Source organism: Falco cherrug, chromosome Z, assembly GCF_023634085.1.
Source record: "Falco cherrug isolate bFalChe1 chromosome Z, bFalChe1.pri, whole genome shotgun sequence".
Taxonomy (NCBI): Eukaryota; Metazoa; Chordata; class Aves; order Falconiformes; family Falconidae; genus Falco; species Falco cherrug.
This window is the reverse complement of record NC_073720.1, coordinates 14,305,253-14,593,610: the sequence shown is the minus strand read 5'-3', so window position 1 is coordinate 14,593,610 and position 288,358 is coordinate 14,305,253. Positions and strand designations below refer to the sequence as shown.

The 288,358-nt window shown below is 39.3% G+C and overlaps 3 protein-coding genes across 5 annotated transcripts; 2 read left to right on the top strand and 1 right to left on the bottom strand.

The window, feature by feature from the left end:
• The first annotated feature begins 71,690 nt into the window (after positions 1-71,690).
• GDNF (glial cell derived neurotrophic factor) lies at positions 71,691-93,217 on the top strand. 2 transcript variants are annotated; one of them, XM_055699784.1, is made up of 3 exons: positions 71,691-73,221; positions 74,586-74,684; positions 90,357-93,217. In XM_055699784.1, exons 2-3 carry the CDS (start codon positions 74,612-74,614, stop codon positions 90,839-90,841), a joined length of 558 nt encoding a protein of 185 aa, XP_055555759.1. In that variant the 5' UTR covers positions 71,691-73,221; positions 74,586-74,611; the 3' UTR covers positions 90,842-93,217. The 2 variants fall into 2 exon arrangements, with proteins under 2 accessions (XP_055555759.1, XP_055555760.1); XM_055699785.1 differs by having other exon boundaries at positions 74,586-74,783.
• Positions 93,218-115,229: 22,012 nt separating this feature from the next.
• WDR70 (WD repeat domain 70) lies at positions 115,230-251,524 on the bottom strand. Its single transcript, XM_055698637.1, has 18 exons — positions 251,482-251,524; positions 251,334-251,396; positions 251,029-251,112; positions 248,884-248,998; positions 244,761-244,962; positions 214,295-214,354; positions 209,006-209,139; positions 203,900-204,053; positions 201,662-201,738; positions 173,565-173,739; positions 152,473-152,572; positions 143,461-143,545; positions 142,249-142,387; positions 126,558-126,658; positions 125,082-125,161; positions 124,088-124,204; positions 123,567-123,729; positions 115,230-115,698 (listed from the first exon to the last, which is right to left on the bottom strand). The coding sequence occupies exons 1-18, from the start codon at positions 251,501-251,503 to the stop codon at positions 115,614-115,616; spliced, it is 1,956 nt and encodes a 651-aa protein (XP_055554612.1). The 5' UTR covers positions 251,504-251,524; the 3' UTR covers positions 115,230-115,613.
• A 2,460-nt stretch (positions 251,525-253,984) lies between these two features.
• On the top strand, positions 253,985-287,035 carry NUP155 (nucleoporin 155). 2 transcript variants are annotated; one of them, XM_055698634.1, is made up of 35 exons: positions 253,985-254,225; positions 256,651-256,788; positions 257,102-257,198; positions 258,123-258,193; positions 258,812-258,904; positions 259,648-259,814; positions 260,299-260,404; positions 260,961-261,034; positions 261,341-261,432; positions 261,569-261,666; positions 261,760-261,912; positions 262,783-262,883; positions 264,340-264,510; positions 265,743-265,853; positions 266,709-266,803; positions 268,322-268,410; positions 270,788-270,850; positions 270,953-271,103; positions 271,958-272,024; positions 272,916-273,034; positions 273,229-273,332; positions 275,170-275,303; positions 277,103-277,294; positions 277,946-278,084; positions 278,752-278,887; positions 279,313-279,466; positions 279,727-279,831; positions 279,967-280,121; positions 280,601-280,730; positions 280,993-281,106; positions 281,560-281,680; positions 282,661-282,771; positions 284,017-284,153; positions 284,890-284,990; positions 286,225-287,035. In XM_055698634.1, the coding sequence occupies exons 1-35, from the start codon at positions 254,090-254,092 to the stop codon at positions 286,364-286,366; spliced, it is 4,167 nt and encodes a 1,388-aa protein (XP_055554609.1). In that variant the 5' UTR covers positions 253,985-254,089; the 3' UTR covers positions 286,367-287,035. The 2 variants fall into 2 exon arrangements, with proteins under 2 accessions (XP_055554609.1, XP_055554610.1); XM_055698635.1 differs by lacking the exon at positions 270,788-270,850.
• Positions 287,036-288,358: the final 1,323 nt, after the last annotated feature.

Sequence of the window (288,358 nt, the reverse complement as noted above, 5' to 3'; positions counted from 1 at the left end):
TGGAAGCGCTGGATTAGCAAGAGGACACTTTCATAAATTTTTTAGCGTAGCTGGAGTTAAATGTACTCTCATTCCGAGAAGGCACAAATTAGATCCCAATATGATGTCCTCAAAATACTTAAAAATATTACAGCAACTTCTTTCAGCTTTCACAAAATTTCCAGTTTAGAATCTGCAGCCTGTACTATATAGGCACTCAGGAAACTTCTCCCAGATGCTGTCAAATACTATGGCTTCTAAACAGGCAATGGCAACATTAATATTTGTATTCATCTCTACTTTTTGTAATGCTTTCCTTCTTTGGAGATACTTGGGACCGCCTTCCAAACAATCCAGAAGCCAGTTTTATAAAAACAGCTACAAAAGATGCACGTGCAAAAACAACTAGTTTTCACTGAGCTCTGTGACAATTCAGTTTTAACCAGCCTGGCATGAGAAAGACAACTCTGATTAGATACAATGATACAGATATATTCTGGAAACCAAAGGAGCCTTCATATTCAACACCTTTTAGACTTTATGCAGTACGTGCTGTACAAACAAGTGCTGAGTTCATTGGAGGGGAAGACAATAATGCTAACAGACTTCTGGAAATATTTTGTCAAATGCTGTGTAAATTAATGCTTTTAGTCTAAGGCCAGAAAGAGATGCCAATGGAAGAAGATTCAGAAGGAGCAGGCACAAGTCAGGAGTGACAGAAGGAATGAATTTACTACTTACACAGCTAGAACTAAGCAATGAACAAGATCAGAGCTGCTAAGATAAACCAAAACAAAAAACTAAGGCTAAAGGCTTGACCAAGTATGCCTATAAACAGTTAATAAATTAAGTACATGCATTTGCCATATTTTATAGAAGGAACCTTACATTAGAGGTTGAAGAACAAACAGGTGCGATCTTCCCATTTGATGCTCATACTTCCCATCTGGAGATGCAATAGATCCTCCTTTCCCATCAAATTCATATTTAAAGACCCCTTAGCAGGAATTTGATTATTTTTTTAGCATCATAACACATCCAGGAATTTCAATATTAAGATGATTTTTTTGTTTATTTTAAGCAATTGTATTCCTTAGATACTTATTTCCTACAGTACTCTCATTGTGTCAGTTATAATCATTCACATAAATCAGTAATTATGGTAAAGGATTTACAAAAAGAGTTCCTTGGAATAATTTGTATTTGTCACTTGAATTCTTCTGTTCCCAACTTATGTCTGTAGATATACAACCTCTGCTTCCCATTCCAGCTGCCTGCTCTGGCATGTGGTACACCAGCTTTTGATGTGGTCACAGCTGCCCAGCACCCGCCTGTAGACTGGGGTGACTGCGCAACTGACCAAGAGAGCTGGAGGGAGATCTGGGTCATAACTTCACTGTTCACAAACTTAGTCAGATTTTAGCCAACCTGCAGTTCTTCTGTGCCTTAATATCAATAATGCCATCTGGGAAATGAAAAGAAAGAAAGAAAGAAACAAAAAGCTCCTTTTCAGAATTTCTTTAAGAAGCTGTTACAGAGGTGACATACAACAGAGAAATGCACTTTTTCCTCCTATCCTAAGTCAAGAGGATCAAGCATCTCTTAGGATTTTGCCAGTTGTAAGTTATAGTTAGTATCTTAATGTTGTCTGTTTTGGAGCTATTAGAGTTAGTAGATTAAGAGTTAGATGCCTCTTTTTCCTCTGTTAAATCTGCGGTAGTCATACAGGCATTTCATCTAGGTAGCTAGAAAGGTAGATCCAAAAGAAAATAATCTGCTAAAGTAAGTATCTGATACTGACTACAGAGGGAGCCTAACTACTACCTAAGCCTGGATGCCTCACTTCTACATAGCCAAGTTAGGTGAGGAGGTGAAACCCACTCATAGTACCTAAACACAGTTAAATGCACAGCTTGAATTGGAGGGCTTAAAAATAGAGTATAGGTCATATAGAGAGAGGTCTTGATAATTTTCAGCTAAACAAAATGACACAGATTAAGGGGAATGTAAGAATTCACGGCCAATGCTGCTTTAGCTGGAGTGGTGTCCAAGCAATCTGCCATACAGCTGTTGTGAATGGTCCTGAAGCCAGTAATAACCCAAAGCAAACTGAAAACTGTAGATCAAGACACACCCTAGTATTCAGGCAGAGAAAAGCTTACACATCACAAGACTCTTCCTCTCAGCAAGAGGATTGAGGGCACACTCATGGCAGATGATGGGCATCAGTGGAAGAAAGCTACTTAAAGTATCTCTGAATGCAGGAGCTTACATGAGTGAGAGGATCTGGATTTTTAGCCTTACACCAAACAACTACAGAAGCAGACTTTCTAAAACTCTAGCAACTGACACGTTTCTGATTTATAATCATTCCATGAAGCATTAGGATTAGTCATTCATATAGGTTGTACTGCACATAAAGGTCCTGAATTATAACTTACCAAAACATAGTTTACAGCCTGAGTGATCAAAGAAAGATGAAACAAAATTCTCATTTGCATCATAGAAAATAATATACAGCAGTACACATGCTGTCTGAGGACTCCTGGGGCAGCTCAGCCAATACAGATAAATTAGACTAAAAGGAGATGCAAGGGATATGTAAGACTTCCAAGAGATGGACATTCTTTCTCAAATAGCTGCATCCCAACTGCTGCACCACTGCTGATCACAAACAGCCTGTTTACCATTTCCAAGTGTACTGCCATAGGGTTGTGCTCCTGAGGTACTCAATCCTAACCATGAGATCTGTGTCTGGGTGGCAACAAACTCAGCTCAGAATGGCTTGTGATGCAAAACAGTTTTATTGTGTCACCTCCTCTTAAAATCAAGAAAAGAGCAGCCAATTTCTTAATAATGGACAGAAGGGTTAAGATAAAAGAGAATTAGGTCCCTGAGCCCTTGAAATTTCCAGCTTCAGCGTCCCCCAGAGATCATCTATGAAATGTTACAGTCTTGCTACAGTGAATGTATTCATGACCACACAGGGCTACCCATGTTTGTGCAGCACAGCCTGCAAACTCCATGACTGCAGCAAAGAATATTTTCTAATATAAATAAAACAATATTCTAGGACTCCCTCCAGGGCCATTAAGCTTTCCTCCGCTCAGTTAGTTTTGGCTTTGGAAAACTACGATAAAAATGTATGTTAACTGTGGTTCTTCCACTTTCTCAAGCATGTGGGAATTCTGGGGAGTACAAATGAAAAAGGGAAAAAATGTTATTTAAAATTCTTCATATATCTATTTGCATACATATGACATTTAAATTAATGTTAAACATATTTTATATTACCTATTGGTCTGTCTATCCATCTATCTATGTATAGATATATATATTAGTAAAATTCACAAGAAACTAAAGACACAGCCACTTGAAAACCTCCTCTGTGTTCCTCATGATAGTCTAAGCTATCAAACCCACATGGCCACCAAACTGCCCGTTGGAGTTACCCTGCTCTTGTACGAACTCCCAAGCCACTTACAGTTTAGGAGAGTTAACCCAGGTAGAAGTCATGCCTGGTGCCATTCTAACAATTTAACAATACCAAAGGTCATGGTCCAGTGCCCAGCACTGTCTATTAAACACACAATAGCCAGAAGATCTCATAGGAAAGTCATCTCTATACCACTGTCATTCTGCTAATTGAGTTTCTGTAGCAACATCAGCTCTTCACTGTCATTCCTCTGGTTTGATTGCCGTAGTAAGATCAGACTGAATTTCTGTGCTCCTGCCATGGTGCAGTCCCTGGCCTGATGTCTGTTGTGCAGCCTCACTGACGTAGCTTTGTGGTTTCAACAGAGGTGAAGTAAGTACAAAAGTGAAGTAGGACCCCCCGGACTCCAGCCCTCTTCCCTCTCCTAGTAGCCCAGGCCAAATCAGAGCCCACTACCAACACACCCCAGCTGAGGTACGCCTCCCAAGGCCTATCTTGTACAGTTCCTTTTTGCTTTCTGGCAGTAAGATGCAGGGAGTCTCTAACCACAGTTTTATAGTCAGAACATTGTCAAATTCCATCTGAAGTGAAAAAAACCCAAGTATGATGAACTATGAATAAGAAACAGTCCAGATCCCATGAACGATGCTGGCAGGTGCTGGCCTTGCTTCTGTACCACTGCAAGGGAGGTCTATTGTTCTAGAAGTTCTATAAGTATTTTGTTCTGTAAGTTCTATTCTTCTAACCCCTCCAGTTCTTATACAACTAGAGTTCTTTTGCAAGCAGAAAAATTGCTAGAGATGCAGACAGCCAAACCCGAATGTGTTTCACCAGCTAGCCTATCTTTGGAGAGGCATGACTCTGGGAAGTGTGGTCTGAACATCTGAGCTCACACAGTCAGGTTTCTGATCTTGGCCTGTGTGTGCAGACGTAACCAGAACCCTGATGTAGCTACCTAACTGTGCACACAAGATGCACAGCCTGTTCAGCTGCAGGAGACCTGAGAATGGGCTTTTCGTCCTGGAGTGACAGCAGTACACCTTGATCCAAACTCATCCAGGTGAGTGAGGAAGCCACTACTAAAAAGAAATGCTGTAGTTCTTGTAAGGAGGTGCACGTGTAGCTGGTTTTCACCATAAGCACCGGGCAAAGTAATATGCTGCCATGCACCAGGGGATGTATGCATGGTGGCACCTACCCTTTACAGAAAAGACCTCAGAGAACAGGCCCCGATTACCAGACTATGAGCACAACACTGCCTACAATTATGTTGCCTGTTAGTAATGGGCAATTGAGCATTTGAATCTGTTTTCACAAGCAAAGCAGAGATGCAATCAGCTGCAGGCTCTGGAGAACTGGAAGTAAGCAAAAGCTTCCCAAACACAGTCCATGAATAAAAAGACCCCAGAAGGCAGTAGCAATCTGTTCATCACAAACAAATGCATCCCAGGAACATTAACTTCCTGAGAAAATTAAATACTGTGGATTTTTTGGCACATACCAGAAAGCTAAATATATTTCCTTAACTGCAAACAGTTATTAAACACAGTAGATTATACAAATAGATAAAACCCCATTTCATTAACTAGGTATATCTTTGTTTTCAAAAATATTTCAGTAAAATGAAAAAGACTTCCTTGCCAGTGTGGAATGGGGTTTTAAGGCACCTGCAACACCTTTAACCACTTCAGCAACCTGACAATGCTGTCCCACGTGAGCAGGAAAAGCACCTCTCCCTACTCTGGTTGTTTAAGTGCAATTTATTTCTGTGCAGTGCTGAACTGTGTAGTTTCAAAGGAGCAGAGAAGCAATACTTAGCACTGCAGAGGCACCATTTACTACGCTAAACTACATTTGACTACTGACAAAAATCCTCTCAAAATCAAAATCAAGTCCATCAACATCAACAGGAAATATAATGCAGCTGGAACTATTTCCTTGTATTTGAAAGAGAACTAATTACAGGAATATAAAACACCAGGATTGGACCTTATATTTACTAATAATGATTGAATCACTCCCAATGCTTCCTCCAAACTGGGTCTCAACCTGAGTGGGAAAAATCCCAGAGATACTATGTTAAGCCGTATTCAAGCTCCAAACCTCCCAGAGTATCTTTGATTTTCTGTCATTAATGAAGATCTACTTAAGGAATCACTGTTCCTTATGTTGTAATCCCTTGCACTACAACTAAGGCTGGTGACATCCTATTGCACCGAAGCATCAGCACCAGTAAACCCAAGCATTAGCATGGTGTAATGCTTTTACTCCAGTTAGCTAACTGTAGCCTTGTGGATTCATCCTCCAAATGCTGTGTGCATTTACTTGCTTGATTGTGCTCTGCAGACTGAAGTACAGCTGTCCCAAATCAGCGATCTAATCTGTGACCCAAACAAGATAGAAGTACCAAGGTAGAAACCCTAACACTGAAGCCACTAGTGAGTGAAAGCTCCTGAGTATTGCACTTTTACAGCATTTGATCAAACTTTAATACATAATGTACAACTCTTCAAGCTTCCGGCACTCTTCAACCATTCTGGCAGAAGCAACAATGGTGGCAATGATGGGATCTTTAGCAACCAAAAAAAGAAGTATCTTTAAAAAAAAAAAAAACCACACAAAAAACCCCTCTACTCTTAACACACCATTTTGATCACACAAGTTCAGTCCATTGTATCCTTTCACGTGCTTAAAAAGGAAAACAATAAAAATTTACAAGACACCATGAGTCGGAGGAACAGACAACAAATTAGTTGTCATAGGAAACCCACAGCTCCTCCCTTTTGTTGTTTCACCAGTTTAAATCATTTTATGGCGCTCTTCTATACTAATAGTGTTCTTTTGGAAATCCATTCTACTACTAATTTCATCTTGAAGTGAAGCTGGCTAATGCTGTGTGGATGTTCAGCTATGTCCTCTGGGAGGGACCCCTCTCTCTCTAACCAAGACATGTGCAAGTTTAGCAGAAAGTATAAAATGAGATCTACTTTTGTTACCATGATGGCTATGCAATGTCTTTTGTGACCAGGACAACAAAGATGCAATTAGAGTACTAAATGTGTATGCTCACATTTCAACCTGTAAATAAATGAAAACAAATCACAGGGAGAATGTGTCTTGATTTAAGAAATGGGACTTTGCAAGAAAAAAAACATTATCTGAAACTTCCACTGAGTTGCAAGGTATCATGTTGCACCAGGCATATGTGATGAAGAAAGCTAATGTGCTACAAGGCACAGAGTTTTCTAAGGCACCTTGTGAATAGAAAGCTACATTCAGCTCGTTGCTATCAGGCAACAGCAGTGAACAATGATGAAAGAAAACCAAAAGAAAGTAAAGTAACGTATATTTGGAGCTTTTAAATATTTGTGTTTCAGTAATAGATTTTAGAGTCATGTTGAAGTCATGTTGAATCACAAATCATGTTGAAAAACAGTATTTCAAAGCAAGTGACATTTTCAAATTTATATTCTCGGTCTTTAATTATAATCACTGCCTAAACCTCTCTGACCAGATTTTTAAGTTACAGAAAAAGAATTCCATTCGAAATCAAAAGACTAAAAATCCATGTAACTAGGATGATGCTTACAGCTTCTATGCTGCTCTGCTTTTTCACTAGTTCCTTTCCCCATCCCAGGTTTTTAGGCAGTAAGCTCTTTGTGTTTGCCCCCTGCTCTGCTTACTCAGTGCATAGCACCATTTGAGTTAACTATAAATAATGAAGTTTGCTTCTCAACATTTCAGACTGCATTTGACCTATATTTCAGCAGGCTGTGCTTTGCATCAGAAAATGCCTTGTGAAAGTGGACAGGCACAACACCAAGTTTTGCTGTATTGAACAGTGATAGAAAATGACCTAATGCAGGTAGAAAGATTGAGTCATTGCTAGTCTCTTCAAATATCAAAAAAAATTGTGGATGTCTAAACCAATCTGTGTTTTGAAATGCTTTGTGTTTGATCCTATCTACAAAATAAAATAAATTGGGATACATAGAATCAGGTTCTTGGCTTCTGTTAATCTACTACAGTCTGCTTGTGTGGGGAAGAGAGAGACAGTAACTGGTAACAAGGTCAGTTGGGTTTTGCAGTCTCGTCTCATGCTTCACTTGCATCCATTTCCAGAAATGTCTGCATCCTTCTGGCTGTCTTAAATGCCTTCTAAATCCCTGTTGTTCTTCACGTCTGTTTAAATACTGGGACTGGAGCTGCAATCAATGAGATGGAAGACCAAAAGTCACTACAAGCATGCTTCAAGGTTAGAATCAAAAATCAAAATTACGTAATGCTTATTAAGTTCTTGACCTCTGTAGCGCAGAATTATGACCTTTTGTTGGTAAACTTTGGAACTTATCACGTGAATTTTCTCCACTGAAGAAAATACATAATATACACATAAACCACTAAATTATGTGACAATGATCCAAAATAACATGTTTTATAACAGACTTTTTTCCCTCTGAGATTGGAAAGGATTGAAGACCTTAAAAATATGTTTAGCCAACACAGCTAACAGAAATGATCAAACTAATGGTGTACATTGTGTTGGTATAGCAGATGGAATTGTGGGACAGGAAGTGTTTCATTGCCTGTTTTAAGAAAAAAATCAGTCAAATCGTGTCTAGTATGATTCACAACAGCAGCAAAACACTTTGGATTTGCTTCCAGTTCTGTTAGAAAACAGCTGAACATATTGCCACATGAATTTTTGCTGTTGAAAGTGCTGAAAAAACATCTTGTTCTCAAATACCCAGATATTGGCTGTCTGTCACAAAGGGCATATAGAGTCAAACTACTGCAGCACTGCAGGCTGAAGTAGAGAAGTCCATGCTCCTGAGAACAGAAACAGCATACCCATCTGAAAGGAACACTGAATGAAACAGCAGCAGAACCAGACATGGAAGAATTTACTCTGCACTGAAAGCAGAGAAGCAAAGTACCACAGCCTTCAAATCAGTTCCCCAGCCTTGGTACGAAGACAGCAACAAAGCCCAGTTACTTCTGCATGCAGCCCTCTTAACTCTTATGGCTTTAAGCTGAAAGCTGGTAGATTTAGATTAGGTATTAGGAAGAAATTCTTCACTGTGAGGGCAGTGAGACACTGGAACAGGTTGTCCAGAGAAGCTGTGGATGCCCCATCCCTGGAAGTGTTCATGGCCAGATTGGATGGAACTTTGGACAACCTGGTGTGGTGGAAGGTGTCCCTGCCCATGGAAGTTCCAACTCAAACCATTCTATGATTCCTTAAGGAGGCCTTCCAAGGACTCCCCTCTTACTCACATTTGGAAAGGTTCACTTTCACTCTGGTTCCTAATTCTACAATTGCCAATGTATGGAGAACCGCTGAGTTACATATACAGAGCTGCCACAAAGGCTGGATGTTGTAACAACCTTGTGTAGCAAACAGTTATGCTCGAAGCAGAATCCATGCTCATCAAGAATATGGCATAAAACCCTGTAACATTTATAATAATTCAGTGTTTTGCCTGTTCAACGCACATTAAAAAAATGGGGTTATTCACCTAGTCTAACTGATGCTGTTGTGTATTGTGCACTCTTTCAACAGAGAAAGCAGAAAACTTCATGATTCAAATCGTGATTCAGAGTATATATAGAAGTTGCACAAACCTGCATGCACAATGGTGAAATTAATTCTCCATTGAATGCATATGGTAGGGCATGCATACTTTCAAGATGGCTTAATTAAACAAACAAAAAAACCTAACAAAAAACTAACAACAAAAAACAAAGAGAAACTTGAGGAAGTTTTTTTGTCAGATTCCGTGATATAACTTGGCTGCCTGTTCTGGCAGAGGAGAAAGATTCAAATGGGATCCTTGCACTATGGCAGTAAGGCTACAGTCTGCCTTTGCTTTGGACAGGGTGAGGATGTCAGCCCTGCCCTAAAACAATCTCCAAGACAAACAAACCATCAAAACAGAAACAAACAAACAAACCCTGCCCAGACTGTGCGCACATGGAATTCGTATCCATGATAGTATATTAAAATCACGTCAGTGGAATGCCAGCAAAGTCACTGAAATTAATGTGAAAAACAGTGCTGGTGACAGCAGTCAGACCAAAGCTGACTGACCACAGCTCTCTGCTCCTACTGCAATACCAGTGAAGGATTTCCTTCCAGCCGATGGTAATTCAGCTGATGATAAAGAAGATGATTTCTCTTCAGAGAATAAACACGTCCAGAGGTTCAGGAGGCAAATATAAAATAAAAGAACAGCTCTAGTATAGAAGAAGAGCTCTCCCTTTGCTTTAGCACCTTTTCTCAGTGCCATTTTACCACACTGACCCTGGGACATTCAGATACTTCCTCAAAGGACTCTGAGCAAACATTACACAGAACAGCCAGCATGGATGCTTAAGACATGCTTTGTACAGACCCTACTCTATGTGGAAGAGAATCATGCCAAGCTCAGGGTCTCTAAGATTACTTGATATTTTGATACAGCTTCCTTTCCCTGAAAGCTCCTGCCAGTCTCATACTTTAAATCTTCCTACACACATCCATCATTGTCATGACTCCTCCATAAAAAACCCAGAATGGTAGCTGACCCAGGAGCAGGACTCTGGGCAGTGGATGGATTTCCACTTTCCAGTCCTCTGCCATTTCTTCTCCCTTCACCTTGTAACAGACAGAACTACCCAGTAGAAAAACCCTCTTAACCTTAGAGCAACTCACTGCAAAGGAGCAGAAACTTTTGCTCTCACTGCTGATGCAGGAGATATCTCAAACAACTTCAGCTAGAACACAGGCTTGCCCTTGGAAAACAGAGCCAAGTACTAAGCCCATAAAAATGAGTGTACGGTGCATAGCAGTCACTTACTTTGGAAGTCAAGTTTTTATTCTCCCATTTCAGTTTTTTATTTTAAATTAATCTGTTATCCTCTGCAAATAAAAATGCAACATCAGAATTATATTTTCAGACAGTAACAGTAATTTTTTTCTTGCTGTGTCCCACTCTGCAAGTCTGCCATTTCAAGTAGCTCTCCCATTTCCCCTATGTGTTTTCCTTCTGTGGTTTCAAGGCTCTTATTTTAGGAAATAGGAAGCTTCATACACCACCTCCGCATTAGACACTACACTCTATATTATTAACTATTGCCCATTTTTTACATAGATAAAATCAAGCAATGTATCTGGAACCCTTCAAGAAGGTATTTTAATGAATGCTTATTTCTGAGCACATAAGTATTAATGCAGTGGGATCACTCACTCATTTTGTTGTCTTGCTGGGTGAATTTCAGTTTTATTTTTGTTCTAATTTTATTCAAAAATTAACAAAAATGTTCTTTCGTCCTAAGGAATACCATTCATCAAAAAGATCATATTTCAGTGTGTGATAGTCTGAAATCCAGATCAATCACCATGATGTTAACCTCTAACATTTCAATGCAGTTGTCTTTATTTTACTTCAGGTGATAAACCTGAGTAAGTTTAATATCAATGTGTAAATGATGATGGCATTAGAAATACACAATATTAAGCGTTCAAGGCTATTAAACAGAGACCTAGATGGGTCCACCAGTGTATACAGACTGCAGTGGAACTGGACTGTCTGTCAGAAAGAAGGCCAACTCTCTGAATTCCTTAGGATTTTCCTTTGCCTTCCAAGCAATTGATCCCAGGCCAACACAATCACTCTAAACAATGGGTGGGTCAAATTATTAATGCTTGTCTGTATTTGTGACAAGGCAAGGGGTACCTATGTATATCACTATGTATTTTCTCATGTATGCTATCAAGCAATAGCTGACTTGACAGATAACAAACTCATATGCAAACTGCATTTGTGTGCAGACCATAACCCAGGGATTATACTATTATTACTGGGTGCATTTTAATAGGATACTTAGGCATAAGGGTGTCTTACAAATAACACGAATGAAAACAACTGCAAATTCTAAGCAGCATATACACACAGAGGCTGGGTAGATCCACTTCAGTATTACAGTCTAACTGTATTTGTCTATTAATTTAAAAGGGAAACCTGTTAGTCAATAACAGGTTTGGTTCAGAAATAAACCTTATTTTTTAAAAAAATAATCTTAATGGCTGCAGAATGGCATTTAATGCAATAGATTTCTAGAAAATAATCCCATGAGTTCATATCATGAAAGGAAAATACAAAAGAACCAAGATACATGCAATTCCCAATACACTAAGCATCTGTATTAGTGCATTAACTGAAGTAGTTTTCAAATTACGATTGTTGTTGCAAGCCTTTTTTAGACCAATGCTCTTTACTTTGCAATTCTTTGACTATAAATGCAGAAATTGAAGTGAAAGGTTTGGCTCATTAAGGACCAAACAGAGAAGAACATTGTACGAAACCATATTGCTACATAATTACAGCAGAGCAGAATGAATCCTAACTGAGGAGGTAGTTGTAGGAACAAGCACCATACAAAACATGTCATAAATCCATGACGCAATTAGTTGAAGATGCAATTACCTAAAGACCTGCAATATGATATTAAAGTACATATTAAAAAATAATGTAGCATTTGGAAAGAGTTAAACAGATCATTTTTCTTTTAAGTGACAACCTTTGGGCTGCACAAATGTGTTCTTTAACTGGCAAAATTAAATGATGAATTATAGGGACATTTTCTGTAGGTAATATAAAATAGTTTCTAAATCCCAGCATTTTAAAAGCAACTTTACTACTCAAAATGGAGAACAAAACTTATTTTCAATGAACAATTCTACCATGAGGGTTTTGTTAGCTAATTTCTTCAGGAATATTTAATCTGCGTGTATGTGTTTCTCTCCCTCTCCAGAGATACAGGTGATATACAGCTAGAGTTCCCTGAATTCGCCAGAGGACTGTGCTAATAGTTAGAAGCCCGGGAGTTTACACCAAATGCCCAACCCCAGGAGCTTTTTTGAGTGTAATTAATTCACAGTGCTTCATTTTTGTTCAGGTGACGTGGAAGAAATACACAGAATAGCAGCTCATTGGCCTTTTGGGAGCGCAGCCAACAAAGCAGATAACTGATACTTATTACTCTTCCTTTCTTTTGGAGAATTTCTTAACCCTCAACTTTTCTGTGGAAGAGCTCCTTAAAATCATCTTCACATGCATAATCGGAACACCTCTACAGTCCTGTGAACACTCCCAGCTTGCTCCATAACCAGCTGCAATCCAGATGCCATGTGACTGCATCAGTGTAATGCTGAGTCCAGGCTATAAATCCTACCTTCCCGAGAGCAGACATGCAGCTGTCTGCACCATGCATGAACGTCCTTGATGTCTCAGGACTAGCTCACCAGTAAGCCAAGGACACTGAGGAATCCGGAGAGCGTCAGCGCAACCAGACCAGCCAGGGGAGGGAGCTCACTTCATGGGCAGGTTTAACATCTTGCCAGCCGTGCAACACCTCTGTGTACCTCCAGCTGCAGATATTGCCTGGACAGAGGTGCCTCTGACAACTCCTGCTAGTCCCAGCATGAGATGTGGTGTGTGTACCACGTGAGGTGGCAGAGGAGAGACTGCTGTTTCGCTAACACCTTTGAGATCAGTTTGAGCACAGGACCTGGCACTTCAGCCTCCTGATTATTCTAGGCCTCCTTGTATGCCAGAGCTGGGTCATGTCTGGGCTTACAGTTCTTTGTATCCTTTAAGAAAAGAAGTTTATTTAAGTTACAAAGCCCAGACCTTCTATAATTGTCCTTAAGAGTGCCAGTTCTGTATACATTAAGTTCAGAAATATTAATGGCATCACAGGCTGAACTTGAGTGTGTTTGAACACTTGGTTAATTGGAATACTTGGTCTCTCTCTGCTCTGGATCTCACAGATATGTTGGACTCACCTCAGCCACATCATTTTGTTGTTCGTTTCCAGTATGACTTGCTCTTCAATTCCACAATCTTAACTTCAGTGGTTAAGCTAATTTCTTCAGTGTTAACCTTTGCATTCAGTACAGGTTTTTTCCATTAGTGATTAGAGAGAGAACTGCCACAACTGGCTCTCTGCCTTCCTTTGGCCCATTACTTGGTACCTCTCATGGCCCTGTCCTGTTCCACTGGCATACATTAGTGCTATTACAGAAAATCCAGAATGCTTCTCAACTTTGATAAGGCTGTAATATTAATCTATGTACTCTACTAGAAATGCATTTAAACATTTTGTTACCAGATATCACATAATCTCACTTACATCAGAACAATATAAAACATTTTCAGACTGGCTAATCTAAGATGCTCTATTTCTGCTGCATAATGTTGTGTCTAACAAATGTACATCTGCCTTACACCAAAGCTTGCAGTTATTTAGTCTTTGAGGCCTGTTTTAGACTGACAATAATAAGTTTAGAAAGATGTTTTCAACGGTTCCCCAAAGACTTTTGACCTGCCAAGATCAAATAAAACTTTGTCATAATATAGGCACAATAGGTTAAACATGTTTTTTAGGTTTAAATCTTTTTCCAGTAGTGGCATTGTAATCTGCAAGCCAGAAAGCTATATCAAGACCATACACTGATATATTCCCAATAGGAAACCAAAGCAAAATATGCAAAAAACCCGCTGAAGCCTATTGCAATCTCACGGTCCTGAAATGAGTATTTCCCCCAAAAGTCAAATCACTAATGGTGATACAGCTATTCCTGCTTTTTAGTTACAGCTGTGCTTCATTGCCTTATATCTGTAGAATGTAAAAAGGAAGGAAGCAGAGGAGGCATTAAAGTTGCTGATGTTTTTGATGGGGTCTTTTTCTGTCCCAAGCGTGGGAGGTGAGAAAACATCAGAACTTTGGGTGCAGTAAGGGCAGCTAATGACACTCAACTGGATGTGAAATGTCTTTTATGGGTAGGATAGAAATATGGCCAGGGCAAACTGTTTTGTGGACAGATGGGCAAAAATTTCTTGGAGCAAATCCATGGCAGCAGAGTCGTGCTTTAAAAATAGAACTAGTGGGGTTGTTTTTATTTTAGCTTTAGCTTCTTCTCCATCCAGAGTTTGTCACTGCAGCAAAATAATTTGGAATAGTGACACCAGTGCACAGGAAGATAAGAGGAGGTTTTCTGTACTTTTTCAAAGTCTGCTGAGGTGACTGGGAGTTTTCTTTTGGATTCCTGAAACTTCTGTGCATCTCCAATGAGAAAAGGGCACTTTTCCACAGAAATACATCACACTTCTGCTGTATCATAGACATTGATTTATTGGACAATAAATGAATACCCCTGTTTCTCTGTCCACACCATCACGAAGGGCTTCAGAGCTTCTTGAACAGGTTCCTTTCTCCTGTCTTTGCATGAAGAACACTGAATTTTGATAGCATGGGTATGTTTACTCCTGCCATTTGTATTTCTGCACATAGCCCTGTTATCACAAGTTCATTAGATTATTTTTATTATTATTATTGATTCAGGTAGTTTATAATACTAATCAAGTAGGTGTCTGAATAGCGTAATTCATAAACCAGTGCCTTATTTTTTGCATAGGGAAATGATGTTTATGTGGCCATGATATCTGTATGAACATGACGCTATTCATCTGTCTCCCAGGTCTCCCCCAATAGTAGCCAAATACTTTTACCAATCTTAGCTGAATTTAACAGAAAGTTCACTGCTGTTAAGAGAGAGAGATCTGCTACTACTGCCTCTGCTGACAGTAAGACAAGGTGCTCTAATTCCTCATTCACTTGGTCCTACTGAGCAGGGTAGGCCAGGCAGCTAACCTGACCCATCACTGCACATGCTGCCTGGTGCTAGACCAGCAGGATAGAGGTGGGGAGAAGGTGCTGAGGGACATCAGTTTGTGATGGGGGATCTGAGGAGCTGTGGTACCCAAAGAAGTGAAGAGCCAGACCTGGGGTTATTAAAGGAGAAGGGAGACTGGAAAACACCACAAAACTGAGGGCATGCCAGTAAAGCTGTACAAAACACACAAAGAAGAGAGACACCTGTGGCAAGGGCAAGGAGAAGGAACCAGGGGTCTTGCAGCAGGGCCTGCGTTGTACTGACAACAGATCAGGAATCCATAGGAATCCTCAGTTCCTCTGTTCAGGGAACAACTTGTTATGAACACTCCGGATAGGATATTTGGTGTAAATCTGCTTACATTGGCACCATACCAAAACTGTGGTTTTGCTGGTATTCTCTGAATCCAAGGGTAGGCTGACCTTCTATTTCCCATCTTTTCCTTTGTACAAATTCAGATGTACCAACACTCCAGTTTATGGGAAAAAGTTGGTCTTTTTAGTAAAACCAGAAATTCTAGCATAAAGGTTAGAAATGGCTTCACAACAAACCCGATAATAGTTTCTGAGAAATCCATCTTCTTTTCAGCTAGTGCTGCCCTCTCTCCATTTTTCTGGACATGGAAACCAATTTCTTTTTTTATTAAAGAAACATTGAGGATTTTATCTCAATTTTTTTTTTTAAAGTTATGATTTTTTAGCCAAGTTCAAAGATTTTATTTTAAAATGGTTGCTCTTGTCAATACTGGGTAGCAGTTGTGGAGGAGAGCTTCTGTTCCCAGCTCTGCCAATGATTCCTCATGGGACCTAGCCATTTAAATTTCATGCTTTCTCAGTTTAACCCATCTGTAAAATGAATGCAATAAGCAAGTTCATGAAGTTGTTGGGAGGCCTTTTTAATGCCTGACAAGTATTTTGATGTCATCTCACAGTTGCTTGCATAAGCAGAGTATGGTTATTCTAAGTGCTTTTTAATTCCTGCTTTCCTCTCTTAGCCCAGTCTTGGTTTTGTAAATTTTTGTTGCAGCCTTGTCACAAAACACTCTGGTTTCATCCTGTGGAATCTGTTGAATTTGTGCTTGATAGGGATCAGAAATGAGTTTCTCTTTTAAAGCACAGATATCATATTATGCGTTTTCTAAGGAAGTATCTCCTTCTCAATTAACTTCTTCTGGCACCTTACCAGATTTTAGTACTGTAAAATTTAAAGAATCTGGAATCCACATTGTACATGTATACAAGGTTCATTTAATTATATTGAAAATATGCTGCATTGACTATTTTTCTCTTAAAAACTAATGTTTCTCCATTTCAAGTTTTAGAAACTACATAAAAAGCAGTCTTAAGGTAGATTGAAAACAGGTGCATGTTCCATACAGAGTATTTCAGAGATTATATCCTCAAACATTTTCCTGCACAACTTCAGATCAATCTGTATTAGCTACTGCAATGGACCCACCTTTATTAAATTAAATTTGAAATAAACCCAAAACTTACAGCACAAGTTAGCTAAATATAACGTAATTCTGCATCCTGATACCAAAGAAAGAAAAGTCATTTCCCTGACATCTTCAACAGAAAAGCTATGCCTTGCTAATGCTAAATCTTCGGCAACCAGAGAAATCCAAGAAAATATGAAGTTGATGCTGACATCCTCCCCTCAGTACTTTTCAATGCATCATTCTCCTAGGAAATTATTCTTTGATTTCAATGAAAAGCAGATTTCCAGGTGTCAGGGTGAACTGAGACCTAAAACATGCAGTGAGACAACTCATTTCTTTCCATGCAAGTCAGACTACAGGTTACAGCCATGAGTCTTATCAGAAGGACAGTGTCTTCGCCTGCTCAGAGCACAGCTGATATGGATTAGGTTAGAGGACTATGATTTAAAGTATTACTGAAGTGGTGGGAAACACAGGCCCTTTCCTCCAGATCTGGGAGTTCTAATCCCTTTGGGAGCAAGGCATATGATATTCTCTACATTATGGTATTTCTTATTAGGTCCTTGCACAATATGCTGCCTTTAATGAACCCTGTCTTAAGTCTCAAAAGTTAATACGATACTAAGGTAATAATATGTATTGTGCAGTCACCTGAGATAAGGTGCTATACAACTACTTCTGATTTTATTTGATCCTCATGGTTGAATATTGCGACAAATGGAACAACAAGGGAGACCAATACTGAAAATGCCCTTTAGTATCCTTTAGGTACTACCTCCTTCAGCATCAAGATATCAGTGTCTACCTCCAAATTGCCCAGATTGTCAGACAGCCTGGTTTACTTGTTAACATTTCTAATGTCTCTTGGCTTTCTCCAGTAGCATATCTCACACATACTGTAAGTACCAGACAAATAACCCATTTTTCCTACCTCAGTTCACTGCATGTTCCACACATTCTACCAAAACTTTGATAATAATCAGGCTTAGGTTAACTAGTGTGCTAAGACCATAATTAACTAACTCTTTCTTTGTTTTCATCTTACATTTAAATTTCAAGGTTCTTTGGTGCAGTTTTCTGCTGCTTCTGCAGCATGTAACAAAATAAGCTCCTACTGTTTCACTATGTATTCTAGATCTTGAAGCTTAGTAACACGAAATCCTACTCTGACATCCTCCAGGAAACTGCTCAGAACCATCAGGACACACTACAATACATTCTTGTTTGCACTCGAAAGACTTAGAGATGGGTACCTACATGCAGAATTTAAGCCTTCAGTGCTCTGCTTACCTCTACAAGTACTTACTTTTTGCTCAAGCAGAGACCTATGTTGCTGCAACTATACTGTTCCAGGGCACAAGCCATATCAACTACCATATCAGAGTGCAGGAGACATGCACATCTGTATTGCCCTGTGTATGCTTAACCCTAAATTTTTCAGGAAAGTATCTGAGGTAAATCCATTTTTGCTGATGGCCACACACATATGTGCAGAGATCATGACTGTACGGTGTAGCTCAGTTCATCGCTCAGGTTTAAACCACAGTTTAAGATTTCACACATGAGGCGGTGTCTGCATTTTAAGGATAAAAGAGTACTGTAAGGGCACTTCACAACTCACAAAATGGAAGATGATGCCAGAACCATGTTCTTATTTTTATAAGATAAAAGATATATATATAAGATATATAAGATATAACATAAAGATGTGGAGCAGATCAAAGTGCTCTATAACTAAAGTACTAAAGGAATGGGATGTAAATAAACCAAATTCAAAAATGTGCAAGGTACAAATTGAAACAGAGATCTAAAGGCAACTTCCAAGAAAATGCTTTAACCACCAGGCTATTGAGCATTTGAAGGAACGCTGTCTCTCCTGTTGAAGCTGTTGTGATACTGGAGCGAATGAGAACTGTGTGAATAACTGATTTGGGATGGTTTGCTGAACTGAAAGACCACCAGACTAAAGAAAATAATTACCTATTTTTGCATAGATAATTAAATATTCACTGGAGCAGGAGCCTGAACACAACCCTCCTTTATTTCAGACAGATCTCTGCTGACTGAGCTGTTTGCCAGAAGTGCAAATGCACCACACGCTCCTTCCCCTCCTCCTATTCCAGCTGCACTTTATGTGAGAAAGGCTTGGCCACCCACCTACTTGCAGGAAAGGATTCATGGCTGTGAATGCCAAGAAGAGTCGGAGGCACCTTCCTTCAGAGTTAGCTGCCTAAGCCTCTTCGAGTGTAGGATGAAAGGCTTCCCACATCATCAGCTTCTCTGATCAGCCCTTTGCTTGGTGTCCCAAGTTAACATTCCTGTCCTTTCCTTGCCCACTGGACAGACATCCCTAGCTGCCTATATCAGGACTGAATTCTGCTGTTCAGGACAATGGTAAAAAGATGGGCACAACAGAAACCCAACAAGCTTGATGTTGCTCTTGAAGGCTCCCTAGCAGTGAAAATTTCTGAACCCATTGTATTTGGGTTATAAGTGTTGCAGCATATAAATGAGAAAACTTTGACTACTTCCAGACATACTTGAGAATCATCCTGAACAGAGCTACATTTGTAAGACTGAATAATAGTAACATGTGGCTCCAATGCTGCATATTGGCTAAGCATTTTTAAATAACAGTACTTTATCACACTGAGATTGAAGAATTACTATCCACTTTTAACATTATTTTGCAGCATTTGCATTTAAACCACCCCTGGATAATTAAATTCTTACTGGGGGAGAAATAAAGGAAATAAAAACAAGACTAACAAATCAAGATAACCTGTTCTTGAACAGTCAGCTTCTTACTATGTCAGACGAATTCTCTGACCTATGTTATGGACCTGTTATAGAGCTTACAAGTCCTTAATCAAAACCAAAAGGACCTGTGTGATATCAAAATGAAAATGAAGATAAGTAATGCTCATGTTGCTGTTGTTTTTAATAAAAAAAAAATATAACTAATTATCCAGAATTAATTAGAACAGGTGTTGCAAAAAAAGAATGTGTTTACTATTGATTGATGCATTTTTGCCCTGAACCATGAAAAATGCATATTTATAACCCAATATGACATTTGCTATCCATCATTTTTATTGCACATTGTTTCACACACACTCAGCAGACCAGGCACTGTACAAGCCACAGTTGCTGCCTCTATACCCACTTTTAAAGATCAGCGGGGAACAGGAGGCTACTGCAGGGTCTCTGAGCCACCGACTTCCATCCATACACAGACCCATAGTCAGTCTATGAACTGCCTAGCACCCAACTTGCCCATAAGTTTTAGTATTTTCCAGAGGAAAAGCCTTGCAGAGCTTGCTTTCATTTGCCGTCAGTCTGGTCTTGAAAATTACTACAGCTACCCTGCAAAAACTAACCCAGAACACCTTAACGAAAGATAACCCTAGTCCTGAAATCATGATGGCACGATGCTTGTTTCTGCAAGGACAAAAGGCACACACCTACACTTGGTGCCACGTTACTGCAGTACAGATCCAATGCAGATGTACACCAGAGCCCATTTGCCTTCACCAGAGCACAGCAGCAGGACCTGGGCCTATGGAAATTTTGCACTGGTGAGTAGATCAGGGTGAATAACTGATTTAGGAGAGCTGAGTAAAACAAAAAAACACCACCCTGAGCCAAAACTTTCTACTGTTATCCTGAAAAACAAGCAAAAATGTCTTTCAAGTGATGTATTTCATTTCCAATGGGAGGGAAAGCTAACCTTAGGGGTTTTTTTTAGTAGCAGTAAATCCATGCACACTACTGAATGGAACACAGTCGACTGCTTGAATTTTGTTCCTCAAAGATATCAGGCTGCAGCATTTCAATGCTTTCCTGAAATACTTTTTTTTCTATATGAAACAAATTGCTGAATTTTATACAAATTTATAAATGATTTCCAGGCAACTGAGATCTATGAATTTGACGAACAAATACCAGTGATGGTGGGCGTGTCCCATGCACTAAACCAGCAGAACCTAAAGGTGTTGAGAACCTCCCAAAAGTCATTTGGTTCTGTACAGATTCAGGCCATTACAGTGGCAGCCTGAACCGTATGTCCCCATGGATGAACTGTGTTCCACAGCACCCAAAGAGCTCAGTGATTAAAAGATCCAGTTCCCTACCTGCTCTATGTGGCCAATACCCATGTGGCCTACTGGGAAAAAAAAACCAAACCAAACCAAAACAAAAACAAAAGCTTGCTTGGGTGGTGAGAATCATAACCAAAGTTTCCAAAGTTATTATAACCAAGTTCAATGAACATTTGTATATTTTTATCACTTTGTGCTAGAATGGTGTGATCATATTACTGTGATATTTAATGTTGGTTTGTTTTGGGTTTGGGTTTGGTTTTGGTTTTTTTGAAGGGTACAAAACCACTAATTTTCTAGCAAAAATACTGTTTTCAAATATGAAGAGATATAAAATGAGACCTTATCCCTTATTCATGAGAGACAGATGTTATTTTTGGCTGCACAGTTTAATGAATACCATATTATGCTCTTTTTAACCTTACACCAGAAATAACATACTTCTAGCATTCATGAACTTCAAGTCATTATCAGTAAAAGCTTCTATTAACATTCAGAACTTTTTTCAGTTCTCACTGAGAAAGCCTTAAGCTGTCAGCTACAGTCCCTGTTGTTGAAGGATTTTATTTTTTTACCCATCAAAAGATATTCATGCAAAAGTTGTAATCCTTAGCAGTCAGCTAGCTGAGGTTGAAAACACTGCAATATTTCCCTTTTGTCTTCTTCACAGTATTGAATTTACACATTCGATGCCTTGCTGTGTTTTTGTATTTGTGTTTTGTTTTCTGGCTGTCTAAAAACAAAAACATTGCATCCTTTTCAAAATGTTATTATACTTCTGTTTATTTTCACTGATTTGGAGAAATGCCTGCCAGTAAGTATGAGCTGAAACTAATTAGCATCAGTACAAAATCTCCAAGCTGAACTGGGATGCTGACAAAAATGCAACCAGAAAATGAATAAAATGTTTCTTGGGAAGCAGAGAACAGTTTTGCCAGCCAGTGACTACAATGAAAAATAAACCCCTGCAAATAGTTATTATTAGCATTTCATTTTTTATATGGATAACTTTCTTCATAAAGGCTGTGGCTCATTCAAACTGCTTGATTTAAGCCAACTGCAGAAGATTTTGCAATGACTGCATGGCAACTGTGTTGATGTGTGCAATAGGATTATTCCCACTGCATCTAATACAATGCCTTGAAACAAGTGAGCCTGTTCCAAGAAAGACCGTTAAAATTTGAAGTCTTGAGTATCTGTCTCAGCTTCATACATGAGAATACAGCAGGATATCTCTCAGAGAGGTAAGCACAAATCCATCCTGAGGTGATGGTTCCTGGGCCTGAAGTACAAATGAACAAAGCTCAGGAGTTAGGGCATGGAGAAGATACCTTTATGGCCTACCATAAGCTCAGACCATATGAAAACCTTCCATTTAAAGGTAGATGTAAGTGTCCAAATTACCACCTATGTTCTCATAGCCACAAGGAGTCATTCTAGCAATTGCAGACCTCAAACACTTGTTTCTGCTACAACAACCTGCTGCTCATAGGAGCACACCAACCACGGTGCTGACATCAAAAGCTGATCCAAAGCTTTGCTAAGGAAATATCAAGCTGATGAGACACAACAAGGAAAAAGAGCAACTCAAGATCAAACTAAAACAACAAACTTACGAGTAGACCATGCCCCATATTGCACAACTGGGCTGAGGGAAAACAAAGCAGCACTTCCGTAGAAGCAGGGGAAGACAAATTTCTGGCACTTCAATTCACCTCATGATTAGCCTGGCTACAGCACCAGTCAGCAAGTCACAAAGCAAAGTGGTTATGATCAGAGTAGACCACATGCCGTTACTGTTCCCACAGAAGCTGACACTCTCTGTTGAGATAACAAAAAAGTGCCCAACAACACACTTCTTTCCAGGGCAAACAGAGCTTCTGGCTGTGTGGAGCACACCCAGTGACAGAAGCCATCTGCAAAAACCCACAGCAGCCCACACATGATAAATTCTGGGAACAATAAGGACAACCTCAATTTACACAGGCAGCACAAGTGCAGGACTTGCCACATCTCTGCTGGGCACCTTACTGTTCTTTTTTTCTGAACGAAAGAATGGCTGTGACTCAAGCCAAGAGTTCTTCCAGCTCTGTATCTTGTCTCTCGTGATAGCCTGGCAATCTAGCACAACAAATGATAGCAGTAATACCAGTAATTATTTGCACTTGCCATATTGTCAGTGGGGAAAGGGAGTCAAATGTGAAGTCTGTCTTACCCTTAAGGAGTCCATGCACATAACTGACTGGCAAAAGAACATATCCTTGTATGCATAAGTGAAAAACTCGGCAAGAGAAAGTAATGTGTTACTAGCAACAACAAATGGAGCTTACTGGTTAAAGCTGTAGTAAAGTGACTTTAATGCAGCTGAACAGAAGACAATTTACGGTGTTTAGACTGCACCAGTGCTGGCATTTATGAATACTCTCAGCAGGCAAAAAACCCAAAGTTTTTGGGTAAATTTAAATATGTCTGCACATACACATGAATGACTGTGAATGTTTTATTGTAATTCCTTACTTTCCTTTTTAATATTTCATACATAGTACAATTCACCCTTCTGACCACTGACCTGGAAATTTAAATAATAAAATGCCTTAAAATGCTTTGAAGCTGTAGATGTCAATGGAAAGTGCTCATAAAATGTCTTCAACTTTTATTATTGTTTGTACTCTTTTATCTTAAAAATCATCAAATTGCCTTTTTCAGATGCCTTGAGACTTCCTCGTGTTTCCTGCACTCAGCTGCTGATAGCCAAGTTTCATCCAAAAAAAATCTTTTACAGTCCCATTAAAATTAGATAAAAGACAGAAATATAGGGCTAGGGTATGCTGATACAGAAAGGTTTTAATCTTGTAAAAGGGAAAAAATAACACATGTCTGTGGGACAGCACTGCCAAGGAAGCAAGACACTGAACAGAGAGGAGCAGAATTGTTCCTTCACAGTGCTGATTTGCATTGGACAAGCATTTGTCCCCCAGTTTTTTTTCCTATTAAATATTTTCCTTTTATCCAAGTGTTCAGAATGTTTGAGGGAAAAATTCAAGGTGTGGGGGCCAAAACACTATCTGGAGAGCTGGCAATTCCTTAAACCATTTTATCACATTGTCTCCACTTGGGAGACTTGGAATAAAATTCTTCCCTGGTTCACTGAGTTGATGCAGGGACTAATCTACCAGTATTTTAAGTATTTTCAGAAGTATGAGTTGCATAGGGATTACAGCCCTGCAGAAATCCTGTTCCTGGGCCTGTGGCTTTTATTGCTTGGGTTATATTATGTAAACAATCTAATAGAAGTGCTTTGCAAGCTTAGATGACTGCCTGTCAACAAGCCCTGTAGTGTGATGGCAGTACCTTTGGCACTGGGAGCTCTATTTCATCAAGACCAGGCTGTAATAGACAGGAGAATAGCTTCAGGACAGACAGATTCTGCACATAGTTAAGCACTTAATTGTCAGTCATTTCAGGAAAACGGGCATTATGTCAACATGTTGCAACAGAGAATGAGGTAGAAAACTCCAAGTTAGAGCCAAACATGCTAGCATGTACCTATAGGACATGGCAAAGCCCTGCAGAAACTGTACCTTGGACCTTCAAACCAGACATCTCAGCATGGCATGAGCCTGCTACTAATTAGACTGGCTGTGAGGCTCATAGCTAAAAGACACTACATCAGGGTAGCCATGTTGCTTCTGATTGCAAAGTTTCCTTGGTCGTTGGATACTTCTTCACTGCCTGAGGCACTCAAAAGCTTCTACAAATGCTCCCCAACATCTCTAAGCAGATTCACATACCCAGGTTTTAACTGAGGAGTAGTTCCAGGGCCTCCACTAATGCCTCTCCTTGAACTTAAGTCACTCAAATAGACAAGTGTTACACTGATGCAAAACAGATGGGGCCATGCCCGAGGTAGGAAGGAGAGGTAAGTATGGAACATGCCAGACAAAAAGGGGAAAACCAAGTCAGTTTTAGGATCTGGCAGGAACTGGGGACAGTGCAACTCATCCACCTGCATCTTTGGAGAAATATTTTTTAAGGCCAGAAGCCATTCCTGATGGATCGACAGTTATTCTAGCTGGAAATGCATCACAACAGCAGTTTCATACCCTCTCTTGGCAGCTGTCTTCTTGGTTCCACTCCTCTAACAAACTCTCACTGCTTAATTTATATATTCATTCCTGCTCCATCCACAACTACTTCTACAGTCCTCCTGGATTAATATGAACAATGATGCTAGTTCTCCTTGTAAGACTGTTTTGAGATGAAGTAGTCAGGTCCCATGATCCCATTAGTGATCCCTGCACTACGTATTCTCACTTCTTTCCACATAGGTCTGCATTTCCAAAACATCTACCACATTACTTGTTCTCCTCCGATCTCTCTCCAGCTTGTCTGGGTCTTTTTGAAAACATGTTGCCCAGAACTGAACACAGTACTACAAATCATGTGTTGACTACAGCAATCTAGGACGCTTGCCTCACTATATAATGCCCTTGGTAGTTCAGTGAAATATAATAGTAGCTGTTTTTCTCATTAGCACTGCACTGTTTACCAGCTCATACTCAAATCACCATCAACTATAATTCCCAGATACTTCTCCATGGCTTAAATACATGTCCTAAAAGATTTCTTACATTCCCTATTTATTCTTTCTTTTGTGAAACACGCTATGTTTGCATCTGAAATGTCACTTGACTTCAGCCTTCTACAGTTATCACCCATACATTATTTTTAAGCCCTATTCTTCAAAACTTTTGTGACTCTTCTCAGACTACTTTTATGAAAATAATGAAGGCTCCAAGAAACGCTGAATCCTCCTTGATGACAGGCTTCTCATACATCACCATGTCCTGACAACAAATAAATAACAATTACCGATTATATTTGTTTAAACCAACCTTAGTCAGAAAAAACTAAAGTCTCACTATTGCAGCTACACCTCCACCACATTCCTGAGCTTTTCAGAGGAAAACTTCACAAGAGCAAAAAAACCAATATGGGCACTGCATTTCTTTCCTTCATTAAGACAACTACCAAACACATAATTTAATTTGCCATGAGTCATTCGTAACAAGCCCACATTACCTTCTTTTCATTGTCTTATTTTCCTCTGTTAAGATTTCCCTCCGGTCTCTGTGACTGTAGTATTTAAGGACATCAGTGGGTGAGAAATAACATCTGTGAGATTTCTTTCTTCTGTCTCAGCCAATAAGAAGTGGATAATTAACCTGATGCAGTCTTCCATCTTTTGATCTCTTTCAGTACCTGAGCTAGCATGTGCAATTCTATCTCCGTATCTCTAAGCTGCACTCCAGTCTGGAACACATGCAGAGAAGCCCTTGTTATCCTTTAGTACAGACACAGAACACAGAATAAAGCAGATTCCTTGCAATCATTGACGGGTCATTGAGCATCCTGCAACAGTAGGGAGAAAAAAAGGCATCCTCCTTTACACACCAAATATCCTCTATGGGGTAAAATAAGACTACAATTATACACACACCCCAGCTCCTCTCTCCTCCTATTATGACCGCCACCAAGTTAAAAGTCTCCACAAAGTGAGAAACTTTTGGAAGGCATTAATAGTGTTTCATTCTGTATTTGCCTGCAAAAGGGTCCATTAGAAGGCAGACTTCAGAGAGCAGCAGCTTCTGAAGCACTTGTTACATGCATCAATTTTCATTTATTTCTGGCAGAGAAGGTTAACTCTGAAACCATGCTTAAGAAATGCGAACAGTTCTGCACACCACATAAAAATGAAACATGAGAGACATCTGCTTAAACGGAGTGTGCAAAGAAAGCCAACCTACAGAAGCATTTGGGGGTGGTACAAACCTGAAGAACAAATTTCTCATATAGACAAATGAAGAGGAGAAAATATGACAAGCTGGGTCCATAACACAAACCAGACTGTCACTAAACTAAAAACTCTAGAAGAAAGATGATTGAAACCTTTGACAAACAACCCTTAACAAAGCAGTTATGATTTACAATTTGAATGAAACCATCCACTCTGGAGCAAAGTGGACATGTCTACTATATAATAGACATGACAGACAATCAGAGACACTACAGCTGAAAAGAGTCTGCACATCAAGTTAGATGGGCACAGTTGGGCTTCACCCTGATACAAAACAAAGTCACTAACAAGCAACACAGCCTCACCAATGTTTATGGTTTTCCAGACCGGACAGGCATAGACTACTAAAGATTAGACAATACGCTGCTCAAATCTCTGAAGAAAGCACCAAGACTCTTGTTTTGTCCAAGATTATGTCAGAGGCAAAACATCAGCCATTAGAGACAAGAGAGCCTCAGGATACAAATTAACTCTGACAAATTAACTCCTTGTTTATGAAAACCAGCAGTGCCGGTAGTGCAAGCACCAGCTCCTGGAATACATGCAAACTTCAATCAGATCCCCTAAGCACCTAACTAAGCCTGTTACAGAACATTATAAAGGCCAGTGAGAAAGAGAAAGACTGAATTAACCGAGTGCAATGGTCTGACGATGCCATCCAAGGGCTGCATCAAGATTAAGTTTGCTAAAAAAAATACGAGAGTGGGACCAGAAATCAGTGAGCCCAAAAGGAAGTACTGGAAGCGACTGATACTCAGCTGATGAATGACATTATGGGCTATTCAAAACAAGTCTCTTTAGAAACCTTCCAAAAGAAGAATCTTTGGAATCAAATAATAATTGAAACTGTGCCAGAACACAGAACTTCCTTAAAAATGCTTTGAACAGCAGGAAGAGGGACCTCTGGGCATTACAGCTTCCATACCCAGCCTCAGATGTGATTCTTTCTTTCCTGTTGTCAGCTCCCCCGTGTACCCCTCTTGCTGACCATCTCCTTCACATCTTGTTTCCCTTTGCTATGTCTCCTATTTTAGCCATCTGCCTCTGAAAAGTCCAGTTGAGATAGCCCAACAGTGTGTCCTATAAAGCACTGGTGTGATCAATGTCTTCAGAGGAAGCTAAAAGCAGTATTCAGTAAACAGGCTGATGTTAGTAATTCTGCTGAGTCTTGTAGTGACTGTAGCTTTGTTTCTCTGCGACTCAGAAACTCAAAGTCTGTGTTTGCTGTTTCCTATGTTCTTTTCTGTATCTTTGGTCTGCTTATCCTGCTTTGCTTTCAGAAACGGAATCAGATTTCAATGACAGCAGCAACATCATGTTCAGTCACAGAACCCAACTCATGTCTTCTTTTTCCCAAAAATTGAAATGTATTAACTGTTGCTTTGGACAGACTACTGAATCGGAGCTGTCCTTAGACAAATGAAACCCTTTACAGTTTAAGGGAAAAAGAATCTCATTAAAAAAAAGCTTTCTTTTACTTTCCAAATAATCTAGCTATGTCCTTTTTCTCTTTTATCTTTTAAAATTAAAAAGATTTTGAGATGCTCTAAGCAAATTGAAATCTCTGTACTCAAAGCCTTCCAAACACCATGTGTAGTGCCAGGGCAATCACTTAGGCATCTCCAGGTCCATTGGTTCACTCAGAATTAACACAGAATTGGACATGGCAATGACTAACTGAACAAGTTGTTAACAAGTTAAGTTCTTAGTTTGGTCTTAAGTATTTGCAAGAGCCTTCTATAATGCACATACACAGGTGTGCACTCTATACTAAGGGACAGTATCCTCAGGCCTAGGCTTCATGGACTTTTGTCATCTCTACCCTCAGCAATGAAATACAGAGCTGCCATTGATGTGTAGCAGCAGTTATGCTAGCTCAGCCCAGCCACCCCAGGATGGTGCTCATCCTGAGCTAACCAGCCCCAACCTTCAGCAGCACCACACTGACATGCTAGCACTGGTTCACATCAACCCACTGCTGTATCTCAGTAATTACGCTCTGTCTGCTTCTGTCCCAGGGTTGGGTCTTGGGTGTCTCTGCAGTAGCTGCAAATATCCACAGGGCAGTATGAACAGGATATATGAAGCTCTTGGATACAGCTGGTATTACCCAGAGCCAGCTGAAGCCATTTTGAGAAAAAAAAATCTTATCCTTTGTGAAAACCAAGAGAGGAGAAAACATGGGTGTTTACTGACTGGATCATCGTGATTTCTACAAATAAGACTCAGTTCTGCTATGCCTTTTCTGTGCACAAGTTGGACTTTTTTGGAATCAGAGACTGTTTCTTTGAGGCTGTTCTCATTTTCTGTTACACTTTAGTTCTGATTATATATTCTTTTGTGGTGGGTTCCTGCAACAAAGGGAACTGCTCAGAGAGGTAGAGTACAGAATCCTTATCTCCTTTTTACTACAAAACTGTATTCCAAAGCATTCAATTTCTGACTATTAGAACGACAGAAATTTTCATTTTTACTGCCCTGCCATCTTCTTTTGCCAGTATCATTACAAAAATGAAGTCAAAGGCCTCCTTTCTACATACTTCAAAAACATCTGGAATTAGGCCTGATATCTCAAAATTGCAGCACATTTCAAAGCTCTGGCTTTCAGTGTTCTGCAATACAAGCAACTTTTTACTGTCACGTATACTGGCTCCATCTTAAAATTCTGCACTTTTGACGACCAGGGCTGGAAGTTAATACACAAAAGCATCTTTGTAAATTAATATATTGCTTTATTACATATATCTTTGATAAAAATGATGTATAAATATTGTAGCCACATTATATCCTGAATTTCCCTCCAAAATATCTCCTCTACTGCCATGGATCAGTAGTCCAGAGGTTGTTACTGACAGTTTTATGTTTGTTTCTAAAGACTGGAATGGATACAGATCCTAATCGAAACCTTACTGAAGTTATTGAGATTCTTTCCTTTTCTGCAGTATTTCTGGAGCGGTGTCATTACTGAGGCTTTTATGCTAAGATTTCATCTTTACACAATAGGCCAACATCAAATCTGCTGCAAATGAGTACAATTCCCATGATTTTATGTTGGCAGCGAGGATTTAAAGCATTCCTTAACATCACAGTAACCACTGAATGTGTGATGCTAGGGTGTCAACAAATAACTTTGTTGATCAGGTTGAGTTTCCACAAACTTGTGAAATCCACGTTTTCCAAACTTGTAATTCCTACATCTTTTAAAAATTAAAAAAAAAAAAATCAAGAGAAATGACAGTTCAAGAAAAAACGTTAGCAAAATACTTTATGCAACCATTTCTATGATGCACTTCAACCTACTGAAGCAAGGTTTAGATAGCTATCACTGTGCAACTTTAGGAAATAAATCTAAATGGTAACTCAATAAATATATTGTGTTCTAAGTCGTACCACAAACTCTAAACTATTGCAAGTTTTGTTTCTGAATGGAAAGCATTCCATTGATGCTTTACACATGAATAAGTAAGAGCATCTCTAAATAAATAATCTTCCAGATGTTATATAAAAAGTAACTGGTCTAACATGGGAGATGGATGAGTGAGTGAAGATTCCAGATGCTCCATGGGACATGACAAGAGACAAGTATTCACATTGTGCAGCCTAAAGAAATAATTACCTGATTACATAAAAAACACAGTAAAAGCCACAGGAATTTCTCTAACATCCCCCAAAATGGCTGAAAACAAAATCATCCTTGTATTCTCTAATTTCTATTAGGTGTGTTACAGCTGTTGGACTCACTACTGTAAAAGAGACAAAAAGACCAACAGGAAAGAGATAGATAGATAGATATACTCATTTTGGAAAAAAGCAGAATCATTTCAAATTTTAGTCATGAGTCCTTAAATTGTTACTTTGTTGGTATGCTGACAGTGAGGAGACCAGAAAGACATCACCTTCACTTCTTTGTCGTCTTTGTTTTATGCTGTATGTTTATACCATAGTGTTCACATGGAGCTTCTGCAGGCTGCCTGAAATGGTCAGGAAAGAGCTACTCTCCCCTTTATTATAAAACTTGACATCTATATTCTTTTCCCTTCATTCTTCCAAATATTGGCGATTAGTCACGTAAGAAAAATAATACAGACCAAGGCATTTGAACATGCTAGCAGTACCGATGTTATTCCCTCACCAGATCTAAATTTGGTACAGGGTGTGTGCTTTGTGGTCTCTGATAGGTTAAGGCACATGCATTAAAAGTTATTCTAGACTAACCACCTCAGAGGTGGTTCCCCAACCCTGCTGAAGACAGGACTTAATGACACAGCCTGTTTCATCCATCCTGCATTCAAACGCTCCTGTGCCTGAGGATAATGAAAGACTAAACTATATGCTGACTTCATTAAGGTCAAACAATGCCATTCAAGCAAAGAAAATCTTTAATTTCACAATTCTACCGAACAGGTGTAGGGCAGCACTAAAATGAAATCCCCACGTGTATATCCCTTAAAGCTATGGCTCCCCATGTAAAGAGCCTGTGAAGGGAGGACATGTGAGGTTCACTCTGTGAAGCACCTTCACAGATAGATCCAGCCTCTGAGAAGAGCAAGTGTTGAGGGCACTTCAGAAGCAACGAGAGTAGCCCAGGACCAAGTCAAGTCAACATCTTGTATTTTTTCTTCCTGTATTCTTCAAATACAGACTTGTGTTGTGCACAAGCTCCTCCTGAGCTTTTTCCCAATACCTTTTTACAGTTTGGTAAATGACTAAGGAAAACACATGGCTCCCTCTGTCAGTCCCCAACTTATTCGTTAGCCTGAAGTTTGCTACAGCACAGTAGACAGGGAGGGAAAATTTTCAAAGGAGAGCAAAACCAAGGAAGATACTACTACTTTCTTCTATATTTGTTTCTTATACATCTTTGTTTGGAAAAGTAAAGACACAGAAGATAAAAGGCAGTGAAAAACAATCTCCACCACATCTCCTGCTTCACTTTCTTAAAAGTGAATTACTCACTGGAGGGAAAGGTATCTCTAATTTGGATTTTAAAATGGCTTAAAGTCAGAGTACAAGGAGCAACACAGGGAAAGAATTAACAGTGGATACCCCATGAGTTTTAACATTTACAGAGGCATAAATGGGTGCACAGTTTATTCTGAAAACATGCTCTGAGGTCCCCACAATGCAAGGACCAAAGAAGATCAATACCGAGGTGGCAACACCGAAGGTGAAACAAGGTCCTTCTGGTCCACCAAGTCTAAGAAAGACCAGTTAGGCTTATAAGGAAGCTGGCAACCAAAGAAGGGAGTGCCAGATGAAAACCAACGGTGGTAACTAAAGTGTAATGCAAAATGGGGGAAAGAGTTAAATGTGAAAATAGTATCAAAAAACCCTAGTGGCTGTGCTGCAATGTAGAACATGATGGTGCAAACTCATTCTGAATAATTAAGCCTAGTACGCAAACAGAGTTTATTAGACTTATAAATATCCAATGTTGGTGCAGCTATACAGCTTCCTAGAAACCAGAGTAGTCTGAGCACCTCTGTATAACCTATTGCCTTGTCCAGTGCAGCTATAATCTGAAAATCATTGCGCTGAGCTTCACAGCTAGCATTTACCCAAATTAAGAATATATTCGGACACATAAAAAGAGGGCTGGAAAATAATTCCAAGTAGACTGTAATGCTGTTACATTTTGGTATGACATGCTCCCACCTGGAGTACTGTGTCACAGACTATCTCTTTGGCTCAAAAAGACACCCAGGCCTTTTATAGCCCTGGACTGCAGCTAATCAGACCCAGGTGACCTGGCTAACAAAACAAGTCAGACAGTTCATTGTCCTCAAGTCTGACGTATGCTCACACATTCCTTCCTGTTTGGGGTTGGAAGGTCTCAGACTGAAACTGCTGTACTATCCATTACTATATCTACAAGCCTTAAAATTGTTTCTAGAAAACATCCACCCCATTACTGTTTCAAACATGTAACTAAATACTGCTTTATATTAAGCTAAATTTGTGACTCTCTTTAGTCATTTTATAACATCTTGCCCTGAGAAATAGATGCCGCAAATTGACAGCATTTCTCAGTTTGGAAGTAGAGATGGTAATGGCAGCATTTACATTTGACAAGTCAGGCAGTCACTGTGTTCCCTGTTGAAACAGTGCTTAAGATCCTGCGTACCAAGTGCTCTTGGGAACTCAAGTTCTCTCTTTCACTTCTGGATCCTCAAAAGCCTAGGAAAGAAGGGATCCAGAAGTGAAAGACAGAAGTGCCAACACAAGTGTCTGATCCAGCCTGGGCAACAGATTTTGCATTGAGCATGATGTGCTCTTACCAGCACCACAAGTGAGCAAGGCACAAATGGGGGAGGGTCAGAGAGGCCTGCAAATGTCCCCAGATGCCCATACACAGGACAACCCTACTGCTTCTCGTGTGCTGTAGCCCAGATTAGCCCATGGCTGATGCAAGAGGGAATCAGCTGTGCCTCACACTGAGCCCTGTATGTCGCACACATCGGAGCCAAGCGTGTGGTGTCAGTGCGGTGGTTCGCACGGCACAGCACTGTCCACCCTCTCTGTGCACCTTCTGCATTCAACTGCGCGTGCTCTGGTGCAGGCTGTGCATACTTCGGTGCAGCTCAAGCATGCTCGCCCTGGGCAGCACAACACACCAGTGGCAGCAGGACAGGCAAGCAGCCAAGCCAGGGGTGAGCCGCCATGTCAGAGGCTGCCGGGCAACACTGTGGCCCTGGGCCCCAACGTGGCGCTCACTGCCAAACTGCACCGCGATCGGCTACAGCCACTGGGTGGGCGGGTGGGCAGGTGGGCAGCCAGTTGCTAGGCAACCTCGGCTCACCTAGCTACTGAGGCCCCGGCTCGGCCTGTGCTAGGCAGGCTGTAGGCCCCGGAGCAGAGCGTGGCTCCAGGAGGGGTCTCAGGCAATGTCTCCACACCTAGCATCATCCCCAGTGAGGGACTGGGGGATTGCATGGTGCAAGGTCAGCCAGGCCCTTTTGTAACACCTCGAAGTGTGTTAGAAAGCCACCACATGGCTGTTTGCCTTCCTAACGGGAAGGAGACCTTATCACCATCCAGCAGCAATACCCGGCTCTTTTTCTCCCAGCACTGGGGCATGAATTCTATTTCTGTTGACTGTCAGCCTTGGAAAAGGCCTCAGGAAACACTCACCCTTCACTTTGAGATGGGGGCTTACAGAAAACCCAGCATTAAAAGCCCAGGTGGCAGGTAGAAAACAACACTGTGTCAAGCGCAGAAAGTGGGAGCAATTTGACTGACTCTCATTTCTAGTTGTCTCCACGTGTAGGTGGATGAGCAGAAAGCCATGCGGTTATGTGAAGTCTTTGCTGTTCTTTCCTCCCTATTACAGTCACATTCTGTCAGCCCAATCCCTCAGCTCTCAGGAGAAAGACTCATTAATTTCATTTTCAGAATATAAAAGAGTAGATAATCACAACACAAAATTCATTAGCGAAGTTCAGAAGAAGAAACTAATTTAAGCAGCATTTACTTCACTCTGCAACACAATTCTTAGTCAATTCAGAATTAGGGGCAAATGACGAAAACATTTCCAGCAGGGAAGGGGAGATTGCAGCATGCCATTGAATTTGCCTATGGCATTCCAAAGCAGAACCCCTCACTCGATGCACACAGCTTACCGGGGGCTTATCATTGGAATCCCTGAGCGTGCCTGCACAAAGAATTGCCACGGACCTATATTTATAACTATTTAAAAACGTGTGCAGGGTGTGGGGGAGGGGGCAGTTTTCCATTTCCTACGATATCTAATTGGAGCTGCAATCCTCGAGGTCAAATTCTTGCAGGTAGATCCAATAAGAGAGTTAACCCCCGCAGATTAGGCACCGAATACCTGGCCTGGAAGCATCTGGCTCCTTCTGTGAAATTCAAAACCCAGAGCTGGGTGCTAAGCCTCCCCCCATGGAGCACATGCAAAGTTAGACCTTTCAGAAGGGCCATCCAAGAAAGCGCACACAGAGTGGGAGCCACTTGGAGGTGGCAATGCTAATTGCAGGAGTGTGGCCAAATTCTTGTCCCCTCTCCAAAGCCAAGGCATCCACCCATGTTAGAGCTCCAAATAGAGCCTGACCCCTGCTCCCTCCCACCGGCAGACAGCCTTCGTCAGGCTTCTGTTTTCTTTCTAAAACCCAGCCAGGATGCTCAAGCAGGTTGGCATTCACACATACATCATGCCCTGACGCCAGTAGCACCCGTCCAGGGAGAGGCAAATGGGTGCATGAGCTCCTCTGCTGGCTGGTGGACCATCTTCTGCTCCCAGCAGAGCTGCCTCGCTGCAAATATCTTGCATGATGTGAATTGGATTTCTGTAGCTTTCCCTGGAAATCCTAACCTTAATGATGACTCTAGCAGCAGGTCTCAGCACTTTGAGTGTGTACAATGAAAACAGATGAAGTTTTAGTGCTTCACAAGAACTGACTTCCTATGGCCACTCGTCCCTTGCTATCATCCTAGACCATTATAAGCTTTAATTTACCTCTTGCGAAATCAGATATACCATCCTTGCAAAGACTTTTGCCTGTAACTCAGGTTTCACCTGCTAGAAACCAAATGTACTCTCTCTGGGTTTTGTCCTGTTGCATAAAAGGGTAATATTTATTGATGATTAGGGACAATCCACCCAAATGCACAGTGGCCATTTTCAGTTGTCTCTTGCTAGTTTTACAGTTTTCCCTTTCGGCCACAACATGCACACCTGTACAGCAACTGCCATTGCTTTTACACAGGAATATATTTTATGACATAAACCAGGATTAAGTTAAAGATAACCTTTCATAAGGTCCAAGTTAAATAGGAACACACATTTAGCAGTAATGTTTGACGTTAAACACCTGTCCTTAAAACACATCACTTCTTGTGAAAAATACTTATTTTAGCAATGAAATTAATTTTGGTCAATATTGTCCCTGAACCTGAAATAAATCATAAAAGAACATAGTGGTCTTTTTGAAAAATGTGAATTTCATGTCATCGGAACTGATGACAGTAGATATTAGTGGTAAAATACGGCTCTGAAATGTAACTCTAACGTATCTATGGTGACACCATAATTCTCTTTTTTCACTTTACTTTGAACACCTGCACCAAAATTCCCTATTGTAAAATCAGTTAAAGCTGTTATAATAACAGGTAATTATATTTAGGCTAAGGTGGAAAACAGTGAGATTCAGATTATATAGCAGAAAATAAGAACTCCCATTAGACCTGAATGATTCAAAATAAAAAAGTTATCTTTCAAGGTCTTAAGGCATGGAATTGGATTACTGAGGGAACTTTTTTGCATCTGAAAATACTGCTTTAAATTTTTAAGTGTTGTCTCATTGCAAAAACATTCTGGAAAATGGCTTATGATTTACACCCTGCAGCATTGCTATAAACGAGTAATTCAAGAAGCTCCACAGAAACCTCAAACACATAATTCCAAAATAAGTTGCATTGAAATGGAATTTAGCAAAATATGTTCCCTGACATGCAGCAGGAGAGTGCAGGGCACACACACCCCAAATCCACACCAGTCCAATGCAGTCTTTCTTCCCAGAGAGAGGGACTGCGACCTCTGGCTGTTAAAAAAAAAAATAAATTAAATTAAAAACAGTAGCAGAATGTGAAGAAGGAAGATGTCTGTTCAATTTGCAATACCAAGACTAAATGGAAAATGCTGGCAAATTCCTGAAAACTTGGGACACACTAGAAAAACAACCTGTTAGACTGCTGGGGCACAGACACAAGAAGCTTTTCAGCAGACCTGCCAACTAGCAGTGTTCCCTTGCCACTGACGTGGGGCACTATGGTTGAGGAAAGAGATGACCTTTCCAGGAGACAAAGGTTTTATATTTTTCCATAAAATGGCATAAATGTGAAAGTATGTTTTTCCAAAACCAGCTTACCACAGTTGGGCAATTGAAAAGGTTACAACTAAAGAACCTCAGCATCTGTTCTAGGGTATAAAAGACACTTTAATTGTTCAATCCTTATGTCAGTATGAAAAAATTTACAAGTCCTCCTCTTTACAGCAGCTTCCTGCTAAACTCATATCAGTTTAATGCTTTTCACTATTCATATCTGCTAGGCTTCCCTTATCGGGAGACCCCCTCTGACTTACAGGGAATGAAAGAAGAAAGCCAAGATATGCACAGGATGTCTCTATCTGAAAAAGTAGGAGCAGGTAGATAACTTTTATCACACATCCAGGCACTGAGCCAAATTTTCAGCACATGTAAACAAGCATAACTTCACTGAAGCTGGTGGAAGCTTGCCAGTAGAAAACTCACTAAAAGTTATCATTCTCTTTACTGCAGTACCTAAATGATATCCTAGGATGAAACCTGAATTCCTCAAGAAAAAATAAAAAAGTAAAAAGCAAAGGCATTGCATGAATAAGTGTCTAAAAGAAAATCAGAACCCTGAAACTGCAAGCTTTCACTGTTATCTTGATGTAATCTATTTAACTGAGTATTGCCTTTACCCCTAGAAGTTTTAGACAATGTAACAGGTGATGTTCTCTGTGCACATGACTGTTATCAAAGCTGCAATTGTTCTCTCACCCTGGATGAAACTAAACAATTGATTCTTCCAAAGCAGGAATTAATTTCTCAGGGTGGCATGGCTAATTTATCTCTAGTAAACTAAAAATCCCTCTTGCACAGTTGTGACTCACTTCAGATATAGGAGTGATCTTGTGTCAAAGTACTTTGACACTGCATCCTATTTCCAGAAAATGTAGGCACTTGTGTGATTCAGACTTAAATATCGTGTATCAGACATTCATATATGTTGGCAAGATTACTAAAGAGCAAAAAGGTACATATAAACATACCCATGATACAAAGGAAAAACTTGTTACATGACCGTGAGCATACAAAGCTTAGAAACGAAGGGAAGAAGCCTTGCCAAAATGTCATACATGAAATGAGTACCATCTTTTCAAACATTTGGGAGCCAAGTCCAGCAGGTCATGAATCTCATTAAGAAATTTCTGTGTAAGAATGAGAAGTATGCATTATTTAATAATTCATTGGGAACCAGGGTGGGAAAATTGTATTTCTGTATATATTATTACTAAATTATTTCAGAAATTACAAGAGCTTCCATTAAAACAAAAGCTGTTTTGACAGAACAATGAAAACAGCACAAGAAATTAAATATGCAATGTCTCAGCCTGAGTGGACTTGCAAAAATTGCAGTAGCCAAACTGAAATATGTTTTATATTACCGTAAGGTTTTGGGCTGCCCAGGGCCTAGCAGGCTGAAGATACCTTATCACCTACAGTAACATTTACTATAAAATTGTTGTTATTATTGCAATTTAATAACTTTACTTAAAACACAGCAAAACAGTGTGGGAAAATACAAGTCAATTTGTAATGTGCTTATGTAATGGTTTTTATCTACCATAATACTAACCAAGCAGCATTCATTAGCATCCCTTTCATCTAGCTGATATCTGCCTGTTGAAGATGCAGAAATAGATGTCTGATGGTCTAGCTCACTAAGTCTCCCAATAACCTCCATTCTTTCTGTCACAGGGAATTTTATATGAGCAAAGACCTCATGTGCCTTCACGTTTTGAATGCTTCCCCCCACACGCATGGCTGGTTGAGTCAGATTTCCAAAGCATAGAAGAGCTGTAACAGGCAAGTTTTGAGAAACTTGTCCTGTTTTCTAGTCCTCTTGCAGTAGATTATTGTTACTATTTTCCAGTTAGCATAGAAAGTTAACACGCTGTGATAATTTGTAGAAACATAGTCATTAAAATTTACACTTCCCATCTCTCCAGCACAAACTAATGATCAGGCTCAGGAATAAAGCACTGGATCTTTCTCCTTCTTCCCTCCAATTCAGTTTATACAAGGTCTTTTTCTATTAATATTTTTCACAGGAAAAATACTTCTCTACTGAATAAAGATTTATATTGCAGTTTCCTAGAATAATCCTCAAGAAGGAAAAGGTATTTCCTCCCTCACAAATCCCCTCACTCCATGCACATGCAAAAGCATGCTCTGAATAGGACGAAGAAAAATTAATGAGGATATGATTACTTTACTAGAGAAAGTCTACTCTCCTCCCGTGCCAACAAGATATTATAGGTCAAGTCAAGTAAGGTCAAGTGAGTTCTTTTCATGTCCAGGATCCCTGATTTATTCTGTCAGCTGTTCACTGTCATGCAGCATGATGGGGTGAGTGTCAATACTGAGATAGTGCAAAGCGACTGGACACGATTTAAACTAGGGTGGCTCATGTTCACTTGAAACACACGCTGAGTCCTGCTGGGTGATTATAGATGTCATGGGGAGCGTGGGATGAACAGTATATTAGCACACATAATTTATATACAGGGCTTTCTTTGCCTTTATTTAAGAATGCAGCTCCTGTGATAGGGAAGTCCTATCAGTTCCCCTCAGCTCTGTTATTCCCTAACAAACAAGGAAGTCTATACAAAGGAATAAAATGCAGAAGAGCTGGTGCAGTAAACCCCACTGCCTCTCCTCCTGACAAACCTACTCAAGGTCAGACAGCAAAATAGAGATACAGCTAGGACACGAACCCACAAGTTCTTTTCTGGCAGCTACCTGCCAGCCTAGTGGGGTATATTACTTCCTAGCTCATGTGAAACTACATTTCCAAAGGCAGCATTTCCATTGAAAAGGCAAAGTATATATGCAGATTTGTAGTGGTGGTGTTTTGCAAGCAAATAATGTCATCCACCCCGCAAATTCTTTTTTATTTTTACTTTTATTGGTAGATTTTTATTTTGGGCATTTTATTAGGGATTAGGCGTATTTGTTTATGCTGATCTTTTTCACTCCTTTTTTATAAATACACATTTTCTGTGGGAAGAATGCAAAGCAGAACAGTCGCTGAAAGAGATGACTATCAGAACATCCCCGCACTTGCTTTAAAGCACTACTTTTTGGTAGCCTCGGGATTTACAGGCATGGTTTTCAACAGGTCAGGAGTCAAGGGCCTCACTTAGAGTGTAACTGCAGTCATTCATCACATATGGAGTAGGAGGTACTACGGTTGTATGTGATAATTGTATCACTGTCCAAAATTTCAGTTTGTAACAGTAAGTGTATATGGGAACTAGATAGTTATGTATGCATTACCTTATGCAAACCCAGAATTTAATACAAAGTTTTTTAATAAGTCTGGTCACACTATGGTGCAAAATACCTGGAAACCAGATTACCTAGAAGTCTGGTTACCAAGAAGCTTTATATATTGTGAATAAAATCATGGCTCAGATGAATTCAGTGGCAAAACTTTGGTTGATACCAGTGCACAAAACATTTCTCCCTGTGAATACGTTATTGAGCAGGGTTTAAACAAGAGTGGAATGAAACAAACAGCCTCTGGCTGTGATATACTACACTTTTGTCTAAATGATACTGATCTAGGCCTGTCCAAAGCCTATTATGTTTCCACTTCCCACAGACTGTAGTGGCTTTTACACCAAACCCTTCAATGCCTCAGTCTGTGTTTCTGACTGGGCTTCCGTGGGAGCTGCAGTAGAGCGCAAGTCTGGGCTGACATTTTGACAAACACACCAAACAAGCATCTGCTCTGTGGAATAAAGGGAATGGAGACATCAAAATAACAGGAAACAGTGCTAAAAATTACTTTTCTTTACAGACTTTGATACCACTGGAGCCAAAGGAGCTGAATACTGTCAGGTGAAGTAGATGGGATTCCATGGTTGTGCTGTGTCTCTGGAGCCCTGCAAGTATTTCCACTGGTTTCTCTTTGCAGAACTCAATTTAATTTTGAATTTCAGGTTCCGGAAATAATTTCTACATTTTCATTTCCATTCAGTTTCTGAAATATCCCACAATTCATTTATTTTGGATATCATTTTTTTGGATATTTGCAAAACCATTGCAACCTGGAACTTTGCCAAAGGTAGATCAAAAAGGCCAAGTCTTTTGCCAAGTACCAATGTCACCAGGACACAAAGGTCATTGCTGTTCTAATTTCTAGCTTTGATAGAGAATATATTTGGTGATCAATATTTAGTGGTCTTCTCCGTGGAATTCTGTGTTCCCAGACCTGCTTTTACTGGTTAGGGCTTCAAACAGCAAAACACTCAGACACACAGACAACTTCAAGCAACTGAGTAATCCCAGCACTTTGGGCTGCACTGCTGAAGTGAGTGGGAGTCTTGCCATTGAATTTTATAGGAGCATTATCGGACCGTAAGTGCTTTGCTGGTTCAAGGCCAATACTTTCTCAGACTTTAGAGGAAGCCAGATTGGGCCCAATCTCTACACAGCCTCTCCTAGAAAGACCAAAATAAAAACAAATGATGCTAAGCAACAGGAATGCACATAGCATAGAAGAAATGGTCACTGACCTCAAGACAAGCTGAGAAACCATTACTCACTGCAATACTGGTATAGGACAGAATGGTGGCAGGCTCTTTTCTTCACAATATTCTTCACAACAACTTTTACGGACAGACAGTTTGTCCATCCAGCAAACAAGCATCTGACTAAGATCCAGGCAGACAAATAAGCCTGCCACAGAGCCAGGGCTGCAGCCTTTCTCCAGTGGAAGGGGCTTATGCTGCACTGGTTAGAGAATAGGCTGTGTGAAACATCCATTTCTCATACCTGTAGCAGCCATGAGCAGCACCAGCCCAAGCTACAGGCAGAGCAGTCAACCAACTGTGGCAACTTTCAGAAGCAGCAGAACAAGCATGGCCCTTTTGCTCCTTTGGTGTGTACCTGCAGTTAGCCAGGTGAAGAGGTGAGCACACAGGGGGCAGGCACCGCTGAGTGCTGGGCCTCTCCCCCTGCACCAGGCACCCACACACCACTCCCACAGCAACCTAAGCTGCAGTCCAGAAACATCCACCTCTGTGCCTGGTGGGAGCAACTTTTCTGGAGCTGCAACAGACAAATCCTGAGTCAGTCTTGCCCTAACACCTCCACAACAGCATTTCAGGGACATCATTGTGTCCATATTACAGCACCATTTGGCTTAATACAGCTCTGTTCAAACTGTGTTCGGTGCTATGGTACTCCCCTTACATTAAGAAATTCTTCCAATGTTAGGAATTATGTAGGTACACATTTTATCCAATCCATGTATCATTTACATGCACTCAGAGTCTGATATATTCTGTGTATGACCCACTTTAAGTTTTAATGTAGCCTCTACCACATGGGTACATAACCATGGCCAGTGTTCAACATAGCCCCTCTAAACCAGCTGAATCCTGCAAGAATACAGTCTCTCAGGTCCAAGACTGCTGACTGATATATCTTAAATTAGGAATAAAACAACCTCTTTTCATTTTTTCCTAGCAAGCGGGGTTTGGTTGATGTTTTTCTCCCTGTTGTGGATGCTTTAGACAATCCTTCTTTAGTTAAAAACTATCAGGTATATACATATACTTTGGGTCTGATTCTGTTATTCCTTTAAAAGTAATGCAGTCACATCTGTTGCTACTCTAATTGAAGTCAGTATGAATGTTTTTCTGGGTAAGATTTATTCTTCTAAAGCTACAAAACCCAGACACTTAGTTTTCTGCTGTATTTCCTTCAGTGGGATAGCCCATGCTGGGAGAACATTTATTTACTCCTCTCATTCCATTCGACCACATAATTAGCCAACTCTTTTAGGTGTGTGTATCTTTTTATGAAATACAAACCAACTACTAAATACTCTGTTGTTTCAAGCCAATTAAAATCAGTGCTCTACAGAGCATATGAACAACTCAGCTCCATGAAAGGCACATACCTTGAATTGCTAACTAGCTCTGGATAGACCAGAGAATGCATTTTAAATGACAATGTCACATGCGGCTTGTGAGTAAGAAGCTATGCTACTATGTCGTCTCTGGAAATAAGCACTACTGTTTTCCCTAGGCATTTCATGACCTTGTGTGTTGATCTCAGTCCATTTTCCAGGACTGTAAATAAGAGCACTTGGAAAAGCTTTTCTGTTCACACATTTGTAGTTACGAGGGAGAAGTCCTGAATGGAAGCATGGCATCCATCAGGCAAGCACAGCAGGTGGCACAGGACAGACTTCATTAAGCAGACCCTACAGCTGGGACTTCTACAACATTTTATTATGGCAACAACTAAATATATATTTAGCAAACAATATTAAATAGAAAAAACTTGTTCCCATGAACAGTAGTAAGCTGGCAAGTTTCCATCAGCAGTTTTAGTGTTGGCAACACAGAGGCATTACTTGCTGGGGTGACCAAAGTGCTGGGAATCTGAAATTACTTTTATCATGTTATCTAGAAGCATTTCACTGATCCAGTAAGGAACTCTGGGCACCCATATACCCCCTGAACTCCTCAGATTTGGTCAAAAGAAACTTAGACTAGTTAGGCTGAACTGCTTCATTAATAGTGTTGTAAACGTTATAAAAGTTACTTTTTCCCCCTTTTTCCATTTCATAAGTGGTGATGTTTTCTGCTTTCTCTATTAATTTCTATTTGTATTTCTCTGTTCAGTGCTATCCATGCTGAATGACTAGGAAGCAAGTAAGATTAAAAAGTGGGTTTTATCAATTACAGATTTTTTTTCATATTGTCCATGCTAGTGTGATAGAAAAAAGGCTGCCAGCATAACATCTGGGTTATGCCTCTAATCCTAAAGGCAGAAAAGAAGCCTCAGGAAATGACAGCCACTCTTATCACTTTCACACAAAGAAAAGAGCACCCCAACATGGCAAATGACATCTACAGGATAGCATATGACCTAAACATGCTGCCAAAATGACGAAGCACCAAGTCCTCGACACCTTTACCTGTCAAAAACACTAATGCAATTATAGTGAGTGCATAACTATTTTTAAAGAAAAACCTCCATCATCCCCACCCTTTCCTGGAATCACATTTAGTAATTTCAGATACATTGAAAAGAAGACAAGGCAGAAGCAGAAATAAGTACATGGGATACAGCCGTGATTGTTGGCAAAGTTTCTGCTGCTTGCTTCTTGTAAGCTTTATAGATTACATTACCTGCACATTTTTCTTTATATGATCAGCTATAACTCTGGTTCTGCATTTGCCAGGCCAGACACTGCCTACCCCAGCTTGTCTGGCAGCTCCCACCCAATTTTGAGAGGCCAAATGAAACTCAGGAGATTGGCCCCTTCTAATGGACTGTCCTGGTTTCAGCTGAGACAGGGTTAATTTTCTTCTTAGTAGCTGGTGCAGTGCTGTGCTTTGGATTTGGTGTGAGAACAATGTTGATAGGACACTGATGTTTTTGGGCTTTGCTGGGTAAAGCTTAATACTAAGTCAAGGACTTATCAGTTCCTTGGGCCCTGCCAGCAAGAAGGCTGGAAGGGCACAAGAAATTGGGAGGGGACACAACCAGGACAGGTGACCCAAACTAGCCCAAGAGGTATTCTATACCATATGACATCATGCTGAGTATATAAACCAGGGAAAGAAAGAGGAAGGTGGGGACATCCAGCATTACGGTGTTTGTCTTCCCAAGCAACCGTTACATGTGACAAAGCCCGGCTTTCCCCGGGATGACTGAACACCTGCCTGCACATGGGAAGCTGTGAATGAATTCCTTGCTTTGCTTTTCTTGCATGTGCACCTTTTGCTTTACCTATTAAATTGTTCTTATCTCAACCCCTGAGTTTTACGTTCCTTTCCAATTCTCCTCCCCATCCCTCTGGGTGAGGGGAGAGTAAGCGAGTGGCTGCGTGGTGCTTGGTTGCCAGCTGGCAAACCATGGCATGGCCCCATTTTGAACTGCCATAATCTATTCCTAATTTTTCAAACAAGTACCTTTTTTTTTTCACTACATTGGTCCTTGCACGTGGGAGCAGCTCCCTGCAAGAGATTACAAACCTGCCTCACAGTCTTCCTTCAGATTCCTCCTTAAAATTTACTTTTGTGGTGATGTACACCCAGAGCTGACAACAGCAAAGTGCTGAGACTGTGGCTTAGTGCTCTCTTCCTTGTCCACCTGCAGCCTGATTTTCTCTCCCGTACTTTTACGCTAGGCCCATAAAGACGAGAGGGCTTACTCCGATGTTCTTCGCAGTAGAACTGAGAAGTGAGGATACCTCTTCCTTTCACAATATCCATTCCACTTCATACAATATTGAACAGTTTAATTAAAACATGTTATAGGCTGCCGATAGCTTCTACAATCTCAGAAACCTCCCTGAGTACAAGAGCCCTTCCAAAGTCCACCTTATGGAGGAGACTTCTTACACGGGGGTAAAGGGAATAAGACCAAAAACCCACAGCCTTCAGATATGCTAGAGTACCAAAACATGGATGTACTAAATCCCTGGAGCTTCATATAACAAAAAAGTTAACTGGATTTAATACTATACTACTATTCCTTCTCATAAAAAAAAAAAAAAAAAAAAAAAAAAAGAAAAATTCAGTGATTTCACCAAGAATTACTCGTCCCCAGAAGCTGAAGAAGGGAAACTTTGCCAGGAGGAGAATAAGAAATTACAAACATAAGCTAGAGATAAGTCTAAAAATAATGCAAAGGGAGTGGTAAAGAGAGAGAATGTCCAAAAGGATTCTTACACACTGCAGAACTAAGGATTTCTTTCCTGTAAACACCTTGCTCTTTATTAAAGGCCTTACTGGCTAGAAACAGATTCCAGCCCTGCAGTACAGCATGGAAAGATGATGCAGAATTACAAGACAGAAAAGCTGCACTGAATAAAATGCAGAATTTCAAGTAGGAGTCTAAATAGAAATGTCTTTCCTCTGAATTTCCAGTCTGATAGGTTAAAATTTTTATCATCCTGTGGCATTACTAACACTTCAGAAATGTGGCATTTTATCCCATACTCAGTAGCAGGGCAGGAAGGAGGAGATTGCCAGTAACAACACTGAAGAAAGGACACATCTTTTCTCAAGTCATCCAGTGTCTGGAGTTTCTTTAGGACCTCCAGCCAGTCATTTGTGATACTGAAGGCTTGTCCATCAATGCCGTTAGGTTGCTCTGTTCCCTTTTGAAAAGGGAGACTGATAGCCATTTTTAATCCCCTCCAAAGACATGTTTTCCTATACAGTTGTGTGAGCTGCCAAACCCTGAGCCAGACTTTTCTGTAACAACAAAGCACAGTTGGAGTCATCCCTTCTGGAAGCTTGGAAGGGCAGGAAGAGAGATATGCCAGTGTCTCTCTATTTATACCTTTAAAGCCTATGAGGAGACTGGCGGGGCACGAGGACCATGGCCAGCTAGGAATTCCTTGCAGAGCTAGTATTGCTAGCTACTCTGAACCTAGATTTCTGTGTCTAAGCTAACTGTTACTCAGTGGAAATTACAATTACAACTTGTGTGTTTTGCCAGTATTTTGAGACAAATAAGATATACTGGAAGCTAAGGGATTGTGTGTTCTGTTAATAAATACAGACCACATGATATTTTCAATGACTTAGTTAAACCACAAAAAATAATCCAATAATTGCAATATATAAAAAAATCCAAATGTTCCATCCTGAAACTACTGGAACACATGGAAGAGGCTACCAAGATTGCCCACAGATATGGGCAGCTAAAGGAGGGCCAGCTGCATGCAATAAAGGCACATATTTTATACCAACAAAACAAATTTACTATACAAGAAAAAAATATTTATTTGATCTAGATCTGCATCACATCTGATAAATATTTCTTGGTACACCAAGTTTTTCCCAGATGAGTCAAACACTTACGTGCAATGTTAATAATGCGCATAAATAAAAAAAAAAAATCAGATTTGTTTCTGGAAGCTAGGAGGAGAAGTGGGGGGGCAGGGGGGTGCAGCAGGAGGGAAAGCAGTCCTGTCTAAAAAGAATAACATGTTTAAAGCATGGCTCAACATACAAGAAAATGAAAATACGTTTAATGACAGGACAAATCTGGCTGCATTATACTGAGATAGAACAAAATTTGCTTCTGTACCTTCCAAAATAGTAAGGTCTCTCAGGTAGATCACTAGAAACACTGAAAAGTGGTTTAAACTTTATTATTGGAGCACTTCTTAATTGTTCCCATTTAAAAAATATGTCCTTTCAGTACAGATTCTGAGAAACTTTCAGCAGATTATTTCATTTCTGTTTCTTTTCTGAGCCAAGTGGTTTGGGTTTGGGGTTTTTTTCTTTCTTTCCTTCTTTTTTGTTTTCCTCCTCTTTAACTGAAAGAGCCAAATCCTTCTCTGGTGTAACACTAGTCAGTATACATCGGGAATTAAATTACTCTGTTCAGCCCTTATCAGATAAAACTTTGCAGCTTTGACTGTACCAATGCCCTCATTGATTTCAATGGTTTAAACTTGCACAAGCCCAGAGAATTTCCCTCACTAACTGTCTCATTTGACGCTGTTAGCTGATACAGGATTACCTGATCTTTTCCTTCCTTCTTTGGTTTTAGCTTCTCTCCATTTTTCAGGCTCACAGTAACTGAAGTTTTGTAGCTGCACCTTAGCAGTACTCTTCCCGATTCAGCTGTATGGTCTTTATTGGTGTGATTTGATAATGAAGCCCAGAGTATTCAAATCTAATTTTTCACTGCCCCCGTTCTGACAGCTTGATTCACACAGCTGCCCCAAGTACTTTGCAGCACCTCAGAACCACTGTATCTTCACACCTCAAAGCAGCCCCACATCTGTACCCATGGCCTCATTCTAGTGTGCCCTCTGCAAAGAGAGAGGTCGGTGAAAGACTAAGTCAGAGCTGCTTTTACTTCTTTGATTTGAGAAACTTCAGAGAACTTTGAATCAAAACCTCAATTGAAAAAAAATTCTGATTATTCATTACCAACTTACATTCTTCCTTCATGAGCTCATTTTTTAGATCTTCCCTGGCAAAGACTCAGTACCTCTGATCTGTTGATTCATAAAGTTCATTTTAGCCTTCATATTACAAATCTGGTTCAGGTCTGCAGAGGTTTATCCAGGAACAAAACAGCACTCTTTCTAAAGAAGACCTAGAAAAGCTGCAAATGGATGAGTAGCTTGCCATGGCCCCCACGAACAGCCATTATCCTCGTGAACAACAGAAGAGGGAAGCTACTCTTGAAGTTTGGTCCTAATCATCCAACTGTTCCATGATCTGCCTTTAACAAGTCCAGAACTAGTTGCTGCAAATGCAAGGGGAATAACACAGCAGTAGACAGATGGAGGCATGATCTACTCCTTATGAGAGGTCGCATTCCAGTCCATAAATGTTAGCAGAAATAATAAATAAGATGTTATTTATTACACAATGTAACATTTTGTCAATCTAAAGCTTTTTTCTTTTCTTTTTCCACTGCTTCTTAATTAGTACCTGGCCTTTACCATCTGCTGAAGAGAGATATGACAGCAAACACCAGATCATCTTCACAAGTATGTGATACAGCTAACCGTTTCATGTCAGAATTGCCTAAAATGTTTTTCTCTGAAGGAAATGATGAATCACAGCCCTCATTTTTCAGTACACATTCCAAGGCAATGGTTTCCAAACTGTTTTGGACCTTGCCCCACTGTCAACTCTCAGCATTACTTACATGCCATCAATCACCATTACCGTCAAATATTTAGCCCAACTCCTAGGAAAGCATGGCGCTGTGTGCCAGCTGTACACCGTGCCCTCACAGGCCACCGTTTGGGACACTCTTCTACTAAGGAACAGGTTTATACGCACAGGCCACAGTACAGTTAGAAGCAAGTCTCCCCTCACCTCATAAGAGTGAGATCAAAGACTCAAGAAAATTTCTGTCTTCCTGTAAGTCTCAGATGAAGGCCAGGGATAAAAGACAGCTTAGTTTTCAGACAAGCTCAGTGATCCGCTTTTTCTCAGCATCTTGAAAGGCCAATGTCAAAATGTTTTTGTTTCTACAGAGCACAGTACAAAATACTGGAAAGCATCCGATAGAAGGAATCCACCAAGACAGCAATACTTGCTGAGGGCTGAGGTATGTGGAAGACACATGAAGGGTACATGTTTATATACCTTCCTCATGACTCCCTGAGTGCATGCAGATGACCTCATGCAGCATGTGTACTTGTATTACCCAGCAGGAAGCTCCTGAAAGCATTGGTTTCTCCCAGACATCCTGCCACCTTGATGAAGCATCATCCCCATCACAGCACTGGCCCTAACCAGCTCTGTGAGTCTGCCTCCCACTTCTGCACCCTGTCCCTCACACGGCTGCTCTTTCCCCACACACAGTGATGCCAGCAGCAAAAAGGAACTGAACAAGACCTTTGATTCACTTGATTCAGTGACCATGTGGCTCCTGGTCCCCCTCACACACCTGGGCCAGACCCTGCTGTCACTGAAGTCCAGGTTTTTCTGTTTGAATTCTGTGAAAGCAACAGTGAAGACTACTGCCTGCTCAAGGGACTCAAACCCTCCTGACCAGGCTGCTGGAAAGAGGAATGGTTTGTGTTATGTGCATGCTTCATCACTGAAACCTCAGATTTTGATTCTTCCAAGCTTTCCCCAATAGGTCATTCTCCAAACTTGAAAATTATGCAAATGCCCAAATAGAGGAGAGACAAAGAGTTTCTTTCCAGCTGACTGGCTGAGGATTTTAACTTTCTGGCCTACAGTCAGCAGAGGACCTACCAGTTCATGTGAAGCTGTAAGTGTGTCATCAGGATACCACATGCTTTGATAATTACTCTAGTGGGTATTAAAGTTAATCCTGTGCTGTATAGATCGCTTACAAAACACAATAACTGAACCAGAAATCCGTATGTGACAGTCATAAAATCAGTGGCTGGAAGTGCCAGCATGTCTCTGACACGTCCGGCATAAACTGGAACCCAAAATTCCTGCCTAGTGCAGCCGGTCAGGAATCCAACTGTCCTGTGATTATGAAATCTGAGGCATGGCAGAGCAGCTTATGTCAGATCTACTGCATATCCATGAGTCTTAAACCAAGACTTGTGAATATAACCCATGCCCTTCCCAGCTTGTGAGAAGGGTCATGAGCAACTGGTAAAATTTCAGACCAAAATAGCCAATGCATCATTCAGAGGACCCAGCTCTTCTTCCTTTAAAGACCAGACACCCATCCTAGATGCATTGGTCCTACCCAGCCATATTTCCAGCATGAAGTCTCCTGTTTTGTAGAAAGCCTAGAAAAAAAAATGTTCTAGGCTTTCTCAACCTTGGTTCAAGCTAAGACACAAAGCTAAAGTCACATTTGCAAGCATGATGGAGAGGGAAAGATATCCATCCTCCTCACCCTACTGCTCTTTTCTGCTACCTCCCTGCAGCAGCTGGCACATTACTGTGTTTTCACAGTAAGTTTTTGCAATACTTTCACCATACAAGTGGCGAAAGTCCTGAGAACTCTGCTAAGATAGTTTCAGTCTTTCACAATAGGAGAAATTCAGTGAACTAAATAATGACAAGCAGCATGTCCTCATACCTTCCTTGGATCAGTATTTTCTCCCTTTTTTCCTACATCTTTGTATCATACGGCATTGAATAATAAATTCAATACAGAAGCTGGACTCCAGCACTGGATAACAGTCAGCACCAAGTATCAATACCAAATATCACCACCTGCTGCCATCACAGCTGTCTAGTGCTTGGACAATACTGGTTTAAAAGTGAAGAACAGTTATAACTGAGTAACAATGCTTGAAGGTAATTGTATTCATCCTGAATCATTTGCAGGCATAAAATATTTATCTTTGCCTGAAGATTTCTGAGTAGCTTCCTCCATTGTGCTGGATTCACAGTGTGCTCTGAGAGCAGTATTCATGGATAACCCTTTCTGTATCCCTGGTTAGGTACAAGAAACTTCCTGTACTTTCCAATGGGAACTTCAAGTTTTAAGAGACATCAAACGGTCTAACACGAAAGTAGCACAAGATGTTAGGAGGATATCAATTGCTATAGATTGGCTCAAATCAACTCCAAGGTCTTGATCATTGTCTTCAAGGCATTCTTTTTGCTGAAGTCCAGGATATATAAGAGCTTATGAGCTGAGGGCAGGTAGGAGAAATTTCCTCAAAGACCAGGAGTAAAATCCTGGGTACCTCCATACTCACTGCTCTACACAGAATGCTGTCTCTGGTCTTACCTTCCCCTTACTTAAACACACCGAAATAGACTCTCTGTGTGTGTGTGTGTTTGTGTGCACGTGCAAAAAAACCCCCACAACAATCCTTGCTGAAATAATATGTTTTACAGAAGTTGTTTCTTTTCAAGCAAAGAATAAGAAAAACATAACAGAACCTAAGAGTTCAGACACATTATGAGATTTTTTAGATACCACAAGATAGAATAGATTTTGCCTTACAATAAGCTGTCCCAGAGCCACTGGAAGGAAACACCAAGCCTAGACTGTGGAGAAGGCAAGGAGATGGAGAGGACACAGGTGGACTGGCAGTAGCTTGAGTAGCTGAAGGATGCAGTGGCCTTCGACAGCAGGCAGAGGAGGTGCATCATCCCACTGGTGTAGTCTGCCTTGAAGTAAATTAAGATAATTTTCTGACAAGTACCAGTACTCATGTACAAGCTAGTAAGGAACTACACTTAAAATTTCTATCCTGGATTATATACAATGGCTTCTTATGTACACCCAGCCTTACCTAGCAAGGAAGAGATATGTCCTTCCAAAAAGAAATCTACAGAATATGCTCCCAAGGAGGTAGACCTATGTTCTTAATATCACAAAAGAGATGCAATTCCCAGTTTTATATATGGCTCTAAGAATTTAAAGGGTTTGGGGCTTTTTTGTTCTATTTCATATGCATAAAGGGGTTAGAACAGGGTTAGAAATTTCTATCAACTTTGCTTTTGCCTAGTTGTCTTTTTAACCATGTTCCTTACCAGTGTTATCTCCACTAGCCTTAATTATTTTAATCAGGCTTATTATCCTATTCATTAGATTTGAAGTAGAGGTAATTCTCAGTGAGCTCTGAGTTACCGTGCCACTAAGGCTAAATAGTTATTAATATTACAAATCTAAATGAGCCCTAAAAAACAGTCAAATTGAGGTTAAACCTACAGCAAATAGACAAATTAGCATGAACAATGAAATTAAATGGCCATTTTGGTTAGACTGTCAAACTGAGATGGCAAGGAATAAATCTTCATAAAACCTTAAACAGGAAGTTAAGAGGTAGTTATGTAGGTAGTTACAAATCATGTAAGCAAATTTTTGCCTGCAGCAGTAAAATCAGATTTCAGCTGGGTGTACATGTTAGTGCTGGAACCAAATTACTGTTTATATTTAGATCACAATCTCAAGTCCAGTGAAGGCTTCATCCCTACATTTCTACATTTGTGTTGTATGAAAGTTAATGTGTTTCCTTCTCCTCCCCACAGAAATTACAGACTTCAACAGGGCAATCTTTGAGGGAAATGTCTAGCAGCTTGCTCTCCCAGGTGTACGTGTATATATACATATGCATTTTATATATATATTTATATATATATATGAAAGCTTAATTTCTCTGAAACCCTTCACAAAATGGGACATGAAGATTTCAGTCCGAGTTTTAGGCTATAGAAATTTAAGAGATTTACCTTGGTTCCCCAGTAAGGTCTTTGCAGGAATTCATAGGCATAGGGCAGCATCAAATCAGTCTTCCCAAGACAATTTGCAGTCCTGAAAGACTAGGCCTTCATCCCACCCTTTGGTCCTAAGTTGGTCCCCAACAGCATCTCTGTTGGAGGCTCCAGGCAGTGTGTATCATACCTTGCACTAGACAAGTGTACAATCCAGGCAGTTCAGTATATTCTGAAGAAACAGAAGTTTCCTTAAAATAGTACCTTTGATTAAAATAAATATAGCAACTGAAAGGAACATGTGAGACAATCTCTGAACCCTACTCGATGGAACAGTTTATCAGAGCATACCTATAGTGTTTCCAACATCTGGTAAAGCTTCTAAAAAGCCATATAGAGCCAAAAGACTTGTGAAGGTGAGCAGAGCACAGAGGTACAGCAGCAAGAAAGTATCAGAACAAATCCAGGTCCTTGCCATCTGTCACTGCCCATATGGGCCCTCTACCTCCCTAGCACAGGGCAACTGGTAATGGACAACTGCTCCCATTCCCGACTCCCAAGCTTCTCAGGAGGGTTTAAGAGACAAGTTCTCATCCTCAGCATTTTACTGTTTCTCTTCCATGAAAGGGATCTGGAAAACTAGTTGTATAATCACCAGGAGTCATCATATATGATGGTGTACAAAACATCTTCTTACAAAATACAAAATTAAATTCTTTTGCTTACTTCCTAACCCATCTGAAAAATATGTCCCAGAGAAAGAGGTAATACCCAGGAAGGAAGATAAGAAATGAGCCAGGGAAATTTTCAGTGATACTTTGGTGGAGCTGTATAGGATCACGGAATGGGCTGGGTTGGAAAAGACCTTTGAAGATCATCTAGTTCCAACGCCCCTGCCATGGGCAGGGACAATTTCCGCTTTATCAGGTTGCCCAAAGCCCCATTGTCTGACCTTGAACACTTCCAGTAATGGGGCATCTACAACCTTTCTGCACAACCTGTCCCTGTCTCATCACCCTTGCTGTAAAAAACTTCTTCCTTATGTCCAGTCTAAATCTACCCTATTTCAGTTTAAAGCTCTCAGCCCATGACAGGCCCTGGTAAAAAGCACCTATCTTTCTTCTAAGCATTCTGTCCTGGCTGAAGAACCACTCAGCTAATTCAGTTTTGCCCCTGCCTATACAGCCCTTAGATTATATTGAGGAAGGGATTACTCCCCTCCTAGCTACAACTCCTCTCCTGCATAGCTATGACTATGTATGTCCTGTCCCACTCATACGCTACCCCAAAAGACATCCAAGCTGTGATTCATATCCTTTCCCAGGGGCTCCTTTAAAAATTCCTGGCCATGCTTGCCATGGGAAGCCTGTTTGTCTTCAGGCCATGAAAAAAGTTCGGCTACCCTGTGTGTTTTTAAATGGTATCCCTGCCCAACTTTCAGAAACAATAGCAATTGTGGAAGAGCTTTTAATGACGTTCACTTCATTAGGGCTGTTCATATGAAAAATAGTTTGGCAAAAATAGCACCAAGTAGAAAACAGATGCTAAAATAGGTTGGTCAGTTCCAGAATCATCTAAGGCTCTGTTAAAAGGTGCAGACAGCCATTATGGTCAGCCACCTGCCTTGTAACACTGGCTATCTGTATCAGTCCCACATACCCAGCTGCACCATCACTTGTCAAATCAGAAAGCAAATTTATCATGCTTCAGGCAAAAAAGACAGTACGCTGAATTAGTCATGCAGCAAATACACTGATGAGTGAGACCTTTTTTCTCCAGCTTGTTGTAAAGTTGCAAGTTGTGAGGATTCAACAAGCTGCACTTATTTTAAATGAGCCACTCTCAACACAAACATTTCAACAGGCCACTGCGATTTTTAGGGGGATTTGTGCGTAGGATTTCATTAGTGTGTGCACAGATTATTTCATAAAAGTGAAATCATTCTTGAAAGATAGTACAGGCTGCTAGTATCCCTCTTCTCCAACTCTTACTCCATTCAGTTGAGTTTTGCGGAGAGGGAAGTGATTCAGAAAAGAATCATTTTATGTGGTAACTAGTGCTGGAAAAGCATCAATGAAATTACTACATCAATCAATGCTTACTTACAACCTCCCCAAAGCAGATGCAGGCAGAGGCAAAGCGCTCTGCTTTGGAGGAATTCTTGGTATAGGACTTCACAGGAGGACTGTAGTATTGATCCCAGAAGCCATCTACTCTGGCCAGCCTGAGGGAGAGGCAAAATAGCCAGCTGACCTGTCAGCAAGCCAGAGAAAGATGCCTGCTTACCCATAAAGGAAGGACTGTTCCATGAAGCCATGTGGCACGTAACTTCTTAGAAACACTCTTTTACTTACATCCTTCTGCATAAATTAAATGTTGCACAAATGCTTCCTAGACTACCACATATATAACCAAAATATAACTTACTATTTGAAGATATAATTTTAGGCCTTGTACTCAGCATATATTAGAACATACAGTTCTGTGTATTTATATCATTTTCTTGATTCACAAATGAGTGACAAACTAGAAAAGCTATTTTTAGTGAAAAGAGAAACATGCAGACAATATCATATTGATCTGTAGAATACAACAAGATTTATAGGACTTTTTCAAGAGTTATCAAAGAATTGCATTTACCATATGCCCATAGTTAATAGTTTAGGGGCAGAATGGGGGCAACTGCACTGTTTATGCCAGCATATCTTATATTTCTTTATGGCCACATATAAGAAGGGAGAGAATGCAGGCCCTGGCAGATCTTTGCAGTCATCCAGTCCTAAGAAACGACACAACGGTCAGCAGCTAGGACAGGTAAGATAATAAAATCTTCAGTAGTACTGTACTTGCAAACATAGGTTTCCCAGTCTGGGGTCACAATGACAGAGAGACTTACTCAGCTTACACAGGTCTTACCTATAACTTTGCTTCCCAAGCTATACTTGGCTGCAGTCTTAAGGAATTCATTTATGTCATTGTAGATTTCATGGAGTTATCTTTCGTCTCCAAGCTCAATTCTTTCATTAATCTTGTTCATTATCTACCATCTGTCTCTTCTCCTCTTCCTTCCTGATATGACTGATGTGATTATTACTAGAAAACTTCTTCATTCCATGATGGGAATTTGCACAATTGTCCACATTATTTACTCAGGGAATTCCAGCAGCCCAAAATAAAAGGATCAGACACTGATACTGGCTAAGCTTATGTAAGCCTGGAATAACTCCACTGATTTGAGAAGAATTTGCCTGGATTTACATTGGTATAAGAAAGATAAAAATCTGGCCCAGAGCTTCTATTTCTTCACTCACTTTAGACTTCACCAATCACACAACCCTGGATGCTAATAGTTTGACTAAAACTGGAGATAGGCTTTTTCACAGAGGCTGGCACTCCATGGTCTTTTCCAGCTATGAATATCTGCTGTCTGTCCCAAGAAACTTCTGTTGACCGAAGCAATTTAAACCTTCACCCTAAACTCCAATTAGTAACTTAAAGCTTCTACTAAAGTAGAAGTCAGAATTTTTTAACAAGTTCTAAATGCATAAGAAACTCAAAAATCAGCAAACTACTACTTGTTTGGGCTCAAATTCCCATTTGTAAATGCACACAGCTATACACTGGCTGTAAACTATTGCAGTATCCTCCCCTTTGAGGATTACTTACACACTCCAGTAGGATATAAAGTGGCTTTGCTGTAAATAAGAATTGAGCACTTTATGTTTAGCATTTCTTCCACTGTTTATTGTTGGTAATTCTCTGCAGCGCAGTGATTTCATCTTGTGGATAAGATGCACATGGTTGTTGATTGGTTTCTGCTATTGAGACTTTTGTCCTCTGTTGACTCTGCCTGTCTCGGGGCGTGCTACTCTAGCAGTGGCACCAAGGGTATGCACCACCAGTCTTGCCTTGCAGTCCATTGTCACACACAATTTCCCCCAGGGCAGCAGCAATTTTCCTGCAGTGATGACCCCAGACATCAAGCGCTTCTATGTTATGCATCGCTGTCTGTAGCAGTGTCAGTAATGCTGCACAATTGAATGCCACAGAAGCCAGCAGGAGCACCATCGGGCTTTAGGTCAGCAGAGTTTGGGTAGCAGCTCATTCATCCCACTGCATTACGCAAGGCATCGTAGCTACACATTACTGTAGCACTGTGTGATAGTCCCTGTAAGAAAATTATTTTTCTCCCTGCTGGTTTACTCAAAGCATTTTGAAATCAGTCAAAAAACAGTGACACCCTGCAATTTTTACTTTAACTGACTGGCACAGTCATGTTCAGAGTTCAAATCAAGAAACTTACTGTAGCTGAAACTATCTAAACCCAGATCCATCAACAGAGCAATATCATTTTTAGCTTGCTGCCTGAGGGCACATAACTGACATTTTGTCTATATAAAGTATTGGCATCCTCATATGCCAAAGTTTAAACCACAGAAAGAATCTTCTGGCAGATTATAACAGAAGCTCTCCAGAGGCAGCTGAAACGATCTATTATGTGTGCATGCCTATGTTGACGAAAAGTTACACATAGGCTGCACTCCACCATCCAGCGAGCAAAGGCACAATGCCGGCCTTATCCCTGCAGTGCTTTGGAACAGGAGTTCCCACCAGCATCGGGGCCACTTTCTCACATGCATCAAGGGATGAGCTGCCCTCCACAACACCCAGCAGAAGCTGCAAGAGGAATGCCCTCTCTCTCGCCACAGCTCTGTAGGGTCACCACACCACTCTGGCCACTCAATTAAAGGAACGGGGATTGTATAGAGATGGGAGGATACCATGTTGGGTTCCTTAGGGAGTTATTTTAATGGGTTAGGGACTAGCAAAGGGTGGCAAGTCCACAAAGCAGCTTGCAGAGAGAATACCAAGACGTCTGTACCTAACACGTTACACTGGACTTTTTTCAGGCCAAGGCCTAGGAGGAAGGGAATTTTTCATTCATACTGGTCTTAGTGCTGCTGGAATGAGGTCTCAGCCTTCAACGTTTGTTTCTCAGGTCCTCACCTTCTAACTTGTAGAGCTAGGATGCAAATACTGAAAGCTACCAGAGACAGCAGTGTTTATGTTTGCGTTGTTTTTTATAGAAAGAGCTTGAATGTCTGTTTGCAGTAGTAAGTTTTGTGACTTTTATTATAAGAAAGCTACACAATGTAGTCGGTCATTTTGGCTCTTTGATTTAAAATATCAGGAGATGAAAAGGAGCAGAAATATCCTGTTTAACTAAGCCTTTCTCTCCAAGCTAAAATGGCAACTTTTACGACAAATGGATTTGTGTTAGTGAGACAGGAGTTTATATGAAGTTTTTTCTATACAACTTGGTAAGTCATACGAAACTCCTTGCTACTGTTCTTCTGGCATAAAAAAAAATATCTTTGATTTGGGATAATTGTAATTTAGAACCATTTTAGGTTTTATTTGTATTTTCAGTCAGTCTTATTGTCAAGGAAGGTTTGCTACCATATAATTCACTTTTCTGTCCCTGGCTCACAATCACAATCAGCCACTCCAGGTAAAGCAGTTAAGCATGTGCAAAGCTTAGCTATATTCAATGGGCCAGAAATAATACTTACTTAAAACTGCATTTTGCTCCCTTTCTGTGGTATTTACCAGACTCATGCTTCTTTGCAGATATCTTGTTTCCAATTTTATGAGAAATTCCTACCTCACCTACCAGTTTTCCGTATTCTTGTCAAACACTGCAGAAGAGTGCAGTAACTTTTTCTATAGATGTACATATCCATATGCAGTAATATACCTAGTTAAAACAGCCAGCATTTTTCCTTTTGTTCGAAGTTATGGTTCCATTTTTTGCCTCTTCCAGTATTACACAGCCGCTGTCCTTCCTCTGCAAACATTAAGTTCATCTTGAGGGTAGTCTCAAGTGGTTGACCTATAACAAAGTAAACACACGTAGCTCAATCACATGAGCTCAACGCATGCTTGTGTGAGGTTCCTTGACAGTCTGGGGTCTATGAAAGCAAGCGTGTAGCTGCAGCAGTGCAGGCTGCTCCAGAGGGGAATAGTTTACACAAAGGCAAAGCAGTATTTAGATTAATACCCTCTCATACAGTGATGTTGCAACCTCATCCAAGATCATTCACCTCACAGAGCTTCATTTCACAGCCTCCAGGGTGGTGAAAACCACACTGTCTGCTTACGAGAGAACTCCCCCCTGCCCATCACCAGTTTGCCTTAACAATTCCCTCTTCAGGAACTGTACTGGGGCTGTCTTCTGCAGTCAGGCTCTCAGCAGCACAAAGGTTGGGCGCATCAGAGAAGGAAGAAAGGAAGTTCAAGTGGCTGATCAGAGCATCACCCCCCCTTCTCCCACAGTGATGGAGAGGAATACTTCCCACTGGACCCTGGGAGATGTCAAGTGTAGTTTTACCCTTCCCTCCAAATACATTGACGCAGGAGCAAACCCACTCAAAATATCAGAAAGTAGAACAGATCCATGAGCCCCCGTAATATTTCTGTAACTTGGCTGGACATTCTCTGCCCAGTGCAGTTTGGGCCTGTGCTCCAGACCCATCTCACACCCATTCCAGCTACCCTGCCCATGTGTCCCTTCACACCTCCACACTGGAGGCCCCCTTTCAGCCATATCTCTTCTCCCCTTCCAGCGAAGCCTCTCCCAGCCTGCCTTTCCCCACCCCAAAGGGACTGAAGTAGAATGAACATGATATTTGCAGCCGTGATGTTGTTCTCTCCACCTGCTTGTTCTCTTTTTCATTTTCTCTCTACCTGTGTCCATCTGCAGCATTTGGGCCATGTTTCAAATCTCAGCAGTTAGCTTCCATATTTTGTGGTGCTTCTAACTTATGAAATTGAAAAAAATATCTTCCACCGTCACCACAGGAACAGTTTGAGATGCAAAAAATCCAAATTGTGCCCATGTTTAATTAAGAGACAAATTTTCAGGCATGAAGTCCCCCAGTCACAGGGATCAAACCAAGCACACAAGTCACTGCATGCAGAGGTGGCATGGTATCTAAGCACACCAGACTTTGGCTGCAGATAAGGATTTACTCCAAGACGGTTGCAAATGAAGGTGCAAGTTACTCACCACAAAACTAACTCCAAATTTCTGTACAGCAGAAGTGCCACACCTGATCAAGTTGTGCTAAAACTTTGATCCCTGTAATTCAACATCTGAGTATACCAAGTGATGACTGGACCTTTAGTAAACTTGGAAAAGGAAGAGGTTAGTCATTTGTATGAAATAATTATTCTCTGCATGCAGAAAACAGTTCTTTTCGTCATCGAGAGTCATTAGTACATGTCAACAGTTGTCTGCAGAAGGCTTCTTTCTAGGATATGGAGTTGATCAAAGTGCGGATGTGAATACTGCTCTTACCTAAACATATATACTCTTCATTTCTCCTTCCTTTCTGCTCATTTTCATCACAATGTAAAATGACTGATTATGACATCATGATTGCTGGTGGAATAATATTTCAAATCTACCAGAAGTTAAGATTTCTTCTCATAAAATAATCTTAGCTAATGCATTTTTTTAAAACAGAGTTTTTCTGGCAGCAAAGTTTGGTGTGAACCAATGGTTAATCACCACAGCCAACATCAAGAACTCCAGCTGCTCCAGCACACATTCCAGGGCCAGCATTCAGTCTGACTGTTAACTCCTAAAACCCAATAGGAACTCTCTTAAAAACACACACAAAAATAATTTTATACTAAATACATAGAAGTAGGCAACACCTTAACAGCTAGATTATCAAGAGAGAGGAAAAAGATGAACTAGACCTAGTGCCTAGCGTAAGAGAAGCCTGGCCCATTATGAGATCTCCTTTGCACATGCTGCATAGAAAACAGAGATGATCCTGCCTCCCATGGCAGCCTGTCTCATGCCCTTCAGGTGGTGTTTATTCCTGCTGTCAACAGCAGCAGTGGTGTGCTGACAGCATTATAAAACTGTTTTGATCTTGTTGCAGAATGAATAAACAAACTCGCTGGAGTGGGACCAGCCCTATACCTCTCCTCTTAACAAAACCCATCCTGCATGTCCCATTGCATTAGCCAGGCTCCCATCTGCACTCCTGTGTATTTTGGGGGTGGGGGGCACATGCATGTAAGTAGGTATGTTATTCTGGCACTTAAACATGGAACATTAAGCAATTCATATTGCCACTGGAAACATAGCTGTTGAATTTCTAATAGTTTGGACTCAATTAAGAGCTAAAGGTCAGTTTGCATCAGGTTTTCTATTTAACGAGTAAAACTGAAGTGCTCAAAAGTATGTCTCATCCAAATGAATGTACTTTAGTTCAGTAGGTTTATTTCAAGAGTAATGATGCTTTGAAAACCTATAACCATGATAGTTACTGTTCTATAATCAATAAATAAAAAATAAAAAAAATCCAGGTGCTATCCTGAGAAGTTTTCAGGATTTTATCACCCACACAAAAGAAGCCAAGCATTCTTTTAAAGGAATTGCCTTTAAAAATAGAAAAGCTATTTTAATCAAGCTGCTGGAGTGCTTTGTCTTGTCACCTGTGGCCAGAAATTGAACACTATTTTCCTTTAATAGACATGTTTCTTAAAACATCCTGATCATAAGTGACCTTTGGGTTTTAAGCAGAACACGTTGGAACAGTTTAGTCCTGCTCCTCTTCAGGTCAATGGGAAACCTACCATCCCTTCCAGCACAGGGTGTCTCAGCCTGTGACATGCACAGGGCTCTACCATGCAAAGCCATTTCACTGCCCACCAAAGTTCATGCATGAGGGGGCTCTCAGCCCCTCCAAGCATCATGGCCAAGAGATGCTTTCCAAATGATCCACAATAGAATAGCTCAGCACACAGCAGCCAGCTGACAGATGACAGCACTGTGGGAAAGAAGCCTTCAGTTTTGATTTAAAGAGTGAAAGGGCAGCAGTATCTCTGGCATCTTTGGGCAGGGACTTCCAGGGATGAAGTAGCAGCTGCCCAGTCTGCATAAATTTATAGACTGGTGAGACACGCAGGCTTATGTCTGCTGGCCCTTTGGAGAGTGGAAAGGTGTGACCAGATTGCACAGAAAGAGCAAGAGCTCAGGTTCAAACCCTGAAGGGCTTCAGTGTCAGTCAAAAGTAAATTACTTCAAAGGAAATACTGAAATGGAACGTAAACAAAGAAGTAGGATAGTATTCACTAGTGGCTGGTGGAGCCCTGGAAGCATGTGAAAAACAAATTGGGGCAATTATTTTTTGTGCACAGGAAACCAGCATGAAAGGCATCACAGTTAAGAAGTGGGAAGAAACAAACACTTTGTTGCCAGAGAAAGGTGCACTGGCAAAACATTAACTCATGTCAGTCTCAGGAAAATCCCCATTAAAAAGCCTCAACATGCTTTTTGCTATCAACCATGAGAACATTTTTATTTTGTTTTGCATCTTATTTTACTTGCTTTGATAATTACTTTTTATTGTGATGCATTTGTGCACAAACTACTGTTTAAACCTGCTACTGCAATAGCTAGGAGATGCAATGCTTACTTAACTTCTAAAAATGATCAGAGATTGAATAAGATGTAGACACCTACTCAAAGAAGTTGCTATTGTACTGTAAGGAAGGCTCTTCAGCCAGATCAATTTATTACAACTGACCTAGGCAAGACAAATGCACAGTTAAGTATTTCAAATGGGAGAGCTGCTGGTCCAGGAGACAGAGTGCTGCTATTTCTGAAAAGATTAAAGTCAGAGTTCATTCCAGGAAAAAACAGTGACTCAAACATTAAATCTTCTTCCTGCAACTATGCTTCTCTGATAAAGGTCCTTACAAAATGGCACCAAACAGGCAGGACAGGGAGAGAAGGAGTGCAGATCCTCAGGCAATTGCTGGGGATGTAACCAAGAGTAAGTTTCTAGATTACCTAGTCCATGATACAGCATAGATAAAGAATAATAATTTTAAAACTAAGCAATGACACAAAGGCTTATGATCTAATAACATCTAATATCACATCAAAACACACAATTTTCCTGGGTTAAGCATGCACAGATCTAAAAGCAGATGCCAAGAAGATGACACAACAGCTTGAGGAGTAACTCCCAAAGGAGACCTTAAGAGCTATCAGGGGATGAAGGGGCTCAGGTGAGCAAGAACCATCAGCCAAGAGGCTGCAAGCCTCGGGGCATCCCCCCAGGCAGGGCACAACCAACCAACCAACCTTCCCAACACACGGGAAGCCCTAGACCACAGGGAAGTAAATAGAACACTCACAGTAAATAGCAGCCAGCTTGTCTGAACACTGTCCCCGGCTCCTCAGGCTGTCAGTCTAGAGTTAGTCCTTAGAGGCTCTGCTTTTCCTTATCTTGGAGGCTTCATTACAGAGTGCAGAAGTTTGGGGTTAGGTCTCTTCATGAATAAAACACCAGGAATACAGCAGCTTACCATGTTTTAGAGTAGGATTTAATATAATCATTAATGATCACAGATGACAGTAAAAACTTACCTATTAGCCAAGCTTTCAGAAAATTTCCAAAAAACTAATCAGCCATTTCAGAGAGACCTTTGCAGTCATTGTCTCTCTTCACAGACTGGAAATGACACAAAAACTCTTGCATGGATTATATTGAAGTTTGCTAAAATTGCTTGTGCCAAGTCAACACCAAGTCTTGCAGGAAAACTGATACAGCTGTGATGAAGCCAAGGGGGTGGGCTACTCCCATGTGTTTCCCATTTCCTAGTCAGCATAAGCTGCAACAGACACACAGAGAGCAGACAGAGAAATTACACAGAGCTTGTTTCGGCTTTGATGGTTGTGCAGCCAGTTGTTGGGACTGCAGTTGTTGAAAGCTGAAGGCATTTCACTTCCCATTGCCTGTCAAACAGGTGCTGACATCCAAGGGAATCTTACCTGAGAGATAGCATACTCATAACAGCACTGTTAGCATTTGTCTTCAAAGGTATCATCAGCTTAGTAAGAGTTCATTAAACTCAGTGATTCTTAAATACTTCCTGCTGTGCTCAAGTGCCCATGCCCCTGCGTTTTCCCCATGCACCTGCGCTGCATTTTTCACTGGTGCCAGGCTTCCTCCTCAGGCTACATCTTCTGTGAGAAGCCACCTGCAGACTTTCTGCCAAGAAAATCTGGTGAAATCGAGGCCAGAAGAAGCACAACTAAGTCTCCTCTAGCCATTGTGCTCTGGGGAATTATGGAGGAAGAAATTTCTCTACATGTTGCATATGCATGTGAAGTGCATGCACACAGCAAGGGCAGGACAAATGGAGCATTTATTCCAGGGTACTGCTCAGGGAGAGTAGAGGGGAAAAAAAATCAGGCCAGAAATATCTCAGAAATTAGGTGGGCAAGCCATCCCAGCAGCAGCAGCTGTGGGGAGGGAGCCAGAGGAGAAAATATCTTTCAGTGCCGCAAGGCACTGTGGGTCAAGTGTGTGTGTGTTTCCGTATGGATGCAAGTGTTTATATCAACCAGCCCAGGACACAGAACAAATCCTCTGTGTGCAAAGTATACGTCCGAGTGCTGCTGTCAATGAACCTCCAAGCATCAGAAAACAGGTCTTCTCTCCTTTGCTCCCATCCTATAGACCTGTTCTCATCCAAGCTCATTTTGCAGTGATGCCTCTTATGAGGATGGTCACCTCTAGTTTTCTCTAACGTCAGTGAAGAGACACAGAGCTGCTGCTTGTCTCTTAGGTAGGCTGAATTGCCCTATGGAGAGGCTATACCCTCTATGAACTACTGAAAAAGCCTGTGGTGAATTGGCTTCTTACCAGAGCACACAAGCCACAGCCAAAAGTTAGGTGGAGGGGAGCCAACTCCCTCTCTTCTCTTACAACCTCTCCCCCCCACCACCCCTCATACAAGCCCTCTCTCTCTCTCTCTCTACCTCTTTCATTGGGCTTTTCCCAAAATAAGGCAAAATCAAAGGGGCAGAAGATGGTCCAAGAGCATTACTGTCAAGGATCTGTTTGTGTTTACTCTACTTCTATTCCTCTGGTCCCTCCCTCCCCACAAAAAAACACAGAAAAAACTCATTAAATGTATAGCCATCTCAGTACAAAGTAGGGAATGTGATAAGAACTGTTGGAATTCCCATAAAGAGAACAGAGATGAAGTGACATGTTCAGAGGATTCAGTACCAAACAGTTCTGTTATTTTGGGGTTTCTTTGTTTTGTTTTGGGGAGAGGAGATCATGGGGTTTATGGGTGTTTTTTGTTGGGGGGGGGTTAGGCTAATTTTTTGTTGTTGTTTTGGGGGTTTTGTTGTTTTGTTTGTTTGTTTGTTTTTTAATTATTGCTTAATCTTATTTTGCCAGCAGAGAGGTAAATGCTGGAGCTGTAAGGAGAGAGGACCAATGCCCGATACCTGCACCTGCACCCCCATGACCTGAGGAGTGGGTTCCCCTCACCTGAACACCTGCTAGCTGCCAGCACCCAGGCACAAGACCTTCCTGGCCCTGGTGAGAGCATCCTCAACACTAAAAAATGGGTGGCAGAGGAGGACATAGCAGCTTTTAGGCATGGAAGATAACCTATAAAGGGAGGGGTAAGAAGCAATGCCAGGGTTGCCTATAGCGGGCAGGAGGTGCTGCTTGCAGCACCTGGAAAGAGTGACATAGGGAAGATTGCAGAATGGAAAGGTGAGAGCTGCTGTGGCCATCCTGACACAAACAGTCAAATAATTGTGAAGGAGCATCAAAGGAGCCAAATGTCACTGAAATTCTGACTAAGACTGGCGCCAGAACTGGGCTTGTGTCCGGGGTTGTCAGGAGGTGAAGACTGTGATTTCAGGATCAGGTAGTTTGATATCTTGGGAATGTCTCTGAATTAAGGAGTCTGTTGATGTTTTGGGGTAACCTAAATTCACATTGAAAGCTACCTTTATTGAAGCCTCACTGAATTTTTCCTCACATGTTTTCCTCACAGTCTGACATCTGACCCCCATTCCTATAGCAAAGGTCTGGAACACAAAGGAAGTGTCTTGCAATATAGGTTTATTCCCCCATCTAAAAATGCAAGTTGGGCTTTAAACACACCAAGCAAAAAATAATTGATTCCTTGAACAAACAACCTTTAACAGCTCCCAGCATGATATCACATGCTCTTCCTGAAGAGATCTGCCAGTTTTTCCCTGGCTTCTTTCTAAATGTCCCATAAGAAAAACACAAAGGGAAACATAACGAAGGAAGGTTGTGGGGAAACTCCCCTTTTACCCATTTCCAGAAAAGTGAATTCCTTAGGATCTTAGCTAATAATGATACGCACAAGAGTGACTTTCTTCTCACAAAATAAAAAACTGTATTCTTGTTTCCCTTTCTATTTTCCGTTCCCCCACAAAACCAGAAGTTCTGAAAAACCTGATACAGTGGCTCAGGGAGTACAGGTGAGATAAAGAGTGATTTTGGGAAAGGATCTGAAAAAAAAAGGGAGTGGGAATGAGCAGGTGACTTGATCCAGTGCAACGATAATTATCCACGGGAAATAGCTTTTGCACAAGCCTGCTGGAACTGTCCCTCATCCAGCAGCACCACGCTGACTCTGGGCAGCCAGTCCCTCAGGATGTCATCACAATGAAGCAAATGGAAATATTGCTGGAGTAAGAAGAGATGTAGTTCCCAATATTGATTTTATATTGACTTTCATGAACCTAAGACAGCAGATACTTTGAAACCTTTATAGCAAATCTACCAACAGTTATCCATGAAGTCTTGCAGCATCCTACCATGCCAAGATATACAATATGATTTTTTATCTTTTATAAGAAGCTGTGTTGCAAATCATAACATTTCTGACATTTCTTTGCAGCCTAAAAATGACTGATTGTATCATTCCTGTGAATTTGGGATTCTTTCACACCTTCCTTCACTTACTCACCTCTACATTCCTAAATGGCTGCACTCTATTTCAGTTTGCTGATTAATACTGTCTATTTTTTTCACTTCGCCTGCAGAAAAGCAGTGTAAATATAACTCCATGCTGAGACATTTAAAGATCCAGGAACCAATTCAGCAGGAAGTTTGCATGTGTCTAAGTATGCTAATCATGCCTAGCTCAAAGGCAACGTTTCACTGCTTTGCTGAATTGAGATGCTAAATGTAATCTTCAGAGGAACCTCCTTGAAGATTATAGAATGGTTTTGGTTGGAAGGGACCTTAAACACCACCTAATTCCAACCCCCCTGCCACAGGCAGGGACACTTTCCACTAGCCCGGGTTGCTCAAAGCTCCATCTAACCTGGCTTTGATGACACACACCGTTGCACTTCAGTCTTACCATGGAGAGCTCAATGATGTAGGCAAGAGCACCGATGTTTTTCCTTGCTAAAGGAGGTGGAGGTCTTTGCACAATCCACACAAAGACTTCACAAAAACCAAAGCAAGAGCGACTGGCTCCTACTGAATGACTTTGAAAGAAACTTGGTATAAATAAAGTGTGAGAGTTTTCTTTTTGCCCCAGATTACAGCCTCAAGTTTTCAGAACTTTTTTCTTAACCAATGAAGATTTTCAGATGGGTAAATTCACAGCTCTATTAATCATTATTATACCCATTTTGCATGTGAGCTGTTTCCTCTGAATTTGTAACAAGTCATAAGTCTTCTGCTCTGTGAAAGTATACTCACAAATGCCTCTTCCTGAACACAGAAATCGAATAAATGTTTCTAGTTTCAGTAATAGTTTTCCCAAAGTAAGCCAGCATGCTGAAGCATTACAAGCTAATGGTCAGCACACATTATAACCAATTTATGTAAAAAAAATTTTAAACGAACACTGCCATAATTCCACATTCACAAGGAGAGAAAAAATATCATGTAACTGTTTCTACATGATGAAGCACATATAAGCAAGGAGCAAAAGATTTATAGCCCAGTTGTTGTCATAACCAATCCCAATTACGATGTGTTTCTGCTCACCCTAACAGAAACATCTGTCTAAATGTTCAGGCTAAAGACAACCACTGCTATCTGACATTCCAGTGGTTTACAAGGACAATGCAGTTACAGCTGCAAGTCTGTCATAAGCAAACAGCTAAATATTCTGCTGAATGTATCAACAGTCATTCATATCGCTGAGATGCTTCTTCCTAGCCTTAGTAACAGGCTAAGAGGGATGTTCACCCAAAAGAACCAAGCTTCTGCTACACATCTTGTAAAATTTGATGGTTTGGATGTTTGGTTTTTTTGACCAAATTGGCCTGGCAGAAGTTTAACAAGGTGGGGAATACTTCTGAATGGCGCTCCTCATGTCCTACACTAACATCTGACAGGAGAATACAAATTCAGAAATATGGAAAAAACCCTTGTGAGATAGAATCCAAATGGAAAAACTCACCACTTTTGCAAAATGTCACTGCTTGCTCCAGTTGTCCCTCTGCATGGCTTGTTCCTCTTGGCTGCTCTCAGTACAGATTAGTGACCTTCAACCCTGACAAATATGTTGCCCTCATGCTTTTATGATCTCCAAATCTCTCAGAAGGTGACACATTCTGAGATTAGAGCAAATACAACAGGATCCTAGTGGCAGCATAATACAAATGCAGCTGTGATGAATGCCAATTAAAACAGTAGCAGCATGTGACAGCTGTTTACAATTACTTTTAATTAGCAAGTTCAAAAAACAACCTGTTACCAGGCTCCTTTTTGAGGTATGCAACTAGAATAGGTCCTGAGTTTGTGATTCCTTAGTCCTTTGAGAAGCTTTCTGCTAGAGAACTACTGCATGAAAGGCTTTGGCAGAAAAGCTTTGCCTAATCTGCTAGTATTTCCCTGAAAAATGCCTCCTAAAGGATAAAGAAACTTCACCTGTGGGGGGAATTAGGGCACAGGACACTGCTAAGATGAACTGTTAAACACAATTTGCCTACGGTGTTCTCCATCACATGATAGACTTAACCTATAAATATACAAGTTAAACAATACAAGCAGGTATCTACAATAAAGTTCTGCAAATATCTACCCAAAGAGAAGAAAAGTTAAGGTTGCTTTTAAGCCCCATTTGCCATATCTCCAACCAATTTTAGAAAGAAGGTGTCTTCTGTCCTCGCACTCCAGCAAGAGAAGAGCCACTGCTTAGGATTTGTTTCCATTACACAGGGAGGTCTGCCTGAAGCATGCAGAGACATGCTGGCTGCAATATCCTGGGAAAACAAACACTGCCAGGGATGTTGCCAGGCCCAACCACCAGTAATATTGCACTGGGTGAATGGCTCTGGTGTGCTGGGGCCCATGCCATCCCAGGCAATCCCATCCCCACACGGGTGCAGGAGTCCATAAGGACCAGGAGCCACCCCCAAGGCTACATGCATGCAGCCACCCTCTCTGGGAGGGAGTGGGAAGGATGTGGTCAAACAGCAGCAGCTGGCCCCCAGGCTACAGAACAAACCTTGGCACTGGCTCACAATAATTCTAATAAACACAGCAATTAGCGCTAGCTTTAACTAGACTGCTTGAGCAATGCAGGTAGTTTGAGCTCCAGCACAGGCTGGGCATCTGAGCAAACCTCATGGGCCCCAACAGACCTGCACTGCCCAGCAGGATACCTATGCTGCCACATTTTCACTCTGGTTCTTACCTAAATTAAGGTCTCAGCCCTTGCCCACCAGTTAAGTAGTCACCATAACACACATACCATGGGATACAGGAATGTCAGGTCCAGTGCCGGATGCCAGTGCAGAGCAGAATGGCCACCCACATTGCCAAAACACACGAATTCATACAAAACTTAATCACCTTAAATCAAAGAAAGGGAATGAATGCTCAAAACTGAGTTTCATGCAATGGCCCAACCCTGCAGGGACTTCGTGCAGGTCTAGGGTGTTTGACATCATGCAGGATCAGGTACCTGTAGCCCAAAATGCGACTGCTTCCCCAGGCTTGCAGCTGCTCAGTGCATTTCCCTGGTACCCAGATGACTTCCAAGGGCAGTTGCTTCAACAACAGTGCAATCTTCTGTTACTAACACCAAAGAAACAACCGCTTATTGCCTGAGCAGTCACACTGCAACTGGAAAATCATGTTTCGTATTTCAAAGTTAACTTGGAAATTACAATATGGAGCGCTTGACATCTCAAGAGATCTATACATCATGCTGACACATATAAACAAAAAATGAGACTATACTGCATCGTGTCAAGCAGCTTTTTAGCTTGTTTTAAAAGAGGCAACCTTTACAATGTAAAGACACACTTTATTTAGGTCTGAACGGGTCATTTTTCTCTTTCTGGTTTTTTTTCTGACAGCAGGTTTGTGGGGTTTTTTCTTCACCAAAAAAAGTTTTATCTCAAGCAGCTCCTAAACACTTGTGCTTAAAAGTTTATGATCTCTGTAGAAAAATATAATAAATTCTTAAGTTTTTGTAGCTTTTTTTTAACTTCTAACAGGACTACAGAAATGTTCCAGTAGCTACTGTATTTTCCATGAAGCAAGAGTGCACAGGGCTCTCAGTCACCCTCCTTACCAAGAGACTCACAACGGTGGCGCAGGGGGAGGCACATACATTATATTTGTGATTAAAAACTAACAGGTTTACTTATCATTTATTTCAACTATCCTAATAGTGCAGCTAAGACATCTGCATAACATTTCCTTTTGCTATGGTTCACGTGAGCTAAGTACTGCATATATTAAAAACTGGGCTTTCAGCAGCTTTTAATAGCAAGGAAAAATAAAACTCCTACAGCATTACAGATACACAGTATCTGCTGTGGCTTCATTACCTGGTGTTATTTAAAGAAAATTAGTGGCTTTGCACTGACAAAATGCATGCAAAGAAATAATTCATTGAGTTCATTTTACCCAATATGTGTAGTAAAGGTTTAGTTAATGGTCTTTTAGTTAAAATACCAGGACTCCATCTCACTGCATGTTAATGCGGTAACCAACGTGTGTCTCAGCCCCTGACCTCTAACAGAGTCACTGCATTGCACCCACTCCTCTAACCTTCCTGCCCCGCTCTGGTCAGGCTGGCAGCTGGGAATGGCTTTCTGTGCATACAGCACTTGATGCATACGGCACTTGCATCTATCACCCAGCTCACAGCTACACACAAATAACTTTGTGGCAGAGGTAGCACAGCCTGAATGGTACCACTGAGCCAATCCAGCCACTGCCTCTTGTAGTGCCTTCTCCTGTCCCCTTCTGGCATGCACGTATATATATAAACAGATGCATTTATCAGATGCCTGTGTGTTTATTGTATAGATATCATATACTCTATTTCTTTTTAGCAGATTGTTCTGTCATTGCTCCACCCATTGTCGTCCATAAAGAGGGCGCACTTCAGAAACTTTTATTCCCAGTGTCTATCACTAAATTGTACTGAGAAAAGTTAAGATAAATTTTAAGTGATTAATGAAGTATAATACTGTTTCAAATTTATAATGGGAGAAAACTTTGGGGGGGGGGTATTTTATTTTGCTGTTCTTATGAGAAATCTCTTCTGTGCAAATGAGTCTTAACCCAAATACAAAAATAAATAGCCTGACATTTTTGAAAATCTAATGAAGTAATCCATTCAGACATTATTTCTGAGTTGCAGAGCTGTTGCTCCTGTAGAGAGGGGAGCGCATTCCCAAGGAAAGCTGCCCCCTTCATCACAAATGCCCCATTTAGTGGAAGATAGTTGTGAAATTTCCCCTCAGCAGGAGGATGGAAACGCCATGCTGCCCAGTGGGCCTCACGAGGAGGTTCATGTTCATCTCTCCATCTTGTCCTCCAACGGAAACTTAAAAGACGCCTCCTGCAGAAATATTTGTCCTGGCAGCCCATCCAGATGACACTAGCAGACCCCTCCAAATTTCCGATAAACACATCTTTAAAACTTTTGGTACTCTGATGGTGGAGGGCACAGGGATAGCACCTCACTCCTGTTACACCCAGTGAGGTGACCACGACCCCCTCTACAGACCCTCTCAGGCCCCTGTCCTGAGATCTCATCCAGAACTGGGTGCTTGGAGGTCTCAGTACATTTCACACCGATGAAGAGGAGCAAACAGGCGTTGTCGGCGTGCACACGCCTGGCTGCGGGGTCCGCGCCTGAGGTCCTCCTGCTTCCTTGCAGAGAGGGTGCAATGGGTGTAGCAAGGGCTGTGCAGAAAGCCCCGGGCAGGCAGCGGGAGCAGGTCCCACCCGCCTCCTGCATCCTCCCCCTGCGGGGCCTGGGCTGGCCGGGACATACACAGAGGAGTGGGACGGCGGGGAGGAGATGGGAAAGGGAGAGGGACGTACAGCAGGCGAGGTGGCCCAGGAGAGGCGGACTCGGGGAAGGCAGCCCGCGGTGCCGCTGGCGGTGCCCGGGGCACGGGGCTCGGCGCCCCGCGCCTCCATCCCCTCCCAGCCGGACCCCCGGGCGGCGGTACCGGCGGGGCTGCCCGGCGGCTGCTCGCCTTTCGCGGGAAAGAGGGACGAGCCGGTGCGCACACATGTGAATTGCACAACCGTAACCACACACATACACACACCCGGGAGGGAGAGGGGGGGACTACGGAAACAAAGCCGCAGCCAGGTTACAGCTTTCGGGGCAGCTCTGCCGCCGGTCCGGCCGTGCCCAGCGCGGGTCCCTCCGTCCCCGCAGCTCCGGTGCTCGGCGCTTGTACCGGCGCGCTGCGGCAGGGAGCTCGTCTCCTAGGAGTTTCGCTGCTCCATCCCAAACCCTCAAAAAAAAATATCTAAAAGCAAAAGATATATTTTTTTTTATAAAAAGCAGGAGCCCAGGGAGCACGGAGCGGTCTGCTGGCCGCCGCACAAGCCCTGCGCGCTCCCCCGCTGCCCGCCCGGGCTGCGCCGCGTTAATTTCATAGCACCGGCGACATGAGGACCTCATACCTCCGGACAACTGGGTGAGTCATAAATACACGGCGCAGGGCTGAAAGCCGAGACTGTTTACAGCGACTTTGCGGCGGCCTCCGGCGAGTCAACCCGCCGCCCCCCGCGCCGGGGCCGGGCTGCGCGGAGGGGCCCGCGGCGAGCGCGGCCACCGGCGGGGGGATCCGCGGCGGCGGCACCTGCGCCCGGCGAGGGGCGAGGAGGGCGCGGCCTCCCCACCGGCACCGCCGCTCCGCCTGCCCGGCCGCGGCGGCAGCGCGGGGAGCGGCGGCGGGCGGGACGCGGTGTTGGGTTACCTCGGCCGGGCCCCGCCGCCGCCGCGGGGCCCGCGGGTGCCGCGGGGCTGCGCCGGCGGCCGCGCAGCCCACGGTATGTCGGGCCGGTGACTTCAGCCGGGAGATATTTGGAGGCTCCGCGGGGTCCGGTGCGGGGGGCCAGCGTGTGTTTGGGTCTGAAAGCGAATCAGCGGAGGGCGCGTCACTGCCAAAGGGCCCTATAAATCCATCTGCGGCGCCGAGTCGCCCTGGCAAAGCCCCCGCGTCCGCGCGTCCGGCTCCGCGCTCCCTCCGCCCGCGGGTGCGGCGCCCCCCGCGCCTCGCCGGCCCCGCGCCCCCCGCCCAGCCCCGCCGGCGCCCGGGGAGCCGGGCGCGCCCAAGCGCAGCCGGGGCAGCCGGAGCGGGCGCTCCCCGGCACCGGCCCGGCCTCCCGCCGCGGTCCCCGCCTGGATCTAAGCTTTCGCCGCGACGGGACCCCCGATCTGGAGGAGGAAGCCTCGCTGCTGCTGCTACCGGCTCCACAAATCCCAGCGCCGGCCTCTGATTCTCCCAGCAGGCTGAGGGGGGTGCTTTGAATTTTTCTTTATTTTTTTTTTTAAATTTTTACCTCCCCACCTGAGCTGGGGTGGGTTTTTGTCGTGGTGGGGGCTTTTTTGTGGCTTTTTTTTTTCCTTCCCGCCGTTGCGTGCGTGTCCGAGCGGTGCGCGGCTCCCCGCGGTGCTGGACCAGCTGGCGTTACAGGAGCCCTGATGTCTTCATCTGACTCCCCGCAGTTGTTGATGGAGTGTCTTTCTCAGATTTCCAGGCAGGGTCCCAAAAGCAGCACCCAGAGCCAGCTCCCGCTGCCAGGCGGCGCTCCCCGCGGCTCGGGCTGCTCCCGCCGCTGCTGAGCGTGGCTCCGGGGCCGGAGCGGGCAGAGACCCCCGCGGCGCCGCTCCTGCCGCGGCCACCGCACCTGCGCCGGCGGCGGGGGAGGCCGCCGGGGCTTGTGCTGGCGGCTCCCCTCTGCCTCCATCCAGACTTGCGACCTTGCTCCCCCTCCTCCATACGCCCCCCCCCACCCTCGCGCAGAGAGGGTCCCCGCGGTCGGACCCCGACCCGGCCCACATGCACCGCCCGTCCAGCCGCTCGGCTCCCCGGCGTTAATGTCCATCTCGGGTCCGACGAGACCAGCTCAGAGGTGAGGGCGAGGCAGGGGCCGCGGAGGACGGTGGGGGGCCGTGGCGGGCACCCTCCCGGGGGCACAGCGTCGCCGCGAAGCCGCCGGCCCCGGCGAGGTGCGAAGGCAGCGGCCGGCGGGGAAAGCGCGCACCGGGCGGCGGGTGCCGGCGGGCCCCGGGCGGCAGCCGCGCCCCGAGCCCCGCCGCAGGATCCGGCGCCGCCACCGAGCCCCCCAGCGGGGCTGCGCCCCCCGGGCCGGACGCTGCGCCCACCCGCCGCCCGGGCCGGGGCGAACCGGGCTGGGGCAGCCGTCACCCCCGGACGGCGGGCATCGGGTGCGTGGCTGGCTGCGGGCGGGACGGCGGGGAGCGAGGAGGAGAGAAGAAAGAGGGAAAGGGAAGGGGAAGAGAAGAGGAGGCACGGGAAGGAAGAAGGCAAAAGAAAGAGGAGCAGGAAAAAAGAGAGAAAGAAAAGTAGGGGAGGGGAAGGAAATGAGGAGAGGGAAACACGGAAGAATGGGAAAAGGAGAGGAAAATGAAAGGAAGGGGAGATGGAAACAAAGAGGAGAGGGAAAAGAAAAGGGGAAAAAGAGGGAATGAAGAAGGAAATCTTGAAACAAGGGGAAGGGGAAACGGGAAGAGAAGGGGAAAAGGAAATAGATGAGGGGACGGGGAAAGGAGGGGAAAAGGAAGAGGGCAGGGGAAGGAAACATGACAAGTGAGGAGGAAAGCAAAGAGAAAAACAAAAGGAAAAAGAGGAAAAGGAAAGGGAAAGATGACTGGGAAGGGGACAGGAAAGGGGAAAGAGGAAAAAAAAAAGGGGGGGGGGAAGGGGAGGAGAGAGAAAGGAGAAGAGACAGAAAGGGAAAGCAAGGTTTGCCTGTAGCACAACAAATCTGCACAGCCCTGCACACCGGATCAGCTCGGTCCGCCCTGGCCCAGCCTGGGGACAGGTGCCCTGGCACCATCTGGGTGCTGGAGGAGGACAAGCACAAGGTGACCTGCCTGCCAGGACAGGGACACAGTCACACCCCCAAGCCCCTGGGCACAGACTCCTGGGGCCTGCCTGCCAGCATCCCTCAAAGCAGGTAGCTTGGGCAGCGAGGGGCTGGAGGCCATCCTGCCTGCCCCTCTCTCACACCTCTTGCTGGGGAGAGCCCACCTCCCTCGCTCTGGGAGGCAATGGGGGGGGGGACGGGACAGGGACGACACGCCAAGCTGAGCACAGGTTGTTTCCCCCTGCTCTGTCCCTGGGCCTGGCCAGGGTGGACCTGGCTGATCAGGAGTGTGAGGCTGCTCGCCTTTGTCTCAGGCCTGGCAGGGAGGGGGCGGGACTGGGGGGACCACAGCAGCTGGGAGCTAACCCTGCCTCTCTCTCTGCCAGGGGCCCGTGTTGGAAGGAGATCTAAGATGAAGTTATGGGATGTTGTGGCTGTCTGCGTGGTGCTGCTCAACACGGTCTCCACCTCACCCCTGCCCACCGGTAAGACGCCTCCCAAGGGGCCCCCTTCAGTGGTAGAGGGGCCTGAAGACGATCTCTCCCCCATCAGCCTGCTGCCTCCCTATGCTGTGCACAGTGACTGTAAGAAACATTCCCCTTTGTAGCCACTGCTGTCTGTCTTGCTAAACCTGCTCCCCTTTGCCTAGGCATCAGGGTGAGGAAATGGCCTCCCCACTTTCTGACCCCACTTCTGCCCCAGTCAGCATCACTGGCTCTGGTCTGGCTCCAGCAGCTCCAAAACAAGTCATCCTCCAAAGCCTGGCGCTGGCAATTACAGTGGCCATGCCCACTCCTCCCCCCCAGCCTCCAGCCCTACCTTCCCAGCAGTCATAACATCCCTTTGGTTGAAAAATCTGGAGAGGTGGGAAAGTTAGTTGTATGCAGGGGAGCTGAGAGGAGGATCAGATACATCGACCTTGCAGGGCAGGCACTGAAACTGCTGCGCCACCGCTTCAACCTCCCTTTCCCTGCTCAGACCTGCCAATGCAGTTAGTCACTGCCCGTAGCGGGCGCAAGTCCTAATGGAGATGGGGCTCCATGGTGGGAGGCACTGTGCTCATCCTGTAGGACTGCCGGGTTTCATTAAATCCTCCTTGGATCCTGATTCTGAAATTAGTGTGTCTGCATGGAAATTTACAGGAGAGTAGCAGTGGCAGGGTTAGGAGCTTCATGCAGAGCAATCCACATGAACCAGCTCACAGTAAGACAGCTTACGATCCAGATGACAGATAATAATAATGCCTTGCTAATAATAGGTCTCCTACAATAGCAGATACAGGATTTTCACAGTGCTATGCGAGTGTTAAACTAACTCTGGTGGATTTTTAAAGTGAGAGTTAATATGACTCATTAAGAAGTGGCAAAATACTCACATGAATTTGGGAGATGTTAATTTAGCAAAGGCATAGGCACAGCTTGGAGGTTGCTCCCTTTGCCCTTGCTCTGCCCTCTGTTTAGCTCGTTGCAGGATGCAGACAGAATCCAGTAAATGGGATTCATTTTTATCTCTTTATCTAGAGCATGTCTTTTCCCTGTGCCTGTTGCAGCTCTAGCCGTGGGCAGCCCTGCTCTGGTTTCTCCACGAGCAGCCAGGCTAACACAGTATGGAGGCACTGAGTGGGGAATCATATGCTGTGACTCCACTTTCGTCCGCTCCCCAACACCCGTCTCCTTTTCCACACACACACATCTGTTTCCTTCTCCACTTAGTCTTCTTTCTTTCTTTTTCTTGCTTATGTTACCCCCCTGCTGGAATCTTGCCTAGGCTGCAACCTCTGTGGGTCCCAGCCCAGGCTCCTGCTGCTTGCAGACCAGCACCCCCTGATGTCCTTTCAGCCCCTCCACACAGGGAGGTTGGCCAAAAGCTCTTCCTTCCAGGGCTCCAGCCTCCCAGGGCTGGGAGGCTGTCACATGTGGTGATCTCCACAGCAAGCTGTGTGGTGGGATAAGTACTGTCCCACAAAAGGCAGAGATCAGCTTTTGAGGCACTGTGCTGGTCCCCTCTTCACAGGCTTGCTGCATTGCTGGTGGCAAGAAGAGCCTCAGAGAAAAAGTGGTGCCAGTCAATTTGTAGCTCTGGCAGAAGCTGCAGGGTTGGAGATCATTAACACTCCATCTTTCCAGAGTGATAGTGTTTGTATGATAACTGTTTTTATCTTGAAACTCACTTCTGGGAATATGGTTCCTGGTGAGCTGGTTTGTCTGCAGCACGTCAAGGGCTCAGGCGGCAGCAGCAGTCTTCTCTGTTCCCGGCGTCTGAAATTTCTCATTGTTGCCTCTTCCCCCCCGCCCCCCCATCCCCCGTGGATTGGGTAGACAAGGAGTGGGAAGAAACAAGTTACCTGTGTTTTACTTGAGCTATGGTAGTATCAATAGACATCCTCTTCCAGATATCTCTGTTTGCAGGACACAGACATAGGCTTTGCCAAGCAGAGTTGGGTTGCAGGTTGTTGCCCAGGATAGTCATTTGAGAAAGGGCCAGTAGTTTGGTCTCCATCTCTTAACCCTGCGGATCACAAATAAATGGGCCTGACTGTGAGGGGAAAGTAAGAAGTGCTGTTCTTCACGACAGAAACTGGGGAAAACCCAGGGAGTTCCTGTGGTGGTTGCATGGCAGCTGTTTACGCATCACCCATGCCTGAAAGTCAGAAACTCTTTGCTATGTTGCCAAGTTGGATGAGTCAGTGGAGACCTGCAGAAAGGCGGCTGTAAGAGAGCAGTGAAATACTTTGATCCACTTTTACACTGCTTTTAGTTGATTTAAAGGTGTGTGGTGTCTGGAGAACAGCCTGCAAACACAGCCCATGAGGCCAATCCTATCCAGCACTTCGCTGCCTTCCTGCCACAGCAGCACTTTGTTCAAGTCATCACCATCAGCGTCTTTAACATACTTGTTTCTCTCTGCTTACCATTTGGTGGCACGCACCCTTCAACACGTGAAAGACACATAACGATTTATGCAAGAGGAGTCATGTCTACACCATGTGGGCTTCCCTGTGTTCTTTGGGCTTTCTCTCATGAGAAGAGTGCAGTATGCCATGAGCATGCAGGCACGCTCACAGCTCCTCCTCCCATCTGCTGGTGGACTTGCTGTGTATTAATGTCTCTGTGGATGCTGTTGGTCATCTGCTTTGCCTAGGGCCTTTGCAGGAGGCAGCTCATGAAGCGGTGGGAGCACTGTCATCACCCACTTCGGCTCATCTGCATGGGGCAGTGTGGGCGCTGAGCAGGACTGGGTGCTGTGTTCATTCGAAGAGCAGTGCACTGCTCTCCTCTGAAACAATCCCTGTGGAGGCTGAGTGGGGAGTAGCAATTGTGCTCCAAGGTGTGCATTGCTTTTACTCCAGAGAGGTCAGGTCTGCCATGCACTGCTTGCAGCAGGCGTTAGTAGGGTTGTGAGATCATGTCCCACTCCTAGGGACTGGCCAAACACCTTGCTAGAGCACAGATCTGTTTTCCCAGGCCCTTGACGCCTTTTTGTGTTCTTATTTGGTGGGACTGATTTGTCTGCAAAGTGCACTGAGGTCACCTGATGTTACCCCATTCCTTTCAGATTGGCTGGAAACCTTCCTTCCTTCCAGCCTACAGGCAAGGTCCTAACCTTCTGGGCTGATCAGGTGTAATGTGCTGACCTTTGCTGTTCAGGGCAGTAATTAGAGATGGCAAAGGGTATTGGCAATTGCATGCTTCTGCATTTTTCAGTGGACTGGTAGCTGGCCTGAGAGTAGCCTCCATAAATGCAGTTCATTTGACATGAATCCAGTGTTTATAGGTGTTTTAGACGTCAGTGCTCATAGGATAGCTTATTTCACACAAAGAAGAGTAGCTGTAGAGTTTGTAAGGCTAGAAAACCCTTTCTTTGTTTCCCTCTTGCTTCAGTCTGCTGGAGGAAGGACGCCACAAGTTTAAATAGCAACTGCAAACAGGAGAAATATAAACTAAATTATTATAAACAAAATACTAAGTCAGCAGCTTCGGAAACATGACAGTGCAAAAGAAGCCAAACACTTGGTTTGACTTATTTGCAATTCCCAGTGAATAAAACTGCTTGCCACTGTATGGCCGTAATCAACATGTATGTGAGGACTGGAGTATCCTAAGGTCCAGGATATGATATATAATCTTTTGATCAAATGAGCATCTTTAGTAAGAATTAGTGGTAAGCATGTAGTATTAAATGAAAAATATCACCATGAGCTTTTCCCTCCTAACAGGAGGAAAAAGTGGTTTTTTGTCTTATAACATCTGAGTTACTCTGTGGCTACTGAGGATGGTCATGCATTGTTGGAGCTCCTTCAGTATGTTTGTTATGCTGTAACACACTGTGCTATGTGTTCATTACACTTCTGTTAAAAATTCTTCATACGCCTGCTAAGAGGTTTTTAATGTTAAGTTACTGTATTTAGCTGCAACATTATCAACTAATATGGAAAGTATCTAGAATAAACAGTGATATTGTAGGACTCTCTAAGGCATAACCAGTATTAAATTAAACTTCCAGTCAAGTGCATTTCCTTCCCTACAATATTTATGAGGCACATTCAGTGTTACGAACCAGAATTCTCATGTTTCTGCCCAGGCTTTCCTGCTCAACACACCTATGGTGTGGCATACGTGTTTTAGTCTAAGACGGCCAGAAGCTGCAGAGGTAACCTGCCTATGCACAGTAAATCCAGTGCACTGGAGAGGTATCTGCCACACTGAGCAGGTGCCACACTGCGTCATTTGATCTGTGCGTATCCAGTACAGCCGGTACATCCAGCCAGTGTCGGACCAAGCATGCCTGTGTCCCTGGGCCAGCATATATATAGTAAAGTTCATTTGCATGGTCATGCCCAGGTTATCTAGGCATTTAGAAATCTCAAGCATTCAAGATTGCCCATTCATGAGCAAAATTGTGGACCAAAAAAGAACAGGACCCATCTGGTTAAAGCCAGCTGCATGTAGCCCTAGAAGCTGATTTCTCAGCAGTCTCAGGTGTAAATAGTGAATATATTTCTGTGAAGGGTATTCTAGGACTCGAGGGGAGGAGTGAAATGCAGGCAAATATGGTTTTATTCTCATTTTAAGAGTTATCCTTTTTTCAAGTTTTACTTCTCTACTGCTTTTTCAATTTAGGGACCTCAGAAATTTGCCACTGAAAGTGTGGGTCCTTTTAGATGTTTTGTAGGTGTGGGTTGCTAGATAAGGTGCCTGAATATGCCTTTTTTGGTCACCATTTATAGGCCTCTTCAATACATTTTAGAAATCCCTGTGTTCGTGGCCTGCAGACAAAAAGCTGCAAACCACTTCTTGAAAATCTGAAGAATTCAGCTGTGTAGTGACTATTGATGAATTGATGGGGGAGGCATTATTTCTGCACTAGAAGAGCATCCTCAGATTCATAAGTTGTGATGTCTTTGTAAATTATACTGTTCCTGATTAGGACTGTAAGTAGGTTTGAAACATTTAAAGTTACAGAGGCTGAGAGAAGCCATTGGGGTCATCAGGTCTTATTCCCCACAACCGCAGATGATCAGGGATGGAACATATAGTGCAAATATCCAGTCTTCAACCCCCACACACACTATCAAGCATCTGCAACTTAAAAAAAATTTGTAGTACCTAGGCCAAACATCATGTAACCACACTTGTGGATTCTCATACCTGTGAGGTAGTAAGTTAATGACAAGTAATAGGCCACTGTCACATTAGTGCTGGTAGAGTGGTTGACACTGCAGAATGGTCATTTTTGACAAAACCAGCTGTAATTTCTGATCAAGTAGTATTTGGTAAGGTGAATCAAAGGGAAGATTTCAATGATCCTTGGAAATCCAGTCCTAATTACAAAGAGAAGAAAAAAAAACGGAATCAAAAAGATTTGAGACAGGTACAAACAAAGCATGAAGACACAAAATATGCATTACAGTATGTCCGGTTTGAAGATCAAGGACAGAAAATCAATTACGTGAGGCATTTCAAATATCAGCACTCTTTTTAAGGAGTAAAGCCACATTGTAAGACTTAGCAGGTATTTAGGCTGTATGTATTGGTACAACACTTAAACTGAAACCTGCAGATACATTTCTTTGAAGTCAGTGGGACTTGTACTAATGCTTTAATGATTATTGAACAGGAATAAGCTTCAAAAGAAGCAAACATTGAAATCAAAATACTTGTTTTCCTGCATCGTGGCCAGGCAGTGTTAAAAGTGGTGTGCCAGAACTTCTCGGGTGGCCGCATTTTCAGAGGCAAGCTGGTCATATCCCCTTTAACTAACAAGCTACATAAAAACATCTGGACTACCTCTGCTCCCTTCCCAAGCATGTAAGACCTCTTCAGCAAAATCAGCCATTACTCCGGAAGTTTCCAACAGGAAGTGTGTATCCAGTGTAACGGCTGGGAAAGACCTAGCTTTTCCAAGCACATGCCGCACTGGCAGACCATGATCCACACATCCCAACATAAGACCTTCTGAAGCGGAGTAGCAACACCTCTGCTCTAGAGCCAGGGACTGTTTATTATAATAATCACATTTCCAAACTGCAAGATTGAAACTTTTTGTATTGTTCCTATTGTAAACACATTGAAATGCAGGTAGCGAAAGGCAACAGGGGAAGAGCAGGTATTATTTATAGGTCAGATCAAAATCTGATAGCAGCAGAGGTTGCCACAGGAGGGACATCAGCCGTGGTTTTGCCCAGATGGCTCCACTTTACTAATCCCAGGGAAGAGACTGGGATAGGGTCCCTTCCTGCTGCCTGTGTTGTTCCTTGGGAACACTCCTAAAACCCAACAGGAGATGCAATGTAAGAGCACAGGCAGCCTGGGAACAGTTGCTGTTATTTATTTAGGAATACCATTGCTGTTCAGTGAGCTGGCACTAAAGTGGGGCTGGATGACCGATGTGGGGTTTTACTGATGTCATGCAAGGGCTGGGCTGGATCACTTCTGCACCAGGGATGCTAAAGATAATTTTTTTAATTACTTTTTTGTTACTGACAGTATTTCCTCCATTAAACTCTCAGTACCGTGCCTGTTAGCTGGCTGCATGCTCTCTCGCTAATAGAGGTCACAGGTTTCAGGACCCACTCATTCATACTCATTTGAGGCTCTTGCAGGGTAGAGACAGAACCAAATAACTAAGCATAAACACAGGTTTACCTGGGAAGCTGGACATTTACTCAATGTGGTATAGATTTGGAGGGGTACAAGAACTTACTGAGGAGACAACAGGCCTTGCCTGTCACTAGCTCCAGACAGGACACTGCCACTTTTTCCTTTTTCTCTGTTTACACTCTTTATGCCATAACTTCAGGTGCAGAGACCGCTCCGTGGGTGCTCAGGTGCCCACACGGCCTCATACAACAAGGTCCTAGTGAGGCAGGCTTCTGGCAGCTGCCACAGGGACTGTCACAAAACCTCGAGAGCGACCGCTGGAAAGCCGTCTGCTCCTTAGTGCCTCAGAGCTGTTTTTCCAAAGCTTTGCATCACAGGCAAGACCACATCCTCCTGCTTCTCCTTTGCTGCTTGACTACCAGATGGGACACTCCTTTGCCCACCCCAGAGAGGCCAGGGGAGGGGCCCGACCCCAGGTGCCATCTCAGAGTCAGGCAGCATCTCGTGAGCAACCCCACCTGGACTGGATGAAAAGCAAGAAACTCTTTGGACAGGTCAGCTCACAAGGCGGCTTCCTTTGCTTCACCCAGTTCATCTGACCTTGCTGTTTCCCCCTGCTCTCAGGGAATTCCTCCAGCTGGCAGTAATTACGATGGTCCTATTGTTTCTCCCTTTTAATCTTCTGGTGGGAATGAAGGATTTCATACCTGTGAGAAAGCAGGCAAAGGATGCAAGGGGAGGTAGTGCCAAGACTGGCAGTGCAAAAGTACAAAATATTCTGCAGATTTGTCATTATGACCAACACATGGGAAGTGGCAGGGTTAGCTAGCAAGCTACAAGCACAAAACTTGGCTGCTCCATCAGGAGCAAGCACACCAGGTCGGTTAACCCTGTGTCTTTTTCTAGTGCTGCCTTACCACACCTGACTGGTGTGAGTGGCCCCGGAGTCATCCTCCAGGTCGTTTAGCACTTTACCTTGATGAGAGGTAAGTGACACCGATGAGAGGCTCCTTTTCTAAGGGCTCTCTGAGTCAGGCAGGAGGGTGCAGCATGTCCTGGGAGCTGGTGAGGCAGGGAGTGAGGTAGTGAACCAGAACTGTATTAAACATTTAAAGCTGAGCTGCCCCTGGTGTGGTTGATGCTCTGTTTGCTAATGGACACAACTGACTGGTTTCCATTTCACCCTTAGCCCCATGGATTTTCATGCAAGGCACAAAAGCGAAGTCATACCTCAGAGAGGTGATACTTTAATTGTTTAAATCCTGAAAACCTTTCAGCATAACTATTTCTAACACCTTTCTTTGCTTTGATGCCTGCATGATAGGCTTTGTTTTTCATGAAAAATACTTCATTTTCAATGAAATAAATAGTTTATTCCCACCACAGTTGATGCTGGTTTACTTTGCAAAGCAGAATGATCATCAGATTGGTGACTTTAACCTTGCTAAGGTTGCGCTTCTGCAAATGCGTTACTCTGAGGGCCTCCTAAAGTACACCTTTGTGGTGTGAGATGAAGAAATTCTATGTTTGGACAGGGTGTGTTTTTGTGAGTATAACTTTGGAGGAAACTTAAAAAATAACCAGGAAAGAAAGGAAATAAAATATTTTAATCATGAAGGGCCCAGATTAAAGTACCAGAACTGTTTTTGAAAAAGGGACGTTGGACCCTCACACATATCTGGATCTGAATTTTCTAAATATTATTTACCACTATAATGGGCTGGATTAACCCCCTTGAACTTTGAAACTGTACTTTAAACTAGAGTCTGAATGCTGCTGTTTGGATTTCTCTAATTGAACAACAGCTGTGCTTAAGTGAAATATCCTGGCAATTCTGCTAAATGTTCGGCCTGATGTTTTGATGTAGTAACTACACACTGCCACAAACACATGCATAAAAGGTACAATATAAAACAAAAACCAAATTTTATCATTTTGAGTATACCCTATGTGACTTCTGTTACATCACTTTTACTCAGGATATGCAAAGTGCAATGGTAACACTGCATTGATGTGATTACATTTTCCCAAGACCAGTATGGAAAATACGAAGTTTCAAATAATTTAAAATATCATGTGTTATGAGATTTAAAAAAAAAAAAAAAAAGGAACACACCCCCCCCAAAAAAAAGAAAACCCACTTACGTAAATTATTATTTTGCAATTAATAGAATTTAAGCTTTTCTTGTAAGCCATAATAGACTGCATAGTCAGGAGAGACTGTAGCTAGCCTTTTAAATCCATAACCAGGCACCAAAATGAGTAACTGGATTTTTTTCTCAAAAGCTGAAGATCCATCTGTTCCTACTGAAAACAATTTGTGGTCAGGTATGAACTGAGGGTTTCTTGCTCTACCATGCTGCGTTACTGCCACTGCGGGGGACTATTTGGCTTTAAAATAAATCTGTTGCTAGTGAAATCAAGGGACTAGTTTTACAAAATGTAATTGTGGTCACATGTGAACAGGCAGAAATAAATTGTCCATAATTCCTTAATGGAGACTGTTTTCTTGAGAATGTGACGAGATCGGTTTGGATATTTGTTTAGACCTATTTTTTGTAGATGTCTATCTGAACATCTGAACACTGTATAATTTATTCTTCCAAAAAGCACAGGCATCAGATCCTGGTCCTGCTGGCACACAGTGTCTCTAATTAATTAGAAATGCAAAGGCAGTTTCTGGGGGGTTTGCAGCGGGGAAGATGCCTGGAGGAAGGCATATTTCCCTGTATGCCAAAAGCAGAGCTCCAGGGTGGCTTTCTGTAGAGGCCAGTGGGGACCACAGTGGGTGTTTGGCTGCAGGATCCTGTGCCCGTACATGCTGCCAGCTCTTGCAGTGCCCAGGGGACATGGACTGTGCTCAGGGACAGGCAGGTCAAAGCTTCAGTTTCCAGAGAACAGCACTGAGGTGAGAATTTCAGTTTGCATTCAAAAGCGACATTCCTAACCCAAGAGGTTGGCTCAAAACTATGATCTGAGTGTACCTTAAAGGTTCAGAAAGCAAGCCAAGAGCAAGCAGAAGATGCAATTTTCTATATTTTTTTTTAATTAGTATTTTCAGTGAGTCTCGTTTCTCTTTTTTTTTTTTTTTTTTTTTGTTTGGCTCCTGGAGTTCTGGACATTTGGTGTTCACCAACTCTGCCCCCAGCCTGGTCACTCCTAGGTTCCCATGTGTACCAGTACTGTGACGTTTCATTCTTCCCTTTGCTTTCTTATTCATTTTTGGGTCACGAGAGAAACTCCTGACAGATTGAGAGCCCTGATTTAGCTGGACATGGGAGACAGAGAAGGTGCCCAGAGGCGGACTGGCACAGGGACTGCCATCCATACCCCCTACTCTTGACAGTCCAGTGCTAGAAAGCAGACTCACGCTCTGGTTGCCACCAGAGGAAAAGGCTTAGCCCATTCCTGCCTGGATCGTTAGGTCCTTGGCACAGCACTGAAAGAAGGAGGTGGAAGGGGGCTGCAGGACAGTGAGATGAGTGGGAGTAGAACACACGTGCTGGCTGCAGCTCCCGCAGGCATTGCTTCCTACCCCACACTCCTGCTGGCGTGGCGATAGACAGAGGTGATGCAAAAATGTGTGCACGTGCCCACGTGCAGACTGCCTTCAAGGGATTTCCCTAGGGAGATGGACAGGCAGGAAACAGCTTCCAGAAATATGACATAAAACCCAAACAAAACCTCATGACTTTGTGCCAATCTTGGCACCATAGTCCTAAGTGGTGGGGCTCAGCCCCCCACACTGCCCCAATGGGGTCTGCTAGCCTTTTTCCCGTGTTGTGAACAAGATACACAGAGAGCCTGTGTTCCCTGAGGGAGGATTCTACATTTCCAGGACATACTGTTCTTTCCCTTGGGAAACACCGGCTTTGAGGTGCAGCACATGTGTGAGCAAACCTTTGGTAACCTATACTGAACACATGCTGTCGTGGGCTATCCCATCTCTCTTATCCCGTGCCAACATATCCCATGCCATCCCATCCTATCCTCGATGGCTTTGGATTTTTAAATTCTAATTCCTTCACACCCTGGAGCTTGAGGGAAGGACTACTGCTCAGAGATCTTAACTGTTTCTATTGCCATAGTATCTCAGCATTTTCTGCTGGCACTTTGTGCAGTGTGACAGGCATCTGTCATGTTTGTTCTCTCAGCTTTTCCACCAGAAGGCAAATGTTGTCAGTAAACGAGTTTGTTTTGAAAAAATATGTGCGTGTATAATTAGATAAAGTTGTATCTGTGTATGTGTAAATACAATCCACACAGTTTGTGTGAATGCATGTGTATGTTACAGGAAGGGATGATAATATGTGCTTCTCCCAGGGGTGTGAAATCCCCATGGAAGGCTCTGTCTGCTGCACGATCAGGTTAGTGTGGTCCATGCAGTATTAGAAAAGCAAAACTGCCAGGCTTTTAACCTTCGTTCTGAGACTATAAACTTTCCTAAACAGTGTCGGAGGCAGAGGGTTAACTAAGTACCTCTCAGCCAAGCGCCTTTCTTCAGTTACAAAGCAGCATTTGGTGCTAAGGAGGCCGATATGAGTCCAGTGGTGTTCCCTGGCTACACAGCTGAGCTCAGGACCCTCTTCATCCCCAGTTTTGTGTCCATACTTATTGGACAGCTGAATATCCCAGCTAAGTCATGACTGGCACCTTGGCATAGGCTGCTAAGTCAACTCTCACTTCACTCCTGGCTGCCAAGGTTTCCTTCAGACCCCTGAGAGCCACTCCTAGCACTGTTTGTAGTCATGCTGACGGCTATGCTTCGTTAAGCAGTAGAAAATTAGCACCAAGCCACATACAATCAGTATGAGCCCTGTTGCTTGGCTCCATGTTCAGTGGTTAGTGGCTCCAGCTGCTCTTGACGCAGCGCTGAGAGCACAGGACTGTGCCACTGAGTGTGTGTTGAAACTTGGCTTTGTGGGATGGTGTAACAACTCAGAGCTGTAGCAGCCAGAGGCGGGCTGATTGTGGGGACTGGATGTGTTCCTCAAACAGTGCTAGGTTTTGGAAGCAGCCTTGGCGTATGTTGGCAGTCCAGTCGGAAGCTGCCAGAATCAATGCCATCGTTGCATTGATCATGACTAGTTTGGGGATCCACAGGTAGAGGGTATTGTGGCTTACAGCAGCTTGTAAGGACTCACTGAGTAGCCCAGTAATGCAGTTGCCATTGTGTCGATGGGGTGCACCCACAAAACTGTGTAACTGTGTGCAGTTGTGGGTGAGCAGATACCAGCTAGGGTCAATAGGTCCAGCACATTTTCTTGAGAGCAGCTCTGTGCCTACTGTTCCCACCAGTTCCCTAATACCACCCACATGTCTTGTGTCTCCTCCAGTGATGTAATCTCCAAATACAGGGGGTTCACTGCTGGAGTTCTCTCAGTAGATTTGGATATCTGCTTGGGATATTTTCCAGTCACCTGGGCTGAAGGGGAAGTCCACCCTGGAGACATAAAATTGGCATTCATCTTACTCATAGTGCTGGCATACCTCCCAGTGAGTCTTCCAAGTGGTCTGATGTTGCAATAGAGAATGAACTGGGCAAGGAACCCTGGCTCTGTTAGACCTATTGGCTACGCACACCTCAACCCAAGTTACAGCTTGGAGTGCTTCATGGTTTGTGTTAGAGCTCCAGCGAGATTAGTGGGATCAGTAGTGCAGCTATTTACCCCATTTTCTGGCTGCAGCAAGTCCATGTGTGTAGGTAGGGTTCCTCTAGTTGGATATGCTTGATTACTTGATCTACTTTTCGCCCTACCGTTTCCACCTTCTGCAGTGTAGGCACCTCGTGCTGCTGTGTTACTTAAGGCTCTTCTGTGGTGTGTTTCCTCCACCCTAAATATCACAGGCCACTCACAGCACAGAAGTTTCTCAGCAACATTAGCTCCCCTGGTGCAGCCAGGGCAGTCATCGCACATGAACCAGGGCAGATGTCAGCATGGGCTCTGAGTAGGGGCATAGTCCAGAACATGGGCCTTTTCCCCTCTTTTTCTCTGCTCCAGAGCATGCTTGGATTGGCTTGGGCAGGACAATGCCTGAACCCTACAACTGTCTGATTAATGTTTAACCAAAGTAGACTCCTGCATATAGCACTGTTGCAGGGATAGGTGATATTTTTGCACCTGAATTGCAGGCCATTTAAAAAAATGGTGTGCCTAGCTGGGCTGTTATATTTTCAGGTAATCCACAGGTTTTTTTCTCAATTCATAGGTGGGGGATACTTCCTCCTCTTGCCCCACTGGCAGCATACCAGGCTTGGGATAAGTATGAGGCTGAAGGCTGCAAACGAGAATCTCCACATATAGTTTGGGTTTCCTTGTAACAATCTTCTGTCCCCTTCCTGATGGTTGACCATTACATGAATTTCAGTAAACCCTCGTATGTTTCCCTGACAGTTGTGTTTTACTCTCCATAGCCAACGTCTCATTGTGTCATACTGTTGCTACAAGGGGTGGGCCAGGAGTATGTGACAGAGGTGTGGGCTGGGGTAGTCACAGTAGTATGAGAGCAGTTATTTGAAGGTGAGAGTGGAGAATGGCACAGCTAGAGCCATCTCCTCAGAGCCACATCCTTCCCTTATTGGGTTATAATCTAAGAAACCTAGCTTCTGTGCAAGAAACCTAGAAACCACCCAGTCCCACAGCAACAAGTGCCTTGGGCCAAACCTCTCTCCATCTGTGCCTGTGGCAGGGCCAAGCTTGTACTTGAACAGTGAGGGCTATGCCAGCTCCATGTGGGTCATCTTGCTTGACTGAGTCTAGCAAGGTGTCTGTATCTTCTTGCTGTTAAGGAAAGTAGCCCACCTGTTGCCCTGACCAGGACCTTGCTCACTAAGCCAGCATTTGTATGGTGTAGGCAGGCCAGCCTGTCCTGCAGCAGAGCTGGGTGGTGTATCTGAGAAACATCTATCCAAGCTACCTGCCTCCAGTAGCTATAGCTTATGGTGGGTATTTTGGTACCTGCTACAGAGGTAATGACGGAGGAGTGCAAGAAGGGTGCACTTGCCATTGGTGTCACAGGAATACGGGGCTTGGTGCAGGGTCCTGCCTTGTTCAGGTCCCATATAGCTGTATAGTCATCCCTCTTTCATGTCTTTTGACAGTTACTGGTCTGCAAGATTCTTGCCTTTAGCATGGATATCTGTAAAACAAAGTGTAATTCACTTCTTCCAGTCCCAAATTCTACAGTTTATAGGATCCTGCTTCCCGTGTGCCACCCTCATTGTGTGAGGGTACAAGGTTGCCTGCCTTCATTACTTTTTCACCAGTCTATATGATTTTGCAGGAGCTGTCTGTGAAAAACCATATACCTCTGATCCATCGCTGTTTTGTCATGGACAGGGGCCTCTAGGATGTGGCTGCTTTGGCAAGAGGTCCATGTTCTTCCTTATGTGCAGATGCACTGTGTTTCAGCAGGTTTTTCCAGTAACAGGATTAAGATCCTGCTGCCCTCATCTCCTCTATACTTGGTGCTTTTGTTGAGAATATGAAGGCGCACCTTCGCTACACAGTGGGAGGCAGCCTCATGTCTTCCTCTCTCCTGTTAACCAGGGTCCATACCACTGCGTATGAGCTGGGTATGTGTGCTGCCTGGTCTCTCATTAGGGCTCCTGTCTGTTAATTATTTCCTGTCTGCTCATTAAGGAAATGCAGCGCTGAGCTTTGCTGGAGGAGCTGCTTCTGTCTCAGCACCTTGACTGGCTGAAAGCCTTCATGGCCCAGTGGAGGTACCAACCCCTGGCCAGGTGCACTGCACTGGGTGTTGCCTTTCCCAGTGTCTGCAGTTCCTGGGATCTTTGTAGGGGTCCTTCTGGAGACAGAGCTCCTGTACATGCAGGGCCAGGTTTTTCGCATTGGTCTGTTGTGTGGGTGGGCACTTAGGGGTTCAGTACGGAAAGAAGCATCCTCTTAGGTCTTACTGCAAAGGAAGCGAGTCCACAAGTCTTGATTTTTGGCACAATAAATGTGAAAAAAATAAATCTCAATACTGCAATATAGTTTATATATTTAAGAGACAATCATTAGTAATACAATGTAAGGGCACCTACACACGGGCTCCTGACAGCCTGACCCTCCATTAAATCTTTGTATTCACTAAAGCAGATCACATTGAGGGATTTAGTCCATGGGAAGTTTAAAGATTTCAAAATGCGATTTTTTTGCAAATCATGCTGAAAAGCTGAAATCTGAGAACATTTGGGAACACATTCAATCTCACTCTCTATACACTCTGCTAGTATAAAAAATATTTCATTATTTTTTATAAATTAAACATTTATTTGAATAATTTATCACTGGTAGAGTATATATCAAGTGAAAAATTAGATATGTATTTTAACTTCACAACAAGAAAATGCTTTAATAACATTTCTATTGAAAATTATTATCATACCTCTATCCTGTCCTGTTTCTACTCAGTCTAATCAGCATCTTGTAATACAAATACTTCCATGAGAAATTTTCAAAAGCTCCAATAACAATTATCCCCTAGAAGCAGTAAAAAAGCAGTCATACAGCCAGGAATAATACCTGAGCCTGGTACCCCAGGAAATTTCTCTTTCTGTTGTACACAGAAACCTTACTGATAGGTGACTTTGGCAATACTAACCGCTGCTGGTGTGCAAAGACAACAATTAACAATTATAATCACAAAGTTGCTTTAAAAAAACCTCATCCTTTTGCTGCTTTGCTGGGAAGAGCCTGTATAACCTCTCTACAGTAGCTTCACCTATCCATTAACCAATATTTGTATCATGACATGCTTTTCCTTTCCTCGACTTTGACAGGGCTCATTCAGCATTGAAAGATGTGCTAGAGTGCTACCAAGCATCAGCAATCACCTAGAGAGATACATACATAATCTCATTTATTTTTCCCCAAATGAGTTTCCAAGATGATCTAAACCATTCCAAATTCTCCTTGATTTCTGTGGGTCCTGGGCGCATGCTCTGAAGTGATGGCAGAGCAGCTTCAGTATGTCTAATGTTTTTAAACCACGGATGGACAAACTTAATGACAACTGACATGTGACAAAGCCTTTTCTCTCTTTCCCAAACAGCAAATATGCCAGAGGACTATCCAGGTCAGTTTGATGAGGTAGTGGACTTTATTCAAGCCACCATTAAAAGACTGAGGAGGTCGCCGGATAAACAGACTCCAATTTTTTCTAGGAGGGAGAGAAACCGGCAAAATGCAGCCACGAACATAGAGAATTCCAGCAGAAAGGGAAGGAGGAGTCAAAAGGGCAAAAATCGAGGATGTGTCTTAACAGAAATACATTTAAACGTGACTGACTTGGATTTGGGATACGAAACCAAAGAAGAACTAATTTTCCGGTATTGCAGTGGATCTTGTGATGCAGCTGAGACCACCTATGACAAGATCTTGAAAAACTTAACCCGAAAGAAAAAACTAGTCACTGACAAAGTGAGGCAAGCTTGTTGCAGACCCACAGCCTTTGATGATGACCTGTCCTTTTTGGATGATAACCTGGTTTACCACATACTGAAAAAACATTCCGCAAAAAGGTGTGGATGCGTCTGACGGCTGCACGCCAGAGGCAGCACCAGTTTTGCATTCCTGCTATGATGCAAAGAGAGGGACCAAGGTTCCCGGGGAAGCGCCTGCTCAAAGCAGGAAAAAGAGGACCAAGAACATAAAATAAGGGGTCTTGAGAGCCCCTGGGGGATATGAGGTGGCATTTTAGGATGAAGGCTTTTGACATCCTACGGGACAGTAAATAAAAGCTTGGGTGGAGATGCAAACAGCTGGATGGCGTGTGCAGTTTCCCGTTCAACACAGTCCACCATCAGTGAGACTCAGATCCATGAGGAATGTACTTTAAAACACAACTCTGCCACGCCACACTGTGTTGTAGTTATACCATCTCTGCTACGAAGCTTAGCTGCGAAGTAGGTTAGGAGTACCTTACTCATCCTCTGTGCCATCAGCTTTACTGAAAGATACTTTGTGCTATTGCTCATTGAAGGGTGATTCCTAAGCACCTAGGGCAACTTCTGAGCTATAATAAGATTAACTTGTAAGTAAGGGGATATTGGGCAAATATCAAAATGCCCGGGCTCAGGTTCTGTAGGGCCAGTATCAATACAAAGCTAAACAGTTCCATTTACTGGTTAAGTTTGGTTATTTCCATCTCATGTTTCTTCAAAATGAGTGCAGGATTTTGTTCTTCTGCTACCTATGAAAACAAGTTGAGTTGTTAAGCACTTCTTCCTAGTATAGTAAGAGAACTAACAAGCCCAGCCTACATAAAACCTGTTTCTTTTGGTTTACAAAGAATTAACGTCACTTGTGTAACTATGTTTCTATTTGGTCATTGTGAGTGAGCAGAGACTACTTGATGCAATGCATCCATCCAGAGACATAAATATACAGAAGATATTTATTGAGATTAAGTTATTGTTATTTATTACAGTTCAGTAATGAGTCTCCTTTCCTTATTTATTGAAGTTTCTTTTCAAAGGTGCCAAACTAGAAGGTGCTTGGAAGATACAGAGAGACAATGAAGTTGGGAACAACGGTCCATGCATTTGATTGAAAGTGTTAACTTGAATGCAAAAAAATCACTTACTTTACCTTTTTCTCTTTGAAACAAAATCCTGATTATGTTCACAAAATGTAGTACCAAAGCCTGCAGCCCTTCCTCCTGTTCAGTAATGCTCTTGAAAATTACTGCAGTCATACATTTGCAGGAGCAGCAATGGCTGTGGAAGAGTGAGGGTTGCAGGACTTGGCTCAGCATTAGCAATCTGTTAGAAAAACCAATTCTAGTCATATTTTAAATGTAGCCACAATTTTTTTTATCACTTTTTGCCAACTGACCTCCTATAACCATTGACAAATGGGAAATAATCACATTTAGCCTTATAATTTCCTGTTATACTTATTTAAGCTTTTCCTTCCATATTTCCTTATAGAAGAGGTTAAGTATCTCTTACTAGTTAGCCCTGGATTTAATATAACCTACAGGTAAGCAATTGTGTTCAAATAACCAAAGTTCTTTGTATAAGTTGCTGAAACATTACAGGATCGCACCTACACAGCAGAACAGTCTCGATGAGGATGAGGGAGGTTGTACAGCAAAAGCATTCACACCTGACTGCTAATGCAGGCTCTCATTCTGGAGACTTTTTACCTGAAGGAGCAGCAGGGCAGGTCGCTAGACATACCTGACAACCAGTGAAGCATCAACTCCCACAAAAACAACAGGAAGAAAAAGAAATCCCTACTGAAAACCAAAAAATGCTGGTCCGACCTTTTATCTTATGCTGCAACAGCTCTCCATATTCATTTTGCCCTGGGCCCCTTGGGGCACCACAGAAGAAGGGTCTAGAGGTCAAAAAAGGTCCAGAACAGGCATAGAAATATGTACCAGGTGTATGAAATATAATTCAGCCCTGACCTCCACTGCTTTCCTGGGTGGACACAGGGCAGCCCCAGAGCCCACCTGCAGGGCTCTCGTTCTTGCACTGCCATGGGGATGCCTTACCCTCCGTGCTGGGCAGGGGTGGTACAGCGGATACCACCACCAGCATTGGCATGACTTGGGCAGCAGAAACCTGCTAAGCTGAGGGGCAGCTGCACTGCTGGGCAATTGATCAGTGGCAGCGCTCAGAGGTGTGCTTTCACTTACCCCAGCTGCTGAAAACTTGCCCCAAAGCATTTTCTGTGCAGCTTGAAGGGGCCACAACCAAAGCAAATCACTACGTTCAAAATTCAAAAGGGTAAAGTTTGTGATTTTTTAATTTTTTTTTAGACAGGAGTGTGCTTCTCTGGAGTTTTTTACTTCACCTGCGATTTATGTCTCAGTCATTTGTGTTAATCAACCAAAGTTCTCTACAGACTTTATTTTTGTACAATATTCATTTTATAACTTTTTACAAAATAAAACTCATTTCTATTGTTGCCTGGTTGTTGCTGGTGCTTCTTCCCCATTGTACCACTTCAAGTGGTACAAGTTACAGTACTGCCCGGTTTCCAACCTGCATGGCACGATGCTGAAGAGCCAGCAAGTCCTCTACAAAGTGGAGCTGTCATCCCCTATCTCACCAGCATCTTTAACGAGGACCAGAGATGCCTGTAGCTTCTTAGGAGAACCTAACATTAATGGGCCACTGCATTAAATGACTTGGAAAAGCACGGTAGGCAGCAACGCAGTAATCAACCCAGTGGCAGGCTTGAAGCCTGGTGTTACCCAAGCTGTCTCTTGCCCATGCAGAGCTGCAGTGGCTTCGTGGTGGCCTTGGCTGTGCACAGCCACCATTCCTGCACGAGGAGATTTGCATTTTGCTTTGCTAACCCAGGCGTTACCTCAGTTGTAGTAAATTCCATCCACTTTGGCAGTCCTTTCCTCTTCATCTTTAAATAGGAAAACACAACTTGATACAATCTTTCCTGCCACCATCACGGAAAAGATGAGGGCAGGTTTTGTGGCTGTGGCCAGCAACATTTTGTCAACTGTTTTGCATTAAGTGCTGCAGTTCCCATCACAGAGCCAATAAACGCATGCAGACTCACAGGTTTTGACAGCAGACTGTACTCCTCGAAACTGCTACAGAGAGGAAGTGGGAGCCTCTGAGCAGTGAGCCAGTGAGCAGGAGATCAAACACCCTTTCTCTTAATGTACAGCATATGGATGCCTTGGTTTCATTTGTGCCGAGAGAGGCCATGCACGCAGCTTTAGCCCAGTCACTGGAACACAAAGCAAAGCTCTCAAGCACTGCTTTTGAAGCGCACAATATTGAAGGCATTCCTCCTCACATGCCACCGCCTCCATTGCTTGCAGCAGAAGGCCATCCACCATGCACAAAGGCAGCTGATTGCAGGCTGGTTGAGTATGGCACACATCATCTGGCATGAACATGACTGCAGCTTCATGTTCAGTGGAGGCCATGTGCTTTTCTGAGAGCTGGAGGGAGTGCTGACATAGAACATGACTGTGGGGTGCTCTGAAGCTTAATCTCTGATCATATAGCCCAAACCTTCTGTCTTTTCTTACATGGATGGGGAAGCACAATGCCAATGCTCAAGTCTTGCTTGGCCATATCAAAAGCTTTGAGTGGGCCAGGCAGTAGCACATTTGCTTGCTTGGAGCTGTTTCACCCTCCTTCCCCAACCTTCCTGATGAGGTTAATGCTGGAGAGAGCAGATGGGGGTTTGCCGTTGCAATGCCAGGCTCACTGCTGCTGGGCTGGCACCTTTAGCCTCATTTTCTGGTTAAAATAAGGCTTGCAGTATGTTCCTGGCATCCTGCAGTTGTTAAAGCAGCTTGAAACCTTCAGCTGGCAGGTTGTGTAGAGTATTTCAAAAAAAGACTTAAACTTTCACTTGTCAATAAGTAGTGCCAGCGCTGGGACAGACATTATTCGCTGCCTGAGTAGCAGGGACGGGGCAACTATGGGTGCCTTCTGGAAGGAGAAGATGTGTCCCAAGTTAAATAAATTATTTCTCGAGAGATAATGGACCAAACTGCGTAACTATTTACACTTAATACTAAAACCAAGACGATGTTAAGTTTTATTACTGAATATCTTGATAAGGATTTTTTTTTTAAAAAAAAAAAATAAATCTTGCATTAGGTTTTATTGCATCAGTTAGCATTGTGCTGTCAGACCAGAAGGGCTGATTAGAGACTTGGGACAAATTATGAACATCTAAAGAAAAAGCAGATATTTTGCAGGAGGACATATCTAGTGACTCAGCTTGGAAATCTGGCCCTCAGAGAGTCCTTTTCAGCAGAGGGGATGGCAGCTGTGTACATCCCACAGGCAGTGTCACCCAAAGGGCATCAAGAGAGAAACTGTAATAATACCACGTCCTTCTGCAAGCTCTCTCTGTGCTCCAGCCCACAGCTGTCTGGTGGTGCTGTGATGCAGTAGGCAGAACTGTGTTTGATTTTGGGTTGTTTCACCTCTGCCCGCAGAAGGGGAGCAAGGCCAAGGGCAGCCAGCGCCTCAGTTTGGCACAGCGCAGGAGGAAACCAGCAGCAGCCTCGCTCCTTGCAATCTGGATGGCTAACCAAAAATACAGAGGAAAATATCAGGATGAAGAAAACAAATGGAGCTGACACATTGTATAAATAGGTCTTCAAATGTCATGCATGGCTGGAACAAAGATGTTTTGTTCCAAAGCAAGAGACAGCTTGAAATGGCTCAGTAATACACTTTGAGAAGTTTGCTTATTTGGAACAGGGCTCTTCTAATGAAAAGGTTAATTGTGTAGCAATGGAAAAGAAAAAAAGGCGAAGCAGAGTCCAGTCCTGCACTCCTCACCCTAGCAAAATTTCTCACTGGCTTGAAGGGTGGATTTTCTATAGCAAACATCACAGGACTGAACTACTAACGTTACAATAAATTATACAGTAGGTATATTCACAGGTCAATAAAAATAGCTAAACAAACCATATATTCTAGCAGTATTAATCCCAGTGGCTTTTCGACAAGCCACAGCAGCTACCAGCAAGAGAAACGGTGCTCAGCTCTGCCTGATGCCAGGAAGTTTCCTTGGGCAAGCACCAAGCGTGTACTCAAGGTCAGTGCTGAGACGTCCTCACTCTCTGTTGGCTTCTTGACTTCAAAACTGAAGCATTTTGTTCACTTTTCCCCAGAAGGGTCACTCACCAGTGTGGAAACCTTTCTGCTTTGCAGCTGAAGAAATTGAAAAAGGATGTGACGGGCCTTAGAAGGCTGCGAGGGGCTGCTGCAGTTACCCACCGGGCTGAACTGTTGTGGGCACCTTCTCTAGCTCTTTGACAGCAACCCCAGCCCTGGGCACCGTGGCAGGTTTCCTGCAGCTGCCCCAGGCCTTTGGTGGCCCATCTGCCAGCACACTGGATGAGGAACGCTTCCTTCTCTGTCACCCCAGGGAAGATACAGGTATCAGTCCCTGACCCAGAGTTGTACAGCTTATCCCCATGTGGCCCTAGCAGTTCTAAAGCCACCAATCCTCACCAGAGCTGCTCCACTGACTGTCGTGGAGTTACTCTGGTTTCATAGGAATGTAAGTAAGTAGATCAAAGCTGTTGATTTCCTTGGCAATATTCACATACAAATACAAGACTGGATCCTTGTACAATCTCCCTAGTCTTTCTGTTGCTTTTTCAAGTTTCTCTTATTTATTTCATGTGTCCTGGGATTTCCAGAGCTTCAAGAACAATCTACTGTTGTAGCTGTTACCATGTTGCTAATCCCCCTTCTTTTCTCCCTCTCTGTTGCTGCTCTCCCACAGCTTTCTCTTCCTTGACTGTCTCATCACTCCCACATTAATCTCTGGCATCACAGACACTATAAACATGTCCAAATATTCCCTTATTTCAGGTTAAAATAATTTCCCTCTGAGATACAAACAGGAGTCAACAAGCACTACTTGTTAGCATTTCGTATTATTTTTAACAGCAGTTTTAATCTGGAGGTGAAAAAATCCCTTTAAAAAGCTTAGAGATCAGCTTTGGATAACTGAATTTTGGAAGATACAGGCTCCTTTCCTGAAGGACTAGGCAGGTCCTCTGGGGGTGAGAGTGGCTGCACTGCCAGGGCAGGGATGAAGACCTCTCAGTACCTTGTCTCTGCCAGTGGCCCTCAGCTGGGAAAGGAAAGAGCAGAATAAAAAGACAAATTGGGGGTGGCATTTTCCCTGCAAACCCCACCCCAGCTCCAACAATTTGCCGTTCAGGAACTTTCTGAGCCAGATGTTTTTTTGGTGTCCAACAGCCCTTGGTAGGTCTGTCTCCTTGGGAAGACACCCAACAGCCTTCTCCGCGAATTTATTCTTCCACGCTCCCTTGCACTCTGGGGCAATTTAATTCTGTGCGATGCAAGCAAGCTCTTTTCTGCTGGCACTAACCCTCCTTTTCGTTGATTGCCCCCTCATTCCTGTGTCCTGATGAACGTTCAGTCCACATAGGTCTGTCTGATCCGAGGAGCCCTCATATCTCTCACCATCTGTGTCTTCTCTCTCTCTTTCAATCAAACCATGTTGCCTCCTGAGGGGAAGATGCTCCCATCAGGATGCTGGATGGAAGCAAATGTTGGATTCCCACAGAAGCACATGGATATTTTCAGTTCTGTTCTCCATTCTGTTTCCAATAATTCCTTTCAGGTGCTGGATGGGGAACTCATCAGAGGCACGACCTCCAAAGCAGCACGTTGCATCCTTTTGTGAATTCCCTTCAATTAACACCAAACTTCTTGTCAAATATCAGGTATGAACTTGACTAACTCCAATTGTGTTGGTCCCTACAAGGTATCATGTGGCAGCCAAAAAGAAAAAAAAAAGAAAAAAAAAGACTTTCATTTGCTGAAGTGAAACCATTATGTGCAGTCACTGTAGAGCCAGAAGGCATTGCCCCAGGGCTAGACCACTGTGTGGTACTGACAGACACCACCTCCCAGAGCTCTCAGTGTATGGAGACACCAAGTCTCCAGGTCTGAGACACCCATCTGATTCAGGAACAGATCACAAAAAGTTAATTAAAGGGGTCTTGTCTTCTGGGAGCTACCCAGAGGGCTGCCTTAAATCAAAAAGGATCGTAGACAAATAGCCTGCCCTTCCTGAAAACTAATTGCTGGAGGAAGGGATTTGGCAGTAGCCCAAGGACAAGCAACAGTGACCAAGTGCTGCTGCAAAAAAGGGGTTCAGGGAGAACCTGAAATATGGCATAGGCCACCCTTCACCCCAAGCTGTGATGATCAGTGGAAAAGAGTTTCTGTCAGGCCTGGAAACAAGTGGGTAAGTGCAAAAATGCATCCAATAGAGGAAGTTTCTGTGGCTCTCACATGGACCGGGTGCCTACTACGATGAAGACTTGAAGACCACCTAAGAGGTAGATGTTTGGGAGGCGCTGAAGAAAGCCTTGCAGCAGTTTTTTTCTGGTGTTTATCTAGGAGGTCAAATTCTGCTATCAGCAAATCCTTTCTTACCAAGGATATATGGTTTTATTTCAGCTGCAAGTGGGAATCTCATCTGAAGACCCAGAGCAAGTCAGTGATAAGCAAGTCAGGCATTTTTGCAAGGAGTATGGAAACCTCCCTTTCTGATTCTGACAGCTGGTGGGACAAAATCTGAAATGCTTAAAAAAAGTTCTCCAAAACCTTGGAATTTGTTCCATTTATCTATTAAGAAAGGTTTGGTAAGACCTCAAGCTGATTTCTTAGTGTCGGTAATATCAGACTATTTTAGGACAATGCAAATAAAACAGTAGTTTATATTTGACTCTGAGTAAGTCTGTATTATGCACTAGTATGTATGAAGCACCTCTGTGTCATGATATCCCTTTGGCTAACTGATCTGGGGAGATGGTTTTAAATCCCTTTAAATCTTTGTCTGTTCTTCTAGAATAGATGTGATACTGGCCATATTTAATGTAAACAAATCTCTCAGAGATTTTTCCTGCGTGACATCGGTGACATGACATTTCTCCACATGACGTGCTTTTTTGCACAAGGTAAAAAATGCATGGCCAAAAGTTGTTTCCCCATTCCCACCATCTGAAAGATAAATGGAAAAAAGGAGTGCCCAGGATCAGGGGCCACAACGGTGCTATTTCATTTAGGACAAGAAAGTTCATTAAAACTGTCATGTATTGGTTTAATTTACCCATCTCATGATAAACCATAAATCTCTTTATCTTCTTTGACACTAACTATAGACTCAGAAGTGTACTTTAAAATCACACTGTGTGAAGATTTTTGAGCAAATATGATAAAGCCTCTCTTAAAAACAAAGGTAATCCCTCTGAGCCCGCGTGGTCTCAGCCACGTTTATTCACCTCTTCCAGTGTTATAACTCAATAAATACTGCTATGGCTTAGCTAGGACAGCCAATAAATGTATGGTTTTATGGCTGAGTCTGCTCTCTGGTGCTCATTTAATCATGTGTTTTATTGTCAGCTCTTCTCAAACTGTCAAGTGTTGTTCCTTATGAGAGACCTGCTTTCTGTAACACACATCCCCCCTAGTCCCACTCATCATTTGGTACTATTGCTTTTTCTCTAGCCTGCTGATGACATTTATAGCTGGTGGTTTTTTTTCCCCCCCAAAAATAGTGTATTTTTAAAACAGGGCCTCTTTTTCACTTTTGGTGCTTTGGCTCAGCTATTTCTCACACATTAGAAATGGCCAAGCTGATGTCTTGATCTTTACATCCATTCCCATCCAAGAGCCGTAAGCAGCAGTGAAAACTCAGTGTGAACGGATTTTGCCTTTCTTCAGGGAGCCCCAGGGAAAATCCCTTTCCTGCTCCGCTCAGTAACACAAATGCAGAAGCCACATACACGGTGGTGCACAGCACCAGGCTGCTGCTGCTGCTCTGCATGCCCAGCCTCTGCCACCCCCCCGATGCACCTCACAGATACTGTGACCATAGGCAACATGGCCAATGCAGTGGGGAAATACAAAAATTTGCCCACATTCACATCCAACAGGAGTCTACTACCAGTGGCACAACACTGCAAGCTGATGGCATGTAAGTGGGTAGTGTCCTCCATGGTGCGCAGGATTTACTGACACTGTGGAGCCGTCCATGTCCATACGAAGTCTCAGAAGAGGACAGACTGGATTATTTCAGTGGGAAGGGACCGCCTCGTCCAACTGCCCAACCAGCTAAGGGCTGACCAAGCTAAAGCACATCCTTAGAGCCTCATCCAAGGAATAGCACATAAAGATCAGGGGGAAGAGATGCCACTTTAGTGGCCACTAGCTTCATTTGGACCTACAGGGACTCATACAGACAACTGTTTAGCAAGAAGAACCAAGTAAATAATCTGCTTCTTGGATTTTTATGTGTTTCCACGTACAAATACTCTAAGAAAGGTTGACTGTTTTTTCTGTGCTTTTTCAGACTCAGCAGTTCGTTTCTCCACCAGAAGAAGTCAGCTCAGCAGAATGGAAACCTTTTGTGATAGCTCATCCATTCAGCCAATGCTTCCTATGCCAAGTGGTAAAGGGAGCTCAGCTCACCTCTGCTGCGGATCTCACACAGCATGTCAGGCTATACCACAAAGCTGAAACAAAGCACTCTGGCATTGCAGAGAGGAAATATCCCACCAGGTTTTGAAAGAAATTCTTAGCTACCTGCTCCTGGCACTCCACTTCCAATCCTGGTCGGCATGTAGGTTGTGTCCATCCTGACAAGCCGTGTGGTCAGCCAGCTGGTGGGATGCTAATCAGGGCAATACATACTGACACTTTCTGGGACATGGTGAGACAAAAAAACACAAAGCAGAAAAAAGCCACTCCTTTCTGATAGCTAACCACTAGAGAGCCATCCTGCCGAAGACAACAGAAGACAGCAACAACTTTCACATCATCAGTTTGAGAAGAGCAAAATCCCTTGAAGAAAGAGTCCTAATACTGCATTAAGTCACACAGTTTTAATCTCATCATGCATATGCTTTCTAACTGTTCCCTAAAACACTGTATCTTGTCCCAGGCTGCCTGGGCTGGCGAGAATTGCCAGAACTGCTCAGCAAACAGGACAGATGAGAGCACAACGAGAAGGCAGAAAGGTGCTTGGAGCTGGGAGGCTGGGCTGCAATATTACTATTTCAATCCAGCTGAAGAAAACCCTCTTTTAAAAATCTTACAGAGAGTAATAAATGTGTGTTTCCTGACCTCAGCAGGGGTCTGGCTGAGAGGAGCCCATTTCAGTTGCTGAAGCTGTGCGCATCAGCTTTGCAGACTGGCCAGCTCCCTCTCCAAGATGGCCTGTAATGTGTACACATGGTATCTGGCAACAATAATTCAGAGAAAATGAAAAATGCTTCTCATTCATTGCAAACAAATGGGTATGGTGCAATCCCAGGGAAACATTCTCAAAGCAGACAGCTTTCTGGATTAAAAAAGGAGTGAAAAGAGAGTGTGGGGGCCCAGGGGACCACTGTCAGGGGAATGGTTGCTTCAAAGAAGAGAGTACATATCTAGGAAAAGAGCAAGTTTTCAAATGCAACCTTTGCTTTCTGCTCTGGAAGAGCAGAGCTCTGCCATGGCCAGCATGCCCCCATGTGCACTGCCAGGGCTGCAAATGCAGCAGCCACCAGCGCCCTGCTCCCAGGGTGGACCCTCATCACTGATCACCGAGTTAGCCCCAAAGCAATTACTTCTGGCATTTTAAAGCCCTGTGACTCCACAAGTCTGGGCACCTTTTGAGAAATAAACAGGCTTTCATTTACTTCCAGGTTTCTTTGTTGTAGAAGCTTTGTCTGCCAGAGCCTGTGATACTAGCACTTGAGGTCACTGGAAGAGAAAACACACAGAGAAACTTTAGAGGGCAGCCCCAAAGCTCATCTAAACAGGATGTTCCCAATGAAGGCACCAGAGCCATGACACTGAGTAACTGCTGACATGGCTCAGAGTTGCTTAGCCATACAATATTTGAGGAAACCCACCTAGCTGTCTTTGCATCCATGCCTTTATTTGATGGTCCTCCCCAGTCTTCTCCAACATAAAATTGGCAACTATTCAAAAAAAGGCTTGGCAAGTAGGTGGAGAAATATATGGCATATATACCACTGACATGTGTGAAAAAGCTACAACACATAACATAGGTGAGCAAATAAACTGTTACAAAAAATATGATAGAATGTTTGATTTGGGTTGTATCTGATGTGAAAATTAAGGCGTATTACTATGTGTGGATAAAATTTAATCCTTACTTTACCTTTGGCATACAAGTATTTATTTATACATATCAACAGTGTGTACAGTACAGAGCTCATAAATTATCTTAGTGATAGGACCTCGATGCAAACAGAACCAGTTTCACAGCCAACCATCAAAATGTTACAATCAACAGGCCATTTGATCTCTCCAAACCAATTGCAAACTGATAGCTTCATTGCACCATTTCTGTTAAAAGCTATAAACTTGCTTTCCTGAAGGTTTGCAAGGAATAACAGCTGGCGGCAATGTCACCTGGGAGTCATGACGGGAGACCTTTTGTTGAGAGTTGTTTTGCTTTCCCTTGTAAAAGCTCTGTTGTGTTTACTTCACTGAAGTTTAACTTGGCTATGATTTCATGACTCCTGAATTCACGCTGCCCCCTGGCCCAGCCATAGAATAGCTAAAGACTCAATAACGATGAGTGACATCATTAACCCAATACAGTAGCTATTCAGATGTACGCTGTGGTCTCCTTACATAATCACCTAATTTTAGCTACTGAGCGAGCTACATACAGTACCACAGTGTATTACGAGCTCTGAGTAACTGTCTAATATCCAGATGCTTTTTCCAAGGTTATTTTATTTTCCTGGTTCAAAATTATTTCCTTACAGAATTTTCAAGGTGTCATTTTCCCTTAAGCAAACTGTCTCTTCAAAATATGTTCAAGACTTCTGCTGCTCCTGATTGCCTTGACACATCGTTAGCTGGCCATCACAGTTGTAATGCTGCTTATGGCACAGAACTTCTGGGTTTTATGACTGACGATGAGAACAGCCCTAAGAAAACATCAAGGTGATACAAGCCTTAATTCAAGCACCAGACACCCACATGCTCAAGTAAAGGCACCTGGATTGCTAAAAGTAGCTGTTTCTTGTAGTTTTACAAAGTATCTATGAAAATACTTTTTAAACCAGAAATATTTTTGGGCAAGGACTTCTTTTTGCTACACGTATGACAGCAGCATCTGCAAACCCTGTTCCCTACCATCGATTAACAGCAGACACACTCTTACTTGGTGCCATTCATAGGTACAAACTCCAAATACAAATTAAATGTGCTAGCTTAGATGTGCTAGCAGTGGTGTTGGGAAGTCCTCAGATGGATGTTCCACTTTTGAAAAAGAAGTGAGAAAGCACAGCTTTCACTGCAGGAATTCCACGTGACATCTGCGCCCAGGCACTGTGCACATCTTGCAGATACGCTGCACATTACGCACACCGCACATGCAAGCTTTGCAGATGGCACCACATGCAAAGCCAATCCAATGGTCCTGTTTGATGAATTTACCTTTCTTCAGCTTTTTGTCTGATATTTTTACATAACTATGCTCCAGCAATGAGAATCGTAGCTTTAAAAACCTGCGTATTTCTATGGTGGCTTTATCTAAATGAATTAACACACTAAATCTCAGAGTTCTAATTGCTAATTGCTGTTAGAAAAAGAAGTTCCTGTGCCTGTAGAAACTTACTGAAAAGAGGTTGACAGACTTCTTCACAATTACAGAAAGATACAAGATTACCTACAGTGCTTGTATCAAGGGACTTTATTAAGGAGCATACAGAAGATTACATGTAAAAAAGAGACTCGTATTAGATCCCCAAAACCACAGTTCTGCTAATCCCCCCAACACCGTACTGGACATTTGACTTTCTCCCTCAGCACATTCTCCCTTGCTGCTGCCCAGAGCTGTTCTCCGGCCAGGAGAACTGGCACCTGGTCCCTGTCCCTTGTGTAATCCACTAGCTCACCTCTGAGATATGCTCATACTGCACTGGCGCAGACTCACTTCTTCCACTTTGCAGCACTGCAATCTGCAGACAGAACTCTGGTCTGGCTTTCTGTCTAGTTAAAACAAAACTAGTGTCTTTCTGACAATTTCTGGAAAAACAAACATGCTAAACCCAAGGCAACATCCTCTGCTGGTTTAAGTAACAGCAGCTCTTTAGCATTCATTTCCATTAGCAGAGATGCTGGGTCTTGAGCTCAGTTTTGCTCCGTGCCACTGGCACAGTATTTTTGATTGTGGTGTTGGTAGGAGTCAAACAAATCATGTTAATGTTGGGAGCTGAATGTTTCTGCTGCAAAGGGCAACAAGTTGTGCACAGCTTTCTCCTCCAAGCATCTACTGTAGTCTACACCTACCTAATGATACCATGGTAATTAACAATAAAAATTCTTCATGTCGTAAGAACTGACTGTAAAACTCCCTGCAAAAAAATCACATTTAATCAACAGATTAAAATTGAAACCAAAGTCCAACCACACAGGAACGCTCAACAAATCAAGCAGGAATGTTGATTGCGCCTTGGGACCAGGAAGACAGTCTAGCTGTCCGGCTGGAGTCCTGTCTGTTTGTCTAGACATTTATAAACAGTGTAAGCAAAATAGCAAGGTTTAGTTCTGCCCAGCACTGCCAGATTGCAGCCCCTGCATTCATTCCTGCAGGCAGCAGGACTTATGTTTGAGCTTCCAGTAATTTTTAAATAAAAAACAAGCTGGCTCCCAGGCAGTGCAGCATGATTAAGTAATAAACATCATCAACGCTGAGCCTGAGTTACAGAAAGCCAGCGCAGCACCTTCGCTCCCTGAAGGAAGCAGAAAGTTCCTCAGCCATGCACAGAGAATGGCACACCAGGAGGAGAGAGTTAAGGAGCTGAGCGAAGGCAGGCGAGCACAAAGCAGAATTAAGCAATGTTGTCAATCAGGGTGCGTTTCCAAATGAGCCGTTTCAACCTGAATTTCCAGTGATATGCCCACAACAGCTTTCCGTGACAACCAAACTGCTGCTGATGCAGTTCCACAGCGCTGTTCATAATCCAGTTGCAGGCACCGTCCCACAAGTTAGATTACAGCCACACGACAGGAGCATTTCCCTGGCTGGAAAAGGTGTCTTACAGATTCCCCTGCAGCAGAGAGATGCTGGCAAATAGCACCAAAGGGATGCTGAAATAGCTGGACTATATTCCTAGATCTGCCACTAATCTGACTTAACTCTCCTCATCTTGTATTTCTGTTTCTTCTATCTGGCAGTAATAGTTGTTTTTCCCATTTAGAGCAGATGATACCACCCCTGGTAGCAAGTTTGAGAAACACCTAACAGAATCACTTGAACAAGGATTCTTGTAGCACAGCAAAAAGCAAAGGTGGGGAGCAGGGATACTCTCTAGAACTTGCTGCCAAGTTACTTTTTTTTCCCCTCAAAGAAAAAGAAGAACATTTAACAAGTTCTCCTACAGAACTGTTAAAACTCAGTTGTATGCTGGAGTAGGACACTATGATGGACAGTAAAACAAGTGGTTAAAAGTAAAAGAATATATACCACTGTGATACTTCTCTCATATCCAGAACTAAAGCTTCCCTTTTATTTTTTTTAGAGTAAACATGAATTAAAAGCTGGTAAAAATTAACAAAATAATCCTACAAATGGACATTTTATAGAGCCTCAACCTTGTGAACAGCAAAATCTCTCACTGCATTTGGCAATGTGACAGGTGTCATCTCCACTGAAACCTTCTCCTGGAATCTTTATTGCATTACAGGATGATTTTACAATGTTTTTGGAAAACATTATGGAACTTTCGAAAGTTGACTCATTAATTTTTTATGACCATGGGCTGTGATGCATGGGTGTGCATGATCTTCATCTCACAACTGGCCTGGGGTGCCCATCTGCCAGTCTCACTCCAGAAACCCTGCAAAGGTTTCCTAGAACAGCATCAGTGCCATAGGATCACACAAGCCTAAACTTCAGACCTGAGGATAACTAAAAATGGGTGCCTCAGCCCTGGGGAAAAGTCTCACCAAGAACATAAATTTTCAACACTATGTCAGTCTTAACTACTTTTGTTTGTTTATTTTTATTTTTCTGTTTTGTGGCTCCGTGGGCTACTCCAGTACATTGTTCCATTCTGCAAAGGGTTAATATCAATGTTTTGCCTAAGAGTACCCCAGCTGGGGTGAGGGAGACTCATGTGTCTCAGATTAAATACTTACTGCAGATTCTTCCACTTGTTCCTTCATTGGCTATGCCTCTCATTGATTACATGGCCAACTTCAGTTTCTCTGATCCTCCACATTTCACCCCAGATAATGCCTTAATTAAGGTAAATACCCTCCAAGATAACTGCTCATCCACACAATTAATGCACCATTGAGATACATAGCATCTTACTTCTTGAGCATCACTCCCTACGTAGCATGTCCACATCAATAAAAGGATCAATATATGTACATGTATGTCACATTAAAGACAAAGCTGATCTCAGTTACTCCAGCACGTGACCTATTAATCTGCAAGATTACAGTTTGAACCATCAGGGTTTGCCATGTATTTTTTGTCAGTGTTACACAGAACCTCCTTCCAGAATAATCTTCTGTGCAATCACAGAATCATAGAATGGTTTGGTCCAATGCCCCTGCCATGGGGAGGGGCACAGTCCTTAGCATTCAAGGATAATCTGCCTTGTGGCAGTCACCTGTAGTGGTGTCACTGCAGGATGAGGGAAAGCCTCCTGTGAATCAGGAGCCTCCTGTGCCTGGCATTGTCCAATCACTAAATTTTACAAGGACATGGATCTGGAAGTTAAGCATGGGCTCTTTAGTAAATTAACAAACCAGGAAGTATTTTCCACCTTACTACATAAGGACAATTTATAACGGGCTAGCAAGCCCAATATTAGGCTTATTTTTTTCATTATCATATTTTCTTGACATCTCTGTATACTGTTTACAGGGAGGGGACAGGACACATCAAATACCAGACTGTTAAAAGGTTGTTTTTACAAGGGAAAAATGTCTGTACCAACAATTCCAATACTCATGAAAAACACCAGAACCGAGCACTTGAAGTACATCTGTACAGATAACAGCATGACTGGGAAGAGATCAGCAGAACTGCTTCCTGAAATGTGAAAATTTCCAAAGTAGAAAGAGCACTGTAAGAAGTCTCCTATCCTCCTGCAACTTCCCTTGAAAACTCTAGGATTTTAAGGATGCAAAGAACTGCAGTTACAAGGAGGAGAGAGAAAGATTTTTAAAGCTGCCAGGAGACAAGAGTTTGTCTCTTGGAGAGATAGCTGAATATGCAAGACTGCAAATATAAAAGAACACTTTTGACTTGTAGTACACATATGGTGTTCCCAAAAGGAGACCACTCCACCCTGTACCTACCAAGCTGATTTTCAGATGAGAGCCATCCCAACCACTTCTGTACTCCTCAGTGGCTGAGAGACAGAACATGCTACATTCCCAGTCTGGGTGTCACTCAAGCTGCTCAAGTCGAGAGCAATCCTTTTGGCAAACGCTCCATGTGCGTTTTTTTTTTGTCTGCCTTGTCAGAGGAAACACAAACTGCCATCCACCAGCTCCAGTGTAGCTGACAGTCATCCCACCACAGAGGAAAAAATAATCTGCATTTTGAATTATTGTTTTCCAGATGTATTATGTTGCATTTGTCAGGGTGGCTCCTCGTTATTTCCTGCTTCTCTTTTTTCAATGGTGTTTGCAGTATTCATCTGCATCATCTGTTAATTTCGTTAACATTCTGTTTAATGACCTCGAAGGGGATAGTTTAAAATGATGTTACATAAAACCGGACATAAGCTTCCTATCCTTACAGCATCCCACCAATCACCTCCTACTCATCTCCGTGCCCTATTATTTACCATGACTTGTTTCATCATCTTCTTCAAGAGCTCATGTTCGTATAACATCTTCAGGTGAAAATTCCTGTATCACCGGGCCTTAGTTTCTTGGTCTGGATTGCTTCTGGTTTCCCTTTGATTGCTACATTGTGCTTTTAAGGATTAAATTAAATTTGTCTGAATCATTACAATAACAACACAGTTTACCCCAGTTCTGCAATGTACTAGCAACCTACGGTACATAGCTATAGGTACTTTGTAATTATAGTGGTAGTACTGTAACAAATGGGAAACGCCATATCATCCCAAAACTGTTACAATAAATGTATGCTTCCACTATTAACTCCACCACTTAAAACACATATCAAGATACATTGAAACTATTCTTTGAATCATCACGGAGATCTTAGCGGAAAAAGCCATAAAAAACCCCTTACAAATGTTGATATTATTACTTACAAAGGCTATTTTGAAGATGCTGCCCTGTGTATTTGGAATATTCCTGATGTTTGCCTCTGCTTAGTCAGGTAATTTAAAATGAAGATCCAACAGCAAACTATACGACAACTTCATCACAGAGTGGCCCCCTTGCTGATGCCACACATCACGCTGACCAGATCTGAGGTTTACTTGCTAAAACATCACGCTGACCAGAAATGAGGTTTACTTGCTAAATGATGTCTTTTATTAGAATCATACGCAGACTCCTAAGTTTGACAGTCCTTTGCTTGCGTAACCATTGCAAACTTAGGTTTCACTGCACTAGAGAGATGCTGCCAAGTGAGAAGGGAAGTGAATAATACAGGAAAAGGGTAATCCCTAACTGTCATAGAACGGCAGCACTTGTGCAGTTTATGTGGGATGAAGAATCATGCATATATACAACACTACCAACAATAAATACTACTGCTACTACAGACGAAGTCTGCGCAACAATACAGTTAAAACTGTCACACACACAATCCCTAGTAGGTACCTGGGTCTTCAGCTGATGGCTTGTCTGAGGGGCAACGGGGGAGACGGGTGTTGTGACAAGTTGTTAGCATCTCTAGCTCTTTGCCAGGAGACAGATGTTGATGGGGTGGGGTTCTTCCTCCTCACTCTAGAATCTGCATGAGGTTATTTTTATATCATTTGCAAGACATACTAATCCCTTGCTCTTTCTTCGGTGCTCCGTAGTTCCATGTTATGGTCAGATTTACTATATATGGGCTGCTTTGTATTTGTTAGATACTTGTTTTTCCTCTTTGCTATCCCTAAACACAGCTTATCCAGCTCCCAAACTTGTGTTCTCTGAATGACTAGTAATTACCACTGGAGAGTTCCTATTAGTCCCATGGCTGCTGAAACAGCCCTGTGCCCACACCCTGAAAGCCTCCGCTATCACACCCTGCCTCTACGCCGCATTTGAGTTCTAGGGTCATCAAGAGTTCATTCAACACAGAACCACCACATGGAATTACTACTTACCAGTTACAAAGCCACGAACAATGAGTTTCCTCATCGTGGTACAAAGCTAAGCAAAGCCTTAAATGACTGAAGCAGTGGTCACCTGGCTGTCAGCAGCTCAAGAAGCTCAAAGCTCCAGGCAGCCCAAGGCAGGTCCAAACCTAGGCAAGTCCTGTGGCCTCTCAGCTTAATACAGCACCTTGGCTATTGCTAACCATGGCAACGCGGTATTAAAGGGCCTCCTGGGCTGCACAACAGATCCACAGAGTCAAGCCAGGTAACACAGGACAGGTATGGAGCAGAAGCACAGGTTTCACAGTCAGGTGCATACTTGGCAGAAATCAAGGAGAAACAGCAAGAGATAATTTCCAGTCTAGTGATAACAGTGCCCCTGAGGATGTGAGAAACAGAGATACTGACTGCGTGGTAAGTGGCATGCAAAAGCACAGGCAGTGCCTGAAGACAGATACTTTCAGAGAAGATCTCCAACAAGCTCAAAGTTCCTTAGCATTTGAGCACTATGGAAACCTGCACACTGTCACCTAACACCTGCAAGCTAAGTGTCACGTACACTCCTATGTTCTCAAAACAGTTGCAGTGTAGTCCCAGTGATCTTGACAAGCATTAGTAATGGGCTAGAAAAATGCCTAAAGATCCTGACTTTCAGTAAAATGTTCCCCAGGCCAGTGGAAGAGCAGATGGCGAACAGGAAAGCTGTGGAACAAGAAATATCTCTGCTTTCATCATGCTTGGAGTTTCAGGAAGTCAATGTGTAGGCAACACAGTCACCACAAGCAAGGCAACCACAGACCTCACTGCACTACCACAGCTCTTGGCAGGTGTGAACGTAGTAATTCAACCCTAGCACAGACCAGACCATTTGTTCACCTATAGGTGTGCTCTAGCCCTACTGCTAATTCACAGATTATACCAGATAACATTTTTTGTAGAGAGCAAATTAAAGTGACAATCCAGGATCAAAACTTCTAACTGGGACAAGCTGGAAATATGTTTAGAATGTGGAGTATTGAAATGCTGAACACAAGGAGGTCTTGAGGTCTACCCACATCTAACACTATTAATGTCAGAAGAATTCCTGCTGGACACAAAGGGAGAGAGCCATTTAAAAAAATCCTGAAATCAAAGGACATCAAGGGAATCCAGCAATTTCTAGGAAAAGACAACTGTTTTTCCGAAAATTTCTGAGTATATTAACCAGAAACTTATGAAGCCTTAAGAAAGTTAATACTGTATGAAACATTCCCCTCCCATACATATGGGAAACCTGATGGATTTGCCACTAACAATGAACCTCAATAGCGGCTTAGCTGAATGAACGAAGAATACATTCTTTACATCTGCTGACAACTAGAAGCTGTAAAAAGCTGCAGGCACTTTGGGGCCAAGAAAAAATTCAAAATAATCTGAACAAAATGTTGATACATTTTGAGAAGACGCAATGAAACTCAGTACAATGGACAAAATCCAATACTTAATAACACATAACCACAAGACAGTAAATTGGCTGGGCAGCAGCTTTGCAGTGGATGTTCTGGATTGTGTGTGAGGGGGATTAGGACCTGAACACAAACCTGTAATGCCAGACTGCGCAGAAAAAAGTGATTACTGAGACATGCAAATATTTTCCCTGTTTACTTATCAGCACTAAAAATGTAGCTTCATCTGAAACACTGAATACATTGCGGGCAGTATACTTAAAGAAGTGTGGACTATCAGAACAAGGCAGAGAAAAGCAAATAAATGATATACCAGAAAACATACACCATAAAACTGAAAGAATAAGAGGAGACTGAGATAATAAAATTCAAACATAATAAACTGCTGCTGCAAAGGGGAATATCATAACTTGACTTGCAAGGTTTCTGGGAACAGGATAGGAAATAGTGGGCTTACATTGGTGCAAGAATGTTTTTCTTAAAGATTACAAAAAATTTTCTACTGCTAAGAGGAATGAAGCATTGGAACAGATTGTTTAGGGAGATTGTGCAGTGTCTGCCATGGGAGTGTTTAAAGAGCTGATCCAATATACATGCCAGACCTGGTTCAGGTATACTTGTAACTTGAGTCAAGGATGTATGACATACCTTCTCAAGGACCTATCTAACCCAGTTTATCTGCTGCAGGTATTCATCTGTTGCGTCTACTATTTCATGATACAGCAAGGAAGAAGGCCAGAGCCCACAGGAGTACTTCTTTGAAGGAGTAAGAAAAATCTTGAGTACTAGCCCTGACATACAACAGCCCTGCGTGATAGCTAAGGTTATAAAAAAGAAAGAGAGACTTACTGGCTATGATTTCTGGATCTGCCTTCTTTTGAGTTATCTCTCAGAGTACAAGATGAACATACTGTCTGATCATCAGCCATTAAAAAAAAAAAATCACAAACTATTGCCAAAGCACTCAAGCAACACATAGGTTATGGAGATTCCCACAATCTGATCTGAGTGTAAGACACTGCTGCCAAAGTCGGAGACTGTCAGCATGCTCCAATACCCTTGCATGTAGGATGGGAAGCTTTGAAAACCAAAAAAAATTTCAATGAGAATGATGCGCTACAGACAGAGAAATATCTTGTGTTTCAGAGCTATCCAGACTGCATGAAGCAATTAGATGCTGGAGTCCCAGAGGATGGATGAAGAGCATATTGTATACCAAATTGTGTTTAAATGGGATTAGCCAAAAATCCTAGCAGATTTTTAAATGATGCAATAAGATGAGTCTATGCTTCAATGACAGGCAAACACAAGGACATGTCTGCTAGCCAACTATCCAACTCTTCATTCACATGTACTCAAGAAACAGATCAGCAGATGAGAAGAGCTCAGGGATCAACAACAGGGTACAGAACGTCACAAAATCCTAGCCTAAGAAGTCAGATGATTGTTAAAGCCTGCTGATTTTTAACGAAAGTAACTGTAGAGCCTTCAGTAACTTCCCATTGCTGAGAGCCAGGATAGGAGGCCATACAGGCATTTAACATGACAAGGAAATAGAAGAGGGATTTTGCAAAACTATTGTGACTAACAGGCCACATCAAAATTCCAATGATTCAGTATTAAAAGAGCATGTAAACTACAAACGTCTCAAGCTGGACAGCTGGACACCCCCAAAGGCATCAGAGGTCAAAGAAACGAAAGATAAAGATCTAACCAAGAAGATGGCACTTTGGCTCAGCAATGCCATGCACTGCAAAACACTCCTCAGGGTCCAGCAGAGACTGAACAGTAGAGGCTTCTGAATTCATGGTTTCTCTTCCTGTAATACATATTTTTCTACAACTCAACAGAGAAAATGCAGACGTGACAAAGAACATCAAACTAGGCATATAATTATAAGCAAGAAGCCAAAGACTGGGGGCTTCTGGGCACAGATTCAGAATTCTTGCTATCAATCACAAAAAACAGAGGCAGAAGTATTTTCAGTAAATTATAGGTCATAGGAAGTAGACCAGAGAGGAACTTAATCATAAAGTAGTTGCAAACAGCCAGAGGAATAGCGCCAGGACTTAAAGACAGCCCCAGCAATCCTCTCACCTGTTGCAGAAGACTTAAGAAATCAGATAGAACAAAGGAATAATGAGGATAGGACAAGAGGACTAGAGAGTCAAATTAAGACCTCTGTACCAATGGCAGCAACACAAACAAGGAATGCAAAACAAGGCTGACCACTAGCTGGTGAGCTGCAACGCCCTGGCAGGAAAGGCTTTGGTCCTATGGGTAGGCATGTAGTACTTGACAGCTGGTCTTAACTCATCATTAGCACAAAGGACAAAAGACCATAAATTGCCATAAATAAAGATCTAAAAGCTGCACAGAACATGGAGAGAAAAATCCAGGTTTGGACAAAGCACCATGGAGCCATTGTGCATGCCAAAATGCTAGTGATGCTTGTAGCACCTCTGAAAGAAGGAAGTAAGCAAACAGAAGTAGCCCACCTAGTTTCAGAAATATGAAACAAAAGCCCATCTGGACTCTGGCCACATTAACACTAAACATTGACACATGGAGGACCAAGATTACAACTTGGCAATTACTAAAACCTAGGTCCTTCCTGAAGTTTAAAAGAAAATTAGGTTCATAAGAAATTAACAAAAAGTGTAATTTCTAAATTCCAGTTTGCATGTAGAGTTCCATCTTTCATAACAAGTATTTGATAATGTTAAGATTTTTCTGTGGACAATTCAAAGGGCTGGGCCAGAGTTTGCTGTCCAAAGCATGGTCAAGCCATGGAGTATGTTTGTATGTTTTTATTGGAGACAAGTTCATATGTCTTTCCTGACCGGATTAACCCCTACCATTGAGCTATTCTAATTAAAAACTGCTTTTAAAAATGTGGTATGATTTGTGTTGTTGGTGAACATACCTGAAAATCCAGTGTAAGGACTAATGCAAACAAACTCATCCATGAGAAAGTATATGTACAATTTAAGTTAGTTTAAAATCTTTTCAATATGTACTGTTTTGAATTCTAGGCTGCTGAAACAGTCATTGTCTTCAAGACAATTAATCACTAAGTAACAATGATGAACTCTTAGAGAAATTGTAACAGACCTTGTGTGCAGTTCACTTAGAAGAATGGGTTCTGTAAGAACTGGGAAAGAAGGTCTAGCTGATATGAATAAATAACATAAAAGGAGAAGCTCTCCTAAAGCTTAAAGAAAATTAATTAGAAATTATAAACTGTTAATATTCAGCCTAAAACCAAGGACATCATAATCTTTTTAAAATGGTATTCAAGATTTTATGGAAATTTATTTGAAAATACTTTATTTTGCAGTCATCATTTGGACAAAAAAAAGACAAAAAATAACCTTAATGAATCAATGCCATTTAATGTTTATTCGCTGAGGGAGGCATCGCTCAGGGAGGCTTTTAGCAGGTCTTGTTACCAACTGCTGCTCTTCATCTAGTGCTTCTTTTTCTCCACCATTTACCATCCACCTAGCTATTGAATACTTCATTCCACTTATTTTAGCTACAATTGTAAATTAAGCATGGATTTGCTATTCTATGTAGGTATATACTAAAATATGTTTGCAAGGGGCAAAGACAAATTTTGGATTATTTAGTGAGGTTCCACTCTTATCAAAGGACTAAACTGAGTGAAAGCAGTGGAAATCTTTTATCATGGGAATATTATGCCAATGCCCATTACACCTTTCGAAGTCAGGCTTGATTTTGCCTAAAGTATATAAAAATGGTAACTGAAAAAGGTAGATAAGCTTGGAAAGGGAAATCATAAAACGAAATAGTGATGCAGAAAAACGCTTAAAAAAATATCTAAGCTCTGCTATCAGGACCACACACTTGAGGTTAGGAAGGTGCTTAAGTGCTTTGCTAAATATAGCCTTAAAATATGCCTTCAGAATCCATTCATAATTAAGAAAGCTTGATTGTTTATGATGTTTATCACTCTCTAGTCTTAGCGGAAATGCAGAGTGCTTGCTATATTGTATTTTATTATAATCACAATACTTAGCATATTATTTATAATTATAATCACAATATAAATGCCTAAAACTAACTTTGGTTCCTTTCTCCTTCTCTAAAGGACATTAATTTTAGATTTGTCCTTCACTTTATGACATCCAGAATTGCAATTTTGTGTTAAACAACAAAACCTCTCAATTTAAGAAACCACTTTCTAAAAGGTTAGTATTAGTCTTCAGAGTGTGAGGTAGGATATACATAATTCAGGCATACAAAAAAGTGAGTAGATACAAAGAACTAGTAATAAATACACAGCTTTGTTCTATCCTAACACTTAACAATACAAACTAATCAGGATAGGAAGCCTGAATAAAATTCTGCACCAACTAGGCAATACAGATGATATTATTATTAAACCAAGAAAAGCAATTGTCCATTCCAATTTCACATTACTGAAAACTGAAAGTTGTATAAAATAATACTGTGAAATACTACACATACTTAAAAGGAAATCTATCGTTCCAATAAGGACAGAAAATATGTTTTTTAAAATTCACACAGAAGTAGGAACTAAATTAGAACTTGTGTGAACACACAAATTAACTAAGCTGGATTATTCCACATTAATTCATCTAAATAGAAGTGTGAACTTTGTTACAATTGTAACGAAGGGAGCAATTTGTTACAAAATAACCAGGAAAAAAAAAAGCACTCTGAGAAACTGTACTATTTTATTTGTATACTTAAAATCATTGAACACTGTAATGACACAGCATTTGAAAAAGTGGCAGTAATTAAAAAAACATAAAGCAATGTAATGAATTCACTAGAGTTCTATTTATAAAGAGATATTTTTCACTTAAATCACAAAGCTAAATACTGACATAAAGAGTGCTTTGCCCAAGTCATTCCTTCCTACAAAATTCTGATGTCTGATTACGATCCAGTGTAATACAACAATCTCTTTTCACACTGCAGCAAGTTTTGTGAACTGAAATAATTTTTGCTTTCAAAATTTGATTCACCACCCGAAATAAAGAAATAAATGCTGCACTTTGTTTCAAATGCTCTAAAATTTTTCTTAAAACAAATTTTTTCAAATTTTACGTTTTTTCCACTCTGGCTTGTCTGTTTCATCATCTTCCGGTTCCACTTCTGCGAAAACTGTTTTTGGTTGCGTTCTAGAAAACATTTAAAAAGATCAAAATAATGGTCAGAGTACAATTCTTTATCAGAAATTATATTAGACATGCAATGGAAACAAAGTACATCCTTTCTATACTTAAAAAAAGAGCATTCCAGACTTGCCTGTTTTTCATTTTTAACATAAATCTACTAACTAACCTTGCAAGAGCTGAAGCAACTTGCAGCTCTTAGGCAAAGTCCAATGATAAATACATATCTTTTGCAAGTAATATTTCCTCATCAGCTTGCAATCATTATCTGTGTATTCCATGAATAAAATTAAGACAGAAGAGAGGAACAAATCAATATAATACAATGCTAGAAAAATGGAGCCACAGGTCTTCTCATTCCATTATTTTAAAAAAAAGAAACCTCCATTTTGACACACTATGGTATGAAAGCAGCCAGTAAGTGAAAACAGAATAGCTAAGCCAGGTTTCTGACTTAGCCTATGCATGAAAAAAACAGCTTCTCCTTCAGAGACTTTAGCCAGCACTACCGTAACATAAAAACCATAATGATCTTCATATGGGAATACAGTGTATCCTCAGTCAAGCTTGATGGTTATCTATTCCTCCACTGTTTACTTGTATTTTAAATAACACTTAAACTTTATAAAAATAATTATTGATTACTTTTTAAATGAACATAGCATCAAGTAGCGTTTCAATAAACTGTTTGGACATTCAGTTCCCCTGCTTTACACTATAATCACTGCATAGTTCCCTTTTCCAACCTGATTCTCAGCACAACCACTGCAGAGCTGAACTTACTAGACTTCTGACGCTGGCTGTGCTTGACTTCTCATCACAACTGATGTGACAAAGTACAACACAACCAAGGCAGTCATCATATCATTAATGTGGCAGGCTATGGACATGAAGCACTATTATTGTAACAACTGTTATTTGGCAGACTCTACAAAATGCAAACACCTTAACAAAATTACATCTGCCCTACTTAACACAATAGGCACAATTCAGTGCTGTCACGGACTTTGAAGAGTAATGGCGTGCCATCAGCTATAAAACAGCAGGATTCTCCATTTGTTAAATATGTGGCACAAAATAGATTAAAGTCACCAAAACTAGTCAATGACAACATCCCTTATAGGCAGAATCTTTCTGTCAGCCTGCCTTCTCCTCCATCCTCAAAATATGCCATGGAAGTAAGGCGTATACTAAGGCGTTCCCCAGACGGTCCTGCTCTATTGGTACATGGTCCCTGAGTACAGGCTATACATCTCATTACACCTAAGCAGACCTTGTACCCAGACAAGGACTTTCACTACTGAAGTCAGAGGAGTCATTTTGCTCTCCATGGAAAGTGGAACCAAGGTTAAGAAAAAAAATTTCAACTTAAAAATTTCATCAAAAAATAGTTACACAAACTCTACTTAACCAACCACTAAAGAAGAATTCAAAAATAAATAAATAAATAAAAGAATCAACATTCAATCCAAAGCCAGACACCAGGGATGAAGGCTTTATTGGCCAAAATACTGGATTTTGTTAGCTGCTGAAGAGGTGGGATGTATGGAATATTCTCCTTTTTCAGAACACATTGATGGAAGTTTATTTAGCTCATTTTAACAATGTATCTTTTATCACAATAAACGAAAGGTATGTAAATGCCATACAGGATCACATCAGGTCAGTATTAAGATGCTCATTAGTAAAGCACAACTAACCAAGAGTAAACCTATCACTTCTGATCCTGTAACCTGCAACTATCATAGTTTTGGTTAGGAACTTCCAACCAAGAAGAATGCCTTAATCTGTGAAACAGCTAGCAGAAACTCAGTATTTTCCAGGATAGGAGTGGCACAGAGAAAAGTTGCAGACCTCAGCTATTATTAAGTATGCTATTGAGTCCAGTAAAGCTGGGGGTCGGGGGAGAAGAAAAAGAAACTGTAGCATAATCTAGCAGTGCCCTGATATGCTATGTAGTTTTTTTAAATTACCGCAAAATGACAGTAGCCTCAGCTTGGATGAAATGTAAACTGTTTCACCTCTACAAGCGACACAGCAGAAACTGGGGCACCTAGGGTGGGTGAGTCATATGCCTGATCACTTTAAAGGCATAAGCATAGAAAACGTTTTTTCATAGCATTATTAGCAGTGATCATTTAAATACAAATTGTTCTGCTTAGTAACTGTACTAGAGGCTGCTTGTAGTAGGAGTTTGCTGCATAATGAATATTTATGCAAAAATAATCAAAACAGGTTTACTACTTTGTTTTTATTTCTGAAGGCTAAATAATACATATGGAAATCTGTGTTCTTTTCTCTATCAGCTTTGTCAATTTTATCATCCTTGACTTCGAGGGTTGATTTCAGTTTGTTTGGGAGAGTCTCCATGGGAGTCTGTCATGGTGGCCAAAGGGGCCCAGGACAGACGGTTGATCTTTGAGGACAACCTCCTCAAAGCACATTCCATCCCGTGCACAGAAAGTGAAGTCTGGCAGAAGCCTAGGATGGCTGTACAGGGACCTCCTGACTGAGGTAAAACCCGAACCCCAAAAAGGAAGCACAGAGACAGAGGAAGCTGGGACAGTCTTAGCCAAGGGGAACAGAAGCATTACATGAACATACAGGAATGGAGTTACGAAAGTCAAAGCTCAGCTGGAGTTGGAACTGGAAAGAAATGTGAAAGGTAACGCTAAGGGCTTCTACAGCTACACTGACAGCCAAAAGAATGCTAAGGAATATGTGCCCAATGTGGCAGGTAACCCATTAATGTCGGATATGGAAAACGTCAAGATACTTGGTGCTTTTTTTGGCTCTGTCTTCCCTGAGAAGGTCTGCCCTCAGTTCTCTGAGGATCTCTACACTACCAGCAGTCTTGGGGAGGCAGTGATATATCACCAGAGACAGGGACTATGTAGCCTATTGGATATACGCAAACCCATAAGATCAGATGGGATGAATCCAAAGGTGCTGAGGGAGCTGGCCAATGTCATTGCAAGGGCACTCTACCATCTTTGAGAGGTCATGGTGACTGGCAGAGGTTCTCAATGATTAGAAAAGGCAAACATCATCTTCTTTACAAAGGGCAAAAGGAAGATTTGAGGAACTACAGCATGGTCCACCTAATCTCAGCCCCTGGGAAGGCTACAGAACAAATCCCCACAGTAGGCATTTCCAGGCACATGAGGGACAAGGTGACAGGGAACAGCCAACATGGATTTAGCAAGGACATACTATGCCTGCCAACCAGACTGCTGGAACAGGCTGCCCAGAGAGGTGTTGTGGAATTGTCATCCTTGAGGACATGCAAACTTGGCTGGGCAACCTGAACTTGATTGGACCTGAGCAACCTGATCTAAGTGAACATGATTTAAGCAGAAGGTTGGACTAGATGACCTCCAGAGGTCCCTTCCTACCTAAATTATTCTATGCTCCATGTGTTTCCACATGACTGTCCGCTGAAACCAGTATCTCACACACTCAACAAATGCATTCCTGTTGTGGGTTACAGTAACAGGCTGCAAACAAAGATGAGAAAACAAACATGATTTATTCATACTGCGTGCTTCCCTGCTCCAGTGGTTTTCAACGTATTCAGATATGCAGACCCCTAAAAAAATTTCCAGGGACCATACAGACTGCTTTAGAGTGACCATAATCTCTCCTGCTATGGGTTGCTTTTCTTAGTTACCTTTCAGGGATCCAATAAAGGCAGCTCATTGACATCTGAAGTTCATAGACTAGCAGCTAAAAAAAATACTGCTACAGCTAAACCAGCTGCAGATGAGAACTGCATATCACAGCATGTGACTCATGTTGCAGTAACTTTTGAAATTTGTGTTTATATTGCACTGAAACAAAATAACAAAAAAAAAAAAAAGACAACTTTCAAGCATGCTTAGAAACCAGAATAATGTCATAAAGGCTACTTTCAGACTGAAAAGTGAAGGTTTCCAGCATCAGGCCCCTTTGTATTCCTTACTCCACCAGCCATCCTGACCCTTCTCTGAATCTCAGGGGCTTCCACCTCAAAATTACCGATTTCCAAAAAAGATTTAGCTTAAGTATACCAACAAGTGCCAACAAAATCACTGTTACAAAACATTCTGTTCACTCTTGTCTCTTCAACTAAATATACCCAAGGCACCCCGTGAGTAACACCTCAGACACTGGTGCTGCCATCTAGAAAAAGTTCAGTGAACACAGCACAGCTAGAGGTTGCTGCGGCAAGACATTCCCTTTTGCCTGTGACACACCATGACAAAGGCAGCAAAACAGGGGCAACACCACTGAACTGAAAGGTATTTTCTAAGAACTCTGGTCTCCCTTGGTGGGGAGGGAAATGTCACCCTCACCTTCTCCACGGTACAGAAGGGAGCTACATCTGGGCCCAATTAGGCCCTCAGCTATGATGTTTAGTAATTCCTGCTGATCCTTCAGAAGGACGTCTCAAGACGTTATAGTACCTCTGTACAGCTGTGTTAAAACAAACAGCTCAAAAAGAATGTAATTTTCAAACATTTACAACTGATGCCTAAAGTTCCTTTCCTGTAGTTCTTTACTTGAAATCTTCAAGTCCTTCCTTTTCCTTTCACTCTACCGGAATGGCTCTTGCCAAGGTCTCTAACAAGCTTTTTCCTGAAAAATCTGAAGATCTTTTCTTTATCCCCATCCATTATGACTTTTCTGCTGTGTTGATCACATCTTTTTTGACACTTTATTCACATTGGGCTTCTGTGATATGTCATCTCCTGATTCAGCATGTACCACTTGTCATCCCCAGTATGCTTTTCAGCGGCATCTGTTTTTTCACCCATCTTTTTCCTTCTTATATATGTCCCCCTCCTTTTCTGGCTCAATTTTTAGGAGGAACAGAAAGGCCAGGCTAATGATAACAAACTTGAATTTTTTTTTCAAATTACTGTTTGGGTTCAAGAATAAATTAGGTACCTCTAACTCCAACAAAAAGAAAATGTTCTCACATACAATGTACAGACTAACAGCAGAAGTCATGTTGCAGGTATTTCTTGTAAGAATTAATGAAGTTAAAATACAATTTAAAAAGCATGAAATCAGTTATCTGATCTAGAATGACCTAATCAGCATGAAACAGGACCAAACAAACTCTAACTCAGTCATCACAATCCGAGTTATGAAAACTCTGATCAACCAAAACACCAGTGTTTCTTAGCCTTCTCAGTCTAAATTTCTTTAATAACTCACTGAAGAAAATTAAAAAACTAGTTTCCTGTGACATTTTCTTAAGAAGGAGAATGAAAAACTCTAAGTGAATAACCATCTGCTAGACAACACAAAACCAAAAGCCTTGTCAAACAAGGATGTATCAAGTGGATAGTTTTATACTATACTTAAGTGAAAATTTACTACAAGAAATGTGGAGAAAACGAAACCAGAGAAACAAAGTAGTAAAAAGAATAAACACTTCAAAAAAATGAAATGTATTGGATGTATGTTTTTTAGGTCTCAAGACAGTATGCAATTTTAAGCACGTATCAGAATATCAGCTTTCCTAACTTTACAGTGTATCTTATGCCATAGCTAAAGCAGCCAGTTTCCCTAGGTTTGTATACTGCGTGCTATTACAAACCCCTGATTTTAACAGGGCCACCAGGGACATACTTACAATCCAGTATTACATGATAATTTTTAACAATGACTTGTAATTTGTCTATTTTATTAAATATGCATCAGTAAGAATATTTGTAAGATGCTTTATATACAGGGTAAGCATACATGCCCTGTAAAGTCAGATATAAGTAACACAGCTTTCTACATTATCTGTGTGTGCAGGCAAGCAGCTAATGAAACCTGTGACTGCCACTGGTCTGCAGCTGTTAATATAGAACTCTATTTCTGAAAATTAAGAAAATAACACGGTAATAAAGTTTTGCATTTCAGTGTCTTACCTAATAATAATTGTAATTTTTAAAATGCTTTTTGTATAGAGTGCAAGTCAAGATTTTAAAGCAAGGATAACGGCAGTTTCACTGGCATGAGATTTATCAGCTGACAAAACCATCAAGGCAGCATGCTGTTGGCTGCAGTCCAATTCCCCCATATACGTATCACCATCTGTTGTGTAAGTTAATAGCAGTCTGGACTTGCATCCTCCCCACTTCTCAGCCAGCTCTCTTCTTCGCCTGCAGCTACATCTTTAACAAGAAACTGTAATGAGATCTGCCCACCTGATACAGTAAGCCTTCTGTAATACAGCTATGTTTTAAAACTTTCATGTCTACTACATTGCAGGTGTCAGGGATGAAACTTAATATACAATCAATGAAGTTACAAAGCCAAAAATATATGGAGGTATCTACCTACCTGAAGGAATGTGTGATTGTATTTACTTTTGAGAATGGTTTTATCTGAGATACAGAACTGCAGGTGCCTACACATTCAAAGTTAACTTCTGGCAAAGTTAATCTCTAGCAAACATTAACTCTCAAACATTTAAAATCAGTATTTAGCATATTCATTACAACAACTGCTACAGAATCAGGCTTTCAAATATTCTTTCTTTGGTACCAAGGGTGATACTGTATAATGCATTGGTTTGATGTACAACATCAAATGCCATACTTTTAACTACCCACCCAAAGGCAGGTTGGGTCATTGACATTCCCAAGGTGCTTTGGAACAGCCATTCAGTTACCTTTGTGAACACATGGGTCAAGTCAGAAAAGAAGTGTCAACACTAGAAACAGCTATGATTCTCAATATATTTTGTTTTTCTGGAAAGAAGTGGCGATTGTTTCACTGAAGAGCTAAGCACTAATAAAGAAGTACAGTCAGTAAAGTACTAACAAATGTACAGCCTAGGAGATAAAACACTTGGCTGTAAACATGAAAAAATAGTTCATTACTGGCTGTTCTGTGCAGACTATTTCATCTCTTCAAAATCTTTTCTTTATGCATGTTGAAAATGGTACTTATACTAGATAGATCATAGTGTGATATAAGAACACTAATGAAGATAACAAAATGAAAATTTTAGTAACTTTTGAAGTGGTAGTTTCTGTTCATTAGTATGAAATGCATTTATTTAGTATTTATTTTAGTAATACTCTGAATGTATTTATTTAATGGTTTAAATTGTACTTATTTTTAGAAAAAATATCTTTGGTAGAAACCATGCTAGAATAATATTGCACAATTTTCATTGTAACACATGCACACAAATACCACACACACACATGCAATCTAAACTGATTAAGTTACCATCTGTGGGATTACCAAGATTTTACTACCATAATCTTGAAGAGGCTTTTTAATTTATGTAACAACAACTGCACACTTACTTCCTTAGTTTGAATTTTTAGCACCAGATTTTATTAGTGCTATTTTTGATATTGCTACACCTTTAACGCCAAGTTAATTCAAGCAGGTACTCCAATCTTTGTGTAGGAAAAGTTCAAATAAAAACTTACGACATTTGGGAAATCATCTAAAATACGCTGTCATAACATCAAGTAAATATCTTGAAGGTTTAACCTAAGAATCAGTCAGAATTAGAGGGCATATTGGAAAACTTACCATCTCAGTCTGTCAATGGAAGAGTACCTTATTAAAAAGTATATTGCCATTTCAGACATTGATATGGAGAAGATTTTAAACTCTAAGCAACTTAGAAAGTTTTAAAATAATTTTCTAGTACTGACAGGTCTATTTTAAAATTGGAAATGTCAAATTTCAACAATTTAACCTCCTGGAAACTGTTATCTTCATAAAAAGAGTATTGTATATTCTTGGTTCACTTATTTGTGGCAGCAACCCAGAAAATGAAAAGTATACCATTAAGAATGCGTGTCTTCTGTTTTTACCAAACTCCCACTGGCCTCCAAAAATATTACTTGTATTTTTAATTGTTTCCTTACTTAGCATAGGCTGGAGCAACCCAGTATGGATTCTCCTCCGCTTCCTTTGCGTGACGTAAAATAGCCTCTCGAGGGTTGCTATCATCTGTCTTATCCAGTGCAATATTCTTGACTATATATGATGACAAGGTACCTCCATGAGTTCCAACACGCCCACCACGACCTTTAGCAAAAAAAAAAAAAAAAAAAAAAAATTTAGAGAAAAATATGTAAGAAATAAACAAGAGAAAAATTGCATTGTGTCTGCAGTGGTGACCTGATACAAAGAAGTTAATACTATAGGAAGAGTCTAATTTAGAGCGGCATTCACTTAAGTGTTTTACTGATTATATAACTTAAAGTAACTGTGATTATTAATTTATTCCAGGCAGGCACTCCAATCAAACACCCATGTCTTACAACACTGGACACTGCCCATAAGCTGCCACCCAAAGAAGTCTGAATGCAAATCTGAACTATAGAACCCAAGAATGGCGGCCCCTTTAGCATATGACATTCTGAAATGATTATTGCTAGATTACCTGGCCCTGCTACTGGAGGTTCAGGTTTGTGAGACTTCATGGGGTCCAGCCTGTCCTTCTCCAGCTGTTTCCTGGTGCTGCGCTGTCGTGGTTCACGGAACATTGGAAGTGCGTGGGCTGAAGGGTCACAGTTTGGAGAAAAAGAAATCTTTAAAATTCCATTTTCTATTTAAGGTTTTAATTAGAAAGATTCTTCCTTGCAATGGAGAAGCTGGCAGAAGCAGCCCCCCAGTTCTTCTGTATCCACACAGTGGTTTACTGAGATGTATTTTAGAGAGCTTCTTTCTGCTGAATTTGTCAAAGATGAAAGCAGCCAGATTTCCAGGGTTCCTTGAGGCAGGAGCCTTTCATCTGAAATACTGTTTGCACAGTTTATGCGTATTTAATTTATTCCCCTGTCATCCAGTTCTTAACATTAGCATTACGACCAATCAGTTGCTCTCTTCTGAACTTTCGATGTTTCTACAGCTTTCTAATACTCCACGAGCATGACAAAACCCTAGATGCATCTTTGGATCTGAAACAGCAAGGCGTGTAATCCCCTCAATGATCCAAAACGTAACATTTCTGCGCATGAAGTTACAATCATGTTCTTTCTTAAATTATGAGATTAATAAATGTTGGAATAATACCCATAACTGAGACAATCTGGCCAAATTATCAGGATTTAAAACTTCTATTTCCTTCTTCCTTCTCCTGTTTTCCAAGGCAGCTGTTTCAGGCTTTTAGGCGCATCAGAAATTAGAAACCAACCATTATTAAGAACTTCACACAGCATACAGAATATATGACTTTCTGGTTGTGCAAGACTATGAAAAAACTGTATGAAGCACTAACATCTTACACCAATGATCAATATTTAATGAAAGGCTGCGACTTTTTAGAGGGGAAAAAAAACCCCCAAAAATAGAGGGGAAAAAGCTAAATGATCTGTAATTTCAAACCTGAGAAAGAGCTAAGGATGCTGGTATAAAGATATGTTTAAATTCCTTACGTGTTATAATGTAATCCTGTGTAAGGGTTTCTGCTTGTCGCTCTTTTCGTTTTGTTTTGACCACGCATAATTTTGCTCCCCTAGGAAGAAACACACAGCAGTTCAGTTGGTCTGTTTATAACAAGCAGAAACCAGTTTTTATTCAAAACAGTCTCAACAAAATTATACAGCACTTTAAATATTCATGAACGTGTGTATCTTTGCCTGTCGACGCACATGTGAATGAGGGTAGAGATTAGTGTTTCTAGTTCCAGAGCAGTTTATATGACATGCAGAAATACAGGTGAAAGACTCCTTTCACACTTCATTTGTCCACGGTACTTGTGGTGCGCACACTGAAAGTGCTCCTCTCCAAACATGGGCAATGATTTGCTTCTAGCACTCTCCCTAAGCAGCAGAGGTGATCTAACCAGAGGTGTCTGTAACACTGCAGCGGGGAGACGGCATAAGCCTGGCTGCAGCAAGACTGCTATAGGGCTCTTGCAGTCTGTGCCTAGGAGAGTCAGGCTGTCCTCTGGAGAGGGGTCCAAACAATGATGACCATCTTTCTTGTTCTCTAAATTGACAAAGACCAGAAAAATAAAACTTATTTGTGATTATCTTGTAAACCAGGTTTTATCTTCACATCCAAGTGTCCAGGTCACAGTAAGTATCCAAAAACTGAACTGTAACACAGTGGGTTTGGATGCCAGTTAAACAAAGATGAGCCCATATAGGGGAAGAACACCTTATTCATACCACTCAGTATAGATAAAAGTATACATATCTCCCCTGCTGACAGGAAGTAAGTATGCCCCAGTTCTCCAGCCAACCCAGATGGTAAAAGCAAATTAATTGGAAAAGAAGTGTTTATAGACTAGTTAAGTCCTCTTCTTTCATTCCATGCGGACAAGTCACCTTCTGGATCACTACCATCTTTCCATTAGATGTACAGGCAAAATCCGCACATGATAGGTGGGGATGGGGGAGAAGACTAGCAGAAAGATGGGAATGTACTTCCTTGGTCTGCACCCTCTCAGATTGGGTCTTCCAGTATTACTATGCAGATGCTGCAGTTTAATGCTTGTGAACAAGATTTCTACTTCAGGGCGGTAAAAAAAAAGACAGACATAAAAAAAATTACTAAATACAATAAATATCCTTTCAATAGCACCACATCAGCAGCCTCCAAGAAACCTGATGAAAAGTTGGCTATTCTTACTGCAGACTTCATGCAATGAAAAAATGACAGTGTTTGTAAGTTCAGGTAGAACAGTCAACATACTGCACCGTGAAAAGCCCAAAGGAAAATGCACTGCTTTTCAGAAACGAAGTTGCTGCTTTTTCTTTTCTACTGTTATTAAATAAGTAAAACTCTGCAAAACAAATATTTCTAAAGCAGTTTTCTCATTTCTTAGCATAATCATAGAACCACAGAATCAGACTGAATTTGAGGGGAAAAAAAACGTTCTTAAATCATTAATCATGATTACGTACCTCTGACTTTTGACAGGATCATAGTAGACTTTGGCCAAACCATTTCCTGTACCAACCATGATCTGGTTCAGCTTGGGATGCCAAAGGCAACGCACAACACTCTGAAATAAAGCAACATATTGATAGTTAGTTGCTTACTCATCTAGATCTTAGAACTGATATTTGTGTTGCCAAATGGTGGATCGGAGTCACACTGCAGCAGGAACAAGCTTAAGCACACAAACGAGTATGTGTGTATGTGAATAAATATAAGTTCCTCTTCACTGCAGAATACAATATAAAAGGAGTGACAACACACGGATGTAGGCAGGAAAGGAATTACAAATTGCTGGCAGTGTGGTTACCAGTGGTTTCCACAAGCTAACTGTGCCAAGGTCTTCATGGGCATTATGGAAATGGGAAGTTAAAGAGGGATTTGAAGGAGAACAATTAAATGCTTCAGATGTAGCAATGTGGGCCTTCATGACTTTTGCATTTTTATTTTTAATTCTTAATTCTTCCACCCTGTTCTTCACTTTATCCGGTTTTCCCTTCTCACACAGTGTTGACCTTTCACTTGCTGACTGCAGAAAGGGAAGAGTGGTGGATTTTCACTCTTGGTTCTTTTTTGCCCACAACACACAGAAGAACTTGGTATTTGAAGACAATGTCTCACAGCTCTGTCACACGACTGGTCAGTAGGGAAGCTCATTTTCAGACATTAAGAGTACTGTTCTTTTACACACACGCAGTGTGGTTCTCCGTGTGACTTAGAACCTCCATGTGATGACTGTTTCCAGTCTGATTCAGCAGGCCAACACAGAAACTGTAAGCCTCAAGCTTCTGACTCCCGACGGCCACAGCGGCACAATCTGCCACGAAGGACAACTCATCTTAAACTATACAGGTTTTGGGTTTGTGTTATCTGACTAACTGGGGAGGGAAAAGTGCCTATTTTTTAGAGAGAGTAATTCTTTAATGGGATACTGTTTGAGACTGAAGACAGGTTTTAACAGTGTTTGTGTCACCTAGGTAACAAATGTATCCAGAGTTAGCAGGATGCATCATTCCATCAGTATTTCACTGAACAATGCTAATTTTTCTAGCCCTCCCCCGCCCCAAGCTTACTACTACTTCTTTCTCAAAAGCCAGGAATAGACTCCTCTCAAAGTGAATTGATTGCTCAATATTCAACCACTATCATTCATCTATCATTGAAGTATCCATATAGGTACCTTTATTTTTTTTGTTAACATAATACAGCATATGAAATTTGCAAAATGGGAACCACTAATGTCTTAAAAATAGAAATACAGCAAAGCTAGAATATAATTAGAGATGTAATATAGCCCTATAGCCTGGGAGATGAGAACCATCTAATCTGGAAGAGAATGGTTATGTATTAGCTCTAGTGACTCCTGAATCACTTCCCATTTCACAGTCCGTACTATTTCTGGTTTGGTCCAAACCCCTGTTTTCTGAATGAGGCACACAACATAAAAAAAGTATTGAAAAAATTCTGAAGCCCATTCAGCCATCATGAATCAGAACTTCATTTTACTACAAGATGATGGATGACTCTCTTTCTGCTCTGTGTTCTTGTTCAAGAAAAATTGAGTGAGGTGTTTACATGAATCAACTGACCATTCTTTAGAAGGTTCTTCTGTAAAACATCCTCCTTCTACATGGAAATACAGACATTATACCTTCCCATCTACTTTCAGGCACAAATAAACCCAGCATGCTTACCATGAGACAACCGAAGGACAACAGCCTTTGTAAAGGTAACTCAAGTACAACCTAGAATTCTGATAATGCCTTGTGTCCACGATCCCTGCCACAACCAACCAGAATAACCCACACAGGGTTGTTAATGATGTTTTTGATTTAAATAAAAAGATTGTTATATACGATTATGTAATGCTCAAAATGCTACAGTAACTGTAAAACACACAAAGCTAATATGAAGGTCAAAGGTGGGTGGCCTTTTCTTTTATTAGTATTTATTGCATGTGTTTAGCCAGCCTTTTTAAACTTTGTAGTTAACGTGGTTCTCCACTTTCTACTGTCAAGTAAATGTGTTTTATAGCATGGTACTGGATACGAGCCAACAAAAACAAAGCCTGAGACAGTGTGTCTCAGCACTGATGGGGATTGCTAAGTTTCTAACTTGTCAAACACACAGAGCACACTTAAAACCACCATGGCACAGGCTCCAGAGCAGGCAAAAGAAACTGCCATTAAACACAGCCCTCTAAATCTTCCGAAACCATAAAACATCCCCAGAAACAGAATTTGTTAGAAACTAAACAAATATAAGCTCTGAACATGCAAGCAATTTTATTAATCCACTAGCATATAAACCTACTTTATAAGGAATAATAAAAGCTACTTATGCAATTTTCAGATTATTTTAGAAATGGACAATACTGTAAAAAGACCAAAATACCGAATTCTTGAACTAAGTCCAAATAATTTTCCCCAATCATATAGTCTTAAAGAAGTAAAAATGTTAAACAACTATACAACAAAGGGACTATTGTAGACCTGGTCTTAAGATTAACAGAGAGAGGAAAAGGAAAATCTTTATCATACAAAAATATTTAATTCTTAACGAGTATTTATCCTTCAGTGCCTCTAAGTTCCCTACTGTTTACACTTAGAATAATCTACACAGGTAGACACTTTTATCACTGGAAATGCTAAACATCAAATTCCAGCTAACAGAAGGTCCTACATCCCAGCTCTGCAGGCAAAAAAGTGTGTTAATAGCAGGAAAAGCAGGGTTTTCTTGGCTTGGCCTACCTATGCACAGGTAGGCTGCAGGTGGAAGAAAGCTCTGAAGACCATCTAATTCAAACCCCCTGCTCTGAGTATGGTCAACCACTCAGGTAGCTGAGGACATTGTCCAGTTTGGTTTTGAGTATTTCCAAGGATGGAGAAATCTACAGCCTCCCTGGGCAACCTGTTTCAATATATGACCATCCCCAAAATAAAATAATAAAAAAAAAAATGAACCCCCCCAAAAAAACCCATAAACAACAACAACAAAAAAACCCAAACAAAACCAATCCAAAACACATCCCACAAACATAAGAAAATGGTTTGGGGTTTAAGTGGAATTGACTGTAATTAGGTTTGTGCCTATTCCCTCTTGTCCTGTCACTGGGCACCACCAAGCTTTGCTTTAGCTGCTTCACCCTCCTGTCCCCCTTCAAGAATTTACACATACCAATCCATCCCCCATGTGTCTCCTCTTCTCCAGGCTGAGCAATCCTATCTCTCTCGGCCTTTCCTCCTGCACCTGATACTCTAAGCCTTTAATCACCTTTGCAGTCCTTCACTGCACTTACTCTAGTATGTTTTTCTCTCTCTTGTACTGGGAGATCAGAACTGGACCCAGCACTACATACGTGTCTCACCAGGGTTATGTAGAGGAGAATAACTTCCTCCCTTGATTTGCGCGAAACACTTTTGCTTGATGCAAATGCCCCTGGGCCACTTGCTGCCAACTTTGTTTATCTGAGCTGGAAAGGGGATTTGCCATTCCACAATCATTTTTTAAGAATAACTTGTTTTATTTTAAGGTTGTGCTCTACAATGAAACCCAACACAAGCAAGGTGGTACTTCAGTCCTAATTGCCCCTGAGACAGGAGCTCAGGCTGGAAGCAGTAACCTCAGCAGTTAAAAGCAAGCTGCAAGGTCTCACTCCACTTACCCAGGTGGTTTCATGCCTGGTAAAAGCAGCAAAAGAGCAGGAAACTAAATTGCCTAACACAGCTTTATGGAAGCCTAGCACAAAAGACTTGACCAACCTATGTTCTGGTTGTAAGGAAATCCTGTGGATGACAGCTTCAAGACTCAGCAAATAGGAACACCAGAACAGTAACAAAAACCTTCCATTAACTAATTCTAGATTCAAACATTCAATACAGACTTAACCTGTTTCTTGTAACATTTAAAGCTGAAACAAGACAAATTTATGTTGATTCTGAAATCCAAAAATTTCCAGGTCACATCTCAGCTTTGCAAACAGAAAATAACATCTTATTATCACAAACAAGAATCATAAAATGCAGAATGTATCATCACATAAACAAACATCTTGAATATTTGAAAAAAATATTTCAAAGTAACGGCTGGATGTTTTGGACGGTGTATCTTTGGAGCATGAAGTCCCGGAAGCCTGTCATAAAAACCCTGAAAATAATTTTATCCATGAAACTGATGTGGTCAGCTTTGCTACTGTGAGATCTGAAAACACTGCACTTACAAAAGACAATTATTAGTAATGATTTAAAAGCTGTTTGGTACTTTAGCCGTTGCAAAAGCGTTAAGTTCTTCAAATGAAATCAATCTGAAAAGCCTTTGGCAATGTCTATTGCATATACAAACACAGTAGCCTGCATTAGGAAACACTGGGAAAAGACTGAAAATATTTTTGTAGTTAGGCAGGGAAAGTATTAAAAATGTTAACAGAAACACTCCAAATTTACCTTCTTTATTTTCACTGTGAAAGAGGTTAGAACAGATTCAGTCGATGTTATTGACAGCAGGCCTTTGTAATTATTTTCAGGTAACAGATTGTCTTGTAATACTGACTTAAAGTCAATTAAAAATTACCTACACAATTTTAAAGACAACTTTTTTTGCAGTCTGGATGAAAATATTTGTCTTCTTAAACAACTGCCTAATAAAATGAGAACATATTACTGATTTTTCTTAAAACTAGCCATAAAGGTTTCTAAAGTTGCTATACTATTGTTTTAAATAGAAAATGAGTTACACAAAAAATACATAATTTTTATTTTTAAATAAGCACTATACTCACTTCAGACTCCCAGTTCTTCCAAAATAAATTTCAGGTTTAGAAATTTTAACCTATAATAACTTAAAAGCTTAACAATATGTGGTAATCTTAAACCACAAAACTCATAAATATGTAGAAAGGTGGCAGGCGAAAGTGATGATATTGCTATTCCCTTGTGTGCTATTCCACCTGCATTTCTTCTGAAACATGCAGTCCCAGCTCATGTGCAGCTCTGGGGTGGTTCATAAATAGTCTCACCCCTAACAGCCTGTTCTCATCTGTGTGCTTCCCTTTGTATCATGTTAGCAGAGCTGCTGCTTCAGGTAAACAGTAAACTACACCAATTTTTCTGTGAGGTTATTCTCCATCTGGGTTAGGTCACCAGGCAACTACACACATGACTTTGCTGGTACTATGTACATAACAGTCTTTTGATGGCATTTAACAGCAGTGCCTCTAAATGAGAAACTGAAGCCTGAAACTTGATTTTCTGTAACACAGAGAGGGAATTTATTCTGGCCTAGAAATATACCCCTATGTTTAACAGGCAAACTGAAGAATAACTGAAGCAGATTTCTCAGCAAGCAAAACCTAATTACCTCAACTGAAACTGTCCAGAGCACTTGGGTCACACACTGACAGGAGAAAACAATGCAGAGAGGGCATTTTACAAGGTCAGCAAGAAAAGATCAGAATTATTTGTGGCACAGAAATCTTTTACTCTTGAAAGTATTATTCACCTCTGTCCTCTTTCACTCTGCTGCAAGAGCACTAGGGAAAAATGAAGGCTTCCCTCCATCACTGCCTTTTCATATTCCTATACTAACATTTTACATGTCTGTGAGCTGAAGCTGTACAAAACCATTGATTTCTTTTTTTTTTTTGCATTTCAGTCAGAACTTTGACAAATAACCAACAAAATGTAACTACCTTTGCATGTATACAAACCCCAAGATGATAGACAAGTTAGTAAACATCTAATAAGCAGACCTGTATGTGTGTACACATATACTGATTTAATGGAATATAGAGGTCATAATTCACCACAAGAATGGCATGATATCAAGTTTCATAATTTTACAAATAATTCTAAGGACTTATATATTTTTGACATAAATAAGAATCAGCTTACACTTCTGCAGCACTTAGGTCAATGGGACTATATTCTTTCCTTGCTACTGCAAAATGAAAAGTAAGTTACAGGGGCTGTACTATAAAATCATGTTTTAATTTCTTTTCCCTCCTTCAGGAAGTGTTACTGCTGCTCAATCAGGCATTGTTTTCTTTGGAAACAATCCCTTTTCCCTAAAGACAGGGAAGTTTAAGGTTAAATACCATGCATGTGTCTTCAAAAATGAAGATTTCATGTGAAGTATCAGAAATACATGATCATGTATCAGCTTTTTCAAGTTCATTAGTAAAGCTTCTCCTGCCCTGCAGGGAAGAAAAACATGCTTCTTATATTAGTTATGCACCGTTGGAATAAACTTTTTCAGTTTTTCTTTCTCTACTTTAGGTACAGCCTTTCACTCTCCTCTGGTAGTTCTGAACTCTCAGCCTGCTTATATATTTGCTCCAAAATGCAGAATTGATTATTCAGTTACCTGCAGCTATCAGACTTTTAGGCTAAGTTCACCGAATTACTATCTGCTCCCGTGGATATTCAGAAAAAATGTTATACAAAAGTACAGACAAACAATCTGGCAAATGGGTAAGATGTATCTATCTACTTCCATGTCTACCTAACGCTGAAAGGGTGGAAATCTCTCCTGAATGATGCTGACATTCAGCTAATACTCATACTATCTCTGTGGTGAGTGTGCAGCCAACATCCCATTTGTAAACTGGAAAAAGCAGTAGCGATTTCCTTGCAAATTACCACTAGAAAACAAACAAACAAACAAACATACTGCTAATTCCAGATAAATACTGAAAATGGAAAGCAAACATGCTAATCCTAGGCTTTCACATATCTCTTAACTGTTGAAGCAAGAATTCATGGGGTTTTGATGTTTCCTTCATGTAACAATGTTTCCACCAATTTTAAAAAAAAGTTTGTTAAAATGTAGATAAAGTTCTGTAATCCTAAACTGAAGTTGCTGATGTTTTGACAGTCATGTTTGGAAATCAGGTTCAAGCAAGAGAGGGTAGACTGCACTCTCAGCTAGGACAATCCTTTCATAGAGTGGCAGGCTATCCTCCTGTAAATTGCCTACAGTCATAAATCCTTCAATCAATAGATGTGAGTGCAAACGTAACCCATTGTATCCGACTTTGCTACTGGCAAGGTCAGAGCACAAGAGATGAAATGTCCCCCTGCTTTACCAGGAGAGAATGAACACCAATGGAGGTCAGGTGGGACTGACTTCACCAAACTTGTCTACACCTCTAATTTTTAGACATCTACTCTCTAAATGCCTACAGATTTTCACCTCCCTTCATAGCTAACAGAGAGAAATAAGCATTTTACAGTGGCCTTCATCTAACCTATTTCAGATATCTATTTTAGGATGAGATAAAAATCACAGTCTGGATGTGTTTATTTTTCTCTCTTGATTAGAAAAGGAGCCTAGGGTGGCTGGATCAGCTGTAGACATCTATATTTGGTCAGGTGAATCCCTGCAGTCTACAATGGCCAAAATAACTATGTTAGAAAACCAGAAGACTAACGAGGATCTACAGTACAGCATGTTTTGCTACTAACATAAAACTCTCCATTTCAAGGATAAAGGATCCTGGAAGCCAAATTAAATACTCTTAGTGCAGAAAGAATACAGCAGATACAAACTCCTAAAACTGTCCAACAAATCTTTTGAATCTCGGCTTGAAAGATCAGATATAGCTCTGGAGATACTTAAAAACTGAATGGGGATAAACCAGAAACAAATACAGCCTATGTTCACCCTTATTGCTTACCCCTTCCATAACCCACAATCTAATAAATAATTCTTTCAGAATCTGTTCTGAAGCTATACAATAAAAAAGTGACAGCAAGAGCTGGTGCTCTAAGAAAATATTTTCTGTTAGGAAAAGAAAAACAAACCTTCTCTCTTTCCTATATGCAAGCTTTGCTTCAGTGGTCATGACAGCGTGTTCTGTTTGAACAGCGCTGCTTGGATTTGCTGCACTTGGCTGTCCAGACGGCCAGATAAGTGGCATGTCAGCAGGGAAGATAGCAAACATGTAAAACGACATTCTGTCTGCGGTCAGGGTCTCTAAGGACAGGTCACCACAGAGTGGCCAAATGGGGCTTTTCTGATGGAACTGAGTATTTATCTTAATTGTAAGTTTTACAAATTACAACATCGCTGGGAAAACTGTGTCAAAATCAGTGCAAATGTGCATGCAACTAATTTATTCATCCTGTAAAACCCTACATATTCACGGTGAAGAACTGCTTGAGCAGTACAGTATCTTCTAAAAACAGAGGGGCTTACAACATACTAAGTAACACTTCTGAAACCTAACTGCTTATTAGTTTGGTTTTTTTTTTTAAGAAACAGTGATTACGCTTCAAATTAACATTACGTGTTAACCTAAGCCTATAGTTTTATCAGTTTATACTTGAGAGGGGTAAGCAATTTCAAGCTTGTGTTGGACTGAGGGATAAAATCTCAGCATGCCTTCCAGCTTAATCTTCTATAGTTCTGCAACTTGCACAATGTTAAGTCCATCTGACTTCAGTGATAGATCTTCCCAGAAGAGAAGGGAAACATACAGTTATTTCAGAAAAAAACACACCTACTTCAAAGGATTTCTATGTCTTTAAATAAAACATTAAAACATTTGGATGCTCACAGCTAAAGACAGCTTTCTACTACAACAAAATCTTTCAGTGACCGTTGCCCATCCTTCTTTGGCTAACTGCTGCTTTTTAACAAGTACTGTAATTAGGGAAGATATTAAGGCAGTGAGTGGCTTTCAAGCTCTTCTATTTTAAAAAAGAAGGTGTGAAACCATTTAGAAACTTCAGGTACTTAGACTGCTGCCCAGGGGATACAAATCTAGTCTTTTTACAGGTCTTCGTGGACATGTTTGAAATTGCCTTCAGTCTTCATGGACTGAAAACTTTTCGGCAACTGCTTATGAAATACACCCCAGCAAAAATGCATAAACTGCTCATTAGAAGAGAGGAAAATGCCTCAGAATATACTTAAAATCTCATGGTGCTGGGCTGCAGCATAAGCTGCATATGCAGGCACATAAGCTATATCTGGGAAAGGCTGGTCTGCCTCCTGGATGCACCATGAAAAAAATGAAGACTGAGTAACTCTTAGAAAAACTGCTTTATTTTTATTTAAAAAAACAACAACACAGATATAGAACTATGCCATTTCCAAATGTGTGCATAACTGAACAACAAATGCTACTACTTTGCTTCCACCTTGTTTCTTCTTTTGACCACAAAGATGGTTAACACACGTATGTTGATACTATACATGCTCTGATCCAAAAAAAAAAGGCTGCTCACACCATAAAAATAACTGATATTATATTAAAAAAATCTACTTTAAACCTCAATTGCAAACATCTTCAGGTTTGAGATTCCCCCTGGAGCTCTTCCAAGGAAAAGAGCCAACTACAATAAATAAGGTGGTAGGTTAGGGAATATCTACAATGCAGTGATCTGCTAGCATTAGATTTAAAATACTCATGAGAATACAGCAGTAGAGGAAACAACAATAATGTTTTTCCCTTGTGAAGCATGACTTAGAAAATGCGTGGAAACATTCCATATAAAAGGGACCAGAAATGGATAAAATTTTAAATTTTCTATGTAAGAAAAGAAACATCCTAAAAACATTTTCAGGGGCCAGTAATTTAAAGCAGGATCTCAATATAGAACATATGGATAGCAATGCTGTATCACTTACCTTCCAAGGTACACCTACAAAATATACTTTTAGAAGGGAACTGAGACACTGAACAGCACTTTCCTTTTCTGATGACTAGAAAAAGTAACTTGATCAAGGTGGCAACCTGTTTTCCTTGTAGTTGGAAGTTAGGGCATTTTCAAGCACCTGCTCTGTTAAAATTAGAGCCACACTTTCATGACAATATACCACAAAATTAAGGCAGACAACCTTCACATACACACACCAATTACAGTGAGGAAACCTGCAGTTTATTTTTCTCTCATACCTCAAAACTCTAGTGACAGCTTCCCTAAAACAAAGTATGTGCTGCTGCAGGATATACGAAGGGATGGAGCACATCATCTTTACATACAGGAAAGCAGAGCAAAAATAGACAAGCTACCTCACTCTAAAAGAAAACACATTTCTGTGATTCACCTTTTATACTAGATTTTTATTTTATTTTTTTTACTTTAATTGGCTCAAAAATTTACCAGACCTTAAATATATTTACCTCCTTATTGTGGAAAAGGTGGATTTGCCTTTCAAATAAAATAAATGGCTTAAAAGGAAAATCCCAGAAGTAGCATGAGATCTCTTCCAGAAGTCAAAAGAATTAATTTTTCTTAAATTCAAAAGCTTTAAATCTTAGTAAAATGGGCCACAGTGGAAAAGCCCTTTACTATATTACTGCATCTTATAAATAGTAAATGATTTTGTTTGAGGTCAAAGGAAGAAATACTGCAATCTTATATCAACTGTGCATAAAGGATGCTGGAAGTTTCATATTCCTTATTCAGTCTTTCCTTTTCACTCTTTAATCTAAAAAGGAGCTTTATTTATAGCTTGTCTCAGAAGACCTTCCTGAAACATCCCTTAGAGGAACTTTTCATAAGTATTTAATAATTTAACTTTTGCTTATATTTAAGAAGCTAAGAAAATACTGAAGAATCCTCCTAACAGAAACAGGTTTCCCAAAACAATCATCACACTATGATTTTGGATTGTTGCTTATCTACAAAAACCTGTGGGATATTTTAAAAACCTGCACATCTCATTTTATAATGTACACAACCTCTTCATCTTGGCTTATTTTTAAATCAAGTTATTACTTACATTTTCATTTAAAAATAGCTATTTCTGTAATTGTACAACTTTTTTTTTTTTTTTCTCCTTTTCCAGTGCCCACTCTTGCTTGGCAGTAACAGGGTGTACTACTTCTTTTCGTATGGGGAAAATGACTGCTCTACTGCTGCCAAAATCAATCTTGTCTGTAGTAAGGATAACTACTGGGTCATCTGTTTGAACTAGCCAAACGAATGACAGACATATGAGTGATTCAAGTGGCTATCCACAGCTTTTTCAAATTAAACTGACACTGGGACAAATGTTGTGTACCCAACTCTGTTTCCCATACACTAGGTATTTATAACTGGTTCCCATGAAGATCTTGTACTTGCATAACCAAACCAAGAATTAACAATAAACCCTCCCTGACTTGCATTTGACAGTGAAACCTCCCTTCAATTCCACAAAGAGCGTGCAGTTACAGACATCCCAAAAGGTGAGACCTCACCACAAAGTAGCTACAGGTCTTCCTTCCTGTCACACTACCTGAGGAAAGGAAAGAGGAATGTCCTCCAAGTTTCTGTGCATACACATTGTACCCCTCTTCTGGCCATTTTATTTCCTGACATCTGTTTAAGTCTCCTCATCCATCTAAATGGAGTAAGGAAACATTCTGCATCCAATTACAGATCTTTCAGATTAAGTAAGCCTCAAATGCTCAAACTGAGAAAGCTTAATATAAATATTTTCTTGTGGATATTTGAGGTGAGAGCAAAACAACTTCTCACAGATAATGCTGTCAAGATAGAACAGACTAGAGAACTACGAAAAAGCTGCACATGCAAACCAGGATTTTTTAAAGTTCAGTTCCTGTTAAGAAGTGAGGAATTCTGTACAGATTAGCATACATAACTATGGTCAGAATACAAAGTCCTCATAATTTCCAGTCACACCTGTACACACTGAACCAGAACAAAACTGAAGTACTACATGTCCAGCATCATCTTCCTTATAAGAGTGGAAGAGGCAGGAACTCCCACCTGAGTTTTGATCTAATCTGAAGTCAATGACCCTGCCAGTAACCTGCAACATGGGCAATTTCACTCCTTGACAAACTCACGGAAGAAAAATCCACTGAATGCTATTAATTGTGAAATTCCTGTGTCTGCACCGAGATCTCTCTAAGTTACAGATCACCAGTGGCAGAACAGGATAGTCAGAGAAGCATCGTTATGTATTTGCCCTGTAAACACCTCGTCCTGCCGCACACGGCTACAGGCCAAAGATGAAGCCCATGGTCTGTACTACTTCTGTCATTTCTTTACTTTTCCTTCAGAACATATTGCTATTTATCCAAGAAGCCTGAGTTCTACAGAAGTCTCAATGCCTGCATGGTGGGATGGCATTCAGTAGTGGACGCAACAATACAGTCACTAGCTTAGCTGCAGACTGTGACAAAAAAAAAGACCAATACATGAAAAGAAAAACAAATTAATATTCCATATCCAGCCACAACAGCACAAACTAATCAGACTGTTAGCCTATTAGCAAAACTACAAGGTCTCACTCCAGCAGCTCTGAAACAGTAATGTGTTTTCCCATGAAAACTTGAAAGAAAAGGTGAAAAAAGGTTTGTGTGGTATGATGGAAAGGAATGCCAGACACAGCTTTGGTCAAACATTCCCATTAAATATTTTCCCATTACCCACTAGGTTCATTCACAGGCCAGCTGCACTGGCTATTTACCAAGGAGGTTTAAGATAAAGTTTACTGCTCTTTAGTGTTTTTCAATTTTCTAAGCTTACCAGCACTTCCTTTAAGAAAATCCTTGTGAAATTAAAAAAAAAAGTGACACATTAGTAGATTTTTGTCAAATCTACTGTCAAAATCTTGACAGTAGATTTTTCTGTTATTATGATTATATATGTCCTACCACTAAACCGGTATACAATTGCCCTCAAAAAGTTTTATTGTTTTCATTTTACACTTGAAATTAATGATGCTCTTCTTCTTTAGCAATTTGGACTAAATACAACTGAAATCACTAAAATTACTTCCATGAGGAACAACAGCACATCAAGCTCTTTGCAGAGACAGATAGTGGTGTGTTTGTGCTTTTGTTACACATAGCATACTGTACCTTCACCTATGCAATGCCCAAACCCCCCAAAATTAGAAACATTGAAATTACATACTTAAGCACTAGAAAACACGTAAAAAGTAAAGTATGATATTTAGTTATAGAAGACAAACTGAAGCCTTAAGAGAACGCTACTTGTTTATCTTTAACTACGCTAACTGCTATCTGAATTTTTGAGGGAGTATAATGAAAAAACGGAAACTAGCAAAGTAGTCCATACAAAGTAATTGCTGCACTGCTGAAAAAAATGCTTTGACATACTACACACAAGATATTAATATACCGATCTATAGGCAAATGATCTTTCCAAAAAAGAGCATGTACTGCTTACAAAATACAAGCCAGCTTCTTGAAAATTCATGTTTTCAGCATTCCTTTATGCATTCATATTTCATCAAATACTGCAATTTGAGAACAAGAAAGTAACACTAATGAAAAAGCCAAAAGATACAATCAACATAAAGATCTTGAAAAAATATATACTGCTTTTATTCTATAACACCACGTAGAGTAATTTTTCTTCTTTTAGATTCAGGTTCATATATTTAACTTTTTTTAACATGTGTAGTGTTGAAGCTGGAAGCTAGACAGACTGATTGTAGAGACATTATTAGTGCTGACTAACTGAAAATTATGTCATAAGATCAGCATTTGTAAGTCTCAGTTCTTCACCTAATACTTCCATTATTTTCATTTGATCCATTATATACAAAGAAGGAGAATGAAAGTCGTAAATTTTGTAACTACAAATGAAGAAAAACAGCAGCACTAAAACTCTACAGACAAAAGTAATTTACTACAGTCTTAAAAAGTATCATATAAATATCAGCACCTATATAAATTTATAGTATAAAGTTCTGAACCTGCTGAGATTTGTACACATACTTAAAATTTTACAACATGAGTGGCCCCAGTGAAGTCGCTTATTGACCCCTAATTTTGTTTTTCCAACAATTTCCTACTGTTTGTTCTCAGCTCCATGTCTGTCTTGCATTTTAAAGCAGAAGAACAGAAATTTACCTCTCAGTTCTCAGAAAAACTGATAGCAAAACAATCTTTTCTGGACTCTCCTGTATCATCATCCACCTCAGCAGTATGTAATATACCCTCTATTTCATAGAATTAAATAACTGTTTTCCCAGGAGACAAAGTTAGCAAATGAAAATTTTGTTTCCTTTGAACACAGAACAAGTAGGGTGGTGCGAAAAATTATCACCATTTAATTTCTTACAGAAATACAGGATCCACCATTGACAAGCTTCTCATTCCTGCAGTCTTAAAGCTTAGGTGAAGTTTCTGTACACTGTCACTAACTTCACCGCCACTACATGGGGATGCATTCATGACCACATCTAGACACTTAGCTCTAAGGAATCCAAATGCAATGTGAATGGAATTGCTAAGCTGTTTTTTTCCTGAGCCCAAGGATAGAAGAGCTCCTGCCAACAATCTGCACTTTATTTTATATAGTCACACTTTATCTTATGTAGCTGTATTCCTTTCCTATGTCATTAAGTTTCAGAGGAGGTACTGAGGCATTCATGCTTTGACTCAGAAAAAGGTTATGTATACTTGGTATAATACTTGCATCAGAAATTAAAAACCTACTAGTAATCTTTATGAGTCAGATTGAGGTTTGGTATGTTACATAGGAAAAAAAAATTAAATCTGAACTATGCTATCACTGGAGAAACTTTTTCGTACAAAATAAAATTTCTAAGGCCACAGAAAATGTATTTAGAATATATGTTTCAAATAAAAAGAAGGGGATTTTTTCCCCCCTCCAGAAAAAACACATGCTTTCTGCTTTGAAATGAATTCTGCATTTTTAATTTACATGACTGCTGCCACAGAAATTATGGATATAGCAAATGAATCCATTGGCAGATTTTGCTTTAGGGTGAATTAGAAGACAAAATGGGATTTGAAAAGAAAAGTAAATACAAATATAAATTCTGTACAAATGATCTCTAGCACAAGGGGTTTTGGTCTGCTGCGCTAGGAAAGACTGCTGTGCCAGGTTAAGAAAAGTGCAGAAGGAGAAAACAGTATCCTGAAACTAAGCAACAAAATGGCTATCCAACAGACTGCAACAACTAACGGGACCTGAGCATACATAACCATGCTTAAGCAATGGCTATTCTGTTTGACTTTCTCCCACTCCTGTTTGTTACAATCTATAAGCTTACTTGGGTACTCCACAAGAGTGAAAGGACCTTTTTTCAACTATGATATTAAGCTTTTTCATTCTGAAGAAGGGAAAAAGTAAGCAGTTCAATCCATACACGAACTCTTCTGTATTACAGATTCACAATTTTAGGTTTTTATATTGCTGGTGAGAATGGCATTTTTGATTGAGGGATTCCTAATGACGCCTTCCTTTTGCCATGAAATTGTTGCATTTACACAAGCTAGAGTCCATTGAAATACATACCATAGTAACCACAAGTCTACATTCAGGAACGAGTAGGAGTTCTGTCATCTAATATGGCATTTCATCATGAAATTGGTGTATGTAATGGGTAAGAATTTTAGGACTTGTGCCTCACTTCACAGATCTAGAAAGGTTCACAGAAATGCCTAAGAAATGCAATGGTAATACCAAAGCATGAATCTCTTAGTACTTAAAACACCTTGTCCCCAGACTTTCTTTTATTTTTTTTAATTGAAAGGTGAATAGCACCTATTCAGGCCACTCTACCTCTATGTCTTAAATATGCGGTACAAATATTAAAGTAGTGTTAGTAGGTAATTTCCGGTAAAAGGGAGAAAAAAGCATACGAATATGTTCTCATTCATGTTTTGAATAGCTGAAAAAATAAAACTAAAATACATACCGCATCTGTAACTTCTATCTCATACAACTTCTGGAATGTCTCCCGATAAAAAAAAAAAAGCTTCCCACTGCCACCACCTTTCTTAACAGAAGTGCCTGTTACGAGTATTTTATCATCTGGGCTGAAACAACAATCTGTCCTGTTGAAGAAAAATTATCACACTGAGTACATCAATAATTAATGTATAAGGAACTTACACATAAATGGCATCCTGAAAAGGAATCCCTTCTATTTGTTAATTCTTTCAAGACAAAGCTTTACAAACAAAAAAATCTTGTGTCAGCTGTCATTTGTTACTACAGTTATCAGAGATAGTTCACATGTAATTACAGCTGTGCACAGAATGTGCAAAACTGACAGATCCAATAAAAATCCTCCTCCCAATTAAATTCTCCTCCACTCAAAAGCCTTGTAAACTTTTCAACATGAGAAACAAACCAAAAAAAGTATTTTCAAATCTGGTTATCAACATTAGAGTAAAAAAAAAAAAAAAAAAAATCAATCATGAAATCTCTTTTTGCTGATGATACATTCTTCAATGATACAAGGCAGTTTGTTTACACAGTGGCCAAAAATGTTTCTTTACTTTTACTCTATGCTACCAATAGCAGTCAAGATAGAAAGGCAGCTCATGGACAGCTCAAAGACCTTACTTTGTCCTTAAAGTTGAATTTGGCTGTGCTACTGCTATAGAAATGCAGGTAGTATCAATAAAAATACTACATACAATACCCAGCACTATTCAGTACAATACACTATTTTAATATCAAATACGAGTCATCAGCACTTCTAACATCGTAACTTGAATTCATACCATGCACCTTCATGTTACATCTACTTTTCAATACAGCTTTTATTAATCATAGACCAAGTAAGAATGAGGATTCCTTATATATCTCATTATAAAAACATAAGGCAACAAACTGGCCTCCTCCTGAAAAGTTGCTAATCTACTTGGACATAAGACACATGAGACTGAAAAATGCATAAAACCCAAGCAAAGGTAGCTATGAATTATCACAAAAAATATGACATTTTTTAAAGCAATGAGGAATCCTAAAATAGCCATGAATTGTCATTGCACAGTCCTCCCTGCGCAGTCCTTTCTGCACAGTAGTGGACCTAGTGAGAACTGAGGAGAACTTCGGCAGACTCCCGCTCAGCATAACTACTGCTGTTTCTATAGCTGGAATAAATTTAAAGAGGACTTACATTGGAAAGAAGCTGGGCAGTCTTTCTGCTGAATTAAGAGGCTTTTTAAATTGTCTAATATCCCATATCTTCAAAGTATCATCTCCTATAACACAAAAGGGACAAAATTTAGCAATAATGAATTTAACTCAAGAATTTAGACATGCGCAGAAAATTTCATCCTCCAATTCAGACACAAAAAGAGCAGAATTATATGGCAGAAGCATTCAAAGCAGTGATGGTTTGGAAGCTTTTTGGCTCTAACTAACTATGAAAGTACAAGGATTCAAGTTCCACATGCCACGTTCCAATAGATCAGAAACATCTCCTTCATAGCTCAGCTCCATCATGGCAACCCCTCCTACCAAAAAACAGTTATGCACAGTAAAATCCGATTCCCCAAACACTTATTTATTCTGTGTTTGTGAGCATCCGTGCTTTGCTACTAAGCGTAAATTGAATGTTTAAGAAATTAAAATGTTACCATGGATGATCTAGATCAAAAACTATACAAGTTTTATGTGTCTGATTTCTACCTGCCCTGAAAAAAACGATCAGGAAGAATGGAAGGCACATGAAGTTTTCCCCCTTCCTCAGCAGGCAAACAGCAACAAACTGTAGTCTCAGTACAGAGAACAGGCCCTGGAATGAGACAGAAATCCTTGGGGAAGAGGGAGAAGGGAAGCAACGGAACCCACACTTGCTATAACAAAACTATTTCACAGCCCTCCACACCACCTTTGGCCATAAAAGCCAAAATCAAGGTTACAGCAAGGTATTTATAGCAATTCTTGTCTGTGTTTGATAAACACGGTATGACTGCAGGCCAGTAAAAGTCAGGCTGTTTATTCCTTTCTGAAAAGTTATGACATTTTAACAAAGTGAGAAGCAGAGAGGGGAGGGGGATGATTCATTAGTTATTCCTGGAGAGATCTACATCTCTGCTGATCATCCCTTGGGATACGCATTTCCAGCATGAGACAAACTACAGAATTTGAGCTTTGAAGCACCTCACTCAGGCACCTAGACATCTCCTTGCATTTGACATTAGTTCCTCAGTGCTTTCAAGGGTGAAAAGAAGGACTTTTAAACAACAATTCTCTCTCTAAATATATCCAGAGATTAATTTCAGACAAAAAAATTACAAAATCCTCCTGACCTAGGAGGAAAAGTAGGCAAGCGACTGGTAATCTACAGACCTGCTTCCTTTCCAAAGCATAAACCTTACAGGGAAGCAAATTTTGCTGTCTAGAAGTATTCTGTCCTTTGAGATCAAGAGCTTAAAGGAGGCCTTGGAAATAAAATGCTTAAAAGAAAAAAAAAAGTAACATGCTGTAACAAAAGAAATCAAGGTCAGCAATACCCTTTACAGGAAAAGCAGTAGTGTGTGGCCTCGTACATCATGTATGTTTATATTAAAGACCAGGATAACTCTGTAGTACAAAATATTTTAAAGAAGTGGATAAATGATGTCTACAGCAGAGTATATTTCTGTTCATTGGGAAGCTAAAAGTGACAAGGAAGAAAAATACTGAGTCCCTATTTTGGGAATATCCGTTTTCCTATTGTTTCCCAGTAGACTCCATCCCAATCACTTCAAAGCATTTGGTCTTGCAATATGAACCCTCTCTTTTCTCTCCCAACCCTAACAAAAAACACTTACCGGTGAGATGTTGCATCTAAAGCACCAGCCCTCTATAAATGTGTGCAAAGGATACCATTTGGCCACTCTGCAAATCTCCTAGATAGGGACATATCTAAGGCTAGCAGCCAAGGCTGTTCTGTTCCCAGTGGAACGAGCCTTGACGTGATCTTCAAGCTGTAGTCCTGCCAGGCTTTAGCAGGAGATGCAGACATTCAGCTATAGCTCTTCTGCCAATAAAAAAATGTAATATGGTGGTTTAAAAAGTAAGAATACTCTAGAAGGACTCAAAAAGTTGTGGTTGATTTCAAATCAACACTGTCTTACATTGTGCAGAAATAGATGGTTATGTATTTGGAAAGGGAGAAATGATAGTGGAATGACTTCTCCAACACTGTGAAACACTTATCATCCTTAAGTTTTTGACCAAATTCACTTTTTCTAATTAAATTTCTGTATTTCAAATATGATATTGGTTCCTGAATCTAATCTGTGTTTGGAGTTGAAACCACTGTCACTAAGAAAACAGACACATTAACTTTCCACAACATCAGGGATTTTTTCCAGTAGCATCCTTCCATCAATGCTTAAGAGGCTTCTTTACAAAAGCTATAACAATACTGATCTATTTTTAATTACTTCATACATGGACAAAAATAGTTAAACAAAAACATATAAACAGAAGTTGTGCAGCTCAGAATGAAGCATTCAAAATAGGCCACTAAAATCACTCAGTATTTTTCTTGATGGCAGACTTCTCCAAAGCATGGCACGATTATTTAAAGCTTTTATAGTATTTTTAGTAGCATTTCAAACTCTATTCTTCACCATTTTAAAAGAATACCAATGAACAGGCTCTAGTCTGATACTATCAGGTCAGACACCATTATGCCAATGATACTGGAGCACAGGATTTATCAAGAAGTAACAATTAGGTCCTAGAAAAAGTCTTTGGTGAGCCAGAATAGGCATTTTCAAAGTTTTTATTCAAAATAAGGCAAATGCACTGATACTACAAAGACTTTATCTAATTTTTTTTCTTTTCAATAGACAAGTACATGGACGCAAATAGCCCCCAAAGAAGCAGAAGTCCTGCCAGACGCTCAAAAAACCTAGTCAGCAACACACCTCAGGAAGCTCCTATTTTAAAGAGGAAGTCCTGTCATGAAAGCAAAGCTCAAGCACAGAAATTCACAAAGATCGCTAGTGAATGCAAAGAAACATAGGAATTGAGAATTTAAAAAAGAAAATACAACATAGCAATGGCACAGTATAAAAAGGCTTACCACGAGTAAGCACCAGAATATGTTTATGAAATCTAATACTTTCTGCGAAGCTTCTACTACCTACCATCACTACTTTCTGTGAGAAAAGGCACCTGAGAGAACAATTTATATGCTTCTGCATTCTGCAGTGGATCTGCAAGAGGAGCAGCAACAGCTAAAGAATGACCTTTGGAGGCACCATAGGTTGGGACCACACTCACACTGAGCCAAAGGCCTTGGGAGGGAAGTTACAAACTGGGGATTCTACTCTTAGGCTTGGAAGAGCTCTCATCACCACGTGCACCCATACCAGCCTGGCCAAATATTTAAGGGCATCACCTTCCTTGAACATATGGAAGTGAAGGATACTGGAAGAAAGGTACTTTGAGAACTCCCCTTCAGCTCCCAATGCTACACATAGTTGACTATGCCTATTAAAGCTAATCACAGAACCATTTAGCTTGGAAAAGACCTTTGAGATCATTAGGTCCAATTGTTAACCCAAGACTACCAAGTCCATCACTAAAACATGTCACTAAGCACCACATCTACACATTTTTAAAATACTTCCAGGGATGGTGATTCTACCACATACCTGAGCAGCCTGTTCCAGTGCTTGACCACCCCTTTCTATGACAGAGTATTTCCTAATGTCTAGTCTAAACCTCCCCTGACATAACTTGAGGCCGTCTCCTCTTGCCCTGTCACTTGTCACCTGGGAGAAGAGACCGACCCCCCTGCCCACACCCTCCTGTCAGGCAGCTGCAGGGAGCCACAAGGTGCCCCCGAGCCGCCTCCTCTCCAGGCTGACCCCCCCCAGTTCCCCCAGCCGCTCCCCACCAGCCCTGTGCCCCAGCCCCGGCACCAGCCCCCTGCCCGTCTCTGGACACGCTGCAGCCCCTCTGCGTCCCCCTGGCAGTGAGGGGCCCAACCTGAACACAGGAGTCGAGGGGCGGCCTCGCCAGTGCCCAGTGCAGGGGGACAGTACTGCCCTGGCCCTGCTGGCCACGCTGTTCCCGGCACCAGCCAGGGTGCTGCTGGCCTCCTTGGCCACCTGGGCACACGGGGGGCTCATGCCCAGCCGGCTGCCGACCAGCCCCCCCAGGCCCTTTCCCCCCAGGCAGTTCCCAGCCCCCTGCCCCCAGCCCGCAGCGCTGCGGGGGCTGGTGTGACCCACGGGCAGGGCCCGGCACTGAGCCTGGTTGACCCTCACACAACTGGCCTGGGCCCATCGCTCCAGCCTGCCCAGACCCCCCTGCAGAGCCTCCTGCCCTCCCGCAGATCAACGCTCCCCCCAGCTGGGGGTCACCTGTGAACTCACTGAGGGGGCACTCGGTCCCCTCACCCAGATCGTTGGTAAAGATATGAAACAGGGCTGGCCCCAACACTGGGCCCTGGCCACCAGCTGGATGTAACTCCATTCCCCACCACGCTCTGGACTCAGCCGGCTCTTAACCCAGCACAGAGCACACCCACCCAAGCCACGAGCAGGCCGTGTCTCCAGGAGGATGCTGTGGGAGATGGTGTCAAAGGCTTTACTAACATCCAGGTAGACAACATCCACAGCCTTTCCCTCATCCACTTGGTGGGTCATCGTCTTGTAGAAGGAGATCAGGTCCATCCGCCTTTCATAACCCCATGCTGGCTGGGCCTGATCCCCTGGTTGTCCTGCATGTGCCACGGGATGGCACCCAGGATGATCTGCTCCAGAACCTTCCCTGGCACCGAGGTCAGGCTGGCAGGCCTGTAGCTGCCTGGATCCTCCTTCCTGCCCTTCTTGTACCTACAAGACTGGTGTCACGTTGGCTGACCTCCAGTCTTCTGAGACCTCCTCACTTAGCCAGGACTTTGATATATGATGGAGAGTGGCTTGGCCCCACCAGCTCCCTCAGTGCCCTCGGGTGGATCCCATCCAGCCCCACAGACTGGTGTGTCTCAGTGGAGCAGCAGGTCACTGACCGTTTCCTCCTGGACTGTGGGGACTCCATTCTGCTCCTCCTCACCCTGTCTTCCAGCTCAGGGGCTCAGTACCCAGAGGGAAGCTGGGCTTGCTGTAAAAGACCGAGGCAAAAAAGCATTAAGCACCTCAGCCTTTTCCTCATCCTTTGTGGCAGTGTTCCCCCTATGGCATCCAATAAAGGATGGAGATTATCCTTGGCCCCCCTTCTGTTTCTACTATAATCATAAAAACTCTTTTTTGTCATCTTTTACAGCAGTGGCCAGCCTGAGTTCTAGCTGGGCTTTCTCCTCTCCACCTTCCCCCTGCATAACCTCACGACACCGCTATAGCCCTCCGGGGTTGCCTGCCCCTTCTTCCAAAGGTGGAAAACTCTGCTTTTTCCCCCTGAGTTCCAGCTAAAGCTCTCTGCTCAGCCAGGCTGGTCTTTCCTCCTGGTTTATCTTTTGGCACATGGGGACAGGCTGCTCCTGAGCCTTTAGGACTTCCTTCTGGAAGACCGCCCAGCCCTCCTGGACCCCTTGGCCCTTCAGAACTGTCTCCCAAGGGGCTCTGTCAACCAGCCTCCTAAACAGGCCAAAGACTTCAGCCCTCCAGAAGTCCAAGGCAGCGCTTCTGCTGACCCCCTCCTTACTTCTCAGAGAACTGAAAGTTCTGTCATTTCATGATCTCCATGCCCAAGACATCCTCTGACCACCACTTCACCCACCAGTCCTTCCCTGTTTGTAACCAGCAGACCCAGCAGGGCATCTCCCCTGGCTGGCTCACTGACCAGCTGTGTCAGGAAGGTCTCTTCCACACCCTCCAGGATCCTCCAGACTGTTTCGTCTCTGCTGTGCTGTATTTCCAGCAGACGTCATAGGTTGAAGTCCCCCATGAGGACATGGGCTAGTGATCTTGAGACTTCTCCCAGCTGCTTGTAGAATGTTTTGTCTGTCTCTTCATCCTGGTTGTGTGGTCTATAATAGACACCCTCCACAACATCTGCCTTTTTGGCCTTCCCCTTAATTCTTACCCATAAACACTCAACCGTACTGTCACCATCATTCAGCTCTAGGCAGTAAAAACACTCCCCGACACACAGGGCTACCCCACTGCCTCTTGTTCCTTTTGCCTGTCCCTTCTGAAGAGTTTGTAGCCAGACCTTGCAGCACTCCAGTCATGAGAGTTATCCCACCATGTTTCACTTTAATTAATGCTTTTTTGGCATTGTTTGAAATTAACATCAGCATTCAGCTCCTGAGATGTAAAACCACTTGATCTTTGAAATGCTAATGTTTATATTTACCGTAAAGAGCAATATATTATTACTCTACACAAAATAGAAAGTGACTATACATGCTGCTGCATAATCCTTGAGTAAACAGGAAATGGTACACAAGGTGTTTCTACTTTGTAAAACAAATTCAAAATTAACCATTTTATTTTTCCTCAAGAGCATTGTGAGAAGATAAATACAACTAAAAGTAGAAAACGCACAAAAAAACCCTCTTGAAATCAAAAGAAAGCATACATCTGCATAAGCTATCTAATTTTTCTATATAAGTTTACTGATTACAATGACACTGAGTCTGCACACTTCATACCACAGAAAATAAATGAACTATCAAACTACTAGTTGTCATGAGATCCATGGAATTAATGAAGTAATTGCTTCATATTATGGCAAAACCTAACTCCATAAATTCTGTACATACCAAGAGTCAAAAAAAGCTTTTTTAGGTTTTTGTAACAGAACCCAAGTCCAGTCATAATGCTTACCTCTTCACTGTTAAACAAAGAAAACATTCCCCAAATACTATCCTCACTGTATTTTAGAAAAAGTTACTTTTATGGTTACAAGTATGCAAAAATATCACTTTCTTAAGTTTCTGTCAAGTTACTACCTAATACCCAAGAAGAGTAAGACTGGGAACTCACATAAAAAAGGTCTTTCACTTTTCATTTTCCCCTGTGCTTACAGCTGAGCCCTGCCTCATCTCTCTCATATCCAACAAAGAACCTACATCAGATGCAGGAGAATCCATTAGGCTTTCATTCAATGAAAAGTCCCCATGCCCCAAACAACTATCAGCTCTTTGATCCTCAGCACTTGGCAGGTGTGTTAATCTATGAATTCTAGATCCACATCTGCTTTTGTTGGTACAGATCCAAAGCAATACTCCTATTAAAGCACTAACCAAACAAGTCAAAATAAGGTATGAATCCTCCTTATTCTCTAGCACAGCACACACAGAGCTTTTTTTTTTTCTTTTAATACACTGACAAAGGTAGCATTTTTATCCACACTAAAGGGCCAAATTTCTGTACAGTCTTACATTCTGCAAACAATCAATCACCATTTTATATAGCTTAGAGCACAGTGTGATAGATAAAACAGAAGTGAAAGTTTGTTAAACACAACACAAAATATGGAGACAGATGAGGAAGAGCAGGCAACCACAAGTGCCATACGCAATGAAAATAAGCAAAGGTTATTTCTGTGATCTATATTCATAAATGTGAAACATAAGAGAATTTACATAAATGGAGGTTTCAAGATAGCACTAGTCAATATTCCTCATGTAAGTACTAACCTTGTTTGCTGTTGATATTTAAAAGCACACGGAGGTTTCCCTTTAAATCTTATAAAGTATGTCTGGGTGAGTTTTTCAGGGGCAACACCACTGGCAGACAGATGCGGCATTTCACTTAGCCCACAACAGAAAGACAGATGGTTCACCTATTTTCCAAGCAGGAGAAGGTTCTGACACAGTAAATGTCTGGTTCAGTAAGGACCAGCAAGGTTAAGAGTTTTTACCTCAACCCCTTAATGCTCATTCATGATGAGTACAATGAACTCTCCAATAGAACTCTGGACCCCAGAACCTGAACAGTAATTAAAAAACAATCCAAGTGCCATTAGCTTGCCCTAGTAAGCCTAGCGCTGTCAAGGACAAGACTACCATCATCTTACTCTGAAAGATGTGATCTGGGGAACAAAATATTTGGAATCTTAGAAATGTAGCAAGACATACAAAATAACTGGAGAGGCAGCATCCAACAGCAGCTGCGTATTGCTGTAAAAGCCACCAGTGTCATTCTACTCATCAGGGGGAGGACACAAAGCATTTGCAAGCTACAGCCCTTAGCCTGGAAGTATATCCCCTGCTTCAGAGCTTCTGCCATCTATGAATACCTCTATCCTGGTATTTTGTATACATGATCTCATTTTGTCTATCTACTAAACTGACCAGATGTCCTGTACATATGTTAGGCACAATGTTAGCTGACATTAACATATACCTCCTCTCCCTCAGCCTGTTTATTTGGCCTTGGGGCCATGCTAATGCATACACATTATGCATATAGGCTTCTGGTTACAGCTGGTTTCCATCCAACAGCTTGGATTGTGTGCTTGCACCTGCCTGCAAAATATTGGGTAGACAAATCTCTGTAAGAAAAGCTGTTTCAGGCAGACATCATCCTATCCCATACACTCAATACTGGAGTCAGTGTGTTTTCAAATGTATCTGCCTTCTCCAGACTTGTTCTGTTATCTAAGACTTTTTAATAAAAGTTTATCTGAAGTTTAAAAACACAAGTGTTTTTTTCCTGTCGTGTAGACATCTCAAATTTTTTTGCCATTCCAGCACATCTTGGCCACTCACTTCCAGTCATCACCTCTTGATGTTTGTAATGTAAGTTAGATAAAAATTCCAATTAGAACAGAAACAGACATTGCATAAGAAAGCTGCTTGAAGAATTACTAACTCCAGAACCGAGATACTGTTACTGAGGGGCAGTAATCTTCCCAGAAAGAACTAAGTAAAGAAACTGGTCTTGTTTTATTTTTACTTAAGGTAGTGATTTCCTTTTGGTATATTATTAATGCTAGAAAAGATGACAGATCAGGAACTGTATAATATAAACAGCAAAGTTTTCCTTAATTGCTCTAAAATGTGCTTTCAGGAACACAGTATGGCATGGTGTATCAAAATAGAACATGTCAATTGTGAAACATTTCAGGTTTAAATCACTAGTATCTGATTTTACTATCTTACCAACATCAAAACCAATTACTTTTAACGATGATAAGATTTAAATGGCTTGTTTCCCAAACCATTTAACTTAGTAAATTTAAAATTGCCTTACATGGAACACATCAAAGGGTTCTTTCAGTCACCTACCTCCCCGGCTGGCAAGGACAGTACCATCATAAGAAAATGTCAAGCATGAAGTGTCAGTGCCTGGAGCATGGGCTTGCCTGCAGTGGAACTTTGTGTGTACCTGTTTGTCAAACAAATAAAACATCAGAAAATTTTCTTGTTTCAAGATGGGATGAAGATTGCTTTATAGCATTTTGTGTACTCTGAGGCTATTCCTAAATTTAAACAGAACCCCCTGCATTTTTAGCAGGCACATACGCTAAATATTTCTACAGCCTTTTAAAAAATGTCATACATCTTTCAGAATAGGCTTTCACAATAATAGCTTGAATGAAAAAAATTACTTTTTCATAGGTTTAATTACACAGTCCGCATTTACACATCATCAGCGCTATTGGAAAACTCTGACTAACACTGAATAAAGGTAGTTACACCTGGTTAAGATAAAAAAAAACATTTTAAGACAGTTCTCAACACTCCTGTAGGCAGGCTTATACTTAGAAAAAAATACAAAAATACAACACACATACTTTGGGGAAAGGACTTAAAAGAAGGATTGTAAGAACTTACTTTTTCCAAACTTAATCCTTGGCAAAATACATGGCTTATATAATACAATAAAGTTCAAATATTCTGAGGTTTGTGTTCCATTTAGCTGCAATAAAATTCCAGTTGGGGAAGGAGGTTTGTTTATTTTTAATTATTTCTATTTTGCCAATAATCCTAGAGAGAGGCAGAAATTACTTTCAGGTTAAAGTTTTGTTCTTGTATAGAGCTGACTTCTTATTAGTTGCTATTTAGTAAAATCCCTAAGAATTCTATTAAAAAGGAAGTAACCTCAAATTAAATTTTAGCACGTTTGTAAAATCAAGCTTTCCTTCTTCCCAACCAAACCAAAGTTCTCAGCTAAGATACCAAGATGCCTTTCATAAACAGTAAGGGAAAACAGAAGAAATGAGAAAAAGAGAGCAACAGAGATGAAGGAATTTGGTTAACTCCTTTTTAACACTTAGGAAATTACAGTTCTCATTTGCCCTCTTTTCCTAACATAAAACCAGTTCCTACAGCTGTGAAATAAAGCATTCGAAAAGTAAAGGTTGCCTATGCAACAGTATCTCAGCTTTCCACCTGTAAAACAAGGATTGAAATACGCTATTCCTTATACAGAGGGGGAAAAGACAAATCAGTGGCCTTAAATTCCTTTATTTACCGTAGTGATGAACAAAATGCAAAAATACACATAGAAGCATATATTTTCAGAGGAGAGTTTGAACAGCATGCAGTAAGTCAGATCTGGAATCACACCCTCAACAGTAAGAGGACAAAACACTGAGCAGCTGCTTAGTGATTACTCTCCAATCTATACATTAAAAGAGATAGAGTTCTACAGAATGAAAAAGGAGGATGTGATCCTGAAACGCAAACATATGGATGGAATTAAGCTTGCACAGGAGTCCTCATGTTACCGTATCTTCTAATTTTTGACTACGCACCTTATTAAGACTCTTTTAATAGGCTATTTTGTATGCAAAAGATCCAAGCTAGTAAAGTAATTAATGTTGTTTAACCTTTCAAATATTTGTTCTAAATGTGGTCCAAAAGCTAAAGAATCTTTGTGTGATGACATTAATGACGATTGCAAGTTTATTTTGGTGTGCTGATTTAGTCGAGTTTTGAGAGGAGTCACAGAAGCTGTTCCCTCCACAAATGACTCCTCAACAAAGGAGTATTGGGGGATAGAATGTAACAGCCTACATTCAGCCATAGTACTTGTTTCGAAATTACTGCCACTTCTAGCCTATTGTGCGTATCCTGAAGAAACTCTATGAACAGACTGAAGTTTACAAATGTATGTCTGTGGTGGGGGTGTTTATAAGTGTTCAGAAACATACTTTATGCATCCTATTACATAAAATTTTCCAACTATGTGGCAACATATAAAGGACAAAATGTGAATTGGCTATCAGAAAATTTTCTCTAATATTTGTTAAACACCAGCAAGCAAGTAACATGATGTATTTTCTACCTAAGAAATACTATGGACGCTTGCAAAAACACCTCAAAAATTACTAAAAGATTGCAGTGTGGTATTTAGCCATATCAAATAAATCAGAAAAACTTCATTTGGGCTCCACAACACTAGTCTACTCAATACTCCCATTCCCCCCTGGCAACGTCACACTGACATACATGTATTAAAATGAGAGGTTTTTTATTTTGATGTCCAACTTAACGCAAGGGTGGTTTTTTGTTTTCTTTCATTTCATCCTCAATCAATCTGAAATTCCTTCCTTTTGTTTTGATTTGCATTAAAATAAATAAAAATATTTGGGGTCCAACCAATGCCTTTTCTTTTGTGTTTTACCCATAAAAACCCCAAACATCTATGTACATGTAGATAGATGGTAAATCACAAAATATTTAAGCAGTTTTCTTATTTTCCTATAGTCAAATATGCTAATTTGATTTAGCATGAATTTATGAAACCATTAATCAAACCTAAACTGTATCTTTCAGGAATTAAACAGTTCACCTTAATTACATCACCCACTACGGAGCCTTCTCAATGAAGTACCTATACTTCAACCAGTTCTTACCCTTTTTCAACTGTTCCATGAAAAAAAAAAAAGGAGCAACATACAGATATCTAAGACTCAGACATTATTTGCCCCTCAATCACAAAAAAAGAACACATGAGAAAAAATTTAGCCCAACCTCCCTATCCAGCTTCAATGCCTTAGGATTTCATGTAAGACAAGACTCATCTGAAAGAGACAGGAAGATTGCATCAGGAATTCTGTTTGTCTTTTAAAATAAATTTGCTCAGTTTACCAGTGAAAAGATTGTTTTCCTAACTTTGAGCTCTGCAAGCCTGCCCTCCATATATTATTCAGCAAAGCATATAACCCTGAATTGTAATACTAAATCAAATATTCTAAAATGATTGAAGGTTGCTCTAAAAATGATAGAAGGTTGAACAAGGAGTTTTTACATACACCGGCAAATGTTCATTGCAGTTTTCAAAGAAAATAATGTATTTGGCCTCTGGCCTCTGAACATTTTTAACAGATGTCTAATCTTGCTAACAAATCATTAGCAAAAAAAAATTGTTATCAGAATGTTTCTTGCTGGAAAGACATGAAACAATATAATAAACGTACACAATTCAAACATTTGATTCAGGAGGGGAAGGAAGAGAGCACTGTAACACTAGATAAAGATACACAAATAATTAGGGCAAAGTGTATCTACATTTCTCCCTCATTAACCCTCTCCTTTTGTTTCTGAGGTGCCTGCTATTATGGAGTACTAGTCATACACTATAAAAAAAAAATCCCACAAGTTCATCAGTCCTTAATTTTTTTTCAAGGTTATTTCAGCAAATTCTGCAGTAACACACTCTTATCTTCTGCAAATTGTTTGAAGGCTTTCTAGCAAGTAACTCCAGCAATGTAAGCACTTTCTTTCTAACTTTGTATTAGCACATATATTTTTGTTAAGCAGTTACAGCTGACTTGACTTGTGTGCAATACGAGATGACAGGCAGAAAACACAAAGCACATGTGAGAAAGGACACAATTGCATGTAGCAAAAAAACTAGGATAACAGATAAATGTCAAGGTTTGCAATATCACCGCAGTCTTCACAGAGGGGATGAGAACCAGAGGATAAAAGGAAGCCAGAGAAAAGATTTGGAAGAGGTTACAAAAAAAAAAAAAAAAAAAGTAGTGTACATGACTGGAGCATCAGTAATGAATATCCTTAAAATCTGGGTGGACTGCAGAGGACCAATATGGGAAGTGATGACATCGGCCACATGAAGTGTTTATCACAAATGAATGACCAACAACAGAGCCTCATGGTTAGAGTTCTGCATCATACAACCGCTCTCCTTCTCCAGAATCCTAAATAAAACATGTTCTTAGAAAAGACGACGACAGAACTAGTCCGTTTGTTCACCACACAAATCCAAGCCACGTCCTTGGACCTGAGATGCTTTTCCTGAGAAAAACAACTAAAAGCTTAACTAATGAAATTGTGGAACTTTCCACATTGTTTCTAGGATACCATATTCCACAGTTAAGCCCACGCTTTCCCAAGGTTATAATGCTTCCCAACCATCTTTTAACGAAATAACAAATGTCCCAGCCACGACATTCTTTTTCCTTCTCGTTCCTGACATCTTCAAGATTCTTTTTAAAAGCAGAGGCAATAAATTAAGGAAGGCCTTGGGGAAAGTGAGATCACAAAGACTGCTATATCAGTCTTTCCCTGTACTGCAGATGCATAACAAAATTTTGCTCATTTATTAGTGTGAATACAGTCAACCATTCGACCACAATCATGTCTACACCAAAAGGAACTCTATCCAACACTGAGTGTGCCACTAGCAATGTGCAATCTACTCCAGTTTGCTCCAGCACAAGAAAGGTGTATTGTGAACAGGGGAGCTCAGCTCTAGAGATGCCTCCCATGCTTACCTACCAGCTGTTCCCCTGCTTTCACATCAAGGAATGTTTGCAACACTCCTTCAGAGAGCTGGAAATCAGGATTTACGCTTGTTTCAAATGTGAGGCAGACAGGCAGGACTAGCTGGGCAGAGATGCCAGACGGGCAAGTCCCAAGCCATATACGGCCATTTAAGATTTAAACTGGTGGTTTCACCCAACTAAGATACTCTCAGCAAAATAACTTAGCTGACACTGACGACATTCAACTGCAAAAATGATAATTTTTAACAAACATAAAAGCCTTCCAATATAACATATTATCATAGGCCAGTCTCAAGGTGACAAAGGCATGAGCTACAAAGCTGCAAGAAGAAAACAAACCAGAAACCTTCTTGCTGTGTCTTTGTTGCCAGTGATCCCACCAGAGACAGACAGCAATCTTGGAGCTGTGATCACAGCTGACAAGACAGACAGGTTCTCAGGGCACCAGACACTCTCCAAATGGCTATTTTCCCAGCCCCCTTTTGGTCATATCTACTGAAGGAAGCATATATGCTTCCCTCTCAATTATAATCCAGAAAAGAAATATAACTGTACTTTCTGGGTTTAGTATATCACTTACAAATTATCAGCTCTACATATGCCAGCTGAATTCAGGAATTGTCAGGGCTTTTTTCCCCGAGTAGGCAGTTGTACACTGTATCAGATGCTTTCCTTAAGTCTCTGTGAACATGATCCTTGGGCTTTCAATTTATGTGACAGCTCTTCAATACCACTTCCTGTCGTGCAGAACTGGATGCTGTTTCAGTAATGACCATACTGATGCAAAACAAGATTAACTTGTGAAATTTGAGGTTTTAGTATTTACATGATTACACTGTTATAGGATTTGCTCTCCTCTGTGATTTTCTAGCTCAGTGACATCTACATGTATCATTAGCAGACCTTAAACACTCTTCCCTTTCTCTCAATCCTAATTAACCAATTATGAATACAGTAACCTAACTTTATTTGCTATAAACAGAACATCTAATTGGCAATTGTATTTAACTGTGCTACATGCCCATTATATTCTCATCAGTTACAACTAAGACCACTAAGACCTTTTTCTGGTTAGAGGTATGATATTCTAAGGGAGGCAAGTCTTTGGGATTTTTTTATCTCTCATACACAGCAGTGGTTCAATACCGTCCAATCATCTTTCACATGCATTTCATAAAGAAGTTTTCCTAGTTATTTGCAATTACTGACCAGATAAGAGACTTGGCGCTTTTTTGTTGTGGTTTTTCTTTTTAATACTCTGCAATTTTACTTGAGCAACTGTATTGAGATGAAAAACCTACATAACCAGAAAAAGAAGGAGGGGGGGGGGGAGAGAGATAACAGCTCTGTAACTATTTTTGAAGTTTATAAAATCTTCAACCCCTTGCAACAAATCATGCATTCTATCATGGAAGTATGAACAAAAAGAAAAACACAAGTGTGAAATGCATAGCCAAAAAAGTTGGGCTGTTATGTAAAATAGCATGCTTAGGAGAGAAGCCATACAGCAGTACAGTCACTCATGGTGAAAAATGATTTAGCATTTCGTTAATTGCAATTGATAAAATTGCACTTAACTGAAAAAAAATCTCTTAGCATTTACACAGAAGGCAATGAGGCCAAGCACCTGATACAATGGACTCTACATGGTTTTAGACAAAAAAAAATAGGAAGCAAGCAGGCTGGCTTGCCTTAGAGATGTCTCTCAGCCGCTGTAGAGTGGTAAGAAAGTCTTTCTTATCTGCCCATGTTTCATTCACCACTTACAGCATTCAATTTCTAAGAATATGAACAATAACAGAAACAATTTCTTGTTTAATTTAATTCATCAAGAAAGATTTTAGGAAACTGTTTTAGAAAGATGGCTTCTTAAAAGCATTGCTAAATATTTGCCTAATGGTTTGAAAATGAAACCCCAGCTGAATGTTTGGCTGCACTATCAAACTTTGCATTTGAAAAAATAATCTATCTTGGCCACAAAAACAATAAATATTACTAATAAAAGTAGCTTTTGGAAACTATTCACAGTTGACTTCCTTTGGGGATTTTTTACACTGCATGAGAAAACTGTACGAAGATGTAAAAGACATGCTCCTTTGTATCTTTTCATAACTTCTCTAACCCATACTGTGCTAACCTAGCAAATGTATGATTTTCCTTTTTACTATCATAAATATGGCTTCTGTAAACAAACAAACAAAAAACCCCATAATTTTGACTTTTTCACAAATAATCATTTAGACTTGCCCAGCTGCTGGAGGTTCCTTTGCCTTCCAGAAAAGAATGACATTTGATCAATGTTATTCTGTAAAAATTTCATTAGAAGTTTAGTTAAGATATACTGGAATCCCACTGAAAGTCCACAGATTGCTTCAAATTCACCTATGCAAACATCAGATGCTTCATATCAATTAGAAGTACCCTTTTCCCTCTTGGTAATAAACAAGCAAAAATATAAACAGAAAAATTATAAAGAAGTTATATGTCTTTAAAAAGCAACTACCGCAAAGTTATTCCTACCATAATTCAATGTAATTTCTTGTATCCTTTCAGTCTTCAGTTAAGTTCAGCTTAAGACCCATTTTATTGACCTTACAGAGATACAGTGTGAATAGTGAAATATAACCAAAATATATAGAAATTCACATAAAGCTAATATTTCTGGTTCAGTAACACTTGAGCCAAAAAAGGTGTAGTTTGCAGTAAGTTATCTAAGATGGCTGTATAATAAATTTACTTGTTCAAAAAAGGAGCTAGGACATGTATATTCCAACAAGATGGGTCTATTTCTGTAAGAAATGAAGAGTCACTTTCACTGAACTTCCTGTAACATATAATGAGCTAGTATTTCTTATACATTATTTGATTTTTCCAACAAAAATGTATTGCGAGCCATTGTGCTCCATTTTCTCTGCTTATTAATTAAAATAATATCTTTTTAATTTTGATTTTAAAAAAGGATTTGATTTTATTTATTTGGGTGGAAAACTGAAGTTTAAAAGGGTAAGTGGTATTTTGCCACAAAGTATTTTGGTGACAATATCAGCATTCTTAACGTAGAGCCTCAGTGGTTTACAATGTTGCATAAACTGGCTGAGACTATTAGCTCAATATACTTAACACTGATTTTCAAGGACTAAACATATTTGAAAATTTTTTTAAAGCACTGGAAAGGAAAAAATGCCATTATCATGCAGCAAAGTAAGCTGTTCAGAGAAGCTGGCTTTCAGAAGTTAAAGAAAACGTCTGTTACAGGTCACCTGGCACTTGCAGACGGGGGGGGGGGGGGATATGCATTTTTTTAATAACCAAAGATATGCTGCTATTAATCTTCCAGACACAGAGATGCTAATACCCTCAATTTCAATTACCTTTAGCTCAGAATTTCACCTGATGAGTTCATCAACTTCAGGATTAGGCTCCAGAGTTATGTATGAGTAAGATGTAAAAGTAAGAAGCTGGCAGGGGAAACAACGGAAACTCAAGCAAACTTTCTCTTCGAGCAATATTCCTATCTCAGTTTCACGATTACTTCTTTGATGTTGCTTTTTTTCCTCAAAGTTCTTTAATACAACTGGCTAGCTAAATAAGCAAGCAAATAAAAACCCCTACATATTTGTAACCAAAACACTGGCAAAGCGCAAAAAAATTTTCAACAATTGTTTCCTGTAAGTAGTTTATACTAACTGAACACAGTGTTCCACAGGGAAAAGTAGTAAGTTCCCACTTAGCTTCAGAATCTGTAAACCCCAAGTTACAGATAGCAAATGTACAGCTTTTACAAGTAAAATATTAAGAGTGTTAATCACTGTTTCCATGTGTACAATATACAGCTGTTAAAAGCTCTTGTGCCAAAATGTGGTTTTGTTCAAATACAACAAATTACAGCTAAATAGAGCATTTGAATTCATCCAGCACTTAGGTCAGAACAACATACTGTCTTACATAACTCTGGAGTTCAGGTTTTGTGGTAGCATCAACTACAACCTCAAAAAAATGCTTACGATCTTTCATGATTAAAGATACTTTGTAAAGTCAGTTAAATTTCAAACCAAGATTTCACTGTTTCTGCAAGATAAGGCTCTGGTATAATTATATATGATTTCTGACACTAATATTTAAATTACTTGAAAATGAAAGTTTCCACTTTAAAAAACACTGTACATTTATCCACCCACACTGCACAACACCCTGTAGTATCAAGTTTCCAAGCTAGCCTACAGACCAGTAGTCAAGTACCTAATCATTAGGTAGACTGAAAAAACTTGTAACATCTTTTAGAAAAATATGGCTGGCTATTCCACAGTGAGATTCCTGAACAGATTTCAAACACGGATCACTTCTGAAATTACTTTTCTTTTTTAATAGATACTAAAACCAGATTACTGCTTAAATATGAGAAAATTCCTTTGTTTGGAATTAACGTCCTTAGATGACTTAATCCCTTATGTCTCATTTCATATAAATAATAATCTGATTATTAAAGCTATAGTAATGTAAAATGTCCTAATTAATATCCAAGATTCCCTCAAACAGGCTGCAGAATCTTCACACCAATTTGTCTCTGAGGAGTACAGAATCTTTTTCTGGCAATTAGCCTTCTCCTCAACTGTTAATGTTCCGTCAAAACTGTCTTTTCACTTCCTTTTCCCACTTTTTTATGACGATCTGTAGCACCCCCTCCTCACTACAATTCTGTTTCACCACTAGCATGCACAAAAATCTTCCCCATTCAACAAAAAAATTCCTTCCATTTTCTCACCCTAGCCTTCTAGTTTTGTTTCAGCACAATATTTCACACTCGTCCCTGGCAACTTTGTATTTATTCTCCATCAGCAGTGGCATCTTCAGAGCATACGGAGATAACATGGATTGCTCTTTGTGAAAGTTGTATCTCAAAAAATCTCATTTGGATTATCCAGTTTTCACCAGATAGCTCCAGGTTTCTTTTCTCTCTCCATTACTCTTTTTCACACTTTGGCCTTTTCATCCTTCTCCTCCATCTTCATTCCTTGTCAATCCCACTTAAATCCCCTCCTGAGTCTCAACAGATTTATCCCTGACAAATCCAACAACACTACTACCCCAACCAGCCTTGGAAAAAAAGTCCCAATTTTCTGCTCCCCTTCTTCATTGTTTTATGAGGTCCAGTACCTCCTGAAGATACTGGAGATATAGAAGTAAACCTTCTGCGTGCTGGCTCCCTTCTTTAGTATTCCTCCAGTGTGTGATACTCTCTGCCTCCGTTTCACTGGCTATTTACTATTACTCAATCCCCTTGGTCACTCAGCTTGTCACTCTAAAATATAGTTTTAAGAACCTTATTCAGAACCATGACTACCCATCTTTTCATGCCATTAAACTACCTTCCAAGAAAAGGTGCATCATTCTCTGTCTGCTCAACATCTTAGCTCATCTTGACATCACTTTGTGAATGTTCCACTGGCAACTTAAATTCAACACGATGAAAGCTGTTTCTGATTTTCTTACCTGGATGCCATCACTCCTCAATTTCCCTGGAACACCTAACCTCTTTTAACCATTCACCGTAAGAAAAATGTTGGTTTGTGTATCACAATGTGTCATCTCCTTTCTGTCACATATTATAAAACACACTGTAATAAATCCAATCAATAACCCATTGCCAGCATTATTACCTTGATGTCTTTTCCCTCTTTGTTTCCTTGATAATGGTTCTTTACTTTTAGGGTCCACCGTTGCCTCATTTTGTCATCTTTAACAGCTGTACTTTACCAATGACTTAAATATATATTCTTCCAATAATAGCAACTACAGATCATTCACTTAATCCTCAAGCACATCTGTGTTTTTCTCATAAAATAAAACAAAGTCAAACCAACAAACCACTGCTCCCTTTTCCTTAACACATACGGACACACAGTAAACTATCATTTAAAAATTACACCAAAAAAAAGGAGACAAATAGCAAATGAGTCTGCACACTGCCTTGCTATTGTTTATTGGTATAAACCTCTTAACAACTTGACACTAAAGCATTCATTTTCTGACATAACCACATTTGTTTTCTGGAAGGGAAATAATCAAAACTGAAGTTTGTTTTATACATGCAGACACACAGCTCTGCCTTGTTCTGCTACCTCAATGCAACAGTCAAGAAAACACAGTGACCTGTCTGGAGTACAGAAACCATTCCTACACCCTGTCAACACCTACCCAGTCTGGCACATCAAATATCAAAACCAACCAGGCATTTGCAACAAGTGACAAGCCAATGGCTGGCAATGCAATGCTTTCCGCTGACTAGAACAGGTGTCCCTACTTCTGAAAAAATCACGCAGGCTCTTGAAGGTGGTCTTGAATATAAGCTGGTGCCCCCATTACAAGGGCAGGAACATACTACCTGTACTAGTTGTGCTTTTGCAAGCACTAGTGAAACAGCCTCTGTAAAGGTATACTCTGCAGCAGTATACTCTGGTGACCTCCACAAGATGAAGTCTGCATACAGCCTCAATTCTGTGTTGGGACTCAAGCTGCTCTCCAAACGCTACCACAGACCTGAATACTGGTGAGGCCAATGAAACAGGTCCGGGAGTGAGCACACAGTGCCACTTATGTGCTCTTACCAGGGTACCTGCTGATCACGGCAGCTACATTCATCAGGAGCTCTTAGCATCCATTAAAAAAGTGGTCTATGATTATACAATAAACTGGAAATTTTCAAAATGTTTCACTCTGTTTGTAAAATAGCACAGTACTTTCCAACATGGCCATCCTATCCCAGCCTCAATAAAACGCATTACACTGAAAATTATTAGTGCTGATTACAGGTGACTGCTTTGAGCACAAAACAGTCACAAGCCAAATCTGGAAGTGACATGTAAGCACAGTAAAAAGTGAATGCCATAAAGGCATTTTCTTAAAACTCCACACATTTGCTTAACCTGAAAGAAAATTACATAAATTGAATTACCCAAGACTACCTTGTTTACATTACTAGATCTTAGAATTATTACACAAAATTCAGATATTCAATTAAACTAGAATTTCATAAGTTTGCGGGCATACTTAAGACACATAGAGACATACTATATATGCATTTATGCATAACGTGTGAAATATATAGGTAGTCATATCCGACTCCAAATCTAGTTCTCTATCTCATGAGAAATTTAGAACTTGATTCAAGGAAGGCAGCTGTTCCACGGATGTATCTGATTTCAGTCTGTGTAGTATCACTGCAGTCATACATTAAATAAAACACAGCTGGACAATGGTTCACCTATTTCACCACTCCCTCTGCTAACTGTTTAGCACTAACATCTGTTGAAAACAAACCTTAGGAAACAGGGAGATCATGAAAAAAACTCTTTACTTTTAAATATTTTGCACTGGAAGAAGTTTTACTTATTCATAAAGAAATCCTCACATATATTCAATCAGGTTTTAATTATGAGCTTTATATCTAGAGTTGAAAGAAACTTGCTAACTGAAGGCTGTCTTACAAAAACTATACTTTTAATTTCATGTGGTTAGTTTAATTCTGTACCTGCTGCCAAAAGATGGTGTAGTAGTGCAGTTTATCTTCTCATTGATAAACATGGACACAAAAATAACTGATTTATAATCTGATAATGAATTTTCTAGAAATGCCATGCAAACTTTCTATAATTAACTTTAACTAAACTTACAAGATATTCTTTAGAAACTGAGGGCAGTCTGTAGTGCAGTATGGCCAGCTATTTCAGATCTAGAACTGCATCCTCACAGAAGTGCACCATTTAATGGACACAGTCATGAAACAATTGTTCTTTATGCAGAAATAGTTTGTTCTTCATCAGGCTTCCTCTGAGTCAAATGCACGTAACCTAATGTTACACACAAAAGCTATGCTTCACTATAATTTTTTTTTTTTTAGCTTCTCTATTTCTAACAGATTCATGGGGAATACCTTTGTATTAAAATATCAGTATATTTCTTCATGTCATAAAACTGATCACATATCAAAACAAATCATTCAAATGAACTAAAAAAATTAAAATACTACTCTCTCTGTTTCTCTCTGGCAAGTTTATTTCTTCTACATTAAACAATTATGGAAAAGATTACGCACAAGCACTGCACAACATTAAACTACTGGTTTCCTAGGCCAGTATCCACTTCCTGATAGTGGTCAGTGACACAAGAATACATGAAAATCCCACAACTCTTCAACAGAAAGAAATGTTACCCATTTTTACATTAGACTTCTGGAAGGGTCAGAAAGTTGGTAATATTTAAAATGAAAACAGAAAAAATAAAAAAGTAAAGCAAAGTTTACCATACAGTAGTAATGAGAAATATTTTATATTTCCCTTCTTAATTTATTTCAGAAGTCGAAAAAATCCCAATCATTTTTTTTTTTTACTTTTGAGATTTATATTGTCTGAAATGATGATTTCATTTACCCCCCCTACTTTTAATTTCCTTTTCAATTAAAAAAGACCTGAACCTAAAAAAACAATCCAGCTAGCTCTTGGGACACTATTTTCTAAAATTCACTTCACATTATTCTTTATGAATACCCCAAAATAGAAAGCTTTCTAGAAGTTATGAATTGGTGAGAAAAGTGAAGTCTGCAAGAGAAACATGCAAATATGAAGCTGGAAGGGGGCAAAGGGCCCATAAATTAAGACAAGAGACAGAGCAAGCCTATGCAGACAGAAAGTACCTCATCTTCACTCACTATGCTCCACAGATCAGAAGTCATTATTTCCTACCCTTTTTGTCCTTAAATAAATCCACTTGATGAAGCTGTAACAGCTTTCCTTTGTAAGTATTTAAAAATATGAGCATTTTAGACTTCTCTAATAAAACAAGCCTAATGACCAAGAGTTGTACAGAAATACACTTTTCACTGTTTTACAAAATTCACAGTATAAACTGGCTATTCCTCTCCTCACTAACTTCAAGAAATAGTGACATACCAGTGTGCACAGTAAGAAGCATCTGGATGTAAAGTTAGCTTCCCAATACACACACCAAGTACTAAAACAAATTCTGTCTGTAATTTACAAAACCTATCAGGCTCTAGACCAATGAAGTGTTCAGCTTGCTTGAGCAGTGAATAGACTACAGTATCTAAAAACTATTCTTCTGATAAGTCAGACCACTCTGGTGCTCACCTCTTGTTAGAACTAAACTTAGTATCTGTACTTCTTAACTTTTTGCCTCTGCATAAAAGGAAAACTTCCTCTAAAGTAACAATGCTAGCTCAAAAAGGCTCTTCTATTTCTCTTTCAGTATTTTTCACCATTTTATCTATTTCTGTAACACTGCAATATTAATAAAGCCAATCACGTTGCTACAATGCCTATGATTTTCTCCTCAAATTGTCATTTTAAAATGATTTCTGTAACCTTTACTGTTCTTTTTCTAAATAGTAAATCACAGAAAGATATATAATCCTTGTGGGATAAGCCTTTTTCGTTAACCATACATGAATGCAAAGTAAAATCCTTTATGGTCTTTTCACCAGGGTGTGACAGACTGCAAGATTTAGAATTGCCTTTCATCACTATATTAGATAGTGCAAACATCTAGATAGTTCTTAACTATAAACTGTTTATTACATAAGAGAGAAATGCACTTAGAAATACAACAGGGCACATTTTATCTTAGCATATGATTGTCAGATTCTTTAGTGCAGCTAGCTTCAGGGTATAGATAGCGATGTACTGGCTAAACGAGACATATACAAAGAGGAATAATATACGAATCTGTTAATATTTGCTGCTGGCAAGCTTGTGTGTGATTTCCAGTTTCTGGAGCAGAGGTCTGGCACATACACATATGGAATGAAAGGGTGGGATATTATGGATATGGAAAACTTACCTTAAGTTTGAAAGGGGAATATAGTATATTTGGATTTCCTTCATCTTGTATTTATATAAGAAATGTCCAGATGTAGCCAGACTGCCCTCTTCAAAGCACAAAGCATGTTACATACTTGGGGGAAACTGGAAGATTTCCCTGCTGTTTAGCTGTAATAGTGATACTCAGCAAATTTAAGAATAGTTGCTGTAAATTGTTTCTATTAAATATTGACATTTCACCAGAATAATTTTAATGCTGTGAAGGTATCAGTATAAACCCCAAATTCTATATAAGCAAAACCAAGACAAAATATCCAAATAGACAAGTGAATATTCCACGGCCAAAATAATGAATAAAATCTAGCTGGTGTGAAAAAAGCATAATCCTGGAATGCCATGGTAGACCAGAGGCCAAAGACACACTATGATCTTTGCCTGGTAAGTACTGTATCTACAAAGGCATACACACACTAGTAAAGCTTTCTTTAAGCAGACATAAATACACTTCAAGAATTTATTACTGAGAGCTGTCTTTTGCATGTCAGCATATGCAAAAAGCATCCTGTAACTGTAAAGCTCCAACAGTCTCAACTTCCCAAAGTATGGGTTTAAATCCCCTCAAAAGGCCTTCCAATTAATGGAGAAAATATTTACAGCAAGTCTCAGGTCTTACTACTAGTTCTCATCACTCTCGCTTGGCAGCATCAAAAACAGCAAAATAAAGTTTACCAAAAAAAATTCCAAGTAAGATCTGAGCTTGGATTCCCATTCCAAAACAAAAGTCACCCTATTTAGACCCCCCCAAAAAAGTATCTTACATGACCTTTTTGCATTATCTAAATCTCTGTCCTTAGCTGTTCAGTATTTATACAAAATGGCTCCAATTATTCTAAAACTTTTCATCTCTGAAAACCCTACCTGAAAACTTCATACTGTATGCCACAAAACTAAAGCTTACAAAAACCCTCTCAAAGTAAACAATCACTAAATATAGAAATGTATTACATTATATTTATATAGAAATGTATACATCTTACATCTATAAATCATGCAATTATTTGGAAAATACTTTTAACATGAGTATTTCTAATTAAAATGTACAGAGCTTAGATCTGCTTAATTTCAGTGCATATTGCGACATCCCACTTTTCCTCCCCTTATATTTTGAGGCCAGGGTGGCTTAAGGGCATGTGGAAAACAGGTTACTGGGATTACCGCTTCATCACACCACTTCTGGGGATATACATGTGGGCAGTATATTAATATAGTGTTGGATGTCATTATTACTGTGCATTTTAAGTTCTGTAAAATCACTTTGAGCTTTAGCTAAGTAATTTAAAACTGATCTAAATAGATAAATTATTCTAGCAATTTACAATCCAACTAAGGTTTTAAGACAAGGAAAAAAGAAAACACTAGCAAAGCTTTAATAAGTAGTTCAGAAACACTGTACAAGATGCTAACCTTTGAGCAGGAAATCGCTGAAAAATGGAGTTAAGCATACCACTAGGTCTTTTATGAACCAAGAAAGTAAAAAAATGGAAGTTAATTGCTAGCTTTTAAAAATCTTCCCTGAGCACTGAATCAACTTGTGTTTAATGCGAATTAAATTGAGAACCATAAATCATTGCATCTTCCCTTCTCATATTTATACTACGTAAAAAGATACAGTTATTACAGATATATCTACCAAAGCTAATTCTTTGCTACTTACAATTCAGGCATTAGTTAGGTAAAAGCTTATAAAAATTACTCCAGGTTTATAAATAGACCCAATTTAAATACAAGATTTAGCTACAAAAAACCCCAAAAACCAAAACAAAACACACATTAAAAAAAACAACAACCACAGACAAGATTTTGAGGGTACAAGCTGTTTTCTTAAAGGTGTTGAAAAGACATCACCACTCCTTACAAGCTCTGCCTCCCCAACATCCTTATCAAAATATTTGGACTTCAGCTGCAATGATATAGCATAAAATATGTGAAAAGAAGTGTGAAAAAAAAAAAATATTCAGGTTGCCACATGCAGAAATGATGTTGATGCAGTCCTGGCCTGAATGCACCCAGGAAAAGCTGGAGAAAAAAAAAAAAACCAACCACATAACAGATAGCCTCACCAGGTGGTTTGAAAGACTAGAATGGCTAAGAAGTTTAGCTTTTTCACCTTAATAAATCCCATTTGTAATCAATGGAAAACATCTTGATCTTTTCCTGTTTAGTGTGAAAAATGAGGGGAGCTTTTTTTGTCCATTAAAAGATTTCTGTCAATTTTAACTCACAATACATATTTAACCTACACATCAAGTGTACCAACAGTCTTTACAAAAATTACTTCAGTCTTTCCATATCTCTATGAATGAGATACTCCCATTTCTACACATGAAAACTGGGCAGGACAGAGGTTTACTGATGGCAAGACACACTTCATTCTTCATACTAAAAACTAGCTCCACAGATCAGCTTGTTTAGCAATATGTATTACTATTGGTCTTGCAAAAACTATGAATGGGCAATCACAGGCAAGACGAGGAATTTTAACCTTTTTGAACTGCAAGTAAATCCAGTGGGTTTACTGCAGTGTCCTGTGCATCAATAGTTTTCAAGGTCTTGTCTTATTTTGAGCACTAATGTTCTCCAACTCTCCATATTTGCCAGACACTTAAACACATCTAAGAACATTTAAATTGAGAGAGTTTTAATATGCTATGTAATGATCAACTATTTCACGCTAGTGTTTCCACTATTCATTGGAAGTTTGAAGGAAGTTATTTTTTATGTCCTTTGAAGCCAAGCTGACAGTGTTCCTGATATTTGAAACACGCTGACAGATTGTTTTGCTAATGTTCACTGTAAATGCACATGTATGTGAACCTTAAAGAAAAACCATGCACTGACAAAGTAACATACGTGAGAAAATAACACAGATTTTTGACAAAACAAAAAAAATCCTCTGAGGCAGGTGATTTTAATGGATCACAATTGTGCTGAGGAAGTCTGGAGGAAGGCAAGGCAAAGGCAGAATGCATTTGGCTAATTTCAGCATTAGCACATTAGAGTCTCAGCGTCATGAAGACAAAAGAAAGTCTTAATCCAAAAGTTACAGAAGTGTTTTTCCTCTCACTACATACAGCTGGGAGATCTGGAACTGCACCAAAAAAACAGTGGAGGCAGAAAACTGAATGAAACACTCATGGTGTGCATTACTAGTCAGAACTAAAGAAGGGAACTGATCACACACCAGAATCACTCCCTAGGCACAACAGAAACTGAAAAAAAAAGCAGGTACTGAGGTGGCTCTAAGTGGCTTGGAGAAAACAACTAACTCAACGCTAACTTACTACAAACTACTACCTTGACTTCAGCAGCAGTGACAAAACATGGCATAGAAAATATCTTGTTTCCCTTTGAATAAAAAAAAATTCTCAAAGAATTATTAAGTCACACCACTGTGGACCAAGTCCTACACTAACAGGCAGCAAACAAGTGACACCACAGTGGTGATCGGGACATCACCACACAAGTTGATTTTCAACTTGTTTGTCCTTTGACAGACACTGTAAGAATCATACTTATGCCAGGTGTAAAGTTAGCAAGTCATATGGAGCAGAGAATAATAAAACTATAATCAGCAGTAAGAAACTGTGGCTATAGGGACATGGGAGCTTCGTCAGGGAGCTTCTGCCACCTTGTGAAGTGGTACAGTCTTAGTGAACCCCCAAAGAGTGGCTTCCTACCTGCATGGCAGCCTCTGTCTGGCAAGTGCCCCTTTTGCTCTAGGAAAGGGCATTACCAGACCCTCTTTCCTATCGCGGTACCCACTTCTGCACTTGGTACTGCTGTGTTCATAACCCTTCTCCTGCAGGATAGCAGGGGCTTTACATTACCACTGAAGCAAAGAGAAACTTCCCCCTCTGTGAAGTGGGATGGGTTTGACAGGGATTTTTACTGTCAAACATAAATGTGTCTAAAAGCCTTCACAGACACCCGGATAACAGGGACTACAGTAGTACGTAGTGTGAGCCACTGGCTTTGTGCCGTTACCATCACATGCAGGAACAGCAGTACAGGCATTCAACAGGGTTGAAATGTCATTTATATTATTGCTTAAATGCAAATACGAATTCACACAGTCAAAACAGGCCCTTATTGGATCAGCTCTGGCAGTCAACTAAGTTACAGTTAACTTCAAACACCTTCCTGAATCAGTCCTCCTTCCTGCTGCATATGTGCCAAATTCATTGTGTAAAATAATGATGCCAGAATCATTCCTAACTGATCAAGCATAAGAAATTACAGCAACATTTTCTGCTTTCTAGCAGTAGTGATTTTTGTTACAGATGCAATACGGCCTTCTACAGTTAACCACAAATGCTCTCTTTATTTTGACTTGAAACAGAGGTGTACTGTAGTACAGCAAAACCTGTGTATATAGATCTATGCTTGTTTCAACGAAGTCAAATAATACTTGCTGGATGGGAATTAAAAAATTTCTTGTTCACAAATCGGAAGTTAATATAACTACTGTATATTTCTTTAGGCAGCTTTACCCTCACATCTTGATTCTCCACAGCTTTACCCATCTTCCTGTGTCACCTACAGATCATATCCCCAGAACTGCACTGCTTTGTCATGACTTAGCATTTTTTTGTTCACCTTGGCAAGCATCTCTGCATCCTGTCAGGCCAGTATATGCCTTCATGATTCCCATGCACGTGTCAAGCCCACCCTCCCCTTTCTAAATCCTACTTTGAACACATGTTCCTTTTTTAATTTTTTGTTCTTATCCCTCCTCAACCTCCAAATGCAAGATGAAGGCTTTTTCTTTTTTAAATTATTTCATCAAGATACCTTTTGAAATGCCTGGTTTTAACTATACACAGAGATTGCCTAAGGGTAGCAGCAGTTTTAAATAAAAATGCCACTAAAAACGATTTGCACTGCTCCTTTACACAAAAATCATGTGTATTTCTTAATGACACCAACAAAAGCAAAGACAAAAATTCTTCAGGCTTTAAAATTGCAAATTCAAGGACACTACCAACTTCATTTCCACCAGGAAATCACTTTAGTCTTGTGTTGTTATACAGGGGTCATGAGTTGGAAACTGCGTAAGATGCACAGGACATATCTTTAAATTACTCATAATCGCCTTAAACTGCATTCAATCAGCATTGCAATATGTCATCTTATAGACATACAAAACTTCAAAAGGAAAAGCACATGAAAAAGCAGACTACCAAGAGCACTATTGTTGAAACTACACCAGAAAGCTTAATATTTCAATACTGTATATGTTAAAATAAACAACATACACAGGTGATGAAAGCCAGCCTCTGAAAAATTTATTATTCTGTTAGAATAAGTTTACACTTCGGATGAATTCTCATGCTTCATGCCATTAGGAAGTTTTACTGAGTTTATAGTGGAAATAAAAACAGAAATAAAAATAGATGACAATCCCAAAATACAGGCTGTACTTTCAATATGATCAACAGGCTTTCTTCTCCTTTTATATCTATAGATTTCCTCTTGCCTCCAGCAATAAAATTTTATTCAATCTTCATGAAAAGTTCCCTAAATTGCCTGTTTTCCTTTTTAAAATCAAATGTTTTGATGAGGTTGAACAGACTAACGTAACTTGTATTAGTTCAGTATTATTTCCCCAAAGCTATCCTATTGGAATTGTACAGCTTTCAAAGATTTATGATGTCAGCTTGACTCAAAGGACCCTTCCGCCCTGCCCCACACCCCTCCCATTTCCTCTGTAATCTCACTTTAGTTTCCAAAAGAATTGACCCTAACCTCATCTTCTCCTATGCACGCCATAAGTACTTATCCCATTGAAGCACTGAAGTGAAAAGGATTGGACATCAATTCTTTGTGTAAGATGGGCATAAAGAAAATACGTATGATTATTAGGATGATTAATTTTAAAAGCAGTAAAGCTTTGCCTGGTGAATTTGCACTCAACATTGCAAACTCTTGGCATTGGACTCTTTTGTAAAATATACTACACTAAGCAATAGGGAGCCCTGATTGCTGTAAACTTCAAATTATAAAGTAGTAGCAAGAATTGCACATATTCTTTGTCAGGATCATAACTAGTTGAAATTCACTTTTAGGTTCAACATGAACAAAAGAAATTAAGAGTATATTCCATAATTTCAAAAAATTTGAAATAGTTCCCATTCTGCCTCTTTCTGACCACACTGCATTTAGATAATTTTTTCAAATCTGCCTCAGTATTAGTTTTCACGTTGGACAATGTAACATCATTTGGCATTTAATGTGTAGCATTACACTTATCCTCACCCACTTGGATGCTCTCCTCTGCTTATTATCTGGATGAATAACTGATTTCAGTATGAAGTTTCATGACTTACTGCTTAATGTATTCAATATGTCAAATGAAATATGGAAGCATACATTTTTTAATTACATAAGAACCAACCAGCAATTACAAATTTTTTCACAAGCACCACATCCTAAATGAACAATATTCTAAATACAGGTATGTGGCCAACTTTTTTAAAAAAAAAAACCAAACAACAACATCTAAGAATTTCCTCAGTGTTTTGAACTGAATTAGCAGCACGCTGAATGATCAGTTGTAGAGAGGCAGAAAAAATATTAAATTTTGCCTATGAGTTATTTAGTTTGCGCGGAGGGGGTGTGGGGGTGTGTGTAAAATATAAGTATAGAAGTAACAAACTGATTTTATCAGCTTCAGCATTCAGCGCTTGATCTATTAGAAGCATATATTGTTATCAGATACTTGACTTACACTCATATTCCTATCCCAGATCTGGATGGAGCCATCTTGACAGCCAGCTGCAATAAGTTTACCATCTCTGCTGTACGTGCAAGTTGTAGGGATCACCCGTTTACCTTGAACTGATCGTGGTTTAAATACGTTTTTGTGCTTTTTTTCATTGTTAACATCCCATGTCCTCACAGTTCTGGAAAAAAGTTTAAATAAAGAGTTGTTTTAGATAAAGTTAATACATGTAAAACAATTTTTCTTATGACACATTCAAACACCTTTTTCAGCACAAATGGCACATAATATTGTTCAAATGAAGTTGTAAAGGCAAAATAGCCTTTAAGGTATCGAATGGCAGTCATGAAACTAACATGGTAACTTTCCAAGTAAGACTCATCATATTCACTAGTATATGTGTGAAGGTTAAAAAAATAAATTAAAAAAATAATAAAATCTGTTCTTCCCAAGCTCTTGTGTAAATACCTAAAATTATTTACAACTAGACAAACAACCGAAGGTTAATATGCAGGTACTCCATAGTCTCCACTGTCACTGGAAATCAGGAAGATGAAAGTATTCCATCCTTTACAAGAATGAATACTTCAGGAAACAGGCATGAACATTTATAAAAATTCATTAACACAGCAGACTGTCTTAATTGTTCTGACATCACAACAGACAAACCTGCTCTTAACTGGCAGTATTGCAGACTAGCTAATTATTCTTTGAAGTGCCTTTTTAAAATAAAGTCTGAAGAATTAATTGCATTATTGTACCTCTCTTTCAGTAATCCTGAAGGTCCTAGGAGTTCTGTTGTAAAAGTGTTCCTTCACAAAAGCTCACTTATGTAATACTGTTTTTTCAAGTTGAGTTTTTCCCACATTATTAGCAAAATAAATTCCTCCTTTTTTCTTTTTAATGGAAAAAAAATATCTGCCTGGCTCTTCAATGTTTCTTAGAGACACAAAAACATCCAAATGAGAGAGAACTAAAACACTGAGATACAGGTGGACTCTTTAAACTGTCTTAGATACAAATGTTTTCTGTCCATTTAATATGTTGAGTACTTTCCAGATAAAATTCAAAACTCTTTTGGCATCTAATGCAGAAAAGAGTTTCAGGATTTGGCAAAGGAAGGATGATCATTAATTTGGAAAGAAAAAAACCGCTAAGTTCTCAAGACAACCTCATTTGTTTAGACTATACAAACATTGCCTATGATCCAACAGCATGTAATTCACTAGCCTCTAGCAAAGCAAATACCTCTTTTACAACGGCTGCCATTTTTCCAGAACAAGACAAGACACCAGAGCACAACATTAGGAACTTCCATCAGAGCTACAAGACCAGACAGGCTACAGAGCTGACATACATATATAATTCTAAGATAAAACACACAAGAAAATGAGCTGGAAATAGCTCATAGGAGTTATTTAATCAGACATTTAATGATAGTAATGCAAAATCAGTAACTGAATGAATCACCAGCTGTCCAAAATAAAGTAAAAAAAAAAATCAGTCTCATTTTTAAAAATCTTCACATCTCTGATCTGTAAGGCATCACATCACTTCACTGCTCTATTTCAAGCTCTAGCATAAAACATTCAGGTGTTTCTGATGGCTGGTTTGGGTTTTTGTTGGGGGGTTTGGTTCTTTTCTCATTTTAAATGAAACATTAGATTATGATGCATTTTCTACAGTCACGTAAATAAAACCATGCTGCTTTATGGAACAGGTTGCCCAGTGAGGTTATGGAGTTGCCCTTCTCAGTTACTCAAAACCTGTCTGGAAATGGCCATGTGCTAGGTGCCTAGGTGATCCTTCTTTGAACAGGATGGTTGGATTAGACGATCTTCAGAGGTTACTTCCATCCTTAACCATTATGTGACTCAGAGATTCCCCTTTTCCTGTCCATACGCTGTCTATAACCATCTCAGTCTCCTACCTTTCTACAGACATATTGACACTTGCTCCCATTCTGATATTTAGTCAAATTTTGAGGGTTTTTTTCAGTCCTTTCCCCCCATAATATTAAATCCTTCCAGATTCTTATTTGAATCAACTGTGCCTCCAGCTTCTCTTCCTCCTTTTGCGACAGCCGTCTCCTGCTTCCTCTCCTACAGCGCAAGTTTCCCGTGACTGCCTTGGCATACACACTTCTCAGACGGTGTACTTAGTAACATGGCTAAGTGCATGGAAGTTTAAAGCCTGTGTCCCCCCTGTTTGCCTTTTTATCTAAGATGCCTCAAGCATCTCAGCTGCAATTCCAAAAACAATCTCTGAGAATCCTTCATCACCCTAATTCTTCATTTCTGCTGGCACATAAAAAACTTTTTTGAAGTCTTCAGTCACCTCTTCTTAGGGCTCAATATCCTGTCAAAACCTCTATTACTTCACAACACTATAGAGCATGTTCAAACCTTCTTATTCATTTTACCTTTCAACTGCAGAGAAGGAAGTAACATTTTTTTAAATAAAAAGCCCTAAATCAACTCTAGTTTTAGCAGGCCAGGTGAAAAATCCAAGTTTCTTGAGCTGCTGCTTCTGCTGCAGTTGGCCACACTCCCTCACATGAATTACAAGCCCTGATAAAAATGCCCACATAACCTATACTGTGTGCTTAACATCCCCTCAATGTTTTCTTAATGTCCTAAACTAAATGTATGTTTGCTGTTGTCTTGCTCTATTGGATCTAACTGAAAAACTTTTCTACTAAATATTTTATAAGAAATCGTCTATATATTACTTACCATCTGACTAATCATCCCCAGACAGCCCTTAAGTCTTAAGCTATGACTGAGGTCTTGAATCTCTTCTTTCACCTCAGATCTTTTAAATGTTTTTATTCTTTATGGGGACATTTCAATTTTTCATTAAAAAATGGACACCATATTGCAAACACATCTCATAATACCATGGACAAAATTTCAGTTTACCACATGAATCAGTCGGCCCGTGGTTTCTGACTGAATCACCACCAAGCAAAACACTAGGAGTCATCTAGAAACTATGTGTGTTCTGTACCTTCACTGAAGGACCTCAGACAGATACTTTCACTACCCTGTCCTAAGGGCCTTCATCACACCGAGTATGACACAGACTAATTTGTTCTGACATTCCCCTTCTGCACTCCATGCTCCATCAATAACCACACAAACATCTTGTCTTTTCTTCCAGCAGGCACTTCGATGCTTCCCACACACACACACACCCTCCACCCATTGTCTTTGCTGTTTACACTCAAAACTTAATTGAGGCCTTTTTCCAGGCACTTTCCCTCACAACACCTAAAACTTTTTTTTATATATATATATATATATATATATATACACATATATATAATTTTTTTTTTTTAACTCCTCACATTCTAGTCAGAAGGAAAGGGGTAAACAAGAAAGGAAGCACAAAACCCAAACATTCTACCAACAGGGAATATATCTTTAAACTGGCAATACGGCAAACAAATGCTAACTAAGGCTGCTTTTGTATTTTCTCTCCGCTTCTGCTACTGACACTCAATGTACAATATCACAATGAACTCTGAGAGCATAATTTGGAATTATGCTTCCGGTTTTCTACAGAGAATTTTGTACCATTTAATGATTCTTCCTCCTCCTCAGACGTTACAAAAAAATAATTGAAACTGCATTACACAAGTCCCATTTTCAATTCCTAACCTACTCTGGGTCCAATCTAGTGTTGTTCGTGTTGAAACAAAAAAATTAACCCCTGGATCAATCAGATCAATTCCAGAAGATTCATTTTTGTCAAAAAAGCCTCTGACTAAGAGTATCTCCGTAGGCCTAACTAATTGTGGGGTGAATGAATAACACTGTTTTACACATTATGCTGCAGCATTTAGCAGAAATATAATACTAGTAATTATCTGTTGATAGGTATAACCAAGATATTTTTGAACTCCACTGAAAACAAAAGGAAAACATTTCCTGAATGCAGCACTTCTCCACCTGAAAAGAAACTATGCTTAAAGTTTGTTTAGTAAGAACAACACATAGGGATTTTTTTTAAACTGTCCCTACAACATACAATGTCATTCTTTCATCACATCAGATTTTAATGTACTGAATGATACACACAGCCACATAAATATTTTTAACTTCTCTTTCATAAATTTATTTTCAAAGAAAACTTCCACAAAAAAGGCTCCACATACAAAAGTTTAAATTTAAACTTCTTAAATGGTGAATTGCACATCTGCAAAACAGATTTTGTAAAGTACTTATATTTGCCAAGAGCAATTCAAAGCAACTTAGAAAAGGATGGGAATGTTCTTTTGGAAAGGTAATGTGGATATTTTCCTGACCACTGAAGTTAAATGACGCATAACAAACAACTAATTTAATTACTGCGACTGGGGGGTGGGGGGCGTTTTTGGGTTTTTTCCACCACAAATGTTTTTTCTTTTTTTCTCCCCTTTTTTCCAATGTCCTTATGATGTTATTGCTAAGTCAAAATTTTAAATAAAATTTACTATTGATAATGCTGCTGTATTACACAAATTATTAGAGGTATTTATGTAGCTGCATTTCCCAGTCTGCAAGCACAGAAAATTTCTCAAAGTCTTGATTCAGCAAGCCACTGTCCATTCTGATACTATTCTAATACAACCTGCTGAAATTCAAGGAGTGAAAAAATCCAAACATTAAAAACCTGACCTGTCAGATTCCACTAAGCTCCTCTGCCTGTCCCATCTCCTGTTTCTACTTGGCTGTAAAACTCTCTTGCACAATACTGAATGTTACTGGCATTCAATATAGAATAAATACATTAAGTCTACTCTTAATAATTAAGTCTATTCTTATCACACTTAAAACACAAAAAAGCAACAGCATAAATTAATGCCAAAAGTACAGACCAGGCTTAATATCTAGTAATTCTACTATAAAGCTTATCTTTGTAATACATTATATAATGCCTACCTTTCTAATATAAGGTTGCCCAAAAAGGCTACCTTGGAAAGCTGTAACATACTTTAAAATTGTAAAAATACTGCTGCAATGGAATTTATTGTCAGAGCACAGAATTCCAAGTCATCTTATCAGCAATAGAAAACACATTTTTAAAAGCATTAAATTAAGCCTCTTTATAAAAAAATCAACCGAACTTAAAGTAAGATTTTTTCATCCTTTTTTATGAGATTAAACAACCATACCTACACAGGAATGAAATTAAGATGCTTGTATAATATGGACAAAAATTATCTAAAGCAGAATATGTAAAGAGGATTCATAAGAAAAAGCCGAAAAGTTCTCTTAGAGATGCACTCCGTGCATATGGGGGTACAAGACTATGTCAGCAACAAAACTTTCATTACTATATTCTCTTTGCCCCCTTCCAGCAGAAGTTATAGGCTTCTTCTTTTGAGCACATGGGTCCAAATGAAGGTTGAATCACCTGCCAGATACTGAAAAAAATTGTACACACAAACAGACAGAGAAATGCAGAGCAACTTTCCATATTTGTTTGGCAGAAAAACTTCTAAATAAGCTACCTACTCCCAGCATCTGAACAGAGTTAAAATAATTTAAACCAGAATACATAAAAAGACACGTCCAACATAAGTAAAATTATAACTATGGAAGGAATGCCAAAAATAGATACAAGTTAGTAATTCACAATTCTTCAGCTTCTTTGTTACTTAAATAATCCCTAAATGTAAAAAACTAACAAAAACTTTAAGATAAAACATTTTACCAGAGTAAGAAACAAAAACATCAAAATTCATTTTTATGTGGTATGAAGCAAATGGGTTGAAGCAACTCTGCAACAGTATTTTTCCACATTTCCAAATGAAATTGATAGCCATTTTTCAATAGAAGAAATTACCACCATTTGGGTAATTACAGCTGAGTTATAATTACTGGGGGGAAGGGAGCACGGAATAGATTCGGGCACGGAACTACACCTGTTATCCAGTCCAAATGTATTAAAAGAGCAACCAACTCAAAACTGAAATGACACATAAGCATGTCTGACAGAGCATGGACACTTTCTGAATTACTAAGTAAAAATCCTGCTGCTGGCCAATATCCACAACATGGAGAAAAACTAAATTAGAAAAGAAGACAGAAAAGAACTAAGAAGGAGTATTAACTGGGTTAAGGAACCAGAACTCTTAATGGAGGTCAGGGAAAAGATACAGATGGAAAGAGACTGACTGAGTAAGAAGAATAAAAGCAAGGAACAAAATATAACAGCGATAATGTCATGCCAGATTTGACTGCTTTCAAGTAAGCTTTGTAGCATGTTCATGACAGAAACACAGCAGCAGCAGCAGCAAATGCTAGCAAGTTATGACATACAATCACTTCTGGCTGAGGAACTGGCCAAACAGATGCATTCAGACATAAAAAGTCACCCACCAATATGTCTATATAACGCCTTTCAGGTTAAAATGACAGTTGTAAAGACTTGTCTTTACATTACATTAGCATACTTGACAACAAAACTTCTTATTCATGGCATAAGAAGTCTATTTGTACTGAAATGCAAAGCTCACAAGGCTTTCCAGACCGAGTAATTTTTGTTTACTCAGATTAAACTACTGATCAGGCTAACCATACACAAAGGCACTCTTCAAAAGGATTAAGAACTTGAAAGTAGCAACAAACTTTCTAGAAATAAGCTGCTAATCAACATACTACAAACCTTACCAATTCAGTACTGACACATACCATCCAAGCAGAACCCAGATTTAGAAATATTTGCTTAAGACATCCAGCCATCCAGACCCTTCCTTCCTCAACGTTATCAATAGTAAAAAATAATCTCTTCAATATGTACAATTAGTTAGGCCCTTGACCATGCAGTGATGAACAAGGGGATCATCTATGCATCTTTTCCTTGCTTCAGTTTCTGCATTACAGCAAGAGTACTCATGGAGAATATAAGCAGAGATGGAAACACAACTAATATAAAAAGCAACCTAATGTGAAAAGGCTGTTTCTTCAATAATTCTTTTAAATAAGCAGATCTCGTACATGATCTTGCACATGACTTACACAATCTATTTCAGCTATTCCGTTCTAAGGGCCTGTACAAAGTGATGGGAAAAAAGTATTCTGTGGAATTTTGCACAAGGTTTTTTTCAGTGCATTGTTAATTCTTTCAAAATCTGAAAAATTCCCCCAAAGTACTTCCAAATCAGCTGATCAAAATGACAAACTTGAAAATCCCATCATTCTCAAAGTCAAAGATTATAGCAGACATATTCTGCACATCACACTGGCAGAGGATAAATGACAAAATAGAACACAGGAAAAAAAATAATCATAGATTGTAAAAGTTGACATTTATCAACTATCAACAACAGCTGTTAACTCAAAGCACAAGAAAGAGCATCCAGACACACAAATGGGAAGATTTCAAAATGGATCATAAAAGAAATTCCAAGATTCTGCTCTAGAATTTTTTTCCTCTTGTGAATTCCCACCGAACTATACTGCCCAATGCAAGATTCAGATAAATACCTTACTTTCTCCAGTCTTTAACTTCAAAGATTCTGAATGCTTTAATTCAAACCAGCGTTTCACCTGAGACCTAAAAGTTTTACAGGACATTTTTGTCTTTTTAGTAAGATTTTTATGTATGCCTTCTTCAGATTTTCAAAAAGACCCTCGAACTTAAAACTACACTTGCTCTTATCATATCTAAAGAATACATTTGGGTTTTTATATATAATTTGTTTTGCTAAATGTATAGGTCTTGAAATAATTAATTATCTGTAAATCAAGTGTTCTTACATAATTAAAACCAGCTAAAAAACACACTACATATAATAGATCATGTTTACTAATGAATGAGGATACCAGCAATCTACTTGGAATGTAATCATTATCGTGGAAGACAGTATAACATATGAAAATATAAGTCATATACAGAAAGGTAGAACAACAAAAGTAAAGTAAATGACAGAAAATTTTGCTACAAAACCCCAAACCAACAACATTGGTATATGTCTTTTCCATTAACAGTTATTGGAAAGTTCCAGTGTAGTTACTAATGCTCAGAATTTTCCTCACATCAAAACTAAATCGTCTGAACATAAGTAAAGCAGAAGGCTTTGTGGGAGGAATCTTACAACCTCAGAAGAAGAGATAGGAAAGGTAGTATTATTGGAATGAACATACAAGAAGGAATGTGGAAGTGAAAAACATATTAATTACGGAAGACCGAAAAAGCTAACTGCTGGACAGAAAGCAGTAATGAAGGGTATGCAGGCACACAATTATTATGCTAGTAAAAGTGCATACTTCTAAGGAAGGAGGAGTAAGATTCCACATACATGTTACATTCAGTGCTGCTCAGAACACAGAAAAACAGAATAAATCTAAAAAAAGTGAGTCCATACAACCAGAAAGAGTAAGAGAGGTGGAGGGAAGGGGGCGGGGGGGGGCAAACAAAACCCTCCCACCAAACCAAACAGCCTCAAGAACCGATGCACAAGAATAAATTACATACAAAGAAAATAATGTTAAGTAAAGCTTCAGATATTATTGAGAGGAAAATGTACTGCACTGAGCACTATCATAAATACATTAAAATTCTACAGAAAATAAATGGGAAGGCAAATCACAGAGGCATTAAAAAATCCCCACAAAATAACAACAAAAACCCACAAACATAGCCCAGAACACTGTTTAGATGCCCAAAAGAGTGATACAGAAAAAGGCCTCTTCAGACTAACAGAATAGTCCTCAAATTAAACGCATATACTGTACTGAAAAGGGCAGTTTCAGGCCTCATAGGTTAATAAAAAATAATTCAGGTGTTTTAAACGTGTGGTTGCAATGGTTTCTTCCCTGAAGAACTTCTGACGTTTAAGTCAAAGTAGTTACAATGGATTCAGTCTATCTGACAAAACCTCTTCCACAGGCCAATGTAGGCCTATGGAAAAAAACCCAAACCTTTTTTCCATAGGCAAAACACATGCGCACCGTGCCCAAATCCCAACAGGCCTTTCTCCCTCAGTATTCCCTTAAATATTAAAGTATTTCCTTCTATATTTCTCTCAACTACTGAATATATTTGACTGCATTAGTAATAAGCATTTGGGCAATGAAACTGCATTAAGAGAAAATAAAGCACAGTAGTTTTGAATTGCTTTTTCAGTGGCACTGACAGCTAATTTGCTTTGTTTCTTGTGGATGAAGTCTTCATATACAAATCTGACTGAAGAAAGAGGTTGTTTTTCTTTGCATCAGTCATTATGTTGGCAGTCATGGATGTCTGCAAAGCAAATTATTTCTCCAGTTCAAATCAGCAAAGTATCTAAAGCAAGTCTTTTGAAAACCATTTATAGAGTAGGTTCGAGAACTGTCCACCTTTAATGAAGCATATTGAGTTCTGTGAAAAGTCAATATGCTTTTGAATTAGTAATAGTTTGAAGTCTATGTCAATGTGTGCTATTTAAAAAAAAACAATCAGTGGTATTTTCCTGAGACTATGTAGCACTTTGCACACAAGAAGTCCTTCATATACCATTCCAGCACATCTAACTTTAATATTATTATTTCTATACAGAACATTAAGTCAATTACAAATATTTATGTGATTTACTTCTGAAAGCTGTGACAATAAAAGGAGGTGCAATTTTGTGTCATTTTCCAAATGGTGTGGGAAGGCAACCAACTGAGACCTCACCTCCAACTTAGTAAAGATAAGAGTAGGATGTAATCAACCTCCCTGTGGGGTACATCTGATTAAGATCAAAGGGGAAGACTTCTGGTAAAGGACATCTCAACAGTTCAAGTTACTGTCACCTGCATGAACTGAAATAACTCAAAAGCAGCCTTGCATGATACTGCAAAAGCAGGAAGAGTAAATCACTAAGAAAACAGGATCCTTTCTAAAAAGCTTATTAGTCATGGGTATAAAATAGTTAAGGCTCATTTGGATCTCATTCTTCTACGCTCCAATAAATAACTTAGATTGGAACTAACACTCAGCAGAACTTTCCATTAAACCAGTGAAAAATCAACTGGAATTAAACTGTAGTCAAGCAATTAAAAGTTCTGTGAAGCAACACCTCAGCTGATCCTATATGCATGACAATTAGTTTTAACCATTTTTGCTGCCTTCTCAAATCTCACTTACAGCTATTTTTCTGCAGTTCCATTAGCTATCAAAAACAATCTAACACACATAAGTAACATAAGAGAGAAAATTGTAAATCTTAAATGTATTTTGATTTTAAAATTTATTCTAAATAATTCAAAGTTTGATTCAGCTGTACATTTTAACTACGCACTTTGGTTTACAGAAATTTTTAAAAGTGAGCTTTACTTTGCATTTCTGAACTAAGAAACAAAATTTGTTATGTTGTAGTACAATCTCCATTAAAAAAACTTATGAAAGGCTTATAAATACCAAGCTAAACTGCAGCGCATGAAGTGTAAGTACATACAAATGTATGTATTTATCGTATTTTCTGGAATACACATCAAAGTGTAAGACACTTCTCCCCCAAAACTTCACAGAGGAAGCATGTTTTGGAAAGAACAAATACAGTTCTTAGCCTGAGGTCTCCAAAGAGTCCTGACGCAGTCCTGTATCTGTCTAGATAACCACGCAGAGAATAATTTTTTTACATACTTGTCACTATGGTCTGCTCACATCATAATATTGCTGCTACTGAAGAAGCTCCTATATTCCTCTCTGACTTTTGTCTAAGGTTAAAAGTCTAAAGCAAAAGGTTAGTGGACAAAGTAGTATTCAATTCCACTATTTCTGAATATGAAAACTAAGGGATTTATGCTCCCTTATCGGTTATGTTCTCCACACGGGAAAATATTGTTTTCCTGGAGTTGAAAAATTTGTAGATTTAAATACAGTAAAGGCAGGACACAAACAACTAAGGAAATATTTTTAACAATCTGTTTTTCCTTTGAAATAAAAAAGACCAGAGAAGTGACTTGTTTCATAAACCAATGCAATAAAAAAATCAAGCATCTCCAGTCTGAGCACATTACTTTGTAGTGCTCTGGTCTTTAAGCCCTGGAATTTCAGTCTGCTCAGAAATCCACCTTTTAGTTCACTGCACAGCCTGCTGTTACTTGAGCAACCTGATCTAAGTCAGCCTTGCACTAAGCAGGCAATCGAAAAAGATGACCTTCAGGTATCCTCTTCAACAAATTATTCTGTTACTCCAGATAACTTGAAAGGGTGCTTTAAAATGCATTTTGAGCATATGAGTATTCTTGGCAGAGACACACACTACTTACATGTAAAATTCTATGAACCAACATAAAACTGCTCAAAAGCTAGTAAAACTAGAACTAAGTCCAAAATCACAATAAAGACAAATAGCATCAATATCACTGACTTCATGAGCTACTGGGAGATGGATACTGGCAAAACTGCAGAAGCTCAAATGGGGGCAACTCACGTCCATTGCTCCTACATGTTGTAAACAGCATGTCTTACTTCTCCACTCCCTTCTGCATTCACAAGTAGTTCACAAGCACCTATTCCCACACCTATTCAGATACTCCACAGTAATCAAGGTTTAACTCACAGCTGAAAGCGCTCCTACACAGGTCAATCAATTAGTAGGGAAATTCTCAACTCTTTTCCAGCTAGAACTCACGGATGTCTCCTCAATAATGCTGCTACTCTTTAAATGTGTGTAAATGCCCAGCTCTAGCCTTCCTTTTTTACCTGGGGAATCAGCAAAATTAATAATTTTTGTTTCATTAGAATCACAGAATATTTCGAGTAGGAAACAGGATCATCAAGTCCAAGCCCCCGCTCCTCGCAGGAGCGCCTGAAGCTAAGCCGTGTGACCGAGCGCTGCGCGGGCGCTCCTTGAGCTCTGACAGGCCTGGTGCCGCGACCACTTTCCCCGGCGGGCGGCCACCTGCCAGTGAAGACCCTTTTCCTAACGTGCAGTCTGAACCCCCCGGTGCCGGCCGCTGCTGCCAGAGAGGGATCCCGGCTCCCCCTCCGCCGCCGGCCCTGGGGAGGCGCAGCTGCCATGAGGCCCCCCTCAGCCTTCTCCCCGCTGACCCAGCCGGGTGCCCTCAGCCGCTCCTCCGATGCCTTTTGCCCGGGAGGCATTTTGCCATCTCGGTTCACCCTCCTCTGGGCACACCCGAGCAGCTCCATGTCCTTCGGACACCGGGGCGCCCAAACCGCACGCAGCGCTTGCCGTGGGGCCACACCAGTGCAGCGCAGAGTGCCATCAGCCCAGACCCCAGATCCCTTTCCACGGGTCTGCTCTCCAGCTTCTCATCCCCCAAGCTGTATGCATAACCAGGATTTCCCTCTCCCAGCTGGAGAATCTGGCGCTTGCTCTTGTTAAATTTCATATATAACCAGCATAAAGCTGGTTGGTGAATGTCCAGCTCCCTGATCTATCCATATCTGTCAGGCCTGCACACCCTCCAAGGAGTCCACATCTCCTCCCAGTTTAGAATCATTGGCAAAATTACTTAAGGCACATTTGATTCCTGCATCAAGATCACTTATAAAAATGTTAAAGAGCGCTGGCCCTAAAAATGATCTCCAGGGAACCCCACTGATGACTGGCCACCGGCCTGATGTAACCCATTTATTGTAACTCTTAGAGCCCAACCCACCAGCCAATGGCTCACCCAACACATTATGGACTTGCCTAGCTGTGTGCTGGGCATTTTGTCCAGAAGGTTGCTGTGAAAGGAAGTATCAAAAGCTTTGATAAAAATAAAAAACCCTCCACATTTACTGGCTTTTCTTGGTCAGCCTTGTCATAAAAGGAAACAAACAGGACTTCCCTCTCATGAACCCGTGCTGGTTATGACCAATGACTGTGTTGTCTCTCAAGTAACACCCAAAATAACCTTCCCCATATTTTTACCAGGCACTGAAGTGAGACTGACAGGCCTGTAATTACCAGGGTCTTCCTTTTTACCCTTCTTGAAATAGCAGCATTTGCCAGCTTCTACTCAACTGGAAGCTCTCAGTGAAAAGCATGTTCAGGACACTTTGTATGTTTAGTTCCTTCCAAACAGAACAAAAGGCACTGAGGAAGCTCTTATAAAAATAAGTAATTTCTGAAATAGTTTTTAATTTTTATATACTTTTACATTTAAAATCCAAATGTGTTTTCTCTTGAAGCAAGAGAGCCATCAATAAACAGATGTAAATGGGTCAGAAGTGTAAAGGGCCAAATTCAGACTGGGACCACCAAATTTCATCACTCCTGGCACCCTCAATTTTGTGGAAAGGTAATAGAGATTTTAGAAGTGCATGAGATGTTAAAATCTCCTCTTGCACATAGCTACAACCAGCCGTTTAAATCCAAAAGCTACTGCTGATTTTACACAGCCCATGATAGGCATTCCTAAGTTACCATCCAGTTCCTACCACTGAAAAAGCTGAACCACCTTGTTTGAAAGTATGTACAGTAGCTGCAGAGAAGTCCATGTGAGAACTGTAAGTTTAACAGACACTTTCAGGCTTTGGTGAAATCAATTTAAGTTGTAAACTAAATTTACAAGAACACTTCCATTTCCAAATGGAGAAAAATAAAAAGTACATTTTCATGTCACATCTACTGTTTGCACATAAACACCATGAACAACTTCACATGCTTACTAAAATCACTGCATTTATACACAGACCAGATACATGTGCATATATGTGTAGTTCAAATGACTGTGAAGGAACTAAAATTCTTAATTCTTGATCCATCACCACTGGGTGTATAACTCAGATTCTACTGTGCGAGTTTCTCTGTCTTACACTGACAAACAGAATGAGCCTCCCCTATTCCATATGGAATAAACTTGGAAGCTGTAGATGACATTAAATTCTGAAGTTATTTCAGAAAAACAAACTGATCTAGTCTTGGAATCAATATATGAGACTCCATATACGTGCAGAACCCCAAAACAAAATTGGAAGATCAAAGCACAATGCTTAACTGAACACCGAGCCTTCAGAAAAAGTTTTTGTTTATATGAGGTGCAGTGTAAAAAACACTTATTAATCAATTTCACTTCAACCATGCTATGTGGACAGTAGAGTTTTGTTCCTGTCTATGTGCATAAATACATCTGGATTTTAAAATTAAAACCATTCCTTAGAGTCTAGGGACAAAGCGCATGCCATACTCACTTCCAGAGAGCCACGTGTAATATAATAGCAAGACTTGCTTAAATAAATGAGGAAAAATAACTGGCACAATTTAGCATGCTTTGGTCCCCCATTTTCCTTGCATCGCACCAAGTTTTTCTTCTGTTTTAAATTTTTAGTTCTTAATATAATCTACCTGAAAGTGTACAAACCCTTTAAAAATGAAGTTACGCAGTAAAAATACCAGTTATAAAACCCTCCAAGTGCAATCTCTTACAACTGTCTGTATTTTTTTATTGGAGCAGCTAACATTTTAATCAAGAAAAACTTCAGAAAAATATTAATATAAACATACATAGTTTATAAAGACAAAAATAGCTTTACTAACCCTTTTGTAAACATACAGCTTTCAGCAAGGGTTAGCACAGTCATCACTCAAACTCCTCTCAACCAGGCCTGCTCATTTGCTGTGCTCTCTTAATCAGCTCTGCACTGCATATACATTTATAAATAGGTAAGTTAGTCCAGGAAAAGTCATCCTCACATATCTGGAGTAGACTTCACACCTTTACACATGTCAAGATGAAAAGCAAACTGCTATGCCAGTGCAGTGCAAATTACGTACACAAGCGAGACAGCAGCAATTTCTTGATGAAAGCACTCATATAAAGAACAAGTCCCCAGAGGTGATTTTTCCAAAGACACGTAATTTTGACTAATTAGGGGAGACTTTCACAAAAGCAACAGAACTTTACCCCTGTACAACCCCAGTGCTCCCTCTTCTGCAAGATACCATGCTCCTATGCCAAAGGATGGGAACTCATGCTGTTCCAGAGACAGGAGAAAGAAAAGTCACCTATAATTGACATGTAATTCCTAAGCCTCATTATTTGAAACAGCTGAATTACTATGGTTGAAATAAGAAATAAAATATGAATTATGTGAGGACAAGTAAGGTAGATACACAAATCCTCCTGCATAATTTGATTTTCATAAATGCAATTCTGCTTCATTTTTACTTCATGCAACTCTTGAGAACAAATTTTTAGATAATCTGCCTGGTATTTCAATGTAGGTATTGAAGCAATAACTCTATAGTACACAGAGTATATAAAATACTGGTTAAACCAGGTTTGTGTGGAAGCAAAAGTATTATATTTTACACAGGTGAAAATTGAGATATAGAGCTAAAATCTCTGTAACTGATAGAGGAAATAATAAAAAAAAAAATTTAAAATATATTTTATCTCAGGACCAGGTATCAAACTATCAGTTCCTTATTCTATGTGCTTACTTGCGTACATGCACACAAACATCTGGTTTCTTTGAAGCAAAAAAAATTAGTTACTTTATGTACCTCTAACTTTCCTCCTGCTTTTGAATTTATGAATGTAGCATTAGTCGCATACATTTTATACTTTCTTCTAGATAATATTTTCTGCAACAGTTTGTGAGTGCCTTATTTAACTTCCAATTCACAAACAGTCATTACAAGAAATAAAAATTCTAAGGCTCACTACCATAGTCTTCCTATACTACAGTACTGAATATACATGGAACACTTTTTAAGTTATATTCCATATAATTAAATGCATTTCCAAACAAAATGGGCATATCTACCACATCTCTAATGGTTTTGGAAACCTTAAAAATCTACTTGGCATTGTCAAAGGTGTTATCATCCAGCTGCTTCATTGCTAAATCACTAATTTGAATGTAACCTGATGAGGATGTTCTTTAAACCAAGCCACTAACTTTCTACCAAAGCAGATGGGTAATGTTCACATCACTCATTCCACCAATTCTGTTACAATGGTGCTCAACTTCAGCAGAGGGCAAAAAAAAGAGACTTTGCATGTGGAACAGCTACTTTAAAACTGCATGGATGTTCCCCAAAACATCAGAACCTGTGAAACTAAAGAAGAACATTGTAACTTTTCATGTACAGTGCTCAGGAAACTATTAATGTCATCTATATCCTTCTAAGCATGGGCCCTGGATTTAAAAAATAGCCATTTTAGAGTCAATGAGGGAGTTGCTACTTCATGGCTAAACTTCATGTAAATGAACACGAACTAAGTAAAATATATCAGACATTCTCTGTTTACTATGGTAAAGTTTCCAGAGCAAACAAATCCTTGCCATGGACTGGATGTATCCGCTCTGTTTCTCTGAGGTTGTCTCTCTGCATGAAAAAACTGGAAACATGTATTCCACATTGTATTTCAATGGCAATTTTGATAGTCCAAAAAAACCCACTACATAAAAAGTATTTTTATATTAGCACTATATTCAGTGTCCTTAAAAAATTAAGAAAAAAGTTCCAAAGGAAAAGCAGTTCATGCTGCAGACAGGCACACATTGGGATGAAATATAAACTTCCAGGCAAGTAATTAAGTCTATTTTTCAGAATTATTCTGATTGGAATGAAAAAATAAGTCTTTTTTTATAAAAACAATCACCCCCTGAAAAAGCTCTAACACCAGATTTTAACTCAAACCAATTCAGTTTGAAGTTCAACTATTTGCTAGGACTTAAAATAAACATGCTGATAGTATAATTAATTTTTAAAGATTAAGTGTGTACTACCAAAAAACGGGAAGACATTTTTTCTTCTCTGAAACTCTTCAGTCCTTGTTATTCTGCTATCCATTTAACTCACTGCGAATCACACAACAGAAGGAAGCTACAAAAAGGTATAGGTGAATTATTTATTTTGAAGGTAGGCATGCATATGGTCTAGTAATTGTGTGATGATGAAAGATCTGAATCTTATCTCACCAATAGTTAAGTCTCAGGAGACTGAAATGTTTGCCAGCAGGTTCTAAATCATACAGACACCAATGAATGTAGATCTTAATTGTAGAGATTAGCTGACCAGAAGTTTCCACCACCACTAATGAACTAAAGTCTTGAATATTGATCACATGTTTTCTGTCCTAGCAAACAGATTTCACAAATCATAGGTCTGGAAACATTTCAACAAAGAGATGAAACATTTCCAAAACCAAACTAATTGCTCTCAAGAGAAATACATTTAATATAAAGCTTTATTAGCAAATACTTGAATGATAAAATTAGCTTTAAATTTAAAATTATTGCCATAAAGGGGCTGTAAAACAATCTACTGGGGAATGATTCAGAGACAGAAAGGGAGTGTGGCGGGGGAAAAGATCAGGTAAAGACTCAGTGAGGAATTGGTTGATAACACTGTGAAGGCTGATTGATTCTGAAGACATAACATGCAACTAAAGAAAAAAGTATCTAATTAACATGCTAACAGAAAAAAATTAGATCCATTTCCCACTAGAAGTTCCACATGGACGGTTCTGCTAGCCTCAGAAGGACTATGTATTGACTTCTTCCTAGCCTCAAAAAGTTGAGAAACAAGACATTCACCGCTCAAGCCCCAAACCTTTACCCACAAGTAACTATGACACATTTACGAGTTGATCAGTTTTTGTCACCAAGAAATCCATATGCCATTCTAATCTCAGACTTATTACCTGGCGCTTTTGGAGCTCACTGGTTTGTTTGATGATTAAAAGAGAAATTTCATCTGCCAATTCCTATGTGAAGGCTAAAATGTTGGAAGAATTTACTGCGCTACTTCCTTCCACAGTCACATAACCCCTCTGTTGACAAAAACTGTATCTCACCTATTCAAACCTCGCTAGCTTCCGATGACTGGATCTAGTTATGTCTAACAATTCAAAGAAATTTCATCTGTCAGACATTTATGTCTGTTTCAGTTATTTCCTTTCTACGGCCAAGTCTCTTAATATCCTATTCAATTAACTGAAGCATTTTCAGCTCCTCGAGGTCTCTGTTAAGTGAAGTTTCAGGATTCTTCTCAGATGTTTTCCTTTTCACTCTTTCAACATCCTTTTTAGCCTGCTGTCATTGGAACTAGACACAACTCAACTGCAGACTCAATGGTAACTGCTGAAACAAAACATTAACATCCTATCCTTTACAAATATCATTAGTAAAAGTTGATTTCTGTGTGTATGGATTTTTAAGAGATACATATCTCCTCTTCCATAGCTTCATACTAAAAGCTTATATACAATTAACCCTACATAACTTCCAGGAAACGGGTCTAATTTTGAAAATACTCTTCTCCATGTACGACCTCACAATACTGTTGTCTTCACCCAGTTCACCAACCAATCTGCTTTCACTATCAATGACTAATATGTAGCGTTCAGGTTTTACCAGAAATAGATTCATAATTTCTCTGAAAAAATATGCTTTAATTAAAATAATTTATAAAAATATAAGTTGAGGCAATAGTCCAATCTTATGAAAATATATTAGAAACATGTTGTTTTGATTACTGCAGATAACCAGTTTGAAGATCTCTTCCTATTAGCCAGTCCAACTGATATACAGCAAACATCTCACATGTATTTATAGATAAATCCTTTAAAAGTCACAAACAAAACTCAATTGAAGTAACAGAAAAAATCTCAATATATTTTAGGTTGTAATTTACTGCTTATAATGTACTAATGGATACTATATAAAAATGTATAAAATGTTTGATTAATAAAGAGAGAGAAGCTTCTTTCACAAAAACCCATAGAGCATTTCCATGATATTCTATCCCACTTGCAAAATGGGATTTATCAGTATTAAACAGAATTTTCTGAACTGAAAGAACTTCCAGAGCAACCATCATCCAGTGAAACCATATAACTTCGAAAAGATTCCCAGCTGAGAAATGTAACTTCAGGCTATTCCAATTCATTTCATGAAAAACAAAAGCCACCAAACATACATGTCTTAGGCGCTAAACAAGTAATTTATCACTGGGATTTTAACTATAACATATATTTATATAACACGAGTACCCTGATAAGAGGAACAATTTTAAATTTCATTACAAACAATGAAATTACCTGTAATTGCAAATGTCAAAAAAATCATAGCAAAATATTTTCCCAGAATTTTGATCTATACGGTAATAACTATCATCAGTCATTACTGCACAACTTTAATACAGAATCAGATCTGAACATTAATCATAGCAATTTATTTTTATTTTCTTAGACAGAATACATATTTTATCTTCATAAGCAAATGTGCCAAAATAAATTGTCTACCCTACTTTACTTTCTCATTATCAAACAAAAACATTTGAGTTTAGTTTACTAAGTACTATTGTACTTCCCATTATTATTAGAATAACTGGAGAATTCTGGTCACTTACATTAGATGCGTATCTTATGAGAAAATGGTCCTTTAAATTGAGTTATAGGCTAAAATAACCAGTGAATACTTACATGAAAATGAAATCTCTTCCTCATAATAAAAGATGTAATCAATTCTTCATGGGAGAAGACAGGAGAGAAAATTGCCAGAGTGAGAGATACTTGTAGAACAAAGTTATGTTCTACATGGACACAATGGAAGTGTCTCCTCAACAATGTGGGTACAACCCTGAACAATGGGAAGTTTCCTAACAGTTTTAGTCTTCTTCCCTATCTGATACCAAGCTGAGCTGATGGAAATGTTAAAACTTCCACTCTCCCATCACTTCTATCCTGCCAGAAGTTACTTACCCCTCAGATCTGCTAACGGGGCTGCTCAGAAGTACTCTAACCCATCTCAGTCAAAGTGAGCCAAGACCAAGAAAGATGTAACAATTAAACAGTTTTTCCAGTCTGTCTCATTTTGACAGAAAGGGGTTAGGGAACAAGTCCCAAGGACAGCTTATCCATATAACACAAGTTGTACACAATACAGGTGAGAAGTGAAACACTAAGTGTTCTGGGACGAGAGAAGCAAATATATGCATTGAAACTACCACCTTCCCAAGCTAAGGTAAGAACATTGTGACTGACTAGCGAAGGCAAACTTCCTTTGAAAAGGCTGCCCCTTCTTGCTCTGCTCACTGCAGAGTTCTAAAAGGAAACTGTCCAGAAAGCACTGGAGTACTGTGAATATTTAAATCCTGTGCTTGCCAAATAAACAAAAAAAATTTAATGTATATTTTCATCTGGCAAAAAAAAGAATTTTCAAGTTTCTTGCCATAATAAAAAACAACTTCACCTTGGTATGACTAAAAATACATCACTGAACAGAATTGTATTCTTTTATATTCTAAATTAACTCTGAAATTTTGCATAAACTGCCATACTGTCTTGGAGGAAAACTGTCTCATAAAAATCCTGAAGAAACAATTTTCAAACTTCAGAATTTCATCTTCATACGGAATGAAGTAAATATGCATCTGTACATACACCTACATACCTACGTGCTTGAAACTACTTGGCAAGAATCCCTTTTTTTCCTAGAACTGAATTCCAAGCAATACTATACCGCTGGCAAATTCAGTTGTTTCACTCTGTATTACCTGCATTCCCTACCCTATAAAGCTGTATGATGCAACTAGATTTAATTCAGGGTGACCTCTTTGGGGAGTAATAGCTTTGGACCCCAATGCAGGTTCTATACTCCAAAGCATGCATCTTGTTTTAAGAACCAAATCTGGAAACTGCACAAAAGCACAAGCCTAAGACTTTGCAATTAAACAAAGATTTTTAAATGTTACCCTAGATGAAGGTAAAATACTAGTAATTATTTTCAAGTATACTTTGCAAACTAGTCTTCAAATTTGTGAAGACAAATGTATTGTTGAAGCTTAGGTTCTAATGAACGATTATACAAACATCTTAGTAGTAGCCTTGGCATTGCTATCTTAATGCTGTCAGCAGTCTTCTAAGCTGCAGACTGATCAGTGTTAACTGTATTTATTACACATAAAATGTTTAACACACTGAAGGCTTTAAGACTAATAATATTTATCCAAAAACTTTCTTCAGTATTGTAGTTTGTTTGGTGCTTTTAAAAAATGTCAGTATATATAACAAATTTAATTGTCATATTTATTCAAATACATTATTCACAAAATCTACAAATTCTGTGTAACAGCAAGACAATACAACTACACTTAACACTGAACTGCACAAGTCCAGATTCTGCTCTCATCTATGTCTTCATATGCACAGCATCACTGACACTTAAAACATTCAAAAAAAGTAAAATTATAGGTTCAGTTCTTAAGCTGTCAACCAAGCTATTCCAGGCCTTAACAGAGTTCAGACAAACTCCAGGGTTGCATTCACTTAAAGCCTAATTATCTTAGGCTAAGAGGCTATCAACCTAGAGTGAGCAGACAGTATGTAATCTAAAGATTAGATTCTATAAATCCAGGAGAAATGCCAAGTAATCCCAGTTGCACAGCTAGCAGAGCTGTCCTTCACAGTGCATGGTCAAGCAGGCTGAAGATACTAATATTATGCTCTCCTTAGAACATACTACCATGGCAGGGGGAAAATATATTTATAAGGAGCAAGTATGTGAACTGTAGTAGGTGACTTGGCTCTAAAACTTATGCTGCACAGACCTCATCAACTGAATGAAAACAGAATAATTTTCGCTGAAGGAGCTTGCCAGACAAGCAGAATGCCATTGTGGAAGGAAAAGCAATTGATTGATCTATAGGCAGGAAAACTGATGGCTGGTCATCTTGAGCAAAGTCCAGATCTTGCTCAAATCCCTTTTCTGTCAAGCTATCAAGCCTTTATGCAGTTCTGGGCCTAAAGGAACACTTGCCAGAAACCACTGGTCATGAAGGAGAAGTCCTATACTGACAGCTGACACATACATAGACCTAGAAACAAGGCAGCTAATGGGAGGGAGACAGGACAGAAGCTATTCTAGATGTGAACCTGGTTAGTAGAATGGAATTGGTTAATATCTGAAAAGTGAAAGGCATCAGAGATAAAAGTGATCGTGAAACAACACTGTTCACTAAGATGTATCATTTCAAAACCCACCACAAGTAGTGTCTAGGTGTCCCAAAGAGAAAAAACTTCTAAACAGCACTGCTTGTAAACTTCAGATGGAAGTTACACAGAGCTATCCATAGCACTTGTCCTTCACAAATTATATTCTGCAAGCTTGAAATTACAAACCATAATTGGAAATGTAATTAGGCTTACTGTCAACTGTTCCATTAAAAAAGGTAGTTAAGCTACCATTGCGAAAGAGTTAATAGTTTTAAACTTGAAAAGTAGGATTTTAAGAATGTATTCACTTTTCCTTTGTGAACACTCTATGGTCATCACTCTAATTCACACAAGTGGCAGAAATCTGTCTTCTTTTTCATTAAGACACAGAGAACATTTACTAAGCAGCAGTATATGATTTTAAAAAGCCGTTTAACACCCTATACCATGGAGCAGAGTAGCTTCATATTTAAACAATGCATCTGACAAAAGTCTAAGGATTAAATTGTACCTTAAATGCTCAGTTTTATTTCTGAAGATTTGAAGCTACTTTGCTGAAATAACTCCACCTTTTTAAATGTAGATAGATCTAAGATGAAGCACAATTTATCCCTGAAGAACTTCCTAGAGATATCACTTGGTGATGGCAGTCAATATTCTCTATGATACCTTTTTAAAGAGTATGAACATAACTTAATAGAAAGTGAGAGAGGGAAGACTTGTGAGAAGAATTTTCTACGGCTAACCTGCTGTTAATCAACCACAGCCCTAGCTGCAACAACAAATCATAAAGTTCAGGACTGCTAAATTTCAAGTTTGGCTGCAATTCTACTCCTAGGAGGTAAAAATATATGACAGTAGGGAAATAGAACACCTGTTGCTGGAACATTTAATATCCTTGAGGTCTCTTGCTTATTCATAAAGCACTACCTATCACATTTGTGATAAGAAAACATCCAAATAATGAAAACAATATTATCCGTTTCCTCTTCCTCCTTTGTTTTAACATAGAAGTCAACTGATATTTTGGAATGATATAAACAAGGAGTTAGTTATCTCTTAGAACACTGGGTATTTTTTTTAGTTCACTGTTAGGTATATTTCCAGAGAGCAGAATAATTTTTAAAGTCTTTCTCATTTTCAAAATTTTCTTTCCCTTTTAGGCAATGCATTAATGTTGGTATTTCTGTTACTATAAACTTCACTGCAGTTCTGCAGACATGCTAAACACACTGCTGACATATTGACAGATCCTTGCCTTAAGCATATGTTCCAAAAAAGCCTGAAAAATGTGGTAAAGGCATTACAAAAAACACAGAGATGTTGTTGATCACATTGTATCTAAGAATTATCTAGAATGGCACCCAGTACATGCAATTAAAAGAGACTGATCTTTCAGGAATAGCTGTGGGGTATTTAAAGTTCTAGGTAACATAAATGAACTGCCATAAATTAAAAGACAGCCTGAGCATGAAGAAAGTTTGTATCATTAATACCAATACTGTAAACAGCTTTGTATGTATGCTTTAAACACAGTGAAAGGTAGGTATGAATTAACAACAGCCAAACTAGCAAAAATTGAAATAATCATATCTGTAAGGCAAACTTTTAAAGACAGAATTACTGCAGTTCCATAGAGAAGACAACTGAAGTTTCTATGTCTATCTTTTCTTCTGATACAATTTTATTCTAATCACTTGAAATGCTGGAAAGCTAAAATCAACATTTCATAGTTACGAATATATGCACAAGATTTAACTTACTTGAAAAAATGCATTCAAGTAAAAAACTCCTTAGCTAAATCTCTAGGTTAGTGTTATTCATCCATTCTCTTAAGGTGAATCACCAGATTACTTACAGAACTGACAAATTTCTTACTTCCTTCTGCAATTAAAAGCTAATAAAGCTTGAACAATCTGTAAAAGCACAACAGAATTATTATTCATCTCTAACTGAATAATAATAAAGCTATTCTTTTTAAAGGGTTTTTTTAAACTTACTATAAGATAAAAGAAGAAACAATATGGTATTACGTGTCTTAACCTATCATCTGGAATATTTTCAATGAAAACAAAAAGAAGTAAACTACTGTAAGCTGTATGCATTCACTAACAGTCACATAAGCGGACATGTACTTAAGACAAGTTAACAAGAGGAGTTTTCAGACTTATTCTGTAACTGCTGGCTCTGAAGTCTGGCTCATTACGGTGTGTAAGCTAACCAACTTCTGTTTGTCTCGTATAGGAGTTAGATGGAACTGTGTCTTCTTCCTATGTAGTCTTTTCCAAGTTCAAGATTGTGTCCTTGACCAGTCATACAAAACACGCTGAGACTCCCTGCTGGTAACCCATATATCTGCAGTCTGAAGTAGTAAATTTACAACTAGCCTAATAACCACAGATTAGAATACATTATAGTCCAAACCTACTTAGAGGATTATCATTTTTTAAAATGTCGAGCAAATTTGAATGCCATGAATAAATCACAATAAACAGACCACCTCTCAAAATACTTCTTTTACAATAGTAATATTAAGAGCCTTCATTTTAATTACTTTTCAGTTCAGGATACTACTACAGGCTTAATTATTTGGTATCAGAAGAAACTGTCAGGTGCTCATAATGACCATCCCCAAGGATGAATTTGAGTTACAGCAGATTAGCATGAAAAGAAAAAGAAATATGTATTTTAAATATTTTAAAAGCATTGATTTAAAATATATTTTAAATGTGTTTAACTCCACAAGTCTACGTGCAAATTTTGCTTTCTAACCTCATTATGCATCATGAAAACTCCTGCTTTCAACATATCAACCTGAAGTTGCAATCTCCTCTTACATCTTCTTTGAGAAAGACTTTACCAGCAGTTAACCTAGTCACATGAAAACTACACCAACTCTAAATATAAAACCACTGCAAAAGCATTATATCACAAGATTAATAATTGTTACTGAAGAACATATAAAAATATAAGAAACAGGCTACTAAGTCTGACCATAGATTCATTTAGCCCTGTAATCAGTCTTTGATCACAGCAATAATAACACAACACATTAATTTTTGTCATCACTTTTTAAATCTGCCTCTACAACCTCCTGTGACAACACATCCCAGAACATATTTGGATACTACCCAGAAAGAAGTATTTTCTTTTACTAGTTTTAAACTTAACTTCAGCCACTTTCAACAAATGCCTCTTAGTATAACAGGGTTTAGCAAACAGCGTTCATTCTACATTCAGCTCATCTCCTGTCCTGATCATTTTGAAACCTTTTGATTATATGTTTATACCCCATTTAGACCTCCTCTTTCTAGACGAAAAACTGCCAGTCTTTTGGTCTGACCTGATAAGGCCACCATCTTCAGAGTTCAATTTCTGTTATAGTTGTTTTGTTTGCTTTGCATGCAACATAAACCAAGTTTTCACATAAACTCTTCAATGGATTCATATTTCTGCAGGTATTTAAGTGCAAATCTACAGACTCAAAAAAAGCCAGCTTTACAAATCAATGAAATACAGTTCTTCATCACATAAGGGTCAGGCAGATAGATAGACAGTTTTAACGTGTATTCACATTCATAAACTCATTCAATGCAAGATGTAAAATAATCAGAACAAAATACAAAATTCCTAGTTTCTGGAATGCTTGGTAAAAACAGAATTTGTAAATAGCTTTTGCTTGAAATTCAAAAAAACCTGTGTCCTTTAACCACAAATCAGTTAAGGCAAAATACTCTCTGAAATTACCGTAATAGAGGATGTTATGGCAGTTATTTTCTCTCATTCAAAAAAATCACTAGACAGCACTTTCCATTATTTAAAGCCACATTTCCACTTGAGTATTCTTCAACATTATAAAAACAATAGCAAGACACACCCCCAAAAAGAAGTCAGAAATTTCACCCAATATTGCACAATACCAACAACTGCTATCATTTACTACTGAAACATACATTTTCAGAGATGTGCTACCCACTAACAAACCTTTACACAACATAACTAATGAAAACACCACTTCTATTTATCTCTTTGTATTAAGTTTACTGAGCTCATTAGACACTAGCATAATCAGATGACCTTTCCTACTCAGATTCCTACTTAGTTCAGCAGGCTCGATATGAGCCAGCAGTGCCCGGGCAGCCGAGGGACAAACCGCATCCCGGGGGCACCAAAGGCAGCCCACCCTGCCGCTCAGAAGGGGCGACGTCCCACGGCATCCAGCGCCGGTGCGGCCTCACCCCGCGTGCTGTGCGCGGTGCTGGGCCCCGCCATTTCAGAAGGGTGTGAAGGTCCTCGAAGGCGCCCAGAGGAGGGCAACAGCGCTGGTGGGAGGGCGGGAAGGCATGGCCTGCGCGGGGCGGCTGAGGCTCTGGGCTCGTCTGGTTTGGAGCAAAGGGGGCTGAGGGGCGACCTCGCTGCTCTCTGCAGCTTCCTGGGGAGGGGGCGTGGGGAGGGAGGTGCTGATCCCTTCTGCCTGGGATCCGCTGACGGACACGCGGGAAGGGTTCAAAGCTGCGCCAGGGGAGGCTCAGACTGGACGTCAGGAAGCACTTCTTCACCGAGAGGGTGGTCAGACACTGCAACAGGCTTCCTGGGGCGGTGGGCGATGCCCCAGGCCTGTCAGTGCTTCAGAGGCATTTGGCCAATGCCCTTAGTAACGAGCTTTAACCCTTGGTCAGCCCTGAAGCGGTGTCAGGCGGCTGGACTAGGTGACCGCTGTGCGTCCCTTCCAGCTGAAATATTCTATTCTATTTGAGTTTACAGCTCCAGTCTTAAGATGAATTACGGATTAAACTTTGGAGACTTTATGGTTTCTGTTACTAAATTTCACAGAGGGAATATTGTCATTATCATTTTAGATCTGTTTGCAAATTAAGCAACCCAAATTGTTTCTTTTGACACAATGTGTCCAAATCCTGGAAAGACCTGTCACTAGCATGAAAGAAAATGAAATTTTCCTGTAATGTCAGCCACATAGTCCTTGAAAATGCAATTATGTAGCCATTTATAGTAGTGTTTATCTGGATTTCACTTACTTGACCATTTCAGCTCACAGCAACACAAGCATCAAGGATCGATCAACTCAATCCATATTTGGTGTATATATATATATCCCAAATATTTGGGGTGTGTATATATATATATACACACACACACACACACACTTTCTTAGCACATAATTAGACAATCTTCATGATTTGTAATACCTTGATTTGTTTTTCACTATCTACAAACTATTGAACCTAACCAAGAAGCTGTACTAATGTTTAACTACATTCAAAAAAGCAACAATTTTTTTAAAGCATCTTTTCTACCATTTAAAAAATATTTCTACTATGGATATAAAACCATTGTGCCTACAAGCTGGAAAATATATATAGCTGGCTTCTTGCACACATTTTTGCAACTGAACTGCTCCATAAAGCACACTGTAGTATTTTAAGGGGTTTTTTCTTCTGCTACAGTCTTATCAGAAATTGTGATCTTTCCTATTAAAATAATTGTTTTCCATGTACCTGTTTGTTAACCAGCAAGTCAGTTCCTTTAGGGAACACACACACACACTTTTAAAGTGATTCAATAATTGGAGTCTTCCGTTTACCACAGACCACACTTCAGATACATTAGTGGGGCAATTTAGTCTTCCTGCTCACTGTTACCCTGGAGTAAGGGAGATTGTGTATTTAAAACATAATTCAGAAATCATTCGTGATCTCGCTACTGACATCTGCACTAACTTTAGTAATTCATGCAATTGCCACAGTGACATTTTGCAGTTCATCTGCAACCACAAAGATCAAGACTGAAGCTACAAAATCTTTTCTAACAATCTTTGACACTTGTCAAACAATATCCATCAGTATTCAATTACACTTAACATAAAACTTGAAGCTTCCAGTTGAAATACCCTATCTTCCCCGTGAACTCAGCTACATTTGAGTCTTTCCACAGCAATTATTCTACTTCGAAGATATAACGGGCAAAGTAAAATTTTGTCAAAGAATCTTTGTAAAAACATATTTAACCAATAATTTCCACGAAATATCATTAAAATTTTAAATTACAAAACTAAATTATACATTAATTATCTAGAGATGAAACAGCATTTTTGCCTGACACTGTCCTGAGCACTCGCTCAAGATTTAAAAGGATGATATTTAAAGCAAATTAGGGCACAATACTGAAACACAAAACAAACAAGCCTTTCAAAAAGCCCTGACAAAGATAGAGCTCAATACTTACCCATCATTAGAACACGTCAAAAATTCTTCTTTTATTTTTGGATGCCAGCAGCCTGAATTGAGCATTGCTGTATGACCCTAAGAAAACAAACACAAAGGTCTTACAACATTTTATGAATTTTATTCCAAAACCTTCCAGTGAAATCACATAAAAGCTGAAAGCCAAATCAGACCCTTCTGACCACAGCAACGGCTGACTGACATCACAATGATATAAAAGATTTTATGTACTATAAATGCATTTAATCCTTGCTTGTTTTCATTTTCAAATTATAAACCCCTGCCATTCTTTTTTTCATTTTTCTTTCAGAAAATGGCACGGAATCATACTTCCACTTAACCTCTTTGTAGAGCTGTAATGCAGAGAAAGGTTGAAACAAGAGGCATCAACATGGTGTCATGCAAATTGTTCCAAGCTACATGAAATAACAGAAATAACAAGAATTATCAGGGTAACACAATAAATATACTCAATGCCAAACTACACCAGCCAAAGACCATGTTGAAGAAAACTGAGGAAACAGAATTTGAGAGTCAAGATGGATTTAACCACTTAATAAACTGAGTTTCTCATAAAAGATTGGAAGTTGCAAACTGAGTAGCCAGCCCTGTTTCTTTAGGATGGAAAAAAAATAAGGTAAGGATTTTATCCAAAGTAAGCTATTGCCACTACGGTGACTATGAATATAAAACGTCTTTGTCCAGTTGGGTTTACTTCATTGAAGTATAGGCACATGCTCATTAACTATATTCAAAGAGAAATTTGGAAACTATTCCTGCAACGGTAGAATTACTTCAGTTTGCTTTAAGCACAAATACAGTGAGCAATACTGAAAAGTTCATGGGACAAAACAACAAACACTTCAGCATTTTGACTGCTGGACCACAATACACTGGAATTCTAGAAGTTCAGGAGAGAAAGAAAATCTGAATCACTTTGAAGTAAACAAGAACTAAAGCAGATGTTACTATTTGATGGTTTTATATACATATCACTAGCCAGAAGAAATAGTCATCTGACAACTTTAGGCAAAACAGCATTTATCATAGTTATTTGGCAATACACTTCACCATGAACAAATAAATCAATTTTATCATCAGTTTGAGCAGTAGATCATCATTACTTTTTAGGCTTAAGCTATTTTAAAAAAACTGATTTTAATTTAAATTATCTGTGTAAACAGAATCCTTGTCTCATAGCTTGTCAAAATATGGACCCAATCAACAGTTGTTGAAACACTTCAAAACTATGAACCAGCCCTTCCCATTTGCATTTTTAACTACCATTAAAAATCTGCAAGTTGCTTATTAGCCTTACACTCACGGCATGGAAGTAACAGTAACAAGTTCAAAGCACTGCACTAAAAGAGGTAAATTGTATCAGCAAACAAATGGAGGGTAGAAGAAAGCAAGATAATAGACCAGATCAATAGTTTCTAGTATTTTTTTGTTAGATGGACAAGGGTATGGGAGAAGCTGGCAATTTTTAAAAGATATGCTTTTAAATAGATGGATTTGTTGTAGCACCATAGAAATGATAGCTGGAAGAGAACTCTGAGTTTACCTAGGTCACCCTCCCACTTAAAGGCAGACTATAGCCAACACCAGATCAGGTCAGCCATGGCTTTGTCTAGCTGGCCTTGAATGAAATCTATGGCCATCCATGGATGAAGGTCCCACAACTTCTAGCATGTAATAAATGGGACTATCACATCCCAGAGACAGCACTTCGCACTTTCCCTTACTGAATTTTATGAGGCTTCTCATTAAGATCAAAAATACTCTATATTCATAGAATCACAGAATCATTTAGGTTGGAAAAAGCCTTTACATCAAGTCCAACCATTAACCCAGGACTACCAAGTCCACCACTAAACCATGCCTCCAAGCACCACATATACACGGTTTTTGAACGCAGGGATGGTGATTCTACCACATCCCTGGGCAGCCTGTTCCAGTGCTTGACAACCCTTTTCAGTGAAGAAGCTTTTCCTAATATCTGATCTAAATGTCCCCTGATGCAACTTGAGGCCATTTCCTCTTGCCCTGTCACTTGTCACCTGGGAGAAGAGACCGACCCCCCTGCCTACACCCTCCTGTCAGGCAGCTGCAGGGAGCCACAAGGTCCCCCCGAGCCTCCTCCTCTCCAGGCTGACCCCCCCCAGTTCCCCCAGCCGCTCCCCATCAGCCTTGTGCTCTATTGTCAGTCTTCTGGCATTCAATTAGTTTCTGAATTTACCTTTGTGTTTGTCATATCCACAATGTATTGGTCTCCTTTTATGCATTCCATTACTGGGAATCCATCTCTGTCAAGAACTTTTGCCTGAGAGTTACCAGAGACAACAAGAATGACATCTCCCGTGCTGCTATACTGTAAAGATTTGATTTGGTGACTAAAAAGAAAAAAGTAAGAAAAAGAAAAAATACGTTTCAATTAACTTCAGTTCCTGTAAGCCTACACTAAAACAAAAGTGTCAATGGTGAGAAAACATATTGCAGACATAAACCTATATATATTCCTATATCAAAAAGGTGGGGAAAAAGATAATCTGATATTAATGGATTAAAGCTTTTTATTCCTGTATGTGTGTGCATGTCACATTTTTTTTCTTCAATCAAACAGCACATGGAGCAATATTATTTACAAAGTTGGCACCAAAATGTCATTTCTGGCCAACATATTTAACTTTAAGAATGCTTTTATAAAGCCAAGTTAAAAACTGTGTGTCAGATTCAGCTCCTCAGGGCTGAAAATTCTTTTTCATCTTCTCAAAAACATGCAAATTTACAGTAATCTATAAATTACTACAAAAAGATGCTGTAGTCCTACATAAAACTCCACTGTACATTGTACACCAGAAAATCAGTCATATGTCTGCATTCTTAATTCTTTTTCTATGTTCAGGGCTACAGTTTCATCAGAATCTGAAAATTGAATACACCATCAACCCTGGAAACATAACAGTAGATAACAATCTGTCTAGTCAACTATGTCTTTGATGATTGCTCTTTTGCTGTAAAGGTATGTCTTCTATGGAATCATGGAATAATACCAAGATGACAAAAAATTATTAACTGAAAGTGGGAAGATGACTGATGGGTGAGAATTCCATTTCCAGCTTCAGCATCTTCTCTCAGCATTCTGCTCGATGAACAAAGTTCGCTGTAGTTGCTGTACCTGAAGCAGATATCCCTTTGGATCCCCTACCTGGCTATACTCCATTGCACGGATGGCAAAGAATGCAAGCAGTCTATGCACTCCCCACCTGCCAGAATTTATATCTTGGCTCACTAACAGAATGTGCACGGTAACATTACTTAATATTAATGCTTCAGCTCTGTAGCTAACTTAACCCCAAATTAAGGGCTGGAAGACATCTGCCAGCTAGATTCGGGTTCCCATGACATCCAAATTGCCCTCAAAGGAGTATGTTAATTTTGGTGAAGAACATAACTATGTATGTTCAAATCCTAGTAGCTTCAAGGAAACTACTTTTAACATGATATCAGATCAGTAAAATGAACACTCAAATGATCAACAAAACTGACTATGCAACTTGTAAGATGTGTAACGTTAAATTGCTAACTTACATGACAGTGACTTCTTCACTGACTCAGCAGTAACTATAATCTGTTAAAACTGTCCTTAAAACGGTGAGTTACTACACAAAACACAGAGAACATTGTAATATGTATTTTAGAAGTTCTGCATTGATCATAGTAATGTAAACTAAGCATAAGTTTCTCATTCAAAAAAAGTTTGGCAAAGCTGTTTACGTGATGATTCAAAAGGCAAAAACTGCTCCAAGCACCCTATTATGTAACACAAACCAGCAGCCAAATTGGCTGAAGTATTATAAACTCTGATTTTTACTAGAAAGGAGACACTCTAAATCCGGGAATTTCCAAAACAGATCACAGGCAACGTCTGAAAAAGCATCCTGACCTTCCAGAGCAAAAATGAATGCTTGCTTAGAAGCAGGAAAGGCCAGTCACATTAAGCTCACAGGAAACACTGAAAAAATTTAAAAAAAAACCACAAGAGAAGCAGTTAAGTCCAGAATATTCTCTGCAGACAGTTGATAAACCTAGACTAAAGAAGCCATTTGATTCAGCTTTTGACTAACAAGCATACCTTTAAAAAAAATCTTCCCCAGTTGTACTTCTGAGTGCTCCTGCTGTATCACAATTTGCACAAAGCTCAACATATTCCTGAGCCCCACTTGAGTACTGCATGCAGAATCAAGTACTTAGCTAGTGAACATATCTTACACTCTAATGCTGAAATTCTCAAAGGAAAATACCTAACAGAACTCCAAAGCACAGAATCATGTTTTGCACTTTTCATTGTTCAAATGTAAGAACCAAAAAACCCATGTTTAAGTATTTTTCCTTGATGCATGCCTTATGCATCCAGAGGACTTGGCCACTAGATATAATCAGAGATTGCCCAGAACTAAAATCTGATTTCTGACAGAATCCACAGTATGTGAAGACCCACAGAGTCTTCAGAGATAACTTTTTCAAGCACTGAAGTACCAAAATTAAAACTACAGACATTAACACTGTTAAGATGTCACTGTTCATAATTTGACCAGTATCATCTCACTGCTTCTTTGTAGTTTTATATCAGTATGTTTGAACAAACTTTTTATTCATCTTAGATTCAAAGTTCTTCTAACATGGAAGAGCACCTGATTTTACAGCACCTAACACAATGGGAACAGAACTAATAATTCATCAAATCAGTCATGCGGAAAAATTTGTCTGAGATATTTCTGCAACCTTTCTGTTAAATGAAGGGGTGGGGGGAACCAACAAACTTAGCGATTGTGCAGTATGACTTTTAAAATCATGCCCAAAAATTGGTTCTATAAGCTCCAAGCCCCAGAAGTTACAGCTTCTCAGATTTTTATTGGAGTGCGACCAAAAGTGAGGCTCTGCAGGGGCAGTTCTTGAAGAAGGCATTTTTGGTTCTTATTAATATTAAAGCACAAGTCTTAGGAAACAGAAAACCAGCTCTCTTTAATAGCATTAATCCAAGTAATTTTTGTTTAAAGCTGCCAAATGTTCATTGTACTTTCTTGCCAGGACCTGCAGAAAAAAGCTACATACATGGGTAGAATCATGACACGCCATTTCTACACACGTGACACAAATGCACCTTACCATCGCCTTCTCCTTAAACACTAAGGTGCAGTTTGAAGATGACAGTTTGTTGTCAGGTTTTTTCCCCCCTCCCCTTACATCCCACATCCAAGGACAAACAGAGTAACCTAGTATTATGCTACAAAATGGAGTATGGATGATATGGAATTGTTCTCAGGCTTTTTTACTCTTAAAATGAAATTAAGTTTATGGCTCTAGAGCTGGATTTCTGCTAACACCTAAAGCTTCCATACCAGAACTCCCCAGAATTCTTTGAAATTAAGGTCTGTGAATGCTAATAGTCCTTGCAATATATTCCATTGTGCAAAAAAAAAGGATACATATACACCTGGGTATAATAAGTTACAAAATATTCCACATAGTGCTCACTAGCATGCCTCAATGTCAGCATGAAATAACTTTTTCTTGACTATGGATCTTTTTACCAGACACAGCTATAGTTACAGTTTTATGTTTACAAAAAGATACAGAAGGAGTATTTAAATAATATATTTTTTAAACCCCTAAACTAGTACATGAGACTTTCAAGAAGTAAAATTCCCAAATTTTCACCAGTCAATACTATTTTTAATGTTATTTTATATTTCTATTTGTATGTATTTTAGACTCCAACATACTCAAATCACAAGAATGTACATTCCACCAAGAACATTCATATAAAAATACTTATGAGATACTTATAACACATTATACGAACAGTATCAGGGATAATATGATATGCTTGTTATCCCAGTTAACAATTAAACTCGTATTTTACCATCATTTTTTGCCAAAAGGAGGTTACAAATATATTGCAAATGGTTTTGCTTGAAATGGTATGTTAATGTACATTGTATTTGTGGGTTTATATTATGTCTTATACCATTAAATACTGTCAGGTCTTTCTTACTGTTCAGTTATGACAGAGGAGAGGAAAATACAAATTGTATCCTACTAATTGGGTAAATGAAATTCATGGCAGGAAAGTCTGAATGTGACTTCACATTTGCATAATTCTATCTATTTACTTCAAAGTAGCATATCTGCCAAGTCATGTTTTCAAATTAAATGTGCCATTCATTGGTTTATTATAACGAGGTAAGTCTGTCAAACAGATTAGAACTGCATTACAAATCAAAGCCCACTTTTCATTTTCCTGATTTTAACAGTTTAGATCAGTAGAATCCCTTTCTATTTTGCTTTTTCATTGCTTTTGTTTTTCATCATCTAGACTCTTGGCACATCTGCAATCATACACATTCTAACCTTCCAAACTGACCAAAATTCAGTTGTAGATTTGTCAGACAATAATGACTAAAAGTACACATTCTAAGGACTACGTACTGAGCATAATAAATTTCAATCCCTTTTTAAAGTATACCAAAGTATCTTATAAAGTGCATCACATTAGTTAGATATCAGAAAGTACCTTGCTAGATGTGTTATTGATTTATGAATGTGTTTATCTGAAAGTTTGCTGTGCATGAGACATGCACTCCTTTTGAAGGAATTCCGTATTCCACTTCTCTGGAGTAAGTAAATGAACTTGTTGAATTACCAGTGAACAGTATGAATAGTATGGAAAACACTCTCTAAAAATTGCTTTCTATAATTTTTAATTTACATATATATATAAAAATTCATATATAAATATATTGCTTTTTTCTTTAAAAAAAGACTAGACTTACACTTATTTTTAACGCACACTATGTTGCTATTCAATTATCAATGCAATCAAAGGTCCAGTGCTCCCAGAAACAGAGGACTTAAAGAAAAATAGAAAACAACCCCCCCTCAGAAATACTGGCAGCAACTACAGAGGCTCTGCACAAAGGGATCAACTGTTTCACATTTGTTCTCTTCTTCACTAACTTTTATGTAAGCAGAGTACAAGAAGTGTATTCTACTAATTTCAATTACAACTTTGAAAGTCAGCCTGTCTCTTTTGAGAGTTTCATAATCCATTTGCTGATATACTACTAACAGTTACATCTGCAAATTAATCTTCAGCTTTCTAAAAGGGGAAAATATGCAAGTCATTGGAAAAAGCATGAAAAGACATAAGCAGACATGTTCACATTCCATTTACCACAAAAAGTACAAATGGATACAAAAGGCTTTTACGAGGCTTTTCCATGCATTCTACCAGGACTGTAACACAGGACAGTCAGGTGAAAAAGGCAGCCCTCATGCCTACCATTCACAAGGCTGGAGCGATCGAAAAGCTTGGAGAGAGGCATCCATTCCAGCAAAATCCCAAAATTTAACATCATAGTCATATCCACCAGTTATCAAACGGGCACCAGAAGGATCCAGCCCCAAAGCAGAAACCTATACAGAGGGAAAAAAAAAAAAAAGAAAAAAAAGAAAATTTAAGATGATACAAGATTTTTTTTTCCGCCTTTAGTAGTATTTCATATTTTGGTGACACCTGAAGAACTAAAGATAATAAAAAAAAAAAAAAAAAAAAAAGGAATTCAGTGCACTAGTTTCTTCCTAAAATACATCAGTGCTATTTTGTTTTTTAATTTTCACTATATTGTATAATACCTGACCACTTTGGAAAGAGTAGGAGAAATGGAAGTGGAAATTGAATAGACTGCTGAAGAGAGCTGAGAAAAGTTAAGTTTACAGTGTTTGCTTTCTAACCATTTCATTGCAGAATTTGGTCATGTTTCATTTCTATGAAGAAAACTGTGGCTTAGATTTTTCTCAAAAGCACAAATAATATTTCTAGCAAGATACTGAAATGGCATCTAACATCCATCAGCTTAAGACTGCATTAGTTTATTCAAGAAGTTCATGTGTGTATATACGTTGTTTAGTTAAATCTCTCTTCGAAAAAAAAAAGAAAAAATATAAAAAAACCCCACAAGTTTGAAAAAAGATAGTATTTTAACTAAAGCTCAAAAAAACCTTACCAAAACCTTTATGTTTTATATACTAAACTAGCTGCTTAAAGCTATGCAGAAATGCTTTCTTTGAGGAAAGAACATTTAATGCTCACTACTCTCGTTTGTTATCCTCAAATCAAAGTTTGATTAAAATGGTATTTTATGTGAAAATCTTATTTTAATTCTCTATTTGAATATTTTTATTACAGTAGTGTTCCAATCACCATATCAAGAAATGACAGTAACAGAAAGCATCTCTTGGGTTAAACATCCTTTCACTTAACCTTCGAAATGATTTCTTCCCAAGTGTTAATAATACAAAGTTAGCTAAACAATGTACTAAATTAATTTGTAAATCAAGTAAAGGGATTAACTCTCAAAAATTAAGTCATCAACATGAGATAATGTTGAAAAGTGATGTCAAAAACAGTAAAACAAGAGTGTTTTTAGAATTACTCAAAAATACACCCAACCGGAAACATAAAAATGACTGAACAAGTTTTCACGAGAAGATAAAACTCATATGAAATTCATGCTTCATGAGAGGATGACTTTTAACCACTAGACAAAAAACAAGGTCATTCCCATATACGGGATAACCAGATTCAGAAACCCTTTCACAACAAGGAAGACAGTCTTCAACACATGAAAATAAAGTGATGATGATAATAATAATAGTAATTTTCTTAAAAGTTCTAGAAAGTGCCTGGAAAGGGATTTGAAGAGATGAGCCAGAAGATTCTGAAGGAAAAAAAAATAATCTTATACTCCACCACCAAGAACATTCAAACTTACAGAAAATCATGGGGAGAAAAACAACCAAATGAAAAACCTGTACACAGAATAAAAAAGAAAAGCTTTCATCTCTGACTGAAAGGTAACACCTGAGAATAATGTCATGGCCAAAGGGTATCAACATTGAATTTCTTGGGGGACAGGGGAAAGAAGGAGAGGGAACAAGCCAATTACTTTCAGATGCCTAAACCTATACTAAAAATTCCAGATTTTAATGCACAAAAATTACAATAACTTGCACATAATTATGCTCACCTGTATGTATCTTCTTTACCTGTGTACACGAAAAGTACCGACACTCACTATGATTTAATGTAGACACACAGAAGTACCACCAAAAAACACTTGTCTCAAAGATGTATCAGTCTACTGCTGTACTTTTTTTAAAGCTTTAGCATATACACTGTTATGGAGACTTTTAAAACTTATGTAAACTGTTGAACAGTTCCCAAACAAAACAGTTTAAAAAATGGAATTTAGCATGAGATACTCCCTTTCCCATGCCCAGCTGAAAGCATAATCTACCTTTTTCTCAATAAAAACACCAGTCATTAATGGAATTTATTCTTAAACTTTAAGATGAACAATTCGTTTTGCCAAAAATGAGGTTTTCTTATATGAAAGAACATGGTCTTCTTTTGAGTTTTCTTTTTCTAGTTTCATGTAGAGAAGGTTCATTTAGGTATTCCTTATCTAATCAAATTCTGATTTACCAGTTGTCCTCTCCTTAAGGCTTACGCTGCTCCGCATGTTGATAACTCAACATACGGGTATTTCAAACATACAGTGTCATCCTACAGCCAACAGGCTGAAAAGGATACTTTTAAGAAAAGCAAGATGCTGTCGAAATGATGTGGTGTTCACCAGGCAACTGACTCCTCCTTAATCTAATTGTTTTGCTCTAATTTAGAGCTTTCACTTGCAGAATTCCTATCATTTAGACAAGGTCTAAAATGTCATTCTTCTAAAGAATGCAAAGGATCATCAGATGTCCTAATCCAGTACCCCTCAAAAAAAAATCTAATTTACAGTGTTACTCATAAGAATCAACATTTTTCTTTTCATTTCCCTGAATCAAATTTTAAATGTGCTGCTTTGTGCTGTTACTAGGAATGAATGGAACTTGGCGCAGTGATTATGCCACTGTGACATACTTGATTTTCAAATGAAACCAGTGCAACCTCTTATGTGTTTCCAAAAAAATGCCCCTTTTACCATTTAAACGCAAATTCTGAAAGCCATTCATTTAATTCATGATTTCTAACATGCAGAAAAAATGGGCATCTCCAGATTAATCATCCATTCATTTATAGACTCAAGTGTTCTACAGTAACTACTACAGGAAGGAGCAGCTGTGATGAGACATTCGAGAGCACACTGTTCAGAATACCCCTGACTATGTACTGTTTCTCATACCCACCTATGCTTCTAAAGAGCCAGGATTAAAAAACGAAACATAACCCTGAAGTTTCATTGGGAACAGCAATTCCTATTACAATGTATAAGCAAGGCAACCAGGAAATTAATCAGGTTTCTGGAAAGAGTCTCCAGTTTGGGAAATCTTTTTTGGGATTTTTCAGCTGCACAGGAATACAGTCATCATCAAACCAACATTCATTAGATTGAAGAGGTACAGATGGGATACATAAGTTTAGCTGCTACAGTACATTGTATGAACATAATGAGAAGACTATTTTAAAACACCAGGGTGAAACTCTGATATCAAGATATGAAGTTGCTCCCATCCTTCTATGTGTGTAATGACATGTTAAGTAGGTTCATTATTCCAACACAAAACAAAAAGATTGTCCTTCTACAGAATAGTTGGGTATTTTCCAATTATATATTTCTTTCACTGCATCCAGTCTAATCCAACTGTGCTATATATACCCACATAATAATTCACCTCTTCTCTAGGTGACGACAGCTGCATTCTCATGCATTCAAAATACCCCAGAAGTCTTCCAAAACTGCAACTTCCACTTTACAAACCCTTTTAGCTGGAAAGAACACGAGCTTATGCTTTAAGAAGCCATCAAAAGACTTACTGCTTTAACAGAGAAAAATAACTCAAAACATTTACATAAAGTTTGTTAGGAAATGTATTCAAGAAACATACTGCAGAAGCAATTACTGTCGCATGTAAAATGGAAAACTGGTTTGCATTAGTGCACTAGTATGCAAATCCTAGTATGCATACAAATTACTATGCAAAGTTATGTGCACTGTGAGCAAAAAATCCACTCTAATTTAGTGTAATACAATGCATCTTTTACAGGTCTTAAGAGAATATTTTCCTTTTTCATGTCTATATATTTTCATATATATATATATATATTCACATAACACACTTGTTGCTTCTTCCTCCTCCTCCCTCTATGTATGTTTAGCACTATGATAAAACAAATGGGTAAGCCTTATCACCTCTTCATACCTCAAGACAAACCACAAAGTTTAATGTCAGATTAATGAATAAACACAAAAATATAATTATTTCTGAAAACTTATAAAAAATTTCAATATTTACTGTTAAGTCTAAACCTCCAGAAAATTCCTTTAAAATGTCTCATAAAGAAATTAGTTATTAAAAATTCAAATTTTAAAACTCAAATTATTGGTTTAATGTTTTATTTTTATATATGTGTGTGATTTAACAAGTTTATAAATAAAAATAATTACTTAATATTATTGAATATTAGATTAAGTGTATGGTTATGTTAATTACATAAACATAAAACAAATCCACGAGTTTTCTTAGAAACCCACTAAATGAAAATTATACATTTACTTAGATTGCTTAAATCCTCATTAGAAGCATTTTTCTCAAATAATTTTTTGTTTCATTTTTCTTCCCTTTCTTTCCACCCACTCCACACCCCCCCCCACACCCCAAAAAATAAATTCTGAGGAATGCTGTGAGTGAGAATTCTATTAACTAGATGACAGGGATATATTAATAAAAAAAATAAATTAAAAAAAAAGACATTCTATTATTATTTTTTCATTGAAGCCTAAGTCATGGCCCAAACTGAAGAGGATAAACAACAGCAGTATTTTTTTTTAATGGCCAAGGAATAGGGGGAAAGGATCTGGGGAGAGAGTCAGGGTTATTCATGGCCAGAAAACAAATTCCATAAAAGAAGATCTTCAATCAAGCAGCACATAGAAGCAGTTGAACTTGTGTTGGAAGTTGAGGTTACTTAAAAATAAAAATATTTAGAACAAAGAAATGATAGCTCAGAGTTGGACAGTGGTTCTTTAAAAGAAAGTTAAGGAGCAATATGGGAGGTGAAACCTAGAAAAGATACAAAGACAAGGAAGAACAAGGTTTCAAGAAATTAAGAATGATATATAAAAGCCACTTAGAGATTCAAGGAGAATGAAGGAGACCTGTATTCAGCTACAAAGAAGTCTTAGAAGTTTCAGCAATAACATTCTCTTTGAAATCCATGACCAAATAAAGTTCTCAACTAGACCTATGTCTAGACTAGAAAGGGCTAACCTAGAAGATCTCCTCCAACAATGGCAAACAGTATATTTAACAAAAAGGAAGAAGAAAACAAGACCACAATTGAGTCAAATAGAGCCAAGCCATGTTTTGGTTATTACAAGGAAGTGAAGAGGCAGTCCTAAAACACACTCAATTGTAATTAAGAAAAGAGCTAGACTAAAATAATACATTAAGAGAAAGAATTAGCTTCATGAACTTTCGTTGACAGTATGTATTTGTTAACTTATTTCATAGACTGGCTCAGTTCTAGAAAAACAAATAGTGTTGAAAATGTATTATCACTTACTGTTTTTGTCCCATGTTGGAGTGTAATTTCATGAGAATCTGGAATTTTCTTTACAGGGTTCTAGAAAAAAAAAAAAAAAGAAAGAAAATAGTACTATGACAGAAACAAACAAAACAAACACGCACCCAATACCACAGTATATATTAAAGAAAGAAAGGTTTCCCTCACACCAGCCGTAACCTAAGAAGGAGAAAGCACAGGGAAGTCACAAAAAAGAGTGATTCCAGATTTTTATTTTCATGGATATACCCCTAAAAAGATGAGGAATAATTGTTAAAAAATTATGAGACTACCTTAACAAAGAACACAAACAGGGAAAGATTTCTTCGTTTTCCTCTTTAGCAAACATCAACATTTTCTTTGCTTCTCAATCGCCAATATCTGACAATCTAGATTTCTGATTTAGTCAATCCATTGTTATTATACAATGTCTTTTCAAATAAAAGGACCCTATGAAGTTAACAAAATTAATGAAAAAATACAGAAATTCACTACAGGAACTGTTACCTATGTAGTTTATTAAGACTGTGGACTGACTTCCACTTGTGCCATTATCTCCAGCTTTCATGGGTCTTCACAGCTGCCACATCAATGGCAGCCATAACATAGTTAATGTAATTCAGGGAATTTCATTTGATAACAACATACAGGTCAAAGGTCTAAAAACCAAAAAAATCTACCACATCACACTAACATTTGTAACACAAATATGAAAAGAGTTAACTTACATAGAAAGAAATGTATTGGAAGTACTCAAGTTTTACTTTGATTCACAGAAGTAGCCTATCTTTTGTTATGGGTGATGGCAGTACAAATCTTGGAAGATGTTTGTTTCCTTTTCGCACTTCCATTTTTTATGGAATGTGCTTAGATAGCATATATAGGCAGCGGCAAGGTTCTACAAAGGTCATACGAATCGTTCTCCTCAAAATGCTGATTTGTCTAGTACTACCTGAAGTTTCCTAACACAGACATAATTATATTTTTGATGCTTGATATCTTTGTTATAATTTTCTGTTGCTTAAGTATGATTTAAAAATAATTTTTAGGCACACTTTATATTTTATGTTATACCTCTTTCCTTATCCACCTCTGCCATTTCCTTCCCTTTTTTTCCATGCTTGCCACAAAAAGTCCCTATAACATCAGGCTGATTTTCCTTCATACTCATTTTATCATGCAGTTTTACCAGCTTTATTTCTCTGATAAAACTCAAAAAACTTCATTATCTTTGATTTAGCCAAACCAAACCCCTCTAAAATGAATTCTTGCCACTAACAGCTCTACTAATAGCTAACAACAACTCCCAAAACAAACGTATCATTTCTTTCCCTTTTCACACATGTATATACAGAGATAAGCCAGCAGAAGACTCATGACCAGTGCTTTCACATTCACACAGTATGCACACCCTCAATAGCCACAGGTGTTTCAAGGGGAGCTTGAGTATTAGCATGAAAATCATATATGCACCTAAGCCAGAAAATATTTATAGGACTATGGTCCATGGTAAGTCTGAAAATATATGTATTGGGTCTGGCTGACATGAAGTTACTTTTCCCCACAGCAGCCCCCATAGTGCTGTGCTTTGTATTGGCAGCTAGAAAGGTGCTGATAACACACCAGTGTTTCAGCTACTGCTGAGCAGTGCTCCAGCAGCAAGGCCTTCCAACATTCAGATTTAATACATATCCAATACATATATCCAAGTCTCTTCCAACATTGCTCCCTCACCAGTAGGCTGGGGGTGGGCAAAATCTTGGGAGAGGACACAGCCAGGACAGCTGACCCAAACTGACTGAAGGGATATTCCCTACCATATGACATCTGCTCAGCAATAAAAAGCTAAGAGAAAAGAGGAGAAGCGGGCGGGGGGGGCATTCGTTATTATAATGTTTGTCTTCCGCAGCCACCACTACCATGTACTGAAGCCCTGCTTCCTGGCAAGCGGCTGGACATTGCCTGCTGATGGGAAGTAGAGAATAAATCTTTTGTTTTCCTGCAGCCTTTGCTTTTGCTTTACTAAACTGCCTTCATCTTGACCCATGAGGGGGTTTTTCCATCTTATTTTCTCTCCCACTGTGTTACCAAGGAAGGAAGTGATAGAGCAGCTTGCTGGGCACCTCGCAGCCAGCCAATGTCAAACCACCATACCGTAACAGTAAAGGTTTACAAATATCTATACATGACATTGTCAAAGCTATAGCCCACATGGTATTAACAGACACTCCCACAGACTCAGTAGTTTACAAGCTGAGAAGCAGGTGTAACCCAAAATTGCCAACTGAAGCTGTGATTATGAAAATGAGTTTATTGTTCAATTGACGCTATAAAGCATCTGGACAAAGGTATAACTTTAATACAAATTAAGTTTCCCATGTCTCATGAATCCCTGTGCTATAAATTGGTATTTGCTGTTCTCCAGATGCAAAAAACTACTCAACAGCCGCTACCTGTACTTGCCATCAAAGTACATTCCATAGAAGCAGAGACATGAAAAGAAACAGACATCTTCCAAGATTCATACTGCCACCACCCATAACAAAAGATATACTACTTCTTCAAAAGCTTTCACAGAAACAATTTGTTGCTGTAAGGAGAAACAGCATTTTGCTCATTGTTACCTTAATCACTGCAAGGCTGCTTATTTTATATTCCAGTCCACTTACTGGAGCATTACACGGTTGCTCATTTCACGTACCTTACCACAAAGGTAGGTATTGTGTGTCTGTACTGCATCAGCAGTGGATTTAATTTTGAAAGAGTATCTTAATTACTTTAAGAGTTCTTCCAATAATTTAAACAAAAAAAAAAAAAAGAATTAAAAAAATGTGCTAGAACAAACTTACATGAGTTTAATTGCTAGCTCCTCCAGGTGACAATACTAAAATCCCTCTTCAATGAAAGAGTGAACCACTCATAGAAAACATTTTTGCTTACAGCACACTCATGTTGAACACTGCTTTGGCTACTTATCTTTAATGGAGAACAGCAGATAGGAATATATTCTGCCACCTGATAAATCAAGCAGCCTGAGCCCAAAATCTGGACATTTGGTGAGTGCTAGCAGTGCTACACTCTGCAGTGTCCAGGGGATGCCTGACAGTTAAAGTAACTGTTTAGACTATTCAAAACAAAAAATTAAGATGATAACGTCCAGGAACAGATCTTGGCATAACATATTCCAATCAGCAAAACATTTACAAAAAACCCAAGGTGAGTTATTAAAATAGAATAAGCATGAACTTCCTAAATGACTGAATATGCTATAAATACTCTAACCTGCTACAACAGATGCCTATATGCTCACAGAAAAATCAGATGTAACTACCACTTTTATTACATTCCAAAGAATAAGGAATGCCATAAAATACTTTTTCGTGCTCTCACAGGAAAATATAGTTAATACATTTTATGTCAGCTTTAAACAACAGGATCCTATGTATACCGGAATATTAGCGTAAGTCTGAAAAACCATAAAGGTAGTTTGCCCAAAGTGTACCAGCACTTCCAGGTCTTCCCGGTTGTTGCTTGGATTTCAGCTGTTAAGTTTACACAAATTGATTTTAATATTTCAATAATGCTGGTCTAGAAAATTTGTATTGTAACTATGTGAGATTAAAACTTCACAGGATTTTGTTGTTTTTTCTTTCCCCTACCCCCCTTCTTCTTAAACTGTATGAGGAAAAGACAGTATGTTAGAGTACTCTTTCAGCAAAAACAAAGGAAAACCGTTTTGGTGTTGACATACCTTCTATGATTTTTACAAAAATTCACAATTCTCTGGCTTACAAAGATTAATATATATTAAATCTGAAATAATGCATACTAGGAGTTTGTAGTTTTTCTCAAAAATGGAAAGTCTTACCTTTTTTAATTTCTGCAAAGGGACACTGTAAGTCAGAAATCACATCTGCAGTTTGCAGTTATGTTTTTTCATGGAATTCCAGCCCTAGCTGACTGTTAAGTTCCTGTGCCTGACAACACTCTTCTAGTCACTGCGCCACTGCCCCTAAATACTGTGGGTTTGGTTTTCTCTTGTTCCTTTTGGGAGCTTCCTTACCCTCAAGTAATGCTCAGAAAATAATGCCACTAGAAACCAAAGGCTGAAGCTAGGTCAGAGTCTCCCAAGACCTCTTGAGAAAAACCAAAGACAAAACCAAAAAAAAAAATAAAATAAAATAAATAAATAAAATCAAACAAACCAATGATGCAGGTCAAACCAGACACGTGAAAGAATAGACCCAAGAAGGGAAAAATGGTTAAAAAACTGGATTTCTACATTCTGTAAAATATCCTTCAGTATCCATGGGATTGTGAACATGGGCGATAATCATCACTGGGACTTGGCAGAAGACAGAGAGATACAAGAGCTGGGAAAAGAAAGGGCTGGTAAACCGAAGATTTGGCTTGGGGAGAATGTTAGGTCCTATAAAAGTAATAAAAAAACCCCAAAACAGTATCAGAGAGAGGCATTTACAACTAAAAAATACTTCAGTCTTTGCCATCTGTTAGCCTTTCTAACAGACTGACCACCCAGAAGTCATTTCAGAATGACCATTAGATCCATTCACAGACTGAAACGTAGAAAAGCAAAGATTATGAAAAAGTTCCACAATGACATATTCTGATGATCTCACATTTATTTTTACACACCAGGCCCTTAAATGGGAGCTTTCCTGGGCACCCACACAAGACTACAATTTAACAGAGGAAACAATACTATTTTTTCCCTCTGTGCTTGCAATTGTCCCTAGATTCCAGTATAGAGGCTCTTGCCTTCCTTGAGGATTTCATTCATTGCCCTGGAAGAAAATGCTACCTTCCTTTTCTGGATAGCTCCTGTGTTCTTAGAGCTTTCCCAGAATGCTGACTTGCTGGAGACTTGAAGAGACTTCTCACTTGTGGGAGCAGAGCTATGGTACAGCACAAAGAAAAACTATGCAAAAGTACAAGTGGTTAAACTAAAGGTAAGCACTTCCCCTCTCTTGAGCAGAAGAGGCTGAAGTTGGCTTGGCTGCTTCTTACTTTAAATACCTTATGTCCTAGAAGACTAAAAAATGTCTTCTGCTGCAAGCATGAACACTCACACACTGATCTTTTGGGTCTCGTTTCATGCACTCAACGTGGAAGACTCTGTCTGTTCACAGGCAGGAGGGAAGAGAAGGTGGCAAGAACTTCACTTCACAGAGACTTCTCAGTTTCTGGTGAAACTGCAGGTTTCACAGAACAGATTTAACAGAGGTGGTCTGACACATATTATTGCTGCCTTACTAGAAGACAGATGGAATGACTGGGTTCCTAACGAATGTCAGGAATAGCTGGTGGGAGGGGGACAACAAACCCTAGCACCTAATGGTGATAGAATTACCTTCACCTACTTAAAACTTCAGCAATTCAAACACTCAAATGAAGGACTCCCTGCAGAAAAACATGTTTTAATCATTCAAATCCCAGGCCTTCTGTAAATTAAGGAAAAAGAAATTTCTATTTTCAAGCATTTTGTTTAAATATGTCACGTTCATGTTTACTTTTATGATTTTTTTAAAGCCTCCTCTCTTCCCCACCAAAATCACTGTATTGCATGGAAAAGCAAACACCACACTGTTAGGGGGTGAGGTTGGGGGGAGCAGGAAAATCTGAGAGCCTTTGAAAGGCTTTTGTTTTAGACATTAGCACACAGACTGACATACTGCTAAAATCTTCCTTGAGACCAGACAGTAACAATTTTCCGCATCATTCTTCTCCAACAAAGAGTTCAAAGTAATAAGCGTGGTTTAAAAAAAAAAAAAAAAAAAAAAAAAAGAAAGAAAAAAAAAAAGAGTACTCGGGAGTGACAGTAGTTAAAAGGAGAAATGTAGTGTATCCTAATAAAAATGTCCATGCTGTAAATTATGCAACATATTGAAAGAAAAAGCTTGTAGGAGATTTTAAGAATAAAACAAATCAGCAGACAAGCCATTAACAATCACAACAGAAAAGATGCAATTTCTGACATAATAATTCCCAAAGCAGAGTTACACCACTACAAGCTCCTCAGTTTAGACAGATAAAATACCCCAGAAAAGCACTGAATTGTGCAGCTAGAACAGCACCACAGAAACCCAGTCCAGCTGCTGCAGTATGTAGGCACAAAAGTATGCTACTACCAATAGCAGAAGGCTATAAACTATTTTTATTTTATAAGTTACAATAAAAAAGCAAGTCATGCTTGTTGTTGTTTGCCAATTTCTGTATCTAATGTGTTCAGTTTTACAGGTCCAAGTAGTCTCTCTCAAGTTATCGCCAGAATGGTTCTCTTCCAATGGGAAAGAAGCTGCAGAAGTCCATCAGACTTCATAGGGTGACACTTGGCACAACCTCTATGTTATTGCAGTTAAGTTCAGAGCCACAAAAATGCATTTTTCCTTCCTACCTCACAACCAGTTTTGATAGTTGTTGCATCCATGTAAGTAAATGAAATCAAGCGACTGTTCTATGATGATGAACAGAGATAACTGAATCTTGTTCCATTCTTCAATATTGAATTTAAAACACTACTAGAAGAAAGATAAAAGGGTGTGGGGAGGGGAGTATTTCACAGATCTGGAAGAAAACATGCCTCATTCCTCTGTTCAAACTTGAAAAACGTTTTAAGCTGTTAGGCACCCAGCTGAATTTTCCATGACGGCACTGAAAGCTCAAGACAGTAATAAGAGTTTCAATTGATTTTTTTCTGTTCCTTTTTAAACTTGTTTTGTAAACACACACTGATGTTCATGTTTTGTTCCACAAGTTACTCCTCATGCACTGATTAAAACCGTATTACTTGTAAAATGGGCAGGTTTTCCAAGTCATGATTTTTTGTTACTTTCCTCCATAACTCACACTGAAAAATAAGTATCTAAGATATACACTAAGGTTACACAACACTACACGCACAGAAAGATAGAGTATGAAAAACCACAATGTAGGTGATGGGTAAGATGCTGTTTTACAGCAACAAAAAATAGAAAAGTTTTTGTACTTACAGGGGCGCATTATCCACCAACTTGCAGGCAGAAGGAAGCATCCAGTTTTGAAAGGACATTTCAACAACTTTTAATTTCCTCTCTTTTAGATGTTAGAGTTGACAGATGTATTCTGAAGCAAACTTGCATGTTATTAAACTCAGTTTGGCCCATATTCATATAATCTGAGTTTCTCAATGTGATGCATCTAAATATGGAAAACACTTACTTCAGATTTCCTATACAGCCTTTAAAAAGAGACAAATACCTCCAGAAGAATCAGTGTATGAAAAAACTAAATCATATGGAGACCTCTCCTCTTCATGAATTATTCAGGGAGTGCTAGGCAACTAAACTCCTAACCTAGATGCCTTCACTAGGTTGGAGGAATCAGGGCCTACATGTGCATGTTCTAAAGTTTTTGCCAAAAGAAGATAAAGAAAAAGGGAAGTATTATGGAAAACAGGAGGATACATGCAAACACTGATATGAATCACCTTGGCTGATATTCCTTTGGAACACTCACAATACCTGTTACTCATGGAAAAACATTGATAATATGACAAATGCAGAAAACATACAAAATTAACAAATATTGCAAGGGCCCTACAATCTATCCCAATAAAAGTGTTACCTTTATTTTGGCTAACACTCAAAACAGCACAGAACTTTTGTCTTGATTTCAAGTACAGGAAGACTACGGAGATGTTACTCTTTCCTTTATTGAGCTAAATTACATTACTCCAGGGTACATTCAAGAATTAAGGAGGTGCTTAAGTAGATGAACTTCCTTTCCAATGCCTACAAGAAGTAAATTTATTTATTCAATACAGATACGGTACTGTGTCTAGCTTCTCTCAACATCATCTAATTCACAGCCTCATGAAATTTTTTCTTATGATCTGAACCAGAGTGTTTTGTCAGGTTTAACCAGCAAGGGAAAAGACCTTAGATTAAATCTTCATTCCAACACATGACTGCCTAAAAATAATAAATTTGTAATGTTATTACAGGTCAAATACAACATACTTTATTAGATGATGGGTCAAATGGTAATTCAGAGACTGTTCCCAGACACAACAGGTAACATGAATTACACCTCTTCCCTTTCAAGCCACTTAACCAGCATGCCCCCCTTTTGAAAAGACTCCAATAGCTTAACAATCTAGAAAAGGTACTGCAATAAGAAGTCTCAACATGGTTTCCCAATATCTTTTTTGGATATAAACATCATACTGCTAAAGTACAGCAAAAGGCCTATCTGATCTGTCTCCCAGGAGACAGTTTTAGACAGATTTCAGGAGGTTACTATTTTTCACCTAAATTCTAAAATCTCATTCAGATAATTTCTGAATTTATAACAAGCCCTTAATTTATGAAGTCATAGTTCATATTAATATTTATGACCTGGGAATTGTTCTCACAATTTATACCACAGAAATTCTCTTGAGGCTTTTCTAAAGCAAGTTGTAATCACTGATAAAACTGATTTAAATCTAAAATTGCCTGCACTCATTCATGTTTCCTTCGCAGTTTCCGAGACACCTATTTACTTAAACTGACCGTTTTGGTGATATTTCAGGTATCTTACATTCTGCTCACATAACTACCTACCTATTTAATCTTTATCATCTCAGTTTCAAATGTGTATAAATATTAATACTTCATATGTGCTAAAACAGTATGCACAACTGCCACATACCGCCAAAAAGCACCCACACTCAATCAAGACACAGTTTTACTAGAGCAGCAGGATATACAAAATTACTACCTACAATGAAAAAAATCACAAACATTTTCAGTCAGGCTTATCCTTTAAGGTTATTCTTTAGAGCTGAATAAGAGTATTTCATTTTAACGTAGAGGAAAACTTCTATTTACTCTGGAACAGTAAAATAACACACACAACCACAGATTAGCTGACAATGAGAAAAAACAAAAGAAACATGCAACACCTTTGCTCTGAAAGTTCTGCTCAGCCTGGCAGGTAACCAAAGAATAGCTTAATTCTGAAATCAGAAAGGAAAAATAATTGCGAACTTTCAACTCTTTGGAGTTTAAGTGCCAAATACTTAGTTCAGACCCAAATAGGCCTCACTTATGCATCCATCTATTTCACATCCAGCTTGATAAGAATTTCTGTACCACACAGATTCCATGTGGAACTTCTACCAGAGGGAATACGGCCTAAAAGACACAAATGAATGAATCCAAGAACACAACACATGGTGCAGGACCAAACTGAACCTAACTTTCATTAATGCACCACTTTCAGCTCCTATCCAGTTCCCTTAATTATTTATATTAAATTCCCTGTAAAACATCCTTTATCTAAACTACACAGATACTTCATCATCATCACCTTTTGCAAAACTCCAGGGGAAAAAGAGAAGTGTGAAAGAGACACAGGAAGAATGCTCTCTCTTCCAAGAGAAATCATGAAAACTAAGGTTGCACTAAGAATTCCAGAAGCAGTATCCTACCTTTTGATAATTACAACACTCTCATTGGTTTTCGGTCATTAAAATAGCTTTACTCTTCTCCACACTTACCTTCTGTCTTAAATAAAATTATTTATGAAGCATTTTAGAATTTAGAAACCAATACATGTACAAAGTTTAACATTTTTTGCAAAAAAATGCCTCCCCTTTACATAGTTTAAAGGTCAGTGATACTATTTAGCCTTTGTCACGCACACGGCAAAAGGCAGTTGTAGTTACACACACATCTATGGACATACATTAAAACAATATATGCAGCAGAGTAGGTATTACTGTTTCGTCTGCAAGTTCCATAAGCAGTGGAATTAAGTCCATCAGCAACGCTATACTCTTAATTTTGGACTCATCAAAACTTGAAAAACCAATGCAACCAACAGAGGTTCAATATTTGGCATTGCTGTCTAAAACAGACATGAAGATTACTACAACTGAAATAAAATGCATTTTTCCTCTTGTCAAAAGAGCCTGATGATCACTTTAAGACTAGTGATCATGTTAGCATAGAATTTGATAAACATCAAGGCAATACAAGAACCTCTATACCAGTATAAGAATGAAACCTTGTTAGTGAGCTATCTTTGTTAAATTGTACACGTTCTAATGACCAAAATTAAAGCAATACACCATTGGTGTAGACCAAGCCTTAACCTTTGACTTTGTGCAATTTATTTCATTCCCACATATCCCAGTTTCCTCATCTGAAAAATTTGAATAAATAATATTTATTGTAAGGAATCTGCTACAAGGTTTTACTCAAATTCCTAAGGGATCTTGTTATTCTTAGCAAACACACTACAGTCAGCAAAACTAAACAATCACATCTCTAGAGAGAGTTGTCCACAGACTACACTTTTCAACAGTTCACCAACTGTGATTGTAAAAAGGTGTTCACTCAAATGTTTACTCCAGGATCTTGAGAGACACAAAGTTACGCATACCATCCCACTTAGTGACAAATATTCTAGTTGTCTAATTAGGATAAGAAATTAAAACTGTGAAGGGGGTGGAATTCATCAGCTAGTCATGCAAAGATGATCTACAACCACAGGGTGAAGGTAGGGCAGGTGGGGGTTAAAAATTACAGCATGTCTAAGTTACTGCAGGAAGGAAGGACAATTTCCTATCTAGCTCCCACAGCTGGTTCCAATTCTATTACTGTTTCGATTACTAATTCTCCCATGCCACCCATAAATTACCTTCAAAACATTAACATTTAAGCTGTCTTATAGCAGCACAATTTTATGTAACGTGACTTTAACTATGCATCTGGAAAGAGGAAAAGATACATTTATATTGTACACATGAGGTCCATGCTTGGAAAAAACACACCTTTATCCACTCTTCACTCAGGTATATTCCTTTAACTAAAGCTTACGCCAAAAGAAGGTAGTGTGTTATGGCTAGATGATGTATCTCATACTGTTAAAACTGTTGTAATACCCAATGACACAACAAATTAATTTTCAAAATGTGCAGGGCAAACAGCAAACACTAGGTTAAAAACTACAGCCAGCATGAACATCTTGGTTTCACTTTTAATCATAAACCCCATAATTTTTAAATTGTTCCCAAGCATTATAAAACATGCTTATTTTATATGCATTATGTATGTCTTACTATAGTATCTACAAATGTTGAGACCCCTTCAGCAAACCATATCAAAAACCTGACATCTACAACTGTGATGTAGTCTGAAAATTCCAAATTATTACAACTAAACAGAGTACTGCTGATTTCTACACAGCAATTAAACAACTACTATTCAGTACTGCTCAGCTGTGGATTATACAAGAACAGAGGAAAGACCTCAACACATTTTGCAGTGGAATGATGCCCACATCAAATCCAACACTTATTATAGTCATTCCTCAAGGGGTCTGAGGTATAAAAGCATACAGAAGCAAGGCTTTCACTTTTTTACTCAGGCTAAGATAAAGATCCATTGTCTAGACAATACACAAAATTTCAGCTGGGTGCATGGAGAAAGACGACAAAAACTGAAGAACATCATACTTACTGAAATGCCTAATTTCACAGATTTTTTACTGATATTATGCTAAGAGCTTGTATATTTCTGTTATTCAGTAACTGTTAGAAAATGCAGAACATTAGATACATTCTATGAGGATCTTTCCTTAATTATTCTATAGGCTTACTGACTTTCTCCACAAGGATCTACTCCATACTATACAAAGATTACTTAAACTACCAAAAAAGTCTTCCTTTTACAACCTAAAATTTCAGTTCTGATTATATGATTCAAATTAAGGCACTATTACTCATGAACATAGTAACCTTGTTAATCTAGCTGAGATGGATTAACAGCAACATTCATGTTCAACTTGGTCATGACAGTTAATGTATTTTTAATACACACTTACATAGTACAAATTTGACAATTTTGGATGTTCAAATTACGTTCTGTGATTACTTACTTTTGGAGTCAAGAAAGAAAAACATAGTCCATAGATAGAAGGAACTCCAGATTTCAGACTGCCTATCTACTACATGATTTTCAGTAAGACAACTGCTTGCGTGTCTACATGAACTGAAAGGCTGCAGTAAGGTCTCCCCAGAGCCTTCTTTTCTCCAGGCTGAACGACCCCAACTCTCAGCCTGTCCTCACGGGAGAGGTGCTCCAGCCCTCTGATCATCTTTGTGTCCCTCCTGTGGACCCACTCCAACAGGTCCGTGTCTTCCCTGCGCTGAGGGCTGCAGAGCTGGATGCAGTACCCCTGTGGGGTCCCACCAGAGCGGAGCAGAGGGGCACAGTCACCTCCCTCGCCCTGCTGGCCACGCTGCCTTTGGTGCAGCCCAGGGTACAGTCGGCTTTCTGGGCTGCGAGTGGGCATTGCTGGGCCACGTCCAGCTTTTCACCCACTAGTAACCCCCAATCCTTCCCTACAGGGCTGCTCTCAATCCCTTCATCCCCCAGCCTGTACTGATGGCCAGGGTTGCCCCAGCCCAGGTGCGGGACCTTGCACTTGGCCTTGTTAAACCTCATGAGGTTCCCATGGGCCCATTTCTCACGCTTCTCCCCCTGAAAGGTATTTCATCCCTCAGATAGGTCATACTTTGAGGTACCCTAAGTCACTTACAAGCTCATTTAACAAATTTAAAACAAACAAACCAAAAAAAAGCCCACACCAGAAAAAGAGCTTTCTGTGTAATGCTCATATGCTCATATTAGAAGTGAAATCTTGCAATTGTTGAGAAAATAGATCTGTGGTATTTCATATCTCCTGTTGACTGACTGGTGACGTTACCAGGGAATGCATGATTCTGTAACTACTGCTTCCATAAATAAGCAAGCTAAAAAAAAAAACTCCAGCAGACCTTCCCCTGTAATGCATAGGTCCAACTTTCTATCAAAAGAGAAACAAAGGTATAAAATAAGCCAAAAATGAGCATGAGAGAAGCAGAGCTTATAAACACTTACTGACTTTCCACAGGAAAAGCTGAAGTGGTGGGAAGGAATGTATAACCCATAAAGTAATCTGAATCAAATGCAGTCCAAGAATTTTTGCTCAGATTTGTTCAAATTCCCTGCCACGGACATTTTCCAGACAACTAATACGGAAGCCAAAACAAGGATTCCTAATTTTGCATAGTTTGCTGAGCTTGGGCAGAATTTAACTCACATTTTGTTCTGTAGGCCTGAATTCTTCACATTGGCCTCGTGTTTGACATCCACCTTGGTCCATGATCCATGAAGTGATATGCTTTAGTATTTCAGCACCATTACTCTGTTTACAGATAAAGTGCAAAGTGCAGATCACTTGAAGGCACTTTTCTTTATGTGTTTGCTTTTAATTTCACCTTGACTTCTGTATCATACATTCAGACACTCTGGATTCTCACTTCACCTGGCTACCACAGGTAATATCCAATCTGAGACAGCAAAAATGGACCTCTGAATAGAGAATGATGGCATCCTCTTGTCTTCAGGTTCCTCTCATGAGATCCTGACAATCCACTACAGACAGGGAGAAACACCTCCCAGAATACTCTATTTAGGTGAAGTCTCCCTTCATAAACCAATTATTTCAGAGCCCACTGTATAGGGCAATTATTAAAATGGGAAAACCCTGACAGTGATGGTAACCCACTCCTACCTGTGAACCACTTGCCCCTGGAATTTCAGAGTAATACCAAAATAACAAAACAGAGAAAGCAAAAGAATCCTCCTCTTAAAACACAGTCAGCAGTTTCACACAAACATGTACAAAAATTATTAAACCCTACCATAAGCTCTTTATGTACTCTCAAATCCTCACAGCGTGGAACACAGGTGAGGCAACAAACTAGCAAGAGTGAGCAAATGCATATAAATAGATTTTTGCAGTTGGCTGTGGGTATCAAGACCTTAAAAGTATCTATTAATACTGAGAGGCACAGGGTAGATACACATTGCACTGTCAACATTTTGCACTATAGGGGAATGGGGGAGTTCCGGCTAAGACTAGATTTTTCTTTTAAAAAGCTTAGATATCTGCTCTGAGGTGACAATTACTGTTCAAGTGATAGGCTTGTTTACAAACTTGCACTTAAAGAACTTGAAGAACTCAAATAACCCATAAGCCACATTGTGAACTGCATGCAATTTAACCTATCTACCCCAGTGAAAGACGTGAGATGACCTCCTCAGAACTTGTAATTACAACAAGGTATCATATGTTAAGCCTAACGTTTACACAGGAAGCCCTTCTCACTGTAAAAGTGCCAAGCTGAGAGATTATTGTCAGTGTGCCTCCGAGCTTCTCCTCCATGCCTTTTCAGCAAAAAGAATGGCACAGAGCTAAGTCAGGCAGTGTATTATCAGCAGTTACCACACAGTGTTTTCAAAATGCCTAAGAAATACGGAGCTAGGTTGTTTTCTTTGATGAGTGATGCATAGTTACAGATTGATGATAAATTAAATATTATTTACTCATCTTATTTCAAATAAAAATATTCTGCACGCTTAGGTGTTTGGATTTTTATATTGGCTCCTGGCCTGCAAGGCATATATCCTAACAAAGAAAGCCTAAAACTACCAAGAATCTTTCTTTTAGATTAACTGTGCCTCAATCCCTCGCAATTTAATTTAACTGCAAAAACTGCAATACATAAAACAGCTTTGAACCAAAATCAGTTATTAGCAACTTCTCCTACTCAAATCAGTTCTGAAAGCGAGCCAACTGCACTAACGGTTATGCAACCATCAGAGAAAACATAGCTTAAAAGATACTTTCTTCCTTATATATACATTAGGTTTAAAATGCACCAAAGAAAAATTGTATCACTAACTACTATTCCAAAAAGGTGAACAAACAGGAAGTGCCAGCGGTTGCCTCCTTACTATACTCAGAAAGCAAGTAGGTTTGATACATACATAACCACCAGAAGGAAACATGAATCTTTGCAGTCCTGCGTTGTCATTATTTTTTCTCTCCATACGTTTCAGACTAATGCTTAAAAGTAATACCAACTCTTCTTCTGACACTTCCTCACAAACAGCACAAGATCCACACACTCACTGCTCTTACCCCACTGACTCACTGTACTGTTAATTTTTTTTTTCATATTATTGATTCTTACTTGCCTAATTCACTTCTGTATCATTTAACTGTTGTGTGTGATCTGTATTATGCAAGGTCTGCTATCACAAATCTAACTGTATACAGTACTTTAAGATGCAGACAGACACAGAATTTTCTCCTGAATCAGCCAGAGAGGTTAGGTAATTTCTATGAGCTACCCACTTCAACTTGGTCGCAGAGTCCATCATGAGGTTACTCCCTAAAAGCATCAGACAGGGTTGCAGCTTCCATTACTTCGTATAGTATGACACAACTCCCAAGAGGTGAGCTAATGCAAATTGCATTAAACTACACAGAATTAGACTACAGCTGACAACTATTATTTTTTGACAGGACAGAACTAGTTTTCATAACTATCGTATGATTTGGGCAGATGCTAATTTAAAATAGCATTATAAATAGTATAGTTATAACTAATTTAGATGTAGTGACATTCATCTTACTCTGGGGAGTTAATATTTTTGCTGAAAATGCAGTGAATTAGTTGACTACCGTTCATTCTGCATTCAAACACTGATTGCAGTTTCTTATATGCACTATAAGACTTTGGAAAATCACATAAAACTACCATTGAGCTTTCTCAAAAATTCACTGCCTATTCAATATATTGTAATTGTCTTCCCTATAAAAAGTATTTTATAGACAGCAACTGGACTAAGCCTAGTACTAATTAAAATTGTATCTGTTAAATGCAGAAACTTTATTACTATTACTTACAAGCTTGCACTATAACAATAAAAATATAAGCATTTATCTGATATTTTAAAAACCTATTTGTCAGAGATTCCTTTTCGAAAAGGAGAAATGTGACATGGTAGAGATAGCACTGAAATATGACAGCAGAGGTAGGGATACAAACACGAGGGGGACACAGAAGACCACCAGGATGCCTGATACCTACAAGGCACTGTAGGAAGAAATACCGATTATGACATACCACAGGTCTGTTGCAAAGAAAAAACAAAACCAACCTCAAAAGCCCCAAAACAACTGGCTGCCCTCACCAAAGAAACGGCCACGGAAGGCACCATTTAATCACAGAACAGAACAACTCTGACTGTGAAAAGAAAGGTAATAAATTCCAGGCTAAAACAAATGAAATCATTAAAACAAGTTACTATATCATTGACAGAAAAGATCCATGCCAGAATTTTTACACTGTTTTCTACTGAGGTATACTGAGAGGTTTACTCTGGCATCATTATTTCTATAATTTAATTTTGGATAATACACACATTTCTATCCACTGAAATCAGTCACAAAACTACTGCACACTTCTACATGACCCAACATTTCACCTCGTGCACCTGCACACCAACATATATCACCTAAATGACGTAGGGAAAACCTGAGGAAAAGTAAACATACAAAGAATACATAAGTGATATAAAAAAGCAACTAGTTTACATCTTGTCCAGAATTTTAGTATTTTCCACAGGAAAAGTTAATGGATTTAAAAACATATGTACTTTTTAGATGATCTTAAGATACAGAATGCTCAAAGACCAAGACTTAAAACTGTAGAATAAGAAAGGGTTATCTTTAAAATCATCTGGCATTCTGTATCACAGAGGTCTTGTGAAATAGGTACGTGCAGTTTGCAGACACTGAGGGTGATTAAGCTTATTTTTTCTTCTAAATTTCCATTCCTGGTATGTTCCATACTTGGCAGAAAAAGGTGATAATACAATGAATGTATTTGAAAAAGGAATATCACTGAAAAGTGTGTTTATTTTTGTATTTAAGACAAAAGCCATTATGTCATGACATTCTCTTTGCAAAGAAACATTAACTGACTCTTTGTACTGAAAAAGGTTATCAATCTGGTAGCACCGAAAGCCAGCTGATCTCTACAGATGTGGTTACAGCCTGGTATGTTAAGTTTGCTTTCTTTGCAGAGAAGCAGTGTTCCAAGACATCTTAAGTAATAGGTTGGACAGAAAAGGCAGATAAATCTCTATAAATCCAGTTGATGCACAAAACTTGTTAAACTATTGACCTGACAAAGAAACAGTAATTATCCTAACAGCCATGATTCCTCTCAACTCCATCTATATTTTAAGTGAAGCCTAGCAAGTTCTTGATATATATATAGATCTACATTACACTGTATCTTGAGCAAAATGCTGAAAGACTCTAGTCTAAAAATTGGCTGAAGAATTGTTTCAAGTGCCATAATTGTTGCCATTCAGATGTAGTTCAAAAGTTTAAGAATTAATCACTGGTTTCCCCTTCTACTTAGAATATTCAAAATATGAAGAATGAAAGTACACCTTTCAAAATATGACAAATTCATCTCAAAGACTAACGCTGACATGATTTGCCTTTTCAACTGAACTGCCTGCATCAGTCATCACATTTATAGTTTATTTTTTGAATGAAATCTGATATTTTACTCTTAATTTGGCTCTTTCGGTCCTGTCAACCCAGCAATTTTACAAAATTTCCTTTGCCTACACATGTGTAGTACAACCGCAGTATCTGCAAGCAAGACATTTATTCAACCTGCAGTAAAGGCAGACTTCCAAGTAGACCCTGCAATGAAGGCTCAATAACACCCAGAAAACACGTCACCCATTTTTGGCGGCTGTCTTTGGAGGCAATGACTAACAGCAAAATAAGCCGGCAACCTCTGCATTTTCCAAGAAAGCTGAAGTCTTTTATTACTTTAACTTCTGCTATTTCAAAACAGGCATGAACCAGCACAGTTCTACACTGAGGGGTCAAGGAGGCTTTAAGTCCTTCTAATTAACTTTGACTAATAAGAAAATAACAAGTCACGGAACACAGCAGAAGCGTACTGCCTACAGACTCCTTTTTACTGTGCTTGCATTTGTCCTGTGACAAGATTTTGCTTGCTCTGAAACTCTGGAGAATCAGCATTATAATTGTTTTTCACAAGACACAACAGGTAAAACTGAATATGATGAAAAAGTCTTAGTCACCTGGTTAAACTTTGGAAAATAAGGGTGCCCTTGCCCGGCCCATGTTCCTCTGTTTTCTAATGTAGCACTAGATAAGATGTAGTCTGTGGGCCTGATGCATTTTACATGTGATCAATACAAAGTCACACACACGACATTACATATGTGCTTGTTATCACAGAGACCGACTACATTTTGGTGACAGCACAGATTTTTCTTTCTATTACAAGGAAAGGTCTAAAGAATGAAGTACTTCAATATGCAGAATGTGTATGGTCTAACTCAATCAATAGATCTTTCATGCTTTGTTTAATAAATTGAAATAAAAAGAAATTTGACATGGGAAGTCTCTTGTTAAAAATTCAGGTCTATTTCCAACTCCTTTTAAAGATGTAAGCTGATGCATATATGTAACTTCTCCATCCTCCAATTAATAACTGATGTTCCAAAGCTGACAATCCCATTTTTTTAACAGGAGGGGAAAAAAAACCAAAACTGTAACACCAAGAAGTATTTTAATTTTTCTTTGTTTCCCTCTTTAAATAAGTATTAAGACCTATGGTTTAGCTATACCACCTGATAGGAACAGAACAGCTAACTCAAGTTAGAAGAGGCAGCCACTAATATAAAAAATAGCATAATTCATAGGACATTGCATCTCTAATAAAGGTTCTCAGCTCTTTCTGACACCTGAATTAATCTACAAACACATACCATACAGTAAGTGATAGGGAAGTATCATCTATATTATTTGTGAAATCCTTGACTTAAAAAAAACAAGCTAAACTTTCTAGCATTTCCATGCAAACAACTCGCATATTAGTGAGAACTCTAGCTTCTGCTTTCATTCCAGATATGATTTGAATTATTTTAACTCTTCAAAACTTTTTTCCATGACAAAAATTTTAGTCATACATAGAAAAATAAGTTCTATTTTAATTTCTATAGATCTTTCAGAATTTATTTTCAGCATTCACACCCATTATTATATGAAAGATGACCTATAGGCCTCTGTACTGTAAAAGGGCCACCGTGATTGAGTCCAACCCTTATTTAAGACCTTGTGTTTCACCACACGAGAATGTACATGCGCTTACTGGAATGAATTCCATGCATCTAAGTAAACCCAATCAAAATCTTTACATAGTACTATTTGCTCTAAAAACTAGCTCCAAGCTGGTTGCTAAAGAGAGCTGCAGAAAATACGCAAGACCAAACAGAAGTTCCAGGAAAGCTGGTACATCTAAGATGTTTTCACTGCCCCCTAGTGCAATTTTGGCGAAGTTAAAAAAGAAAAAAACCCAACAAAACCAACTGATGTTAGCAGTCAATATTTGGGTTGAGGTGTATCAAAGAAAAAGGAAATATTTTTAAGTTAAACACTGGCTGCACCTCATGTGGACAAACTCACACTTGTGTGTCAGCTAGGTAACCCATGCATAAACTCCAATGCAGACAAAACAGCAGAGAACAACCAACCTGCCCATGTCCCTGCAGCACCTCCCTTGGAGGCTAGCCTGTGCAGAGCTCAGTGCTGTCCCAAGCTGCCCAGAATGCAGAGCGTTTATTTTGGGAGTCCATCACTGCCCTCACAAACTGCTCAGTTCCATGAGCTCCTGTTTGCAGCCTGAAAGGACATTTTGCTGCAGAATATCAAACATTTGATTTACTGAACACTTACTAGTAAATTCGTTAAGCCTGGAAATAAACATGGAAGTCAAATCATCTCTCTCCAAGTAGCAAATTACGTTTTGTCTCTGTCTTCTGTCTCATCTACAGCGTAAAAGCAAATATACAATGTTGGTAGTTACACTGATGATGCATACTCGGACCTGCTTACAAAACTGGAAATCTATGCCTGTAATCCCACTATAGTCAAGACAAGCATTTACATGGAAAAGAACCTCATCCTCCAACCTTAAATAATGAACCTGAGCTGCACAAGACAGCTATTCATTAGCTATTTGCATTAAGCCCTGTTTTAGAAAACTGAACAGAAAGCTCCTTATTCCTAATGCAAAAAGGGCCTGTCTAAACTATTATATTTGGTGGGGGGGAAGTAAAGGTTACATTATTTACTGCCTTTTTGCTATTCTTGCAACATGATGCTTGTGATACAAAAATAACTTTTACTTTACATAAGTTTTACTTGAAAACAAAACACTACATCTAACTCACCCGAATTTTTAAACTACATTAGGGTCCTCATAGAAATAGATATAAGATCTTAATAAAGGCTTCTTTTTCACTTTTCTTCTATCTTACCTTTCCTTCTATCTTACCTTTCATTAAGTAGGTATTCTTTGAGACATTTCAAAAAGTTTTTCTACAAAAACCAGATCTAACATTGGTAATTTTCAAAATTAAAATACCTCTAGTAGAATAAAGCAATAAATAGTTTACAAAAAAGCAACAAGTACGCTCACTGGAATTCAACTGGGAGATTTAAAGATTTAATATCCTCAGGACTGGAACGTGAAAAGGGATGGTTAAGAAAAATTCATATGAATGATTCTTTATGATTCTTCAGTTCCTTTAGAGAAGGTGATCCTTTTGGTTTTTGAAAAGACTTCAGGAAAAAATTGTAACATACACCCATAACATTTGGTTCTATGAACATTTATCAATCCTTAGTTACAACGATGTGTAGAACAAACAATTATAAATAGCAGACAAGGTAACTCAGCAAAATACTATTCAAGATTTTAATAAGAAAATAATTGTGTTGGTATTAAAATCCAAAAAAAGATAAGCAGCAGTAAAGGAAGGAAGTTCACTATGATTGTTGTGCAATCTGGACAGTGTTAGCAACAGGTACATACAGTCCCTATATACTACTAAGTGCCCACCTGCAAATAAGAGATACCATTGCAGCAGTTGTAAAACATTACATGTGGTAGTCTCACATTCATAAAAATCCAAAGCCATCTTTCAAACAAACAGGAGACATTCCAAAAGTCAACAAAATTGCTCTCCAAGGATACCATTGGAGCAGCCTGAAGTTCCAACAGTTTAACATAAATCTTTTGTTAATCAAAAATCCTGTGAAGACTTGTTTTGGAAAGGAAATATAACTGCATGTCACCTACACTCTTCCTTCAAATATAGCCCTTTAAATTATTTTATCATCCCCACCATAAATATTTCATATACTTGTTATCATCCACTTTATCTTCCTCTTCATTCAAGCAACAGTTCTCTATACCTGGTTTTCTCATTGTTCTGTTTAGAGCATAAACAGCTTTTTGAAAAAGATAACATTCACTTGATAGATACGAAGAAAACCTGCTGTCTTCCATTTATATATTCCATACTGATACCAACAGTGTTGAATAATTTTCGTGTCACTGTTAGCTCCCTTTCCAAATCTAGAAATATTTTATGTATTCTAACACTGATAGAGACAATATGCTATTTGTGCTTATGAAATTCCATTTGAAATGTGTTGCAATTGCCAAAAAAAGCATCATGTAAGAAGGTAACTAGTTACCACTTTCTTTTGACTGTGTAAGCATTTCAGGTTCTCAAAGAACAAATTAATCTCAGTCTCTTCACCTCTAAAGATCCCAACTTCTACTGGAAGTAAAGAAAGTAGTATTTAGGATCAGATGTTCATAAACCAGGGGTCCTCAAACTACGGCCCGCAGGCTGGATACGTCCCCCCAGGGTCCTCAATCCCACACCCCGTATTTACAGACACCCCCCCGCCGGGGGTTGGGGGGGAAACCAAGCAGCCGCAGATGGCTGCCTGCCACTGCAACCGCCCCTGTTAAACAGGCCCCTGTTTAAACAGTTTGAGGACCCCTGTTCATAAACCATTGCATGCATGGAATTTCCTAACATTTCCTACTACAAATTCTTATTAAATAACACTGTATTGAAAGTACCATCTTGTGACTGAGATACACACATTGAGTATGTGCTTAGAAAGAGTTAGAATTTTTTTTCTTAGGAGTTAGGTCACAGAATTGTACAGCCTCAAAGTTATCCATGCCTCAGACATACCTGGCAGAAAAACAACAAAAATCCACTCTCCCTCTAAGAACAGTAGAGGGCATAGCTTCCATAAAATCTTCTGGCTCTAAAGAAACCAAGGGGTCTCAGGACAGACAAGCATGAAGACCCCACAATTCAAGCGTGGGAGCTCCACAGCCACAGTGTATTTGGCTCAGAGATGAAGATCGCTTTGCATCACTCTTAGCAGTTCTCTTTCCAAATACAGAATCTGTACCTGCAGCTCCTAAAGCAGCTTTCCACAGGCTCCATCACATCAGGCTGACCTGATAAAGCATCTCTAAAGGAACTAGAAAAAACAAGACATAAGAAGATCTCTAATCTTTGTTTCAAAGGACAGTAGTAACAATAAGTATGTTCTATATCACATTTTATTCAATATTACTAAAGTCACCTCTCAAATTTGTAAGTACCTTGCAGTAAAACATGTATATACATGTTGGAAGAAGGGTTCACTGGAGTCAAGAAGACGCTCAATATGAGTTATGCATCTTGCTCAACTTTATTAGTTTCTAACACTACTTATATAGAACTGATACACATGCATATTCGTAAAGCAGAAATATAATTAGTTAGTAGTCTTTAAACACGCGCGGTTCTCACACCCCTAATTATCATGACTAAAATAAGCATTCTATCCATGTAGCTAATTGAGTTGCTGTGCTTCAGCCTTGTAGTTTGCTACTCACTATTTTCCCATACGGGTCCCCATCTTTCTTGGCCCTGCACCTGCTTTCCCAGCAGCTGTATCTTGTTACAGCCACGGCCTGTTGGCACAACATAATTACTTGGTCTCAGGATTCAAGAATAGCTCAAGGCTACCTTTCTTGTTAACTTCCGCACAGCAACTTCAGTACAATTCTGATTACAGGCCTATTCTAATACCAGGCCTGGATTGTGCAGATCTTCAGAGATTCTAAGGCCACGCTTCTGCAGCCGTTCTTCTACATATACATACGTATATATGCCTACTGATACACTCACAAATTATTTCTAGAAACAAACTCATACGATTAAGTATCCATATGTAGAGGGAACATTCTAAAACTTCTCATATTACTAATTAAAACGATATCATGTCACCAAAAAAGCATGGTGTGATATATAGCAGAGAAGTCTTGGCCTTACCATGCTCTGCAGGATTGATAAATAGATAGTGTAAATACATTCATTTTCTCTGGGTGCAACTGCAAACCACAAACCCTGGAGCATCAGGTTGGAGAGGAGAGGAGCAAGTTCCCCATGCCTTTTTATGAAAGGCAAACATTCCCTAAGGGAATTACCCTGTTAGCTTCCTCTTCTACATTGTCCATATGATGCTCTCAAGTCTCCTATGTTAAGTATTCATCCCCTTCCAGCTTCTAACTGATTCTCTCACATTGAACTTCGTTATACAAAATTTAGGAGTTGATTTTGTTTTCTTTCAATTTTTGCGAAGCTTGAAAATCCTTTCAAACTTGCTTTTGAGATAATCTTTCTCAGTCTTTGCAACACCAGTAACAACATCAATGATCCTTAACAAAAATTCTATTACTTGTTCCAAGTTTAATACAAGATATATTTTCCTGATTTTTACAGCAGAAATATTGTCATGACTTAAGAACATACTATGCATATATATGACAAAAGTATTTTCCTCCTGATTATTTGGGAAGGTAACACAAAAGGAAATGTAAAGCAATGGTAATTGCTACTTATTTTTCATCAACCAATCAATGACCGGAAGTAGTTCAAAAGTAATGCCTCTGACGCTCAAACCCATACTTTTCTGTCACTATTGCACACACAAAAATTGCTTTGTTCAGCTTACTTCACTTTTTCTTTTTTAGACAAGATGAAACATGACTGGGTAAGTAAGATTCAGCAGTTACCAGGATAGACAATCCTTAGCCTGAAATGTTGTAACTCCTTAATACAACTACAAATTCCCATAACATTTATTTATTTTTACACCAGCATGATTTTTAGCCTGGTACCATAGCCAAATTCTAATTGAAGCAATTACAGTCTACTTGAATTCTCCATGTATATCATCATGAAATGGCTTTCTTCCTTTCTGTGCAAACGAGTGTTCCTGGTATGTCCTGTTAAGCTTCTGCAAAAATTTAATAAGTGTCTCAAAATAATTTTAAAACTTGGAATATGGCTACACTATCATTTTGGAAATATGCCAAAATCTGAGTACAGCCTTGAGGAGGCCCAAGGCTGTACTTGTTTCAGGGACATAATTACAACATGATTAGTATCCCTTTGGAACTGCAAGGAGAAACGATTCTTCTTTAGAGTAGAGAACTAACTGCAGCTAAGGTCCAGACAGAAGATAAAGCCTTGCAAGTGCATCTGGCAAATTCTTCCAACAACCACTCCTATACCTGTTGCTTCAAGTGAGGAAAAGTGTCACAAGACACTAGGACTCCATTAAGTTATATTAAAGATCTCAGCACATTTTCTAATGACATGTAGAAAAGAACATTAATAAATACACTCTTACTAATGTATTTTAATAGGTGTCATCCATTACCTTGAAAAATGCTTATGTCCTAGATTTGAAGCTGTCCACCTACCAGCTCTGACATGACTGCTTTGACTAGAGTCCTGTCCCCCTCCAACCAGATTTTGTTTTGGTTGCACAAGCACCCAGACCATCCTCCCAAGGCAAAAAAGTTGGAAAAGACTACGCATCTCCCAACCTCAAAATTTACCACATTAAATACTGCCCTTGTTAAGAATCCGCTTTCTGAAAAACAAGCCATTTTCTCTTTTAAAACATCCCTGCTTGGAAACAAAGATTTTCTTGAAGTTTTCCACAAAGGCGTACTTTTTGGGATAAAAAACAAACCTGAAAAGCTTCAGACTACAAGAGACACTGCCTCCTCACTCCCCCTCGCAGTTTACAACTGTGGAAAAAAAACAGCACTGGAAATCCAACAAGGTTTTTACACCATTAGGACAAAGAGCACTACAGAAAAGCACAGATCACAACTCAGATAGACAACTCTTATTTTCCTTACTCCCCAAATTAATGCAAGTCTTTCATGTAAAAAGGAAAACTATAATGACAGGAAAATATCAGAGGGAATTGATACCCTGAATTAATGACAGTAGGTACTGTCCTTAAAATATACTCAATACAGCAGTATTCCTTACACTACTACAAAACAAGCACTGCAAAGTATCTATGTAAGTACTTATAAGCATATTGTGCCTTGCTAAGAACCAACACTTCTGGCATAAATTTTACTAAATTAAGTTATTATATTTTAAAGATAACTACCATCAGTATTACCACAGAATTTAAACACAGAAAAACGCTTTACAACAACTATTACAAAGACTTCAGTATATAAACTGAACTTACATAAATTCAGAGAAAAAAGTAACTCAAGTCAGATTCTACGTAATGCAATATCTACGTTTCTTGTCAAAAATTTATGTTCATTTTGTAGCACATGGAAATGTAAATTACAGAAACATGTAATGCGTAAACTAATAGTGCTGATTAAAAACATTCAGCAACTAACTGCTGTTATTCTATTTCCTGTAAAGATGCCAATGAAGTATGAAAAATTCCCATCAAAGATAATAACCACAGCTACCCCTTCCACCTGACAATTATTCAGTAAATAATTATCAGCAAAAGACCCAATATGAGCTAGGCAATCCTCGACTCAAAAGATGCTAACCTCATTGCAAGCAATTGTGACAAATGACAGTCTCTCACAAGAAAGCAAAACCAACTGAACAACCAGGGATGGAAAAACAATGCTCCTATACTAAAAATCACATCTAAAGTCAGGCTTGAGAGACTGTAGCAAGGTACCATGGCAAAGCCAGCATTTTGATGCATTTCATCTGCTATACAAAGTTCTCAAGACTTCAGATTACAGAACTGCAACTCATACATAACAAAGAAAAAAGTATTTCCTTCATGGTCAGAAATATAGATGTTTGTGTTTTAGAGTTACTTCAGCAGCAAAATATGCTAACAGAAGGGAGACACTCTCACAGTACATCTGGAAACAAAACAAAAGAATTTTTCAATGGAGCTTTCCGTTTCTCCTCTCCCAGTTCTGCCCCCATGCGTACCAACCACAGCCTGATGTACAAGCAAGAAAAAGGAATCATGGAGTTCTTGTAATTGCAACACCTGCCTTCCTTGGGGCTCACAGGATCACACTGTGATCACCAATCGATCAACAGGAAATCAGGAAAGCACAGCTGCTTCCTGATTCCCTTCACAGGAAAGAAAATAACTGAGTTCATGAGCAACAGTAACAGGAGGCTCTAGACCCCAAAGGCCTCTGGCATCCACACTGACACAGAATCTTCCCGGTTATAAATTAACTGTTTAGACTGAAAACCCAGAAGTCTCGTATTTCTGCTGCTCTGCTTATTCTCAACCAAATCTATTCTAGACTGTTTTGTAACTATTGTCTTAAGTTCAGACAAACTTAAATCACACCAGTCTGCAAGTTACCTTTCTGTCTGAAACTTTTCATTGGGGTCTTTTAACTACAGTTTCCAGTAATTCCACTCCATTGAGCCAGTTGTATCATTATTCAAAAACATATAAATAAAAAAAATTAATACCACCATCTTGCTAGAAATTAAAACAGTCAACCAGCTAACAACACGACTACTGAGAAAGACAGGCTGAAGTAAAAATCTGCTGTTTGTGCACATTGTTTTCCCTTTGGCATTCTAGAGAAGTTTACAGAACTAAAGCAAGAGTTTTGCTAAACAAGATGCCCGCCGCTCTTTGGAGGGATAATGAAAATAAAACATATTCAGTGCTCAGAATCCATAAAACTGACAGGCATGCAAGCAATTATATATAAATTTTAAAAAACCCAAAAATCTGTATATCATTGTCACATGACAGACATCAAGTTGAAGCAACAATCCAGTTGCTTTTTCGAAATAACTTATATGTGTAATAGACTGCATTTTACACTTTTCAATGCACACAGCCTTAATAAGGTGCAGCCATCTTTGATGGAGAACAATAGAAAATAGGTACACAGCACACTATAGCACTGAAAGGTTAAAAAGAAATAGATATTTTCTATTATGTTGCTGATAACCCCCTCTCCTCTTAATAAGTTCTACGACTAAAACCCTTACCCTGTCCTGTGAAACCTACGTATTGTCTCCAAAAATACATAGTTTTACCACTTAAGAGATGTTATACATCTTCCTGCAATTTCCTAATTATTAAACAATACTGTTCTCCCACACTGCTATGCTATGTAAACGAGTGTTCGCCATTTGGTCACTTTCTCCTACAAAAGCTCTTTCATTCCATAAATATAAATAAATGAAGGAGTCTGTTACAATAGCAATAATCTATAGTTTGAACATCATTACATTTAGGAATCCATACTATACTCACCACTGACACAAAAGAGGATTATACCATATACTAGAACAGTAGTATGTATAGGACTCTTGGTTAACATGAACCTAATAAAATTACTAAACAAAAGAGATGTCAAGGGACACCAATTGACTATTTAGTGTATTACCATTATAGCTTACTTGACCCGTGTGGTGAAACTTTGATGCAAACAATTAATTTTGCTAATTCAGTGTGAGTAGGCAAGACCATTGCCAACACACTTACTTGAAAAGTGTGTACACATATATACTTTACTTCAGAATGCTAAAAATAGAATGCTTTTTGCTAAGCACAGAAAGTGACGTCTTCAACAGAGCACGGAACCAAGTGAAACATTTTCCCAAACTTTAATCCAGCCTCAGAACAAAACTGTTAAACCACAAGCTACCTGTATCAATTCTCACAAGCAAAAGAAAAACCAAGTAATTTCTGGTGTGACTTACAAGAAAAAAATTAGGTATACAAGATGAACCACAATTACTTAGCTAATCTGATAAGTGCTGTTCATAAGCAAAATTCTCTATGATTTTCCAACACCTTCAAAATTTTGTAAATATTAGGAAGAACAATCTGGAAATACTCAGTTTAGGAATTTTAATTCCTTAAGACCCTGACAGGAAGGCATTCCACAGAAATGTGACTTTTTCTTTCTTACCCCCAAGATAACTGCTGCCTGTAATTCTGGTGTTTTCAAACCTACATTTTTTAGGAAAATAAGGACATAATGTAGCAACAAAGCAAAGAAAAATAAAGTCTGTGTAGGAAATATGAGGATGAATAGCTACAACTTTCTGATGCAAAGATTTGCCCAACACTTCTATGAAATATTAGCAGACATGACGCTTAACCTTGGATGTAGTTGCCAGGATATAACATGATTTCAAGTTTACACTGTTTTATTTTAGTGTTACATACACTGAAATCCTTAAGAGTATCTTTGAGAACTTTTACTCTCCCAAAGATGAAAAATACCTGGCAGGACTTGATTCCCAAGCCTGGTTGTTTCTCTCCGTGTGGCTTCAATTATTCAGTGCCATAGTTACAAGCTATGTTACAAGCCTCAGGAGTGCTGACAGCAGAGCAAAAGATTGGGCTTTTTCTGGGAAGAGAAATGTGGACCGCTAGGTAGAGCTGTGATTTAGAAGGGCATTCTGATGAGACCCCAAAGAAAGATAAACACACCTGTGCAGAACAAGCATACATTTTTTGAGGTTTACCATTTCCTATTACATACATGCACAGTTAGGAGTTATTAATAGGTACTTTCAGAAGTTGTTCTTTGTATAATATATTGTGTTTTTTCCAGAAGGACAGGCATCCAGGTTCACCACAAACTGTGTACACACCAACACTCTGGATGATACCGAAATAGGTTGAAATTTATAGACAAAATAAATGTTTGAACAAGATCAAACATTCCCTTCAGCATCAATATACTGAACTACTGTTCAAGACAGGATTATTCTGATTATCTGTTGGAGAGATTCATGTTTGATAGAATTTCTCGACAAAGCACTGTATTTTAAGATTTCACTATGAGTCGGAGATGTACAAACAAGCAGACCTGAGACAGGTGAACAGACAAAAACTGGCCAAAAAGCAGCAGTGACTTCAATATGACATGATCCACAGCAACTGAAACCTGCTCAGTCTATGACCTCAGGAATATGGACTCACTCCACAGTGCATAACAGCTAAAAGGTAAGAGAATTCCTGACACAGATCAATAATAAGTCATAAGTTAACTATAAGGTTCACAACATTCTCAAAGTTTGAGATTTATCACTATTTATATCCCTAAGACAGAAGGGCTAGTGTCCCCTCTTACGTGTGGGATACACGTGAGATCACTGGAGACACAGAGCCAAAATGTACAATTTGACAATTAAAGAAATCCACAGGCAACAGTGAATCAAGCAGATCAGATGAAGTCATAAAAAACCCTAAGGCAGCAAAATTTCCCAACACTTACCTCCTGAAAAAAACCACACCAAAAAACAAAAAAACCCAAACAAACAAATCATAATCACACAAGATTAGGCTCACTCTAAAAATCAGTTATATTATTGCTTAAGAAATTCCTCTTCCTTATTTTGAGTAGTCTAAACTCATGTTTTAAAGGTCACAAGATGAAAAGCAAGACATTTTATAGGAAAACAACAAATGAACACCTAGCTAAAACTGAAGAAGAATTTAAAAGAAACCCTTGAGACCCCTGGGAATTTGTTTCTTAGGATTAGGTTTATATTTGCATAACAGGACACAGGTTTTTTCTGCTACCAAATGGTTCAAAACAGCATAAGGTAAGGCTGTACTTACAGGACCTCTATCATTGTTGCTACAAAACAACAAGGAAACCATCATACAAAATCCACTGCCACAAAATATTCAGTCCGGGGAATTTTGCAGAATGAACATCAAACTGTTAAACTTTCAACCAAACAGGAACAGATTTGCTGACTGAGTATCTGTAAAACCCAAGTTAAGCTGCTAGGGTTTTTCTTGCTTTTAACATAGATAGAAAAGACAACCTATACTCACTCTGACAAACTGGCCTGGCACTTTTTAGATTTAGAAAAAAACCAAAACAAAAAAAACAAAAAAAAGAAAAAAAAAGCTCTCACCACAGTCCATTTTCTCGGTTTTGGTACAACTGTTCTCCCTGGATTCAAGCCCACCTCCATCTCATCTTTATTGTAAAAAAAAAATCTACACATCATTGGGATACAAACCATATAAAACATTTATATAAAATATTTATTTATATAGGTCTTTTATAGTGTGAAAACAAAAACCAAGTAAACTATATATACTAATTGATGATTAATTTCCCTTGAGATTCACATGCATACATTTTTTAAAAACACTGATATTTTTAAATTAAAACAATTATTTGCATTTGTTGAATAATCATTAGAGGCGAAAAAAACAGAAAAAAACCTGCGTTTCAAACAACAGTCATACTTCACCTGCAATTTAAATCATAAAAGAAAGAGCACACTTACAAATTATAGTTTACTCCAAACATTAAAACACTAAAGAGGAACAAAAGACTTACATTATCATCCTCTTCCGTATCATCATCAGTATCATCATCACTATCCTTGAACCCAGGCGGAAGTGGTGGCCCAATGAATTCATCATCATCTTCATCATCATCATCAGGATCCTCAGCTGGACCTTGAGAAGTCTGGGATTGCATGGAAGGCCCAATTAACCCTTCATCTGAGCTATCTTCGCTTTCATTACAGGCCGTCCCTCTGCATGGTAAGATTTGAAAAATTACTATTTCAAGAACATCAGCACTTTCATAGGAATTTTCAGATAAAAGATACTGAGCACTGTTGTAGATTTGTGAACATTGAAATTAGCAGCAAAATGTAAACTACCTTATATTAATAGAGCATAGGCCCACTGTCATCTTGAAAGCATAAACAAATCTTTAAAAAACAGGAATACCATAGTGACAGTTAAAAAAACTGGACAAAATAAAACAGGAAAATTTAGATTGCAAAGACAACAGTACCACCTCACTAGTATGGAGTTTGATACTGCTTAGAAGACAACGGAATACATTGTTACAGAGCATTTTCAAGGTTCTGCTTCAAGTCGCAGTTTGTGCAGATACTCTGCACCTCTGTTGGCTGGGTGGAACTCAAAACAGTAACCATGCAGGCTCACAACTAGAGACAGAAAGCACAGCACTTTTGCCCAAATCAGTCGCGTGAACACATTTTTGGCATTGGAAAATTTCTGATAAGTAAGTAGAGCTATTTAGTCCATGTTCAGTTTATTCAAAATAAATGTGTTCCCTCTGCTGCTAATTATCAAGTAGGCAGTATTCTAACTGGCAGAAGGTCTAAAAGCCATAAGCAGAAAACTTTGCCTTTTGACTAGATACAGTGTATCATTACTGTGATACCTTGCAACCGGAATCAGATGTTCCTTCAAATTCAGGGAGAAAAGCTCAAATTGTGAAACGTGGTTTGAGAGCTTAAATTTTAAGAGCATGCATGTGAGGTTTTGAGTGAGCAGACCGCAAAATGTAGTTTTAACACAGGAAAAATAAGAAGACTACAGAGATACTGGTTTTTATTTTAAAGTTTAGGTTATCACTTAAAATCTGTAAGGAAAACACACAAGTTTAAGAACATGATAAAGGACCAAGCGCATATGTTCTAACTACGTAACTGTGACGGAGAATACAGCCCCACTCTGCCCCCCAAATCAGCTGTACACCAAGCAGGCAGTAGGTTACACAGTAAATATTTGTATTACGTAAGCAACGGAAATTCTATTTTAGAAAGAAATCAAAACGATCTAATGGCAACACCAATTAAGTCCTCAGATGTTACAGCAGTGAGAAGGGTTTGCATGCATGAAAGCTTGTCTAACTTTTCCAGCTATATTTATTGCCCTAATAAAAGATGTTACCTCTACAAAAAAACTGTTCTACATGATGACAGACATTTAAAGACCTAGATCGGGATATGATTATCTAACAAATCTAACTCACATGAAAAGAGCCTCTCTTACTCTACAGCAAAGGGGCAATCAGTACTCTTTTATCAAAAGGAAGCTTTTACAGCATGTGAGGAAGGGGTTGGGACCTTCAAAGTTCTTCAGGCTAGGTATCCACAGAACTAACCTTACAATACTATGTGCAGAAGAGTTGTGTTTCAAGAGCTAATATGCATTCCCAGACTATCGTTTCCCTAAAAGCTGAACTACTTAATTAGTTTTGGAATGGAACCAAATATACACTGCAGCTGCCAGTGAGAAAATGTATACAACGTAATGATTCAAGGAGGCCTGGAGTCCCAGATTTTCAGATCTTTCTACAGATGCCCAAGAACAATACCTAGCTTCCTTCCAAATTGCTATCCTTATCAACCCCCCTCATTTGCTAGGAAGGATAAATCAATCAAATCAAGCATTTCAGTATTCTGAGAGGCAGTGTAATCACTCTGCAAATGAAATGGCCAGAATTGCCGTGCTATTCTTCACCAAACTCCAAGCTTGGCAGGGACAGCCAAGTGCTCCAGCTACTAGTATTGTCTACCCTGACTGAAAGAAAGACAAACGTTAGAACATCCCAGTGCAGCCAAACCAAAAAAACCATCTGCCTTTCTGACAGCAACCAGGAGTGGTGCTGACAGAAAGACAAAACAAGTGGTTTTTCCTTCAACTTTCAGCCTTACAGTCTTACTCTACCAGAGGCCATAAAGAATGAATCAGTTCATCAGCCTCTTTCCAGGATTTAGAGAAGTGTAAGAAACTGGTTTTTGCTCTCCCTCATTACCTCTGCAGTAAGTGAAACAAGCCATAAGAGGGGAAAAAAAGCAAGCTGCATTATAGCACGGATGGCACACAGACAGGGGAAATAACAAAAAAACAGTCTGAGAGCTGTGCAAGTATGTGAGCAAATCTGCTCCTTGTGTTTACTCTCCTCATATCACCCATTCTGTTTTTTTCAGGTTTTCCTTTCTTATATACTAGTGGATGCTTTCATTTCACAAAGCATTATTATTATTATTATATATGTAAATACTGTAACTACTGTAAACATTTATCTACAGCAAAGCAGCTCAAAAGCAAAAAGAATCAGTAGCTGTTCTAACTAGAAGGTTCTAACTGAAAATACTTGGAATTTTAGAGAGGCAATATTCAAGAAACTGCTGTCATTCTCAGAGAACAGAACAAGCTACATATATTAGATCAGTTTATAGTAACTAAAATCCACCTTATAAAAAGAGCTACTAAGAGTCCTATATTTCAGACTTAATTTCTCTGTTGTAGGACTGCTGCTCTGAGTCACAATGGCATGTCTCCTTCACTAGCTTCCTGTTTTTAGCAGTAAGTGCTAAGCTATATATCACATTTTACAAGGAAACTTAAAACTTCCCAGAGAACTTTTCATGTCATGCCCTCCCTTCTCAGTTCTTGGTAAAAACAAAAAAGAAAAACCAAGAAAACTTAGTATCAGCAGAGCTCTGGTGAGTTGCCACAGCCTGCCTAATAACTCAGAATACTGAAAGGTATTTGTTATCTTCCTTTATCCAAAGTCACCAGAGTTCTCTTCTGCAAGTTCATTAGTGAAATGCAATGATTAGGGCAAGGCTCTTTATCAGCTGACTACTCTCCACCTCACCATTTGTTTTGATTCCTTATATTGAAGTCATCCATATACAGTACACAATCCCACTACATTTGAATTTTTGTGATCCATCATTATTTCACCAGATAGATATCTATGATCATCAAAAGCAAATAGGAGCACAGACTATTCTTCCCTTATGCACAAGACATAACATAGGATCTATAGGGTAGTATATTGTGTGATTGGTTACTTTAGTGACAGTGCACAGGTCATTTGACTTTTCCATAGAGCAACAGGTGAAAAGTAGATTTTGCAACACAAGTCTATTATAACCTAACACATATAGACACTTATCAGCCCATAAGATACATATATATAGGTCTACTAGTCTTCTATGGGTTATTAGACTTCCATAGGTACAAAAACTTAAAAGTTAACAGTGCACTTCCTGCCATGCAACACAGTTGCGTGGCCCCCATTACCTTCAGCTACTTTTGATACCCCAGCATTTCAGAATTCAAGCTGTCCAAGCAGTAGCACTTATTGTTTGTCAATAACAAAAAAAGGCTGGTAAATTTGAAAGTAAGTTTCATACTGAAGTCAAAACAAAATACTCCCTCAATCCCACCACTGTTTTACACAATGTACCCACAGAGGCTCTCCACCTACTTTGCTTTTGTTTTCAGCAGGCGCAAACAAGTATATTGTATGTTCCCACCTGTACAATATCTGCTCGTTAAGTAAGCACCTGTAGTCATTACCTTTGCCCTAATATTTTCCAAAAAATCCACAAATAATTTGGGTTGTTTTTTTTTTTAAAGTACACCGAACAGGATAGGGAGGAGACTGCAAAATTAGCTATTAAATATATATAATGTCTATATTTATAAATATTGGCACATATTTCAGAAAGCACAGATAAAAAGATAATCAGTATTTCCACTTAAATACTTTGGACAACACAGACATGTTCACACAAGTTAAGTGACACTCATGGTCTTAAAAAAATAAAAAACCAACCAAAAAAACCCTCTTCAGATAAGAAAGCTGTTACATGGAATCTCCCACCACATCTAAGTACCTTTCGGTTAATGTGGACCCAGCTCCTGTTGCACTAGATACTGAAGCTGATGAATCAGTGTATGGACTTCTAAACTCTTTTTCAGCCTGGTCTTCCTTCTCTTTGGCACGAGCCTCTGAATACAGAGATCACAGAAATAACAAATAATAAAGAAATTTAGAAAATAATAAAATTACAGCATTGCTGAGGACAGTAAAACAATTTTCTTCATTTTCGGATCTATATGAAATATTTGAAAAGGTAACAGCAAATAAAGGATTTCACTTGAAAATAAATCACTTTTCCATACAAACTAAATTTCCACTGCTATTGCAATGATCACTCTGAAAAACAAAACGTCACCAGGACAATGCATACACATTCTAGTTGTTAATTTGTACACAATGTCAAAGATAATTTGATCATATAAGGATGCTGGTACTTCAGTATGATCATTTCAGAGCGTTCCTGAAAGTTCTCATAGTGCAGGGAACTAAATTTGTACATAAGTATACACAGGTGTAAATAACTGAACTCTAAATATGATATATGGAAAATAAATACAAAAAGTTGTTTATATTAAGTTTATTCCCACTTCACTTACTGAAAAAGAATCCCTGTGGAACACTGCAACAAAATTAAAGTAAACAGAACTTTCCATTTCAAATAAGAATAGTGAGATTATGACAGGTTAACAGATACAGCTACTGTATTTCTAGAAGTACTTGAATAACTTCAATTAAGCAGACAAGTTACTTTCTCTCTACACAAGACATTACTTCCTTTTTTTGTTCACTGTTTGTTAGCTAAACTAAAAGAAAAACATGCTTTGCAGTAAAGCTAGGAAACATTTTCCTCTGAAGAAAGATACGGGAAATGTATTTTGATCTCCATTGTTTTTATCTACTTTGGGTAGTGGCAAAGACATTTTCAAAAGTTATCATAGATACTCCAAAAAGCTGAAAGTCAGCAGTGTGTATTAAGAAGCCCGAAGACAAACATTACTCCCCCACAAAAAGCTGTAAAACATCCACCTCTTTTATTACTGTATTATGAACATCAACACTTGCTTGTAAGTTAAGCAGCTGAAGTATGTTGAAAGCTTTGTCATTTTTGTTAAAACTATAAGCCTTAGAAACAACAAAATGTGTTGTGTTTCCTCTATGGGTAAGTCTAGAAACCTTGGGGGGGCTGGAGGGGCATGGAGCACAGGGGAAGCGGGAAGGGCGGGGCAAGGGAGGGGACACATTCAAGATACAGTTCAAGATGTATCAACTTAAAACTATCAGTGTTTTTGTAATCGCTTACTGGATTTCCCTCCTAAACTAAAACACGGTGTAAGCAAATGATCTCATAGGGAATGACAGCTCAATCTGAACCAGTATCAAACATGTAAAGGTTTCCAACATGGAAACATAGTGCTGTGTTTAGATTCAGACAACAAAAAAAATGCTCCATATCAACTTTTGGAATCCTTTGTATATTAGAATTTCATAGTGTCCACAAAGTCCATGAGCCTCCACAGAGATCTGTTCTTGCGGTTCTATATAGAATCAAAATAATAAAAACAACCAACATTGTAATTATCTCATTCTTTCACATAGAATTCCTTTCTTCATGCTAAGGCACTTCAAGTCTACTAACTTCATAAACTGCAACACCTTAGAGAGCAAATAAAGTGTAATCTAGTAGAATAGAAGCTGCTCTACCATGATGACACCACATGAAAAAAAACAAAAACAAAACCCATTCTTCACAAACTGTTCAAAAGGAGAGAGAAAGCATGGATATTTGGGTGGGCAAAGGTATTTCCTGAACATACATGAGTGTCTCCCAAGGACCTCATCTGGGAATAATGTTTGCTTGGATACTGGCAGCAAAAGATACTGCTCCCTCCACGTCCCGCTCTCAAACCATCATACTGAAAACTCACCCACGACCCCGTATGCCTCACAACAGAAGCCTTGCACATGCACACTGCTCTTACACATTCAAACAACATACATAAATCAATAATCTACTATTTATCAAGTCTCAAACTGTTTAGGACTGCATTCGGTTTTTGTTCTCTAGACAACTAGTCTGAGACACTTTAAACGTCACCCAAAGACAGAAAAACAAATCACGTTTTAAAATGCCCTAGATGACAACGCTTGCATTTCTTACCCAAGACCTTCCTGCTCCTCTCCACGGCAGTTCTTCTCGTTTGCTCAAACATGGCTTCCAGATCGAAAGTCCGGGCTTTCTTCCCTGAAAATGGAGAAAAAGGAGACTAATGCAGATCCGCCCCGGCCACAGGCACTGCGGCCGCTTGCAGGCCAGGGGGCCGACAGGTGCGACCGCTCCGTTCCCAGCTCCAACAGCCAGCCTCCCTCCCGGGGCTCCCCACCGAGGGCCGCCAGCCCCCAGCAACCGCCCCCCGCGCCGCTCAGCCGGCTGCGTCGCACCCCCCGGGCCGCGCCGCAACGCACCGAAGCCGGAGAAGCCCATGGTGGCCGCCAGCTCCGGGTCGGTTCCCCCCACCATCTCAGCATCTACAAGGAGAGGGGAAAGAAAACCAAGGAGTCAGCCGGGGGTGCGGGAGGTGCTGGGACGGGTCCGCCGTACCCCGCCGCTCACCGCCCTCCGCCGCCGGCTCCATGCTGCGGCTGCCCCGGAACCACAACAGGCGCCGGCAGGAAGCGGCGGGGCGCGGCCAAGGCGCAGGGGGAGGCCCAGCCGCCAGCACTGCCCTCCGGCCCGCTGCGGCTGCGTGGCGCGTCCCCAGGCTCCGCGCGGCCGCGGCGTGCGGTCTGCCGCCGCTGCTGGAAGGCCTCGGCTAAATCTTCACAGAGTCACGCAGTCTCTCCAGTTGGAAGGGTCCCATCGGGATCATCAAGTCCAAGCCCCTGCTCCTCGCAGGAGCGCCTGAAGCTAAGCCGTGTGACCGAGCGCTGCGCGGGCGCTCCTTGAGCTCTGACAGGCCTGGTGCCGCGACCACTTTCCCCGGCGGGCGGCCACCTGCCAGTGAAGACCCTTTTCCTAACGTGCAGTCTGAACCCCCCGGTGCCGGCCGCTGCCGCCAGAGAGGGATCCCGGCTCCCCCTCCGCCGCCGGCCCAGGGGAGGCGCAGCTGCCATGAGGCCCCCCTCAGCCTTCTCCCCGCTGACCCAGCCGGGTGCCCTCAGCCGCTCCTCCGATGCCTTTTGCCCGGGAGGCGTTTTGCCATCTCGGTTCACCCTCCTCTGGGCACACCCGAGCAGCTCCATGTCCTTCGGACGCTGGGGCGCCCAAACCGCACGCAGCGCTTGCCGTGGGGCCACACCAGTGCAGCGCAGAGTGCCATCAGCCCAGACCCCAGATCCCTTTCCACGGGTCTGCTCTCCAGCTTCTCATCCCCCAAGCTGTATGCATAACCAGGATTTCCCTCTCCCAGCTGGAGAATCTGGCGCTTGCTCTTGTTAAATTTCATATATAACCAGCATAAAGCTGGTTGGTGAATGTCCAGCTCCCTGATCTATCCATATCTGTAATGCCTGCACACCCTCCAGGGAGTCCACAGCTCCTCCCAGTTTAGAATCATCAGCAAAATTACTGAAGGCACATTTGATTCCTGCATCCATAACACACGGAAATAAATTCTGCAACTCACAAGGAGTCATAAAGCAAGTATGTTTATTATGGCACCGGGTGTAAGGGGGATCACTCCTCCTAACTTTCACACCTTCTCAGTTACAATTTTGTACTTTATACATGATGATTACCATATGCATAAGATTTCCAAGAGCAAGTGGGGATAGGATAGTGAGAAATCATTTACATGTTCTCCTCCTTGGGGGTCGCGTATGAGGGTCTTCATGATGAAGTCAGTAGTCTTCCTTCGAGTGTACTTACCACCTTTTGTTGTGTCAATCACATAGGTCAGTTTGTGCTGGTCTTGCTTCTATGTTTTCATACCCGGATGCACATCCAGTTGCAAGGTCTCTCAATCGTTTATATCTTAATGGAAGTTACCTGACCTGAAGTCATGCCCCCCCACCCCTACCCCAACAAGATTGGTTACTTCCTGAAGTTTAACTAACTACCTTTGCTGTGCTATTCCCTTTGAAATTAACTACTTTCACTATGCCATTTCACCCAGATAATTCATAAAAATGTCAAGAGTAGCGGCCCTAAAATTGAGCCCCAGGGAACCCCACTGGTGACTGGACACCAGCTTCTAAACCTTGAGAAGGTACAGGGAGAATTTCCTGGTTTACCATGTAAACCCTGTGGTGTTTGGGGCTTAACTTCATGTTGCCCATTTGGAAAGCAGAGCCAGGGCAAATTTCCTCTCTTATGCCAGGTGCCTCTCCAATAGATGAAGCTTTCCAGAATAGGCACTTGACTGATCCAGGAGCAGAAGGTCAGTGCAGCCAGGGCACAAACAGAATTTACAAACAAGACCCATTCCCTGAAATCTGAATTTCACGCAGCCCCTGGACCTCCTACAACAGTTTGGGAATTCCCATGCTGTCCAAGGCAGACACCACTTTAGAGGCCCAGGCTTGGTAAATTAACAATCTACTACAGTCACATTGATGTGTCATTCCAAATTCTAGAAAAATACCAGACACACCAGGTCAGAGCAGTGCAAAGACAACTTACACACCTTAGCTCCACGTTCCTTTGAAGGGGAGTCACCTCAGGTTTTGGTTTATGTTAGTATATGCAAAATCTGTGTAGGGTTGAGTAACTCTGATGTATCAAGTCTTGCCACAATACCCCATCACGCTTGTAGTATGAAATATCATTGTACTGGGCCGTCACGGGGGAGCCCGCCCAAGAGCCACAGTGCCCGCGGAACACCGGAGCAGGCAGGGAGCTGCCCAGGGCCACACCCCACTGAGTGGAACTGCCTCCCGCTGCTCCCCTCGGGAGCAGCTTTGTGTTCCACGCTTTGTGGGCCGTCACAATGCCAGGCCCGCGCGGAGCCCACAGGGATTGCACGGCGGACCACCGCGCCTCAGGGCTCCTCGGTGAGGCACCGCCGGCCGCCGGGGCCCGCCCCTCCCACAGGCCGAGCGGGCGCGAGGGCTGCCCCCGCCCACTTCCCGCCGTGGTCGGCGCGGAACTGCGTCACGTGCGCAAAGCCTGCCGGGATTTGGCGGGTGGCGAGGCGGCGGGTGGTGAGCTCGTGCCCTGTTGCTAAGCGCGGAGCCGCCCGCCGGCCCGGGTCCCGGGTCCCGCCGCCGCCATCGCCTTCGCCATGCCCGCCTCCATGAGCGCCGCGGCGCCCATCGCGCAGGAGGCGCTGGAGGTCGCGGGCCGCATCATCGACCGGCAGATCCAGGACGATCGCTGCTACCCGGACCTGTCCGAGCTGCTGGCGGTGCCGGCGCCTGGTGAGGAGCACTCGGTGGCTCACTGTCTCCGGTCCTTTGTCGTTTCAGTTGCCCCGGTGTCTGCGACGTTCTGCAGGGTGGCCTGGGCCGACCAGGCACCGCGTATGGGGCCTTTCGGCGGGCTGCCCGCCGGGCACGACCCCCGCCCCTTGGCTGCCGCCCCGAGAAGCCCCCGGGGACAGCGGGGACAGCGCCTGCTGCCCTTGCCTTCGCGGGGGCGGTGGCAGGGCTGACTGACGGTTTCTCAGGCTTGGGGGGCGTGTAGCGCACGCAGTGTGCGGTGGGTGAAAGCGGCGGGTGTGGGATCTCCGTGTAGTGTTACCCCAAATCTGGGTTCTTCAGCCGGTGGGCAAGAGCCGATCCGCATAGAGTCGAGCTGTTTGGTTATTGCGTGTCTGCGCAGAGACGGCTGTTAGGTGGTAAATCCACAAAGCCAGCACACCTCTTAACACGTGCTAAAAGTTTTTATGCACTTTGAACAGTTGTTTACAACTAGTTTAGTCATACTGAATTCTCACTGGTTCTCATTAGTCTCCATTTAAAGACAGTGTGTGGGTTTTTTTCACCGCGATTGTTCTGTGGGGAGGGGGGGTTGTTAGTTGGAGGCTCTCTGCTGAGGGTGGATCTTTTAATATGCTAATTAGAATTTTAGTTAGGATAGTTCACACATAGTTCCAGTAATTTTCTATTTAGTCTCATTAACCATTTGGTTCTCCTGGAGCTTATGTTGTGCCAGAGCTTGACATGTTTATGGTATCTATTCCTTCTCCCAAGGCCATGCTTCACTAACTGTAGGGATTTAACTCATGTCCTCTGTTTTTCAAATTCTTTATTGTTTTTTCAATATAGATATTTACACTTTGGTTTTTCCCTCGTTTTTTTCATAGTAAATCATTTTTCTGGCAATAGAGGGAGCACTGCTGGATTAACTGGTCCATCTCCTTCCAAAAAGTGAAAAAAATGGGTCGTTTTCTGTTAGGAAGTCTCTTGCAGAAATGCTCTTAGGGTCACTTAAGTGCCCAGTACCATCCCTAACTTATAAGCAGCCTGAGAATCTGTTGGAGTGGCTTTCATTTATGCATAACTGTATGTCATGTATTTCAGATATAGTTAAGATGTAAGGTATACCTGTTCTCAAACATTTGTTTTTTTCTCCTTAAAACATCAAGACAGCATTTCCTACTGCATTAGTGCCAATTATCTGGCACAGTGGTCTGTGAGAAGGCACTCTGGAGCTGTAGGTGACCTAGTTAATATATACCCAGGGCATGTCAGGATTGAAGTAAAGGCTATCTGTTTTCTGTTATTCTACTATGTGCATGGCCAAGGTGTTACTGCCCTAGCAGCCTCATACCTTGCATAAAAGAATGGTTCTATATGGGTATTTTAACTTGGTGCTGGCAGTAAAGATCAGCTTTTCTAAGTGTCCTGGTTTCAGCTGGGATAGAGTAAATTTTCTTAGTAGATGGGTCAGTTCTGTTGTTTGGATTTGGTGTGGGAACAACATTGATAATACACTGATGGTTTTAGTTTTTGCTGAAGTTTCTCACGCTCTGTCAGCAAGAGGGTTTGAGGAGATAAGTAAATTGGGAGGGGACACAGCCAGGGCAGCTGACCTAAAGTAGCCAGATGGTTATTCCATACCATAGAGTGTCATACTGAGTATATAAACAGGGGAGAGCTGGCCGCAGCTTGCTCATTGTTGTCTTAGGGACTGGCTGGGCATCTGTGAGCGGATGGTGAGCAGTTGTATTGTGCATCACTTACTTCCTTTTCTCCCTTTCCTTTGGATTTTGTTCCTCTCCCCTTCTCCCTCCTTTTCATTAGAACTGTAGTAGTTGTTGTTGTTATTCTTTTATTTCAGTTATTCATTTGTTCTTATCTCAGCCCTTGAGTTTTACCTTCCTTCCTGTCCCTCTGGGTCTGGGGTGGTGGTGAGTGAGCGGCTGTGTGGTCCTTAGTTATCAGCTGGGGTTAAATCCTGACACTATGTGAAGGAATATGCTCCTGGCTTGTTTATGTGGTATATTTAACATCTGGTCAGAAAAATAGGGCTGGAAAGTATCACAGAAAAAATGAGGTGTAGAGTAGGCTGGGGTCCAGATGAGTTACTCTAAGAGTTTGTTTGCATATCTGTTTGCTCATGCCTGGTTTGAGACTGGTCCTGTTCCTACAGAAACCTTAGTTCACACATCTTGTGAGTAGTGGTAGCTATATGCTTATAGAGTCTCTGCAGTTCCAAAACTTTCTGTTAGTCTGAAGGCCTGTATTATTCATCTAAAGTAAAATGGGAAATGCAGTTATTCTGATTTAGATTTAACAGATTAGGAAACAGTCAGGTAAAGATAGAGAAAGACAATATAAACCTTTTTTATACCCTTCTCATTGTTGTAAGAAGTCTAATCTTTCTTGTTTTTGCCTGCAGGTAGTCCTACTGTTTCTGGTATGTCAGATATGGATTATCCTTTGCAAGGACCAGGTTTACTGTCAATACCTAATCTTCCAGAAATCAGCTCAGTCCGCAGAGTCCCACTTCCCCCAGAGCTAGTGGAGCAGTTTGGACGTATCCTTATGAAAAATTATGTTAGGTTATGCAAGTAATAGTATTAGAAATTAACTTCTTTCTTCTATAATCTTCTTCCCCGATCTTTCTGTCAGAGTCCCAGTACTTCCGTTCACTTCATAACACTTCAGGTAGTAAAAAGGTCCATTTGTGTAGAGTTGCTGGTGGAAGTAGTTTCTATATGAAGAACTTTAAAAGTTTGTGTACTATTGTATATAAAGCAATATTGTTGTGGGTTTTTTTAAATGCTCCAAAGGGTATGTTGCCTTTGCTAGCTGAAATGCATTTAGTCCTTACATCAGCAGTGCTTCAGATATGCAGTGCAATTGTATGATGGGAGTATTTCCAGAAATCAGCAGAGCTTGGCTGACCATCGACAGTGACATTTTTATGTGGAACTATGAAGATGGGTATGTAGAGAACATGTTCCTGACAATATTTATTGGTACTATATCATAATTAAGTGATTGCAGTACTGGGAGTTAGTTTACTGGTAGCACAGAGGTGTGCTATTTGGTTTTAACTTTTGATTCATTTTAGCTTTTACTAAAATTTTTGAATGGTAAGTATTTAAGGATTATTTTAAGAGTTAGTAGGTATGCTGATGCATATACAGTGGTTGCTCATTCCCGCAATGCTAAGTAATACAACATTAGTACTTTGAAGTGTTGTGGTTTAAGCTTTCCTGCCTAGCTTATTTATTTTCAAATAGCGGTGACACATTTATAATTTGCAGGTTTGCTTCTTTATTTGCCTATATAGTAAGAATTGCTTTATACATATTGTTGCATTTCCTAAAAAGATTAAAGTTCAGATGTGGCTTACATAGCTCCTACCCGTACACTTATATTGTGTGTGCATTAAATACATTCCCAAATAAAACAACTGCGTGATGTTAATCGTAAGGTGCTGTGGAGGTGGTTGGGAATTCTTGCTTTAGATTGTTTTAATGGGAAAAAATAATCATGTGATATCCTCCCTCTTGATGTTAATCAGCATTGCAGATGCTGCATTGTGTAATTCAGAGCAGACTTTATGAATAAACAAAATACAGAAATACAAAATACTTCACCTGGGTTTCAGGTTTGAAACTCGGCTACAGCAGCTCCAAACAGCTCAAATGATTGCCTGTATAGTTTTGCCTTGAAACTTCTCTGTCATTCCTTTCTGCTGGACCTGCTTTCACCCAAAGCAAAAGATGTAGATGGCTTCAGAGTGTTAAAATAAGCATTAATAATTTTTAAATATACAGAATCTGATTTTTACTTTGTTGTTACGTGATATTACATGACAAGTTTTATGCAGGTTTTGGTTTGGTTTTTGTTTGTTCACAGGGGAGATCTAGCTTATTTTGATGGCCTTAGTGAAACTATTCTTGCAGTGGGCCTTGTAAAGCCAAAGGAAGGTAAGGAATATGAAAGTGTCTAAAATGAGGCAGTTACTGAACCTTCTATATATGTTTTTTTTATATATGCATATGTGAAAATTTGTGGTTTGTGTCTACATATGTATACACAAGATACATTGTTTGTTTCGTTTTCAGAAACACTGTAAAATTAATTTCAAGCCAAAAAACCCCCAGTATGGTTTAATAATAATTTACACTGATAAACTTGCATTTTTTTGCCATATCGTACTCTTAACATCTGTACTGATTATAAATTTATGCGTTCAAGTTATAATTTCCATGAGGTCCTGGTTTCTAGCTTTCCCAGTTCTTCTGGTAGCTGCTGCTTAGATAACATTGAAGTCAGTGTTGAATAGGCTTAAATAGGGTTGAATTTAAGAGAACCACATTTATAAGAAAAATGTCATTTTAAACATACTGTATTTCACGAACCAGAAGCTGAATTGGTGACTGATAGTCCTTTCTAATTCTAGAGTTTCACAAATCGTTAGGTCTTAAATATAGCTATTTAATCTAATCAGTCAATGTGTTTTTTCAGTGGATGCATTGGATACATCATTTTGATCTGAGAGGCTGGCTGCAAACTAAATTTTTATATATTCTCCCTTTATTTAGGTATCTTCCAGCCTCATGTACGGCACTTACTTGTTATGGCTACCCCGGTGGATATTGTGATTTTAGGGCTCAGTTGTTCTAATATGCAAACAGGTAATTCTTCTCGCCTGATTCTCAGTTGTGCAGTAACAAATACATGTAGCTGTTTTATTTGTAGCCATTAAAAATTATATTAAAAAAAAAATAAATCAAGACCGTGTGCTAAGCACTTTGCTAATTTTGAAATCGTTACAGACAGGGAAACAGTTTTTATTTGCTATATCTGGGACTCCCATAGGAGCATTGAGTTGTGTTACTCATCTGTTTAACATAAAAAGACCTTTTGAAATAGGTGTTCCTGTTAATTAAACTGGATGTTGGAGAGGGAGAGAAGAGATGGACATGAATCTTGGAAGTGGCGCATACAGTTCATTAACCTGATGGGCATTTGTATTACAACCACAGAAACTGAGAACCTGATACCATTTTTTCATGTCATACATATTAACAGAGAAAATACAGAATTGTTTGGAGAAAGTGAGAGGATTACAATTTTTTGCTCTCTTTCTGTACTATATGTGAAAGAAGAAAAATATAAATCAGTGGTTTAGTTCTCTTGTCATTTAGAGGAGACAGCGATATGTAGGCTGAGAAACTTATATAGAGAATTAATTTTTTTTAAAACAGAAGATTTGTTACTGTGTGTTTATTTTGGAGAATAGCTATTCCAGAATGTGACTAGTAACTATGAAATGTGTAATTTTACCTGTTTTCTGAAATGCTGCTCAGCTTGTGCCTGTACTATTTATTGGAACCACTTAAAAACTAAAGACTAATTATTTATTTATTTATCCAAGGTACTGGATCACTTAATGACAGTATGTCTAGCGGAATGCAGCTGCTACCAGATCCTCTGTATTCGCTCCCTACTGACAACACTTACGTTCTGGCAATAACATCCACTGATAACGGGCGTATCTTTTTGGCTGGAAGAGATGGATGCTTATATGAAGTAGCATATCAGGTGACTATAAGTTTTACACACCGGCATTTTTCATTGTTTTATGGTTGTGGGATCTCAGGACTGAGGGTTCTAAAACATGTCAGGTATTGCTCTGTTTTTTTCTGCCATAATTATGTTGCATGGCTTGATTGTATAACAGCTCTGACATGTTAGTGTAGATGCGTTTTCTTTGAAGATGCAGTAATAATATGAGGAACGGCAATGCAGATTTGGACAACTTCAAAAATAAAACTAAAATTGTGACATCCTGCACCTTTTTTATGTAAAATTTCCTTTTTAATGATCACCTGTTAGTTTCAAATGATTAATACATACTTTTCAATTAAATCCATGGTATGTATATCGATTTTTATTTGTTTTTATGCTTGTCCTGTTTTTACGCCTGTCCTAAAATCCTGTTAATGATGGTTTTTTTTAATACAACTCCTAGTTTAGTTTTGGTTTTGTTTCATTGTTTCAAAGCTGTATTTCTTTTATATTGTAGGCTGAAGCAGGCTGGTTTAGCCAGCGCTGCAGAAAAATTAATCATTCAAAGAGTGCACTGTCTTTCCTTATTCCTTCATTGCTACAGTTCACGTTCTCAGAGGATGGTAAGTACTGATGTTAAAGACCTACGCAATAATTTCATGAAAACTTTTAAATTAATACTACCAAGAAGTCAAAGTGAATAGTGTCTTCATTCAGAGCATTTAGTTACTTGTCAGTGAAACTTGGCGTGGTTGATGATTATAAAAACCAGGTCACTTGCTTGTGTGTCTGGTTCAGGATATAGATACCAAAAGCCTGGAAAGTTTGGCATTTATGACTAAAGTTAGTGTTCTGTAGTATGAAATGAGTATGTCCTTAGTGGGAGCACTGCACACAGTGGAATCTTTAAGTAAACAATTTTACACTGTTCCACTGTTTAGTGAAAAATTTGGAATAATTACACGATGATTTGCTTTTTTTTCTTTTTTTTTTTTTTAAAGTAATAATTGTATGAAATTGATTGCCATTTTAAATCAATTCCGGTAGTTGTACTGTGTGAGACTTCTGCAGCTTTTGTTAGCTTACAATTAAATGTTTTATAAATATTCTCTTTTCAACTTGTTTTCACAAAATCCATTGTTGATTTCCTGATTCTCCCCTTTTTTGCCCCCTCCCCAGATCCGTTAGTTCAAATCGCCGTTGACAACTCTCGAAATATCTTATACACCCGCTCAGAAAAAGGAGTGCTGCAAGTATGTGATTTCTTCTAATGACCATTGGCCATGTTACTAATGTGTATATAACTTTTTAAGGTTTTTTTGAGTACTTGGGCATTCTCCATAGATATATCAGGATATTATTCCAGTTCATCTTTTTGTAACAAAGTTTGCTGAAGACCTAAATACTTTCTTCTGAGGAAAGAGTAGCCTTTTGATCCTCTCCTCAATTATCTGGAAACGTGAGGTTGAAATAAAAATAGTTTTGAGTAGCTGCTTGATAGGTGAGACTGTATTAATTAATTTAAGTTTAAATCACTAAGCTGTATTATTGAATTGCAGGTTTATGATCTGGGACAAGATGGACAAGGGATGACCAGAGTTACTTCTCTGTCGCAAAATGCTATAGTTTCTGCTGCTGGGAGCATTGCCAGGTATATTTATAACAATAATAATGTAAGGGGCTTCCTTTAAGACCAGTATTTTCACGTTATGTTTTTGAAGATTGTTGTTTGTTTGCTCATTTCCTTGGGTTGAGAGTGTGTGTGGTTTTTTGTTTTGTTTTTTTAGAACAATAGATCGTTCTGTGTTTAAGCCTATTGTTCAGATAGCAGTGATTGAAAATTCTGAATCTATAGACTGTCAACTACTAGCCATCACACATGCAGGTAAGAAAGCAGTGCTAATTCCCCAGGCATTTAAACTGATAAATGGCATCTGCAGTGTTTAGCAAAATTTGGCCTTTTTTATCTTTTGTGCAGGTGTCCGACTATATTTCAGTACTTCGCAATTTAAGCACCCAGCAGCTCGTCCCTCCATGTTAACCTTGGTTCATGTCCGTTTGCCACCTGGATTTTCAGCTTTTTCTAATGTGGAGAAGCCTGCAAAGGTTCATAGAGCTCTTTATAGTAAAGGTAAGCAGCAGAACATCGCTCAGATGAGACTGATTTTTTTCTTTTCTCTTTGTGACAGTCACCATCACGTTGTTTTTACATTGAAGCGGTGGGAATAACTGAGAACTAAGCATGGCTTCTGTATCTTAATGGGAAAGGTTTTGGAAGTGGAAAGTTGTGATATTTTTCAGAAATCAGTTGTTCTGCAAGGTGTAGTGTTCAGGCAGACACCTCTGTTCATGTGTTGATCAACCTTTTTCTTCAGATCTCCCCATGAAATAGATGTAATGTGTTCAAATTCACCTACATGGCTCTAGTCATGTGGGCTTAGTTCTTGAAAGCAGGGGATATAACAGGGTTATTAAATATTTAGTGCTTCTCAGTTTAGTGTGGACTGACTGGGGTTTTTTAACTTTTATTTGCCTACTGATAACATGTAAGATACCAAACAGCTGCCAGATGGTTCCAGCTTTATGCCACTTCTGACTGTAAGATTAATTTTTAAAAGTGCTGCAGAAGTACAGGGGCAAATATCTCTGTGTTGCTGACCCTTTTAGTCATGCATACTGATTTTTGTCCTTGAAGTAATTTCTGGATCTTTTTTCATCCATCATCTGTTTAAACATCTCATTGCTGAGGCATGTTCTCTCCATTTTAGGCTTTTTTATGTTTGTACTTTTTGGAGTGGATGGCAAATGGCGTTAGAAGTAACCTGAAGAACCCTATGACATAAAGACTCAGGAAATAGTATTTGCTGTTTGAACTGTAAAGATTAATTTTTACTAAATAAGGAAAGATTAATTTTTACTAAATAAGGAATTAATTAGTGAATTTGTATCTAATGCATGATTATCGCTTCTAATGCAAACTTAATATTACTATTCTTGCTAGGTGTTCTGCTGATGACAGCTTCAGAAAATGAAGATAATGACATCCTGTGGTGTATCAATCACGATTCTTTCCCTTTTCAAAAGCCAATGATGGAAACACAGGTACTAAAGCTAACTTTTACACAGTTTTGATGGAATCTAGATATTACTTCCTCCTTTCTGGTAACAGATACTTCAGTAGTATTATCTGCAAGAAACAAGTAGTTCACAGAAAACTTCCACGTGGAGTTTGGAAATGCTTACAAAGCTACTGATCAATGTGCTTCAAAGAAAAAAAATACTAGGCAGTTTTGTCAATGACTGTGAATTGATCTATTAGGAATTCCTTGTTCAGCCATACTTTCTAGCTTGCTGCAACCTGTGTATCAAAAGCAATTGCCTTGACTTCTGGGATTTGACTTCTAATTAACATATTTGAAAATACTGTTGTCTATAGCATTCTGCATATTGTGCACAAGCACAGAAAGACATGGTCCACAGTCAACAGTGGTGGCGTCTGAGGATAAAATTTGGCAAAGATTGTTTAAAATATAGGCACTAGAGACTCTGGGTTTCTGTAAACTGATATGCCATGTCTTCATTAAATTTCAGGCATGAATATACTCTCTTCATTATTTCACTTTTTCTCATTTTCTTTTTCCTAATTGTTTCTAAGTGAGTTTTTAAGAGGGGTTTGGAGTTGCCTTATGTGTCAGTTCGGGGAGACAATTTCATGTATTCCACCTCTGAAGGAAGTCCGAAGTATTCTACTGAAGTAGAGGAGTGCTATATCAAAAGTAGTATTATTGGAGGAGCAGTGGTAGAGTTGGAGTGAATGGAGAGGCTATTTAAGTTATAAGTTTCCAAGTCAGGTTTTGATTTATTTGCTGTTTTAATAACCCACAAAGGAGCTTTATAATTATTCCACATCCTTTCCCTTAAGTGCAAAAATTTACACATAAGTATCCAAGTGCTAACCTCTTTTTTTTTTTCCAAGGCATTTGACAGTAATAGGAAGCTAGGTTTCCCTAACAAAACTGCAACTTTCTTGAGCAGCAGTTCTTCCTTGTTAGCATATATACATAGTTTTCTGGAATGTCTTCACTATCATTTGTTTCTTCTTGAGTTATATTTGAAGTACTGCTGCCAGCTGTGGAAGTCTTGTAAACCTTTATGATTCAGTTGCAGCGTTTTTTTGGTTCTTTAAGAAATAATTTAAATTCTTGACAGCTGCTTTGGTACTTAGTTCTGATACGGATAGCAGATTGTTGTTTATATTGTAGCAGCATTAAAGGATCCCACTTAGCAAGTTGTTTTACATTTAAATACAAAACACTATCCCTGTCCCCCAACAGAAGCAATATGTTATCCCATCTCCCAGAAGCAGTGGTATATATACAACTAAATTTGGTGGTAACCTTCTGTTAGACAAGACAAGAGCTTGCTTATTGAGTTTTCTGGTGTCAAGAATAGATTCTATTCTGTGTAATATGAAATGGTGAATAGTATAATATCACCATGGATGTACAAAATCCATGTCTGTAATGAAACTTTGGATAATATCTGTCCTGTTGCTCAGATGACCACCCGTGTTGATGGACATTCCTGGGCTCTTTCTGCTATTGATGAATTTAAAGTTCAGAAGATAGTAACACCGTTAAACAAAGATACTATTCCAGTAACTGATTCACCTGTTGTTGTGCAGCAACACATGCTGCCACCTAAGAAGTTTGTTCTGCTTTCAGCCCAGGTGAGTATTGCTTCTCTTAATATAGGAAATCAGAAGAGTTGGAAGACTGATCTAAACCTGTAAATGTTTATTCGTTTTGGATATGTTTTAAGGATTATATTGTGAACATAAAAAGGAATAATGAATATGATTGCTGAAACCATATGTAGGTATTTTAAATTTACTCAAAGCTATTGGGCCAGCTTGTCTTGTACAGTATATTAATAGGTTTTTTTGGTCTTCAGAGACCCTTGTAGAGACAAATGATGTGAGAAGTTATTTTAACCTTGGTTATACTCATGATTATATGAAACAGACATTGGCTGCCCAGAAAATACAGTGTGAGTAAGAAGAGGAAGAACTTCTTTACCTTGAGGTTGTAAGGGCATTGGAACAGGCTGCCCAGAGAGGTCATGGAGTCCACCTCTCTGGAGACTTTCAAAACCTGCCTGGTTGTGACTCTGTACGGCCTGCTCTAGGTGAACCTGCTTTAGCTGGGGATTGGACTAGATGATCTCCAGAGGTCCCTTCCAACCCTGATTATTCTATAAATACTGTTGGCAATTTAAATTTGAATAAATAATTTCTTCTTTGTCATCCCAAAACAGTTTTTTGAAAGGTTTTTAATAAACAAAATCCACAAAAAGAAGAAAGATATTAACTTCCCTATTTCTTTTTGGATTACATTTAGCAATATTTTAGGGCACTTAATACCTTAACCAATAGCCAATTAAAAAACTAATTTAATCATTAATGTTTTGCAACCTCTACATTCAGCCTGCATTTGTTTAATGGCAGCTGTTTTGGTAAAGGCACTAATCGGACCCTCTCCATTAGTTAGTATGGATGCAGGCTAGACGATAGAGTGTAAAGTCTTACCATGCCCTTGATTCTGAAAGTTTTTTTTCCAGGCAGTTTTGAGGATTTGTAAGATAAATAAATAATTCTATTTTTTATATACTTGCTATATGTTGGTATTGTATTTTTCGTGTTAGGCTGAGAACAGCAAAATTAACTTAGTTTATGGAGAGTTTATAGCCACTGCAGTATTTTTCCTGCCTTTCCTAGGCTTTCTAGAGTATTTTCTCCATGTGAATGGGAAGTGGCCTTTATGCACCATTCACATTGTACTTTGATCCAGTAGTGCCATGGAGAAAAATTTAGAATGCTAAAGATAAGCATTGTGGGGAGGGGGTGTTGTGATGGCCAAAGTAAAGACACTTTTATTCTAATTTACTTTGAATTACTTTTAGGGGAGCTTTATGTTTCATAAACTCAGACCTGTTGATCAGCTGCGGCATCTGCTTGTTAGCAATGTAGGTGGAGATGGAGAAGAGATTGAAAGATTTTTCAAGTTGCATCAGGTAAGAACTTTTCACAGGTTGTGAAAAACTGAAGATTTACAATATTTATGTAAATCTAATTGCTTTCTTTAGCATCTTTTTGTTGTTGCTGTAAACCCGTAGTTAAGTGTTAGCTGTTCCTCCTGTATTATTGACATAAAACAAGATTGTATAAGAAATAATTTCTTACATTATGATATCTAAAAACTGAAGTTTAATTCACTTATCCTGAAATTCTTATGCTTGTATGTAGAAGTATAATGAAGTTCTTGGTTTAGAAAAGGAGTTCATCTAGAGCAGGGAAAGAAATTTTTTAAAAAATACTTGCCACTACAAGAGGATTTTACATTTTGAATGCCAGTAAAAATGTCTGTAATTGGTCAATTTTTTTGTTTAAGGTAAATAACAAACAAGCAGGAAGGAAGCTATTGTAGATTGCCATTTTAATTTGACTACTGATTAGTAGCTGTAGTGAATGTTCACTGTAATCTGTTCTCTTGGGCTTTGATAGGACATAGTGGTATTTTAACATGCCATTAGAATATGCAAAACATGATTATTATTTTTCTTCAATCTTTATGTTTCTGTAGAAATTGTATGAATCTTAGTCATACTTAGCTGACAGACATGGAGATTTTCTTCCTACCAGTAATTGCATTGAGTTTACAAAAACTGTATATAACAGGCTTGCCTGCTATAGTGGGATACCTCACTGTGATTCACTTCCTGTCTATAATTGGGAAAAGCCAATTTCCTTGCATTCTGAACGAAATGGTGCAGAAAGTACTTACTGTTTTGTTACTGAGCATTATAACTTCTATATTTTTCTTACCGATTTGATGTAAGCTGCCACACTAATCACAAAATATGCTCTAGGAGGATCAGGCCTGTGCCACTTGCCTTATCTTGGCCTGTTCTAATGCTGCGTGTGATAGAGAAGTATCTGCCTGGGCTACTCGAGCGTTCTTCAGGTATGTTTCAAATCTGTAAGTTGTTCTGAATATTATGTTCAGGGTCACTACAGCCAATAAATAATTTTAGAGGCTTTTCAACCTACTTCCTGAGTGAGCATTGTTTTAAAATGAGCATAGGCTGTTAAACCTGGTAGAATATGCTTTTGCATTAATTTAGGGCTAATCAACAAAGGAAGCTTCCTGTGCTGGTTGATAGTTCCCCTGTTGGATATTTGTACTTTACATGTAAAGGAGGCTATTGAAAATGTAGTTTAATCTGCTTGAAATGCACTTATCTGTATTTCACAGTATCCCAGCTCATTAAAGTGTGGTGTGTAGTAATATCTTTATACTAGCTCAGACAGCTGGAAAAAGAATACACAATCTTTTTAACTTTTGTGGGCATTTTGGGTTTATTTTTGTTTTGTTTCGAGTTTTTTTTTTTCTGAACATATTGCAGTTATTTATACTGTTCACCATTGTGCCAAGGAAATTGATATTCAAATGGGTTTATGCTGTTTAGCTGATGGCTTTTAGTCACAGATGTTGATTGTTTGGTTTGGTTTTGTTTTTTTGGGGGGGCGTTGGGTGGTGGTTGTTGTTGTAATTTATTCCACTACAAATTGAGTGAGGAAGTACGGGCTTCTGCTCTGCTGGAGGATTAATTCGTCATCTGTGTATTTTAAGTACTACATATCTTTGGTATGGTGCATATATGTATATTTTAATCAGCTGCCTAAAACAAATTGGTTTATTGTGGGTCTCTTGGCTGTCCTCACAGGGCATGCAGCCTGGAGGAAAAAAAGGTTTTGGTAAGATACAGCTGTTGTGAGTGATGCTAGAATGGGCAGATTTTTATGTTTGCATTAGAGTTCAAGTGTTACGTTCCCAAAAGCTTGCTTGTCAGTTTCCAAAACTAGTGCAGGTGTTAGATCCAGTCAGCTATTCTCAGAAGGCTGTGAGTAGTTAACTCTTTGTTAAACAACTGCATTACAAGATCAGAGAAAATGTGGATGACAACTCTGGTGGATAACTCTTGAGGGAAGGGTGTTTGCAAGGGAAGATGTAGCAATGTGCTCATGTAGCACTACAAACGAGAGATGGAGAGAAATTACTTGTGGACAATAGAAGAACAAGTGTGGGTCATCTCAGTTGTGTCCTTCTTTCCACTTTCCTATAGAAGCAAACCTTAAAAAAGACACTAAAGTGTAAACCTGATTTTGAGATTTCGTAAATTTCTCCTTAAAGCCTGATCACATCATATCACTGTAGAGCTCAAAACACCAAAAAAAAAAATACTTGTTCATCTAACTTATCTTTACAATTACATATGTTTATGCTTTTCATATGACACGTATTCCATTAGTTTTCTTCCCTTCTATGGAAAATGCTGATCAGTCACAAGTATTTCTGACAAGTTATGTGAGGGTTTTTATTCACCATTTTAAAAGAACCCTGAAATTGCTGTTAATTCCAAAAGACATGAAAATTAAATGGACTATCTATGAAGTGTCTTTTTGTCTTTGTAAATTTTAGGTATGGTGGAGAAGCACAAATGAGATTTCCGTCTGCTCTGCCTCTTCCAAGCAACATTGGACCTGTTTTGGGTTCTCCTGTTTCTCCCAGTAAGTAGCAAGCATTTAATGGTTTTGGACAAGTTGTCAGTTGTTGGGTTTTTTTCCTTTAATATGTTGTATTTTGTCTTCCCACAAGTACTGGTGTTCTTACTGTCAGAAATGGTCCTTGATTTTCCACTCACTGGCTAATTTATTACAGAGTTTCTTCCATTTCTCGAGTGATTTTTTGATTTATTGAGAGGGTAATGTGATCTGGGTGTTGCATATAGTCTATTAAGATGATGTGGAGAAGGTATACATTTGTTGCTGCCAAAGCCACATGAGCAGCCAGGGAACAACTTACCAATACTATAGTTCAGACTTTACAAAGATGAGTTAGTTGTTGTGTGGCTATAGCAGAGTATCTTCTTAGAGTGTCATTGTAGTGCCCCTGCAGATGCTGCTTATGAAAAGAAAAAAAAAATTCTGAACAAGAAAAGGGTTTATTGTTTGGAATGATTTCTCCCTGTAAAAGCTCTTGCTTCCACACTTGGTTTCTGCTTAGCTCATCAGTGCCACCTGCAAATGAGAACAGTGCCTACTGTTTCTCAGAACTTGATGCTTATCGGAGTAGAGGCCTCTCTGTGTTACTCAGGTTCACTCACAACTACAGTTGCCTCAGGAAATTGTCCTTTAACATGTGTTACTCAATTCCAGATCTTAAGGGTTTTTTAAAAAGAAATTCGTGATGATGAATATGGAACTCTGAATTATTTAATTATTTAAAAAAAAAAAAAAAAGTTGGTTAATCTGGCATGTGGCATTCAATTTTACACATCAGACTTGGGGAGAAACTTCCCTTACCTGGGATGCAAAGAAATTCCATTTCAGTACTGTTTTTGACATAGATCCAAATTCATAAGTAGTGGAGAAAGGCATGCTGAACTGGGATGAACTTTTGGAAAATCGGTCAACCCTCTTTCTCAGAATTCTTAACTCATGTTAAAACACTGAAGAAGAGTGGTTTTTAATGCATCAGTGACATTGCGATTGTTCCACACCAGCAGCCTTGGAAAGCAATGTGGGCAGGAGCTGAGGCAAGGCATAAGAATGTAAAATTAAGTCTGAGCTGAAGAGGACAGCAGCTATGGGGAAGACAAATGCTAGGATCAGACTGAGAATTAAAGTAAGGTGTGGGAGAGAGGACAGGAAGCTTTGTAATCAGTGAAATGACTCTTTTTAGAAGCAAAAGTATTTTTCCCAAGTCTGAATGTGTGGATATTATTATCATTTGCTGTCACATATGCCTCTGTGAATCACTGAAACCTAGTATCAAAGCATGTGTTTCAATTTTGCTTCAGTGACATGTTCAGGTGGAAGATTCTTCTGCTATTACTCCATTTGCACAAAGGGTAGAGAACTCTCATGTGAAATGAAGATGCTGATACTGTGGATGTCCCATGTGGTGGGTCAGACAGTGCTGACAGAAATTGATTAGAACACCTTGAAATTTCGCATGTGAAAGTGTTAGCATTACAAGGCCAGGGACCATTACCTTGGTTCCCTTTTTTCTCTCTGTTAGAAGTCTAGTCTGGCATTCACATGCTATTCCTCTGCAAGTTTGTGCTTTGCTTGCCAATACAGTGCGTTGGTACTGTTGAGTGAAGGAATTTGTTGTCCTTTGTGCTATTTTCTCTTGTCCAACTGAGAGAACTGTAGTGAATAAGGCAAGGACTGATTCTTTGATAAAAGCCACATTTTTAAAGTCCCAGTTTTCTTGCCCTTTCTGTGATACATCATCCTACATGCTGATGGTACATGGAGATCTTTGCAGATGACCACACACATTCCTCGTGTTTTGGGGTCTTGGGTATTAATTTGTGGAAGGGTTGGGTATTCACAGCTGTATCTGAGGCTGTGGATAGTCTCAGACTGAATGTTTCAAGTTAACAGCGTTGCTGTAGTGTTTGTCCAACTGCCTTATGTAAAAATCAAGAGTTAATACCAGCTGCTTCAGTTTAGTGCTTTGAAGGTAAAATTAATATACTTTGAAAAGATGTAAATGACTGTGAGTGATTTGAAAGCAGGTCTGTGTCAGGAACGGGAGCAGTCAGAAGGTGAAGAAAAAGAAAAAGTATATGGACAGTATTATATTGAATGCAGGGAACAGGTGGTGTGCAATAAATAACATGTGTATGCTGGGGAAAAAAATTTTTAATAACCAGTTTTGAAAGATGGGTATCCATTTCGTTCACTTAGAGTGTTGAGTTGATAAGAAATGAGTGCAGTTTGGTATTTAATGATATATAAAAGCTGTTGGAATGGTTTTAACTTTAAAGTACTTGATCTAAAAACTTTGCTACTTTCACACATCAATTTTATGGATTATAATTTGGTTTGGGGCTTTTGTTTTTAACAAACTTATCTTTATTTCTTTTCCCTTTAGGTACCTCCTTGACAGTTGATAGTCCATATCCTAATGTTAGCTTTTTAATAACACCTGGGCAAGGTATTGCCGCCTTTTCCTTTGTTGGAGAAATGGAGAATTTTTTTCCAAGTAGGCTTTTTTATTTGCATTCAAATGAGTAATATTTACCTAATTTTACCCTAGGTTTACAACATCCTAGTATGTTACCTCCCATACTTCCTTCTGGGAATTCCACGTCCCACCCTGGTACATCCATTAGTGGAATGATGGGTCCTGAGATAGTATTTTCTGGAAGACACAATGGCATCTGCATATACTTTGGTCGGATTATAGGGTGAGGTGTTTGTTTAAAAAGATTCTGTCACTCGTTTTTTCATAGTTTTTCTTTCCCTGATGCTTGTGGGTGGCAAATTGTATCTTAATAGCATTTAAATTTGGAATTAGTAAGGTGCACTTTTATACTGTGTTTATGAAGTAACCATTAATATGTTCTCTTTACAAGTCTATTAATAATAATAATAATACTTTCAGTGAATGGCTGGGACAGGAAAGTTGTGAGATCAGTGTCTAAGCAATCAAGTATATATACTCAACTCTGAAAACTGTGGTTTTATTTCTCAAATTTGTGAGCTGTATATTTCAAACTCCTATTAAAGGATGAAACAGTAATGCAGAAAGACTTACAGGATGAAAGTCCTGGCTTGATGTCTTTTCTGTTAAGAAACTTTAAACCGAATACTCAGAGCAATGAAGCAAGAGTAAAGAGAATTCTGTTACTTGAATGTTGAATCCTGTGTTACTAAACGCCCAAAGCAAGAACAGAGCTCTTTATATGTTGGTTATGTGTCTGCTTGCTGGTTAGGAAATAAATTTTTGTTATGGTACTTGTTTGCCTAAACTGTATTTCCAGAGAATAATACTGGCTTATATTTAAAGTATTTGAGAGTGTCAAACTTAACTTGAAGTTTTTTTAAATTTGAAATTTTGTTAATTAATTATATCTGTACCATTCAGAAATGTATAAGGGTAACTTTTTTGAATTTTAATTTTCATCCAAATTAAATCCTTATTTTAGACCTTGAAGTAAAAAGCATTACCATGTCTGTCTTAAGAAATTATACATAGAAGACTTGCAAAATGCTTGTTTAAATTACTTGGCTTTTAACACAGTACTCTTTTGTGTTGCAGAAATATTTGGGATGGCAGTATAGTTGTGGAGAGAGTTTTCAAAAGTGGCAATCGAGAAGTTGTTGCAGTATGTGAAAGATTATTTTGTATTTTTAAAAGTTCCTTATGGTATATATTTTAAGCCCTGTCGTAGTTCTGTTCCCAATTACAAACTGTTAAGGAAAATAACCATCATTGTAATTTGAATGTTTTCTTAAGTGCTGCACTTTTAACTGAAGAGTCATTGTAGGTTTAAAATCTTTCTAAGCTACTATTTTGAATGTTACTTTCTAAGAAGCATAACTGAAACTTGATCTCTGCTGTTAATTGGCAATGGCCAGTTAATTGGCAATGGCCATGTTTAGTGATTGTACTTCCTTTATTTCTCCATACCCCCTCCAGACAAAGCCTAAAAATTAAATGCTTTAGTGAGTTAGGATAAAGATTGCAGTTATGTAAGAACACAAAAAGAATTCCAGCATCTTCCTGACTAACATCTTGGTGTTTCACTTTTTGTCCATGATGAAGATAAAATCTTTTCTTACTATGGATGTTATAATCCTGAACTGAGTCATTTCAGCAATGCAAATTAACTGCTACATGAGCTTTCTTCCTCCAGTTGTAAGGTTACTGGGAGACTCTGGAAGACTCTGGCGGTTTTATTCTGTGCCTTAGCCATATCGGTCATTGTGTTAGTTCAGAGTTGGTAATAGTAAAACAGAGCTGATGTGGTTATCAGCGGGACAAAGAAAGTAGCATCTTGAGTACCATGTATCTTCAGAAGACTACTGCCTCTTCACATGTGTGCCCCCTCCCTCAATGACTGTGGTATAAAAATGTTGTGTTCTAGTGATAGCATTACTGTTACGCTATTTGTTTGTTGTACCCTCTTTGTCTTTGTCTTTTTAGTGGCATGAGCTTAAAAATGTAAAGTTTTGGAAACTAAGCTTTCTGTAAAGAAGTGTGCTTTCTTTTTCAGTTAGAAAGCAGCGTTGCATCCCATGTGCTGGAATGTGTCCTACAAGAACTAAAAGGTTTACAAGAATTTCTGTATAGAAATTCACAATTTGCTACAGCAGGAGCCCTCGGAAACCCAAGGTAGTATTAATTCTGTTAAATTTACTAGTAGCATTTAAGGTCCAGCTTTTGAAAAACTATACCATGTGTATCTGTGTTGAGTTGAAGTTTATGTATGGTCTCCATCTTCAGCAATTGGGGGTTATGTTATATTTAATCTTCAAAAGGTACAGTATTTGTAATCATTAGCATTTCTCTTTGTTTTGGAATTGCAGTTTCAGCACACCAGCCAATCTGCAACAGCGGCTACTGGGTTTCATGCGGCCTGATGGTGGAAGTTCTCAGCAAGTCCAGCAAGAACTCCAGAGGAAATATCATGGTATGTAATTACTTCTGAACTGGAAGTATCAGGGAATGGTGCATTTGGATGTTGCCTTTCTCGCTTTTCTTGTTAAAACTGCTGAATAAAAATGCCCTTTTTCCATACAGATTTGACGTTAATCAACATGCCATACTTCGTAGTAAGTTCTTCACAAGCAGCACTGTAGTTTGGAAAATAGCTTTGCTAGCACCTTGCTTTTGCTTCCATACCATATTGTACTGTTCCATCAGGAGCAGTGCCTCTGCAGTGATGTTGATGTGAAAAATCATTTACATACAACTGTACTAGATATGAAATATATACCCAGAATGAAAATTTAGATCTAGGTAGAGAAACATTCCAGCCTTTAGGCTGACTGGCAAGAGACTTCATTTGCTACATGCTGCATGTTACCTTTAATGGAAATTGAAAGCTTTAGTATTGCAACTAATCAGAGCGATCCACAAAGGTGAATCTCTCTCTGTGAAGAGAATCTGGGTTTCAGAATGGTAACATCTAGTAGTACTGAACCACTGCAAAACACAAGTTGTATGTCTCAATTTATTAAGTTAAAATAAAAGTGTTTGAACCTTCATGCACTTTTAAATTCTCTCATACAAAGAGTGAAATTTCAGTTATGTGTAGATACGGGTCCTCTTTATCCTATTTTCCCCATTCAGATAATCTTGAACCAGAGGTTTCTTTGCATACATGTGTCTCTTTTTTTTTCTTTTTTTTTTTCTTCCTGATGTTCTCCATATTTCATAAGATTGTTTCATCTCCTCATTACGATACTTTGTAGCTGCACATCTGTTTATGTTTTTAAGATAACAGTTTTTAAGCAACTCATTTGCAAGACAAGTGAGTGTGTTGTCCTGTCAAGAAGAAATACTGTAACGCAAGTTCCCAAAGTTACAGTCACTGAAATGTCTAAAAACTTTGTTTAGAGATAGAGGCCTGACACACAGCCCATTTGAATTCATGTCCTCCTATAGTGTAGCTCTTGTCCAGCATTTGCAGGCCAGTTGGGAAATGTTGCTGATGTGTATACAGAATTGACTATGGTATGTGATCCTGGGTTTTAATTTCTAGTTAATTTCTGTAGTGCTCAGTTTAAATAGTGTGAATGTAAATATTTTTTTAAAGTCATTATGTAGAATTTGATAGACATTTAATAATTGTTTTTGCATGCATTTCAAAACCCATAAACCTTTTGTATTGCTGAATGACCCAATGTAATTGCTGCTTCATTTCTGAACTGTAAGCACTCAAAAGTAAAGGCATAAATTGTTAGTTATCTTTCACCCATGCAATAAGTAAGTCCATATTATTCTTTCAGTGAATATAATACATCTTACCAGATTTAAATGTTATAGTTTTCAGAGTAGTTGCTCCTTTAAAGATAGTTTAGATAGTGTTGACTGAAGCTGTAACTACAATTGTTCTTTCTAAAAGCAAATACAGGCAGTCAAACAAAGTGCATATGTATGGTTTTAATTGTACTTCTTTTATGTTCATCATAAATACATTTATAGTAACTGTTTACAAAAAATAAGCAAAAATTTTAAGACTGATAGGTAAATCCAGTGCACTCAGATGAAGCTATACTTCTTTTTCAGAAAGTACTGCTCCCTTTTGCACAGTTTGAAATAAATGTTAACAGATGGTATTTGTTTTGGGGGAAATGTTAACATGGCACTTTTCTCCAAAGAGATCTAGACAGCATTAATCAAGAATGGAAGAGGGAAAAAAAAAAGATATTTAAGGAGATTGTTATTTTAACACCTCAAAAACTTACATGCTAATTTGAAACACATAGAACAGTTACTTATTGTCAGTATTTTTGCATTAACAGCTGAGGCACAGCTAACTGAGAAAACCTCACTTCAAGGCATCCAGCAACTTGTTCACAAAACTTGCCAGGCATTGGCTCTATGGAAGTTGCTGTGTGAGCACCAATTCAGTGTTGTTGTAGGCGAGCTTCAGAAGGTACGATCTGAATCATACGATCTTAATTTTGTTTGTATTTAACATCTGAATTTCTTTTGCTACCTAAATATTCCTAAAGGAGTATTACTTTAATTCAGCAAGAAACATATAATGAATTTTAAACCACACATGGTTTTTTATTCAGGTTGCAAGTATTTATTTTTAAGAAACTAAGAAGTAGTATTGACTTCATCAACTAATTTTAGCAGTTTGGAAGTGTCACTAACAATAGATTTTATTTTACTTTTATTGACAATAATGAGTCTTGTTTTATAAAGTACTGTGTTGTCACTTTAAACACATTCTGCAAATTGTGCTGAAAAGAATAGACCGTTGTTGTCCAGCCAAGAGGAACTCAAACTTTGCCTTGGTGGTGTTAAATGTTTAAGTGGAGAGCAGTAGGGTTGTAGAATTGCAAACCCCTGCACGTTTTTGTAAATTAAAGAGTCCAGAATGTATCACAGAACAGCTGAGGCTGGAAAGGACCTTTAGAGATTATCTGCTCCCACCCTGCTCAAAGTAGGGTCAGCTAGAGTGGCCAGCACAGGGCCATGTCCAGTAAGATTTTTAATATCTCCAAAAGTGGAGACTCCACAGCCTCTCTGGACAACCCATTTCATTGTTCAACCACCTTTAGAATAATAGAATTATTATTATGTTTAGGTGTAATTTCCTTTGCTTCACCTTTTGGCCATTGCATTGTGTCCCATTACTAGGCACCACTGAGAATAGTCTGGCTCTGCCTTGTTTACACCTGCCCATAAATATTAGTAAGATCCCACACACTGCTCCCTGCTGAGGCTTGTGTTCTCCCGGCTAAATGATTCCAGTTCTTTCAGCCTCTGTTTGTAAAGAAGGAAACTTACGGAAGTATGGATCCTACTGCTGTGTACCCTTTACTAATGTTGAATTTGCATCTAGCCCTTGAAGAAGCTATTGATTTGAATACTAGGCATTCTGTCCTAGTACTTCATAGGAAAATAGATGGTTTGGCAAATCGTGTTCTTTGTTGATAATAAGAACAATTTTTTAAACTTTACAAATGCACAGAAGCTGGAGCTCTTCACACCATTGCTTTGGAGAGTTAGCATGATTTCTAACACAGGCAGCTTTTCTCTTGTGTTGGATAAGAAGTTAAGGAACTTTTTAACAAACAGAACCTTTTCCTCTGTCTTCAGTAGTTTCAGAGTTTTTATTAATAGTATTTTCATGCTGTTAGTGATCATTCATAGACACTACATAGACTATACTGGCAACTATGTAAGCAAATATTCCTAATTTTTTTAAAATCAATAACATTCAATGTAATTTAATATAAAAAACATAAGAGTGCAGACATCAAACTTTTAAAATTCCTCCTTTTTATGCATCTGTAATTTTTTTCATCTGTGACAGTACTCAGATAGCTCCCCTTACTAAAAACTAACATAGTCATTTTATAGGGTGTGCATTCTGACAGTGTCCTGTGAAGGGGAACTGCTAATTCCATTCTCATTTACAGCGATCTGAAACAAAAGTGACCATGGTAAAGATGGCAGCAGCAGTCTGCTAAGTTCTCACTGTTGTTTGGCACCCAAGGGTCTAGTGCCTTCATTGATAGGCCTTTCTTTATTATTTCCATTTTGCTATATAATGTTTATTTTAAATAACGTATTTCTGTACTGTGCACTTTAGTCATTGGAGTTCTGTATATTTTTATTTGCTGAAAACAGTTAATTTTGCTGCTGTAGCATTGTGACATTTCTAAGCAGGATAAAGTAAAAGCTTTGGTGAACCACTTAAATTCTGTCTATTTTCAGGAACTTCAAGAACAGCTAAAGATTACTGCTTTTAAAGACTTGGTCATTAGAGACAGAGAGCTGACTGGAGCACTCATTGCTTCTCTCATTAACTGTTACATCAGAGATAATGCTGCTGTGGATGGCATCATTGCCCATTTGCAAGATATCTGTCCTCTTCTTTATAGCACTGATGATGCTGTGTGTTCCAAGGTAAGCTCGCTGCCAGACTCTACAGCACCAAAACGCAACATCAGAGCATGTTCAAATGAGGAGATAAGTTGGGCAGCGTATGAGTCATTATGCTCAAGTAGTTTTCAGGAGCACAGGAACTAACAAAGGCAGGTTGCGAACATATTTGTTATCTTGTAGTTGATTAATGCTGAAGATTATGTGAGCTCTGGTTTGAAGCATTTGCAGTTATTTGTAATGTTCATAGGATCTCTACCTCCAATGTGATGTCCAATAAAACTGTAATCTTGATGTTGATAAAACATGTTCTTCCTCGGCATAGTCTTGTTTTCTGTCTGTTGCCTAGTTTCATGGAACTTGTGGAAACATAATTGTGTTTTAAGAACTTCAGTCTGTGAAGCTCTTCAGATAGCTTTAAAAAAAAGTAACTGGTGAGGGGAGGATGGGGAACTAGCTGGTTGTTAAAGTCTTAAGCCCTTCTTGCTACTGTTCGTATGCAATCTTTCTGCTGGAAACTTTGTGTTACCAAGTGTTGAGAAACTTTTTCAGAGGATGATGTTTCTACTGTATCAGTTTAGAAATTTGGAGTAACTCATTAACAATATCCATAAACTGTTTGTGATGTGATGTGTTCATGTGAAGTATTTCCATTTTCCCATCATTTGTCTTTAGGCAAATGAACTGCTTCAGCGGTCTCGGCAGGCTCAAAGCAAACAAGAAAAAGAGAAGATGCTAAGAGAGTCGCTGAAAGAGTACCAGAAGATCAGCAATCAAGTAGACCTTGCTAATGTTTGTGCGCAATATAGGCAAGGTAAGAGGCAATCACTGATCGTGTTCTCGTAAATTATTTCTCTAGCATCCTTCTGTGCCATCTTCTTTTTTTTGTTTTGTTTACTCACTTTCAACTAATTTTGTAGTGTTTCACCATATGTGGTTTCTTAGTAACTCTTACAATTAATGTATATCAACTCATTCTTGTTTAAAGCCTTTCTAGATTTCACCAACCAATCAAAAAAAACCCTATTTCTATAGTAAAATATTCCTATCCACTTGTTTCACGTTGCAGTGCCCATTTGTTTCATATACATGTTAAAAATGCTTTCAGGAAAATTGTTGGGCTGTGTGTAGGCAGAGGGTAAATAACTATACTGTTGCAGGAAAGGTTGTATACCTGTATACCAAATACGTTGTTTGAAACATAGTTCTGAATCCGGTTTTGTGCAACAGAAGCTAGTATATAACTTAAAGGTAGATACAACTGTTGTAATAGTCAAGATTTTCAGCCTCTGTACAAACATGTAACTTCAAACTTGCATATAATCCCCACGGGTTAGACGGAAACCTTTATACGATCAAGACCAGAGTGAATAGGGTTTATTTTTTCTTGCTTGATAAAATGGGAAGTGTTGATGTCACTTTACCGTTCTGTTATAGATTTAATACAACAATGAACATCTATCTATTGGGTTTTTTTCTAGTGCGTTTCTATGAGGGAGTGGTAGAACTCTCTCTCACAGCTGCTGAGAAGAAAGATCCACAAGGCCTTGGCCTTCATTTCTATAAAAATGGAGAACCAGAAGAGGATGTTGTTGGACTGCAAGCTTTTCAAGAGAGGCAAGTTTTCAGGATAATTTATGACCATTATATGGGGTACTTTATTTCAAGTGACTAAATTTTGAGGAAGGTATGCAGGGTAATGACAAACAAGTATTTTATAATAGGGGACACAATACAGATGTTTTTGTTCAGCATGCTCTCCTTGGTTGTCGTTAATATGGCATCAACTTAATCTGGAACAGAGCGTAAACTGATAGTTGCAGAAAACACTGGGATCTGAAAGTTACAGAAGTATTTGTGAGAACGGTGATGGAGAGCAATCAAGATTGTAGCAACTAGCTGACAATAATCTGTGACCTTTTTAAAATTTTAGCAATTGTGTTTACAAAGGCACACAATAACAACGTTTGAGAAGAGTACAGTATTTCATAGATGGTTGCAATGAAAATTGTAAGACTTATTTCCATTTGCTCCATTTACAGATTGAACAGCTACAAGTGTATCACTGACACCCTTCAAGAGTTGGTGAATCAAAGTAAAGCTGCTCCTCAGTCTCCCAGTGTACCCAAAAAGCCAGGTCCTCCAGTGTTGTCATCTGACCCCAACATGCTGAGCAATGAAGAAGCAGGGCACCATGTAAGAAACTCACAAAAAAATCATGACTGCACTCCAGAAATCAGTGTGATTTGAAGTGGTGTAGAATTTATTATTTTTAAAAAATTATTATGGAATTGTTTAGCAAAGTATATGAAAGTCACTTGGCTTCTTTATGTACAAAGTGTTCATAGAAACGATGACATGCAAATAACGTGAACCTAAGTATTGTCACATGTATTCAGTGCTTGATGTAAGGTAACTGCTTCTGGAGTAAGAGCTTTGGCCTTCTCTTCCCTTAGTTTGAACAAATGCTGAAGCTGGCTCAGCGTTCAACAGATGAACTCTTCAGTATTGCACTTTATAACTGGTTGATACAAGTGGACTTGGCAGACAAACTGTTACAGGTGAGCTTATCACTGTACAACAGAGTAATTTGTTGGAGAATTCCACTGAACTGGAAAAGTTAATTCGAATAATGCTGATGCTTTAAAAAAGAGAAGAAAGCAAGAATATAAATGTTATCTTTATGACTTCTGCAGGTTACTGCCCCCTTTTTGGAACCCTACCTTGTGCGGATGACCAAGATTGACCAAAATAAAGTCCGTTATATGGATTTACTGTGGAGATACTTTGAAAAGAACAGAAATTTTAGTAACGCTGCCAGAATCTTGGCTAAGTTGGCTGACCTGCATAGGTATGGATCATGTGTGATCTGTTGCATGTATCAAGAAAATTGGGGAAAAACCAAACTAAAATCAAGACCTTATGTGTAGGTATTTTAAGAAAAGGCCAATGCCCAAGGATGTTTGCTAAAAGATTTTTAAATGATTGGAATATATTAGCTTTTAATTCAGGATGTTAGTGGAAAGAAATTTTATGTTTATTTTATATATTATACAGTAGCTTGCAGTGTATATCCTGTTATAAGTACCACATATCAAGCAGTCATTTTTTTTACAGAATTTTATAATGAGATAGGGTAATTGAGAGTGGAATGAGAAGTACCCTTGAACTGATCCTGCAACAGAGATGGGGTTTTATGGTTCGATAATGTCCTGCACAATGTAGTAAAATCAGAAGTCACTTAGTAATTCTCAGAGTCTAGTTAGAATATAATTAACCCTCAAATAATTATAGTAGGTACTCATTTTATTTTGAATATTTGTTTTGCAGCACAGAAATTTCTCTTCAGCAGCGTCTTGAATACATTGCACGTGCCATTTTGAGTGCCAAAAGTTCCACTGCCGTATCCTCTATAGCTGCAGATGGTGAATTCCTACATGAACTAGAAGAGAAGATGGAAGTAAGAAAAAACATTAATCTAAGCTACACTCTAAATGTATTATTTCACTTTGTCTCATTGGCACATGATAATTCTATTACCAGTTATTTAGAAACAGTTTTCTGTGCTTTTTTCCCAATGTGGCATGGTAATGTAGTTCATAGGAGACTCTTGAGGTGTAAGGCAGTAACGTTTTGACATTTAAAGAAGTTAACTCTGTGTGTATTTTAAGCTTTGATTAAATTAATCCAATCTTGAAATACTTTTATTATTCTTAAACAAGGTTGCAAGGATACAGCTTCAAATACAAGAAACTTTACAACAGCAGTATTCCCATCATTCTTCAGCACAAGATGCAATCTCCCAGCTTGATGCTGAGCTGATGGATATAACCAAGGTGAATAAAATCTCTATGTATTAAAGGTCAATTTATCACATTTTTGGGGAAAAAAGTTTTGCAAAGACTAACCCTACGCTGACTAGGGAAGGTAATAGAGAGACAGTTTGGCATTCCTGGTCTGAGAATGTCTGTTATCCTAGACTGTCCTTCTCTGTACTTTCAATATTCCTTCAGTCTGTAGAACTCTTAATTTCTTCCATGTGTTTGTCTTCTTTATTAAGCCTCTTAGATTGCTTCATTTCTTGGGACAATGGTTAGAAAATTAACGGTATTAATTATAATTTTATATAAAATTGAGGATTGTATTTAATAAGTAAAACTAAAGGTGGTAAAAAGAGTAATTTACTAATCCAAAATCTACCATACAAAATAAAGAAAAGCTGATTATAAAAATTTCCTTTTTGTTTATTTATTTGTGTGAAATGTAAAGCCTGGTAATTTTTCTTCCAGCTGTATGGAGAATTTGCTGACCCTTTTAGGCTTGCGGAGTGTAAGCTTGCAATTATACATTGTGCGGGTCACTCTGATCCTATCTTGGTGCAGACTCTCTGGCAAGAAATCATTGAGAAAGGTAGGTCTTAATGGACTAGGAGTGGTACAAGCTAGAACTACAGGAAAATAGGTTTTAGGACTGACTGTGTGCTTCTACTGATATGCCGTCCAACTGAGATGCATCTTTGCTGGACTATTCTGTAATGTATTTGGTAAGCAGAGCTAACTAGTAATTCATTAATGCTAGGCTTGTATGCCTAAAGGACAAAAAGTAATATTTTTACATATACCTTGGAATATATTGCATGTATGGCTTCAATAATCACATTCCCAATAACGTTTAAGAAGTCATTTCATCCCTTCTTGTTCTTAGATGCCATCTTATATGGACACTGTGAAATATCTGCAAAATTTTGTCTGAAGGTTTCACTATTAGGAAATTATAATAAAATTGTTAAACTTATAATAACAAAGATTAAGCAAACGTCAGAGTCCTGCATTTTTATAATGTCGACAGGAGTGGAAGTGTCAGGGTTTTATCCACTTTGAGAGAAGCAGAGCAGTAGGCACAGAACAGCAAGCCTAGCCGCTCAGCTGTGATAATCTGCCTCACTCTTTACCCTGAGTTGGTAATTCTCTCTCTCTTCCCATTTGTTTTTTTCTTTTTCATGGGTTTTGTGCTTGAGGACACCATTGTGCAAAACAACATTGACAGTAATTTGAGGGAAAAGCTATGTGTAGTAGTAGGGGTTTTTTATGGATATCTTGTGTTTGGTGGTGGGGTTTTGAGTTTGTGTTTTTGTGGTTGGGCTTTTTTTCAGTGTTTTTTTGTAGATTTGCATGGAACTTCAAGGAAACATAAAATGATGTGTGAATATATGTGTACACACACCAGAGAAAGTGGTATTTTAACTTCCATGTGCTGATTTTGCATTGACAATAGCTTAAGATTTTGATGTTGGTAAATTTGAAGTAAATTTAAGTACCTCAGTGTCGTTGTATGTAAATGTCCAACTTTTTTTCTGGAGTCACCGCTAAATGATTTCTTTTCACTTTCAGAGTTGAGCAATACTGTGTCTCTGAGCCCTGCTGACAGAATGCAAGCGCTTAGTCTGAAGATGGTATTGCTTGGGAAGATATATGCTGGCACACCCCGTTACTTTCCTTTAGGCAAGTTGTTTAGCCTGTGTATACAAATGGGTCTTAGATTTCTTTTAGCCTCTTAAAAAGTTTTAACCTAAGAAATATCTTCCAAAAAGAAAAAACCAAAAGGAAAAAATAATGATAATTTTGTGATACATAATTACTGTAGTAATCTGTTGCTTCAGCTACAGCAAAAACAGTCACAAATAATTTCGACAGTCAGTAGTGGTGGAGTTGATCTTGAGGGTAGCTCAGTAGTGCTTTTCAGTTTTGTCCAAGAAATGAGGAACAAAAGCTTTGTGATAGTTGCTTATTATTACAGTAACTTTGACAAGGGATTGAGGGGAGGGAGTTACACAAAAAGTAGAAATAGAATTCCTATTGGCATTTAGCTTTATAAACACAGTATAACTGTTACAATTATGAAACCATTACAGTTTTTACAAGTACAGTTTTTCTTAGAATTTTGCTAGGGATTTAACCCGTTTACAGTTTTTCACGCTGATTGGGAAGTAAATAAAGCTTAGAAGGCAGCAACAGTTATCTTTGGATAGCTGTGCAGATCCCATTTTGGAAAGTAATGAAGTTTTTATCAAAATAAAAAAATGTGTATTTATACATTAAAAAAAATTAAGCAACCACGTTTATCTGCTGTCTTTTGAAGTATCTGCTACTGTCATCAGGGGCAAACTCTTAACAACATCATTCAGGAGACCTCTAGATAATTTTTGGAGCCTCTTTGAGATGCTCACATGTTTTGACAACGTGGTATTACATAAAAACGTGGAAAATACATTGTTCAGCACTAAATGATCTTTTAACAATACTGAAATATTGTAAAAGAACATTTAGTGCTGAACAATACATTGCTTATTGTCACTGACATTTAAACATGATAAAAGATGCAGAATAGTTGCTGGCTATTCTAGCAAATGAAATACTAGTGTGTACTTTTGTGCTGAAACAGAAGTTAATGAACTTTTTCTTAACAGCATAGTTCTGTGGCAGAACTGTAATAAAGTACTCAGTGTAAGTAATCAGTCATGCATTGTTAGTAGCTTAATACCATCTTTGGAAGTAGTTACATTTTACGTAACCTTCCCACAGTGCAGACTGGGGAAACTGTTAGATGTGCTTCACAGAAGAAAGGTACTCACTGTGTGGAAGATGGAAAACTAACATTGGAGTAAATAATCACTTTTAAATGCCTTTCTTTGTTAGACTTCCATTAACAATTTGGAATCTAAACATCCCATTATTTTTGTCCTCCAGATTTTTTAGTGCAGGTTCTAGAGCAACATGTCTGCACTTTGAACTGGTATGTAGGTTTTGTAACACATACCATGCAAGAAATTGGAGTGCCATTGCCAAGGCTGCTTGAAGTCTATGACCACTTGTTTAAAGCACGGGTAAGGAAAATAAAAACAAAATAAAAACTTTGTTTCCAACTACTGTCAAGGTCTGTCTTTAGTGGGAAACATCATGTAAGGTGCGATATATCAAAATATCAACTTCATAGTTTTTGTTCTCTTTTTCTACTTAAAGGCTCTTAATGCTGTGGGTTTTTTCCCCTGGGGGAAACATGAGGAAAATTGTTAATCCTTTTACTTCATCTAAAACTTATTTAGGATTAAATAGGATTAGAATTGCTATGTTGCAGAAGGAACAGCATCTCTCGAATACATTAATTTTGTTTCCTGTTAATGATTAGTATTTGTTACTTCACTGCATCTTGTCTAATCTATTGATACAGTAGGCATAAAGAATAAGAAGACTTGTTTTTAACTTTTGGTTTATACAACAGACTTAAACAGAATTAAAACAAAGAGAATTGACTTGTTTCTTTTTACCCAGATTCCTTACAGTGTAAGGGGTTCAGAACTAAAATCTATTACTTTACAGGTTGTTAGGTAATGGAAAACAGTTAAATTAATGCATGTTTTAGCACTTAAAAGTCAAAATGCTACTTAAATACAGACTCAGTACAGATTAAAATAGAATTCTCATTTATTTAAGTTTTTGTTACAATGAATAAATAATGACCAAAGCTGGCAACTTGTGTGCGTATACACACACATACTTTTTATTTTTCATGTCTCCTTAATATTTGTCTCCTTAATATACTTTGGAATTATTTTTTTTTAGGACCCATATTGGAATAGAATGAAAAAGCCTTTACACCTTTTAGAGGCAATTTATGTATTATTATCAGGATATGTACATGATCCAAGCAAAGTACTTTGGAGGTAAGAAAGGCAACTATGTCCTAATAAATAGTGACAAGATATAAAATGTCCTAAAGCACTGCAATTCAGCAATCCTCAAGGCTTTGCTTTTCTTTTGTGTGAATTTAGTATTTCTTTACTAGCAGTGATGATGAGACTCCTCATTCAAAACCAGTTGGTAGAAGCTTGTGGGGTCCTCCCCATAAACTACTTAAGTAAAGATAATTTCTCCTGAAGATTCAGGAGAAACTGAGAGGATTATTATTTAAATTTTGGCAGCATACTTTAAGGAGTAGTACAGACAAATTTGAGGCAATCTGGGAAAAGTGGAGAAAAATGAGAATCAGGCATTTTGTGGGTTAAATGGTGTATTGTTTAATGGAGAAAGGCTAGAAGCACTGAGTTCTTGGTATTCTGGAAAAGACAAGACTAAACGTGAGGATAGATCTTCCCAAACTGTTTTTAAGAGGTTAGTGATGAATTACTCCAAGACTAAAATTCAGCTTAGTCTGCAACAGGAAAGAGTTTAGGGAAAAGATTCTAGCTAATAGCGATGTACTTGTTCAAGTTGCCTGCATATTATGGGATCTCTAGCTTTGGCAGCTTTTGTGAATAGACTCTGTAAACTTCAGTCAGAACAGTCTTTTCTCAGAAACAACAAGCAGAACTAGGCAAAGCCTTAATAACTCTTCTCACCATAAATTTTTCAGGTTCTCTTGAAAATAATACGTGTAAATATCCCCTTTTCGCATACAGAGTTTACATCTATCTTTTCTCATTTCTTTGTTCATTTGCAGTTGGCTGAATTAAATAATCTTAACTAGAACTATAGCAAATGTTATCTAATTTTAATATGTACTTACATATTAATACCTAAATCATTGTGATTTGATACTATTTTAGATATTTAAATATCTATCTAAATTAATAACTTATACATTGATTGTATTAGTATCTAAATTGATATCTACATATTTAAATATTCCACATTGCTATTAACTATATAATGTTTTATTGTTTGTTTTAAATATCAGATAAATAGTAATTATTAATTTGTTTTCCTATTAGGCCTTAGTCACAAACATTAGATTTCAAAAATCAATCTTTCTAATAAGTAAGTAAATACTTAAAAGTAGCTGACGTCTTGCTGATACGTTATTCTTTTAAAACACAAAGAATGCTTGCTTTCTATTTCAGATTAATTCAAATACACAGAAACAAAACAGAACTTGTTATTATTCTGTTTTCTTTACAGGCAACGATTCACAAATGTTTGCTTGGATGCCATTAGTTGCTACCTGGTTGAACTTCAGTCTATGAGCCCGACGCTAATGGTGCAGACTGCTGTTGGGAATTTTAAGTCACTGCAGGCTAAATTAGAACGGCTTCACCAATAACAGAATCATTAGGTCAGATAAAATGTGCTATGAAATAGAAGTTCAGATCCTCAGAAAGAAATACAGAGAAAGTTTTATCTTGTGCTGTAGTTAGAAATTGTGTGGCCTGTATTTGTGTTATTCTAAAGCTATCTACAAATTGTAGAAGGTAAATGTGATTAATAGAATTTCTTTAAATACTACAGATAGAAAGTTTTTTTTCACTCTGTTGAAATGAAATACATTGTGATCTTTCCCTTGAGGATTAAAAATATTTGGAAAATATATATATTTTTTTTAATTAAGTAATGGGGGAAAAGTAGGATGTAAAATCTACTTGATAGTAGTTTTCCAAGTATCAAAACGAGGAATGACAACTGAAGAAGGCAAGGTGATGATAAAAGCATATCTGTATGGCGTCAGGTGATAATGTGGTCATATGGGGAAGCATTGATGCAGTTACAACTCTGCGTGAATTGTTGCCAGGTCTTTCGGTAGCAGATAATCATTATTTCATGACTGTCACATCACTGTCACTTTAAACACAGCCTGGTATAGAATGTTTGGGATGAAAATGCAGAAACTAGAAATCTAATTTGTATTGCAAATGAAATACCATCAATTTTTATTCCCTATTCTATTTTAAAAAAATTTTGTACAATTTAAAAACAAATAAAGATGTCAGAAAGTGACTTTCGTCTATACTTTCATTACACGCACACAAGCACCAAATTGTGTCTATTCCTTAAAAGGACCAAAGCCTATGCATCATCCTGTATGCATGCTGCTTAAGATTTTTTAAATCTCATCCTACAAGGAAATTTGTTTTGTCTCTGTTTTACTGCTATGCATTATGTGCAACATAAAGTCTATATAATGTGCACAAGAAATTACCAGTTCATGCTGGTCTTTAGTCTTTCTTAAATAACTTCTTCGTGCAAGTAAATGATCAAAGCATTTGGAGAGATTTTTAGTGAGGGAAAGAAGCAAATATCTTAGGCCTACAGAGTAGATAGATGTTTCAGGGGTTTTTTTCCAAGGAGAATGAGTAGTTCATACACATCACAGGTGTTCAAAAGACAGAAGAAAATAAGTGTGGATTAAGACATTTACATGCAAGTTTTCTACATAGAGCCTTTACTACCAGAGCCAATTACTGTGCTCTAAAGTTTTGTTTAAAGCGCAGTCATTAAATTTCTTTCCCTGTGAACTGCCAGGTACATTCTGGTGATTTTAAGCGGGAGAATGCATCCAGTGAAGTAATACATAAAGTAAAATAAATCTCTTTTTTTCTTACCTCTTGTTAGATCAAAATAGAGCTGAAATCTTAATACTGGCTTTTCTCTTGTCAGTGTTGATACTTCCTCACAGATTTATTTAAATAGAAGAATTACTGTATGTCCTGAGAAAAAGATTTGCATCTTTCCATTGAAAAATGGGCCATATACGATTTATTTAAAGAACAATGTGGTCATGTTTGTCTAAAGAGACCCTTATGGTTAACTTGAGGATGTACTAAATCCTTGAATGGGTAACATAGGGAATGTGCTAATTGTCCAGGCAACGGATATGTTCCTGGAATTGTAATGAATATGTAAATGATTTATTGGAAAGTTAATGAATAGACATGAGTGACTTGTATAAAGAGGAGGCTAAAAGGTGCCCTCGGTGTGCATGACTTGGGTGGAGCGATCCTCCATGCACCCAGCGCTGCCAAATAAAGATCACCTCTGCTTGCTCGTATATTGGTGAAGTGATTCTTTAAATCACCGTATAAAGTATACTAGCTTTAGAGATTACAAGTTGTTTTGTGCTGATAGCTATGTTGCACAGCACGGATGCCATGTATATTTACCCTGGTCTTGTTAGTACAGTTCTCTTCATACACCATACAAGTAGTGTCCCAAGTCTTGCCTGATGTATTAGCTTTTATTTCTAAATGTTACCATTTCTACAGAAGTATGTTGTGTTGAGACATACTCTGTGATCTAGGTAAGTAGATTTCCATTTTCA

Coding starts and splice junctions, on each gene's coding strand:
- GDNF (XM_055699785.1), top strand. CDS start 74,612: ATGAAGTTATGGGATGTTGTGGCTGTCTGCGTGGTGCTGCTCAACACG. Junction 74,784..90,356: donor CTATGCTGTGCACAGTGACT/GTAAGAAACATT, acceptor TTTCCCAAACAG/CAAATATGCCAGAGGACTAT.
- NUP155 (XM_055698634.1), top strand. CDS start 254,090: ATGCCCGCCTCCATGAGCGCCGCGGCGCCCATCGCGCAGGAGGCGCTG. Junction 261,433..261,568: donor GCTGCTGGGAGCATTGCCAG/GTATATTTATAA, acceptor TTGTTTTTTTAG/AACAATAGATCGTTCTGTGT. Junction 273,333..275,169: donor ACTCCAGAGGAAATATCATG/GTATGTAATTAC, acceptor TTGCATTAACAG/CTGAGGCACAGCTAACTGAG.
- WDR70 (XM_055698637.1), bottom strand. CDS start 251,503: ATGGAGCCGGCGGCGGAGGGCG. Junction 214,355..244,760: donor ATACGGAAGAGGATGATAAT/GTAAGTCTTTTG, acceptor TTTTTTTTCTAG/AACCCTGTAAAGAAAATTCC. Junction 143,546..152,472: donor TGTCCTTGCCAGCCGGGGAG/GTAGGTGACTGA, acceptor TTTGTGTTATAG/GAGATGATACTTTGAAGATA.